Genomic DNA, 285,451 nt, shown 5'->3' on the forward strand with positions numbered 1-285,451 from the left:
TGTCTTTCCCGTTGTAGTGTGCACTTCTCAGTGTGTACTGGAGGTTAACTTACTGGTTTCTGTTTTGCTTGAATAGCATTGCTCGCGTGGCCGGACCTGCACATCATTCTACAAACATTGTTCATGATGTGTACAATGTGAACTGTGAAGACTCCAGATCTTATTCCAAGTACTGTAATAGCACTAGTAGCACACTACCATCATGAGTAACTTCCTTGTTCTGCTGAAGTGCGGGTTCCCTATTGTGTATGCTTTTTTCATCTTTATTGTTGAGGGGTGTCTAGCTTGACGTTGCTGTTGCTGTTGCTGCTGTTGCTGTTTGTTCTGTGTGCCTATCCTACCAGGCCCTACATCATTGTTGCTGATGGTCAGCCACGGGTCAAGCAGCATCACATCACGGAGCTAACTCGCGGTCTTCGGTACAGAACATGTGCACTGCACACTAGTGCACACACTTCTTTGACGTTCTGTGGGCGCTCAATGTTCTTATGACTCAGTTACTCCCGATAATGTATGCTAATACATGCTGTTAAAGTTAGTTGCACTGTGTACATCCGATCCTATCCTGCATAGCGGGAAATGTGTGCACTTGAGGTTAGAGGTTGCGTGTATCGATGACTGGGGGGTATTAAACTGTCCTGTTGTTTTAATGATGCAACCACATATCACCTTGTGTCAAATTGTAGTTGCCTTGTGTCTTCTCATGTGGTGCCTATCTGAAGTTGAACTCTGCCTGAATCTGGCGTATTGCAGGAGCTTTGAAGACTTCCTCAGCCAGGGCCTGGTGGAGTACCTGGACGTCAATGAAGAAAGTGATGCAATGATTGCATTGTATGAAGCTGACATCACATGGTGAGTGTGCTGTAGTAGAGCTGTGGGATTTGAGGGACATGGGGATTGTCCAGCATCTTCAATGTGTCTCTTTGTTGTGTTCTAGTGTGCAGTGTGTGTCAGTCTTATCGTGTGCACACGTATTTGCATGTCTGACTTGTGCTCGTAGTTCATCCACGTCTTCATTTTTAATTTTAAATGACTGAGTTTTTTTGCTCAGCCTGGTACTCATGCCCATATGTGTGTGTTTCTCTCGGCCTGTGTGTTTGTGTGTACGTAGTGATAGCACTCATTTGGAGATTGAACCTTTCACCATCCTGGGTGTGTGCGCCGGCCTGATCCCGTACCCGCATCACAACCAGTCACCGCGTAACACCTACCAATGTGCTATGGGAAAGCAAGCCATGGGTAAGTACTACTGCTAACTGTTACTGATCATCTACTAATCATCTCTCCATGTCTTCAAACACCAGCCTAGCAGTAACTTCTGCATACGGCATGTTTGACTATGAGATCCACACTCAGTACAGTAGTGTAATAGTATTGCATTATCCTGCAATGCCTTTGATTTGCGGTCATCGTGTCGCTTTGCTCTTTGCCCTGTTCCAAGTGGTTTGCTGTTGTGTTTGTTCTGCTTGTAGGCACTATCGCTTTGAATATGCGTGAAAGGTAAGACCAAGGTCGGATTGGCAGAGCTGTTCTTAGTGGCCACTATGCTGTTCTCACATAAGTGAGCTGTTCTTAGTGGCCACTATGCTGTTCTCACATAAGTGAGCTGTTCTTAGTGGCCACTATGCTGTTCTCACATAAGTGAGCTGTTCTTAGTGGCCACTATGCTGTTCTCACATAAGTGAGCTGTTCTTAGTGGCCACTATGCTGTTCTCACATAAGTGAGCTGTTCTTAGTGGCCACTATGCTGTTCTCACATAAGTGAGCTGTTCTTAGTGGCCACTATGCTGTTCTCACATAAGTGAGCTGTTCTTAGTGGCCACTATGCTGTTCTCACATAAGTGAGCTGTTCTTAGTGGCCACTATGCTGTTCTCACATAAGTGAGCTGTTCTTAGTGGCCACTATGCTGTTCTCACATAAGTGAGCTGTTCTTAGTGGCCACTATGCTGTTCTCACATAAGTGCACATACTGTAAGTCAACAAATATCCGGCCCATATTTATTTTCGGCTATTTTCGGCCTGGTCATGTTTGGGCGAAAATGTGTTGCGGCCGAAATTTTGTTTTGCAAGGTTTAGTGTGGTAGTGTATACAGGCAGCAGCAGTAGAGGCCGAAAATGTGATGCGGCCGAAATGGGTTTTAGCCCTGGGAGGCCGACATTTGAATGGGCCGAAAATTTGTGGACTTACATTAGTAGAATGACTCTGCAGCCTGGATTTATTTCTGTGCTGTTTCATGCACAGACCCCTTTCTGTACTGTAGTCTCTAATTTTGCACTCAAGTTCGCGTTCCTATTTAAAAAAAAGTAGAACTAAGTGTCGAAAAATCCCAGTGTAGAGAGGACAGGCTAGCAGAATTCCTTTGCACGATGCTGGCAGGTCATTCGTCCAGACAGTACTATTATTCAAAGCATTCAAATGGGAAAGGCATGATGCACACTTGAGTGTCTACTGCTGAGCCATAGCACACTTGAGTGTCTACTGCTGAGCCATAGCATACTTGAGTGTCTACTGCTGAGCCATAGCACACTTGAGTGTCTACTGCTGAGCCATAGCACACTTGAGTGTCTACTGCTGAGCCATAGCACACTTGAGTGTCTACTGCTGAGACATAGCACACTTGAGTGTCTACTGCTGAGCCATAGCACACTTGAGTGTCTACTGCTGAGCCATAGCACACTTGAGTGTCTACTGCTGAGCCATAGCACACTTGAGTGTCTACTGCTGAGCCATAGCACACTTGAGTGTCTACTGCTGAGCCATAGCACACTTGAGTGTCTACTGCTGAGCCATAGCACACTTGAGTGTCTACTGCTGAGACATAGCACACTTGAGTGTCTACTGCTGAGCCATAGCACACTTGAGTGTCTACTGCTGAGCCATAGCACACTTGAGTGTCTACTGCTGAGACATAGCACACTTGAGTGTCTACTGCTGAGCCATAGCACACTTGAGTGTCTACTGCTGAGCCATAGCACACTTGAGTGTCTACTGCTGAGCCATAGCACACTCGAGTGTCTACTGCTGAGCCATAGCACACTTGAGTGTCTACTGCTGAGCCATAGCACACTCGAGTGTCTACTGCTGAGCCATAGCACACTTGAGTGTCTACTGCTGAGCCATAGCACACTTGAGTGTCTACTGCTGAGCCATAGCACACTTGAGTGTCTACTGCTGAGCCATAGCACACTTGAGTGTCTACTGCTGAGACATAGCACACTTGAGTGTCTACTGCTGAGCCATAGCACACTTGAGTGTCTACTGCTGAGACATAGCACACTTGAGTGTCTACTGCTGAGCCATAGCATACTTGAGTGTCTACTGCTGAGCCATAGCACACTTGAGTGTCTACTGCTGAGCCATAGCACACTTGAGTGTCTACTGCTGAGCCATAGCACACTTGAGTGTCTACTGCTGAGACATAGCACACTTGAGTGTCTACTGCTGAGCCATAGCACACTTGAGTGTCTACTGCTGAGCCATAGCACACTTGAGTGTCTACTGCTGAGCCATAGCACACTTGAGTGTCTACTGCTGAGCCATAGCACACTTGAGTGTCTACTGCTGAGCCATAGCACACTTGAGTGTCTACTGCTGAGCCATAGCACACTTGAGTGTCTACTGCTGAGCCATAGCACACTTGAGTGTCTACTGCTGAGCCATAGCACACTTGAGTGTCTACTGCTGAGCCATAGCACACTTGAGTGTCTACTGCTGAGACATAGCACACTTGAGTGTCTACTGCTGAGCCATAGCACACTTGAGTGTCTACTGCTGAGCCATAGCACACTTGAGTGTCTACTGCTGAGCCATAGCACACTCGAGTGTCTACTGCTGAGCCATAGCACACTTGAGTGTCTACTGCTGAGCCATAGCACACTCGAGTGTCTACTGCTGAGCCATAGCACACTTGAGTGTCTACTGCTGAGCCATAGCACACTTGAGTGTCTACTGCTGAGCCATAGCACACTTGAGTGTCTACTGCTGAGACATAGCACACTTGAGTGTCTACTGCTGAGCCATAGCACACTTGAGTGTCTACTGCTGAGCCATAGCACACTTGAGTGTCTACTGCTGAGCCATAGCACACTTGAGTGTCTACTGCTGAGACATAGCACACTTGAGTGTCTACTGCTGAGACATAGCACACTTGAGTGTCTACTGCTGAGCCATAGCACACTTGAGTGTCTACTGCTGAGCCATAGCACACTTGAGTGTCTACTGCTGAGCCATAGCACACTTGAGTGTCTACTGCTGAGACATAGCACACTTGAGTGTCTACTGCTGAGACATAGCACACTTGAGTGTCTACTGCTGAGCCATAGCACACTTGAGTGTCTACTGCTGAGCCATAGCACACTTGAGTGTCTACTGCTGAGCCATAGCACACTCGAGTGTCTACTGCTGAGCCATAGCACACTTGAGTGTCTACTGCTGAGCCATAGCACACTCGAGTGTCTACTGCTGAGCCATAGCACACTTGAGTGTCTACTGCTGAGCCATAGCACACTTGAGTGTCTACTGCTGAGCCATAGCACACTTGAGTGTCTACTGCTGAGACATAGCACACTTGAGTGTCTACTGCTGAGCCATAGCACACTTGAGTGTCTACTGCTGAGCCATAGCACACTTGAGTGTCTACTGCTGAGCCATAGCACACTTGAGTGTCTACTGCTGAGACATAGCACACTTGAGTGTCTACTGCTGAGACATAGCACACTTGAGTGTCTACTGCTGAGCCATAGCACACTTGAGTGTCTACTGCTGAGCCATAGCACACTTGAGTGTCTACTGCTGAGCCATAGCACACTTGAGTGTCTACTGCTGAGACATAGCACACTTGAGTGTCTACTGCTGAGACATAGCACACTTGAGTGTCTACTGCTGAGCCATAGCACACTTGAGTGTCTACTGCTGAGACATAGCACACTTGAGTGTCTACTGCTGACACATAGCACACTTGAGTGTCTACTGCTGACACATAGCACACTGAACACTGTAACATTGTAGTACACAATAATAGGGAGGAAAACAACCCCATACATTCAAATGTGAAGCATGATATAAGGGACATAGTCACAACACAGCACTGAAATCATGCTAAGCATAGTAGTAGTAGTAGTATTAATTTTATTATTTTACTTGGGTATACCCAACAGGCCTATGGCCTTCTTACTGGGTGCCCAAGGAGAAATTGTAAGCAGCTAGCGCGAAAAGCAGGCAAGGTACCCTGGGATCGTATGAAAGCGGGTAGTGCATTAAAGCGGTCAGCACCAAGAAATGAGAGACTGTAGAGACCTGGCCGAGACATGAATGGGGGGAGAAAGAGACTACTGAATGTTTGGCCTCTATTTGGGAGGTAGTGTGGGTAGCAGCATTTCGAGTCGTGAAGATTTGGGAGATGAGGGGACTGCCAAGGGACCTGATGCACTGAAAAATAAAATATATAGCTTAAGAGTGAGGCGTAGGCTGAGTGGCTGGAGGTTATGACAACGCAAAATGGGCTCAACATCAGCACAGGAAGGATAGGCAAATACAATACAAACGGCTCGGCGACTCAGTCCTAGAAGCTTATCGTATTCTGCAGCGTGTAATGAATGAACATACATGTATGATGTGCTGGCGTACTCTAATTTGCTCTGTATAACTCCGAGATAGATAGCTCGGCTAGCCTTACTGTCCAGGTTGTCTCTGCTTCGCCTAAAAGCACCTAGCTTCTTATTAATGTCATCACGGAGGTGGGAGATATGGGGTCGGAAGATCTGGTGCTGATCATGTGTAGCCCAAGATACTTACATGTGGGTGACGGGGTGATGACAGTCGTGTCGCACAGCACTGATGCAGTCACCGGAATTGAGTCACTGTAGCAACATGACCTTACCTGGAAGTCCAGCAGTAGTTAATAGCCGCTTATACTGCTTGCAGACACGCCACATGGTATAGATTACGTCGCCCCTGACAAGTGGCCCCTCCAGTTCCTCCACCAGCTGCTCATAGCATGCTGATACCGCACTGTCCTGGTGTGTTTCTTCACGAAGCTTCTTCAAGTCTCTCAAGTTAGTGAAGCGCTGGCAGCAGCTGCGATGATAGTGCACCTCGCCATCCACTAAAAGACGGATAGAAACTGCCCCACTGCCTCGGACGTTTGCAGCATCTGATAGGGTGGCTGTAGAGGTTGCCTTGGAGGCGACAGGCAGCTCGTGCCTGCGTATTGCAATTTGAGAACCCCCGACACAAGCATAAATCACACGAGGTCATTTTCTCTTTGTTACTGACCGGTTTCATCTTTTTGGTAAAGAATTATCAGAGTATTTTTTTTACCGGTTTGGTCGAACCCTTGCTTGCAATGCTGGCCGCAGATAACGCAATTAGCAGGGTCGAACGACTTTGCCCCCAGGCGGGTTCCCCGTGTTCGAGGAGTGGCAGGGTCAGGAGATTCCCTGCCCCGACTACTTCTGATGAAGCAGTCTGCAACCTTATTACAGTATACATGGTAAACAAATGCTGCATGAACTGATCACATGTACTCTGTCATAAACTCATGGGTTTTCTTACCTCCAGTTGGACTCATTAAGCATTCATCTCTGTCATAGAAATATGTTTCCTACAGAACATACATCAGATTCTGATATACGAGCAAGGGTGAGCTTGGCCAAATTCGTCTGTATTGGACGTCACCTTCGCCTTCTGCGGGGAGTAGCACTGTACTCCGGATCGCTGTCACAGTCTAACTCGCCTCCATCCATCACCTGTCAAAGTCGTCTTGAATTCGATAACGACGACCCAAATAACGTTACCTGGTATCATGTCTGAGGAAGAAGGTAGCTCCAAACCCCGGAGAGAGAGAGAAGTGAAACGCACAAATAGAACGCTCCGAAAACGGCGGTGCTCGGAAGGCAGCGTACTCAAGCGGAGCCAGCGTGCGAAAATGTGGCCAAACAGAATTTGAACAGGTTGAAAGTTGAAACGCCTCATGTAAACACAGCCTAAAGAAATAGATTTTGAGAGTCAAACAAGACGAAAATGTAGTTTGTGCATATGGTGGAGTGTGCCTGCACGCAGAGCGTACAAGTATACAATGTTTCTACGGTGCGGGGGACCGAAAAGGGAAAACGCTCCCTGGTACAGGAACTTTTGTACCGAAAAAGTCTTGAAAGTCCGTGAGTGCGACTGTTGAGAATTTCGTTCAGCGACAATTTTGATCAGTATGCCGTGGGTGATTTCAGCACCTTTGGACGTATTAGGACTACTCATATTTGGAAGATAGGCTGTAGCTGACACGGTCTACTGGGTGCACCAAAAAATTCTGTGTACCGTATTTCCCCGATTATAAGTCGCACTTGATTATAAGTCGCAGCCCATTCTCACGTCCAAACCAAATCGTCTAAATGCATTCACATAAGTAAGAAGTCACACTCGATTGTAAGTCGCACCCCCTTCTTTGCCCTTGAAATTTAGTGTAAAAAGGTGCGACGTACAATCGGGGAAATACGGTAATAGCCGATATGTGGCAAGACGAGTTTTTTCCAGTGTGATTTTTTGAATTGGCCCTAGTATGTGCACTGTAGTAAAATACGACTGTTCTGACACGAAATTGCAACTCGTTTTTTTTCCGGACTGAAATCTCACATTCCAGTTTGCAAATGGAAAAAATATACACGACGTTGAATGTGAAATTCATGGTACTTGACCTCCGTAATATTGGTCAATGGAAAGGTCATTGTGAATATCTTTTTTTCGCCATACAGTCAACTTTGCATATAACGACACTCGGCGGGGCATCAGAAAAGTGTCCTTATTCGTGAAGTGTCCTTATACCCGAAGTCTCATTATATGTATTACAGTTGGATGTGACTTGCTCTGGGCATGGACATTTTGTCATTATTCGCGAATTGTCGTTATATCCGCAGTCGTTATTAGCGAAGTTGACTGTACTATATTTTAAGGGTGAAACAATAATTACACCGAATATTCGAGTTCTCGCTTGGTTTTTTCAAAAATAATCGTACTCGGAATAAACCAGATTACTTGTTCATACATGGTACACGCGTTTACCATAGAAATCTGCAGTTTCAGAGCAGCAGTCAGTAGATATTGATGTGCAGACTGTGTGGTGAACATTTGTACATGAGTAGAGAAAGCCCAAATGAACCACCAATCAATATACCTGAGAAAAATGACTGCCACACTGTTCAATCGGGGTCGTATCATGTGATTTTAAGGCCCTTGGTGTGGAATTTTTAGGAGATGAAGAATACTCGGATACTCGAGTATTCGATCGGAGAAAATCAGAGTACTCGAACTCGGTATCTCAACGCCAACTTTCACCTCTACTCTATTTTGGTTATGTGTTCTGAAATGCACTTACAGCAGTGCTGGCAATGTCGTGGATCACTCTCATGCTGGCTGTGTGTTGTCTGCATGCCTGTATGCCTGTGTTCCTGTGTGACTGGCTTGTTCTTCTTCTCGCAGAATTGACACACTGATGTACGTGCTAGTGTATCCACAAGCGCCACTGGTCAAGTCCCGGGTACGTACCACCACCACCACCACCACCACCACCCCCATCGCCTCATAGCCACTGTAGATCTTCACAGTTGTGATAGTGTGGTGTGGTGTGAGAGGGACCGTCGATGTTGGGCAAGACTCAGCGCTGGCTAACACTATATCTACTGACTGCGCATCATTAAATGATCTGAACATCATGTTGGATCGGAGTCGTGGTTACACAGTTATAAGATCTTGCTTGTCTTCCAGAGCCTCTCTCTCCCCTGTGAGCACTGTCACGGCTGTGCTATCATGTTGAACAGCTCTTCCCCCCCCCCCCCCCCCCCCGCTTCCCACAACCTTATGGATGGCCTCTAACTTTACTCTGTGTGTGTGTGTGTGTGTGTGTGTGTGTGTGTGTTTTGTTATTGTGTGCACAGACACTTGATCTGATTCACTTTAATGACCTCCCGGCAGGTGAGTTGATGACATGTGTCATGCTTTGAACATGATTGCATGTGTACTGGGGAATGTATCCTTGCCAAGATGTATCTTTTGCACATGCGTAACTGTTATGCCCAGCTGCTGATGCACGGTAGTAATCTTGATAGCCAGCAATCAGTTGTATAGCTGCCGTTGGGATAATTGGACAATTTGGTATTCTAGTCCAATTAATTAAATTGCTTCAAGTGTGCTGGTGTCACAATCCAGATGAAAGAGCACAGGAACCTATGATCATCAAGTTGAATTGTTGTAGGACTTGCCTTCCCGATGATGGTGGCAGGCTCTGCTCTGTGGTGTCAATGAAAGGTTTAGGGCAGTGCTACTATTAGGATATGAATTATTAGATCGCTCAGAGTCCTCCATAGTTACTAATATTTTCAGAAAACTGGTGAAATCAGTGCTTGGGTTAATTTTGTAGTTGAGCCGTGAAAAATTGTGGTGTACGTGTGTGCGTGCGTGCGTGTGTGTGTGTATGTGTGTGTGCGTGTGCGTATGTATATGTGTGTGCGTGTGTGTGTGTGTGTGTGTGTGTGTGTGTGTGTGTGTGTGTGTGTGTGTGTGTGTGTGCGTGTGTGTGTGTGTGTGTTCTATGGTTTCTTGCTTGCAGGTCAGAATGCTACAGTGGCAGTTATGAGTTACAGTGGCTATGACATTGAGGTGAGCTGCCAGCCTGTCTTCTCTCTGGAGTAACGGGAACAAGTTTCTCCTGCTACTGATACACGTTGCATGCTTGTATAATTATGTATGTGTGCATCGGGGAGTTGTAGCATCTAGGGAGACAGCCTGAGACCATAGTATCCGAAGCTATGTGCTTTTCGACCCCGGAGTGGAAACTCTACAGGATACATCATGATCTGTGCGTTTACTTTGTATTCAAAACACGAAAACACGACTGCAACCGTAGCAGTGACCAGCTGGCCCCAAGCCTGATCCAGACCGACAAGGCCTTATGTCAGCATGCACTACCCGTCCGTCCACCATGTGCAACTGGAATGGGCAGCCCTGGCGCAAAACTCACATTGTTACATGGTCCACTCGTCTGTATCATTTCCCTAGAGCTGATATCTAGATACTGCCACTCCCTGGCGTGCATGTAGTCATGTACATGTGTACAAGTTTATTGGTATTATTTTTTATTGTAGATGGGAATTGGGAGATACTATCATTTATAGCTCAGTAGTATCTTTTCAAGGGTGCACCCCAGATATGCATGAGATGTACATTACTTGTACATGTACTGACAGAGAGAACATGTTTTTGTTGCCTTCCTTATTAGGATGCGCTCATTCTCAACAAAGCGTCCGTGGATCGCGGTAAGTTGTAGTCAGAATACATTGTGAGCGATTTGTCTCCTCGAGACTTGGTGTGTACTGGTACTGGGTACCACCTTGAGTTTCTCTCTCTCTCTCTCTCTCTCTCTCTCTCTCTCTCTCTCATATACGCGCACGCACACACACTGCCATTATTATGTTACCTTTGTTGCACAATTTTCCCTTTCACTAACACCTGACGTCTGTGTGGCCTGTATTGTTTGTTGCCATGTTTAGGTTTTGGTCGCTGCATTGTATATCGGAAGCAGACCTGCACCCTGAAGCGTTATGCCAATCAGGTATGTTAACTCAAAACTGATGTGTGCGTGCACGTTTGTGTGTGTGTGTGTGTGTGTGTGTGCGTGCGTGCGCGCATGTGTGCGCTCGTGTCCGTGCGTGCACATTTTGTTTTTTGTTTGTTTTCTGACTCCGTTGTGGCTACTCCATTGTGGCTACCCTGTTGTGCCTCTTACAGTGTCAGTGGGTCACTCCGTCTCTGGTTGTAGCCCAACTGCCGGCTGTCTTTCCAGGAGAATAGCATTGTTGCATATCCCCCAACTGCCGGCTGTCTTTCCAGGAGAATAGCATTGTTGCATATCCCTGCTGGTGTGGTAGATCTAGGTAAACAGTAGTCATGACTTGACTCCCCCCCCATTCAGCTGTGCATTCCGGCCTTCTGGTTTACCTGTAGCTATCAGTGTTGAACCATTGCTGTTTCACTAGTGATGACTCATACACTGACTCTTCGACCTGGACACATGTGGTGTAGAAGCCTTGAAACGCTTACATTGGTGTTTGTATGTGTGCTTGTGTGTTGTTTGTCTTTATGTGGACTGCTGGGACTCGGATGGAATCATCAGAGCTTCGACCGCATCATGGGTAAGCGGTTCTGCGTTCAAGACAAGTATGAGTATATTCGCCAAAGCAGCTATTCTGCACAGTATCAGTTGAGATTGGAGTGCGCACTCTGGAGAGACTACGTGCAACTCGAGATCTCGAACGCGCACTACACTGCAAATGTGGCATGTATTCGACGCCTTTTAGCAAAAACGCATTATTGTCTTATGGCAGTGCACTCATAGGATAGTACTGGCATGCAAGTTTGATGTTTTGCAAGCTGCTCAGCAGCTGCTCAGCAGCTGCTCAGCATCTGCTCAGCATCTGCTCAGCGCTATTCAGCACAGTACGGGATACACACTGTGTAGGTTTTTCTTGCCAACGGGCACGGCACAATCTGCCCTCGTTCTGGGGAAAGGTGCGCACACTTTGCCTATGAACCTTTAAAATGTTGACCCAAACGATAAATCAGCTAGCGTTATGTTTCCTCAGCTACTCTTTGCGTGCATGTGTGCATTTTGCGGACGGGCATTATTGTATTTTATTGTATTGTGTGTGTATTCATACAATCATATGCTTGCTTTCAGGACCATCGCTGGATGAACAAACTCGTGAGCCAATTTACAAACACGCTTGTCTTGATCGAGATGGCATCATTTCTCCTGGTAAGCCTGGGCCATCTTCTGCGGTGCTCTGCCCAGTTTGCATGATCTACCTTCATGCACTCTTATCTTGATATGCCATCCGCCTCCCTGTCCATGGTGTGATACACTCATGTGCCAAGCGGTGATTCTACTTATTTGTTGTGAGTTTAGCGTGGAACGCCCGCCAGTCACTGCTTTCACTGGATGATTACTAGTATGTGGAAGTGCTGGCTTACTGGAAACGACGCACTTTCAGTGCTGATTTGGATTCCCTGGTGTCACCACTTGCACGCGATAGCGCAGCGATTTCTTCCAATGACATGTGACGTTATCACGTTTTCACTGAGCAAAGAGTGGTGCTGCGCTGAGCAATGGAAGGCTACTACTTGGCACTATTCTGTGCACACTGTACTGAAGTGTGTTGCTGACATAGCATTGTAGCCTGGTTGCGAGTGCGGACAATTTGAAACAGCTTGTTTCTGGTGGCTCTCGGAGTCACAGTGTAGATGTTGTTCTGCGTTTGACCTGTGCCTTGCGCTCGTCTGCTACTGGTGCACATCATCTTGTTGGCCCTTCCTTGCGGCTTCCCTGTTCACTGTCACTCACTCGGATCTGTTGCGATTTGCTTGTCGCTGAATGCATCCCTTCGACTTGGCCACTGTGTGTATTTGTGTGACTAGCCTATTGATTGTGGAAAAGTGTTATGACTTGCGTTGATCACAATGTTTTCATGTGTTGACTGTATCTTTCTTTCTGCACCCAGGTGAGCAAGTTGGCAATCGTCAAGTAATGGTGAACAAGTCCATACCCACCGTCACCAACCCATCACTGGCCAGTGAGTCACATGCACATAGCTGCAAGAGAGACAGAGACGGGGAAAGGCAGGCGGGTAGAGGGAGGGAGGGGGGGGGGGGGGGGAGGGGCAGGGGCAGGCATACACGTACATTCAGATAGACAGACAGACAGACAGGCAGGTACTTCTGAAGAAGATAATCGTCAAAATGTGTAATTCTATCATTATCAATCAGTCTAGTCTTGCTCCAGTTGTGTGGTCCAGCTATCTGCTTTTGCAGGTAGACAGCCAGACAGAATTGTGTGTGAAGGGTAGGGTCATTGATATTTCCCCCGCCAAACTCATGTGTAAGTTTGTATGGAGAGAGCGTAAGTTACGGTTTTTTTTACTTGGATTCATCTAACCTAGATATTTACCTGCTTCTCTGCATTGCTTACTCTCTCCACTAGCTCCACCTGGACCTCAGCAAGCACCACAGCCAGTCCAGTACAAGGAGGCACCCATGACGTAAGTCCGGGTTTCAGCTACTACTACTACATGTACTAGCATTGTACTGCCCATGTTTACATGCATATGTAGCATGTATTGTGAGAGGGCATGTTTGTGTATGTGTGTGTGTGTGAGTGTGTGCCAGCTAGTTCGGTTGGTGGGTACACTTACGCCTGATTGTGTTGGGTCTGTTGCCAACGGTCTCGGCTACTTGAAGGTGTAATGTTGTACCTGCCACCTTTGTTGGTTCCAGGGTTCATATACTTTCTATTTGAAGTATACATACCTGTTAACCATGGACTGCTTCTGGCTAGATTAACTCTTGTGTAATCAATGGTGCTAGTGAAGCTAATATCAGATCCACTCTGATTTAGTCACCCACACTAGTAGCACGTATTACCTTCACTGGGGGCAGGGGTAACTGCAGTTGGATCCCAGGACGGATACCCTGATGCCGTCAATCCTTTTTCTGCACCTTGTCCTCACCCACTTACTGAGGTGTGGTGAGCCCATAAGTGGGATCATTTTCAAGTCCACCCAGAGTTTTGGGGATTTCAGGGGGTGTCGGCCGTTGGGTGGTTCAATAGCCAATTGAGTCATCTTTCCAAGATTCCTTTTGAGTCTCTCTCCCCTCTCCCGGGGAGACCCACGTGACCAGTTTTGGCAGTGAGCAACAAGTACAAGTACAAGTGTGTGTGTGTGTGTGTGTGTGTGTGTGTGTGTGTGTGTGTTTGTGTACGTGAGTACGTGTGTATGTGAGTGGGGGGGTGCTTAGGCGTGTTTGTATGAGTGCTGCACATCAGTAGTGTGTCGAAGTATCATCTTGTGTGTTCCCCCATCTGTTTGCTGCACAGGTGGAAGGGTCCCGTTTCGCCGTACATTGAGAAGGTCTTGATCTCGTCTAACCCTGATGAGGTCAGCCGTGATTATTCATATTTGCTGTGTGTTGTGGTCATTTCTAACATTGCACATTTGCCTTGGTATATCCTTCCAGACTGTATCCCTCTAATCCGTTTTTGTTTATATTATGTATAGTCGTAAAGTCAATTTATTGTGTTGCTGAGCAGCACTCTGTGTGACTTTATATCCTGTGTTGTGTGACTTTCGAATACAATCATGTACAACAAGGAACTGCATGGTTAGAATGTGTACTATCCGGTGTGTTTGTTTGTTTGTCCATGGTGGCAGGCATACCTGATCAAGCTGCTCCTGCGCAACACTCGACGTCCTGAGATCGGCGACAAGTTCAGTAGTCGTCACGGACAGAAGGGGTGAGTGGTCGATCTCAGGGCTTGCATGCATCTCAGTAACATCTGGCTGCCATAACGTCTAGATAATTGTGTATCTTGCATGGTGCAATTTTTTCTTTGTTGCGTTTGAGTTAGTTGGTGTGCTCCTTGTTTGTACATGTCCACACATGTACTTTCTAGCTAGTGTATTGGTCTTTGCCACCAGTTTCTAGTGTATGTACTGCTCATGTTTTGCACTTGAAACTGGTATATTGTTCGTGCTGAAATCGGTAGATGACCCTGCATTTTGTTTCCATTGTATGTTTGTATGTCTAAGTTTGTTGGAGTTGCAGTTAGTCTAACCATGAGTGCATGTGCTTGTGTGTCTGCGTGTAGAGTTTGTGGGCTGATCGTACCGCAGGAAGACATGCCATTCTCTGACTTGGTGAGTATCGGAGAGATATCTTCCCCGCTCTCTATGAACCATATCCAGTTTCTTAACCTCCACTTTACCTTTTGAGCTTGTGTTAGTTTGTTGAAGTGCTATTGGTATACGGGTCAACTCTCTACGTACATATTCTAGCCCTGGTCCCATGCAAAATTATATTATCTAGCGAATTATGTTGTAGAGAAATCATGTACATGTATGTAAAGTGCAATATGTATATCAAAAGTCTGCCAAGTGGCTGTCAACACACCCCAAACATCACACACTCTATCTATAGAACAAACAATGGCATTACTATAGGTGCTTTGTCGTTTGGGGACTTCTAATTCCTATGTTATGGCGAGGTTTACTTGGACGTACAAGCGGGAGTCGCTATATAGAGATTAAGCTGTTCTCTGCTGTTTTGGTGTAAAGCCTGGTTCACACTAGGCCGATTTTCCGGCCGACATGGACTCGTACGAAAAATCCTCAAGATCGGGGCGAAAATTGCGTAGTGTGAACTGTGTTGTCGTACAGGGTTCCGACAAATCTGCGGCGATTTTCTTGTCGCACTAGTTTTCGGCCAAGTATCGACTGGTCGATATTTAGCCGAAAAGCCGGCCGATTTTTACTGCTTGCACGTGATGGAACGGGATTCGGACCAATCACGGTAGGCTTTTCACCATGACAGCAAAGAGCGTCGATGTCGAGCTCATGACCTCTTGTACTTTTGTACTTTTGTACTCTTGATGAAATGTAAAGTCCTACCAAAATTTCATAACCCCCATGAACTCTTGCTTTTATGGATAATCGATGCGACTCTATTGCGAGTGAGTCGTTCCCCGTGTGTGAACAGGCCGTCCGACTCAGTCGACACAGTCGGCAGACTCCATGTCGGAGTCGGTGTCGGAGCACCGGCCGGAAAATCGGCCTAGTGTGAACCAGGCTTAAGAAATACAAACTGACAGTTTGCCTGTATGATCAACTCTCTTTCCTCTGATGTCTTTTCTGTGTACCTATGCTCTGTTGCGCTATGTGCTGTTGACACGTGAAGGGCATATGTCCTGATGTGGTAAGTAGTAGTGCACACGGCATGTGTGTGTAGTAGTGCTGCACATATGCCAAGTTGAGTATTGGGTCTTGCTCTAAGAAAATCACCCCTCGCCATCTTGAGTTCAAGATTTAATGCACACTGCACGAAATGGTTTACTTTGATTTTGTTTTGTTTTGTTCGCGAAATTATGAGATAACCCTAGTATGTACTAGAATGATAGTAAATAGTTAGACACTAGTATAAATGGACCCTGATTGGTGTGTGAACTCTAGTGTGGTGCTGGGCTCGTCACCAGGCATGGGAACCATGTACAGTGTACACACTTAGTGCAGAGGATTTCTTGTGCATGTGCTCATTGTGTAGGCATGCCTTGCAGAAGTGATTCCTGTGTGATACCTGCCCCATGACATATTGTGTAGAAGTGATTCCTGTGTGATACCTGCCCCATGACATATTGTGTAGAAGTGATTCCTTTGTGATACCTGCCTCATGACATGTGTGCTTTCTGTATTATTCCCGCTGCTGTTTGCGACAGATCATGAATCCTCATGGATACCCATCACGTATGACAGTGGGAAAGCTCATTGAGTTGCTTGGCGGGAAGGCTGGTGTGTTGGAAGGGTCGTTCCACTATGGCACTGGTAAGTGAGATATGGCAACAAGGAGGGAAAATGATTGTAGCGAGGGCTACAGCCACCTTGTCAGTGCAATCTCTCTCTCTCCTCTCTCTCTCTCTCTCTCTCTCTCTCTCTCTCTCTCTCTCTCTCTCTCTCTCTCTCTCTCTCTCTCTCTCTCTCTCTCTCTCTCTCTCTCTCTCTCTCTCTCTCTCTCTCTCTCTCCCAGTATTCTTGATTTTTGCTCTTGATCTTTCTCACTGATTTTTCTCACCTATTATTGCATTTCAGCATTCGGTGGTGACAAGGTGGTCGACTTGGCCAAGGTGTTGACAGACAATGGCTTCAATTACGGCGGAAAGGACTTTGTTACGTCAGGCTTGACTGGGTGAGTTGCTAAAACTTCGAGGTTAAATGACGTCGGTAACTAGTAACTTCTGGTGATTCTATTTCTAATTTCAATCATCTGTTTAGATTCACTGCTTGTGATGCTATACTAGTAAGTCTTTTGTGCTCCTCTTTCGTTCTTGTGGTCTCTCCCCAGTGAACCGTTGACAGCGTACATTTTCTTTGGCCCAATCTACTATCAGAAACTCAAGCACATGGTGCTTGATAAAATGCATGCCAGAGCAAAAGTAAGTAGCCTTTTTGTGCTTGGTGCCTGGTGGAGCGCGCGTGGGCGTGTGTGTGTGCATGTGTGCTTGTGTGGACATGCATATGTGGGTAGGTGCACGCGCGTGCGCGTGGTTGTGCATACATGTATTGAGCTTATGATCAAAGTCATGTGTACCGTTATGATTAGAAAGGCAACACACGGTTTCTAGGGCAGGGGCGCCCTGCCCCCTCCCAAAAAAGGGGGTATTGTGGTTACTAGTGTGATGCACTACAGCATGAGCGGGGTGAGGTACTTGTCTTGAGGGATGTGAACACATAGCAGAACAAGAGTTAACCAAGTCAAAACAATCAGGTCCGATCAAGAGGGAAATAGAATCAAAGCTAAGTACTGTGTAAGCAGAACATTTAGTCTGTGAACAGTTCTGTCCAACTCCGAAGAAAGACAGTTTGTCTGGTGGAAATTTTCGCCCATTGATGTTGAAACGTAGTGGGGAGGCTAGACTAATTGACATTTAGTCCTGCATTCAATTTTTAGGCCGAAAAGTCTTTGGACGAAAAAGACGAAATTAAATTCCCGACGAATATTTCTGCTTGTACAGTATGTACAAAAAAACTATTTCAAATGGTCGGACCCATCCTCACCCAATCGTACTCTTTTATGCCTGCTACAAGCCGCGCCGTTTTATGTATGGCCCCTTGCAAAGGTTGTATTTCCCATGCTGCGTTGCTCTATTGCAGGGCCCAAGAGCTGTGTTGACCAGACAGCCAACTGAGGGACGTTCACGGTGAGTACTTTGAATATTATGTAGGATTTCAGGTCATTTTAGAGTTGTTCCTGGTATTCTTCTTCAAACTCCTATGCTCTTCCGCCAGCCACTGCTGCTGCCACCACCGCTGCAGCTGCTGCCTTTGCTGCTGCAGTTGGGGCAGATTATCCTGTGAATTGCTCTGCTAAGGTTCTTTGTACTTGCTAGCTGTGTGAGCAGTGTGGTGCGAGTGCACCTCTGCCTGACCTTGTAGGGCGGCGGCCTTGTCTGAAGTCATGAAGCGATCGCATTTTCAAGCTCGGCGGCTTTGTGCCATATCGAATTGTCTAGTGTTCATCGTGAAATTACCTTATTCATAAGTTTGAGGGAAAGTTGTAACCTTAGTGCTAGTTAATAAAAACCTTTTAACCATAAGTTGATAGCTGGAAACCGGTCTTATTTCTCTGAAGCTGCTGATAATGTCTAGTACTTGGTCCGCCAAGGTAAAATTGGCGCTTATCTTCTCACCTGGTTTTCGGTGTTCTGCCTATGTCACACGGCATGGAACCACCGATTCACCATCCGAACATAACCATTGACCATTACATCCGACGACATGGCAGCACAAACCATCACAGAAGTTGCGATCGGTTCGTTTGAGTCTTTTTGACGGAGCTGCCGCCGACGAACACTTCCGTCAGCGCAAGAAAACACTGCAACCTCCGCTCGAGTCCGTAAAATAGGTCAGGGTGTTCGCATTTCAGAGCAATGGAGAATACAGTTTCTGTCTACTTCCAGCTGTCTGGTGGCAAGGATTGTGTACCCCGGGGAGGTATAGAAAAGCTGAAAAAAGCGCTCAGTACAGCGCCTAGTGAAGGGCTATCACCAGCAAATCGCTGACGAAGAAACTGCAGCTCATGTCGACATCTCCAGAAAGTGAGACCAATCCGGCGGACACACTTTGAAGCTCACAGAGGACAGGGCAAAGGAGCTAATCAAAATAGACACGAAGTCCTGAGTGAGGGAAACACTCGTGCAAAGGACTTTCAAGAAACTAGCCGAAAAGCCTGGTGCACGGCGTTAGGACTTAGGTGCAGTACGCACAGGTGTTACATCAAGCAGAAGCTATCACATGCGCTGCATGTAGATCTACAAGCACCACCAGCGGCTCGCGTGGGTGCTGATCAGCAAGTACGACAAGCGCAAGAGGCGATTTGAAAAAAAGGACACTGATATGGCGTTGCCTTTTTGTCTAAAACAAAGTCGCATTATTGCGACGAACGGGGATAACACTTACAGTCAACATGCGGGCAGTCTCACTCAGCTTCTCATCGGCAAGGTGACAGGCATGCACTGCCTTTGAGCGTGATTCGAGACGAGGAGAAGTGGAACAAGCTATGAAACGTGCAGCAGCTGTCCGGATCGAACGTTTTGAGCTCTTCCTCCAGCGACGACAGTGGCGAGGAGGATGTGGAACTTGCTTGAATTTTTGACTGAGTTGCTTACTGACATGTAAATAATCATGTACACACACTTGAGAGGGACGAAAAGCGTTTCTTCTGTAACTCTGAGTTTCACGGTTTTAACCGATCATCAGACAGCAACTTGACTACAATTTTCAGAAGATAAGATTGATATAGGCTGCAAGCTTGGATCATAGCGCGAATGGATGATCCGGGCTGATGGTGTAATTGTAAAAATGCGTGAGTTGGTTGATGGGGTGCAAAAATAGGCGCAAAAAAAAAAGAATACACTTTAGGCCTAGGCTCATGCGACCACATGTTCTTCTGAGGGAGGCAAGAAGAAGGACAATTCGGTAATTATGAGCAGCACATCACCTGCGACTGCGAGTGGTGAGAAGGTTATGTGACGGCTGATGGTGAGAATTTTGAGAGGTAGTACTTATTTTCATGCCTGCACTTGCTAACTAGCTCCGATCTTTAAAAAAAATAATCATGTACATAGTGCTTTGTGATCGTGGCTTGCTTCTAATATTCGTATTTCCTTCCTGAGACAAGTGTGAAGATAAGCGCCAATTGTAGCTGGGTGGACCAAGTAGTATTGTCTACTCTCATCACTGGGTGGCAGGTCCGTCGTGTCTTGTGTATCCCTGCTTGCATGATAAGTACATGAATGGCTTCATTGCGAAACGCGCTAAACGCCAATCTCATGCATATGGCGTTCGGTGTCAATCGAATCAGTAGGGATCACTGCATCTGGTGGCCAAAAAGAATTCTCCAAAACGAGACATATCCCACTGAAAATCAACGTTGAAGTTGACGTTCTACTGCAAAACGCGATAAACACCACCGATGTTTTCGAGCAAAGTGCGACATATCCTGTCGCGCGGGCCAGCGTGACCTGTGACAAGCCAGCGAGTGCTGGCGCAGCACGTGGCAAACATCGCGACTACAAACTGAGTCTGTGCAAAATGTCGATGTCAGAGTTCAAAGTACAGTGTTTTCGTGTTGTTGCTTTGTAGCAGCTACATCTACGTTGTCATTTCGTTCTTTTTGTATCGTCTTCTTCGTAGCTGTTGTTTTTCGCTTTCGAAACTGAAAAGGGCAGTATGCTAGAGGCGTCAGGGAGGGACGACGCTGCTGCTGGCAGTGCTGTTGCTGCTGAGCTCCTTCAGAGTTCCGAACTCAGTGAAGTCGTTGCACTTGTATTTTCTAATCTCATAATACTGATTAGTCGGGCGAACTGGTCTGGTTTTGCCCGAAAATAATGAAGAATCACCTTGCTTGAGAAAGTGGATGCCCCCTGATTTTTGAGAAAGCCTGTATTTGCATACATCACCCTACTCTTCTCATCTGCTAAGTTAGATTTGACCCAAACCCACCCAGTTGTTGATCACAGAAAATCGCTCCTCCTGAAAATTGGTCAAAATGGATTTATCTCGTTTTGCAATGAAGCCCTTCACATGTACATATTGTGTGTGTGTTTTCTGTGCGCAGCGAGGGAGGTCTGCGTCTCGGAGAAATGGAACGTGACTGCCTGATCGGCTATGGCGCCAGGTAGGGTTTGTGTTGCACTGGTATAGGTTTTAAATTTGTATCATTATTTTACACTTGTACTGGTGTTTACTGGTGTTTACTGGTGTTGCTTTATGAAGAGAAGAAAACAGGGCGGTCAGTTTGTGATAAAGTAGGAATTGTGAGCAAAAGTGCTGCATAGCATGTCTGCTCTTGTGGCATGTCTCTAAAAACTTAGTAAAAAAGTCAATGGGGCTCGCGGCCAACAAGAAACACGCCTACCTGTACACTTGGTGTAGTGTAATGTATAACCGGACGTAACCGGACGTCTATAGACGTTCTTCTGAAATCTAAATGTACGTGCACTCATCATCATTGTCCAAAGACGTCATTTAGCGTGGAGCGGAGAATAATCCTTGTGCATTGTTGCAGAGCCATTCACCACACAGCCTTCTCCAGTCCTTGGCTATCCCAATCCAATAGAGATCTTGCAAGGCTTCATCCATGACTGGGCCTCATCTGCAATAATGACATGGCTACAATGCAGCTTCAAAGTTCTTGAATAATCCTTGTACGTCTAATGTGTGTTCTTGTGTCTGTTGCTCAGCATGCTTTTACTGGAGAGACTTATGATATCTAGTGATGCCTTCGAGGTCGATGTATGTGGCAAGTGTGGCCTCCTGGGCTATATGGGATGGTAAGAAAGAAAGCATAGCTATGCTTTACTGTTTGACAGTGTCTGTCCGTCTCTCTCTCTCTCTCTCTCTCTCTCTCTCTCTCTCTCTCTCTCTCTCTCTCTCTCTCTCAACATTCTGTGAAAGGGTTTCTCAAAGATTGAGTTGCAAAAGAGGGTATCATGAGAGGCACGTTCCTGTGTATTAATCGTTTACAGCTGTAGGCATGTTTCCTCGAACTGTTGTCAGTCCAGTCCAGTACTATGCCCGATCGAGACCCCGCTTCAGGTTGCGTTTGTTCAGTCATCGATGGAATCGGCATGGGATGCAGTCGATCTGCATTGCGGAATCGAGATGAGGGTGCCAAGCAATTGTGATCACATGCACTAGGGATTCTGGCAAAATCATGCACAGTAAAAACTGCTGCGGACGTACAAAGAAGTATCATGCATGTACATGAAGGTATTAGGCATGAAGTGTTGGCCAATCAAGCGCCCCAGTTGCTAGTACATGTCGCAGCAATTCCAGTCCTTATGTTTGTGTGCACCTTGGCACAAGTTGCTGCTCAAGTTGGTGAACTGGCAATGTAACGTTATTGCGTGTCGAAGCATGAACTCGTCGCAGTGTTAGTGTGTAGTATGTTGTGGCTCTTTACCCGCACCCTCCCGGTGCATTTGCGATCAAATACTGTTCCTGTTCTTGTCGTTTTCAAGGTGTCACTTTTGTCAGTCGTCCAGCGAAATCGCCAGCCTTCAGATGCCGTATGCGTGCAAGCTTCTCTTCCAGGAGCTGCAGTCAATGAACATTGTGCCCCGGCTGCGTCTCGGCGATCTTGGTGATTAATATACACAAGAGAGCTCAACGTTTGGTTATGGCTGCCCCACCTCGGTGACAAACATCTAGTCGGTTGTGGCAACCCTGCTTCTTGAAGATTTGTACATAGTGTAAATAATTATAGTTTCAGTTTTTAGAGTGTAACTCGTGTACATTCTTGTAAATTTACTACTTATTTTACCTTCTCAGCATTCTTTCTGATGTGTATTGCTTTTGTGACTATGCTTTTTTAACACTGCTGTATGCAGTACTGGAGTGTTAACACATGGTGGAAAGAGTGTTTGTTGTTGCCGTGTGGTTGTTTGGTTGTTGTTGTCTTTATTTTAAAAGTGGAATGGCCCCACTGAGAGGTGGTTAACAGGCACTGACACAAGCTTGCTCTGCGTTGAGATGAGATTCTCTAGCTACCCTGCTGTCTTTTTCAAATTGTTCAGTCTCCACCCGGGCCATGTCTCTGAAACTATTCAACATCATGACTGCTGGTTTTGTTGGAATGCGTTTGATCTCTTTTACACATAGGAATTGAAAGTTCACAATGATGTGGACAAGCTCGAATAACGCCGCTATAAATAGTTGTCTCTTTGAGTGAGTCCAGACCGTCAGAATCGTAGCCTGAGCCGTTGGAGTAGTACTGGTACATGTAGTCAAGAGCCATGACTTGTGTACAAGTGTGCTGTTCTGGCTGCAGTCATTCCTTCTCTGCACAGGCTCCAGCGAGTTCCCCTGACTCTGCTAATTATTTTTTGAGAGGGTGAACACCTGTCAGTAATGTCCTGCCATTGCCTTTCATGCAACACCTTTTTGTGCTGTTGGCTGTCTGGAGTCCCGAGGAGGTCATTTGTTGTGAAGCAGGGAGCCGCAAAAGCGTGTGCTTTGTCTTGAAGCTGAGTGACGGCGAGGTTTAGTCTTACCTTTCAGCCAGAGCTTGCTACTCGACACATTTCAGGATTTTCAGTCATGTATCGTGTGAACAATAGCCTAGCTCAGAAGATGAGAGGAATCATGCCCCGGGTCCGTGTGCTCATTTCATTTCAGAGACCAGTGCCAGAACATGGATTAGAAATGCGAGGGACCATGGATATGCATGCATACACACTGACACATGCTCAGTACATGGTTGTACATGCACGTGTCTGCACAATACACACAATAGGGAGGTTTCGCTCTACGGAATTACGTATGAAAATAACGTAGGAACTGCACGTAATTTTCATACGTAAAGATCAGTGCTGTTGAGTTTCGCTCTATGTGATTTCTCCACGATTGCTAAACATGCCTTGTTGCTTTGGAGACGCGTTGGCTGCATGCACCCACCGCATGCACCACGAACTGAAACCGCGTTTTCCATCGTATTTTGCACGTGGTGTACGGTGTGTGTACCTTGTCGCCTTGTGTTTCACGCGGCTTGAACTTTGCCATGGATAAATCCGGAAAATGCGAAAAATATTGCAAAAAGTCCAACGGAGGCCCCAACGTAGGAAACAACTTTCCTACGGAAATCCGTAGAGAGATTTACGTATGAAAGTTGCCCTCGCTCCCCGGCGTGTACGGCATACGGATTTTCATACGTAATTACGTAGAGCGAAACCTCCCTAATAACGAGTACTACGAACGTAGTTGGCCAAGTGTTTTTCGAAACATGAATTGTACTTCAGTAGCAAGAGTACATAAGCCCTGATTGTAGGTTCAATTCCCAGTTTGAGCCAAGATTATTTCTACCCCAATTAGACCCAATCCGGGACTCCGTGGTTACCTGACTTCGGTTGAGGAGGCAAGGGCGAAGAGGGAGGAGAGGTGGGCCCTCGCTACGTCGAGCTCTTTGGAAAAGTCAGGAGGTCTATATCCTGCCCCTACCGTCAGCCTATGGGCAAGAGTACATGAAAAACGTTTTCATGTACAGTCTGTATCGGCTATAGCGTACCCTTTTGATTTCCGTGATATTATCACTATATCCGATGCATCACTATATGCGATACGATCGATTTTTTTATTTTTATTTCGATCGACACATGAAAGGCAAGGAAATACTTCCAGCGTGGCGTTTTGACAAATGAGCATGCTGCATAGTTGACAGTGCCCGCATTTCCGTAAAAAATTCTGTTATGTACATGTACATGTATCCCTATAAAAATAAGCAATGTGAAGTCTCACTGAAGAAAGTAAAAAAATAGGGCCTTTGATATTGATTGCTACAAGCATTTTTATAGTTATCACTATAGCCGATAATAATTATAGTGTGTTATGCATGTTTTGATTCTTTGCTGCCATCATAATATCCGATATATCATTACATCCGATAATATTGGTTATAGTGATATTTTTGCTGGATAAAATACGTTTTGCTTTTGATATTTCGTACCAGTATCACTGTAGCCGATATATTCTTTTATCCGGTCACTCTATAGCCGATACAGACTGTACTCTTGCTATGGGCTATAGCTTTGGCTTTACCTCACAATGCTACTGTGTCGTATGACCTACAGGCAGGGGATCACCTCCACAATACGACCACGAAAGGACGAGATGGTGGGGCGCTCTGGCGGTACTTTACGGTACATGCAAGTCATGCATGCATGACTCGATTGAGTGATAGCGTCAGGGCATGCCTGTGTGTCTTTCCGGCAGGCCAAGGTCCAGATGTTGTGTCCTCTAGTTTAGAGTAAACGGCATAGCTGTCATGGACGTCTGGAAAAGTCAGTGATTCGCCCCGCCTTCAAAACCACGGCTGCGAGGGAGCAGGTTCAAGGTATGTGACTTGTGTACTAATGTAGTGCCGCTTCTTTCCTCAGTCCATACCAAGTTAGTACTCCCTACTTCCCATAGCGTCACCTACCGTCAGGTCCTGCCATCTTGTCTGCCCGTGTTTTCTTCCAGGGTGTTCGGGATGAATCTCAGCCCATTGTCCCGAGTACTGGATAGTGGATACTGCAAGTATGCGTTGTCCGCTGGGTTAGCACGATGAACAGGATCCTCTTTGACCTGCAGTTGTACTCTGTACTTCATCGGAACGATCGAGATGATCAAGCGGAGCTTTCGCCAGCTCCTACCAAGAGTCCACAGTGGCACAGTCATGGTGTCCATAATAATTATTATAGACTCCGGGTCACACTGTGCCAGGAATAGTCATACCCTTTTCCGACTCCACAGCACGACTCATAGGCACTTGAGTGAACACGCCGTGAAATAATTAATCCATAAGTGGCAAGACCCGTGCTGGAGGCGTTCCTCGTCGCCAGGTTGACTCAGTCGAGTCGGAGGGCGGTGTGGCCTGTTGGTGGACTATGACCGGTATGCCGCGGCCATCTCGGAATCCCACAAGCAAACCACTAACCTTCCTTCCCAAAACATTTTTGTTTTACTGGGAACACAGCCCTTCAAAGAGACATGTGGGGACAACACACAAAACAAGACACAGGGAGTTCACATCTGTACTTGCTACTTAGTAAAGCTCGACTGAGCGGCGGCAGCTCAGGTGAAAATCGACGCTGGAAGTGCTATTCTGCAAGTCTAAAGCTCAACAAAACATCAACCACGATTTGATAAGGTCCTCCAATACAGCTACCCCCACGAAGGGAGAGAGAGCGAGAGAGAAAGCAACTGGCTACTTGCTCGGACAGTAATTACCGGTAGTTGCATATTATGGATGTTCGGAGGCCTGTAGCCTAGTGTAGGTGCGCACGGAAAGATGGCGCGTGAATTTCGATCCTACGTAGATCTGCGTATCAATCCCAGTGCTTTTACAACAATACAGTCATAATTATTACTAATCTTAGTAATGTACTGTACGTGTAGCCGGCCTGGCACACTGCACTGCTGTGTTGATTGCTCGTAGACAGTATAGTTGACATGGTGTAGATCTACCCGTAAAGCGTGTCCTCACACTCAGTGTAGATCTACCCGGCGTGCAGGCAGCATGCAGTGGTTGGGCTTGAATAAAAATATTGTGTCCTGCGCTAGACAAGGGTGATACAATTAATAATGACAGCCACACCTCAAACATGATATGCCGTATACTACATGTATAAATGAAGTATAACAACATGCGGATCCTCCGCGGGCCTCGCCAGGCGCTACAGTCCATTCAGAAAAAAATGGGTCCTGGCTCTGGCGAGCTCCCGTATTTGGCGATTTTTCGTGATTTCATCGTACACAGTGCAGTGCTGCGAACTTTGAAATTTGAAAAAGGGTCCAAAAGGGTGCCTGAACTGGGGTTCGAACCGCAGAATGCACTGTTGCAGGCGGGGTCAAACGGCCTGGATTTTGATGGTTTTTTCCAATTCAGTGCTTTTGGGGCAAAACCTGGCCGAAATCCTATTCTTGCTATGGCTTGCTTTTTGGACAAAAAAACTTCAGAAACATAATTGGAAGAGGATTCCATATGGGATTGCAGAAAAAAATTCTAAAAAAACTCAACGTTTGACCCATTTATGGCCAAAAGCTAGAAGTTCATTTTTTTCTGAATGGACTGTAGAGGAATGCAGTCGCTTAGCGCTAGCTTCTCACAGAAGCTTTGTGAGTATACATGCAGGCATGAAACTCGCAGGACAGTGGCACTAATATCTAATGAGACATTTCACACTTTCTTTCTCAATATGCCGGTACTAGTAATACCCAACCGGCAAATGTCTTTAGAAACGCACTATTGTACCAGCTTAGTTAGCGGCTTACAAAGTTACAGTAGTTTTGATCGCACCAGGCCACCACCATACCCGGGCCCGGGGCTTATCAAGACTGACAAGAGTACAGACATGTACATGTAAGAGTAAAACCTCTACCTAAGTACATTAAGGAGTAGATCTACTCTTGCTATAATTATAGTATCATGAATACAGTCCTGTACTTGACGTCTAACCTATGAACTGTGGTGGGTGACTGGGTGCGGGCGGCGCCTACCCACGTCACGTCGTTGCATATCAGGACAGAACGACACAAGGATGCGGTTCACACTGCACTGTTGACTGTATTTGGGCACATATCTTTTTAGTAGTCACTCTGAAAGTCTGAAGCAAGTCCCGCGCGATCGGGCGCTTTGGGACGGAGCAGACGGAAGAAACGGGCGGAGTGAACCAGTCACCAGTGTACCCTGACCTCCGCGCGGCGCGCGCACGCATGCTCATTTCTCAGCGGCGCCGCGATCGGCTGCGGTCCGTACACCTACAGGCGACACTGCCCTCATCATCATAATCATGAAACTAAACAGTAAACCAATGAAAACGAGACTCGAGGTTTTGTCCGCCCGACATACCTGCACTTCAGCCACCTGAAACAGCCGACGATAGCGTTCCTCCTTGGCAGTCCTTGCTATTCCTGTGCTTTCGAAGCGAAAGATTGCGATTTCGAACCCAGTGACTCGTAAGATCAAGATTTTCACGCCATCAGCCCATGTACAGACACATGTGAACAAGAAGGCGCTCGCAGCTACTGGCTGTTTCGGCACCAAATGCGTTATAAAAGTTAATGCCAACAGCACCCTATCTGCCTATCTGTACAGCGGAGAGATATAGACCATACTTGTTGCTATGTGCTGATATAGTTGTAGGCAGTGTAGACCCTATGCAACTCCCCGCTGTACACTGTGTGCGAAGAATTAAGTAACTAACTTTACTTACTTAGTTGGCATCATTGTTAGCCGGTGCCCAGAACATCACGTGTACAACAAATCACCTTTTCATGTACGTGCACATGCTGTACACATGGGCTTGCATTGACGCTACAAGTAAGTAGTTAGTTGTGTCCCATCGTCCCCGGATTTCTTTCATGCTTCCCAGGACCTGCAATGCTGTAGCGGCCAGCGGAGAGAGCCATGAATGACACACTGAGACGGTCTTCACAAGGAAATGTGCCACTAACTTCCGCTGTAGGATAGCCGTGCTGAATGATGTCGGTTGGTATCATGCATTGGTCATGACTCATGGTAGCACTAGCAGTGATTCAGTTTACTAATACCCTACAAGTCAGTTAGTTATGACATTGTGTTAACACGCCAGTACACAAACCATTTTTGTCCAGCGTCGCGGTCGCTCCCTTCACGACCGCTGTCAGTCCAGGCGGCAGGCATTTGGGGTGCAAGTGCGACGTTGGCTTTGGTTAGGCATTAGTCTGCCGGCCGGCGGGAACCTAAGTTGCAGGCGAGTATACCCATAGTCAATCATGCCCGGTGGTGGATTAATATTATCTATAGCAGCCTGTCCTGAGATCACTCACAGTCACATGCAAGCAGCTGTACAGTGTTCGTCAGGTTGTGGTCTGGGTACGTGTACACGCAGAGTCCATGTGTTAGTATTCAGTAACTAACTAAGTTACTTATAATCTGTTACATGAACTAGCAGTTAGTACAGCTGATGTCTGTGTTCAAACACACAATCGACCGGAGCATAGCTCTCTACGTGTAGTTCTACATGACAGTATGATATACGTGTACAGTGCAGTAATGCCACTAATGCCACTAATGCCACTAATGCCACTAATGCCACTATAGCTAGTAATACAGTAGTACACTGTACCCCCCATCATCATCCGATCGTCATCAGTATTGAGCACGCACCCGGTTATATGACGGCAGTGGACGTGTATGATTCAAGAAGGCGACGCGGGATAGACCAGTGCAGGTTGCCAGCGTTCTCTTGTCTGCGTTGCGTTAATAACCAAGGTCACGTTAGGTGGTTGGAATAGCAATGCGCTGGGCGGTCGGTTGGCTTTGGTCTAATCCTGCTAACTATACGAGTATGCTAGCCCGTCCATTAGTAGCATTGTCCACTTCACCACTGGGCATACAGTTCTTGCGTCCAGCTGCAAGCAATGTACCCATCGACGACCACCGCATGGTTATCATTAACGCAACACACAGGTGTTCTCACACGAGGCGGCATTTCCCCATCGCCATCAGCATTCCAAGCCACACTGAGCACGTCATGAACACACCCAACACCCTACCCCCCCCCCCCCCCCCCCCCACACACACACACGAGCAGGCGCGCTAGGCAGATAATTCTACATGTAGAAGGGAACCAAGCGCACTGGAGTGGGGAGGCATGCATGCACCCCTTCATTCCGAACACCTTTCACTTTCAAAACCCTCAAACTGAGCACTGCATTGCATCTGAGCCCGTACATGCGTTGGAGTATTACGTAGTGTGTCTGTCCTGGGCTTGTGAATTCCAGCTATGGTAGCCGGTCAGCGATAAAGCTAGCAGTAGCCATTCTCTACAATCACCCTGACCTGGGACGTACTAGCAGGCAGGTAATCGCACAGGGCGGACATTTCCATCGGGGTTTGTAGCAGATGTGCAGATGTGAGAATACTGTGTAGTGTGGATATGCGGCGCACTGCGTCTCCAGTTTCCTTCCAAGTTCCAGTTTCAATGCGGCCAGGCTTTGTCACTAATGCGCGCCAGGCAACGGCAAACGTCGAGAAGAACTTTGGCCCGTAGCGCGCACCTGTCATCGGGAGAAATCGTTCGATATCTGCCGCTTCTACGTCCCCAGCTTCGGTGTGTGTGACGCGTGTAGCCAGGGAGAAGCAATAACATCGCGACCATGCACCTCCAACATCCAACGATTACATTCATTGCCTTTGGAAATAGCTAAAGCAAGCACTGTACAGCAGCCGTCATGCTGATCCGCTTTCCTGACATCATAAGCAGAATCTGATGTTTATAGTGTAGTCTGTATTACTGACTTGTACTCTCCAGATCTGGCTTTCAGTTTGTCTTGTCCCATGTTCACTGCGGCCTACACTGCGGCCTACACTGCGCCTACAGACACTATTACAATACAATGACTACCATGCTCTCCTGGCCAGGCTTGAGGTGCCACACGTTTTGCGAGCGTAGTCAGCGTACTACACGTAGTAGTTACCTAATCGTGATTCGTGGCATGACATGTACATCAGCTTAGCTGTGTGACATTATAACCGTTGTAATTAATTTCATCCTACCACACAGTGTAGTCTACTGCAGGCGAACACTTTGCCAGCGATTCAGCGACACGCAGTTTCGTCGAACAAGATCGTCGGGCTTCCCATTACATGTTCGCAAGCCAGATATCCGTGACTAATGTGACAGCACAAAGCCTCAAAGGACGCGAGAGTGCAGAGACGCACCGCTAAATTTGCGCATCCCTCTACTGGGCTCTAGCACTTCATGCAGCAACTATGACTCTAGACTCTACACTACACGATGTGCAGAAGTTATGTTAGGACAACACCTGGACGTGAGGAACATTGCACGAAATGAAACAGCATGCATGTATACCCGGCTCGCAGTCTTGCAGTTCCCTCTGGTTTAATTAAATCCCGCGGTATTAGAAAAAGAAGAAGAAAAACATCAACATGTCCAGCTGAGATCGCTTCCTGTTCTTTGTGACCTGGAGTCACCTACTGTACTTGCTTACCATGAACTAACTAGTTACTCGTCAAGTTTTGTTGAGATTATCAGTGCAATGTGCAGTGTACAGTGCTGTGCAGAAAGCGACAGTCATCTCCGCCACTTTGAGCCATGGTCAACGGAACAGGTGTTTTTTTGGACTCAGCATCATTGCGGGTAGGGCAGTGGAAAGTGAAAGTGGAAGGAAAGTACTTCCATAGCTCACACATGCACACAGCTCGGGACTCAGGTCAGGAGTGCACCCAGGCAAGGCCATCTGGGTTTGACGTCACGTGAATGCAAACACAGAACTGCCATCAAGTGTTTGTTGACAGGCGCTAGGCGCTCAGTGGTTGCGAGCCGGGACGGAGAAGTGGCCGTTTTGGCGATCGTAAACTATGCTAGAACTAAGCACATTCCCTCTCTTCTCCAGCAGTCCAGGTACCTATCGCCTCAATTCAGCTGCAGCCACAGCTGTGGCTGTTGTCAAAATGTTTAAACTGATGGCTTGATGACACGGTACTCCCAGTACAATACATACAGCGGTCACCCTAATGCTGTGGATTATACTAGGGATGATCAAGTACCATGAGTAGAATACCAGTGGATGCACAATGGTCCAGTGGATGTGGAATGCAGAGATCATAATACTAATAGCTGACACTACTACATGTATTCCAGGACGTTGTACACAATACACGCAATCAGGTTGCTTTCTGCTCAGAGATCGTGTACGTGTATAGGCCTTGAGCAGTGGCAATATGCCCACCGCTATGTGCTAACATCAAACAGTACTGACCAACCCACCAGCACTGTGTTGTTCCACCCTGGCCTGGGTACACAACACAAACCCAGTGCACACAATATGACCGTACATGTCTGGAGTCGCACTGGAAATAGTCTCGCTAATGTTAGTAGGCACTTTAGTAGGCACAGGTTGCAACACTGCAGCAGCACTAGTACAGTGCAGGCCGAACACCTGTGTGAGGCATGCCAGTACAGGCTGTAGACGCAGCGTGCCGCGGCGCCGGTTTTGAAGCAGGCGTGCGGGCCCTTATCTCCAGGCCGACGCGAAGGTCAGGAACAGTGCACCCCTTATCTTTGTTCACCTGTGCCACTGCTTGCAGCATACCTAACCGGAACTTGGTATAAAACGCAGCGACCTTCCAGGGTCCTGCCATCACTTACTGCTACATTCGTCGAGGACACCAAGTAGAGTTAGCGTGCTGCTATTGAATTGATCGTCACTGGAGAGAAAGAGAGAGGGAGAGAGAGAAGGAATTGTGGAAAGTGTGCCTCTAGTTGCTCAAGGATTGCCTGGACTAGTCACGTGCTTCCAGCAACCATCACTCCCACTACCAGCTACCAGCAACACTACTCTCGTGTTAGGTGTTCATAGTCTGTAGCGTTTATATCGGGTGTGTAATAATACTATTCGCCATGTCTACCAGAGCTCAGTTACTCCTGTCCGCGTTGATGCTCATCTGCTTTCAGCAGCACTTGGCGTCCGCTCAGCAGGCAGCGCCGCCTCCCACGTGCGGTGGCGATCCCTTCGACCCCCTAACCACAATGTGCTGCCAGCAGGAGCCCATTCTGATTGAGCTTCCACCCGCAGCGCGCCCCTTCCTCGAGTGCTGTGGAGACGTGATCATGGACAACAGAACCAGCGGCTGCTGTGCAGGAGAGCCGTTCCAGCGCGCCGACGGTCTATGCTGTGGGGGCACGCTGCACCAGGTCGACCCGATCTCCTGGGGATGCTGCGGAGGTGCTCTTTTCGAGAAGTCTCCGGCACTGAACTGCTGCGCCAATTCCGATGTGTACGATGTCACGGAGGAGATCTGCTGCGCTGGTCAGGTCCAAGCCTTCCCAGCGCTAACACACACTTGCTGTGGACCAGAAGCTCTGCCCAACACTGGAGCGAAGCGCTGCTGCGGACCCAAGACACCGTTTGACTTCAACACGGATGCGTGCTGCAAGGACACAGTTGTCCAGGGCACCACCGAGTGTCCCACAGAGGGTCCCACTACAGCAGCAACGGGGGCAGCGGCGGGCGCAGGACAGATCGACTTGGTCCTCGGTGGTACCCCGACACCCGGGCAGGGGGCAGCAACACCCGCGCCCTCCGTTCACGAGTCACCGTTGGCAGACGTTTCAAACGGCAACGTTCCGGCGGGTGCCGAAGCTGCTAGCCTTGCACCATCTCAGCCTCTGGCACTGGATCTGCCTAGAAAAAAGGTCAACGTACCCGCAGGACCACCTGCACCGAACATGGCACAACAACCCGGTAGCAAGCCGCTCGTCTAACATTATGGCGCAGCTCCAGTGCTGCACTGCCTGTATGTGTCGGCACAATCAGAGCCTACTGCAGTAAACCCGATCAAGAAGGTAATTCGGACCAAAAGCGTTTTCACCCGCCATGACCATCTCCATTTGTATCCCAGACCTCTGACATTATCAATCCAAACTGGGCAATAAACCCAGCCGCACCTACCTCACACCTACTACGGCAAAGAGCAATATTCTTCAATTTTTAAAATCATAAAAGAGTCGTACAGTATTATTATACGTGTTTGTTGAGTCACTGTGATATTTTATCGATAACTAATACTTCTCCTCGATGAGTCATATAATAGTTCTATTTTACGGCTCCCGGTTTTTGATATCCATATAATTGTGAAAGAAAATGGGGTTTTGTCAACTGACAACCCCCCTATTCAGTTGCTATAATAATATAATTGTAATTGTACAATTCCAACGATACTAGTGCACTGCCGATGGTGTGTACGTAAAACAGTATTCGTCGCACACGACTGTTGGAGGTGGTCGGTGCTTGCGATGATAGTCAAAAGCACATGTACAGTGGTGGCCAAAAGTGATGTCCGGCACCCAAAAATGGGTGAATGTTGAGTGAGATTGGTTATTCTGGCCTGGTGATTCTTTCAATGACTTGCAATGCGGTCAACAATGGATTTTCGGGGGAAAGCATGACGTCATATATGTCACGTGACCTATTACGTCACACAAATGGCTGCCACGTGCGGACATGACTTTTGGCCAAAAATGCGTACGCACATAATACGTTCTACCGTAGTTTTTGACAGGCAATGCATGAAATCTTGCAAACACAGAGCTTCAGGAGTTGTCCTGGCGTGAATTTGTGACCGAGAGATTTCGTTTTGACCCCAATGGCTGGCAGGAAAGAGCTCTATGCTAGCACGAAGCTGGCCATTGTAAAGCTGAGTCAGAATGGTGAAAAATCTAGTCAGATTGCCAGGATTTTGGACCTGAACGAGCGTACGTGCCGTAGAGTCATTGCCAAACATATGTCGATGGACGTGTTGAAAACTAGAAGTGTTCTGGCCGGCCCAGGGTGACCAGGGCCAGCTACGACCATCGTCTAAAGATACTCCATATGGCAGATAGATTCAAAACCAGCCCGAAACTGAGAGCTGAGACGACCTAGCAGACGGATTCACGGGTGTCTGGACGAACGGTGCGCAGGAGGCTGCAGAACGCAGGCCAAAAGGGCTGCATCGCAGTGAAAAAGCCTTTCATGTAGGCTAAAAATTTGAAAAACGACTAAAGTTTGACCAGGCCCACAGGAACTGGACAGTGGCAGATTGGAGTCGTGTGCTGTGGACCATGGTGGACTGATGAGTCAAAATTCAACTTCCATGCCTCTGATGGAGTGAGGTTTGTTCGCAGGAAGCCTGGAGAACGACACAGCCTGAATTGTTTGCGTGGTACTGTGAAGCATGGAGATGGAGATATCATGTATGGGGATGCTTGTCGGCGACGCGCGTTGGACGGCTTTTCAAGGTCGAGGGCATCATGACAGCCAACCAACACATGGGCATTCTGCAAAATGTCATGCTGCCGTCCATGACTGACCTTTTTGCTGATGAACAGGCTATTTTTCAGCAGGGCAATGACCCCAAACATACAGCCAAGGCAACCAAAGCATGGCGCGCGACGCAAGACTTGACGGTGATGGAGTGGCCACCACAGTCACCAGATTTGAATCCCATCGAGAATCTATGGGAAATGCTCAGCCAGCACTGCCAGGGCAACAGGAGGGCAAAAAAAACGACGGTGAGCTCTTCACTGAGTGCAAGCAGGCATGATATTCGATTTCATTGGATATCTGCCGCCGCCTCGTCGAATCGATGCCGCGCCGCATGGCGGCTATGATCAAGAACAAAGGAGGCCCAGTAAATTGGTACAGGCTGACTCCAGAGAGTCTGGCCTTAGTTTCTGTAGGGATTAGAACAGTTTAGATGAGAAATAGTTGACTCTACGCCGCGTATTGTAGATTGTGCAATATTGGCCAAAAGTGATGTCCGGCCGCACATTGCCATACTTAGGGATAGGGACACAGAAAATATACTTTTGTGAAATATTTTTGAATATTCTCCTCTAAACTTTGTATCTGCTCTAGAAAATGACAGGTGTACAGCTTGTTGTGCCATTTTGTTGAATATAACCCAGAAATCCACCTGCGGACAAGACTTTTGGCCACCACTGTATGTACCCATCCATGTACATGTATGAGCAGGTAGGCACATTTTTAAACTAATTTTTGAATTCGCATAACCCAATGGGCGGTGTCACCCAATTGCAAGGAAGCGAATGGAAACCGTGAATAAATTATTGTAGAAAATAGCCTACTAGTAATAATTATTACGATAGCAGCGTGTAGTACAAAGCAAAGAATGCTCAGTCAACGGATAACGTTAGAACAAAAGACAGGGGAGGCGGTAGACAGCACACGACTGGTACTGTGGAGTACCACAAACGTTCAAATGCACGCTTACAACAATTATTATGTATACAATAAATGAGGAGGCCGAGGGTTTATGACCAATAAAAACTATTATAAAAACCGAGGTCCCCCGAGGTTTTTATAATTAGTTTTTATTGGTCATAAACCCAAGGCCGGAGCATTTATTGTATTTAGAATCAACCAGTAAAAACTCCTACTCAATCTCCAACAACAAAATTAGCGGACAGCTGTTATTTGTGTTGCTATGACAACCCGTGTGCTGGACGAGTATTTGTTGTCATTGGTTCAATTTCTTTTAGTCTTCATAGGCTATCAGATCATTTTCCTTATTCGGTCTATTTATAACCAGTATCTATAATGAGAGTGTGGTCTGTCTCCATGGTTACCGGTGTTCATTTCATAACTATAGCCACTGCTCCTTGTTAGACCTTATCTGGAAGGCCCATTCTTGCATATTCCAACAGCAGCCAAGGGAGCTAGCTCTCTTGGTTATGCGGACTGGGTCCGATCCTAAAAAGCTGTTTTTATGAACTGTTTTTATGAACTGTTTTTATTGGATAGGATATGATTATGTTCAATAAACGAGGTTTGTGTCAATGGGAGATTGACTTGGAGTTTTTACGAGTTGATTCTAAAGTTTAATAAACGACATTATTATATCAATGCTACCAAGAGCAAATAAGCGTATTTACTCTTGATGCTACCTGTATCAATACAACCGTCAAATTGAGAATCATAAAGACTACCTTCTCAACAAAACTCAACGACAAGAAACATGAAAATATACAGTGTGAATTTCATTTTCGAAGATCAGCTTGTTGCAACATTACTGTAGTGGATGCCATGTCGTGCTCTGGCGATGCCGGTAGCTAAACCGAGTGAGGGGCATTGCCGCTTAGTTTTAGTGCAGGCTGGCAGGGAGTTCCGTGCTGAACAGTCAAGCCCCGACCTCTCTCCCGCCGGCCTCGACGCTCTGCCACAGCACACCGTCCGCAGGCAGCAAAGCGACACTTCAGTCGGGTACTCGGTTCCTTCACACAGCTGCATAATATTTGGATCATCACTGAATGAGACCATCTCGTCACTCGTCAGTGAAGGTTGATATTGTTGAATGGCTATTATAGATGGCTATTATAGATCATGAACATCATAATTATCTTTCAGTCTTTACTCTTCTGCAGTGAATGTGTGGGCGCTACTAGAACATCATGAGTATCACCCCGTTATACTGAAAGGGGAAGCAAAACTGAGCGCCTAGTACCAGAGGAAAAGACTAGGACTAAGCAAAAGAACCATGTGCAATGAATATGAAGTGATAATGATAGTAAAACGAAAAAACCCGAAGTCACAATTTTGCACCCTGGACTGCGGACTATACACTGTGGGTGTGAATTTGATAGATGGCACAGCATAGCAAGTACAGTGAAACCTGTCTAAGGAGACCACTCAAGGACAAGGGACCTTCAAAATGTGGTCTCTGTTACCAGGTGGTCTCCTTATCCAGAATCGTTTGACTGGAAATAGCATCCCGTGGTCCTGGTTACAGTGGTCTTCTGGGACAGGTGGTCGCCTTATCCGAGTGGTCGCCTTGGCAGGTTTCACTGTAGCAACGTGAGAGGTCCCTCCACCCACTCACCAACCATACCGTGGCCATAGAAAAGCCTCTTGTACGGGCAAAGCAAATGTGCTTACAAAGTTACATTATGATACAAATCTCAATAAAAAAATGGATCAAAACGCCAAGAATCAGGAGAAAAAGACTCAATCCAATCCTGTGTTGCCATAACGGGAACTGAAATCCAAGTTACCCAACACAAATCTAATGAGGGCAAGTACAGACAGTTGGCCATGGTGACGTCCGCACCACACCGTCGTCACATCACAGCAAGAGTACTCGTATGACTCTGTACTGTAGATTGTAGATCCCATTCCCAGGCAATGCCTGGCATTCTTCACTTCTTTCCATGTTACTCCCAGTTACGATCTCAAGTTGGGTGGCTGTTGCTTTGCGTTGTCGAAATTGTGGTTAGACCGTATTGTCCAATGGTCTTGCCCTCCCGTTTTCGTAACAAGCCAGCGTTCCACTGTGCCTTGGAATGTAGCTTGTGTTCGGCTTGATGGCGCTTACCTTCCCCTCTTTGGAATTACATGTATCACTAATAGCCTTCCAATTCAACTTGGTAAGTTGGAAGGCCATTGGTTAGCGCTATCGAGCAGTGCTCGAGCTCACTTCCTTGCCGTGGAATGTCTCAGTACCTTGTCAGTCTGGTGCAACCTTGTGCACGTCTGACTGTTCAAAACCTAGTTTAGTTGGTGGACTCTAAGGCATAACTTGTGCCCCACCGTTTTCCTTGTTTCCATTTTTCCTTGGCTCCCTCACTCAACTCACTGCTAGAATCTCCTCCGTCAGTGTCGTTTCCGTCGGCGTCCTCATCGTTGGTGGTCACGTCCACTGTAGTCGTCACGCTGGGTCTCCTCCTTTGTCGTTGTTGTTTGCCGTTCATACTGTAATTAGCTGTTGAACGTCTTGGTCTTTGACTCTTTGAGAAGTTGTTGTTGTAGTCTGCTCCGATATTGACGACGGTAAGGTTTGGTCAGAAGGTGGTGGATCCGGCAGGGGGCGGATGCCTGGCGTTTGTTGAGGAGGCAGAGCCTTCCTGGATTTGCCACGACCTGTGATATTGATGGACTGTGGTGTCGGCTTTACTGTCAAGTCACCACGCCTAGGCCGGTCTTTGGGCGCTTCCTCTGATAGAATATGAAGTGGTGTGTGTTGCTTCAGAGATGCCTGGCAGTCACACTGTGCATCTACTGCTTACACAGCTGCATAATGCCGTTTATTATTTTATTTATTATTTTACTGGTTTGAGGGAAAGAGACAAACGGGAAAAGTCTGAAGAAAAAATTGACTGTCACCACCAGGACTCGAACCAGGGACCTTCGCTTGTAGCCAGCGATGCTCTAACCACTGAGCTATGGTGTAGTCGTCATCCCAGCATCATCATTCAACATTTTCTTCAGACTTCGTAACTCACAAGCCGTATCAAACCTGCACATTCTGAGGTTGCCGCAGTTTCTATCCTGGGGCTTCCCCAAGAGTTTTTTATAATTTTTTTTTTACGAGAAACCATGAACCCCGAGAACAGAATACTGCATGGTAGAGGTGGCTGCAGGCGCAACTGTGGTGGTGAAATTGGAGCATCTACCATATTCCGCAGCAATCATATGCTTCTACCACCGCGCAAGTAGTAACACGCTATATTGTTAATTTATGGTAGATGCACACATACATGCAGGCACACGGGCAGGCACACAGACCAACAAGACGTCACTGCTAGGACAAGTACAGTATAAAAAGTGTTTGAAAAAACTCAACACTGACGGAGTATGACTGCGTTTGTAGCACATTCCAGCGCCTTCTTTATATTAATGATAGGATGCTCTACACCGGGATCGTGAGCAATGTACACAACTATTGCATGATCGTACTGCACTAACAAGCACTATCGAAACACCAAGATCAACAACACAATGGTACAAACACGGATGAATAAAACGGAGAGTAAAAAACACCATTAATAGCATTATGCAGGAGACACTTGTTACAAGGACCTACATGGAAAGTGCGCGACGATGGCAATCGATCACAACGCTGCGCGAACTACCAACACACAGCAGCTATTCGAGCTGAGGCTGGGATAAGCTGTGTTGTAAAGAGAGAATAAATCAAAATAGGTGGGTATTGGACTGGCTTAAAGCGGCGTATATGAAACTCGACAAGGTGAAGCAAAACACTGTGCTGCACGCACGCGCGCACGCATACACACACATGCACACACACACACACACACACAGACACACACACACACAGACACACACAGACACACACAGACACACACAGACACACACAGACACACAAGCACACACACACACACAAGCACACATGCACGCACACACTGGGTGGTGGCAAACAGCTGCACTGGACGGCAGCGGCAGCATGAGCAGGGATGATGGCCGCAGCACAAGCAAGCACCACAGCCATCAGAAGCAGCATCAGCAAGAGAAGTGGAGAGCAGATAAAAGCAGACTAATCGTTATCAACTATTGCATGTTGCGCTGAGTAGGCCAAAAAATACGACGAGGGGCCGCTTAGATTATTTGTTTAAAAATATTCCAAACACGCCAGGGCAGCAGATATGGTCCAGGGTACCTGTGAAAAGGGAGGAATGACTGTTATGATATTTACACAGGTATATACAACTGCGGCTTTTGCAGAGAAGCTACGGTACATGCTACTGGCCACAAACCTCTTTAGAAACAAGACGGCGGTGCTGGCAGTAATGTGGGGAAATGCTGGATATCAGCACAGCATCCACACCCACAGACATGTGCACACGTGGCCGTCAGGTTTACAAAAAGCAACACAAGACACGGCGTACTTGCGGAAGTCTGGTCGCAGTACTGCTCCGGTCGGTGAAGGTGAGTGTCCTGCACTCACTGGGTAGGCTTAGTTTGCCACTGCTTTCACGCACGCAACATATTACTTGTCTGGTGATGAGCCCCGTGCCCGGAGTTGGTCAAAGTATTCCTGTTGCGATGCGGCGATAACACTAGCCAGAATACTAGCCTCATCCAGACTGTCAACAGCTGAGAGAACGCATCAAGACAAGAGGGAAAAGTCATAATTTGTTCTTTTACCACTGTTTACTTCTTTTTTTTAAAACTGAACAGCGGTACATTAACAAATTACGCCACAAAATGCTGGCAGATGCTGTGGTTTACGTGGAGCAGAGCACATCGTTGCATGTACATTTTTCTACACTACATGCATGTGGCAATCTGCGTGGAATCATGCTCATGTACAGTCTACTGGCGATAAGTCACGCACTTTTAAGGCACGTACTTGCGATAAGTCGTGCACTTTAGCAATTTGGACGACATTCACTTTCGTATACGGATACTAGCATGTAAGTCCCGCACTCACGATAAAGTCCCGCACTCACGATAAGTCCCGCACTCACGATAAGTCCCGCACTCACGATAAGTCACCCATTTGTTTTCAAGACAGGGTGTGCGACTTATCGCGATCGCGAGTACAGTATTACACTGTACATCAAACACACTGGAGAATGTATAATGATGCTTGCGCTCATTGCAACGAACAAAATGACATACATATTGTATGGTGATGGGTGCAACAGAGAATTCAGGACACCTGTAAATTGAGGACATTTTGGCCTCAGTCCCTTGGGTGTCCGCAATTGTAGTGTGGAGTGTGCTAGCACTTTGAGGTACATGTCCAGATGTAGCCGAATCGCACACACCACACACCACACATACACACACACACACACACACACACACACACACACACAGATAGAATACTAGCCGAACCACACAACTCTAGACAGCAAGAAAGCAGAAAGAAAGCACTGACCGTTACTAGCACCCAGTAGCTCTGCAGTGACTAGGTCTGCCGCAACCATGGCATCCCGTTGCTCGAGTAGAGATGGTGATCGTGGCGCTGACACAGACGACGCTGAGGATGCTAGCACAGTCGCCGATGCTCGTGACTGCTGGGCAGAGTGAGACGAGACCGCCAATCCTACTGATGTGCTGCTCCCTGAAGTCGAAGCAACAACTGGAGCAGTGCCAGGTGCTGACAGTGTCCCAAATGAAACACCACTGCTGCTACTGCTACCAACAAAAGCAGAAGAAGTTGCAGCAACAGTAGTAGGAGCTGGGGTGGGTGCACCTGCCAAGAACGGCGACACAGAACAGCAGGCAGGCTGATGGAGACTTTGCGACGCGCGGCGCGGAGGAGAAGGAGACTGTCGTGGGCTGACGACACTAGATGCTCGGCACGATGACTGCGCACGCGAAGCAGCAGCAGCACTTAGCGACGTGCGTGCAGTCGCTAACGGCTGGCCACCAGCCGACGGCGCAACGGAGCGGTCTGTAGGCCGTGCTGCGCCCATGCCTAGCAGGTTCTCATTGCGTATGCGCCGCAGTGCAATCTGATGCTTCTGGACGAACTGCAGTGACTGCAGCGACGTGACCGGTGAGCTGGGAGGTGACGGCCGTTTGGATGGACTGTAGCTCTCATCATCCGATAAGCCAGCAGGAGATGTGCGCGGCTGTAGTAGACAGCAACAAACAGTTGTGACTTGAACTCAGAAAAGGCAACGTCTTCACAAGAAGCAGTGTGTGGGTGTGTGTGGGTGGGGGGGGGGGGGGGGGACGCGAAAACAATGGCAAAGTGAGCTCAAACCAGACCCATCACTTGTAACTTGTACTTGCTCACTGCCAAAACTGGTCAAGTGGGTCTCCCGGGAGAGGGGAGAGAGATTCAAAAGGAATCTTGGAAAAATGACTCAATTGGCTATTGAACCGCCTAACAGCCAACACCCCCTGAAATCCCCAAACTTTGGGTGGACTTGGAAAATGATCCCACTTATGGGCTCACCGCAACACAGTAAGTGGGTGAGGACAAGGTGCAGAAAAAGGATTGACGGCATCAGGGTATCCGTCCCGGGATCCAACTGCAGTTACCCCTGCCACCAGTGAAGGTACTACTTGCTACTAGTGTGGGTGGCTAAATCAGAGTGGATCTGATATACGCTTCACTAGCACCATGACTACACAAGAGTTAATCCTAGCCAGAAGTAGTCCATGGTTAACAGGTATGTATACTTCAAATATAAAGTATATGAACCCTGAAACCAACACAGGTGGTAGCTACATTACGTCTTCAACTTTTCAAGCAGCCGAGCCCGTTGGCAACAAACCCAACACTAAAGTAGAAACATCGCAAGCTTCCAGTGCTAAAGCCGTCCAATTTAGGCCAAGCCAAAGAATATACTTGATGATGGTCCCCCTCCCGCCCCAAATTTGGGGGCCGCCCGGGAAATTTTATTTACTTTCGGAGGTCTAGTCTGTACGTACGGAGACCGAGCAGTTTCACTTTTTCACAGTGAAACCTGACGGGAACATCGATTTCGGTTCCAAACTTGTACACATTTTGAAGAACACAACCAAGTTTGGCACACTTTTCACAAAAATGTGCTCTGTTTCCGGAGTGCTGTTTGGTTGGCATGAGGCTGCTCCATATGCACCAGCTGCTCGATCCTGTTTTAGATCGTACCAACCAAACACACCCTCAGTGATCAAGCAATAATGCATAAAAAAATTATTAAAAAATCCGCCCGTCCTCCAGTTTTTTTCTGAAATAAAGGACGATCATCAAGTATATTCCTTGGCTTGGCTATATAGGAAACAGTCCGAAATTCACTCTCCGTCCGAAAAGGAACTTTTCCGATTTCGACAGGAAACTCGAGGATTGTACTGCACGCACATGCATTGTAGCAAGGTACAACACAACTGCGTACATGCAGCCGTGTATGCAACCGTGCGGCTTACCGCACCACGAGAAAGATTGCCCATTGCAAAGTACAAGTATTGCCTCTGGAGCACAGGTGTCAGCTCTTGAGCGTAAATTATTTTCCACTGGCAGTGCTGGATGTGAGCTAAGCCACTACACCACAGTGTAGGGAGATTATCATGATCGTTTTAGGGGCCGTCCGTAAATATCGATATTTTTTCAAGACGATATTTGTTCATTTCTCCCCAGACCCCCTCCCCTCCCTCCCCCCTCAAAACAAACATACACATGTTAATGCCAAGGATCGATATTTGTAACGAAGTGCAATTTCCTCATGAAACGTGACCAGCTGCAACTCTAATTTCACCATACACCTAGGTTTACGTTGCCACGGTCGCACAACCTTGCCATGGCTATGTTCACGAGGTTGACTTTCACTTTGTGTAGGTCATAAACTACATGTTAGAACAGTGCCCGTCCATAGATAGAGTTCGATATTTTTTCTGCAAAGAAGAGACGAACAGGGCCCCAACCAAACTACATGTTAGAACAGTGCCCGTCCATAGATAGAGTTCGATATTTTTTCTGCAAAGAAGAGACGAACAGGGCCCCAACCCCCTCCCCCAAACGAACGAATATCTTCTCTAAAAAAATATCGATATTTGTGGACGACCCCTTACAACAACAAAAAAAGATGCCCTTGCAAGAAGGAACACTCTTCGGGCCCAAAGGCGCCAGGATAGGAGAGGGTCGCAATGTACTGTTGTGGACATGGAAATCTGGTCGCACGTCTAGCGGCTCCAGAGCGCTGGCCATGCAGCCGTGGATAAGCGGTACACACACGCATTGTATGCGCTGCAGCGCGCTAGTCGCATCGGATCAACATGTCATGTGTGCTGCACGCAGCGTTCTGTACGTGCTGAGGGCGCCGGCCCCGGTCAATCAACCGGATTTCCATGTCCACGACAGTACATCGTAAGTCGGGGACCACAATTCATGGCAGGTGCGCCCGGTCGGGTCCCGATCCGACACAAAGCGTGTACGATTGTGCTCATAAGCTTTAACCCTTTATTGACTGGACTCAATGTATGTGGAGAATTGTGCCCTCAAATTCTTTACTGTAAAACCGGGAATTTTCGGTGGTGTAATATTTTTGGTATTTTCCAAAGTCAACGGTTAGGTGGCGCGAAAATTTCGGTAAACCCAGTTTTCCAGACCCCAAAAAAGCATTTTGTACACTGTGTGACATGGCATTGTTGAATTTTACGTCGGGTTTTATTTTAGGTAAAAAAATACCTGTACCGAAGTTTAATATACCGAAAATATATCTCCACCGAAATTTTCCAGTACCTTGAATAGGATGTAACTTTGGTTTCCCTGGGACATGTGTCATCATCTTAGGCGTCCTGGAAAGCCCCTGACGAGAGGAGCACTATGAGCCTAAACCTGAGTCCACGAGATGCGCTGGACCAGCGCTGCAAGCCAGCGAAGGCGTTTCAGCGCAGGGCTCGCGCTCTAGATCGATCTCCATCTGCCATTTCACTTTCCTTGCTCGTATGAAGCAGAATATTTTTGTAGGCACTCGCGGAAACCACTGTTTGAATTTGAATGAGTGTATCCTTGCCAACAGTCCACGAGTTCAGGGAAAATCCCGGCCGTTAAGTCACGCATCGCGGCCCTGAGCGTCGATTGACTGTGACGAAAGTTACGCGCGCCGTAACTCACTCACCGTTCAACCTATAGCTTCGGCGATTGTTCGAGATGACAGCTGAGAGTTTTCTCTTCTTCCTACATATTTCGCTCTCTCCAAACGACTGAGAATTGACCAAGTGTTAGTTACGATAGTTTGATATTATTTGAAAAGTGTAGAATTTATCCATCAATAGAGAGGTTCCGCACTACGTAAAGTTGAGCAACTTTACGTTAGTGGGCGGGGAAAACCCGTGAATTCGCGAGTTTGCACTCCACTTACGGAAAGTTGTCTACGTAGAGTACGTAGATAGGGCTCTGATAACGTAGCTGGTCCGTAAGTGGATTGGGGTACAAATTTATGACTCTCTCCCCAGGTCGATCTGGTCGTACACTGCCGCGTTCGGAGTTGCCAAGGGCAGCTACGTGATTTGAAAACTCCGTATGGCGGAACACAGATGCGCATGCAGTTTACGTAAGACTTTCCGTAGATCCACTACGTTTTTTACTAACGTAATTACGTTATGCGGAACCTCTCTAATAGTGATCGATAAAAGTATGTGCAATCCGTAAAGGGCGGTCCAATATTTTTTTCTTTTCCTAAAGTCCCCAGATTGGAAGATTTCTGTTCCAACCGCCAAAGCATTTTGAGTTCACACGCATAGAGCACGGCAATCTCTGCGTTTGGTTCCAAACACATGGAGACACAGAGGCATACAAGGGATATTGCCAGCTCTTGCAGCGCAAAGCAGAAGGCTCATTGGTATACGACAGTCCAAAGCATCGAGCATTGGGCACCGACACATACCGATGAGCGTCGACGCTTGCGTCTGGCACCATCCGCTACCTTATCTCCTCGGTCCTGGAATAGCTCCCGATACGACATGTCCTTTACTTGCTGCTCCATCTCATAGGCAGTGGCCTCCCAGTCGCTGGCTTTCATTTGGTTACGTAGCATCGTCTGCAATGCAGCCAACAAATATGCACGCACGCAGACACACAAACGCACACACGCACATGCAAGCACGCATGCACACAGGTATGCACACAGGCATGCACACAGGCACGCACACTTACTAGTACCATGTGCTGTATATGCCGGTGTTGGTGACTGTGCAGTGGGTACGGGTTGCGATTGGGTCGTTAGTCCCTACACGTACTCAATCACTAGAAACTCTTCTCCACTGAGTTGAGTGAGTTGACTGCTACTCAGTGCTCTGCCTCATTTCAGTGCACAGGTTTACAGGTCAAACTGCCATAGTTCACTAAGTATGTATAAACATGCCTAACTGGAACTCTTTACCTCTTCTAACTCGTGCTGCTCCGATGCAGCATACGCATCCTTCAGTAAGCTTCGATCTGCCAGCTGGCAACAGCAGGAACCAACAGAACAACAAAAACGCCAAACCCGTCAGCAAGCTACCGTACAAAACTAGAATCGCTTACCGACGTTCACACTCTGCTTGGAAAGTGGATCATATCCATCACACAAGATACACAACTGACAGTACAGGGAGAGGTGCTGTCGCTACCCCAGCATACCTGTTAGATACAACTCATACAGCGTGAACACTAAACACAAACTCTGCAGTCAAGCGCGCACATTTTGTGACTGCTAATTCGGAAATGTACCAATACATAGTACAAACATCAGGGGCGTCGGAAGGTATTCAACATTGGTGCAGCCGCACAAAGGGGGGGGGGGGGGGGGTCCGGGGGCCCTCCCCCCGTGACATTTTTTTTGGAAAAAGGCTCCAAATAGCCCATATTTTATTGCTTCAAAAATCACAGATTATATTTGACAAGAATAAGCACTTTTGAGAAGAACATACCGGTAATACAATTTATATGCGTCGTACATTGTCCACGCACCAACCTGTATCGTACATGTAGTCTTATGCAGGTGTGGGATACCCCATACCTTTTAGGCGTGAAAACACGTAGGACGGATTTTCAGAATTTCCATTATTATTGGTGCGGCTTTGGCCGCACCTGCCGCACCGGTTCCGCCGGCCCTGTACATACAGGTAGTACGTCAAGTACATACTATACGGTGCCGCCAAGTTTGAGATCAAGGCACAGCTTGATTCCAGTCACAATAGTGTAGGTCGGTGTGTTTGCAATGTACGCACCGCCGCCTAACAAGCACTTAGGGCGCGTTCAGACTGGCGTGAACAGCCGCGCCGGTATGCTGCAGCGTAATCCCGGGAATCGCAATCACACTGCACGTGTCTCCCGCTGGATGGCGAGTGCATGTCGTACTTTTACAAGCTTTGACAAGCTTTTTAAATAATCAATCGACATTGGAAAATTTGATTTGGCTCAGGTTGAGTTGGACATCAAAATAAACTAATTCAGTCTGTTGAGATACTGGATCATTGTGCTTTTGCTTGTACTTGTCGACGGAAAGAATACGATGAGTATGCTTCTCATTTGCAGTCAACGTTTTGCCTGCAGAGCCCGCAAAAATCACCACGTGCAGCTCCATGAGATCCCTCTCCATTGCTGAGTCGAACAAAGATTTCGGCATGATGGAAGAAGTTGGCAGTCTAGAAGTCAAAACTCAAAAAGCAGAAAGAGTAGAGGCTGAAATAAAAAGAAAAGACGGAACATGCAGTGCTATTTACGCCAGTCTGAACGCGCCCTTACCCCCGGCTCCAAGCCTGCTAGGCCTAAACCAACACCAAAGGATGGGTTGGCCGGATCGATGACGGCATTGTAGTGGCTGTTGTAATGGTAGCTGATGCGAATCGGTGCGTTCTGTTGATGGTAGACACTTTGAAAGATGTTAATCGGTGCTGTGGGCGCAGAGTTGCAATGGGGTAGTTTGATCAAAAAAGAGGATACCACATGCACATACACATACACATGCGCACACATGCGCACGCACGCACACACACACACACACACACACACACACACACACACACACACACGCACGCACACACAGACACACACATTTACATGCAGAGGTAAATAGGAAGCCACGGCACACAGGCACATGTAGTCATGCAGACAGCTACAAACTGAAATGGAAAACAGTACACCCATATAAACATTCACAAAACACAGTAGGTGACTTCAACTGCTCAAGGCAGTGCTCAATAGTAGCAATACCCCGGTGGTCATGAAGGTAGAGCTCTCTAAGGGGCCGTTCGTAATTGTCGATCTTTTACACGAAGCGGAGTTTATGGGTGGGTGGGTCGAGGAGTTTCGTTTTGAACAATATTGATAGCTGAAACACCAATCAATTTCAGCTGTCAAGTCCATTTTTTTCGTTCAGGGTAGTGGACGGGTGGGTGAGGGTCATAACTAAACTTTTTCGTTCCGTGACAATTATCGGTAATGCCGAATGGCTCCTTACAAAGAAGTCATAAAAGTCGTTGGTTGAAATTCGAGTTGAGTTGCACCATGCCAGCTCCATTCTTCCACTAGGTCTGTATGGATCCAAGGCAGGTAAGAGGTAAAGGATATCTATACTTGCTATATGTTTGTATGGTTGGTGACCTACCAATGACCCACAGCACCTTAGATTGCCGGGGCGCCCGGTTGTACCCAGGCGCTAGACGAACAGTTTCAGACATGTGCCCACCCATACAAATGTCCATGCGCGATCCAAACGGAGCCCTAATTCGTAATTTTACTCTTTTTACCGAGACAGTAACGTTACCCTTTCAAGCCCCTACTTTGGCAATCTGTGCTCAGCTTACCAGCCTCATATTGATACACTTCTATTGATCGACTGAACAACTCAGACATCGCCTGGATCTCAATGTTGTTGCCAAAGCAGCTCGCCTCACTCTTCCGTCTCACATACTGCCGCACGTCCTCGGTTAGGTACTGGGAAAAGTGATCCGCATTCTGCAACTGCGTAATCAGACGGAAAGGCACAAGCAGTGCACGTGTCGCATGCCAGCAAACACCCCCACACACCCACACACAGTGCCATACCCACCCACCCACACCCACACACAGTGCCATACCCACCCACCCACACCCACACACAGTGCCATACCCACCCACCCACACCCACACACAGTGCCATACCCACCCACCCACACCCACACACACAAACACACACGCATCAGCATATATCCACAAGCAAACAAGCGCAACGACCCAACAGGTCACGCACAGAAGGAAAACAGATCTACAGAAAGCTGTACGAAACAGCTAGAAATCCTGCACAGTACTGTATACACAGCAAGATGCATGGGGAGCATGTCATTGATCATTTCCACACAACCCATAGGCAATATCAATATGGTGCTGCATGGACCCAATCATCAATATATGCCAGTAAATCATGACCACGTGCATATAGAATAACGACGGCCGTATCACAAGCGGGGACTATGTAGCTCAAAACCAACTTGTTTCAGCCCTGAAGTATTATATACATCAGTGCCTACTGTACACGAACAAATAGGTGCTCTTGGATAAACGCCAAGCATGCTGGCGAGCACGTCAGGTGTCCCTTGAAATATGAGAGAGAGAGAGAGAGAGAGAGAGAGAGAGAGAGAGAGAGAGAGAGAGAGAGAGAGAGAGAGAGAGAGAGAGAGAGAGAGAGAGAGAGAGAGAGAGAGAGAGAGAGAGAGAGAGAGAGAGAGAGAGAGAGAGAGAGAGAGAGAAAGAGAGAGAGAGAGAGCGAGAAAGAGAGAGAGAGAGAGAGAGAGAGAGAGAGAGAGAGAGAGCAAGGAGACAAGAAACCTACAATATAGTCCATGCAGCATTTTCTGACTGAGCCATGGAACTCCTGATCACCGTACACTTGCTCCGCTGATAAACACACATACACACACACACACACACACACACACACACACACACACACACACACACACAAAGACAGACATGTGCATGTACCGTTAGGCAAAGCTGTCTGAACTGGTCCGACAAACCTACCATAACCTACATAGGGCCGAGCTGTGTGTATGTGGCTACATATATCACCAACTCCGCATAACACCCATGGTCTTGTATCCGAGTTTCATGTTATTACTCAATGACAGGTGAGTTGACCAGTTCCCTTTGATTCCCTTTGATTCATTTGCTTGTGTTGACTATCATTTACGAAAAGTGTGCTGATTTTGGGTGGAAGGCCAATACGAAAAATATGTGCTGATTTTATTCGAATAAATCCTTCTTGCAGACTCCTGGAGATTGCCTCTTTATTCATATTCGGACAAATGTTAAGCGTTCGCTATTGACCTGGAAGGTGTCCAGCATTGCGTCCAACAATTACTTTCCCACTTCAAACTCAAATTCATGGTTTAATGTTCTTCTTTATGCTATACTTCAGCAGAGTTGATCACGGCAGCGCAGGTTGAGACAATTATAGAGGTAGAGGAACGGAATCTCCTTCTCCATCGGACCATGAGCCTCAACAGCAAGAGCCTCCGCAGCAGCAACCGCAAGAGCACGAGTTGACCACAGCAGCGCAGGTTGAGGCAATTATAGAGGTAGAGGAACGGAATCTCCTTCTCCATGAGCCTCAACAGCAGGAGCGGCTTCACCAACATCAACGTCAGCAGTATCCACTCCCGCAAGAATCTCCTCAGCGGCAGCAGCAACCCATTCACCAGCAACCGCAAGAGCCTCCGCAGCAGGAACCGCAAGAGCAACCGCAAGAGCCTCCGCAGCAGCAACTGCAAGAGCCTCCGCAGCAACAACCGCAAAAGCCTCCGCAGCAGCAACCGCAAGATGCCTGCTTGTATAATACATTACAAGTTATACATGTGCTGTTCCTCTGTACTCTGATGTACATATATATATATATATATATCAGTAGGGGTGATCCCGTCCGACGCGAATAGTGCTCAATAGTACGGGGGTACTAGAGCCAATACACACTGCACGATCAGGTCCTCACCAGAGATATATCATCGTTCTTTGCAACTCTGAGTTTCATGAAATGAATCAATCATCAGGCAATAGAAACAAATTGATACAGGGCAACTAGATCACTACAGGTTATATACCCAGTCACACAGCAAGCGCGAAAGAAGGCACTAAGTTAGGGGTGAGAATATTCCGTGCTAAAAAAAAGCAGGCTTCAGGTGGCAATGTTTAGGGCTCTGTACTTGTACTGTGTGCATGTGTTGGATATGGTGTTGGGTATGGTGTATGAATTGGCAGAGTGTGCAGGCTGTTCACGCGATGCTCATACGTAGGCAGGGCGTTGCATTTGGCGTATTGGTCATTCTATGTGACTCCTTGGAAGTTCACAAGTCGGAACTTGTTTGCGTGCCTGCACTTTGCGACGACTTCGCTCCTCTTGTTCAGTGCCAGGGTCTTATCAGCAATTAGGATTCTGGCCTTTTCAGTTGTGCAGAGTTTGCATCTTTTTGTTGCAGGGTTGTAGGAGCTGGTCCTGTCTTTGATCTGCCAGGTAAGGTGGTACTCTTCCTTGCTTTCCTTCTTCTGCCACAGGTGTTCCGACAGTGCGGTCTTTTTTCGGTGTTTCTCGTGTCGGAAAGACATAGTGTGATTGTTGTACCGGAGTTTGAATGTTGTGTCTGCCGAGCCGATGTACACCTTTTGTTCCTCCTGGCAGGCTACGGTGGCTTCATAGACGATTTGTGTGGCTTGGCAGTGGCCATCCAGCGGACATTCCGTTTTTTCCCTGCAGTTACATGGTTTTTCTGGGCTTTTTTCCGTGAGGTGTTGTTTGTTGTGGCTGCTGATTTTGGCTGCGACGTTGGGGAGGCAGGAGTAGCTAACTTTGACGTTGTTGTGATTGAATATCTTTTTTAGCTCGCTGTTTCTGAAATGCCGGTCAATGAGCCTCAGGAATCCGGCGGCGACGTTATATATATATACATTACTGAAGGATGTACCCAGAGTGCTTGACAGTGCTCAACACCACAAAGGCAGAGCGTAATACACAACAGAACAACAAGGACAATCAAGGCTTGTTTGCTGCTACTTTAAGTTTCATGCTTACGCAATCATCAGGCAACATCTTGTTGCCTGATGATTGCGTAAGCATGAAACTTAAAGTAGCAGCAAACAAGCCTTGATTGTCCTTGTTGTTCTGTTGTATATATACATTAGTATGCTCAATCTGCGGACAGCATGAAAATTTCCGAAACCAGATTTAAACCAGGCCCAAACGTAGCTTGCCACATTTATATGCTGTTGTCGAGACTGAAGATCATGCAAGTGCACACGTGTATTCATGTTCAATGTGCTGTGTTCCCTTGTTTGTAAGGTAACTATGGTCAAATTATCACTAGTTGCAATTACTCATTGAATATTGCTATTCTTCTGTTCTTCTTTCCTGTGTTCTTACAGGGTTATTCAATATATATCCTACGGGAGTCGGCGGCGAGGCCGCGGCCGTGGGAAATTTGTTTGATACTATAATTATATGGAAATAAAATAATTAAAATCGAATTTTTGATTTGAGGTTAACCCTTTGTGGACGGACTGTACGAGTTTCGATCTAATAAGATCGAAAGTCTGCAGGCGGTAAAATCTTCGTAACTCCATCGTTTCTTGAGCAAATTCCACAATCGAAGGGTCTACGTGGTAGCGGAAACTCCAAGCTGTCCAATGCAACAATCGCCGAAGAGTTACGATGTCGGACGCCAGAGATATCGCACGCCGTATTCTTACCTCGGCAAATTCAAATTTTTGATCGATCATTTCGCCATTTTGGGGGAAAACCCCTTTTCGTGTGCTCTTTGAGCGACTGAGCACATGATAATGACGTAGCCGGCTGAAGTTTGAATCGTCTCAAACAGATTTGAGCGTTCTGCGATGAAGGAGAGTGGAATGGCGTTGATGGGACGAATTTGCTTGCATATCAGGCTTGGAGACGACTTTGCTGTGTTACCGCGCCTGATTTGTGGCGGCTGGATAATGGAGATTGGTACCCTGGCGTAGCTCTCGTCAAGAGCTTTCCAATGAGCCCTTGATTGTGAAAATCAAGTGAAGGACACCAAAGTTTTGACATGGTAAAGTTGAAAATTGTACTGACATTTTGTAATTCTGGTGCGTACTGTGCTAGTAATCCGTCCATAAAGGGTTAACTGTGATACTTTTCTGATTGGGGTAGCCACAAAGCATTAGAATTTAAAATTTTGGGTCAATCGGTCCAGTGGCTCCGGAGTTATAGTGGATTGTAAGTGCGACAATTACAAAATTGAATATGAAATAAATTGCATGAAATTGCAAAAAACAATTAAAATTTTCACCAAAGTCATTTTTGCGCTATTTTCATCAATTTCGATCGTAGCGCTCTAATTTTTTGACGCGAGCTAGCGGGCCTCCTCTGTGATCCGTTGCCGTGGCAATCATTTCCAAAATGGCTGCCCTTCATGACGTACGCGTGGTAGACAGTCAGCTGACATCAAAATAAATTTTGTCAGCGAAGTGTCAGCAAAGCAAATAATTGTTGTAGCTTTGTTTCATCAAGCCTTGTCAGTTTTGACATTGCTGGAGACGTAAGCCGTGGTGGATCATCTGCCATGGGTAACAAACGCAAGAGCAGGGTTCTCAGCAGGCCAAAGAAGTGCCTTCCCCCGCGGAAAAGGACTGTCTTGGCTCGTGAAGAGCCCACAACTGAAGATGGTGATTTGGACGTATTCGTCGCAGCATCTGAGGATGTTGCAAATCAATCTTCCGTGGCATCTGATTCTTGTACTGGTGATTCAAGCGATGAGGTTATGTCCAGCGACGAGTCTGATGATGATGATGATGATGATGATGATGTTTGTTGAGCGCCATACTGAACTGAAGTACCCACTAGTAATGGGCATACTACGCACCCGTTTGTCTTTCTGCTTGCTGCGATGGGCAGTCACCTGCTTCCGCGGTTGCCGCGGTTCGTACGGCAAGAGGCGACAGCCGAACTCATTTCTGGCCCAGTGCCGCCAGGCGGAGTAGGGTGCTGCCTTTGGCCTCAACTTAATATAATGCTATTTTGGTTTTTTCCCCTTTTATTACTCTGTGTTCATTGCTTGTTTTTGTATTGATTTACTTCCTTGACTGCTTTTGTGTTTCATCATTTTCCGGTTGGTTTTGTGTTGATTTCCCCTGTTCACTTTACATATTGTAATGATATACATTTGCTTTGCCCGTAAAAGAGGCTTTTCTCATGATGATGATGATGATGATGATGATGATGATGATGATGATGATGATGATGACAGTTCGGACGAGCACAACAGTGGTAGCAGAATCGTCCACTTGCCATCCCTGACACGTCTTCTTGGCTCATCATGTGTCTGTGCCAACTGCAAGACTGGGTCATTGCTCGTCCACGAGTCGACTCGATATGGCCTAGCCCCAATTCTTGAGCTTACCTGCGATCACTGTGGGCATGTATTTGAGGGCCGCCTTGCTGAAAAACTAGGGATGAAACGATTATACCGATTACTCGGAGCTTACTCGTTATCTCTGTGATCGCTACTCGTTATGCTGTTATCGAGTATGCAGTACATGTGCATGTATGCATTGCTACATGACAGTTACACGCAGATCGACGGTTCATTTAAGTGCACCCGCGTATGACCTGGGTGCTGCATGCAGTCTACGGTAGTACTGCCTACTTGAAGTAGGCCAGCGCCGTAGGTGGCACTGTCTGCATGGTCAACTATACTTACTTCAGCACAATCGTCAATCGCGGTCCGCGCGAGTCAACCAAGGTGACAAAGTTCACACATTTTCCTGTCACCTTCGTACTTTTGGGATCCGGTGCGTAGGTCTACACTGCATGCAGTAAAACAAACTGTGTAGGACATAGTCGACGCGCCCGATGACCATGCAGGAAGGACACTGAGCGCGTTTTTACCATGTTTCAAAGAGACCAGCGCAGTGCAGTGCTTCGACATCGATGTGGTGCATGCACATAATGTGCTTGTATGCGTCATTGTGTGTTCTTCCTTTCACTTCGGTAGTTTTCGATGCAGTTCTTTTCGAGTAGTTTGTCGTGGACAAGTATCAGCAGTTCAGTAGTTGGTGTATCCTGTTTCGTGCGTGATGGCAGCCACGCCGCCGAAGATATCGCGTGTGAAACGATCTCCGGTGTGGGCGTACTTTGAAGAAAACGGCCCGTCGTCCGTTGTTTGTAAACAGTGCAGTGGGAAGCTCGCGCGTCAGAGCGGTACCACAAACTTGTTCAATCATTTGAAGACGCACCACAAGGCCCAGTACATCGAAGTTGTTGGTGGGAAGCAGAGTGAAGAGGCGAACAAAACGGCAGTAGGAACTAAGCCAGTGTCGACGTTCTTCCGTAGCGACCAAAAGAGGCCATGCGACAAGAACCGAGCTGGACTGATAACGGACTATATCTTGGACTGGATTGTCGACTCGATTCGTCCTCTGTCGATGGTAACTGATGCAGGATTTATTCAGCTAATGCAAGTCTGTGAGCCATCGTACTCAGTGCCGTCAAGGACCTACTTAGCTGGCTTGCTGGACAAACGCCACAAGTCTTGCAAGCAGGAATTGGTCGAGCTGCTGAAGACAGAAGGAGCGGCTGGTGTGTCCCTCACGACTGATGGGTGGTCCTCAACTGCGACGCAGTCATTCATCACCCATACCGTGCACTTTATTAACTCCGACTGGGAACTCTCCAGCGGGGTGCTGGAGACAGGACTATTCGAGGGAAGTCACACTGGTATCAAACTCGCCGACTTCACTGACAGGGTAGTGCTGGATTTCGGTATCCAAGATGGAGTGGTGTTGTCTATCTGCCATGATGAAGCGCGTAATATGGTTGCTGCTGCACGAATGCTGAATGAACGCAATGAGTGGACCAGCCATGTATGTATGGCGCATCGGCTTCAGACAGCGATCCGTCACGCTCTGGATGCGAAGGAGTTGGCATCTCTCCTGGCAAGAAGTCGCCGTCTTGTAGGGCACTTCAAGCATTCTTGCCTTGCAACAGAAGCTTTGACCAACAAGCAGCTGCAACTTGATTCGTCGAAGCAGCCTGTTAGAGTAATCCAGGACGTAGCTACCCGCTGGAATAGCTCATATTATATGTTGCGCCGCCTCGTTGATCTGAGAGTTGCTCTGACTGCTGTGCTCTGCGACGACAAGCTAACTCCGAAGAAGGCCGACCGCGAATTGCTCTTGAGGGACAGCCAATGGAAGTTGGCAGAGGAGCTAACGTGTTTGTTGGAGCCATTTGAAGTCGCCACCACTGTCATCAGTGGGCAGGCATACGTCACCCTGAGTCTGCTAATGCCGATAATCTCGCATTTGCACCAGACAGTCTCTGCAGCTGCTACAGAGTCTTCCTCGGCTGCTTGCCGTCGGGTTGCGACAGTGCTGACGTCAGAACTTGAGCGGAAGTTCCAGGATGCCTTCCAACCTACTCCGTCTTCTCTCCCTCTTCTTTGTTCTGCGTTGGATCCACGGTTCCATCACCTGTCCTTTCTAGATGATGACAAAGCAGAAGCAACAAAGCGAACCATCTCTGAACTTGTACACCTGCAAAAGAAAGATGTCAGTCTGAGACCGGCTGAGGATGAGTCTGTTGAGCCAGCTCCGAAGAAGCCTAAGCTGACAGGCCTGAGCCGACTCCTTGGTCCGCCTGCCAAAGTCACATCCTCCGCTACTGATCTGAAGGCTGCCATGGACAGAGAGCTCGAGCTGTTTTTCATGGAGGAGAGCAAGGATCTCGACATGAATCCCTTGGCTTGGTGGAAGGTTAATCACCATCGCTTTCCCCATGTTGCTGAAGTAGCAAGACGCTACCTGTCAGCCTCAGCAACGTCCGTTCCTTCGGAACGAGTATTCTCGTCGGCGGGATTGCTGGTCAACAAGCTGAGGTGCAGGCTCAGTCCAGCCCATGTAGATGCAGTCATTTTCCTCAACATGAATAAGATGCTCCGTGGTACCAGGTCATCAGCCTACCAGTCGTCCCTAGCTTCCGCTACCAAGGCCACTTCAGTACTCTCCGCTGTCAGCCAGGTTGCAGATAGTGATGATGAGGAAATTGGCGGCAGCTACTCACCTCCGTTCCCAGTGTTGGATGTGTCAGACTCCAGCTCCAGCGAAGATGCCGAGGATGCCGATGAGTAAAGAGGACACGTCGTGACATTGAACAATGATATCGTTGTGTTGTTCGTCTGCTAGCATTAGCGTAATAAGTATTTTGAAGAGCCTGAAATGTGTGCTTCAGATGCTTCTTAGTTTTATCGCATTCTTGTCTCCGGTGAAACTGTTTACTATTACAACGCAGTTTTTCGTTCTATTCTCTATCTGTCTTTTCTTCATGCCAGGCGTGAGCCATCCCCTGGATAAACAAAATGGGTGCTATATATTCCACAAAAATTACAACGCAGTTACTGAGTTACTTACAGTACGTTACTGTGTACATCAGTCCTTCATACATTATCATTATGTTCCGGAGATCAGCTAAATTTTGATATATCATATATATCCAGCAATTGCCAGCATACTCGTTTTATGATAACTCGATCGTTAAAAATAAACGATACTCGATAAGAGAAAATGGATGATCGTTTCATCCCTATGAAAAACATACACCAATGCGATGTTATGATGTGAACAGACGTTCAGCAATGGCCATGCGGATGATTGGCAAGGGAAGAGAAGCACTGAGGATGTTCTGTGCCATCATGGATATGCCTGAGCCCATGTACGGACGGTCGTTCCAGTCTCACTGTTCAGCATTGCATGATGCAGCAGTTGAAGTTGGGACAAATAGCATGCGGCACCATGCTGCAGAGTTACTGGCTATGCGGCAAGCAAGTGGATCTGACCATCCGTCACACGTGGCCGTAAGCACTGACGGCACATGGATGCGGCGTGGGTACTCTTCTGTGTTTGGTGTCCAAACAGTAATTGCGTACGACACACTCAAGGTGGTGGATGTGGAGGTGTTATCGAAGCATTGCAACCATTGGAAGGTTTGGGACAACAAACGCGACACGAAGACAGTCACGGCAGCGGAGTTTGCCACCTGGAAGGCTGCACATGCTGACAGCTGCGACATCAACACCAATGTCTCATCGCCAGCCATGGAGACTGCAGCAGTAGTGAAGATTTGGAATCGATCTGAGGCTCTCAATGGCCTTCGCTACACATCCTACATTGGCGATGGTGATTCGAAGGGATTTCTTGCTGTGACTGAACAGAAGCCGTACGGTGACGTGATGATCGAGAAAGAAGAGTGCATTGGACATGTTCGAAAGCGACTGGGAAAAAACCTTCCAGATCTTCGCCAGCGTCTTGGTACCAAGAAACTCAGTGATGGCAAGCCAATTGGGGGACGAGGCCGGTTGACAGAGAAGAGGATCGATTCGCTGCAACATTATTACGGTGATGCTATCAAGTCGCATGCAGGTAGTGTTTCAGAAATAGCCAGGGCCATCTGGGCATCACTCTGCCACAGTTGCTCAACAGATGAAAAGCCCAGACACGAGTTCTGTCCACCAGGCCTCAACTCGTGGTGTGGCTGGCAGCGAGATAAGGCTGGGTCAGGGAAAGCCTACGAGCATCATGATTCCTTGCCGAAGGCGGTCATGGATGAGCTGAAGCCCGTGTACCAACGACTGACGGAGAAGAACCTACTACAACGGTGTGCTAGATCGGCCACGCAAAACGTCAACGAGAGTCTGAATGGCATGATCTGGGGCTTGTGCCCGAAGGAGTCTTTCTGCGGCAAGCCCACAGTGGAAACAGCTGTGCATCTTGCGGTTCTCATCTACAATGATGGACACGAGAAGCTTGGCGATGTGCTCGCTGCGATGGGTTGTGAGCAGACCCCTTCATCAGCTGCCTTCCTGCAAAAATTCAATTCTGAAAGCAGGTACCATGCCAGAAGGAAGTCCTCAGAAGACCAGAAGAGTGCCAGGAAGAAGAGGCGTGCCATCAAAAAGGGTTATGCAGACAAGGCCAAAGAGACGGAAGGCGTTACGTACTGTCCTGGTGGTTTTTGAGTGCTAAAAGTTGCCCTTTTTGGGGGTACCATGTGACCTTTGGTACACCATATCTCCAGTTTGGTATGTCCAAATCCAGTAAACTATATATCTACGTCAAATTTGCAAGGTGCTCGCGTCTCTACTTTTGAAGATTTTGTCACATCTACTGACGTATGGGCACAGAAAGATAATTGGACCAACGGCGCGTTCTTTACGTGATTTCTTTATGTGTGTGTCAGCCAGATTCTTTACATCTAGAAGCATAAATCTCTTCGTGAGCATCTAGTATTGAGCAAGAACACTCATTATGTAACATAAGTATCTGGCTATTGCTAAAATCCTTGCAGAAAACTTGTACCAAAAATTTGTTGACCGCATTTTTGCGATATTCTTGTTTGGTGTGTCCAGCATACTGTTCTCCAAGTCGAAATGCATGTGTGGTGGTTGTTCAAGTGTTCTTTATTATCTGACCAGCATGTGTAGAAAATTTGGTGCAAAAATAATGAGGGATGCCAATGTTACAGACATTTGAATGCATGTATGTTATCGGCTGGCGCCGAAGGTAGCCTGCCACCTTAAGGGCGATTCACAATACAACTTTCTGCGACGCGACACGCGATTTGCGACAAGAAACTGCCTGTCGCGAGCTGTCGCAAGGTACCTGTCGCAGAAGTTGAAGAACGTTAGACTTTTGCGACATGCGAAATACACAAATGGAGTACGGTTTCGACCCTGGGTGCGTGCATAGTACTACGTGTGCATGAGGATATCCGGATGTCGCAACAAACATGAAGAATATTGTGAACCGTGTGTCGCTGTCGCAGCTCGTCGCATGTCGCGTCGCAAGAAGTTGTATTGTGAATCGGCCTTAATCCTCTCCTCAGTGTGATACGTGACTGCGTATATGCATGATTATAACCTCCATGCTGGGACCTTGGGGATGCATGTATGATTCGGACAGATTGATTGGAACTTGTTACACTGGACGTGCACAAGGCTTCCACATCAATGTGTACTGAGACTATGTAGATAGAGGCCATCATTTACGGCATTCCTTACAGACATAAAAAACAAAAGAAATTATAGCAATAAAAACTGGTTTATGGCAGTTTTCTAAAAAAGTTATTGTGTTCTAGTCCATGGACCCCGTCTAAAAAGTAAGAAATTAACGAAATGTGATAGCCGAAAATTAAAATTTCACACAAAACCTCACAATAATCACACATGGGATGAAAAGCAAGATGACCTTTTCCCCTCGTGGTCCTCTTTCATATGCATGCACGTTGGCGCAGTACAAGTGTCAGACTAAAAAAGTGTTGAAAGCAGTACTTTAGCTTAAAACTAAGATCTTCAAGTGTTGTGATTATTGTGAGGTTTTGTGTGAAATTTTATTTTTCAGCTATCACATTTTGTTAATTTCTTACTTTTTAGACGGGGTCCATGGACTAGAACACAATAACGTTTTTAGAAAACTGCCATAAAGCAGTTTTTATTGCCATAATTATATACATGTAATATTATACAGTTGTGTGAAGTGTAGATTCTCATGCAGCTTCTCGTGTTTTCATGTGCACTCGCACGCGAGCAAAGTCTCCTGAGCTACATGGACAGTACCGCCGCACGCAATAAAACAAGTAGGCCTTCAGTGCCAGCAAGTGTACTTACCTACAGCACGAAATAAACAAGCACCATCTTCGCGCATCTTTCTAATGACAAATCCAAGTTCCTTCAAGAGAAGCTGCTCAAATTGCTTCTCTTTCTGTGAAACACCAAACACGAAGATAACTGATTTGCAATTTTGCCCCATCAATTTTGCATGCAGTGCATGTCCAAAATATCCATACAATTATCTAAAATTAATACAAGATGGTGTACACAAGGACAAGCCCTATCCACTTGAATATCATGTGTATGTACATCACCCGAACTCAACTACGTGAACACAGGTAACCTTGCCTTGCGCCAACAAAGTAACTTAGTAACAGACCCTGGCACGACCCAGAACAACAACAAAAACTATTCGTTGTGGTGTGCACACAGACCATCACAAAGAATAGTTTACTGCCTTACTTCATTAGATATCAGAACTCTGCCCTCTCGTTCGTCTGAGCTGTTATAGCCAGAAGCCTCGGCACCCCTTTGCATGGTACTCGCCATCGCTTGGGACTGACTTGGGGATGGTCGCTTCACGCGATTCTTCGCCCTGCGCTTCTGCCTTGTGCATTTCTCAGCCTCCAAGGAGTGGCTACATGTATCACTGTCCTGAGAAGCTAGTCGATGAAACGGCTGTCGGCTAGGTGGTGGAACACTGGCGTCGCCATCGCTTGAGTCCTCAGATGAACTCCTCTGGTCAGGTGCAACGGGTTTGATTGTCATCCCTCCTTCACGTAGCTTTTCAGGAACTACAATATTATCATCGGTGCACTTCCACGACCATGCAAGTAACCATGCAAGTAAGGCGAAATTCACATTCAATAAGTTTTCCACTGGAGACGGGAAGCACTCAACTTTCCTTTCCAAACTGCTACTTGCAAATGGCACTAAAAATCACAAGATAATTATATGAATCTAGAAGTCCTGTTTGACTGAGCCGAAACGACTATCACATCCATCGGCGACTATGTGAACAACAAGTAAGGTTTCTCGAGGAACAATGTATTGTTGTCTGGATTACAAAAATACAAGTGGTGAGCCATTCTACGTGCATTGTCAGTCTTTGTTGCAGACATACATAATCCATGATCATCCCAAAGACGTGTACACGTGCATACAGTGTGTAGACTCAGTAGGCAGAAAGCATGCACAGTGTGTGCAGCAGGGAGTCGTCAAATACCACGACTCCCTGGTGTGCAGTGTGATGATTCTCGATCTCTGATCGATCCTACGATCGTCAAGTGACGCATGACGTTTTGAGCATTAGCAATGACATCATTATGATAATCACTTACGGAGGGTAAAGTACTTTCTTTCTTTTTTTTACAACTTGTACAAATTTATTGATTGAGTAATTATACTAAAAATGTTTGGCACCTATGATCAGGGGCCGGGGATGGCCCACGCCTGGTAAAAAAGTAAGTAATTAAAAAAAATTAAAAATAAGAGGTTCTGTGTTCCGGCTCTCCGCCTTCTCCGCGAACATAAGAGAACTAGAGGAGAACAAACAAACACAAGAAGCAAGAATGACACGAAAAGCAGAAATTATGAGAACATGGTATACATTGTAAATGAGCACGGCCATCAACCTCAACAGGGAAAGTACTTTCTTTCTGAGAGACTCTGAGTCTGACATAAAACCTCTTGTACGTACATGTACATGTACGGGCAAAATAACACGTCATTTGTGAAGAACCGTGAATTTTTTTTTTTTTTGTGAAGAATCAACACAACTACCGTATTTCCGCAAATAAAAGCTCGTATACAACGCCTTCCTTGTATACAATTGTACAAGGCCGGGGCAGGGGGCGATTGAAAAAATAAAAGACCGTCTCCGATTAGAAGACCGGACCTACTAAAATTAATGAGTTCTTGTGTTAAAAATGGAAGACCGTGCTCAAACTGTGGGAAAAAAATAGAAGACCGTGCTCAAACTGTGTAGAAGAAAATGGAAGAACGGGGGTAAAACTGTGTGGCCAATAGAAGACCAGGGTCAAACTGGGTTGAAAGAATAAAAGACCGTCCTCGAATACAAGACCGTCCTCGATTATAAGGCCGGGTTAGGGCGAGGTTGAAAAAATAGTAGACCGGCCCACTATTTGTGGAAATACGGTACATTATTATAATCAAGACAAGAGTCCATAAAAACAACTGTTTATGCACTCTTGATAAACGAGAGAGCTTGGAAGCTCAGGGCCCTGCGCTATGCTTTGTTGCCTAGCTCATCGTGCATGTTGTTAGAACTGATGGAAATGCTTTTTCCTTTGATAAGCTACATGATTGTATTGCAAAAACGTTTCAATGAGATACTGAAGTAACGTTTTCTGCATAGCTATGGGACCGGCGCTGACTCTGCCGATCACGGGCGTTCTGGAGTCGACGGGATGTCTGTCCTGACGTTTCCTGGGACCGGCGCTGACTCTGCCGATCACGGGCGTTCTGGAGTCGACGAGATGTCTGTCCTGACGTTTCCTGGGACCGGCGCTGACTCTGCCGATCACGGGCGTTCTGGAGTCGACGGGATGTCTGTCCTGACGTTTCCTGGGACCGGCGCTGACTCTGCCTCACGGGCGTTCTTCTTCTTCTCATTATTATTATACTGACGGCAACTAACATCCATTCTGATTGCATTTACTCGTCTCCCTACTTTGTATTTCTTTCCAGAAAATCTCCCCATACAGCAGGGAGTCGTTTACATAATGACTCCCTGCTATACATCTACATGACTGTATATACGTTATAATTATTATGCTATCGGCCTACATGCGATTCCCGGGCTGGTCGACAGGCGGCCCAGCCAGCCTGCTAGTGGGATCTCGGCCTCGCACACAAATCCACACAAAATGTACTGCACTGAATGCATTCCCCCATACACTTCGCATATAATTATATTCATTCTCTTGATGGTACGGGACAGGTACGGGATAGCGCCAGGCATGTCGATGGCACAAACAAACAAAAGTATTGTGGCCAGCTGTCTTTGCTGGTACGGTACAGTACGGGACAGATACGGGATAGCGCCAGGCGTGACACAAACAAACAAACAAACACCAAACGAGAGAGCTTGGAAGCTCAGGGCCCTACGCTATGCTTTGTTACTTAGCTCATCGTGCATGTTGTGGGAACTGATGGAAATGTTTCCTAGGAAGGCGCTGACTCGGCCGAGCACGCGCGTTCTGGAGTCGACGGGATCACTCTGCCGACGTTTCCTGTGACCGGCGCTGACTCGCCCGTTCACGCCTATTTTGGAGACGACGGGATCTCTCTTCCAAAGTATGTTTTTGCTGACGCATCCTATCACCAATTCGGCAACTAACATCCATTCTAATTTCATTTCCTCCTCGTCTCCCTATTTCTTTCCAGAAAGTCTCTCTATACATTAGGGAGTCGTACTTTATTGGCAGCTACCCTAACGGGTCACGCCGCCCACCACCCAAGCATGGGTATGATGAGGGACAGTGGCAACAGAAACAAAAAAACAGCAAGCAGGGAGAGAAAGCAAGAGAAAGACGGCGATAGTAGTACATCTGGTGTGCGACATATAAAAAAGAGAGATGACAAGAGATGCGCACAAAATAGGAAACAATAATTATGTTTGCTGTTCCGAAACAATCAACCAGGTGATGGAGTGTGGGCACCCGAAGTCCCACCTGGACTCCACTGGAAGAACATCCCACGCAGGGATATCAGCGATAGGCCAAGCGTTGAAAAACAGCCATGAGGACACATCGTCTAGAAGTCCACCGCGCTCGAACTGAAATTGCAGGTTCAAACAATTTCCCACGCGGCGTCAGGCAGCGTAACTCTTCTCCCTGCATCACCATCCATCTCCAGCAACCGTCTCCACTCACAGCTCATGCCTCTGCCACCACTGTACTCCTCCGAGCTTCGCAGTTTGAAACCATTCGGGGGTCAGCTACACCACCGCGAATGGAGAGACGAGGACGACAACGGTCGTGACTGAAAAGACACTGCCTTGGCGACCGCGTCGCGGAACCCTCGCCCCAGCAAATTCAGAAATACGCCAGGGGCAACTCTGGTGGACTCAGAGCCACCCCCTTGGCAGGACTATACTAGTAAGAGGAACGACTGAAGTAGAAAACTCAGTCATTATGTAACATGTCTGAAGTACTAAACTGGTAATGGCGACTAGTTGTGTTCCTTGTCTGGTCTAGTGTGCGTGCCTTGAGTAGGTACTAGGTATGTGTGAAGTACTACATGTAGTAGTACTAGTACTAGTACGAAGTAGTTCGTGCAATGCATGTCAGAAATGGTATCAAAGCATTCGTACTCGGACTCAAGTGCTAGAATCGGAGCCCTCCGCGCTAGCGCGCGTCGGGCTCCGATTCCGCACTTTCGTCCTCGTACTCATGCTCGATTCCATACTTCTGACATGTCACATGACAATCGACATGGCAACAGCGAATCCTAGCGCGACTTGCCGTGCTTTGAATCAGCCACTGAAGACCTGTGAGCGCTTGCAGGTCTCCGATTTTCCAATCGGAGCACGCCCAGGCGTGCCCAGGCGTGCTCCGATTGAATCGGAGCACGCCTACAATGTAGGCGTGCTCCGATTCAGCCATCAGAGGCCGCTTTTTTTTTTGCAAACTGCAATGTTCACCTGCACCTGTAGGCTGTAGGCTGTAGTCACTGCGAAGAAGAGAAGCTGAACTGACCTGGTTTTTAGCTGACTAGACCGCCCTTGTTTTATCTCTGTGTTGTGACTGTGTACATTAGTCATTATGTAACATGTCTGAAGTACTAAACTGGCGACTAGTTGTGTTCCTTGTCTGGTCTAGTGTGCGTGCCTTGAGTAGGTACTAGGTATGTGTGAAGTACTACATGTAGTAGTACTAGTAGTACGAAGTAGTTCGTGCAATGCATGTCAGAAATGGTATCAAAGCATTCGTACTCGGACTCAAGTGCTAGAATCGGAGCCCTCCGCGCTAGCGCGCGTCGGGCTCCGATTCCGCACTTTCGTCCTCGTACTCATGCTCGATTCCATACATAAAACAGAGCTACAAAAAGTGCAACCGTCCCCTTCAAGCACAGTTGCAACACGCAGGGAGTCGTATACATGTACATAATATTGTGGCCAGCTGTTTGTAGCCAGCTGTGTTTGATGGTACGGTACGGTACGGGACAGATACGGGAGCCAGCAAATGGCCAGCTGTGCGATACGGTACGGGATAGATACGGAATAGCGCCAGGCGTGACACAAACAAACAAACAAACAAACAAACAAACAAACAAACGAGAGAGCTTGGAAGCTCAGGGCCCTGCGCTATGCTTTTATGCTTTTTTGCCTAGCTCATCGTACATGTTATAAGAACTGATGGGAATGTCTTTTTCGTTGATTGGCCACATCACTGTATTGCAAAAACGTTTCAATCGGTTTGCTTATGAGTTAGGCAAAAGTATTTGCAGAATTTATTGCGGATTGTCATTTCTCTAATAATCATCTACTTTTGTTTTGCTCCTTCTTTTCTTTTTATCTTCTTATATTGTAAATCAACAAATTTTGGCCGATGAGAAATAGAAACCTCTCTATTACAGTATTAGAGAGGTTAAGATGCACGTTATTTCCGACGTGACGCGCAGTTTCACGTCAAATTTGAAATCGATCGGTATTTTTGCTCTCACATGCATCCATTGCTCAATCATGCATCATTTGCCTATATGACAAACGTTGGCCTGCGATTTACTTTGGCCGGTTGGTACCAAGCGGCGAAATCAGCGAAATTAAATCGCCAGCGAACATTAGTTGATTTTAAGGTACTAGTACTCTTTTCGCGGCTGTATCTGGGTCGACCGCACAAGAAGAGGCATTACTTTGGTCCCACACAAGCAAATCACTCCAAATTTTCTCCACACACAGATGAAAAAGTAGTGATTGCAACAGCAGAAAATATATTGTCATGCTTTGCGAGATCCTTGGAAAATGTAAATCAGAATGTACACTTTCTGTCGATATGACGGGCTACACATTTTCTTAAAAAAATGTCCAGGAAAAGACTATTTGATGGGTCCAAATTTGTTGGATCCAAACCATCTAGGTCTGGGGAAGGGCACCTGGGTCAGCAGAAGTCCATCCAAAGGAACAAAGGACGCACAATACACCTTATAAAACAACATATATAATACGCGACCGTGTTGCAACATTTGAGAGAGGGCAAAGATTGTTCCAGTTAAAGTGTTGCTCTTGAAAACACCCAGGTGCCCTAGGCCTGGGCATCACCTTTCCAAAAATGTATACTTTGGGGGGTGTCCAGACACTTTATCCAAGAGAAAACTTCAGAAAACACACTCGCAGTAGGCTAAAAACAGTGAAAAAAAGGGGTCCAAAACAGACAAAAATGCAGGCATAAGCTGTAATGTCAGCAACAAAACCTCACCAAACCAAGCTAAAATCCACCAGCCTCATATGTGACACCTTCTTGCTCTGTTCTTTGCTCTTCCCAGCCCTTTTTCTTTCTTCTCCTCTTCTTTCTTGTGTTTTTTTGCAATGCTGAACTGGCCACTTCGGCATGTGCAATGCGGTCCGTATCCTCCTTCTTCAGTGCCTTGATGGTGTTATGGCCAACAGAACACGACATTTCTCTCAAGAACTTGACAAAGGCTCATGGCACCATCATTGAAAGTGCATGTAGCAAGATTTGCAGCGAGCTCCACCACACAGCGACCTGCATTGACTTCCTTCGGGCACATGCGCCACACGACACCATTGAATGCTTCTTTGGCATTTTGTGTGGCACCAAGCAAGCACCGTTTCAGAAGTGCCTGGTCTGCCAGTCTTCGGTAAACAGGCACCAGCAACTTGTAGATAACCTCTGGCTTCGGGATTTTCTGCTAACAGCTGCTGGGCAGCTTAGTTGCGGCTTTTCTCGCCAACCGTGTGTGCAGCCTCAATTGCAGCTTGTTGGTGTTTCTGGAAGTTCGTCTTGTTGACAGGCTTGGGGAGGTCCATAATGGCACAGAATTTCTGGAGACCAGAGTGTCCTCGGCCAATGGGCCTGGCAGCTAAAACGGAGCATCGGTTGACGTCAAAAAATCTTGTTCTTATTATGGACGATGAAAACTTGACATTAGCACCAGGACATGATTCTGATGAACAGGATATGACCATGTGTGATCCTAAGCCTTGCTGTCTCTCCTTTTCCAAAATGATACCGCCAACTTTACAAACTGCACACACATTTCAGCAGAATCTCCTGCAGCTGCTCCAAGTCGAAAATACGTTTCCCGCACCAGTATGGGGCTCATCAGCCTCGAAACAATCACTGTCATCACTGCTGTCACTCGTGTCTGGGTTCGAGGTCAGTGAGGTATCAGACTCCGTTCCAACATCGCCATCGCTGTCTGATGTCTCCTGCTCCCACCAGGGTTTGCAGCCGACGAGCTTTGCAAATGAAGAGCTACGTCCAATATCTTCTGGCTCCGCTTCCACAGGAACAGGGTTAGGATCGGGAGCTGTTTCAGGCTTCTTTCCATAATATTTCTTCTTTTTGGCAACGTAGTATCTACCTTTCCATTTTTTTGTTTCCCATCTTCAAGCTCAGCACAGCGAGTGCAGAATAGTTGCTGTTTGTGATGCAAAAAGCACAAGGGAACCCAGTTTTTACGCTGGGTCGCCATTTTGTGCAGTCATGGTAACGAATATTTGAATTTGTGCCACGTGGCATGAGTACTCATTTTTGCTCTTCTGACACTAGTGACAGCTAGCATGGTCACGCTGCAGTGCGTACATCGTACATACCCACGCACTTCACTGGCCTGTAACTCTGCAAAGACTGTGCCGATTCGCCTCAAATTTTGGATTCCACAGGTTCAGGGCCTTGTGCGTCCACTGAAAGAGTCAAAAAGCCGATTTCTAAACTTCGATTTTTGACCCTACAAAGGAGTACTAGTACTTAATACAGTGATCGGATTTTCTGGCCTTTTTGTAGTAATACATGTGCATTGACCTGTTGAGCCAATGACGACGCCGAATGCATGGTTGCCTGTGGAGCACATCACATAACTTTACAGTCTCCTAAAATACGTATCCTGTCCGACGGCAAAAGAGGCTGCAGATTTAGTTTTTCTGCGCGTCGACGGGATGTCTGCGACGCGAAAGTTCAGCTCGCGTTATTTGGCTCGCACGTCGAAAAATCAACGCGAGTGACCTGCTGCTCACGTCGAAATTTGGACATTACATAAATTTACAGTCTCCTATATAAAACGTATCCTGTTCGACGGCAAAAGAGGCTGCAGATTTAGTTTTTCTGCGCGTCGACGGGATGTCTGTCCTGACGTTTACTGGGACCGGCGCTGACTCTGCCGATCACGGACGTTCTGGACTCGACGAGATGTCTGTCCTGACGTTTCCTGGGATCGGCTTAGACTCTGCCGATCACGGGCGTTCTGGACTCAAAGGGATGTCTGTCCTGACGTTGCCTGGTATCGCCGGACTCTACCGATCACGGGCGTTCTGGAGTCGACGGGATCTCTCTTCCGACGTTTCCTGTGACCAGCACTGAATCGCTCGTTCACGCTTATTTTGGAGACGACGGGATCTCTCTTCCAAAGTATGTTTATGCTGACGCATCCTATCACCTAATCGGCGTCTATTCTAATTTAATATCCTCTTCGTCTCCCTATTTCTTTCCAAATCTCCCTCTAGCTCTACATCAGGGAGTCGTATACATAATACGACGAATATTGGTACGGTACGGGACAGATACAGGAGCCCGCAAATATTGTGGACAGCTGTTATGTACAATCCTGTAGAGCCTTTGTAGTCACAGATACGGGACAGATACGGGATAGCTCCAGCCGTGACACAAACAAACAAACAAACAAACACCAAATTAAAGCTGTGTGGACCCTGGCTAGCGCCAGACGTTACTGAAGTAACGTCTTCTGCATAGCTATGGGAATTAAAGCTGTGTGGACCCTGGCTAGCGCCAGACGTTACTGAAGTAACGTCTTCTGCATAGCTACGGGAATAATACCAAGAGTACAGGTTTATGATGAATTATACCCAGCTCATATTAACCCCCACTAATTCCTGTGATCTATAACTGGTGAATATATCTCCATATTCACCACTTTAACTTGGGGTATATACTTTGCTATATTACCCACTTAGAGGTTGTAACTTTTCAACTTTCAAGGGACTTAGAAATTTTCTCTCCAATTGAAAAAGAAAAAAATTGAAGAGAAGAAAGAAGTTTCAGCAGGAATCGAACCTAGAACCATAAGATTCCCAAGCACCTATCTTGACCACCCAGCCACCAGGGTGTTGATGCAGATGTCGGTTGAAAGAAAGGTCTTAGGTCTGGAATACGCAATACTACCTACACATAATAGTATACTATTGTATACTGGGATACTAAAATAGCTATTTCGGACCAGTATTTCAGGCCAAAAACGAAGCTAGGTATAAATAGAATAAACACCTCTGTCTTGTGTTTATGGGAATATAAACACTGTCTATAAAAACCTCGGCTACGCCTCGGTTTTTATAGCAGTATTTATATTCCCATAAACACTACGACATCGGTGTTTATTCTATACTTATGTACTCTTGATAAATACAGTAATGATTATACAGAGTCTGTCACTCAGTAAGATCACTGCAGGTTCACTGGATGCGTGGCACATTGCGTGCCTCCGCCGCCACTAGCACAGCAGAGGACGTAGAATCTACGTGCTTGACTTCGTTTTTGACGACGAATCACCTGATGACCATGATGACTGTACGCGCGTAGACGCGTGGAGGTCAAGTCCGGCGTGACGTCACTAGGTACTTGGGTGTAAATGTTGTAATTTCACAAATTTTCTGTACTTTCGGTTCGTCTGTTTCATACCTACATGTACGTAAAAATAGTAATTAATTATTAATTTACACCGAACAAACGCACAATCCAATAGGGCTTGAAAGTGATGACGTCAAAAACGGCCAGGGGTAGTTACGGTTATCATGTCAACGCCTCGAAGACTCTCCTCCTCGTCAAGCCTGACCTGCTCAACCTGGCCCACAGTGTCTTTGCAGGAACTGGCATTGAAGTGGTCACGGATGGAGCACGCTACCTGGGTGCCGCTATAGGGACACCGGATTTCATCGCTGGCTACACAGCTGGGAAAGTACAAGACTGGCAGCAGGAGCTTATGCGACTGTCCGAGATTGCCACTACCGAACCTCATGCGGCGTATGCCGCCCTCACACACGGATTGCGTGGTCGATGGACATATCTCCTTCGTACACTGGAGTTCTCAGCTGAACAGCTGCAGCGCCTGGATGACACGGTCACGGAGCACTTCCTTCCGGCTCTGACAGGGAACGCACATTCACGGCGGATGACCTCTCTCTTCTACGGCTACCTTGCCGGCTCGGTGGAATCGGTTTGCCATACTTCAAAGAAATTGCTACCTCCCAACTGCAGGCTTCCCAAGTCATCACGAGCAGCCAGGTTGACGAGATCATCCACCAGCACGATCGAGAGTGGCAGCATCATTCCTGCGACTTTGTGGATCAGCTAGCCCGCCGTGAGAGAGCATCTGCTGCCAAGTCCTCCAAGAAAGCTAGTGCTGCCTCTTTCGCTGCTCTCCGAGAAGCTGGGGACCGCCCCTTGGCCCGTCGTATGGATGAGCTGTCCCGCAAAGGCCCCTCTTCCTGGCTCACTGCTCTTCCTCTCAAGGAACATGGGTTCCACCTCTCGAAGCAGGAGTTCAGGGACGGCCTTGCATTGCGGTATGACTGGCCTCTCCTCGATGTCCCCACGAAGTGTGCCTGCGGAGTTCTGTTCTCCACTGCTCATGCCATGTGTTGCCCCCGGGGTGGCTTCCCTACAATCCGCCATAACGAAGTCCGTGACATGGTAGGGGAGCTACTCACGGAGGTCTGCCACGCAGTGGCAATCGAGCCTCAGCTAGCCCCGCTCTCTGGAGAGGTGTTTACGGCTGCATCGACAAACACCACCGAGGATGCCCGCGCTGATGTCCGTGCCCGTGGCTTCTGGACCCGAGCACAGGATGCTTTCTTTGATGTACGCGTCTTTCATCCTGATGCGGCGTCCTACTCGGCCCAACCACTGGATGCCCTACTGCTTCAGCACGAGCGCCAGAAGAAGCTGCAGTACGGAGAGCGAATCCTCAATGTGGATCGTGGCACATTCAGCCCGCTGGTGTTGCCGCCCCTGAATGTGAAAGCCTCTGTGGCTTGCTTGCCAGGGCTGATTCCAGCATGCCCTATGCACACCATGTTGCATATGTGCGCTGCAGGCTGTCTTTCGCGCTGCTCCGGTCCGCTGTCATGTGTGTCCGTGGGTCTCGGTCGGCATACCATCGTCCAGCTAACGAGCTCAGGGAGCTGGCAGTGGTTGAAAGCCGGATCTAAAACCATTTGTGTTTTAGTGTGACTCTCGCCATTCCGGAGACATATTTTCCACACCTGTGTACTATTTTTAATATTATCAGTTCCTATCATACCCTGGTTTCTCATCATTAGAGAGGTTAAGTTTCACGTAAAAGTCTTACGTCCGTGAACTTTTACGTCAAAAAGTGAAAAAACTCACGTAAAATTTGACGTGTTTTACGTGAGTTGACTGTCCCGCACGTAAGTTCATGACGTGAGTTTTTGGAAGTTTCGCTTGGTTATCCCGACCGAATTTGTGTGAGTTTCCGGAATTTTATCGAGATTTATCAAGTTTGTTGGAAGATTTGATATTTGTGCGAACTAAACCCGAATCCTGCCAGGCAAAATTTCACGTCACGTCGCACGTGTAACTTAACCTCTAAAAATTACACGTAACGTGAGATTTGCACCGCGTTTTGAAAAAGGGCAAAAAACGTGTAACTTAACCTCTCTATTGTGTTGCTTTTGCCCGTACAAGAGGCTTTATCGCCAGGGAGTAGTAAGTTGACATCAGATTTCTATTTTGGATCCACACATGTACTAAGGAGTAAGGTGTGACTTTGCTATTGCCTCAGTATATGGGTGCATAGCAACCCACTCATGTCGTATGCAGGGGTGACTTTTACTTCGCCACCAGTTGTAACCCCGCCCCCACTAGCCAAATCAGTCAGTTTCACTGGTTATATCACGTTGCTGTGAGTAAGACGGCTTGAAATGTGCTTGGATCCATACAAAAACTGGATCCAAGTGGATCCAATTTTTGAAATTGTTGCTATGCTGTGACGTAGCACTTTCAAGCCCTATAGGGAACTGCTTCTCTGTACCTAAAATTTCTGTTCACCTCACCTATAGTACCTGGCCTTTTGCACTCATACCGAAAATATTGAGCACCAAAAAATTTATGAAATTAGGGTGCGTTCTTAAATCCTCTCGCAAAAGTTAGATGGAGACTCTTCGAACAGTTCGAGAGCTGTTCTTATATCCTCTCAGACTTTTAGGAGGCTCTCCAAAGCTCTCCAAGCTTCAGAGGTGGTTGAAACTTGGAGATTCCCGCGGTTTGGGATCAGCGCATACGAACTACGAATAAAAGCCACGTGTTCATCAGTAGTGTACGCATTTCCCTTTTCGCATACTACATTCATCACTCAAGATCGTGGCCACTTTGGCGCTTCATTTTGCTTGACATGTGCAAAATATCTCCGAATTCTTTGAGACCCGTTCTTGAATTATCCCAGTTTCTTCGACTTCTCTTTTCTTCTTCTCCTAGAAGCTAAGAACGCACCCTTAGAGTACAGTCAGATAAGCGAGGGAACCGGATAATCGAACACACATACTGTATGTATGCATGACATATGCTGTAAATCGGCAACCAACGGGTTTCTTCTGGATGGCGAGGGATCCGGATAAAAGAGGAGCGGATAAGCGAGGTCTGACTGCATCGAGACAACACAATGACCCCCATCGGAGTGTGCAACTTGCGCGTACATGTACACAGTGTACACAGTGTTGTCCTGACAGAATTTCAAGTAACACGTTAGTTGTCATTGTTATGATGCAAGTGTTCCTCGCACGAGTGATCTAGGTCATCATGAATCATTGCATACTATAGTACCCTGCAATGCCCCCACAAAGTAAACTAAATGCCAAACCGTTGGTGATAGTGGAAACGGTGCATGCATTGTTTCAACTCTCGTACCCGAAAGCAGCAATGCACAAGAGAAGATACAGCGGACTTTAATAAAAGTGATTCACATTTCAAACCCTCAACAGCTCCAGTACATAAAGAAAGACAAACAAAACTAACAGTATACGAGTAGGCCAGAGTGCCTGAGCACGTGTACACACCCACCCAATACTGTTCCTAAGAAACTGCTTACTAAAACCAAATCGCTGCAGACAGTTCAGGTCACTCAACGCACAGTGAGGAAACAAAACCAAAGTAGTAAAACAAGGACGTCTGCATAAAGGCACGTAAAGAAGATCGTTAAAAGAGCTAAGAAAACCGCTACAGAGGTGCAGCTCTTTGGAGGAAGACAAAGAAGATCCTAATTCTAAAACAAGATGACGACATGGCAAACAACACCTGGTCACAAAAGAGGTAGTAGACACCTGTCCTCAGTCAGATTCTCTGCCGGAATGGCGATCGCGGGGCTCCTGGATATACCGATCTGCAGAGGGAGAGCGAGATCTAAAGGCAAACAAGATGCCCACGCAAGCCAGGAAACACAGCACACAGACACACTCTTTTTAACTGCCAGTGGAAACAGAAGGAGGCACACTTCCCACTGATAATCAGAGCCGCTTTTCGTGCCAGAAAATTCGGCAGAAATGCTGTACAACTCCTAACAGGATTTCCGCACAAAAAAAATTGCACAAAAAAGCCATGCTACAGAGATATAAGGAGGTCTAGCATCACGAATTTCGTGTTCGACTTTGCGAACATTTGTTCGGTTCGCGAACTGGATCGCGAACTTTCACATTATTTGTTCGGAAAAGCAGTTGAAACACGAAGCACGGATTCGAGTCAGGAGAGTCATCAATTTACTACATTGAACTGTCTGGACACATGTCCGAATTGTCAACGTCATGCAAGTGCGGATTTCGTTTGCTCATCCTCAGCATAGCGCAAAATTATTTAGTCACTGAGTTCGTCTTTCAATGGAGTGCGAACACGAATGCAAAATTCGTCTTGCTAAAAAAATTTACGGTTCGCGTGACACTCGGCCAAAGGCCCAGTTTTCCGCATCCGCAGGAACGCCACCACCCTCTTGGATCAAGGCGCAGATGCAGCTCCTAAGCGGTGGGAGGTGAGTAGATCAGACCCACCACAAAGTGGTCAAAGACCGAAAATCCCATTCACTGCATCCTACAGTGAAACTTCATTATACAGCACCATGGATAAAACATGTACATGTATGTACACAGAGTGTCTGAAGTCCTTGCTGCAAATAGTGCCCAATACCTTAACAAGGGCAGAGCGTACTACACAAGGCAGATCAACAGAGACTAAAAAGCTTTCTCGTTACTCCGAGTTTCGTGTTCAAAAACACTCATTATGTACATGTAGGTATGTATGTATGTGTGTATGTATGTACGTAAACTACAGCGGCACCACCCCTGGAGTGCTCCGCCTGTCACCGGACCTTGCGCTCGACTAGCGGCCGGACACGCCACCGATGCAGCAGGGTGACTAGTACCATTTGACTTGTCCCTTCGGGGACTGCGTAGCCAGACTTGGCAGCAAGATCAAGATGTACGTATGTATGTTCGGCCTCATCTTCTCTGTGCTGCGCTGAGGAGTCCACAAAGGACGAAACATTTCTGTCTGCAGATTGAGTATTTCGCTCCTGCTCTTGTAGTAGATGAGCACTCTCATGTGAGGCAGTGCCTTTGCTGTTTGGGTATGGGATACCAGTATATAAAGTAGTTTTGAGGACTCTGAAGTGTACTACAGCAGTCATTTGACCTCAACTATAAAGTACAGATTTTTACATCCCTTGGGGAACGGCATTCTGCAGTTGCACTGCAACTAGCTGTATGACAAATATACAGCTGCTCACCCGCGACTATTACGGCCGGCAGACGGCGAACGAGATCGACCCTGGTACGGGCTAGCAGAGCGACGCCTATCCTGGTATGGGCTCGCAGAGCGACGCGGGGACATGGATCGCTGCTGTCGGGGAGATGGCGACCGACTTGGGGATCGGCGACGTGGAGATCGGCTGCCAGCTCTCCCTCGAGGAGAGCGGGAACGGGCCCGGGGTGACCGACTGGCTGATCTGCGACGTGGTGATTCACTGTATGATCTGCGACGGCCACGGATAGGTGATCTGCTCACGCTCCTGCAGCAAAATTAAATCAGTACAGAATGTCAGCTGCTGGGGAAACTATAACAGGCAAGAAACAGGACCAATCTGATACAGGAAAACCAAGGCTCCCTTTAATTTGAACCTCAGATTTCTAGGCTTCAACTTACTTCAAATTACACTCATACCTCGCTTATCCGGACTTCGAAGTTACGGGCACTTCGGTCGACCGGGCACTATTTGGGCGAGTTTCAGGGGAAATATTACTACTCTTTTGTCACTTTTCGTAGAAATATTGACGTCATATGCCATATCGATGGCCTTTTCCCAATCAAAATGTATGTGATTCAGAGTTACGGGCACCCTCGAAGTTACGGGCAGTGTCCGGTCCCGAAGCGCCCGGATAAGAGAGGTAGTATGAGTGTATACCAATTACCCAACTGCAACCTCCATGCCTGATATGTACTTCGAAGAATGTCAAAATGCTGGACATTGCATACTGATTACTTTTGCACATTTTATTCGTATCTGCACAACACAGTTGGTCTGATGCACAACTCCTGGCATCTCTATTTCGTCAAAACACTGGACACAAAGCCATTGACACCATCATGCTCTAGCGAAGAAGTTGGCAGTTACTGCTGCTGTCCTGAAATGATTTCGATGGGAAAGAAAAGGGCAGCCTAACCCAAGTCGTGAAAGTAAGTGGGAGAGCAGCATTTCATTCTGAATAGCAGAAGTGGAGCATAAACACTAACAATTTTTAAGACTTTCAAGTTTCAACCGACAGCGAAATTTTTCACATACACCTCCAGACATGAGCTGAAAAGAAAAGCCAATCCATTTCGAGACAAGGCGGTTCTTGAATGTTTTTGTCGATCCTGGAGTGGACCAGGGATCGATTTTTGAGCTAATGGTACTCTTGGCTGGAGAAGGAGAAAAGATAGAACTTCGATGAACTGCAAGTTAAGTAACTCCACCTCTCTTTGAAATAACTTATAACAAGCGCTCAAGGGTAACAGTCACCGTACTGTAAACCGAACCTCTGTATGGTGGCAGAGTTCGAAATATCCAGCGGGTGCATTTTTTTGTACTTCGAATTATGCGTTCAAATTTGAAGTGAAGTGAGATGCAGAAGATCGGTACTGCAAAAGGTTTTGAACTATGTGGGATATTTGAAGTATGAGCCTACAGGTACAGTGTAGCTATTGAAACACTCGAAGAGCAAAGCACTGCTGCTACTGCAGTACCAGTAATAACGAGTGCCCTCGCTGAGAATAGCTGCAGATCGGTACAGACTAATGGGCACCATTGGCATACAGACGTGACAAGTAACACACACCAAGCACATCTCCTACATCAAGAGTACATAACCAAGAGTGTGCAACTCGACGATCTCCCAGCCCACGGCGGATTTTTTATGACATCAGTCTTTGGCGGCGGTTTGGCTCACTGATGCCATCATGCATAACCAGAGATCAAAGTACAACTAATTTGTACATTAGTCATTACAGCTATGGTAGTCGAAGCAGAACAACGGATGATAGATCAATGTGTCTGAACCTGATGAGCTCTCACCGTATCTACAAAACAAGCGCGGGAAAGCATACGCACTTCATCATACTCCTGCCAAAGAATGACGCAATAAAAAAATTCCGCCGTGGGTGAACCCATCGCAGCTCAAGATAGGAGTTGCACGCTCTTGGTTATGTACTCTTGCCTACATACATAACATGACTGGGCAAATCGTTACCTGGCAGGACGACGGCGGTCCGTGTCATGTCTTGAGCGAGATCTTGAAAGGGAAAAGCATGAAAAGAACGAATGTTAGTGTCGAAGTTATAAACAAAAGTTCTATTGAAGAGAATGGAAATGAGGTCTCTGCAAATTAAAGCAGTGGGTGCAGTCAAATCGGCAAAGCTGAAAGGGACATTAATGTGGCACAGATCTAACAACGGTTCCCTAAGGTGACGGCACACGGTCGGCAGTACAGACGCAAATGCACAGAGGGAGCTTGTTGTTGGCATCGGACGAATGGGTGCGGGGTGGTGGTGGCTTGGCAGAATGCAGAACATAGCTGAACTGGACTCGGCAACTTTGATGACCTCGGCTCGCCAATGATCGAAAGCACTCATCACAACTAGCGATATCAAGGACGGCTCCATCCCACTAAGAGAGCCCGATGTGCGTCTGCAGCGCAGAGGCTAACAGGAACCGCCATAAGAATCTATGCCACACTGTATACCACATCAGCTAAACCCCAAGCATACTAAGAAATACTGCATTTTGGATTCCAAGAGAAAGCCAGTAGCATTACTTTCTCTAAGCTCATTCTGTGATGAACATGAAATAACCATACCAGACATGATCAAGAAAAGAACACACCTACTTATATACGAGTACCGTCCATCAATTCGTAAACTTCACGGCGCATGGCTGGCGAAACACACCAGCGCCTCAACAGAGAATTTACGCGTGACGTAGCGCCCAGCTAAGTTGTGAGAAGTCGCCTTTGACACAAATCAACATGCGATGGGAGACGCACGAGTAGCGACTTTGAGAGCGTCGGCGGCGCGCGCACACGGGTTAGAAAGCCGTTGCCCTGGGTGGTCGTTTTCACAACAGTGGCGGCCGGCACGGTGGAGGGCGTCACCATGCTGCATGCCTAGCGCTGCGACGTGGTGTAAGACTATGCACTGTGCAGGGTTGGTGGCGTGCGAGCTGCCCAGCAACCACCATCTTCACAAGTAGACCGAACAGGCATTGCGTTAGACGATCACCCGAACTAGTGTAAGTACCAAACGATGCCTGTAAACAAGCGTCATCAAATTTAGATCAGTTTCCAGACAACATATTGAGCAATATGCTGTGCGAGTATGCGCCACAACAGATCTCAAAAGGTTACCTACCTATTTCTACTCAATGAAAAGTCATCCTATCGAAAATTCCGTGCCCCAAACAACTCACATAGGGTCCATGAAATGGGCAACAATAAAAGCGGGATAACTACACAGAATACAGGTTGTCATGTTGGATGCACAACTCTAGTAAAGTGGATTCGGCACAGATGGGAATCTCACATTAACTTAACGTAAAGTAGAGCGCCCAATACATGAAGCAACATCACTCACAATACATTACAACCAGTAAACTCTTCATTAATTTTGTGGCCATCTCCAAACAAGAGAATCTACATACCACTGCACATGCCAATAGTAAATGGTGCAAACAGGGTCAAGCAATGACCAACACATTCATATACACATCAAGCATACACCCGCCCACACACAAAGAAGTGCCGGTTACCTGTTATCACGATCCCTATCACCATCTCGAGAGCGGCAGTCTCTTGCATAATGGCCATTTCGCCCGCAGTTGTAACACCTGTACGGAAAATTGGAAAGAAGCAAAGATGAACTAGATCACCACAAGGGTTGCAAGCAGCAATGACTACAATGTACTTCATGTGAATTTTTATCAGGACGCACAATGTGAAAGAAAGCTGGGTCACTCTACAACACAAAAAAAACAGTGGTTTTCCTACCATGCACTCTGTGTGTCACCCACTGGCTGCAGGATTCTGGCATGACACGAACACAAGCTTCAAGTTCCCAAGCATTGGAATGCATCAGTTGCAAGCAGATGGCTACTTTGCAATCTTGTAGTCTTCGGAGTGCTGAGTGGAATGGTCTTGGTCCGAGGAAGCTACGCCTTTTGTCGTGTATTCCCAATCGAAATTGCACACTTCCCCAAAAAGTGGGCGAGTGCACCCTACTACTTCAAAAGTATATGGTGATTCGTGTGGAAATTTTCACTGAAATCGTTACTCCGTTCTATAGAAGCATGAACATGAATGAACTATAAACGTGAAACTCACAGAACCTGTAGTCTTCTGGACGCTGAATCGAATGGTCTTGGTTCGAGGAGGCTGCGATACAGCATTTGACCGTTATTCCCAATTGAATGCGGTCCAGTACAGATGCATACTAGTACACCAGTCACTGTGTCAGTGAATGCAGTGCACCATGCAGATAACAACCTGCAACCTCCAGTGGGCATGGGCCAAAGGGTACGTGTTTGACCACGAATAGTTCACGAATAAAGCTGTGTTCACAACTGACGCGTGTACGCGTGAAACCAAGCGTTTGTGCGTATTTTCCCTGGCTTTTGGGGCGCCATGCGTACGGAAACGCGCCGAAACGGACATTCAAACATGTTGGAATTTTCAGCGCGTATCAGGCGCGTACCTGCGTACATGCCAGTCACTTTGACTGGCGGGGTCAAAACATTAGTACTCGAAGGTGTCGCACGCGCTAAACACGACTCGGGTTGCTGTTTTTTTTGTGAAAGCCTGAGCGCGCAATTGGGCACGCATGAACCGCAAGCGTACCGCGTCCACGCGCCAGTTGGGAACACAGGCTGAACGCTGCATCGCAGCCTTCGTGGACCAAGACCATTTGATTCAGCGTCATGAAGACTAGAGGTTCTGGAAGTTTTACGTTCATGTATACTGTAAGACCGATATTTTAACGAACATCTATTTTCCCTTGGACAATACCCCACATCTTCGGCATCCTGGAAAGCTCGTGACGAGAGGAACAGCATGGACCCAAACTCAATCCCATAGGATGCACTGGACCAGCACTGCAAGCCAGCGAAGGCGTTTCAGCGCGGGCTTGCGCTCTCGATTGATCTCCATCCGCCATTTCCCTCTCCTTGCTCGCATGAAGCTCTCAAATGTAGTCACTCCCGGGAGTATTAGTTTGAATTTGAATGAGTGTATCCTTACTACGGCTCAAACGGTTAGTCCGATTAACCGGTTGCAGACCGGTTACGAAGAATTAACGGTTAACCGATAAAGATAACGGTTACGCAGTGACTTTTCAGTCAATTTTTCAAGTATCAGGTCGTTGTAAAGTATGCACTTTCGCAGGCTGTCGCACGCGTACGCAATTTCTGGGCTGTCAACTCGGTCATATCTCGTCTCTTGGTGTGAGAGTATGTATGAAAGAGCATGCAAGAGAATGTACAATCACAGTCATGTGTGCGTTGTACTGAATAGGGTACATTTTTTGAATAAGTATAGTCAAATATACGGTTAAAAAAGAGTCCGCAGGATTGCCGTGGCTTATAGGTTATAACCGTTAAACCGACCGTTAGCTTAGCAGTTAACCGTTGGGGGTAAAACCGTGACCGTTTGAGCCCTAATCCTTACCAACAGCGGGCGTGATCAGGGAAAATCCCGGCCGTTGAGTCACGTATCGCGCCCTGCACACCAATTGACCGTGACGAAAGTTAGGAGCACCGTAACTCAAAAGCCACTTATTGTATCGATTCGGCAATCGGTCGACACTAAAGTGAAGAGTTTTCTCTTGGACCTACATAGCACAAGTATACGGAATGTGACCGGTTTGTCTCCACCATCGCTTGGAGCAATTTCGAAGCTTGTTCTTTTTCGCTCAAACCATGAAGGGCTTCCTGACAGCTGCTCTGACTCAACAGAAGTATCGAACATGAAGTTTAGCGCCAACCTAGTGCTTCTTTCACCTCCACGCGTCCATTCCCGTACAAACTGAATGCAACCTGGGCTTCGCCTGTTCTGATTCAACAGCGATTCAAAACATTTCTCGCATATGATCCCCAAAAGTGACCGTTGATCCGTCTTTGAAAAAGCTCTATACATGTACATGTACCTACAGCCAGCATCTACACGTCCATATACAATACAAGCTGCATAATGATTACTTCCTGATTTTCAAGCAAGTATGCGTACAACAGAATGCATAAAGTACATAATAGGGAGGTATAGTCCCACGTAATCCGTGTGTACTTTACGTGTGTGTACCACGTGGTACTCAGTGACCCACGTACAGACGGTTTCTGATTCACGACATACCGTGTATGGAGGCTCACCCACGTTCCGCCAGAACGTGGGTGAAAATCAGAATGAAGCGCATTTTGCAAGCTGTGAGGGTGCTCAGCTGAAGAAGTTTCCGAAGCACGAAATCAAAATATTCGATGAGCTTCTAAGCTTCGTCTTTGACCAAGTTTGGACCTTTCGCTTCACGCTTTTGTTTGTTCCGTGTGACTAAAAACAACATTGCGAACGTGGGTCCATTGCAGGAATTTATAGGCTATTCATACTCTACGTTACAATACGCGTCACGTTTTGGAATACGACGTACTGGCAGACGTCGTTTTCATGCAGCTGCATTCACACAGGCACGTACACCCTGCTCGAACAGCTGTGTATACAGCTTCTTTTGGACACAAACTGCTGGGAACGACAGAACGAAACTCGGCACAGGGGTCTGGATACGTCGTCTACGTTTTCGTATCAGGGGTACGATTTTCCTGCCACGTTCCATGTTGTCATGGCTATCCGGACGAAAACGTCACGTACGCCACGTTTTGGGCGTAGTGTGAATGGCCCATTACGTGTATCACCCACGTTCCCGTATCCGTTACGTGGGACTAAACCTCCCTACCAAGAGTACATAACGTTTAAGTACACAAAATATCAACAATTCTTTACATGCATGAGTACTAGTACTAGTACATGTAGTATCCAATACATTTCTGAAGTTATTAATGCATGTACTAGTAGTCCACATAACCCTCTTCCGAACTCACCGCTCATCACGAGGAGGGGGACCGTCAAATCTACCGCTTCTACCAGTACTACTCCGATAACTACTACCACCTCGTCCACGTGGTGGTCCTCGCGCATGTTCCACTCTCACACGTTGGTTGCAGATTCTACGACCATCCATTTGTCTTACAGCATCTGTAGCATCTCTAGTGTCCTCAAACTCAACAAATGCAAAACCAGGAGGAGTTCTGGCAACCCACACCTCCCGCAAACGGCCATAGTATCCGAATTCTTTCTCCACATCATGCTCCGAGGCACGCACATCTAAATTACCAACGTAGACGCGAGTCATGGTGATTTCTCCTACAGTCCAGTGACTACACCAGTAACAGAGGGGAATCCACAGCAGTTTGCTACTGAGCAAAACCTGCTCAGCTTGCTAAAGCCAGAATGTTCTAACTATCTCCACGCGCGCGTGCATGCCACGCAAATACACCTAGTACCTTCCAAAATAAAAGATGATTGTTTTAAAAAATCATCTCTTCAAATCTCAGCGCGAGTCCAACGAAGTCGCGCCATTTTGCATCAAATCTACTGCGCAGGCGCACGAGCGCGCGCGCCCCCCCCCCCCGGCCCCGCGAGGCTCCAGTCAGACAGTATCAGTCACATCCAGTCACAGGCACTTGTCAAAACTACAAAAGTATCCGAACGTTTTCGGTTCCTTCTCATCAGGGAATGGCTCATTTAATAGTTGGAAAGACTAAAACTTATAATTGTACTACTGGCGTAAAGATAATGAGATAACAACACTCGTGACAAGGTGGAAAATTATCAAGACCTGGCTGGCTATTGTGTAACATGTAGATGCACACGAGGAAAACATGGATGCAGTGAATGGGATTTTCGGTCTTTGACCACTTGCTGGTGAGCTGATCTACTCACCTCCCACCGCTTTAGGAGCTGCATCTGCGCCTTGATCCTTGAAGGGTGGTGGCGTTCCTACGGATGCGGAAAACCCGGCTTCCAGCCGAGTCTCACGCGAACCGTGAAAAAAAATTAGATGCACATTTGCTGCGTTTTCATGTTCAATAGCCAAAAGGCAAGAATAACGACTGATTACCCATATAAAAACCGCTCTGTGAGCGATTCTGAAAAACCTCTACTGGTGCAGCCCCGTCGTAAAAGTAAGAAATTAGAACTGGCGCATTGTCCTCCCAAATGTGAACTGATCCACCTAAATCGCGATTGACGGGACCCGAACGCACCAGTAGCACGAGGTTCCTACCTGTGGATGCAGCTGGGGACGCTGGTCCATAGCCAAAGCCAAAGCGGCAAAGGTGGGCTTCGGGGTAGATCTAAAGTGTTGTATGGTAACTTGATCAGCGCCGACGCCGGCTGTGATCCTGTGCCCTCCCGACCTCGTGCTACTGGTGCGTTCGGGTCCCGTCAATCGCGATTTAGGTGGATCAGTTCACATTTGGGAGGACAATGCGCCAGTTCTAATTTCTTACTTTTACGACGGGGCTGCACCAGTAGAGGTTTTTCAGAATCGCTCACAGAGCGGTTTTTATATGGGTAATTTCAGTTCTTTTTCTGTTCCCTCCCCACCCCAGCCCAGCTCCGAAGATAAACATGGTGAGCACGCGCGCGATGCACTGTATGTAGCCATGCAACTGCAGTAGCACACTGAAACATTCCAGCCCTCCCCACCTTGCTACCCCGCACACAGACACCTTGTGACAAACACGCACATGCACATGGCACACACACACATGGGCACGCACACACATACATACATACACACACACACAACCCAAACAGGAAATTCTTGATGAACATTGTATAATGCCATGGAAAGCAGTGGCCACCATACTTCAGGAAGTCAGTTGTGAAACAAAAATAATTCAACTACAATGTGTAGGTAAGCTGGCGGCCAAAGCACAACATTGCAAACCGTGATGATATTTGCCTAAGGATTGCAGTTTGCAGACCACACCATGGAAGCAGTGAATACAGAATTATGGTAATGTCATTTAAAGACAAGCAAAGAAGTGGCCACCATACACCAGAAACTTGCAGAAAGTCACATATCCAACAGATAGAGAAGTGAACAGCATCTGGTACAGCACACACAAAACCAAGCTGACCTGATACTCGTCCGAAGATCGTAAGTGGCAGATCCTTTTCAACGATAGCATGCAGGTGTACGTTACACGCATTGACAAAATCTGACTGTGTCACCGGCATACATTGTCATCACATGCATACCCCACAAGTTACACAGATGCACAGTAGAAGCACAATAAAAGCAATGGAAAAATATGAAGGGGTTGCTGAAGCATCTTCACACTTCAATTTCAGACTTCGATGTGGTCGTCACGGGGTGATATACCTGCAAGATACAAGTGATACAGAAAGAAAGCATAAGGTCGTGAGGTAGGCTATGAGACACCACAAATGGGTCACCTACATGTATGTTAAGGGCTGGTGTACACACACACGCAGAATTATCATAATCGAGAATTTCCCAAACTACAGAAGAGCAATGAAATCCATTTGCATGCACAGGAGAAATTTTGCAGTATGATGCGCAGCTCGGGAATACACCTGTTGGCGATGGATTACATTCCCATTGGAATTCCCATTCACGTGGGATTCACAGAAGCAATTTGGCAGTGTGCTGCGTAATGCGACACGACCTGCGATTCTGCGTGCGATGCAAACTCGCACAAAATACCATTCACAGAATCACGACAAGACGTCAGCGATGCAACAGCGCCTTGCTGACGTGCCTCAAGTCAAAGCTCAATGAGAATGCGTTTGTCGGTTACAACTGGTACAAATGTACAAGCAATTTCTGAAAATGCTCCTGTGAATCGTGCTTTAAGCAGTGCAGGAATGTTCCTCCTCCGCTCCCCCCCCCCCCTCCACACCCTCAGGGAACTTGACAAGGAAGGGTGGTCTTCGCGGTTCCCAACATCTATTTGCAGTTTCTGGTCTCCACTATGTCTTTTCAATGGGGATTTGTACGTACCATAAAAGCAAGCCTAAAAAATGAACAGCACATTTGCCGTCCCCCCACTGGGGAGGATGCATTCCACAGCTATCCTGACAAGATATTCCGAGAAGCGGTGCTGAGTGCAATGCATTGTGAAACTGAAAAAGCTGACCAAGCCGCGGCATATAACGTCTAAACTTCAATTGTAGTTCGCCAGCTGACTACTTTCAAACTCCATGTAGGTTGGAGTACAGCTGGCTTAGAAGTTGACAACAACGGCGCACGCACATAAGCAATGGCCACCTTACCTGTACTGTAGCAGTACTTCCGAGTTCCCGTATGGGAGTGCCCACACTGTGTGTGCAATAGCAGCCTCATCGGACCAGTTCAATGCGACGCGGACAGTCCGACACTGAGGAGGACATTGAAGAAGTCAGAGACAGGAAGAATGGTTGATTTACAATTCAACTAGCAAGGCTGCACACCCACGAGGTTCCACTCACCATTGTGCCGTCCTTCTTGGAATGCAGAAATAACGCTTCCTCTCGAGAACGCAGCCTGTGACAGAGAAAAAGGAAGGAGCATCGCCATCGGCATTGGTCCTCTGCTATCACCGATTGCCGAGTTGCACAGTTCACTCTAACAAGACTGAGGATGCTCAAGAACTCCCCATCCATACCATTATTGGAGTAAGAGGAAAGGTCAGATTGCCTAGTTCCTAGGGCCTAGTATTCCTGGATGCCAGGATGTGCTGCCCCCCCCCCCCCCCCGCCCCTCCCTTCTACTGCCTGGAAAGGGCAACATATGTGACAGCGTTCACCAGTACAGTCGGAGGAGAACATGGGAGAAGGCAAAAAAGGGCAACACACATGAATCCCTTATAAACAAGCAGTGGCAACTCTAGTACCAGCAATGTTGGACTTACATCCCAGCCATTGCCGCCGGATTCAGCGGCTTCTTCTTCTTCGTCTCCCATCTTGGAAGCACTCCTTCCCGTAAGTTCAGTCCTGGGATCGGGAGTACAGTCGGAGGAGGACGTCGGAAAAGGCAAAAAGGCAACACACATGATTCCCTTATAAGCAAGCAGTGGCAACTCTGGCACCAGCAATGTTGGACTTACATCCCAGCCATTGCTGCCGGATTCCCACGCTTCCTCTTCGTCGTCTTCCAGTTCCCAGGTTCCATCTTGCAAATACTCCTTCTCGTAAGTAAGTGCAGTCCTGGCCTGGGTGGATGCGCAGTACATTGACGATGGCGGAGATGGAGCAGGTCAGGGAGCCCTATAGGGGTCCCGAGAGCAGATTGTGGCCAAATTCGGGACGATGCCGGACGCCAGTCAGTATGAAGTAGCGAATTGCGGACCGCCACGTAGATTGGGGTCGCGGGGTCATAATCCATGGGCACTACTCGTACGTTGCTCCAAAAAAGGGCACTGCACTGTTCCACAGTTGCTGTTAGCGGTCGCCAAAGGCACTTGGTAGGCCGGTAATTGGGTCACGTGTCAACAAAGTGTCAACAACGTGTCAACAACGTGTCGACCACGTGTCTTTAGCGGTACACTAATTTTGGTGTCCCCAAACTGAAAACATCGAGCACCAGTATGGAAAGGCTTTAGACAGAAAGCCTTTCCAATAAAGGGCGCGTTCAGACTACCGTGAACAGCCGCCGGAATGCTGCAGCGTAATCCCGGGAATCACAGTCACACTGCACGTGTATCCCGCTGGAATGGCGAGGACATGTCATACTTTTACAGACTTTGACAAGCTTTTTTACATAATCAATCGACATTGGAAAAATGTGATTTTGACTCACAGTTCAAGTTGAGTTGGACATCAAAATAAACTAATTCAGTCTGTTGAGATACTGGATCATTGTGCTTTTCCTTGTGCTTGTCGACGGAAAGAATACGATGTCCGGAGTGTTTGGTGCTTGGGTGGTCTTGCAAGGGCGAGGTGATCATGTAGATGCTCCTGTCGGCCTGCGATCTAGAACGACAACAGCGTCGTGTAGATTGTCTTCAGGTGGAACCCAGCACACAAGGAGGCGATGTTTACCTCGTGACATCCAGCCACCTATGCCTGGCAGCTGCTCTCGTTGGAGGAGGCAATCTGTCCTTTTGCCACTGCTTGCCGCAGAAGAGGTGGCAGCTTGTAGGAGAGAGAGGCGGTGGTGGTCCATCCATCGAGGTCGTCCTGGATTTTGGGAGGAGAAAGTGCAACTGTGGCACAGAGTGGCAGATAATTATCGCATTCCAGGTGAGGCAGACGACTATCTGGATGAGAGATACCTGAGAACGTACCGGTTTGACTGTCGCACATTTCAGTACGTGCTAGGACAAGTCCAAGAACACCTTCGATGCCAGGTCACCCATTTGCGTTCACCTGTAGCACCAGAGAAGAGGTTTGCCATCACATTGCATTGGCTGGCCCATGCCCTCACATTTGACCAGCTTGCACAGGTGTACTGCATAGGAGCATCTACTGCCCACCAAATTGATCCTCCCGCTTGCGGGTTGTTTTTCGGGCAGGCTTCCGGCCAGGCTCAAGCTGACAAGCAACCTCGGACTCGGAGTCCGACGATCGGCGGCGGCGGCGAGAATGATTAACGGGAGATGATGCGACGGATGCGGCACCAGCAACACTGGTCGTCGATGCCTCGGTTGGTTCTTCTGATAGTGTTGCCACTGTTGGGGATGCAGGTGGTCCGTCCGTAGCTGGGCTCACGGAAACAGTGTCCTCGTTGTTCCCTCCAGGACCGAGCGACTGGTTTTTGAAAAACAACGAGTGGTACAGTTGGAAATTACCCCACTCTTTGTATGCAGCCTGTGCAGTGGAGGAAATGGGAGGAGAGAGAGAGAGAGGGTGAGAGAGAGAGAGAGAGAGAGAGAGAGAGAGAGAGAGAGAGAGAGAGAGAGAGAGAGAGAGAGAGAGAGAGACGCACAGATGCACAGGCAAATGGAGATTTCAAGTTGGCATGTGATTTTATACGATACTCCCATTCGAGCCAGCATATAAAGTATCTGCAGTTCCCAACGATACAATGCAATGGTGCATGTTGGATTGGAATTACTCTACACATCAAAGAGATTTCGATTAGTTGAATGCACATCGTATTATGGTCTGAGTGAAGTATCATTTCATAATAATAATTATTATAATTATCATCTCTTTCAATTGAATTACCTTCAAGTCAAAATCATCTTCGACTGGAGCACCGGTCCTTGTCTTACTCCGGAACGTTTTGTACATCTTCTTCCCCTTCCTCCTCAATCCGTCAAGCTTGTTGTCTATGTTTGTTGCATTCAGTGTGGCCCAGCCGAGGGATTTGCCTTTCGCATTCATCCGCTCTGCGATCAAAGTGTGCTTTTCATTTGCAGTCAATGTTTTGCCTGCAGATCCAGCAAAGATCACAACGTAGAGCTCCATGAGCTCTCTCTCCATTGCAGCATCAAATAAAGACTTCGGCATGATGGAAGACGTAACAACACGGAGCTGGCAGAAGTCGAAATTCCAAAAAACTCAAAAGCATGCACACAGTCAGATCAATGCAGACGATAGAGGATATCAAAAGTGCTCCCGCGTGCCGCCGGAATCTGCATTCCACTGGCCTGCAGAGTGGTGGGAAACCTTTTCCGTGTTTCCGCTGGCGGGAACGTCACGTGAGCGATTCACCTTGACAACTTTCCCATTCCGCTTGTTTTTTACGCCAGTCTGAACGCGCCCTAAGGGGTCGTCCATTAATATCGAACTTTTTTCACAAAACGAAATAATTTCGTTATGGGGTGGGAGGGGGTTGACCAATTTCGTTTCAGAAAACATTGATTCATGTACATGGCCGTTGTATATGCATGTATGTCAACATTTTTTTACGTTCTGAGGGGTAGGGAGGGAGGGGTTGGGTCTAAACTAAAATAATTCGTTTGGTGAAAAAAGTTCGATATTTACGGACGGCCCCTACAGAGGCTCCCTTCATTGGTTGATGTGACTTTGATTTGGCACTCTGACGCTGGCCAGTTTAGGCTTTTGCACTTGGCTACAATTTGCATAGGCCATACTTGAATCCTGGTGTCGGCTTTTGTCCGTTGTGTTTATTATTTTATTTATTACTGAGCATCTCATAGCACAGTGAGAACACCGGCCAATACCGTGAAAAAGAGAGAGGGTGTTAGCCAACCACGGCAAGGAAGGGAGAAGAAAAGAGGAACCGGCATGGATAAGCAGTGATTGCAACAAAATGAGAGACACAAAATCAAAGTCAAGGTGCGACAACTTGAAGCTCTTAATGAAAAAGGCGGAGGGAAGAAACGTCCTTAGTTCTTGGGGAAGTGCCAGCCACGCAGAGTACGCAGTGAAAAAGGGAGAGTGAAGTAGAAAGGAGACTTAGGTTTCGGAAGGGAAAGGGAGTTTCTCGTGCTACGGGAAGAGAACCAGTTGAAACAGTGGAGATGAGGTGGACAGATTGAGAGAATGGATAAGGGTGACAAGATGTGAATTACGTCTCTTAGACAAAGGGGTAGTGTCAGCAAGGGCATAAAGGGTGGAAGATGGGAGCATGCGGGATTTTCGGAGGAGGATTTTGAGAACTTTTTGTGGTGAATTTCGACTCTGAGCTTGGCAGCACGGGTTGTGGAAATTCCAGCCCAAGCAGTATCTGCATAATCAAAAATGGGGCGTAGGTAAGCTGAGTAAAAGAGGAGTTTACAAGAGATTGGGAGATGGTAACAGTGAGAAGAGAGGATTCCTAAAGATGAACTTGATCGTTTACATAATATGTAATCGATGTGGGGTTCCCATGAAAGGTTAGAGTCAATGAAAATGCCAAGATGCTTATGGCTGGAGACTATGTCTATAGGCGGGAAAGTGGGATGGAGGAGGGGCGGAACATCGGGCTGAGAAGGAAAGAGCATGATTTTAGTTTTAGACAGATTGGGCGATAACCGCCAAGACGACATCCAGGAAATTACTCTTTGAATCCCGTTAGCTAGGTTACTCATCAGGCCAGTGATGTTAGGAGATGCCCGTAGGAGCGTTGTGTCGTCTGCGAACAGTGATGTGCCCGGGGCAGCTGCGGGCAGATCATTGACGGACGTATAAGATAAAAAAGAAGGGGGCCGAGGATGGAGCCCTGGGGAACTCCGGATAGTACTGTTGTGTCGGCTGAGGACGTCCCATGTACCGTGACGTACTGCGTTCGCCCAGTTAGGTAAGATGTCAGCCATAGCAGGGATTGCCGTCTACAGTAAATGATCCACGAAGCTTGGCCAAAAGCCCCCGGTGCCAGACGGTATCGAAGGCCTTGGCAAGATCGAAAAAACAGATCCCGACTAGATCTCCAGCATCCCTATGTCGACACACTAATTGAACCAGGCGCGTCAGCTGGAGGGTGGTAGAATCGCCTCTGCGAAATCCGGACTGAGCTGAACTCAAACGTGACGAGACATGACAGTTACTTTAGAGCGGACTCTAGAGGCGTCAGTAATAGACTGGTACCGATTCCGAATCCCAATGTCAAAATAATCCCCATAACAACATCATTCGGCTCACCAAGTATTTATTTTCGAGCTTTGACCGATCTCAACGTCCTTAACCTTATCACTTGTCAAATACCTGTCACTGCAAATTCTTTATTATTGTTTTGATGTTGGAGTTCGGATTGAGGTTCTTTCCTTTCTTCCTCTTCCTTCCCCTATTTCTTGTCCCTTTGGCTTTTAGCTTTTCATTTTTTCACTTTCTTTTTGCTGTCCCACCCATGGAAATATTTTCCTGGTGGGTCTGGCTTATCGCCTTCGAAAGAAGTGAATAAAGGAGACATAATAATAGGCCACCAGGCGCGTAGCACCGCCGTTAGCGGTGGCCAGGGGGGGGGGGGATCCGGGGGATCTCCCCCTGAAATATTTTGAAATTAGGGTGCAGAATCCTGCATTCTGGGCACTTTTGGCATTGTTTTACTATGGTGGTCGTGGTCGGGCGAAAAAGTGGTCCGGCCAAAGCCGGACGGGCCGGAGCGGCTGCTACGCCCCTGGCCACGTCTCGTAGAAATGATGTGGTCTGATCACGGATTTCATTATGCCGTATCGATGGGTATCCACCCATGGGACACGATAGGGCATGGCAGACGGTAAATTGTTGACCACATGGACACTGTGATGGCAAGTGTGGCGACTGCCATCCATACCGAAGGTAGAGACCGTCGCGGAAAGCCATCTTGTGTACCCGAAAAGAGTATACTGCGAGAGGGCGGCAAGTTAGCCAGCTCGAAAGCGCCCTTCTCACTGGCTACCTCAAGCAAATGCTTCATAGTGCTGTCAGCCTCAGCCTTGAGTTCCTCTACTGCAGTCCTCTGGGCCGTATTGGCTTCCTGAATCACCTTCGCTTTGTTGCGACGAATGACAGACGGGCAGTCCCCTAGCTCTTCGTCGCCGTCGAGGATGCGCTGAACCAAGGACTGGGTAATTGTGATTGACGACACATACCAGTGGCGTAGGAGGGGTTTGGGAAGTGGTACGACCGAAGGTCGGCGCGGCCGAAGGCCGTGGTGGAGGGGGGTCGGGGGACCTCCCCCGGGAAATATTTGTAAAAAAGACACAAAATCCTGCGTTCTGGGAACTTCTGGCACACTTCTGGCGCAGTGTGCAGTCGAGTCGAGTACAGTACTCAGTACGACTGCAGATGCATGGCAGATCTACGAGTACGAGTCTAGAATAAGGTCAAAGTCTGATGCGCATATACGCATCGATGGATCCTGATCTTTTTTATTACGGTTTTGCACGTTTCGGACGGACCACACTTTTCGAAAAGTGGTATGGCTATGGTCGTACCAGTCGTAGCGGGTGCTACGCCCCTGCATACTGCCGGCATAAGGTGTGTGGTTTCACAATACCCAGACCTCCAAGGCGACAGGGGCGGTGCATGATGTTTCGTTCAAACTCGCCCGGGGGCAGACGACTTGTGAGAGAGGGGATGAACACCCGACTTGTGGCCTCCTCCAGTCTAGGGGTGCGAAGAGATCCTTTGCATTGACCATGGTGCGCACAAGAAAGGACCATCGATGCCGTAACCCCTGGGTGCGGGCTGAGTAGGCGGCTTGAGGCTGGGTGCGAGCTACTTCCGACAAAGTGCGTATCTCCTCAGCCCAGTTTGACACCTTAGCTCGGACAAACGCATCACGGAAGTCATCATTGCCAATTGCAGCGCCCAAATGGCAACATCCGTCAGTGACGATTTGAATGTCAGACCCCGCAAACAAGTCTTCTGCTTCTTGGCGACATTCTGGCTTCACGAGGAGAACAGACTTCTTGGAATTCAGATTGTAGACGTACCTAGAGCCAGCTTCACGGAGGATCACCCACCAAGAAGACACAGCGACCAGAGACCCAGCAGCAGATGAGTCGTTGGCATACCATGGCTGTATGGCCCCAGCTTCCACAGCATTGCGAATCAAAGGCATGGTACCGATGGCATACATTGGCATGGCCAGAGAATCGCCTTGGGTGGTACCCCCTCCGACCACAGGCATTCTACATCAACCACCAATCGCACGGGCTGGCGGTAGCAATTAATGATTGCTGGGGCGAGCGAAGGACAGAGACGCCGACAATTCTGCATACAGTCAACTTCGCTAATAACGACTGCGGATATAACGACAATTCGCGAATAACGACAGAATTTCCATGCCCAGAGCAAAGTCCCATCCCACTGTAATACATGTAATGAGACTTCGGGTATAACGACACTTCGGGAATAAGGACACCTTTTTGATGCCCCGCCGAGTGTCGTTATAAGCGAAGTTGACTGTACATATCTGCCTATTGATGGAGTTAAAGGCATTGGATGCATCTGCTAGTAGTAAAGCTCGGACGTCGTCCCACTGGTATGCCTGGTTGACCGCATGTATGGCCGCTTCGATGCCGCAAGGCTGGCCACCAAACAGCTGCATCGTACCCGTGGCCTGCTGGACGGCATCACCAGTTACAGACAAAACGGCCTTACCGATAATGCGGCGGACGGTTTCACCAATACCAATGGGGCAGACCCCTGGCTGCTTGTCAAGAGGCACGAGGCGCCATGACAAAAGGGCCTCAAGGGAGGTGGGGTCTACACGGGATTCACGCAACGGTAGTCTGAACGCGCCCTACTCGTACCATCCGGTATCGAAGATTTTGCAGCTGTTGTGGTCCCATTCGCTTACCCATAAATGGATGACACAATCTATATAATTATCGTTCTATGTACTCTGTACTCTCATGAGTCGATCGATGTACCCGATCCGTTCCTGGATCAGTTACCTATGCATTCCCGTACTGTGTACATATACACATCATGACAGTTTATCTTTATCTTTCCTTCTTCTTGTAAATAAACCTCAGTCGTTGTCTGGAGCTGTTGAGTGGAGTCTTGTGTTTGACGTTGGGACAAACCCAAGCGTTACATGGTGTCAGAAGTTTGATTGCAGAAATGTCTTCTGCAAAGTTCCCACTCCCCGGCGCTTTCGACTTCTCAGCGCCAGAAGCATGGCCAACCTGGAAAGCCAGGTTCGAAAGATTTCGCTCCTTGACCAAACTGGACGAGTCAGACCAGCCACGCCAGGTGGATACGCTTGTTTATTCCATGGGTCCCGAGGCCGACCCGATTTTCGAGTCTTTGAACCTGTCGGCGGAGGACAAGAAGAAAATTGCCCCTGTCCTTTCAGCATTCGACAAGTATTTTCGGCCTGGCGTGAACGTGATCCACCAGAGGACTCTTTTCGAGCACTGCGTGCAGTCCCCAGGGGAAACTGTCGAAACGTATGTCCGCCGACTACGAGCCGCCGCCAAGTACTGCGCATTTGATAAACCTGATGAGAGAATCCGAGACCGACTCGTAGCTCACATGACGAACAGAGAAGTTTCAAAAAAGCTACAGCTCGAGGATCACACCTCACTGGACTTGGAAACAGCCGTGAGTCTTGCTCGGAAAACGGAATCCGTGAATGCTGAAGTCGCCCAGCAATCTTCCTTGGACGGGCATCTCGGCAAGCAAGCTGCTGCAGCTATAACTAGTCGCGCTCGAGGCCATGGACAGCGCTCCTCGCCTGCATCCAGCAAGTCGTCTAGTAAGAAATCGTACCAATCGTCAAGTGGAAACTTTCGCAAGTGCTTGTGGTGTGGTTCTTCAAAGGATCACAAGGCAAACCGCGATGAATGCCCAGCGAAGTCAAAGACGTGCTTGACTTGCCAGAAGACAGGCCACTTCGCGTCAGTTTGTCGTAGCAGTTCCAATGGTTCTGGACGCGCTGCACATGCTGCGTCGACGACAGGACATGACGAAGACCCAGCACACTTTCTGGGAGCAGCCTCGACTCAAAGTAACAGTGCTGACGCACCCTGGACTGTGCAGCTCCGTGTGTGTCACGCGGACGTCAATTTCAAGATCGACACAGGCGCAGACCTGAATATCTTGACCCGTGACTGTTTCCACACACTGCCAGAACGACCAGCACTCAGTCCCACCAAGTCTCATGTCACCGGAGCAGATGGCAAGAAGCTTGACATTGATGGCGAATTCAGTACTGAGGCTACCCTGCATGGTGTCTCGTACTCCATCACACTCCTGGTCATTGCCACTGGTGGTGTCAACCTGCTAAGCCGCCAAACCTCGCAGAGAATGGGTCTAGTCCAGCGAGGCCACATAGGTGTGTCAACTGCTAGCCCTGCCCTTGGTTGCATGCTCGGCGACCCAGTGAAGATTGAGCTTCGCCCCGATGCAAAGCCATACAACTGCGTCAACGCACGCCGGGTGCCCATCCATATCCGCCTCAAGGTTCGTCGCGAGCTGGAACGGATGGAAACTGAGGGGGTGATAACGAAGGTAGAACAGCCGACAGACTGGTGTGCGCCGATGGTCCCGGTGTTGAAGCCGAATGGCAATGTCCGAGTGTGTGTCGATCTGAAAAAGCTCAACGCGAGTGTCAAACGGGAGCATTTTCCGTTGCCTACTGTGGACGACACGCTGGCAAAGCTTAATGGGTCAACCATTTTCTCCACACTCGACACCGCATCTGGTTTCTGGCAAATTCCCCTGTCAGAAGAAGCCTCCATGTTCACCACGTTCATCACCCCGTTCGGCCGGTTCAAGTTCGAACGCCTGCCGTTCGGAATCACCAGTGCTCCGGAAATTTTCCAGCGCCGTCTCCAGCAGCTCCTCGGTGACATCCCGAATGTGGCCGTATTCATTGACGACATCATTGTGTATGCTGCGACGATGAGTGAACACGATGCTGCCCTCGAAGCCGTCAAGCAGCGACTCATAGACGCCGGTCTAACGCTCAATCCGGACAAGTGTCGCTTCCGCCGCACGTCACTGAAGTACCTGGGCCACCAGATCAGTGACAAGGGTGTCAACCCAGACCCAGCTAAGCTCGAAGCCATAGAGAAGCTCACAGTGCCTAGCGATGTCGACGAACTCCGTCGTGCACTAGGGTTGATCACCTATCTGTCTAAGTTCCTGCCCGAGCTGTCTACCGTTGCTGCGCCGTTACGCGACCTGCTCTGCAATGACACTGCATGGCAGTGGACTGCTGCGCACACCGAAGCCTTCAACCGCCTGAAGCAACTCGCCGCAGACGCACCATGCCTCTGCTACTATGACCTGGAAGCACCCACTTTGCTGACTGCTGACGCCAGCAGCTACGGTCTAGGTGCTGCTCTTCTCCAGTTCCAGAATGGTGAATGGAAGCCGGTAGCATATGCCTCGCGCACACTATCAGCCGCTGAGAAACGCTACGCCCAGATAGAGAAAGAGCTCCTAGCCACTGTCTGGGGTTGCGAACACTTCCACCAATATCTGTACGGTGGACCGCGTTTCACTGTTCACACCGACCACAAGCCGTTGGTCCCGTTAATCAACAGTCGCGATCTGGACCGTGTGCCACTCCGGTGCCAACGCCTGTTGATACGTCTGATGCGCTACGACGCGCAGGCCGAGTACGTTCCTGGCAAGAACATGGTAGTAGCTGACACTCTGTCCAGAGCCCCCTTGCCTACAGCACCCGTCAAGGAATCGGAGCTTCACGGGGACTCCGAAGCGACAATAGCGGCAGTCCTCGCCTCTCTCTGCAGCCCAGAGAAGGAGCACGAGCTTGTAGAAGCAACCGCCAATGATGTCACGCTACAGAAAGTACAGCACTACACACTCCACGGCTGGCCAGCTCGAGTCCCCGCTGACTTGGAACCGTATCGCAATGAGCGCGCTTCACTGTCTACTCATGGTGGCCTCCTCTACCATGGATTCCGCATCGTGATTCCAGTAGCAGAACGCGCTAGCACCCTAGCCAAGCTACACGATGGTCATCAAGGCATCACTAAGTGTCAAGCCCGCGCAAAGTCGTCTGCATGGTGGCCAGGTATCTCGATGGCAGTTGCTGAGTATGTCCGGAATTGCACCATCTGCTCCAAGCATCGCTACCAACCACCGGAGCCTCTTCAACCAACTGAGTTCCCATCTCTGCCATGGGAGAGGGTAGGCGTAGACCTCTGCCACTACAATGGTCATGACTACCTCGTCGTCGTGGATTATTTCTCTCGGTATATCCACGCATCTCCGGTCCGCAGCACGACATCGCAGTCAATTATCAAGGAACTGCTGAAGTTGTTTGCGATACACGGTGTACCCGAAGTCCTGGTATCGGACAATGGCCCGCAATTCGCCAGTGCCGAGTTCTCAGCCTTCGCAACCGTGATGAAAGTCAGCCACCGTACGAGTAGCCCGAGATATCCGCAGAGCAATGGTGAGGCGGAGCGAGCAGTACAAACCGTCAAGCGTCTTCTCAAGACTAACGACAACCTTGACGATGCCCTTCTCGTCTACCGGTCCACACCATTAGCGAACGGGTTCTCACCAGCAGAACTGCTATTCGGTCGCCGTCTTCGCACCCGTCTTCCGTCTACGAAGGAAGCGCTCCGTCCCGGCTGGCCGGATATCGAAGCACTACGGAAACGTGAGGCAGCCAGCAAGACACGCCAGAGTGCTAGCTATGATGCCGCACATCGAGTACAGCCACTGCCAGTACTAGAGCAAGGTACAAGAGTTTGGATCCCTGACCTAGAGTCAGAAGCAGTTGTCACTGAACGTACCGATGAGCGTTCGTATACCGTAGCCACAGACGACCTCACCGAGTACCGCCGTAACCGTCGCCATATCAAGATACTGCCCGATGTGCAACCGGCGCCGCAGTTGAATGCCAGTGCACCTGAACCTCCATCCGCTGATGTAGAGTTTCAACCTGCCTTGCGCCGATCCACACGTCCTTCCCGGCCGCCGCCGAGACTCGACCTGTGAACACATTGCTCAGTATTATGTGTTTCTGCCCTCTCTTGTTTGTATGTGCAGGACTCTGTATTCTCTGAGTTTTGCGTTTCTCTTCAAACATAAAAAGGGAGATGTTGTGGTCCCATTCGCTTACCCATAAATGGATGACACAATCTATATAATTATCGTTCTATGTACTCTGTACTCTCATGAGTCGATCGATGTACCCGATCCGTTCCTGGATCAGTTACCTATGCATTCCCGTACTGTGTACATATACACATCATGACAGTTTATCTTTATCTTTCCTTCTTCTTGTAAATAAACCTCAGTCGTTGTCTGGAGCTGTTGAGTGGAGTCTTGTGTTTGACGTTGGGACAAACCCAAGCGTTACAGCAGCAACATTTTGCGGCAGCATATCGAGGCGAGCGGAGCAGAATCTGTCTGGGCCTAAACCATGGCCCGAGGCCCGAGGCCTTAGAGGCCCTATCTTCTGGTACAGACAGTGAGGAATTGTGTGTAGCTCCCTACATAAAAACTTGCGCTATTCCTGCCGACTTGAATTCTCACTTCACGAGGTGTTGTCGCGCTCTCTGTAAGTTTGCATCCCGGGTGATGTTTGTGCCCGGAGAGCACTATAAAAGTGGTGCTCTTCAGGCGCAATCTTCCTCAGCCTACTCAAGCTCAACTGATGAGGGGTGAATTCCCCGAAACACTGTGTATTGAGCAGGGAGTGGTGCTTTCTTTCAGGTTTGCCGAGCGGAAGGTGCGACATGCTCCTCGTGTGCTCCGGATGGCAATCGTGGGGTGAATTCCCCGAAACACTGTGTATTGAGCAGGGAGTGTTGTTTTCTTGCAGGTTTGCCGAGTGGAAGGTTCGATCGACTTCGCGTGTGCTCTGGATGGCAGTCGTGATTCAGTAAAGTGAGAATTCAAGTGGGCAGGAATAGCGCAAGCTCCCACATAGGGAGCAACACACAATTCCCGAAGTACATGTATCACCGAAGTCGCACCAACCTCTTCTCCTCTACATAGACTCAAAGTAAAGGTGGCAACCTGGTCAACGCAGCAACAGCAGCAAGGCAGGAGTCACCGAAACGATGCGTCCGGCTGTGTACTAGTGTATCCCGGAACAATCAGCATCATCGAGTCAGCAGCCAGTAAACCTTCGCAGGCAGAAGTAGAGCACTGCTATTTGAATCATGAATTGCCACGGTCTACATGATGTAGGTCGTGACCTTCCTCCTCTACCACTACGGTGACGGACTATGCAGCGCGCCGCGCCACCCAGGGGGTCGGATTTCAGTTGCCAGCACTGTAGCAATCCCTATTTCGTAGTTTTACCATCCCGTGTTGGGCCTTTGCGATGTGAGCGCACCGCTCAGGGATCGGATTTCAGTTGCCAGCACTGTACTATCAAGATGAGGCCGTACAAAACCGTAGAAGCGAGTGTTGCCACAAACAAACATGACGATGGCAGGCATTTCGGGACCCAGCCGCATAACATAAGTCAATGAAGTATCGAGGAAGAGATCTTGGGCTGAGCGCATCTGTAAACTGTGAAACTGTGACTCGGGCTTTGATCATCAGAATAGGGGACGAAACTTCAGCCAAGAATAGCTTCCATGGTAGGAAGCAAGCTCAAGCTCAATTGCATGTGCTGAAGGAGTTGCCCAAGATCTCTTCCTCGATACTTCATTGACTTGTGACGATTCGGAAGCCTGAATCCTCACTAGCGGGTCGACCCAATCATCATTGTCGTCCGACGCTTTTCTCTTTCTGGACTCGATAAAATTAATATCGACCAGTTGATATTTGGCCAAAAACTAGTGCGACAAGAAAATCGCCGCACATCTGTTGGAAACCTGTACGACAAAACCAACCACAACAGGCAATTTTCGCCCCGATCTTGAGGATTTTTCGTACAAGTCCGTATCGGCCGGAAAATCGGCCTAGTGTGAACCATGCAGCCATTAGGCCGATGATCTGAGAATGTAGAATAGGTAGTAAAAGTACCGCAATTTCCCTAAAAAGGATTTACTTTTCGTCCGGAAATTCGAAAGCGTTTAAAAAATAATTTATTTATTTATTTCACCTTCCCGTGGCCAGAGAATATAGGCCAATATGGACGGAGGGGGGGGGGGGGGGGGGGCGGTAGCCAGCCATGGCAGTAAACAAAAACAAAGCAAAATAAATAAATATTACACATTACTGGAGGCAAAGAAAAACAAATCTGGGTGAAGGATTAGCAGTTATTAGAACACGAGCTTCATGTTGGCCTTGAAATCCTTTAGCGTACAAGACGATTTTACTGATAGAGGCAGGGCCAGCCAGAGAGAATAGGCAGCGAAAAACGGAGTTCTGGTATAAGCTGATGTTCGGGCTTTAGGTAAAGTGCAGGGATTGCGCGTAGGACGAGTGGGAAGAAACCAGTTATATTTACACAAGCGCGGCGGGGCTTTGTCAAGACGAATAGAATGAACAACAATACACAGTTTTCGATCTGCTTGACTAGAGATAGGGAAGGTGTTAAACATATCATACAGCTCGGCAGAAGGAAAGTATGATGGTTTGCGGAAAAGGATTTTGAGTATCCTCTTATTGTGGACTTCCAGGGTACTCATTAACGATTTACTTAGGGGCCGTCCGTAAATATCGATGTTTTTTTAGAGACGATATTGGTGCATCTGGGGGGGGGGGGGGGGGGGAGGGGTTTGAGCCATGTGCGTCTTTTCGAGCATCAGAAAAATATCGATGTAAATATCTGAAGTTTCGCCGATCCCTGCACGCGGACGTCTAAATGGCTATACAAGAAATGTGAAACCAAGCTGGCACAGACGCTGAGAATGGTACAACGGAGCGATGCGAGCACTGCAAGTATGTCTTCTTGTCAGCGGCTGATAAGCTTCGCCACAACCGCCTGAGTCATAGCAGTGAAGGCACTACATCCAGGCAGCAGAAGGAGCATGTGTGCTCGTATTTGGATGGTGCTTCTACTTGTGGCTTAGCCTTCACCACCTACTATGGGCTAATGCAGCACAAGAAGGCTGCTGGCCACAAGTGTTCTCGAGGGCGACCAAAAAAGTCATAATGCTCTCCTTCTCAATTAGACCATATAAATACTGCAAACTTGCCATCTTGGGTTCATATTATTGACAAAAAAAGGAAAAAAATGAGCATCCAAAAATATTGATTCCATGATCTAGATGTACATGTGCGTCTTCTGGGGGGAGGGGGGGGGGGGGGTCAAGGGAGAGAAGCACCAATATCGTCTCTAAAAAACATCGATATTTACGGACGGCCCCTTAGTAGGGATGACCAGGTGGTTGAGCAATAGAGAAAAATGGGGAGAATATAACAATGATAAAAGAGGCGAATGCATTCAAGCGGTAGGTGGGAGCGGTGAGACACGAGGTAGCCAACAGCTTTACTGACTTTGCTACAGATATAGTCGACATGTCTACTAAACGATAAGTCTGAGTCAATGACCAAACCAAGATGCTTGTGTTGTTTTACCACTGTGAGGTCTGTGAGGGATCCGGGAAGAGTGAATGCATAAGTTGGCTCTGAGTTCGGCAGGAATAATATCTCAGTCTTGGCGATATTACTATTATTAGGTCTTAGTCTCCAGGTAGTCATCCACTTATGGACTTCATTGATACCGCGCTGGAGACTGTCTCGCAGCCTGTCTAGACACTCATTGAACCGGAGCAGTGCAGTGTCGTCAGCAAATAAGGACACACCTTCAACATGACTGGGAAGATCATTAATATACACTAGGAAAAGGAGGGGCCCTAGGATGGATCCCTGGGGCACTCCGGACAGAAGCATCTGAGAGAAGTCCACCTACAAAGACAACTTGCGTTCTGTCGGATAGGTAGTCTGTAATCCACTCCAGCGCTGCGCCACACACACACCGAAAACTTTGGAAAGTTTAGCATGTAATGCACGGTGCCACACGGTGTCGAAAGCTTTCTCGAGGTCGAAAAAGCACATGGCAACTTTCCGCCCCATATGACGATGGTCGGCAATGTTTTGGATCAGCTTGGTGAGCTGTAGAGCGGTCGAGCCACCACAACGAAACCCAGATTGCGAGGGATCCAGAGCAGGAGAAATATGATTATATAATTGATTGAAGAAGAGCCGTTCGCAAAGTTTGGAAATACAGGACAGGAGGGAAATTGGGCGATAGTTACTAGCTTGAGATTTGCTGCCTTTGCACTTGTAAATAGGCACAATTTTAGCCAGTTTCCAGTCAGTAGGGAACTTGCCTGTGGCAAAGGAGAGGTTAAAATAAATCGCAGGAGCTAGCTTCTTTATCATATTGTTCGTGATACCGTCTAGCCCTGGCGCTTTCCCAGATTTCAGGTTTGAGATTGCTTTACGAACATCTGCTGTAGTGATATGAACGCGGGTGAATTGGCGAGCAAGACGAGTGTCATATTGGAGAGGGGGTATTACTAAACGTGGGTCATCAGGCACCGCGACAGAGGTAAACTGCTTGTTGAGGATGGTTGCTTTTTGGAAGCTGTCAGACACCAGCAGCCCATCAGGGCTTGCAATGTCAGGGATGCCAGGTTTTACTTTGTGCGATCGCTGACTGCGGACAAACTGGTGAAGCGTAGTGCTGCCTGAGGTAAGTGTTGTTTTGATTGAACGAATGTACTGGCGGTGGCACCAGCGGGAGAGATGTCTCACCTGGTTCCGCTGTGCCTTATATGCTGATAGGTTGTAGTCCGTAGGGAATTTCTTGGAGAGGCTGAATAGGTAACGCTTCAACTTGATAGCCTTGCGTAGTTCAGTGGAAACCCATAGATGATATTTGCGTGTAGACCCTGGGGTTGAGGGAGTTTGATTTGGTTTGCGGGAGCTATGAAGGGGAACATACTTGGAGAGCACAGTCTGCAGGACACTGTGCAGGTTACTAAGTGGACTGTCCACGTCTGAGGATATTAATGAGTTCCAAGGTGCTGAGTCTAAGTCTGCATTGACCGCCTCCCACATAGCAGGTGTGACGTGTCGGAGATCCGGAAAGACATAGGGTTAGGCTCCTGAGCTTGAGACGTTGTTTCGCGGGGAGACTGAGGCAGGGGGATGTCGAACTGGCAGTACACAATGGCATGGTCTGAGGCGCCCAGAGGGCAGTCAGTTTCGACGCAAGACGAGAGATTGGCACGGTTACTAAGCGCCAAATCCGAGCAGGCTTGGACACCAGAGGGTGACGTGTATGTACATGTGTTGACGAGTTGGTGAAGACCAAATGGACTGAGCGTGCGATACAATTCAGCACCGGCAGTGTTGGTGGAATCTGTCGAACACCATGACGTGTGCTTGCTGTTAAAATCACCCGTCAAGATAACGTGAGAAGATGAAAGAGGAAGAGTAATGAGTACGTCTTCGAGAGTCTGGCAGTACCTTGCTATATCTGTTGTCTTACCAGAAGGTGGACGATAAGTGCAGCAGAGGAGGATCGGCTCAGCTGCAGCCGCATACGGCTGGAGTTGAACCCAAACGGCTTCGCACCCATCGTGAGCTAGATCGGGACGCATGGCAACAGACTTAAACTTATTCTGTCGAACAAGGATAGCGACACCACCATAACCTCTTGCACTTGTCCCGGACTTATTCTCTGCTGGGGGCCTGTCCCTCCGGAAGGTGTCATAACGCGTAATATTAAGTGCAATATTCGGGTCGAGCCAGGTTTCAGTTAGGCAGATTATGTCAGGCTGCCACTCTTCAGCAACAATAGTAAGCTCTGTACACTTATTCACTACAGACAGTTTGTTGATAGGAGTCTGAGCTGGGGTGGTCCAGAATGCTGGTGAGTGGGAAGGGAGTGTCCGGTAGGAAAGAATGGGTGTGCGTGTGGGGTCAGTGAGGAAGGTGCGTGTGGGTCCAATTGCATGGTTTAGTAACTAGCAGACTGATCCAAGGTTGTGCTGTCAGATGCAAATCTCCATTGCCTGATGGAAACTTTGCTTGGCCAGAAATCTTCTTCGAGAACCTGGTCAGTATGCTCAGCCGGAACAACAAGGTGAGCATAAGCAGTACCAAAGTACTTGGACTCCGAAATTGAGCAACTGAGGACGTCGACTGCTTTCTTTTTGCACCACTCCCTGATAGAGTCAGCCTCACACCCAGGATCGACATTTCCGAGGTAGAAGCACTTCCGCTTTATCCTTTCTGCCCCCTGGAGGCTGCCTCGCTTACTGGACATCGGCTTTTTGTACTGTGACGTAATAGAACGCTGCAGTGCGGGAGCACGAGTCATGTGTCGGCGTGGAGGATACTGCCAACCATTACGGTCAGTTTCACCAGGAGTGCCAGAGCTGGTCATTCACGTGCCATGTTTGGTAGCCAGTGCAGGCTAAATTCTATTTTTCAAGGAAACCCTTCCGGAAAGGTATCAATCGATTCAGTATGCCATTTTCATTCGTCCTGCCAAGCTTCAGCTGATTTGGAGTCATGACAAGGACGCTATGGCGATTTGAAGATCGAAAAACCTCAGTTGTGTTTGTCACGAAGAAAGGCCATGATTGCACACAAACGGTACAGCCGGTGTGGCACAATGAAGTCCTCCGCGGACCCCTTGCTCTGCGCACGCACGCATGCACACAAGTGCTGCAAAGGGGTCTTTTTGAACGCAGATAAGTTTTTTTTTTGATTTTTTCACTTTTCGTACATTTTTCGATAGCATGAGCCATGCATGATTTTCGAGATCGTCAAGGCAAAATAATACTTTGTAGCACTACCTGTTCTTCCCTTACTTAGCCCTTACTCTGGGCCTTGGACAGATAATAAACTTAGGAAGATACTTCCTGTGTGAATACTAATCAAGTTAATGCAGTACAAGGCGTGAAACAATGCGAGATGGAAAGAGAGCCGAGATTGGAGAATATTATCTTCTCAACATTCATTGGTTAGAGGGAATGATGCAAACGGGAAAAGTTTGAAGAAACAATTGACTATCACCACCAGAACTCGAACCAGGGACCCTCGCTTATGGTCAGCAATGCTCTAGCCACTGATCTATGGTGTAGTCGTCATGCAAGCAGCGATCATCTTCTCAATATTATTCACTCGTTGAGGGAATGGAAATGGAAAGTCTGAATATAATTTGACTGTCACCACCAGGACTCGAACGAGAAAAGTCTGAAGAGAAAATTGACTGTCACCAACAGGACTCGAACCATGGACCTTTGCTTGAGACCAGTGATGCTCTAACCACTGAGCTATGGTGTAGCTGTCACACAACGCTCTCTAAGCTGCAATTCCTGGCAGAGAGTGCTTCTCCAAGTTCTCTCACCACCATCATCTGTTCATGCATGGCGCCTAGTCGATGCATGGCTGGTGACATCAACATAGCTGGCTGTTACATCAGTTAGTGCATAAGCGATGACACAGCGACGATTTGGCTCGGATTGCGATGTATGTTTCGCCCCTCCCAGACTCCTCAGTCATTCATGAACGTCTTCAGGTGAAGCTTGATGTAGTAGGATTAAGACACCTACGCAGCATCATTATGGAAGAGAAATTACCTGGCGAAATGGTGGTGAGTACACGCCTGCCCCTGCAGCACTCTCTAAGCTACAACGGTCTGTCAACCATTGTAGCTTAGAGAGCTTTGAGTGGGTATGCGTGTATTTACCACCATTTCGCCAGGTAATTTCTCTTCCATAATGATGCTGCGTAGGAGTCTTAATCCTACTACATCAAGCTTCACCTGAAGACGTTCATGAATGACTGAGGAGTCTGGGAGGGGCGAAACATACATCGCAATCCGAGCCAAATCGTCGCTGTGTCATCGCTTATGCACTAACTGATGTAACAGCCAGCTATGTTGATGTCACCAGCCATGCATCGACTAGGTGCCATGTTTGATGTTCCTGGTCACTGCGGAACCATGCCACCATCATCGTCATTCAGCATGTCGTCCGAATCCGACAGCGCTACATGGTGTGCTGAGGCTGGTGAGAGCTCAAGGAGACGCAGCAGATTCGCTTTCAGCTCGGCGATGGAGAATGGCTTGCCGGCTTTCGAGAAGGCAAACAGTGTGTGCGGCGCTTGCTGGACGAGGATTTTCTTCCTGAACTTCAGCTGACACTTCAGAGCGTCTACCTTCGCCTTGTTTGTAGGAAGCTCAGCCAGTCCCTCAGCTATTCCATCTCCGGTCGTCCAGAGCCCACCAGGAATCCTGGCAAGCTGCTGTGTGATGGTCTCCGCCTCCGCCACTCGCCGTTGCTCTCTCTGCTGGTGGGCCTGCTGCTTGGCTTGCACAGTCTTCAGTCGATACTCGTTGATGGCAGACAGCCTGGCTTTCTGGAGCCTCTTGTGTTCTGGAACCAGCTGCCTGGCAACTTCGAGTATCGCTGATTGCTCCTCTGGTGTGCGGAAGCTCAACCAATCGAGGGGGCGATTGTTCGCGAGCATAATCTGTGCCTCGATAGCCAGCATGGAAGCATTCGGCTTGCTCCTCAGCAGACGGTCTAGCTGGCCGAAGTCCCGCTCGGACACGACGTTGGTTTTCGGGACTGTTGCAGTCTGCTCTGGATCCGGTGCACCCTGCTCATACTGCACTTCCCATACTCTGTGGAGATACGTGTGCCATGCTACGGCGAGCAGCTGCAACAGTCCCTTGACCAAAGCGTCGTCTTGCGTTGGCTCTAGCAGCTTGTCGAGAACAACGTCCGGCTGTGTTATAGTGGCTGCTGCAAATGGCTTCGCAGTGCCGTCAACGAGCTCACTTGCATCCTCCGACCATCTTGCCAGTTGCGTCTCGACTTCCTGGTACACACTGTGGACAGAGGTGAACGGTGCATCGGATTCCAGGAATCGCCACATCGGAGCAGTGACGAATTTGCCGAAAAGCCCTACAGCCCGGCAGCCAGTGACAAATCGTGGGTCGAGGAGGTCCTCTTTTACAGCAGCAAGCAACCGGTTGCCACAACTAAATGCCAGGTAAGCAGTCATTGTCTCAGCAAGGAAGTAGATTCCAGCAGCGTTGTGGAAAATGATGTTAAACCTGTTGCCCCTGAATTTGGCAAGCGGGATGTGAGTGAGCCCGTTGGTAGTGGCAAAGGCTTGGAAGCCAGCAGCTTCTCCAACTTGCTCACTCCCATGGCGCTCGAATGCCTTACACGCAGTTCTGATCAGGCGGTACGTGCCACATTCGTTTGGCTGGTTTGCGCCTGGGCAACTTGCCGAACTCCCACTCTGTGTTGCCTCCCACTCCTTAATCACGGCACCAGAGTGATCTGCCAGGTTGACCAGTAGATGTAGGCCGCAGAAGAAGTTATTGAGTTTACACGTTTCTTTCTTCTGGGTTTCGGTGAGGGTGTCCCAATCCTGCTGTATCACGGGCAGCACCGAAGAACGGTATTCCTGAGGCATGACAGAAAATCAAACGAACAGGAGTGGTCAACATCACATGACCATTGCCTTCTATATTGGATACTTCATGCTTCATAGTAGGCTCATAAGGAAGGGTAGACAGATAAACACTGTGTGTGTGTCTGTGTGTGTCTGTGCATGTGTGTGTGCGTGCGCGTGTGTCTATATGTATGTGTGTCTGTACCTGTGTGTGTGTATGTGTGCGTGTGTGTGTGTGTGTGTGTTTGTACATGTGTTTGGCAACAATAATACTTTGCTGTGCAGATTGCATTTTAATATGAAAAGAAAAGTGGAACAATTGTGTAGACATACCTGAAGCATGTTGTTGAATTTTGTGTTCACTGCAGCTCTGTCAGACATCGTGTTTTTGAGGGCAGCGATCAGACGGTTACCGGACTGTGCATCACCGAGCTTCTCGCCTGCGGCTCCCAACTGGCCAATAGTGTGGTGCAGTAGTTCCATGGTGTGCTCAGCGCTGCCGGACAGTGCCTCAGACACGGCCAGCGTGAACTGCCCGTCATCAGTTGTCAGCTGAAAGCTTCCATACTTGTGACCATGCTTGGTTGTACCGTCAAAGTGCAGCGTGTTGTCTGACCCTGCAAGATGGCCAATGTGCAGTAGACCGACTGCTCGGCCTTCTAGCAACATTGTCCTAACCGATGTCGCACTGGGTGTACTTGATGGCGTTTTACCGGCCAGAGACAGGACCTCCTTCATGACCGGCCCGACGTGGTGTATGCCGACATTGTGAGTGAGTAAGTTGATACAACATGTTCTCACTCCGTCTGTGTAGCGCCCGTTGTGCATCGTCTCCAGCACTGTCGGGTCATCTTCATTGTCGTCATGTATGTTGTCATCATTGTCTGCCAGTCCTTCCTCTAGCTGATTCACCTCTTGCATAAGCTTTGCTGCTTCTTCCTGTGCCGTTTCTAATGCATTTTCGGTTCTTACAGAGGATTGCACTGCTACCGCTGCTTTTCTCTGCCAGTAGGTGCTCATTCGCTTCGCATTGCGCAAATGCTGAGCAAGCTCAATCTGCTTCTCCTTCAAACTCACTAAATCCTTACTCGTGTCCTCCAACTTTGCTATCAAATCTTGCGTTTCTTGCTCTCTCTCTTCCTGCTGCTCTTGGTGAATGCGTAGTTGTTCGGCTGCGTCTTCCAGTGCGTGCTCCCGCCGACGTAAACGCTTTGTTATGTTGCGCGTCCTGTTGTAACTAGACAATATTCGTTGCTGCAGGTCATCCCACTGCTTGCTGTCTCCGACATGGTCATTGTGGAGCTCTTGTGTGGCGGCTTGCGTGATGGATGCGGGTTGTTCAACTTGTTGTGAATCTTGCTCTTGACATGACGTAGAGCTGCGGCGGCCAGGCAGTTCAAAATCTTCCTTCAGGAACCGCTCAAGCGTGTCCTTTCCACCTGGTTTTCCGATATTTTTTTGTAACGCAATTTTCTTTTTTACGACCCGGGTGACTCTGCTCAAAACAGCCTTGCTGTCTGGCGGTGACTCTTCTGGCCAATCTCGACCGTAGAGCATTCGGACCCACTCAAACACTTCGGTCAGATTTTTTGAATTTTTTTCCTGTGCACATTTTAAATCAATGGCCATTTCATTTGAAAATTGTCTAACTCTCCCTACTCTGCTGCCACTGAGCAGAGCCTTTAGAGTTGCAGAGTTCATTTTGCTCCCACGAAGATCTACACACATACAATACACCCTTTTCAAAATTCTTTCCTCGTCTTCTTCAAAATGACTTCCAAATTTCACGTGGTGCTGGTTTTGTTCTCTTCCTCGAGGCAGAATGCAGCTGCATGCGATGCTCCTGCATGTTCCTGCATGTTCTCCTCTCGGGACTAGACGTTTTGGCGGCCAGACTCAGCTAGACTGGAGGAGACGATGCTTGCTATACATATGCAAAATCAATGAAATTTGGTAATTATCGTCGGGCGCTAAAAAGCGCTGGGGAGCATTGGGCTGAAACTTCGTAGCAGCCATCCCTATAATGATAGACATCGACTGGTATATGTTCCATTCTGTTCCCTTCCACGACGGGTCGTCTGCGAAGCTTTCTTCTTCGCCAATTGTCAGACAGATCGTACGTCTTCGCAATGTATCTCCAGTCTCCCTCAACGGATCAAAACACGGTTTTCGCCAGGGAGCAGACAAAATCCCTGACTACGCGGTGGTAACATCTTTCAGTAGGGAAAGCCCAGCAACTAACCATGAATCACCAATAAGCACGTGCAATACGCAATGTGATTTGCGACGACTGTCATTGTGCCATCGCACCATGCATTGACCATCTCTGTAGTAGATGCACGTGAAAGGGTGGCAGCGTCTACGTATTCGGTTGGTACCGAGTGGTTAGTGGCACTCCCGGGGCTCGCAGTTGCTGACTTTTGAGCTCCCCCATCTCTTCCCGCGATCGTGACAATTGGGCTTCGAAGTTTTCTTGCGAAGACTTACTTGTTTCAATAACATTTCGTAGTTCCGAAATCTCATTTGAAAGCGCTCGGACTACGTCTAACAGTTCTGATACAATTGGCACCATACCGGTTTCAGATGGCGCTCCTCTGGCTGGTGCGCTGGCTCCCTGGCCCTGCTTACGGAGAGCGAACACGAGGTCCGCCCTGGATAGATCATCCCATCCTGGACCTGGAATTCGGGCGTCCTTGGCTACCTGCTGCAACACATTGAACTCGATCAGGGCTAGGTCTAGGGTTGAGTCAGCCATAGCTGTGCTTCCTTGGTCAGTGCTCGACAAACAAAACAAAAGTAAGGAGCCGATTGGCAGAGCAACAAAATTGCTTCCACCTTCTACCACACCAAAAAAAAAGGATTACAGGGTTTTCTAGGGTTCGACAGGTCATGGTACAAAGGTCATGTACTTTTCTTGCACCTTGCACCGCATGCATTGCCCTTGCACATTGCATATTGCTTTGCTTTGCTCTTCATAGGTCTGGCCTTCCTGCAGCGTTGCGCTGGATGTTCTTGAAGCGGATTGTACGATTCTTCATTTCCTTCGTTCTGCATCGTAGATTTACTGTTGTCAACAAAGTTCAACCAAACCTATCTATTTCGCCAGCTACATGTAACCAATTGCGTCCCAACACGAACTTGGGCTATCGAAGGAGCGGCCGCTGTGCTATATTTCCTCTGAGAACGGTGGAGCTTCAAACTGGAAAGAGAACTTCTTCAGCACCGCAAGACTGAAACGGCAGCTCAACAAAATGCCGTCTACAGCAGTAGCCATGCGAACGCAGCAAAAGGTGGAAATGGTAAGAAACTGGCGCTAAATGCATTGTCACTTCATAGTTGTCATTGCCTGGCTCTGGTACTACAGAAGACAGCAGTTGAACTTCAAAACAAAAGTGTAGCCCAGGGCCAGAAGCCTGCTGAGTTGACACAGAACATGCAACTGCAAGGGCCGAGTGACAAGCTAGACTAATATTATTATTATTGCAATAATGGTGGAAGGCTTCACATGCAACTCTCTGTATACATGTACCGTGTATGTACGAGACAGGCTTTTACACAAGACACTACAGTAACTGTCCACCACTGAAACTAGATAATAAGCCGTCGGAGAGTATGATAACTCGTACATTGATTCAGTACTGTAAGACATGTTATTATAACGAGTCGCAAATTTAACGATTGTCCAAAATTCATAGGTTAACGAGAAGATATATTAAAGGGGAAGTATACCCTAAAATCAAATTTTCACCAGTTGTAGTCTTCGGGGTGCTGAGTCGAATGGTCTTGGTCCGAGGAAGCTGAGGCGCTCCCTTCCTACTTGAATCCCAATCGAACTCGCGCACTTCCACCGAAACTGGGTGACTGCGCCCTACTAGATGGGGATTTGTATGCAAAATGTCACTAAAAGCGCCATTTCGTTCTTATAAAAGCACGGATGACCGCGATTGGCCCATATGTTGTAGTCTTTTGGACGCTGAGTCGACTGGTTTTGGTCCGAAAAGGCTGCGATGCAGCGTTCCTCCTTTATTCCCAATCGAACATGGTTGAACAAGCGGTCACGTGCTCCTGCGTACACCAGTCACCTGGTCACCGTGCCTGCAGGGTACAACTTACTAGCCTGTTTGACCTTTTTTGGGTGCAGTCCTGTCACTCGAGTTGAACTCGAGTTGAACCTTGGTGTGAAAGTTGTCGCCTGCTGGCGCGGTGACCAGGTGATTTGGGCACCCAGGAGCACGTGACCGCTTGTTCAACCATGTTCGATTGGGAATAAAGGAGGAACGCTGCATCACAGCCTTTTCGGACCAAAACCAGTCGACTCAGCGTCCAAAAGACTACAACATATGGGCCAATCGCGGTCATCCGTGCTTTTATAAGAACGAAATGGCGCTTTTAGTGACATTTTGCATACAAATCCCCATCTAGTAGGGCGCAGTCACCCAGTTTCGGTGGAAGTGCGCGAGTTCGATTGGGATTCAAGTAGGAAGGGAGCGTCGCAGCTTCTTCGGACCAAGACCATTCGACTCAGCACCCAGAAGACTACAACTGGTGAAAATTTGATTTTAGGGTATACTTCCCCTTTAACGATCTTGCAGTATTCTGCCATATCCACACACAGCATATATGAAGCAGTACGGCCTCAACGGATCTTATTATAACGAAGAAATGTCATCCGTTAAAACGTTAGATTTGCTTCCTCGTTATATATACAGGTCTTACAGTATCCGAGTTTAGTTTCAACTATCATCATATTGACATCATCATATTGACATAAAAGTACAATAACAAGCACAGTCGGACCTCTTTAGGACGAACACCAAGGGACCGACGTTATTTGTTCGCAATAACGGGAGTTCTTCTTATCCATATGTCTTACCCAGTGAATACACAGTGATGAATCCAATAGCACTTGGAATTCTAGTTCTTCTTAAAGGGGAAGTTAAGGCAAAAATTAAAATTTCACCAGTTGTAGTCTTCGGGGTGCTGAGTCGAATGGTCGTGGTCCGAGGAAGCTGAGGCGCTTCCTTCCTACTTGAATCCCAATCGAACTCGCGCACTTCCACCGAAACTGGGTGACTGCGCCCTACTAGATGGGGATTTGTATGCAAAATGTCACTAAAAGCGCCGTTTCGTTCTTATAAAAGCACGGGTGATCGCGATTGGCCCATATGTTGTAGTCTTTTGGACGCTGAGTCGACTGGTTTTGGTCCGAAAAGGCTGCGATGCAGCGTTCCTCCTTTAATCCCAATCGAACATGGTTGAACAAGTGGTCACGTGCTCCTGGATGCCCAAATCACCTCGTCGCCACGCCAGCAGGCGACAACTTTCACACCAAGGTTCAACTCGAGTTCAACTCGAGTGACAGGACTGCACCCAAAAAAGGTCAAACAGGCTAGTAAATTCGTTGTACCCTGCAGGCACGGTGACCAGCTGACTGGTGTACGCAGGAGCACGTGACCGCTTGTTCAACCATGTTCGATTGGGAATAAAGGAGGAACGCTGCATCGCAGCCTTTTCGGACCAAAACCAGTCGACTCAGCGTCCAAAAGACTAGAACATATGGGCCAATCGCGGTCATCCGTGCTTTTATAAGAACGAAACGGCGCTTTTAGTGACATTTTGCATACAAATTCCCATCTAGTAGGGCGCAGTCACCCAGTTTCGGTGGAAGTGCGCGAGTTCGATTGGGATTCAAGTAGGAAGGGAGCGTCTCAGCTTTCTCGGACCAAGACCATTCGACTCAGCACCCCGAAGACTACAACTGGTGAAATTTTAATTTTTGCCTTAACTTCCCCTTTAAGCGAAAGTTTGTCTTATCAGTGTTCTTCTTAACGAGGTTTCACTGTAGTTCCAAGTTGGTTGGAAGGTTGTTGGTTTGCGCCTCGTAATGTTATACTAATAATAATGTGTTGGAGCCAGTGGTCAGGTCGTTGAATGTCACAGTACCCCCTGTCAGTTTTGTGTCTTCTTCTTGGCCTACACTCTGACTGTATGATCCAGTTAATACAATCTAAAAAAAGTTCATTATTGTGTCAGCTCTCTGACAACGGCTGCTAACACCCGGTAAACCCATTACATAGTTACATTGGTGGACGACTACAATGTAGTCATAGCTCGTAACGTGTTTTCCTTCCTCTTATCCATCTTTTATTGTACGTTGCTGTTAGCTGTTCTGTGAAAAAAATCATTGAACAGCTAGTGATTGCCTCGCAAAATGGGGGTTGTCACTTTGATACTCTTTACGGCATTATTTCAATACCATTTTGATTGGCCCTATTTATAATATTCTTGTTCACAGTGGGAGCCAATGCAACAGTGCAAATCAATTACTGGTGAGTCTGTTGTCCGCTCGTCCTTTGTAAATCTACGTAGCTTGTGATCATCTGTACAGTGTTTCTTTCTTTACCCTCTGATGGCAAAAGCCATTATAAACGGCAGGGGCATTGGCCAGCCATTGCAGCAACATGAGAAAAATAGATTTGTGAGTGTCAAGGTTCTTTTTCACTCAATGAGAAAAATAGATATATTGATACACAAGAGGCAGCAGCAGGCATCGAATATGGAGAAACGTCTGGGTATAAACCCAACTCAAAACATACATCCACCCTCCGTGCAGATCTACATGCACTTGCGAGGTAAACAAACACGGTTTCATTCATGATAGAGACGCATGTCCTTGCATGCGTCCAGGCTTTTACACGAGTGGTACTACGAAGTAGTGCAGTGGCTCATGCATGGTGCACCTATGCTTTGCAGGTCATTACACTTAGTCAACTGGCCAACAATTGAATGTATCAAAACATCAAACATCCAAGCTACTATTGAAGCCTTCTGACACTCACCTACAAGAATGACAGTGGTGTCGCCTGGCACTTCGAGGAGCAACCAGCAGACTGACCGCTTCAGTGTTATCACCTGAAGCGGCAAATGATACGATTACTTATCTAGAGCTATGTTGTCTGTGGACCCCCGGTGCTTCTCTCTCCCTCCCTCACATAACAGTGTGTAAGGCGAGTGATAGTTAACCATTAGCACTAAATGGCATTACGAGTCTTTCTATGCTGCATACATTGGTCTGTTCTGTCTTCTTTATCTTTATTGGTTCCCAAGTCACCGGTCTATTCATGAGAACGGGTTAGTCGGAAAGATCCAGGATTTTTCTACATGAAAGGGATTAGAAAATGAAGTGTCTGTCATTTCCAATTCAAGGGAACCAAAACGTTTGGAAGTGTTGGATTCCATTGGTGGGATTGTGAGGTATCATGCACCTTGCACTCTGCATAACTTTTCGTGAGTAGATCGTGTCTAACATAAAACTACTTCAAAAATGGGAAGTAACCAATTCCCTTGTGTATTATGTCTACCAAAGCATTCGATGTGTGTGTGTGTGTGTGTGTGTGTGTGTGTGTGTGTGTGTGTGTGTGTGTGTGTGTGCGTGTGCGTGCGTGTGCGTGCGTGCTTGCGTGCGTAATGCATGTCCACAAGCTCCTTTTTTTCTCCAATACTCTTTCTGTGAGTACAGAAACACACTCGAGGTTGTTTGTCAAGAAGCTTCTTGCTGTTGCTGTAAGTTTGTGTGAGTAGATGGGATGTATTGCCATTGTCATCTACTGCCCAAATACTAATACAGTACTAATAGACCATGTCGGAAAACGTTAAGTCAGAACAGTAATGGTGAAAATGAGCATGATCAATTGATTGCTGGATGCAGCAGAGCCGGCACACTGTGAAACGAAAGTAATCAACCATGATGCAACCCATGCGTGTGCTCTGTTTTCCTCTACAATTGTACCTATGTCCTGGCTGTGCAGATCTCCAACATCGTTTACTTGAGGTGAGCAATGTCAAATGCCGGGATCGGGAACAGGCTCTTACAGCTTCATTCGGTACCTCAAACCAGCTGCATGCTGTAGGAGACATTCAACTCTTTTCCATGGCATTCCACAGCCTGATTCTGAAGTAAAAATACTACTCACCGGTCCCAGAAAGGTGCCCGGTAGAGTGAAGTGACTTCCTTATCTTTATTGATTCCCGAGTGTCCACTCAATCCATACTGTTGCCAGCCGCATATACGTGTACATTCTGAAAAGAGTCCTACATGCAGGATCACCTTACTATGTACTTTGTTTGTCCGTGCGTGTGTGCGTGTGCGTATGTGTGTGTGTGTGCACGCGCACCCACCCGCGTGTGATCTACACATTACAGAAACATCTTCCCAGAGAACGCATTTGGTGACCGGTACCTTGAGGACATCAATTTGAAGATATTGAGGGATGACAACACTTGCAAAGGAGCAGTGCAGGTGATTGAGTGGGTGAAAGGTTGCTTCGATGCCTTGGATCGCAAGCACCTCAAAGCCGTCATCCTGGCCATCTACAAGGATGCCAACGACATGGAAAACGCTATCGAGTCGTACACGTTCCGCTTTGGCTACGACAGTCTGGATGTTACTCGCAAAGAAGGCGGTGATAGCAAACAGGAAAAGTCCTTGTTACATGCAACAACAGCAGAAGAGGTGAAGAAGGCTACAGTCCGCCTGCTCCGCACACTTATTGTTCTCTCACAGACCCTTGATGGCCTGCCAAGTGAGGTCCTGATGACTATGAAACTGCAGTACCTTGACACTGTGCCCGAGGATTACGACCCACCGGGATTCAAATCATGCGAGCAGTCAGCTGTCGTAGTTGATGGCAACCCACCAGCCATAAATGTTGGCGGCATTTCCACCGAGTACCACAGCGTAAAGCTACGCATCAAGACCAGCTGTCACCAGTACGCAGACTTAGATCATCCAACCGAGTCACAGAAGGAAAATGTCATCGATGCAGCTGACGTTGTGGTGGACGAACAACCACCTAACATTCCAGACCCACAACTTGATACTCCACCACCGTCAGCTCCTAACTCTGTGCATGGAGAAGAGCAACACATTGAAGAAGAAGATGACGATGAAGTCGAGAACGCCAATGCCCCTACCAACAAAGAAGAACCACATGCAGCTGTGAACGAGCAGAGTGAGTGCATGGAAGTTGAAGAACAGGAGCAAGTGCGGTGTCCATGCGGTGACAACCAGGACGACGGTCTGATGATCAAGTGCGAAGTGTGTAGTCACTGGCAGCATGGAGTTTGCTTCGGTTTCCTGTGCAATGATGATGTGCCCGAGCAGCATTTCTGTGATCAGTGCTGCGTTGATGGCAGTACTGAGCGGCCGCCGTCCGATCCCATCCTTTGCTTCTTGAATCCAATCACACTGCAAGCAACTTGTCTCTGGAGACGTGGTCTAATGGCATGCTCCGAATCCAATCGTATCCTGGTCCCTGGTTTCGCCAGGAGACTTGGCGTTGAGATAAACGTCGCGCAAGGAATCGTGCATCGACTGGAGAGGGAGGGCTACATCACTACTCCCACACGAGGCAAACGCCTTGGCAAAGTTGTCAACAAGGACAAGATCAGAACTGAGGGCATCAACAAGTATTTCGATCGCTCTCTTCTGAGACCACTGGATGGTTCGTGTGAGCCAGCAAAAACAGCAGACGAACCAGCAGCAGCAATAGCACCAGCAACACAATCTGACGACATGGACAAGGTTACAGTCAGCGCTGCCAACTTGGCTATAGACAATTCCAAACCGCAGTCGCCATGCCGTTCAACCAGCCGTGGCAAGACCAAACAGAGACAACAGGCTGATGACATGGATTATGCAAGCAGTCAAGAAGTCAACGGAAACTCGCCAAAGCGCCGATGTCGTCGCGGAAGCATTGCAAAGAAAGCAATCCGCTTGTGAAAAACACATTTGCTACAGAAAGCTGCCTAGAACACATTTGTACAGTTTCTTTTCTTTCCTGCTGCACAGTCTGCTGCAACATAATTACCCACTAGTGCATGCAAATACAGACATGTAGATGTTTTAAGCATCGCAATATTTATCTTCCAAAGTATCAGAGATATTCCAAACGCTATTGTTCCAAGAATAGAGCAGCATCATTATTCTATGACCAGCATAAATAATTCAGTGTCCTTACAAAGTAGTCTGCACCTACCAGCAGGCATACCAGCATGAAACCTATGGACTATTCTCATTCATTGTACATCAAACTATGTGCACATGTTTAGAACGGGAAGGTGCCCAGCAGTGTAGGGACCATAAATAAAAAGTCAAGTGTGCAATGAAGGGCGCACCAAATCGAATATGCCAGGAGTGTCACGAATCATAGGGTAAGAAAGTGTCAGATTACCTATAAAAAAAAACTACTACAGTCCATTTCAAAACTATAGACGCGTACCTAGGCAAAAACCGTTATGCCAGCATCTATACCACATAAAATCTGTGATCACTTTGTGCATAATTTTTTTCCAAATTGGGCGTCTGTTATCCAATCGTTTAGAGACTATATGAGAGTAATTGTGGAGCGATCCTGAGCAATATTCCGAAAACTATTCTCAAAAGGTTCCAGCCAAATTTGAAATATTTCAAAAACCCTACGCGTCTATAGTTTTGAAATGGACTGTAAGTACACCTATTGGCTTTTCCTTTCCGGTGGCTTGCCGTATAATGCTATGGCCAGTATACATAACACGGCCAGGTAGATTGACAGGATGCACATGGCAGTCAAATTCGACACATAAATCGTTTTCATTGACATATTTACGATACCTGTGCCCAAGTTTGCAGCCAAGAAAAACAGCAGTTGGTTATGGCTGATGGCCGACAGCAAGACAGGAGGCGACGGGGACTCAACGTTTACAAGTTGACCTGCAGCAGTATTCGTTACAGCTGCTTGCTTCACGATTTGCGTTGGCAACATATAGCCGTACAACACATAAAAAGCTAGCAAGACGGATGTGCCAAGATGTACCTGCACACATGGACAAAGGGTCAAAGAAGTAAACACACGTTGCAGAACTGCCCAGTATCATAAGGCATGATTTCACCAGCTTCTTTATGTCACACTTATTAATTGATAATAATTACTTCTGAAGTAGGACATGAGTATACATGTACAGGATGCTACAGTTGGCAGTCCCTTGTCAGTCGTCATGTTCACTCATGGAGTTCAAAAGAATGCAGTCACATGTTTGCACCAAACCAATGACATGATTATTAGTGGGACATGGTCACTGGGTAACACTAGTAGCATTGGGTCACTAGTACCGTAAAGTACCGCGAGAGCGCCCCGTCTCGCGAGAGCGCCCCACCTTGATTTTACAACCAAGGGAAGAAAATCGTATGGCAGAATACTACTAAGTTGGTACGGTGTGAGAACCTTTTTGTACTAAGGTCACACTCGGCATGTTTTTATGTGGAGCTCGCCATCAGCTCTAAGGTAAACTGGGTACGGATTGACTCCACAACATGCAATGTGTGTACAAGGTTCGTGTCGTATGACCTACACACAGGAAACCACCTCCACAAGACGGCCACGAGAGGACGAGGTGGTGGGGCGCTCTGGCGGTACTTTACGGTAGTAGTACCTAGCCATCAAACACTGACTTGAGTTCAAGCAAACAGTATGCCATGGACTGACGTAAATGCATTAGCGCAAGCGTGTGCAGACGCGTCGTGTGCAGACATATTGCAAGTGAAGGCATGTGTATGTTGCATTTGTATGTAAAGCCATAACTGGTTCCAGGATACAGCTTTTAAAGGGCTCACCAAACAATGCTCAAACAACCATTACCTGCCAGAGGATAAAAGGCAAGTTAGCCATGCGCCTTGAGATAGGCTGCACGATTCCAGCCAGCGAGAGAGTTTCCAACAGCACAAGTGGTACAAGTGAGAACAAAAGTGAACACCGCATTCGTCTTTGGCCACTCCTGCAGGCACAGAGCAGAGTCACAGCCAAAGATACAACCTCATGACCAAGTACCAGTCAAATTTCCATTTTAAATGTCAGCACATATCAGTACACATAGCACACATAACAGTACACGTAGTGTTCACCATACCTCTGCACGCACGCACAAGCAAACTATACCGTAGAAACTAGTGACTGCCGGCTTTCGAAGCCTGTTACCTTCTGGCCGCACAGTGCTACCAATGTACTTATGTTGCAGTACAACGTGACTACGTGTAGTTGATTGTGGAGAACACCCACACACCCACCCACCCACCCCCCCCCCCCCCACACACACACATACACACACGCACAAACACATCTTGACCGTGCCCATTGCAAAGTAATGATAGCGCATCGTCATTTCTCCAGGCCATGAGAGAATTACTGGCAGCATTTCGGATCGCTGCTTCGACGAAACATGCAGCAACACGCACGCACACCCACACACATATCACACATGCACGGATGCATGCGCGCACACACGCATGAACACACACACACACACACGCACACACAATGTCCACATACATGCACACACAGCATACGTACCACAAGCACCTGCCCAGCTGCACCGACAAGCTGTACAGGGAGAAATAGCCCAGTGACGATAGGAGACCTTCTCGGTTGGCACTTATCCAGTCACCGCGAGCACCGTCACCCGCCCAGGAATGCTGAATAAACTCTGACCAGCCAGCGTTCTCCAGGAGAACTTGATACGTAATCCCAAGCAAGCCGCCAGTGATAAGAGGGGACCAGAAGCTGGTGGATGATGCAGTTGGTAGTGATGGTGCTTTGTTTTGCCACACCGCAGAAATCAGTAGGGTAAAAATCTGCACAAATACCACGGAGAGAAAAGTCGAATCAGCGTTCGGAGATTCAATGATGCACCATACATCAACATTATAATGTGTTGATGCGTGTTGCACATAATAATTATTCTGTTGACGTATGGTGGGCATAATCATGAATTTCCAAACACTGATTTCATTGATTGTTTTCATACGAGTATAGGCATGTAGGTGCATATGTCTAGCACTCCTTGCTAATCCACGCAAAAACAAAGTAAACAATTCCCGGCATGCACAAATGCATGTAGTACTGTGATGGCGTGGGCTTCTTTTCTGTCAACATACGTCGAAAAAGCCTCGTGATCAACAGTGTATTATAGAATTAAAAAGATCTCACAGTCATACGTAATAAGTTCTAATAACTGACCTTTAGTGCAGCCAGCGTGAAGAAAAAGTTCCAGTGCACGCCATACTCGCTCGTGTGCTCTTGGTAGGCTGCAGCTTTGGTGGTCAGGAGACGACCGCTGCCGAGAACCACAAGGGCCAGGAATGTCTTCCAGCCGTGCAGCAAACTCTCTCGCGGCTTCTGCCGCGCTTCGCGGGACACCAGCGCCATGGAGAACACATATTGGCCAACGCCCACGTCCATCAGGCCAGTGCCGAACGTCTCGACCTTGGCCAAGCGGCGCGGCCATACGGCGAAATCAACTCCCAGTATGGCCACGGCAGTTGCTATGTTGATGAAGGCACGCAGAGCGGTGACAGCTGATGCCAGAGGCCCACTAGTTGCGGAATGAGCTGAACTCAAACCGGTTGAGGTAAACACATTGGTAATGTGCAGAACAGGCAGCACCAAGAAAGGTACGCCAATCAGCCAGGACACGTCGGCGAAGTACGTAAACAGCAGCAGGATCGGGAAAGCCAGTGACAGAAACTGGATCACATGGTCTGACCTAGAGAAAAACAAAAAAAGCCAAGTAGCAGCAGAGTAGATTTAGCATACTCAACCAGTATTGTGTCAGCAGTCGGCTGAGATGAGACGAGATATGCACACATGCATGCACCTACGGTAGCTGCAAATAACGCATCCACACCGTCATGAAGATGTGTAGCACACATGTGGCAAATTACCTAGATCTCTATGCTGTTTAAAACTCGAACGTTGAGCCAATAATAAATGTAAGGAGGAAATGAACACATGGATACGAGTTATGTGTTACAGATTCAGCTTGTGCCTGACTGTCGCATTTTCTGACTGTATACTACCTAGTTACAGTGGTGGACAGTGACTCATAAACTCGTGTCCATGTCCTCCTTTCCTCTGTACATCTCCATGCTGGGCGGCAAAACACACGCAAAGTTGACAGGTGAAAAGTATTGTGCAAATAATAATTAGTGCCAGCCAGCCAGTCCGACAGTATTTTCCTTCCATTACTTGTAGTTTCCAGCGTCGAACACTAAATTGTCTAACCATACTTCCATAGTGCATTAGGGGCCATCCACGGTCACCAAGAGTACATAACCCCCCAAGAGTGTGCAACTCCACTATGGGTGCTGTCCCGACAGAATTTCAAGTTGACGTCATTTTGATGATGCAATGCGCACTGTACACGGATTATCAGACGGATCCGGAACCTGTGGTTGACCGAAGCCGATCGATCCTGTTCAAATTATTACAAAGAAAAACGTGTGATGCTTTGACACCCGTACACATGTTGTAAATCACTGGTGCAAGGAGCATTGCGTCATAAATAATGACGTCAACTTGAAATTCTGTCGGGACAGCAGGGTATGTGGGAGTTGCACACTCTGGGGGGTTATGTACTCTTGACGGTCACCAATTGTTATTTTCAAAATGAAAATTTTCCGTCCGGGGGTGCGTGGGTTTCAGGAGTTTCGTTTCGAAAATAAATTTTAAATGATTATTGTATGCACATGGAACATGCCCAAGTTCTTATGGCTGCCGAATTCGGAAATCAATCTTTTGTTTAAGATCGTTGTACTTGCAGAAAAGGTGGGACTGAAACATACTAAAACCTTTCTTTCGAAAAAACAAAACAAACGGTAACCCCGGATCACCCCTTACAAATCTTTGAATGAGGTCAATTGTTTACTTAATGTTTAGGTAGGTGCGGGCCAAAGACCAGGCTAGGTGACCAGAAATATTAGGTACAGAGAACTGTTAACCATGGGACATTAAGATGTACGACTCGTACATCAGTGCTCCTGTATGCTCCTGTATGGGCGAGATGTAATTAAATTAATTTCAGAGCTTTGACAGATGTAGCACGTCAGGCAGAGCCTGGGTCCAGCGGCCCTCAGTCAGTGCATATGCTTGAACTCGCGAGCATGTGTTTGTTTGCAGACACCACCTGGCCAATTGCTTGCCGGTGCGAAGCAGGCGTGTACACAGAGTGACGGCTCAATCACGTTAGGATGTACAATGTCATGTACATGCACAACACAACAGACCACAGTCCATTTCAAAACTATAGACGCGTACCTAGGCAAAAACCGTTATGCCCGCATCTATACCACATAAAATCTGTGATCACTTTGTGCATAAAAATTTCCAAATTGGGCGTCTGTTATCCAATCGTTTAGAAACTATAATATGAGAGTAATTGTGGAGCGGTCCTGAGCAATATTCCGAAAACTATTCTCAAAAAGTTCCAGCCAAATTTTGAAATATTTCAAAAACCCTACGCGTCTATAGTTTTGAAATGGACTGTACTCATGACCGATACGTACATGTATGTTTCCTGCATGTTCTGCGTGACCAAATGATCACTAGCGAGACGCCGTGATACCCAGTTGATGCATACACAATGTCATGTCTTCATGCATCGCTTGTGCAGTGTTCATGTATCGGTTATGGATCAAATTGCAGCTAGAATAGAAGCTTAGTTTCACTAAAAGCATTTCCTAGACAGAAGAAAACAGCCGCATACGGTATGTAGCCATAAGCACTGCTTTTTTCACGTGGCCTTACGGCACTGCATAATTTGCACAGCTTACCATTTTGGCCATTCAAACACCAGCCTAGGACGTATAGCAAAATAGGTGTAGTTGCATAGTGGTGGCAGCAAGGCTGTCAGCAGAAAGATTTCCCATAAGCTCGTTCCATGATGATTGGAGACAAATGCTTCGTGCTCCTCTTTGTAGGTCATCGGGGACGTCCACAGCAAAGAGTCTACGGGGATAACTAAATGCCAAGCTATAAATCCCTGCGATTGTAATCAGTGGTAATGCGTAGTGCCTGTCTGTCGACGTCGTGACATTGAAAACATTGAAGCGACAGTTTCGAGTTTCAAACGAAAGCGTAGTTTTGTTGTGGAACACGTGGAAAACATCATTATTTTTTTTAAACTGCAGTCATGACGTCATGATATGATGCGTTCGCTAGCTCAGTACAGTAGTAGTACAGTAGCTGCATGCATGCTAGCTGCTAGCTCAGGAGTCAGGTTTCAGGAATCAGGTTTCAGGCCAGACTCCGGTCAGGAGCCAGGTCGCACCATGTACCAGTGCAGTAGGTAGATCTTCAGGGACTGAGACAGTGGGAGAGATCCGGGAGGAGTCATGTAACATCAAGAGTATAATTATAACCCCCGTTGGAGCATGGAGGTGGTCCCGGGGGGCTCTCCCCGCTAGGGACCGGCGGATTCTGCTCGAAAATTTGGCAGATTCTGCTCGAAAATTTGGCAGATTCTGCTCGAAAATTTGGCAGATTCTGCTCGAAAATTTGGCAGATTCTGCTCGAAAAGCAGTTATATTGGCAGAACCATACAAACCTTATGGCGGGACATTCCTCGAATTCTGCTCCATTTCTTTATCCACATACCAAACATGCATGAAACTTACCAGAAAAAGTACCGAATTCTGCCAATTTTTCTGCCAGCAGAATCCGCCGGACCCTACTCCCCGCGGGAACATTTTGAAATTAGGGTGCAAAATCCTGGATTCTGGGCACTTTTGGCATTGTGTTAAAAAAAGTGGTCCGGCCGGACCGGCTGCTACGTCCCTGTTATATAAGTACTCTTGCCTGAGTCTTGGTAACATGTGTAGGGCCGCCTGGTCCCTGGTCAGGACTCCCTGACTGACTGACAGTTTGTTGTCACTGCACAAAAAAGACCAGTGCATGCGTTGCGTAGCCATAGTAACCCCATATACAGTACTACTGTATGTATCTCTGCCATACACGCTATTGCCTATTGGTACACGGCCCAGCAGTTGGGTTTGTGCCGGAGGTAGCTCAGTATTCACTGAGTCCCGAGCCATGGGTACTAAATGACATGCCAGTCACACGGGTGCCACCGGCATTCAGTTGTGTGGGCTAGTCACGCGGCTGCAAACGGCTGCCAAGCCGAGAGCCGCACTGGGCCGGAGTGACGGCCCGATGCACAGCCGCCCGTCGCCGATCACACTCAGCTGTCTCAGTCAGGTCATAACAATTATCAGTGTCTTTCTACGGAATGGAACGGGTCATCACAGCCAGCGGTGAATCCCCATTTGTGATAAGCCTGATGAGAATCACGGCGGTAATGCCAATGCCGGTACAAATGCCAGCAGACCATTTGCTTAGCTAGCCTGAGCTCAGAACTGCTTGGGAGCTGCACATGCAGTGGCTAATTAAAAAAGAAAGGAAAAAAGTCATAACTACTTGTAGTAACTTATAGGTCCTTTTTCTCTTTACAAAAAAAATGGTACAGTTGGTAGGATGCAGTCTGAGATACATGTACACACTAGTTCTTCGAAGTTGAAGTACAACAATCGCTAAAGCCGACTCGAAGTCAGGAGTTATTTTGTGAGAATCTGCCGGAAGGTGAGCTGCTGTGCTATATGGCGTCATTTGTGCAAAACAAGTCTGCTCAAATCATAATTCCGATTAAAAGGCGTCATCACTGAATGGACAGAAATGCATGCCATGAGACTGAGGCATGGCATGGCGTCGCAAAGCCACCAAAGTTAGTACAGTACAATGCTGCTCAATGGGATTCAATCGCGCTTGAGTCACAGTCACGTACCACTGTGCCTATAATTCTATTAGCATAGTAGACCATCCACAACTAGATTACCATAGTTAGCCGCGATGATCGTAGGTACTAGTACGCGGAGAGCACTTGGTTACTTCCGGGAATGGCCAGTTGGTTTTGTGGCAGTTGTGTGCTGGCTGCCATGCGTGGACTTTACAGTCGGCATTGATCCCGCAGGCTGACCGCTTGCGGCTGCGTGACGGCGATCCGGTTGAATTGCGCGCCTAGCTGTAGAACTGTGGAGCTGTGCTGGCTGCGCCTGCAGCTGCGACGGTGGCATGAAGTACTTGCATTCGGCCGGCATCGGAGATCGTAGCTCCTCTGCCGACGGTGCGCCGATCCCGCTATCGTCAAGACGACGGTAGCCATCGATCAGCGAGCTGAAGCCTGTAATGCCGCCCATGGCCGCGTAGGGCACTACCTTGCCGACCGGCTTGCCCCTCTCCAAGCGCTCCTCGCGCGTCTCCACGATCATCGCGTGGTCTGCAGTGGTGTGTCCGCACTCGCAGCGGTAAGACGTGCGGTATGCGCGGCAGGCACAGGCATTGCCGGAACGCTTGCACGCGTGTGGTGCCCGCGCATCGTGCTCTTCGGCCGTGTGCTTGCAAGTGCAGCGCGGCGGCTGAGTGCCGACCACGCTGGGAAGGTAGCGGTATGACCTACACCTGCAGCCTCTCTCCTGGCATGGCACTGGAATGGGATGCGGCGGTAGGTCATTGTAGTCCGATCGGTGAGCTTTGTACCTGCAGAGATCAGTGAACAACAATAGGAGCAAGATAGCAACAGGCAGAAGGGAGCGAATACATCAACTGATCAGGTGGATGCATTGCATAGAGCCGAGATCGTTCTGTGAACTGCAGTCTATCTTGCCAGCGATCAGTTTGTTCTACACCGGCACCATCGGTTGCTAGTACCAAACACCAACTTTTCAATTTCGCTAACGTTATGCACAATAGATCATGCAGCACCTCTAAGACAACCTGACTAAGGGCGCGTTCGAATTGTCCCTCTTTGACTTTTCGAGGAGTTTCGCTTTTCTGAAGAGGTGGCCTTATTGGCCTCTTCAGAAAAACGAAACTCCTCGAAACTCCACAACCTCATCCGATGGGAGAGGTGGATTAGTTCCGAAGAGTTTGGAATAGCTACGTCACGTAGTACGTGGAGATGGTCGATCTGATCGGACGTCATCATCGCCATGACAATTCCACTGAAAAACTCTAAAAAATGATAGAAACCGTTCTACTAATCTCTTTAAAAAATTTGTTTGAACAGTTGATGAAGACAATTCGAACGCGGCCTTAGTATGATGCTTCAAGAAATGCAAACCATTCCGCTGCCATTGGACTGAGCAGCCACAGTGTGCACAGTCACGGTCTCATGGGCATGCAGCTACGAACAGAACTTTAGAGAACAGACGCCGGCTCCTTTTCAAGTATTTCATCTATAGTGCACAAACCTGTGTCCACAAAAGCAAGGTGTTTCAGGGCCCACCAGCTTGCAGTCCATTCCATCAGGATTGGTCCAACTAAAAGCACAACAGACGAACACATATACACACACTTGTACTTGTTCACTGCCAAAACTGGTGACGTGGGTCTCCCCGGGGAGGCCTCGAGGGGAGAGAGATTCAAAACAAATCTTGGAAATACGACTTTCTTCTGCTTCTTCTTTTTTCTTTTTTTCCCTTTCTCTTTTTCTTTTTGAGTATTTACGGTCTGTGTTTTCTGTGTTTTTCTCTCTTTCGTGGAGGCTTGCTTGTTGTATCCTTGGCTTTTGGCTGTTACTTTATCGCCATCACAATATTGGGCACCATTGACCGTTTGGTCTGCGATACAAAATAAAATTTCAACAACAACAACTCAGTTGGCTATTGAACTGCCCAACGGCCGACACCCCCTTAAAATTGAAGTTGCACACACATGCACACACACACGTGCATGCAAGCACACATGCAAGCAAGTGCACATGTATGCACACGCGCGCGCGCACACACACACACACACACACACACACACACACACACACACACACACACACACACACACACACACACACACACATATATATATACATCGTATATACACGCACATGTGCACACACGTATGCGGCACACAAACACACCGCACACATGTACACATGTGCCTATTCTGCACTCTTACACCTTACACTCTTACACCTGCCAATCGCTGAAGCAATGATAGCGAACAGCTATGTTAGACATGGCAACTTGTGCTGGGATTACACCATTCAACAGCTTGCAAGGCTGATGAATTGACCGCCACTAATTTTAGCCTGGTATCCCGCCACTACACAGCTCATTGAAGTGGCTTTTTCTGGCCAGTGAATCCCTATCTTTCATTTTTTTCCATCTTTCCATTTTTTCATTTTTTTGGTTTGTTGACACACACATGCCACACCACATACTCCGGCATACACTGGCTGCTGGTCACCAACCAGGAGGATGAAAGAAGAGCTAGGAGAATGAGAAAAAGAAGAAAGACGTGTGCAACCATAATCGTCGGGAATTGAACCCGCAACCTCTCGATTGGAAATCGACATATTCTGCGCACACACACACACATACACACACACACGTATGCACTCACACACACACACACACACACACACTCACACACACACACACACACACACACACGTATGCACTCACACACACACACACGCACACACACACACACACACACACACACACACACACACACACGCGTATGCACTCACACACACACACACACACACACACACACACACACACACACACACACACACACACACACACACGTATGCACTCACACACGCACACGCACACACACACACACACACACACACACACGTGCACTCACACACACATACATGTACAAGTACATGCACATATACGTGTGGGCATGCATACACAAGATGAAACACACCTGACAAAGAGTCGATTCTTGATGCGATCCACCACAACCGTCTTCTTGAAATGTTCGTATTGCTCAGGTGTCATGATACCTCCAGGTAGGTCTTTGTCGGCATCTCCAACTATCCTGGATTACACCGTGACGGAGCCAGAATACAGTACATAAAAAGTTGCACATGCAAATGGGAAGTTATGACTAGTACTTTCCAACAGTCAGAGCTTCCCTTGCTACCTTGGTCACATGATGTACAATAAAACTCTTCTAATCCGGGCAGGTTGGGACTGAGCACTGCGGCATGTCCGTAACTAGGAATTGCCCGCGGCTCAGAGCATACATGCTTGTACTCACTGCATGCTTGTAAACATTCTTTTACGCCAACCAATAGTTTTCGGGTCGTTTTTCATTGACTACAGGTGGGTCAGAAAGGTGCCCAGTAGACGGAAGTGCCCGGATTAGGGACGTCCGGATCTGGGGAGTTTTACTGGTATAAGCCCCACTTGTTAAACACCAGAAATTCACCCCAAAAAAGTCGGTGTGACTTATACATGTACTACAACTTACAAGCGTCTAGTAAATATTAACGGTGGTAAATGGGGTTGATGTCTGTATCTTGTGACAAAAGTAACCTGGGTGCGGCTTATACATGTATAAATCCGGGAACTGAGTTCAACTAACACTTGAATACGGCAACATACCGTTTGTACTCCAAGTATGCTTCAACATCAGCAACTGCCTGCGACGTTAGGTGAATTCGTTCTGCGCCACCTTCTGCCATCTTGGATGCGTGGCTGAGTGCTTCCAGATAAGTACAGTGTACATCGGTGGTCTGGTCAGTGATCCTTCCACTACTCTCAGCAATAAGGAAATAGTAGCATTGATATTATCGGTACAGCTAGCCGCGAGTGTATGGGATTGAATTTCAATGAAATCGGCTACTGTGTCACCAGTGATCGAGACACTCAGCTTTTCACACGGAGTGGCAGTGTGCTGCTGGCCCGCTACCATGGAGCTGATGAGGTTGTTTCTGAGCGAACCAACGTTACTTTTCCTCGGACTGGAATACCACTAGCATGCACTGGGTACTACCAATTGTGCAAGGTAGCCGCTATGATCCCTGCTCAAAATAGCCCCGTTTTAGACACACGAGCCACAAAGCTAGCGCAAATCATTCCCTTCCCTTTGAAGTTTGATTTGACAACGAGTCATGTACACAGACAGACTCACCGTAACTAAGGTGCTTGTCAGTTTCGCGTTACCAAAGGATACGACTACATGACTGGATAAGTACAATCATGACAATAATTCAGTTGTCATGGTCATTGACACTGACAGTGTCAATGACCATGACAACTGAATTATTGTCATGATTGTACTTATCCAGTCTGTGCCCGGTGACAAACACGATCACTTGGCGGCTTACAAACCTAAGTCCTTCACTTGCACATGATTGTGGCAAGTAAGTAATTACAAGTTGTGCCCTGCAAGGCTAGCTGCAGAGTGCAGGCGATGGAGCCAGGACTATCACGATATTCGATAACCAAGGTAAGGTTTTTTCTCACTTTTGATCAATTTATGCCACGAGACAGTACAATACCCACATGTACCAAGACTACTGTACATAATCATTGTACAGTCTGCATCGGCTATAGAGTGACCGGATATAGGAATATACCGGCTACAGTGATATTGGTACGAAATATCAAAAGCAAAACGTATTCAAGTTATCCAGTACAAATATCACTATAAGTATAACCAATATTATCGGATGTAATGATATTATCGGATATTATGATGACAACAAAGAATCAAAACATGCTGTCCCTCCAGGAAATCGCGATTCCACGGATGCAACAAATTTCGCGATTTTGGCCCAAACCCGCGATTTTCAGCAAAATCCGCGATTTCCCGCGTTTTTTGTTGTTTTCTGCACTATATCTCACATTTTTATGCACTTTTCACGCAGCTAGTTCTTTCCATGATCCTGTAGGTTATTTGCACAGTACGACTCCCGAGTAGATATACGATGCAACAAATTTCGTGATTCGGCCCAAATCCGCAATATTCTGCAAATAATTCCGCGAATTCCTGGCAAGTTCTGCATCATTCCGCACTTTTCGTCGCATTTTTTGTTACTTTCTGCCGCAATTTCTTGCGCAAGTTTTCGAGAGTTTTTTCCGCAAATTCCCGCGGCGACAGAACATGCATAACACACTATAATTATTATTATTGGCTATAGTGATAACTTTAAAATACATGTAGCAATAATATCAAAGACCCTATTTTTTTACTTTCTTCACGTTGCTTATTTTTATAGTGATACATGTACATGTACATAACAGATTTTTTTATGGAAATGCGGGCACTGTCAACTATGCAGCATGCTCATTTGTCAAAACGCCATGCTGGAAGTATTTCCTTGCCTTTCATGTGTCGATCGAAAAAAGAAGAAAAAAATCGATCGTATCGCATATAGTGATGCATCGGTTATAGTGATAAAATCACGGAAATCAAAAAGGGTACGCTATAGCCGATACAGACTGTACAAGAAACTGGCAGTTTGTTGTTGTTGTTGTTGTTGTGGTTTCATGGTTTCATGTACTCTTGATGATACTCGCGGGACATGGGCAATGATGGATCTACGAGTACATTGTAGCTGCTGCCACTGCTTTCCAGGGAGTCATACCTACCCTGCTTAGTTAGGTTGCGACCCTTTTTTCAGTGCTAGCCAAGATCTATGACTCATGCATGCAACTTCAACCTCTCCAGCCTCTCTTCTTCTTGATGAATACCGGTACCAGGGACAAGTACAACTAAATATTAATTGGTCACCAACAACAACTTCCACAGACTCCCCGAGGGAAGTCTCCTCCATGAACATCGATCTCACGGTTACACGGAAATTCACATGGAAAAACGCCGCGGGGGTAATTACAGTACATGTGAAACCTGTCGAAGACGATCGTTCAAGGGACCTTCAAAGTGTGGTCTATTACCAGGTGGACCAGGGTCATTAGACTGGAAGTACATGTAGCATCCCTTGGGCCAGGTTCCAGTGGTCTTCTAGGGCAGGTGGTCCCTTTGCTGAGTGGTTACCCTGACAGGTTTTTATTGTCTGTACTTCGAGGTACATGTATATTCATGAGAGTGAATTTCCCGAGCAGTGCAGTACATGAACTCTAGTCTAGTCTATACTATTATATGGGACACCTGCACATACATGTAATTGTCAGCCAATCCCTATCATCCGCCTATGCATTCAGCACCATCACCAAGCAAGCCCTGGCAAGCAGCCACCACACAGTGCCACTAGTGTACAATGCACACTCCATGATCGGATCCAGTGTGTGCGAAGCACAGCTGCACAGAGACTCAGTTACTCCGTTACTATGTAATTGTTGCGTGTACATGGTACACACGTGCAATGATTATGTACAATACAAAAAGCAGGTAAGGTTACGTGTATACCGTATTTAAAATAAAACTTGAGCAACAAAAAGAGACAAAAGCGGTCAGACTATGAAAGCAATTATTGACGTTATCCGGGACAGCAGTGGGAGATTGGCAAGTAACCTGAATGTCAGAATGAAAGCGAAGAGCAAAGTACGTGTACATGTAGAGGATCTAAGCGACGTGAGTACAATCAGTCATGTAAACTGAGCCACTCATGCACATCACACAGCTGGTTAGATAATTATTAGTATGCATCGGAGAGCGAAATAACTGATGAAGACATACGTCAGCAAGTTATGTGCCACCTACAGATAGCGTGATGACAAGTGAAATGAAGTATACTTTTAAAGTAGGTGAATGAACAGTACACAACATCGGCAACGCCACAGTGACAGGATCTAGGAAGCAACACGTGACATTGCAGTTGGTTTGGGCTTGGCTCAACTAACAATTACAAGTTCAGAAATCGATCGGCAGAGGAAATAATAGATGATAAAGTTATCGTTGGATGGACACAACGGGCGCAATGTGACACACACCCACACCCACACATGCACCCACACACCCACCCACCCACCCACACACACACCCACACCCACACCCACACCCACACACAAACAATGAACAGCCTACCTACTTCTGAACACACGGAAGCGGAAAGTTTGCGTAACACAACCACAGTACGCAAACACAACCTCTATAAGTACACGCTAACACTGCAGTCACACTTAGACAGCCAGCAGCAGCACAACCGACACAAAACCAAGAATATTCTGTGTTTATGGCCATTGGAAGAACGCAATGATGGCAAAAACAAACAAAACAACTAGAACTACATACACAGCACAAACCGGTGACTCGAAACGGCAGCAAAGGACAGGATCCGAGACGCTAGAGAACATCGGGTTCACTCTAACGCCATGTTCGGCCACACGCTGTACTCTGCCAGGTTGGGAAGCCCTTCCCCGATATTGGCAGCGCTACTGAAGGCTTCACCGTCCTCCTTGTGCGGCGTGCGAAGGCGCAGGGATCGTCGCACCGGCGTCATCACCACATGGTTATTCATTGTGCATATGCTGGACACTCTCCCCCTGTCAGTGTACGGGGAAAGCCAACACAACAATGAAGAGTTATGTCTGCACAGTACGCCTGCAGGTTCCTGAAAGATGAACACTAAATATGGCAATAACAGAAGGACCAAGCACAGGCACACATCCAGTATCTACTTGCTTACACGAACATACTAGTAGTAGCGTTCTTAGGTGGAAACTGTCTCTGAACCATGAATGAGTGAGTCAGCATTGCCATGCTATGTGTGCAGGAGACAGAGAAGAGAGAGAGAGAGAGAGAGAGAGAGAGAGAGAGAGAGAGAGGGAGAGAGAGAGAGAGAGAGAGAGAGAGAGAGAGAGAGGGAGAGAGAGAGAGAGAGGGAGAGAGAGAGAGAGAGAGAGAGAGAGAGAGAGAGAGAGAGAGAGAGAGAGAGAGAGAGAGGGAGAGAGAGAGAGAGAGAGACAGAGAAGAGAGAGAGAGAGAGAGGGAGGGGGAGAGGGAGGGAGGGAGAGAGAGAAAAGAGAGAGAGAGGAGAGTCTTTTGCAAAGCCTTCAGACACCGCTTACCTGGCGGAGTTTGACGGCGTGCACGGAGCAAGACTGCGCACAAAGGCACCAGCGGGGGAGCCCGCTTTGCCTAAAACAAAGACAAGAGCAACATTATTATGCCCAAGAAGGATATTGTTACTACGTACTGTGTTACCTTCTCACGAGCTTGAAAGTTGACGGTCTGTGAAAATAATCAATTTGGCACACGTTTTCTTGTGTCACTTGACAGGAAGTGGGGCTGCTAATGATACTTTGGCTAGGCAGAATGGTTGCAAAAACTCTCTACACGAACAAGGACAAGGAGGCACTACAGGTGCCGGGCAGGCAACCAATATCGACACTTTTATCAGGAAATGCAAAGATCATGTGTGTGTGTGTGTGTGTGTGTGTGTAGAAAAAAATGGAAAAATGAAAATAGGGATTCACTGGCCAGAAAAAGTCACTTCAATCAGCTGTGTGGTGGATACCAAGCTAAAAATAGTGGCGGTCAATTCATCAGCCTTGCAAGCTGTTGAATGGTGTAATCCCAGCACAAGTTGCTATGTCTAACATAGCTGTTCGCTATCATCGCTTCCGCGATGGGCAGGTCTGAGGTCTGAGGTGTGTGTGTGTGTTTGTATGGATGACTTTGCGTCGGTTGAGCCACCGGTACCAACATGTGGATGGTACGATGCAGCCCAGAACCGTCCGGAGTGGCGTGCCATTGCCCGTCGACCACCCAAGGCACCCTCTGCTGCTGGCTACGGTTGCGCCTGCAGCCGCATGTTCCGTTGAAGCGGCGACCTGAAACGCCATCAGTCATTCTGTCGTGGACTGGAGAAATAACAATGCGCTATCATTACTACGCACTGGGCAATGGGCAAGGTCAAGGTCAAGGTCAAGGTGTGTGTGTGTGTGTGTGTGTATACATGTGTGTGTGTGTGTGTGTGTGTGTGTGTGTGTGTGTGTGTGTGCGTGCGTGTGTGTGTGTGCCTGCATGTATACGTGTGCTTGTGACAGGGCGATGTATCAAACACAAAGAGCAACAAAAAGACGAAAAGAGTAACAGTGAGACACTCACCGATCGGTTTCACCTTCTTCGTAGACCGTGAGGCAGCACCAGCAGGAGAAAAGGACATCAGATCTGCTCCATCAGTTTCCACCGGAGGCGCTGCAGCGGTAGACAGGAAAAAGTCCCAACCAAGCACGAGCAGAACACATCGGATAAGTTACTGCTTAGGAAACAAATTTCACAAAGAACATGTCAGACAACGCCACCTCAAGCACCTGGACATTACTGCACATTACTGTTCGAGTCATGCTTCTATACACGACACTACAGTAACCGGTAAAGTGCTTCTACAATGAACTGCACAACGTGTATGGATGCAACTCATGATGCAGGTGTGCAGAGGACAAGCCTATCAAAACAAGGCTTACACTAGTGTTTACTGTATGAATGTGTTTTTTACTACTGATATTTCCACCTGTTGCCTAGACAACCGCGCAAGCGAGGTTTGGATTGTAGTTTGTACCGGCGTATGGAAAGATGAGAGCCAGGGTATATACAGACAGGAATGCACGGCGGTGGTGCAAATATGCAACAATACAGCATTGATAGCATTGGCTGCTCATCGAGTACAGTTTTACAAACCTTGCCAGCCAGGCTGCCATCCCTTCATCTGCTTGGAGGCCGATAGTGGCTCGATGTATGCAGAGAAATCAAAGCCGGCATTGCTAGGAGGCTGCTCTTGCTGCTGGAGCAGCAGCTTCTGTTGGTGCTTCTTGGCCGACTTGGCAATAGCCGATTGCAGGAGGGAGCCACGGCGTGTTTTCGTGCGAGGCGTCTTGGCTTTCGTTGCCGGGCTGCGTGGCGTTCGTTTCTTAGGAGAAGAGACTGAACTCGAACTTGACGGTGTCTTGCGGGTGGCTGAGCAGACTGGGGTGTTCTTTCGCGATGCTTTCGCCTCTGGTGTACGCACGCTTTCCGCAACAGTTGAAGAAGAGCAAGCGCCAGCATCCTCCACGACAGCCGCGTCCTCGCCTTCCTTAGCGGCAACAGCTTCCAGTTCCAGCTTTTTCGCCATGCGGAACTGTCGCATCCGTTCTCGTGCTGCGGCTGCCGCCTTGGCCGGAGTCTGAAGTGCATTAAACACGAACGAAGAAGAAAGAAACGTTCCGGCATGAGCACACGTAGGTAGCATCATGTCAAACAAGGCAAAACAACTGAGTTTGAGAAGGTGAAGAAGAGAGAGGACATCGCACTGATGATCGCAGATACCAACACTGATTCCATGAAATCTAAAATGCAGTTGTCAAGAAAAGCGGGGTAACAACTCAAGACGGTGTACAGAGCTGGCAACCAGGCAGTGAGCGTGATCAGAAGTTGTACGGGTGATGACTCAGTGGCAGCTTACCTTCTTCTTTGTGATCTTCTTGGCTTTGGGCTTCTTCTTCGGCGTTTTTGACACCACTTCCCAGTTGCTCTCCTTTAGCTTTGTCAGGGCTTCGAATTTCTGCTTCACGTCGTCGATCTACCATCAAAGAACAACACCAACAAATACTGTAGTATTAATGTATTATCTCTGAAGAATCTACATTAAACGTAGTACAAGACTCAGCGCAAATTTTGCTTTGCTCCTGAGGGTCTACAGTATCTACTAAGCTCAGGGCAAGCAATACACTATACAGGGCAAGCAATACACTATACAGGGCAAGCAATACACTATACAGGCCAACAGTAAGCAATACACTATACAGGCCAACAGTAAGCAATACAGGCCAACAGTAAGATCTCCACTAGGGTAGTCGGCTACCTGAAAGCTGATCATCTCCCAGAAGCCTTGCAGGTCAGACGCATGTGTTAACTTGTCGCCAGAAGGATTCTGCAAACACAGAGAGAGAGAGAGAGAGAGAGAGAGAGAGAGAGAGAGAGAGAGAGAGAGTCAGAGAGAGAGAGAGAGAGAGAGAGAGAGAGAGAGAGAGAGAGAGAGAGAGAGAGAGAGAGAGAGTGGAAACGAGCAAGGCCACACAGACACGCGCACGCACACACGCACACACACACACACACAAGCTCCCAGTATAAGTTTCATAGAGGAAGGCAAACAAGATCAAGACTGATTCAAGAGCACTGCAAAGAGCTATGAATCATTAGGAGTCTTTTTTAGGACATGGAATAATGAACCGGTCAATAATGATGTTGCAATTCAGTGTACGTACATCAGCACCATCGCACAGCTTGGAGAATTGCTTGAAGCGTTCGCGGATGAGCAACCGAGCCTGACCAACGGCTGTGTCGATCCGACCAACGACTGGAAAAAAACAACAGAAAGACATACAGTCTTACAAGTACTGTCTTAACATCACAGCATGCACAAAACAAGAACCCTATACAGGGCATAGCTTAAGGATTTCATTTAGCTCGGACAAATGTCCTTCCGTTTTGAAATCTGTCCGGACGAAGAGTGGGGAGAACGCTGGCGCATCAGATTCGAGCCCTCTAAATCGCAACAGCTGCTGATGACTACGAAAGCCACACACCCTGCTGTCCCTGACATCAAGTTTGGAGGTATCGCGGTTCCGGAAGCCAACACCATCAAGCTTCTTGGAGTGACATTTGACGCCAAGCTGTCATTCCGGGATCACTTGCACTCAATTGCGACACGTGGCTGCCAGAGACTGGGTGTTCTCCGTCGGGCTTGCCGGGTGTTAGATTACCAGGGCCGGCTTTGTGCGTACAAGGGATTTGTGCGACCCATCCTCGAGTATGCTCCCCTTGTGTGGATGGGAGCTGCATCCAGCCACCTCGCCCGACTCGACCGTGTATAGAAACGTGCAATGGCCATTATTGGCCCTGGTGCCCTTCTCCAAAGCCTGTGCCACCGCCAGTTTGTTTCTGGGCTGGTATACCTGTACAAGCTCCAGTGCATCCCAGGAACACCCCAGCTCACCGCCATGATCCCCCCTCCAGCCAACCATGTAGAAGCTCGGCGTACCCGGAGTCAACCCCCTCCTGGCCAGCAGCACCATGTGTAGCTGCAGCAAGTCCTGGACAGGAGAGCACCTGCCTATGCTTCTCCCTCCTTCCCGTTTTCTGTAGTCTCAGTGTGGAACAGCTTGCCAAGCGAAATTGTAAGGGCTCCACTCAGCTTGAAGCGGCTCCACACGTTCAAAGTAGATGTCCATAAGTACCTCACGCACCAACACTGGCTGATGGCTACCGACTTCTACGGATGAACTCTTGACTGTGGCACGGGCCATGTTCCTTGGTTCGGCTATGCTGATGATATTGGGCTTCATTTACCTTTTATTTAATTTTTTATTATTAATTTATTATTTAGTTTGTCTTGTTTGTTATGATTTCTTGGTTTTCCACCCGGCTTAGTTATAATTTAAATTATTATTTGGTGCAGCTTTAGCGCTATGAGGTTTATTATTTTCCTTTTTCTTAATTTCGTATTTAGCGCTTTTGGGCGTCATTATTTTCTTCTCATTATTTCGCACCAAGTTATTATTTTGTGGTATTCTCTAGCTTCTGTTTGTTTTGCAGTTGTTCTTGTGCAACCCCCCCCCCCCCCCCAACACACACACATTTTTCGATGCCTAGTTGCAACGCTGACGCCGAGACCTCTGGTCGGTTGAGTTGCTCCCAGCACATCAGCACGTCGTCCCTACATCCCCTATGTTTTGTCCTTTTCCTCGTTTATTTTGTTCTCCACCTGTTTTCCAGTAGGGCTGTGTCAATAGTAAAAAATAAATAAATAAATAAATAAATAAAAAAATAAAAAAAACAAAACATGCCCGGACATTTTCCACAACACATTTTCAGGGTGTTTCTTTTTTTTAGTAGTACTGAAGTATATTCACAATGACTCATTTATGTGGACGTATCTCACACATTACTATGTACAATTCGCCAATTTATTTGTATTAGAAACTGAACTATATACTGACGACAAATGTATGTACAAGAAAGCGTTGCAGTCAAGAATTTTGCGAACGCGATATGCTCCTTGCAGAGAAGGTAAGTCAGTTCGAATTTGCGTCGTGCAATAGCGGCAGCACCATCGTCCATCTCGCACAGTGCCTCCGCAATTGGACCGAATTCGAGGGCATTTCGAGCGGGACACTCTTGCCTGCGGAAAAGATTCATTCCTCGTTTATGCATCTCCGTTCCAGCATGATCCTTGAACGCTGATGTTCTCAGGTTCTTGGATCCGGTTATGAAAGCCTCGCTGAAGTTTTTACAACTGCGGACTCTGCCTACAAACTTGATGCACACGGAACACTTCAAACATTCTGCTAACAGCCGATCGTTCTTCTGCCGGTCATAAATCAGCCAGGCAGAAGTAGTCAGCTCTGCATCATTGTCCGAGATCCACTTATCAAAAGTAGCGGCCTTCACACCACGGACTTTTTTGCCCGGCGGCAAGTCCTCTGAATCTCCCTTTCGCTTTCCAGAAGACATTCTAAAAGACTATCTGCATTCCTGGTCAGTGAAAGAGTGAAAAATAAAAGATGACGTCTTCCTCTCAAGAGCGAACAACTGCACTGCAGTTCAACCCATACGGGCCATAGATTCAGGTGCGAAGTCGACACCATGCATGTACCAAAGCCCAAAGGTCGAAAGTGTGAATTGACTGTAGCAACCGCGTTGCTACAGGCGGATTATGGTGAAGTCTACGCCTGAGGGATCGAGGCTACGGTGTAGACGTGTTAGTTGTACGATATGCAAGTCGCATTTGGTACGAAGCTCCGCACGGCTGTTAGCTGCACTTGGATCGCGGCAACTAACTAACTTAGTTTTCTGCACGTGAACCATGAAAAATCAATGCATGCTCATGCATGTTCATGCATAACCAGTCAGCTGGCCTGCTCGCCCACGCATTTGACAGGTAACAATTCCATCAAATTTGAGATATCGCTTCGTTCTAAGTCTCAAAACAGTTCTAAAGTCACCAAACCACGCTGGTAATCGATGGCTATTCAATGTTAACATCTTCAGGAAGACTTCAGCCGTTTCCCGAGAGTTTGGGCATCGTTGCCGTTATTTTTCACGGTGTTCTTCTTCCTCCTGTCTGGAGCTGCAATTGCATCCTGGAATTATTTGAAAGGTATTTCGTGCGGGCTGTGGGGGGTTCCAACAGGCATAAACTGACATCGCTATAGGATAACTGGTAACTTTCACCCTTCAAGGAGGTAGAGCAATGAGAATTTTTTTGTGGCGGTCGTCCAATTTTTGTGGCGGTCGTGGCTGTATTTGTGCACTTCCAAGGCTTTCATTCTGCCTGATACTACTCTCTACTGTATGGGAATCGTTGTTTAGGCTCATGTAGCTGTCTTATTTGGTAGATCTGCTGTTTTCAATCACTTGGGACACTTTGTCTAGCCTATTTGTCTTTCGTTCGTGCCATCTATCAGTTTTGTGGGGTGCATTGACCTGTATTTGTGAAGTTCTCGAGTAAAGACCCTAATTCTTGACTGCAGTCACGTCTTGAATTGAATTTGCTGGGTGAGCCCTCGTTCACGCAGTTGTACTTATCGTAATAGTCAATATCTGCTTGCTGGACGGACTAGCGGCTAGAATAGGGATGACCAAATGGTCCAAGTGTGTACTAGTACACGATTATTGTTTCCATCATCGTGAAATGAGCGTTGTGGAATTGCAGTCGTCGTCTGCCTTTGGCACTGAGGACACGAGGAGAGTTGATTGTTACTTCTGCTCAGCAATGAAGCGATCATCAGCTCTCTTTGTTCTAATTATTGAGAGGACATACCGGCATCGCAATCAAGTAAAGATTAGGCAAACCTCGCCAACCTCCAAAGAGAGTCGAAGATATTTTCTCCAAATGCAAAGACGATCTTCGTGAGTTTGTGACTTGCATTTGCGTGCATACATGAGCAAGTCACGGACCACGGCACGTGCGCGGTTACCATGCCATCTCGAACCGACGCCATCTTTCTAAGTTGCCGCTTCTTGACTGCCGTGTCCGAAGAAAGCCCAACTCTGCATAAAAAGGTCGAAAGGTCGCTGCTCTTTTTTTCCTTTTTGACCGGACACTATGTCCGGTGAAATTGAAAACGTCCGGTCAGTGGCCGAAAATGGCCGGAAAATGTCCGATGTCCGGCCGTTAATCTATGCCCTGCTATATCGTGGTGCAGGGAAACCATTTACATTACACTGAGTAGAGCCACCAAAATCAACGTCATCATCTGCTGATGCTTCCATTGGCATTTGGCAGGAATCAAACGTGAATGCTCTTCAGAGAGTTGAGCCTGTGGGTAAGAACTTCTAAGAAGCATGTCGAGTACTCACTGTCTTCGGAGAGTTCATGGCGATGTTCATCGACCGTGCCATCCCACGTGTCTGCCAGCGAATGGAGCTCAATGGCTGTTGTGTCCATGGTGCGTCGGAATGGGGCAGAGACATTCTCGGCCCTTGGCGATGCTGCTTCATCACTGGATGACGTGGAAGACTACAAGAATATGAACCAGCAGCGAGCAAAACACACACACACATACACACACACACACACATACACACACACACACACACACACACACACACACACACACACACACACACACACACACACACACACATATACGAGTACACATACACAAGTTTAGACAAGGTATGTCGTGTCAACCTGGACAGAAATAGAATGCTTTGCAGTGGCAGATGACCTCCCAAATCCCAACTGCTCCAACCTTAGCAAGGACAGGCCCGCTCTGCAATACACATTCATAAAATATAGGAGAGACAACAGTTTGTGCAAAGTACACTACACATACGGGTGTTCTGGTTTGGCATGGTGATGAGGTTGTCCCACATGAAACACAACTTCCAAGTACTAGTAGCAATAGTTAGACAGCCGCACACAGAGGAACACAATTCTTATTCACTCACAGCTGACGACGCTTCCCCACGAGTTACGCAGACAGGAGAGACTTCGGTCTGGGGTGAGGAAGGCACCGATGAAGAAGAGGAAGAGGAGGAAGAAGTATCGGCCAGCACTGGAGAGGAGAGGCCGAGGCCGGCGAGCTTAGCGACGCACGGTGAAGTGCCAGTCGCTTCCTGTAGAGGTGGCGAGGCAGCGGTGGCGGCGGCGCTGATGGCAGCAGCTCCACTGGGGCACGGTGTAGATAGAAGACTCGGTGGGTGCTGGGCACGCGGCGTTTTCGGCCTCCTCCGAACGCAGCTGGCAACTGTCTTATCGGAACTGGATTCTGCAGAGCCATTAGACGGAGTGTTGGGCCACAGGGCTGGAGAATCGGTGGATGGCAAGCCGCATGGTGGTGTTGCCGGCTTTTCTCCACGAACAGTCACTAGGCCAGCAGTTGCATTCAGGTTCTTCCGGAAATTGAACTTGAATGGCGAGAACTCGCCACCCGGGAAGACACTGCTGAATTTGTCAGATGGAACGCAGCCGAGAGTCGCAGCAGCTCCAGTGGCACTGCCAAAGTTGAATTCCACTGGTAACGCAAGCACACCAGTGCACCAAACACACACACACACGCGCACACACACACACACACACACACACACACACACACACACACACACACACATGCATGCACGCACAAACATACACACATGAAAGTGAAAATGGAAAAAAAGAAGAAGCAATACGTCTGATATTCATGAATTTTGATGGAGTTGAAACGGGAAAAGTGTGACAACACAATGTTACTGCCACTACCAGGACTCAAACTAAGGACCCTCGCATGTGTCAGTGATACTCTACCACTAGCACTAAGCTATGGTGTAGTTGTCATCCTAGCAGCGACCGTTCAACATCTTCTGCAGATTTTGAAACACACCATTACATCTGAAACAAGAAATAAAGTACGTATTATTGTCTCCTTTCCTTCGCTCCACTCCCTATGCTGGTGCTTTTAGCAGGTCTCCAACTAGGAGGACGAGTTGAGTGAATTGACATGATGAGGTGTGTGAAGCAGTACATGTATTGCCGTTCAGCTGACTCAAATACAACAGAACGCAAGCCAAGAAGACACAATACATACTGGTTGGCAGGTTGGATTCCTTCAGGGGCTTGGCCGCAGATTGACTGCTTTTCGCAGTAGGTGCATTCTTTCTATCCTTGGTAGCTCGACGACTTGCTGCTGCTTGTTGTCTATTCTCCTTGCTCTCCATCCTCTGGAAAATCAAACAATAAAATTTGAGAATTAGTTGACTAGCTATAAAATTGCAGTACACTGCGGTCATAAGGTACACATGCTGCACAGACTGAGGTATAGGCGTTGAGAATGCAAAAGGGAACATTATCCAGTGTCCATTTACAGACCCGCCGGAACCGGTCCGGCGGGTCAAGCTATCACCGGACCAACGTTTGGCCACCAACACATGTTTCCTACTGTGAAGGGCATGAGCACCCGCCATATCGAGTTGAGTGAAATAAATAAATAAATAAAATATCATGCACAAAGTATGAAAGACCATGACACTACCGGACCAATCAAAAACCGCTTCCGGCGGTCCTGACTCATCAAGCAAATTCTCAGTGTGCTGCTATACCTGTGCACGAGTGGAGCTGCGGACAGCGCGCTGAGTGAACTGGTGCGGCACTGGCTTCGTTGTCGGCTTTGGCGTCGGCTTCGGCATGGGCTTATTGACGGCAGACACCGAGGGCAAAGGTACGGGAGCTCCAACATTGCGGCTGCCCACTTTGAAGGGTTTGGGCTGGTGCGATTTCACGCGGGCCATCTGCTCATTTCTTTTCTTCTTCCATTGCAAGAGCATCTGCTTGCGGTCGTCCGCTCTTGTTTCTGTGGCTGCTGCTGATTCTGGATACAGGATGCAAATGAGTATAACAAGTTCAAATCAAGTAATGATTGGAATGCTCTGGCTTTCAAGATTTCATTTTCACTGCAAAAGGGTCCTACAAATATTCTCTGGATGTCGTAAATGTTAAGACACTTATTCATTTCATGTGGCTCAATTCAAGATGCAGTGCTTTCTGACTCACCCGCCTGGCAGCAGATATACAGCAAAGTAAGCACTTAAAAGTCAGTCTGTGAGTGCGTGTATGTGTATTGTGTGTATGTGTGTCATTCGGTGTGTGTGTGTGTGTGTGTGTGTGTGTGTCAGTCGGTATGTGCATGTGCGTGTGTGTATGTGTGTCAGTCGGTGTGTCAGTCGGTGTGTGTGTGTGTGCTCTGCACTGGAGGCAGCGGTAAACGCAGTCAGATTCTGGACGGATACCTTGATGCCGTCAATACTTTGTCTGCATATCTTGCTCTCACTTACTTTAATACTGAGGTGTAGTGAGCCAATACATGTGGGATAATTTCTAAGTCCCTCGCCCCCCCCCAAAGTCTGGGGATTTTTGGGAGGGGGGGGGGGGGGTCGTTGGGGGTTCAACAACAGCCAACTGAGTCATCTTTCCAGGTTTCATTTCGGATCGCTCTCCTCTCTTCCGGGGAGACTCACGTAACCAGTTTCTGGCAGTAAGCAAGCACAAGCGTATGTGTATGTGTGTCTGTGTGTGCTGTGCATGTGTGTAGATGTGTGTGAATGTTTGCATGTACCAGTGTCTGCTCCAGAGCCAGGTCATCCGTGACCCGGTTGGGAATACAATATATATCAGGGAAAGCTGTCCTAATGTCTGTGGTTCTCGTAGCCATGGCTGACAGTTCAATCCTATTTTAAGCTCGGAGTTGCACTGATGAGGCCTCATTGGCCGAAACAGTCTGGCTGTCTGCATCATTGAGTATTTCACTCCTCGATTTCTATCTTGTAGAGCACTCTCAATAGGGATCTCAGCGCGTGCAGTGTGCAGGGTGTTCGCGCATACATTGCGTCATCGAGTTTTGAGTGCAGCCCGCGGACACAGCAGAAAATGGCAACGGTCGATTTTCGACACTAGCGGAAGCGGTGGACACTAGCGGAATCGTCATCTTCATCGTCGTTCGAACATACTTTGTGATTCCCGCCGAAGGACAGCGTGGCCAAGGCGATATCGCCCCGGTCGATTTCCTATAATTTGCCATGCGGCAAGAACCCACTTCAGAGAGGATTCAGTCAAAAATTCAGACGTTTTCTCCGGTTAGATTGTCTTAACTTCGATTTTCAGTGCATCAGCCATCGCGAACATCGCCGCCATTATCACTCAGAGAGAGGACATCGCGCTCAGTAGAAGAGGTGTTCACGCTGCGTCCAAGAGTGAAATATTGTGCTCTTTGACCCTCCATAGTTCCTCGGAGAGAGTGTCTGGGAGATAGGTAGCTTGGAGATGGCCGTAGAACGTGCTTTCCTGGACGCAACATTCAGCCATTTCTACTGTCTTCTTCAACTTGATTTATTTCGAAAAAAATGTTCTTTTCCACGGTTTCTTCACTGGATGCGTTTGGGATCGAAATCTCATCTGCGCAGACTGGCTGCGCAGTTCACGCGCTGAGATCCCTACTCTCAATAGGATGCACTTGCGCTGGTTACATCGAGCTGTCCTAATGTCTGTGGTTCTCGTAGCCATGGCTGACAGTTCAATCCTATTTTAAGCTCGGAGTTGCACTGATGAGGCCTCATTGGCCGAAACAGTCTGGCTGTCTGCATCATTGAGTATCAGGGAATTCTACAACTCCCTGGTGTACAGTGTACATGCAGTAGCCGCACTTGAACGGACCCGGCTCTGACCCGGTTGCAAGAGTTGTGCCAGGTACACGTGTACCCGCTTGGTTTGAAATCCTAGAGCAGACACTGTGTACGTACGTATATGTGTGAGCATGTGCGTGCATTGTGCGTGTGTTTGTGCTTGTTAGCATATTTCTACTGACCGTCGTGGACTTCTTCCTCCTCCTCGAAGTGGGACAGACCATCTCGTCCCTGATCCCACACAGACCTGCGTTTCTCCTTCTGCCTATTCCTCAATTCCGATACTCTGCGAGCTTTCTTGATTTCTGCTCCGACGAAGTTATCCTTTTGGTTCTGGCGTCGAGCTGCCATTCTACTTGTTGCTGCTGAGCTCATCTTTGTTTCCAGCAACCTCTACTTTTCCAAACAAAATTGGTAAGTCACAATGGAGTCCGATACCCAGGCAAACTGACACCGACTAAACTTTAACAGCAAGTACCAATAAACTATCAGCTACGGCCCTCCAAGGTTAGGGTTTCTCCATCAAGCAAGCTCCTTGACCCATCGACGGCCGAGACAAAACAGCATGCTGCACACTTGTCCTTCTTCTTTGCTCTTACTCCCCGAGCTGCATGCCCGAATCTCAACTGGTTTTGAATTTTTTGATTTTGAATCAGGCGCTTTGATTCGGGCTCCACGGTGCCCGGCCAATCACCTAGCAACAAGGTCAGATATCTAGCGTGGTGTCGCGTGCCGTACATGGCATGACGTCACTATTATCGGAGGCAAGACAACACAAAAAAATATTGTCCACGTGGAGCTGCGTGGATATCTAAACTCTGGCAGACTGGCACTCGTTTTGGCCTCTATCATCTATCTACTCCTTGCTTCGTTGCAACCAACTAACTACGACATGTAACTACTTGCTTGCTTCATTCTGTTGCTATGCCTTATGGGCTTTCTCTGCACGATGAAATCTAGGTGAGGAAATCTGTTCTAAAGTATGAGGAGGTCAGATCCTCTGGTTCGTGTGTTACCTTCCTTCATGAATGACACAATGCGTGGCAGCACAAGAATTTTTTCTTTGTTGGCCTTGATTTTATTTGTATGTCTGCTGATGTGGTACTCGGCACGATCCTCACGAGGAACCGTTAACAATCATCCAACAGTGAAAGTTAGCAAATTACTTCACTCGGGCATTGCTTTGCTGAATGCGGCCGGCGAGGCTGTCGTGGAGCATCGGCATGCAAAGGACCAAGACAAGCAGGTGAAAGGTATGACTAAAGAGGGAAAGAAAGAGTTTGTGACGCTGGCTGATCTGAAGTCTCATGTTATCATCAAGGACAGCATGATGGAGCATTTCCCGGGATTGGAGATCATCTCGGAGGAGCACGACCCTGCAGACCATGACTTCAAGCCGACGTACTTCCAGCGACAGATCACCAAGGACCTGCTGGACGCCACGGTGGCAAACGGCGATACGGCGTATCCCCTGTCGGACGTGGTGGTGTGGATCGACCCGCTGGATGCAACGCAGGAGTACACGGAGATGCTGGACCAGTACGTGACCATAATGATGTGCATTGTTGTGCGCGGCGAGCCGTTGGCCAGCGTTCTGCACTTCCCGTTCTCGAAAACCACCTACTGGCAGTGGGCCGACCACCGCGGCTCCAACAGTCTCAACTCGGTTCTCTCCAAGCGCAGTAAGCTAACCGGTGACGTACGCCGCGTGGTCGTGTCCAGGTCTCATGCCGGTGAAGTCAACGCCACGCTGCTCTCCATTGACCAGCACTTGCAGGTTACGCCAGCAGGTGGTGCCGGCTACAAGGCCTTCCAGCTCATCCAGAACAGCGCCGACGCGTACGTGCACACCACGGCCATTAAGAAGTGGGACATCTGCGTCGGCGATGCCATGCTGAGGCACACTGGTGGTGAGCTCAGATCGCTGAAGACCGGAGAGAGATTGCGCTATGGCGACCGGAACGATTACAAGGTCGATGGTGGCTTCATTGCTGTTGGTAAACAAGGATCTGGTGATGAACTGCTGACTTCACTGCAAAAAAAGTTGCAGAAACGAACCAGTTGATTGACTAGCCGCAGTATAAGTAACTTGTGATCATGCTTTTTATAGTTTTATCATTACATGTGTTACTACTAGTTTCATCTCTTCTCTGCGGGCAGAGTTCGTTTGTGCAAACTAGTGTTAGTAGTGCTGTTAGTTGTTCCGATAATGATGCGTTCCCTACTTGCTCAACATGGCATCATGCCAGCAAGACTTGCCACTTGCTCTGCGTCATGGCATTATGCCCGCAAGGCTAGCTCCACTGTGCGTTGTCACACGTGTTTCACCGCTGAACTGCCTCGGATGTGGCGCTGTTCAATGAATGGTGCCATGGCTGAGCGCAAATCATCGCCATTGTATGTCACTGCTGGGTACTGCTATCAAGCCCACCTGTCCATTCATCCATCTCGCAAACACTTGGCATATACATGCATTTACAATATTGTTGCCTGATGATTGCGAGAGCATGAAGCTTCAAGTCGCAGCAAACAAGCCTTGATTGTCCTTGTTGTTCTGTTCTGCATTTACAATAATTATATTATACTGCACTATCCTTTGATACCTTCTCCGTTTTAGGCAGCGTATTATTATCCATTATTCTGCTTCTGTTTCCTTGAACATCACATGATTTTATAGATGACACAGTCGCTAGTCGCTCACTTCAAAATGATTTGTGTGGTCGGTTTTCTCTCCGTTTCTGTGTGGGGAAGAGGTTGACTTCCCCATACATGATTCTAACAGACTAGTGCGGAATGTCGGTCACCCCAGCTCTGACACAGGTAAAAGGGCAACGGAATGGACTGCAATCGCTTTCACATAGTACCGCATCGCACGCCTTGTGAAGCCTGTTTTTTGAATGCGCGTCTGGTAGTGCATATGGCTTACCTGTGAAAAAATGTCTCTGTGATGGAGTTTCTGGTATACTGCAAGCATTAGCAGGCCACAAGTATTGTAGAGTCTACTCTGTGTGCTTCCTGAGCACTATAGTACCCAAGCAATGTTCCAGTGCTGGCAACTTTTGGGAATCGTGCATTGAAACCAGAGAGTAGTGGAAGTTACACTTACAGTGTAATCAATCCAGCTGCAGGACACTGACTGGGTGCTTTGATCAGGGAGCCGGTCGCGAGACTTCTCGATTGTGATAAAGTCTTCATCTAAAATTGTAACATGGAAAAATGTGGGCACATGTTACAATTATTTTCTTGGCTCACCATCTGAGTTCATCTAAAATAATTAATTATTGTTCATCGATTACTGTAAACTTTTGATGATGAAGGCATGTGGTTGGGGCTATACTTGAATAGTGCAGGGCCTACACAGGGCAGCTTATGTAGCTCTTCCCTGAGATTTGGTTTGTGGCACAAGTCCACTTCAGACTTTCAGTTCAGCTGTGCACAGTGAGATACCGGTCGGTCCTGCATAAAATGTCATGAACTGTGCACAGTCGACTCGTGATGTAACGAACATCAGTGTGCAGGAGAATTAGTTGATTATAGCTGAAATTCTCTATAACAGAAATGCATTCACACTATACAAATAGCAAGTCATGACTGGCATATGGCCCATGACAGTATGAGTGCACTTGCGCGTTTACATGCGTCCCTACAAGATTTGGTTCGTTATACATGAAAACTGCTCGAGGTTAGTTTTGTATGGGTTCAAACAGGGACACGGACAATGGTTCGCTATAAGTATTTTACTATCACGAAATTCACTACAATCATGTGAGTTTGTTATAAGTGGAGTCAAGAGTACAAAAAGGTTTATGTACTCTTGGTGGAGTTGACTGTACAGGTATGCTCACAAGTACAGTACTAGAGCTGGATGCACCTGCCAAAATATGGGACTGACAATTGACCCGCAAAAAAGGCTAGAGATGAACGTTTAATGACGAAAACCATTGATGATTGTCACTAGGAGATGTTCTGGTTACTCTACATTGAACTTCCTTGTGATGCGTGTTTGGCGATGGCGGCACATCTCATCCTAATCTTACCCGAACAATTTGATACTGAAGTATGACGAAGGTGACCACGGGTGCATGCATCCACACAAGTTCACAAATCCAAACAAGAGGAAACTTCTCAAAAGGTATGACACGTTTTCGTTCCCTTCCCGTCAAGGGTACTAGAGAGAATGGAGAGAATAGCCACCACAAATAAAGCACGGAGGTAAAGAACTTCGAACGACAAAGGGGAGAGAAAAATTCTCAGAAAATATAGCAGGGAAACCAGCAGTTTTCACAAGGTGGACATTTTTAAACGGGTTCATGTTCTCCTTTCCTTGGCATTGTCAAAATGAAAATTTAGTTTGTAACCTCCTACCTTCTATAGATGAATAAACAAATGAATGAAGAGATATTCATATGATTGAAAGATTGAAAAGGGGGATGCTCATCTATAAAAAATACTACTAATGAGTCTACTGAAATATTCATAAGATTGAAAGATTGAAAGGGAGATGCTCGTCTATAATAACACTTCTTCGAGTACTAACGTAGCACTGCTGCTACCTATCAATGTCATCGCTGCCGGGTTGGCAGGTTTGCTGCGGCGTGCTTGGCCAGGGCAATTTCATCAGGGGATGGTGTGGAGAAGTCAAACGGCTCTATGTTAGAATCATACTTTGCGACTAATTCCACGGTGGAGAGCACTTTTGGCTGCGGTAAGCGCCTCTTGGCAGGCATCTCCATACATAAGATAAGTCCAAACATAAACGGCTGCTTCTTCAGCTCTATCGGCGGGCCATGAGCTTGCTTTCGTCTCCGACACAATTCATCTGACTCTTCGCGAGCTGAATTGGGAAACGCTGCTCCACGAGAGACCCTTGCAGAACCTGCAGCGGCACCACTTCGTAACCGCCCGTGTGGAGATTCTGGCAATGATGAGCTCAGGCTAGTCATAGATGGGAGAGCTGCATCATCTCCATGTGCTGCGTGGTGTTGGTTAGGCCCGGCCATCGTTTCCTCATTACCGGATTCTTGCAGTGCGAGTGGTTTCGATTCTGTACTAGCACCACAGTGCAAAGACATGGATGCTAGTAGCGGTGTGATAGGTGCTGATAGTCCAACTGACCTTCTGCCAAGTGAATCTACAGCACAGGGTGCTGACACTGGGGTTTGAGATGCTGTGCAGCCACTGAGCTGCTGAAGTGACAACACAGATGGCAATGATGACAGAGACGAAAGCGCCCCTGCAGGCACTGTGGAGCGTTTGTCGGTACCAGGACAGGCTATTCCGGCACCAGTAACTGGTTGCTGAGGCTGCACACTCATTGGAAGCAAATTAAACTGACTATTGACTGCTCTGGTAGAACCAGACAGCTGAGACAGGGAAGCAAGTGATGACAATGAAGCAAGTGATGACAAAGATGCTCCTGTTAACACTCCTACAGAAGACGTGCCGGTTTTAAGTCCACCTAAAGATGACAATGAGGAGGCTGCACAGTCCATTGGTCGATGCTGTGACTTGAGCGAATGTTCATTTTCTGTCGAAGAGGCACCGAGTGGTACACGATGGGTTGTTGGCAACCCAACGGAGATGGCATTACTCTGAAGTGCAGCCAAGGACGATAGTGAGGGGGCAGGGTGACTCATTGGTTGGGGTTGAAAGCACTGAGTATCTGCATTTTCTGACCGGGTGGGCAACGAGGTAAGCGCAGTTGAAATAGAAGATGCCGACAGCCCAGCAGAGCAGCCACCATATCGAATGTCAGCCAACGATGCTAGAGAAGGCCCACTTACATTTACTGAAGAAGAACACTCACTGAGCTGCTGGAGACTTGGCCGAGAAGGTAGAGTTGACAGGCCATGGCAAGCAGATCCTTGACTTGTGTTGTTTTGCTGCTGCTGTTGGTTGTCGGAAAGAGATGCTAGTTGGCCCAGTGAGGGTAGTGATGCGAATAAGTCTGCGTGCGACTTCTGTGCACCTGCAAGCCCATCAGCTGCAGCACATACAAGAAGGCAAGTAGAAGAATAGACCACAACAGTTAGATGGCCAGAGGCTAACACCCCCTATTGCTAACACTATAAACATGGCAGAGGCTAACACCCCTTATTGCTAACACTACAAACATGCCAGAGGCTAACACCCCCTATTGCTAACATTATAAACATGGCAGAGGCTAACACCCCCTATTGCTAACACTATAAACATGGCAGAGGCTAACACCCCCTATTGCTAACATTATAAACATGGCAGAGGCTAAGATCCCAATCACCAACACCGCAACCAAAGAGTCCATCACCCGTTGACACATTTCCTTATTAAGGGGGGGGTCTTCTACTTTGATCATATCAAAACTTTCCTATTCGAGTCCGGCTGGAGTTTTTTTTCTCCCAAAGAGGAGAGATTGTCCTCAGGGTCAATGCCACATGATCTCTTTCGTCACGTGGAAGACGTGAACATAGGGGGCCCACACATACACAAAATAGCCAAACCGTACATACACAATAGAAGACGCTGGACCCTGGCTATGCGCCAGATCAGCATCTGCCAACATCCAGATTTATTCCCAGGGCTATGCGTGCCAAATGCATGTGATATCACAAAGCGAAGTAGTACAATTCGTACCAGACTTCTCCAGCAATATCGGAGCTGATTCCGAATTGTGGCTCGAGAATGTGGATGATGTGAATTTACGTCTACTGCCGTGGACATCATCGATTATGGACAAATCCGTGACCAATTGACCGAGGGCCTGCGACCCCAGGAGCTACGGAAAGAATTGTTGAAAGAGTCAAAGCTGATGCTAGCCATAGTAGCCAATGCCGTGAGCAAAGCTGTTGCACTCGAGTCTTGTATCACGGACAGTAAGCTCTATGGTGACGCTGTAGCTACCCCATCGTCTAATTCATCATCATTTTCTCCGAATCACCGCGTTTCCCACTCCCAGCCTGTCTCTACGCACAAGAATACCAAGATTGGGAAGTGCAAGTGCTGTGGCCGCTCGCATGCAAGAGGCACGCGGCAGTGCCCTGCAGCAGATTCTACTTGTGGCAGCTGCTCAAAAGTTGGCCATTTTACAGCAGCATTCCTGTCTCGCAAGCCCGATAATTATGCGCACATGGCATCAGAACGGGTGAAGGAGGAGCATGCCAACTATTTCTGCGACGACATACTCTCAGTGAGCACTCACTTCCCAGCAGTACCAGCAAATGTTCCGCAAAACGCTGATGGTCAACGGCCCACCCTGTGAGGGATTATTACAGAAGCTACTCCGCGGGTCTGACTGTTGGTGCCCGTCAGGAAGTCAAACAGTGCTCCGCGTCTCTGCGTAGACTACCGTGTGCTGAACAAGAGTGTAGTCCGGGAGCGTCACCTGCTTCCCACCGTTGATGCACTCAAGGCCAGCTGGGCGATGTAACAGTGTTCTTCGTTGTAGATGCTGAATCTGGTTTTCACCACCTCCCCCTGGCCGATTTCCAGTAATCTTGTTCGCTCACTACCTTAGCAGCGCACGAGGATCTCTTCAGATTCGAGAGACTCCCATTTGGCATCGCTGGCGCACCGGAGATATTCCAACGAGTGGTGACTGACATCCTTGCCGGCCTACCTGGAGTAGTTGTCTATATAGATGACAATCTCATCTGCGCTCGCAATCGACATGAGCACGACGAGCGCATGGCTGCCGTCTTCCGTCGTTTGAGCGACACCAATCTGCACTTAAACAGGGAGAAGTGCTGTATGCGCCAGTCGCAAATCCAGTACTTGGGACACTGGCTGAGCAACGATGGTATGCGTCCTGGCGGTGACAAGCTACCGGCAATTCAATAGCCGCAGCTGCCGCACACGTTAAAAGATGTGTGTGATTTCCTTGGTATGGTGACGTACCTTGGCAAAGTCATACCGCAACTTTCACAAACAACTGAGCCGCTGAGGAAACCGGCTCAGCGACAGCCGTTCATCATCGACGATGAGCTGTCAGCCGCATTCAATGGCACGAAGACAGCCGTTGCAGTAAACCAAAAGTGGCAATTAGTTACCTGTGATCTGTGCTACCCGCTGACTGTCCGATGTTGAGTCACAAAGCTTGTGACTTTAAAACTCTTTTCACATGTAGTAGGGTGTCCACGCTCAGATATATTATAATTATATACATAATATATCTGATTGGAAATTTTTATTTTCATTGCTATCAGGTTCGGCCTCATTTCCTCTGTGCTGCGCTGATGAGTTCAAAAAGAACGAAACAGCATGCTGTCCGCAGATTGAGTAATTATTATTATATTCTTAATAATGCAATGAATATAACTAAATGCGCACTCATATCACAACCATGGGGACGAATAATGTATTCCAGAACGTTTTCTTGTCACAATTATCAATGGAATTCGTGACTAAAGAGAATGATGAAACTACAATAGGATTTATACACTTGGAGTGAAACAGCGAGGATACAAGCATAGTAAGAAAAATAGCACAAACCTAGGAGCAATTTGCACAGGTAATAAACTATAGGTGAGGTGAGAAATGATAGGAAATTCAGCAAGTGCAGTGTGACAATGGACATGCATGTGCAAGTGTGTGTGAGTGCGAATTTACTGGAATAGCGTAAGCGCGGTGACATTTTCTTTTTGTTTACAAAGATTTGGATCACGAATGCGAATGTAGACTGCTTCTAGAACTTTCAACTGCTTGAAACTACTTGCAGAACGAACAACACTGAACCAAGAATCATCATAACTTTCACGACACACGGGGTTAGACAACAAATGCAATTTAATTGCCGATGTATTCTTCTTCTTCTGACCGCCTCCGCCTTCACTTGGTTTCTGACCGCCACCGTCCTTCACACCATCTGCACCATCATCGTCATCGTCCTCTTCATCATCGCTGCCACCTTCACCTGTCGTCGGCTCTCCCAGCAACTGACCACCGGGTTCATCATCGTCACTGCACACGTTGCTTCCACACTCCTCCTCCAGCTGCCGTCGCGTTCTCTTCCTGACCGATCTTCCCTTGCCATTGCCAAACACCTGACAGTCGTCAACTCTTCCGCTGGCATCATCCATATCCGGAGAGTTTCGACGCATCTTTCCAGTCACCTCTGCAAACCGAGCTGCCGCCAGCCGTTTGCTCCTTCTCAGCTTTGGAGAGTTGCGGTTGTCTGCGTCCGGCGTACCGGTACTCGCTGATAATGAAGATAAGACACAGTGTTCGTCTTCGTTTACATTAATGTTTGTTCCCGATTTCTGCGTGCTGTGTTGGTTTTTCCGAGACACCGTTTGTGGAGCAGAAGCCTCTGCCGGAACGGACAGTGGAGTCGGGTGCTTACGTGGTTGGCCACGCTTTGGTCGGGAGGACCTAGCCGCCTGTGACAATAGTGAGAGCGGCATGTGTTGTTTGATACGTTCGGACAGATGTTGAAGGGTCCTACCAACATACCGACTACCACATTGTCGGCATTCAAAGTAGTAAATGAGGTGACTCAATTGTAGGGTTGGTAGGACATCCGGTGGCGGTCAGAAACCAAGTGAAGGCGGAGGCGGTGAGAAGAAGAAGAATACATCGGCAATTAAATTGCATTTGTTGTCTAACCCCGTGTGTCGTGAAAGTTATGATGATTCTTGGTTCAGTGTTGTTCGTTCTGCAAGTAGTTTCAAGCAGTCTACATTCGCATTCGTGATCCAAATCTTTGTAAACAAAAAGAAAATGTCACCGCGCTTACGCTATTCCAGTAAATTCGCACTCACACACACTTGCACATGCATGTCCATTGTCACACTGCACTTGCTGAATTTCCTATCATTTCTCACCTCACCTATAGTTTATTACCTGTGCAAATTGCTCCTAGGTTTGTACTATTTTTCTTACTATGCTTGTATCCTCGCTGTTTCACTCCAAGTGTATAAATCCTATTGTAGTTTCATCATTCTCTTTAGTCACGAATTCCATTGATAATTGTGACAAGAAAACGTTCTGGAATACATTATTCGTCCCCATGGTTGTGATATGAGTGCGCATTTAGTTATATTCATTGCATTATTAACCCTTTATTGGCTGGCCTATACATTGATCGAACACCGATGTTCGATGGGGTAGGCATTTTGAAATTATCGTAACTAGGTCAAATCTCGGTCTTTCGGAGAGATCGAAATATGTAGGTCGAAGAGAAAACTCCCAGCTGTCGCCTCGAACAATTTTCAAAGCGATACAATAAGCGGTTCTTGAGTTATAGCACTCGTAATGTTGGTCCCGGGAAATTTGCGCTCAGAGGGCGATGCGTGGGTCAACGGCCGGGATTTTCCCTGCTTACGTCACCTGTTGACAAGACTACACCGATTCAACTTCAAAAGCAGGTTCCCGGGAGTCTCTACGAAATTTTTGAGTTTGATACGAGCAACAGGAGTGAAATGGTGGATAGAGATTGATCTCGAGCGTGAGCCCAGCGCTGGTGGGCCTTCCCTGGCTTGCAGCGATGGGCCAGTGCATCCCGTGGAGTCGAGTGTACGCTCATAGCGCTCCTCTCGCCAAGGCCTTTCCAGGATGCCCAAGATCGTGGAATTTGTCCAATGCAAACTAAAGTTACGTCCAATTTAGTTACAGGTTTGGCGATTGCGTGGGCTTGTTTGTATTTTAATCGGCCAATAAAGGGTTAAGATTATTGTCTCCACGTCGCCTTTTTATATATATAATCAGTGTGAATGGATGTAGCAACTGCGCAGTACGTGAAACGAATACACCGAGTATTCTCGAAGTATTCGTTCGGACAGCAATCGGAAATATTCATTTCGAATTGTAGATAGTTTGGCACATGCATGCACTCATGTGCACTACTGTAGTGTCCATGTGCAGTTGAACGCTTTGCAACACGCGTGACCCGCCAGTCACAAAGTGAGTACAGCAGTGCATGGATTGCATGATTTATTTGCGTGTCGTGAAGGTGAGTGAAGTGCAAGCGCTGTGCACATGTAGAGCAGTGCACTGGCACACAGGCAACATCGACTTTCTTCTTGAAAAAATGTAGACCCACTTGAGTCCACAAGCGAGCTGTATGTACCAGCCAATGGGTCTAACCAGAGCTGTTCCGTTCTCGAAACCACAGCGGCCGGCGGTTTGGAAGTTTTTCCGGAGGCGATTTGTCTTCTGTGGAAACAGAAGCTAGCATAAAGCAGAGGCACAATGTCCAACCTCAGCGCTAGTGCGTCTGTGGACCAAGACTAACATCCGGCCGATCGAGGATGGTGGTCGGAAAGCAGTCTAACTGTCTTGAAGCATCTGGAACCTGACTTATGGGATTTCATCGCGGACTCACATTATAATCAAGAGTATATAACCCCCCAAGAGTGTGCAATTCTGCATACGGGGTCTCCGACGGCGAAAACTCACATCACGTGTCTCAGATACCTTTGTACTACGTACAAACGTAGGATAGCGTGCGCGCAATCCGAAAATCTGCCGTGATCATGCTGGGGATTTGCATACGCGCAGTGAGTTTCTGTCAGAGTGCTTTTTTTAGTACTCCACTGCTCGCAAAAAACGGGCTGGAAACGTACAACTGCGACATTGCACCACGTGATGTGAGTTTTCGCCGTCGGCGTACCCCATAGAAAGGGTATCAGGAGGTGCACACTCTTGGGGGGGGGGGGGGGGGGGGGGTTATATACTCTTGTTTATATAATCACAATTATATCTAGTCAGGAAGTAGTACGATGATGGATAGCTCTGTGTTTACCGGTGATATTAGCACTGAGTGATTTTGTACGAAGTGTAGACTGGTTGGTATGTTTGGAAAGGGGACTAAAACTAGTATGTAGCTAGAATTTGACTCTAGGACGACTGGGAAATAGCCCCAACTGAGTTGGAATACTTAAAAAATGTGACCGCTATGGATAACATGTAAACCTTTGGTCCTTTCTTTTTGATATAAATCCCTTGGCTATCCATCCAAGTCAAATTATTGTACATGTTGAATATTCGATATGCAAAAAAATAAGATTCGTTCCGATTTAGAATATTTCTTTCACCACTAGCACTATAAAGTACTCTGGATATTACATACCGACTGGTATGGGATATAGATTATAGATTATAAAATACTGTTTTCGACGACCCTGCATATTGGACTCGGATGGAGAGCCAAGGATAAAATTATACTATAATATAGTAAAGAAAAAAAAGGACCAAGAAGCTACAAGTTACGCTATAATGTCCACTAACACCACCAGTTACTATTAAAACTAGAGCTAGAAGTAGAGCTGTTAGCCAGTTAGTTGTAGAACGCCAGTACCGTCGGTCAGTGTCGTGAAATGTTATCGCATGAGCTGATTGTTTAGTAACTGGTGGTGTTAGTGGACATTATAGCGTAACTTGTAGCTTCTTGGCCCTTTTTTTCTTTACTATAAACCCTGCATATTACTATACGGTCACTTGATATTCATTATTGGTTTCATGGGGTTGAAAAACCTGAAGAAAAAAATCACCCTTGGATTTGCAGTGCCTCAGCTAGAGTACCGATTTATAGGGCGGTTGGAGGTGCGTTATAGTGAAGTTTCACTGTATTGTTCTTGACCGTCACAGGATCAGCAAAATTCCTTCGAGGAGTAACAACAGCAAGTATTCCAGCCTACCTCGAGCTCCTGGTGGATTTCCATTCATTTCTGTATCAGCAATACGGAACGCCAGTGACAGGAACGAACAACACGCACGAAGCGGCTACGATTCAGAGTTTAAAACAACCACTAGTAACTGACCTTCACAAGTCAAAGGAACACAAGACAGTACTGATACTACAAGTAAAATGTGACTTCTCTCTCGATCTCTTCAACTCTCAACTACAGTATTTTATTTTTGAAAGCTAACTTTTCCATTCAAAATCATGCATTGCATGATACCGTATACGCGTACCGTACCGTAACCTTGCACTTGTTTTTTTGTCTGAAGCGTCAGCAGCACCGGCTTGGCCGAGCCGATTGTTCCGTCCCGGGGCCCCTCCAACGATTTTGCCCAAGAATGCAAGATGGGCAGGGCTGCTGATGCCCATCCTATCCTATCCTACATGTGCCTGTGGGCAGGTCGAGGTCTACTCACCACCCGTTTGAAGGGAGTACTAAAACAACGGGTTTTAGTACTCCCTGGTACATGTAGTCTGTACATGGTGTGAACTGCAGACTGTACGAGCTGCATGCAGCGCAGTGTGCATGTGCAGGTGTGCGGTTGAAGCTCCGGATCGATAGCGGATATCGGATCGGAGTTGAGTAGCGCCACGGACTTGGCTTCCGTTTTATTTTTCTTGGCCATCATTTTGATCTTTGTTCATCTTCTCAGTTGCTGTTCTAGAATTCTGGTGGTGGCAAGCAAAAGCTGTCGTTTCGAATAGGGCGAACTGAATTCGTTCTTTAGTTGTTTGGAGGAAACGACCATAATTTTTTCTCACCATCGGTGGCTAACTTCCGCCTGTAACCATGGGGTCTCTCTTCCGATCGGAGGAGATGACTTTGGCTCAGCTTTACTTGCAGTCTGACGCCGCATACCATTGCCTGAGCGAACTTGGAGAGTTGGTATGAGCGAGTGAAAGCGTTTCACCTTCAGAGAATTTTGTACCAACTTTGCTGTTTTGTTTGTGCGTACTTTCCCTTGTTGACAGGGTCTGGTTCAATTTCGAGATGTAAGTTTGTCTTCGTACCTCCACAGTGACCGACGGTCTTACCTGTGTGTTTACACATAGACTTTCTTCTCAAAGCCAGTGGGGAGAAGGGGGATCAGGGCGTAGATCTGCTAGTGGTGTGATCCACAATGTAATTTGCGATCATAGGTCAGTCAATTCTGCGACAATAGAATAGCGCATGGCACAGCAAGCTACTTCCTGTCACCAAATTAGAGTATGAGGGTGTAGGCTGGGATATACGTGAAGCGGAAGGTTCTTGCGACTCTGCGGAGAAACATCATCCCGAGATCGGTATTCAGAATGTGTTAAACACTGGAGCAGGTGCTTACAACCCTATGTTTGTTCTCTATGCGGAGTTGCATGTACAGTGCGTATCGGTTATAGTGTGGTCGTATACAAGAATATTCTGCTTACAAGAATGAACACTCATTTTTTCATAATCATAACACATATTTTATGTGTATGTTTATTCTTACAAGCAGTATTATCGCATAGTAGAATATATCGGCCCTAAGAATGGATTTTGTGTAGCAAAATATGCCAGATTAGTGCAAAGTGTATCGCCTGTAGTAATAACATCTGTGCTCTGTGCATACTCAATACAATAATATTCAACACAAAAAGAGAGTTATGTCCAAGGGAGCATTGGAGAATCACTTTTTCTGTTCAGTCGGACTCTTTCTTCCGACTTCTCTCGTATCCGCTGCTCCGCAGTCGCCTAGCACGACCGCGAGTCTGATTGATCCGTGTGTACGTGTATCATGTGTACGTGTCTACATGCCAAACGTGCGCGCATACATGTACATGTACATGTACATGTATGATGTCACACGTGCATATGATATGTCACACGTGATTTATCGTGTGTAAGAAATATCGGCAATAAGAATCAAATGTCGTTTTTCAAACACCCACGCTATAACCGATACCTACTGTAGTTTGTTCTTCAGTGTCCATCCGGTATTAGGGAGGTTTCGCTCTACGGAATCACGTATGAAAATAACGTAGGAACTGCACGGAATTTTCATACGTAAAAATCAGAGCTGTTGGGTTTCGCTCTACGTGATTTTTCCACGATTGCTAAACATGCGTTGTTGCTTTGGAGACGCGTTGGCTGCATGCGCCCACCGCATGCACCATGAACCGAAACCGCATTTTCCATTTTATTTTGCACGTGGTGTACGGTGTGTGTACCTTGTGTTTCGCGCGGCTTGAATGTTGCCATGGACAAATGCGGAAAATGCGAAAAATATTTCAAAAAGTCCTACGGAGGACCCAACGTAGGAAAGTGCTTTCCTACGGAAATCCGTAGAGACATTTACGTATGAAAGTTGCCCTCGCTCCCCGGCGCGTACGACATACGGATTTTCATACGTAATTACGTAGAGCGAAACCTCCCTATTATCGATAATTTTAACAGAATAAGAAAGTTTAGTTATGGCCCACCCCCACCGACCAAGCTCTGAAGTGGTGCTGTGAGTGCTACATGACAGGAATAGGTCGAACATCACAGCCTAGTATTGCTGGTATCCACCTAACTTGCACTATGTCATTTTCTATCGCTTTGTCCGGGTGCTTTGTATCGTCCTTTGCCGACTGTGTAGCTTAATCCAGATTTAAATGCCTTCAACCGTCACTATGTCACGGAGGTGCGGAGGTTGGAGGAGCTGGAGCGTCGTCTCAGTAAGTTTTTTTGCTGCCGCTATTGTAGTGTTGCTTGACCAGGCAGCTTCTCGCTTCATGGTTTTTACATCATGTTGCGAGGGTGGGGGACAGGTTACAACGACGGTTAGTTACGTATACGATCATGTATTTGTCTTTCGAGCGTCGGAGGCAGGCAGCTACACAATTCAGCAACGGTTCGGGCTTCGGTATGTGCCAGCCCGTATGCTCAGTGTGTAGGTGTGCGTGTATGTGTGTAGGTGTGTGTAGGTATAGGTGTGGTGGTGGGGTCTGTGTTATTCGTTGGTTATGCATTGCGCTGTGGAAAAAAACTCTGCTGCGTACCGCTGCTGATTCCTTTCTTACTGCTTGTGACCTTGCAGGATATATGGAGACGGAGATTGAGAAATCCAACATCAAAATCTTGGACCCCAGCGTTGATCCCGATGCGCCTCCTCCATCAGACATCATTGAGCTTGAGGTTAGTTTAGTGCGGAGGACTACTGGAAAGCGTGAAATTTTCGCGGCGTTTTAGTTCGCGTTTTCAGAATCCGGACAGGTTTGCGAGGTTTTAATTTTGCGATTGCAGAATTTGCTACTGTGGCATTCATGCTAAACCTTTTATGGATCTCCTTTTCGCGCTGTCTAAATTTCGCGATTCCCACGCGGTCGCGAATTTCGCAGAAATTAGACCATGGCAATAATTTCACGGTTTACAGTATATGCAACGTGTACCGAGACGGAGATGCATGCAGTAGAACCGGGAAGGTGTTGGGAGTAGCAAGTGCCACGGCTGTTGTAACCCACAATGATCACCTCTTGTGTGTGAAACTCAGTCAAAAGTTGACTTGTAACACTTTCTGCCTCTTCTTGCTGTTGCAACCTACGTAGTTGAGAATTCTGGCAAATATTCTATTTTTCACTTTTGCTCTGACCAAACCAATAACTCTGTGTATATGTGTATGTGAATGCTTATTTGCTTGCTTGGCATGACACAGACACAGTTTGAAAAGCTGGAGGCTGAGATCAGAGAGATCAACTCCAACCAGGAGCGTCTCAACCGCAATTTCCTGGAACTTACGGAGCTGAAGCACATCCTGCGCCAGACGAATAGCTTCTTCTCTGAGGTAAGGTGTGCCGTAATAACTGATAGCGCTACCCTAATTTTTTCCTGCTATCATTTCCAAGCAGTGAATACATTTCTTTCTCATGTCCATGTAGCCAGTGTCTCTCGCATTCCTCTATTTCTCTCTTATCCCCCTCCCTCCTTAGGAACACATTTGATCACTTGACAAACCCGACTGGATTTCCAGGAACCAAAGCACATTTAGTGACTTATCACTAGTTGTAGTAGTACTCACTGCATCCTAGTCTCCTAGTCCAGGAGAAGTTCCGTCGCACAAACGGTGCTAGGTTAACGTAGGTCATCTCGACCACTAAACACACCTGGTACTTGATTCTCACTTTCAGAGGAAGATCTTTGCTTATGTTTGACATGTGCCGGTTGGTGTGGTTGTGTGTGGATGCGTATGCGTGCACACCTCCGTATGTGCGTGCGTGTGTGCAGGCTACTTCTGCCATGAACAACGGTTCGAATTCCGTCCGGGAGGATGAGGCAGGTGAGGATAATCGTACAATTTAAACACTGATACAGCACAGCGGTGTATGCAATACTCAGTTAGTACATCATACACAAACATGTAGAGCACAACAGCTTGCCCAATGCTCAGTTTTGGTTGATGCAGGCGGTACTAGGCAAAGTCTGTTCTTGCCGCTTATTCGCCTTTCAACGAATAAGCATTCTGGTGTTATCTGCCATGCCAGCCAATCGGCATTATTGAGCTATGTCACATAATGTGCCGTTACCTGTGCCTGACTGTTCCAACCCCGAATCACTACATTTGATTGTGTGGTTTGTGCCCTATTTCCATTGCCACATCGTGGCATGCCAGGTTTTCTTGTCACCATTGTTTTACCACTGCCATGGGTGCCTTTGATGATGCCCAGTCACTGCCATGGGGCTGGACCGCCAGCAGCATGCTAGCAATGCTTCAACACAGGGTCAGCCTTGATCTACTTCCACAGAGCAGGTTGATGCCATCAATGCATCATAGCCTGTCTGCCAGGTATGCGTTACCCTGCATTGCTTGCTGTCCTCTTCTTTTGTGAAGCGCAGGCACAGCATATCTGAAGCAGTGAGCTCATGGTCATGTGCACCTGCATGTCACGCTTGGCAATCAAACTATCACTGAGCCCTAATGTGTGTAGTTTGTCGTTTGCCTGGGCACAATCTGATTTTCGTGCAATGATCACTTGAACTTGTGATACATGTAGTCTTGCAAGGCGCCATCCTCAAAGTGATGATTCTCGGCTATTCTCCAATTTTGCATGAGATGCATGTCAGTCACTTCATTTGCCTGCTTATACTTTGTGCCTTTTGCCTGTGGACATGCAGGTCTTTTGGATGACACGCGTTCTCGCAGCAGCCAACTCTCGTAAGTGATGGCTAGCACTAACAGCGCTGGACTGTGCACCGATACATTTAGCTGTTGATATTGTCACAAAATGAAGTATTAGTACATTGTAAATGCTGCTATTGTGTATAACAAGGATGTGGGCACCCTGAACACCACTCTCTCTCCCTTTATCTCTCTCTCTATCTATCTATCTCTCTTACCCTCTCTCTCTCTCTCTCTCTCTCTCTCTCTCTCTCTCTCTCTCTCTCTCTCTCTCTCTCTCTCTCTCTCTCTCTCTCTCTCTCTCTCTCTCTCTCTCTCTCTCTCTCTCTCTCTCTCTCTCTCTCTCTCTCTCTCTCTCTCTCTCTCTCTCTCTCTCTCTCTCTCTCTCTCTCTCTTGAAGAGCAGTGTGATTGTATGAGCTGCACTGTGCGATGGTCCGGATATATGCCACGCACTATGCAGTTGGTTCTATTCTCTCTTCACCTGCTAATGGTGACTATCTGATACGTTTCCCCACAGCTTTGTCGCTGGTGTGATCAACCGTGACCGTGTTCCCACTTTTGAGCGTCTGCTGTGGCGCGCTTGCCGTGGAAATGTCTTCTTGCGCTACAAGGAGATCGATGGTGAACTCAAGGACCCCGCAACTGTGAGTTTCCTGATTTTAGTCAGGTTCATTCACTTCATTGCTATTATGCCGATTGCAAGAGAGAGAGAGAGAGAGAGAGAGAGAGAGAGAGAGAGAGAGAGAGAAACTGAAAGAGAGAGAGAGAAACTGAAAGAGAGAGAGAGAGAGAGAGAGAGAGAGAGAGAAACTGAAAGAGAGAAACTGAAAGAGAGAGAGCTCTATTTGACAACTTGTTGTCCTTTGCTTCACTTTGTTTCTGGTGCTTCTAGGGTGACCCTATGTTCAAGACTGCCTTCGTCATCTTCTTCCAAGGCGACCAGTTGCGTACCCGTGTGAAGAAGATCTGCGAAGGGTAAGCTTTCTTGCACTTGGTCCTTAGGTCCGCCATGGAAACTGCCTCCACAATGACGATCATTTTTCTTAGCATATGACATGGGACCATCAGGTTTTCCAGCATGCCCATACAGTAAAATTATTAGTAATTGTTACGGGTGCGCCGAATCCAGTGACATTGAACTGATTGAAGTAACACTGCGAGTACGCTCATATCTCGTTTATCCGGGCGGCCCGGGACCGAGCACTGCCCATAACTTTAAAATGTCCGTAACTCTGAATCGCATACATTTTTATGGGGAAAGGCCATAGATGTGTCATATGACATCACTATTTCAACCAAAAGCGACAAATGAGTAGTAATATTTCCACTAAAACTCACCCAAAGGGTGCCCGGCAGACCGAAGTGCCCGTAACTTTGGGGTCCGGATAACCGAGGTATGAGTGGAATTGTTATGAGTGCACAGTGTCCAGTGAAGAGCTTTTTCTCACATGATCATGATCTTTCACTGTAGATTTTTGTGATACTCTACATGTATGTGAAAAGAGTGAGTCTCACCATGTGTTTTTTATTCCACTGTGGCTGAAGTACCAGTAATCATCTCATCGTCGTTTTCTGCCATTCTATCTATAGTTTCCGCGCCACTCAGTATCCATGCCCGGACACTGCTGCTGAGCGCCGTGAGATGGCAATGGGCGTTGCCACCCGTATTGAGGATCTCAGCACCGTGTTGAGCCAGACCCTGGACCATCGCTATCGTGTTCTGCAAGCCGTGGCCAAGAACTTTCGTGCATGGTCGATCAAAGTAAGCCCACTTGTTTGCGACCACTATTGTTTGTAAGGCATTCTACCACGTGTGTTAGTCGTGGCATCTGCTGATGGAATTTTGCTGAGCCAAAGTCACAATAGTTGGTAGTTGTGTTAGCACGTGGCTGCAGCTTCACCATGTCTGCTGTATTTGAATTGCGTTCAGGTGACCAAGATCAAGTCTATCTACCACACGCTCAACTTGTTCAGCGTCGACGTCACGCAGAAGTGCTTGATTGGCGAATGCTGGTGCCCCGTCACCAATCTCGACGAAATTCACCAGGCCCTCCGCCGTGGACATGTACGTTGTGTGGACGATACCGTACTTCCCCACATATAAGCGCATGCGCTTATAAGCGAAAATTTGCTGCAAAAAAGATCTTTGGCTGTGTAAACATGTTCGGGTAGAAGCCCATGCGCTTATATGCGCAATACAGGTTTGTCTGTGTCCTAAACAATGGTGTCATCACACTACTTAGTGGTATATTTCGCTCCCGCCTTTTCACCAATAGTGTTCACATATAAGCACATGCGCTTATAATTGAGGGGTGCGCTTATATCCGGACATAAGCACATGCGCTTATATGTGCGGAAGTACGGTAATAATTATGGTTGTTGTGTGTTGAGTAGGTGCTGGTTGGATTGCCCGAGATAGAGATACGTCATTGTTCATCTGCATTGGCATACCAATTTAAAAGTACTGTTAACTTGCTATCCACCGGGAAGACCAAGGGAATGTCAACCTAAAGGCAGATTTCTATCCTAGAATCAGGGGAGCACAGCTCACTATAGGCTCGACGTGTTGCTCCTGACGACCAGCACAATAGTCAATACTTGTACAATCTCCCCGACCCCACCCAGTGTGAATGCCCTAAGAACGCATGTACACTACTGCAGACTTTCATGTGAGAAAATGCACAGGAGTGAGCAGTCGGTCTCCACATCCTTTTTGAGGAGAGGGATAGGAGAGTGCAGCATTTTTTAATATATCCAGAAAAAGAAGAAAAAAAGAAATCTCGGCTTGCGTGAGACTCGGTCAGACTGAGTTTCCGCATCTGCAGAAACGCCACCACCCTCAAGGGTCAAGACGCAGATGCAGCTCCTAAAACGGTGGGAGGTGAGTTGATCAGACCCACCACCAAGTGGTCCGAGACCGACAATCCCACTCGCTCCATTTTTTAACTGTGGGTCGTTGGCACGATTGGAAAATCCTTTCACTTTCATGCTGGACTTGAACCTGGTATCCTCTGTTTCTCAGTTATGATCTTAGACCATCCCATTTACCGTAAATTCTTACTCAAGGAACAACAAATAAACAAGGAAATCAAGTTCTTCTTTGGCGAAGCTAAAGATTAGCGAACTCGCCCTTTTCACCAGCACACAAAATATGGGGCCATCCGGCATTATCGTTAATTTTCACGGAACAAGAAGTGTAGTTAGGGGCCGTCCGGGGTTACCGATTGTTTTTACAAAACGAAAAGTCTTAGTATTTTTCAGCACCCACCCACCCACCCACCTTTTCTGCAGGTAAAACGAATTCCAATAAAATATTGATGTCAATTTTCGACACCCAGAAGTAACCGGGCATTCTCCATCAGCATTCAATAATTATTTTCAAAACGAAACTCCATCAAACCCACCCACCCACAAACGAAAACATTTCGTTTTGAAAATATTATTGGTAACCTTGGACGGCCCCTTATGACCCTCCCTGACCGAAAATAATGACTTGACGGCTAGCGTGGATTGATGTTTCAGCTATCAATATTTTTCAAAACGAAACTCTCCTCGACCTAAACATAAACAAAATTTAATCCTTTACCGTTTTAGGTATTTGTACAGCAAAAACCGACCGTCATTGTTCATGCCGTAACTGTTTTATTTTTCACTTTTATTATGTACAACATAGGGTGATTCTGAAAGTAAAAACCCTCAGGAATGCGATGCAACAACTTTCAAATCCAGGAAACGAACACAAATTTCACTATTTAGCACTAGTAATTATTTGGATTTAGGGGTCGTCCATAATTATCGAACTTTTTTCACAAAACGAAATAATTTCGTTATGGGGTGGGAGGGAGTTGACCAATTTCGTTTCAGAAAACATTGATACATGTGCATGCCATAGGAGCAGTTACACACTAGCAACTTTTGTTGTATTATGCATGCATGTCAAACTTTTTTTACGTTCTGAGGGGGAGGGAGGGAGGGGTTGGGTCTAAACTAAAATAATTCGTTTGGTGAAAAACGTTCGATGATTACGGACGGCCCCTTATTGCCGATCGGGCAAATTGTTGCAATACGAAATAAATCAGATTCTTGCACTGGAGTGGCTCCCTCAGGTAAGTGGATACCAGGTTCGTTCTCTGGGTGGAATGCAGGAGTGTTACCAGTCACAGCGGTGTCAGTATTGTTCCAAGTGTTGCAAATATCGACTAGTGCAGGTTGCACCGCTGGCTGTACCTAGTACCTGTACACCACAACCTCTGCCGTGACCACAGCCTATTCCATGGCCGAATCCTCTCTCTCTGCCATGTCCCCTTCCACCATTAGTAGCACTTATCTCAGCGACACTGTCGTCGTCCGTGACATCCATGTCACTCTCACTGGCGCTGCTTTCACTCGCCATGTCATCGTCGCTGTCGTCGTCAGAATAAATATTTTCAACAGGATCGTCTGGCTCCACAAACTCATCTTCGCTGGATGAGGCGGCGACAGGGTCGTCAGGAAGGGTCTCCAGAAGGGTCTCCAGAAGCGAAAGGCTTACTCTGCGTCCATGGCTTGCACAGCAGGGCAGACAGTCGCGAGGCCAGCTCAAGCAAAAGTCGAAAACATCTACAGGCAATACCAAAAGTCGCAGGGTACGCACTTTTCCCAAAGCGCATTTTTCAAGTCGCGATATCCGCGATTTTTTATATTGCATCACACACAAAAATTGTTGGCACCCTCTGCGCGTACATCTTCGCTACCAGTAGGGAAAATCCCAGATCTCTGCGGTGAACCAGTCCAGCGCTGTGCACATAGAAGTCATCGACCGCTAGTGGTCGAAATTTGTACGTACCAACGGTAAAGGGTTAACGTAAAATATCTATAATAAAGACCACTAATGCTAAATTACCCGGTTGACAGACCTTCAGAAGAAGTCTTCTCTTATTTTGTTGTCCTTTGCTGTCCAGGATCGCAGTGGCTTGAGCGTGATGCCCATCCTGAATGTTATGAAGTCCTCTCATACACCACCGACTTACAACAAGGTCAACAAATTTACTCATGGCTTCCAGATGATCATTGACGCCTATGGTGTGGCATCCTACCAAGAAGTCAATCCTGGTATGCTGCACCAATGTCAATATTCTCCTTTCTTCGCTCAAAACCATTATCTCTCTCTCTCTCTCTCTCTCTCTCTCTCTCTCTCTCTCTCTCTCTCTCTCCCTCTCTCTCTCTCTCTGTTTATTTGCCTATGTCTGGGTTGGCGGCTGGCTATCTGTCTGTGCCGGAGTCCACTTATAAGTTGGACATGGTGACTGATATGTGAACTACTTGCTGCTGCCATGTCTTGCTCATCACTGACATTGTGACATGTGTGATTGCGCTCTGACTTGTTCTCGCAGCTCCCTTCTCCATCATCACATTCCCGTTCCTGTTTGCTGTCATGTTTGGTGACTTTGGTCACGGCCTGGTCATGTTTCTGTTCGCCCTCACCCTGATTCTCAAGGAGAAAGCTCTTTCCAAGCAGAAAGGAGAGGTACGAAATGGTGCTTTGTGCTTGTTCTACATGTACTCATGATGAAGTCTGACTCTTTCTGTCCGCTTTTTGTATTATAATGCGTGTCGTGTGTGTGTGTGGGGGGGGGGGGGCGTGCTCTTTCTCTCTCTCTGCTGCCCCTCCGGGGCCCACGTGACCCTAGTGGTAGTGGCTCTACAGGACAGGTGTGTGTGTGTGTGTGTGTGTACCGGTATGTGTGTACCGGTATGTGTGTATTACCAGGAGTGGCATAGGGCGATGGAGTAATCACATGCTCAGTGTTGAAAGCAAGGAGAATATTGTGTTTTTTCTTCTATAATAATTATTATTCTTTGCAGATCTTTGGATCTTTCTTCGGTGGTCGTTACATCATATTACTCATGGGTGCATTCTCCATGTACACTGGTCTTGTGTACAACGACTGCTACTCGAAATCCTTCAACATCTTCGGGTCGTCTTGGTCTGTGGGTGAAACGTAAGTTGACCAGTGCGCATGCTGCGAAGTACAGTGCATGCCCATTGTAGTGATTTGCGGGTATGTGGGAGTACAATGTACATGTGGTATGTAATACCACAGTCATCCATCTTTAATCCGGCTCTTTATAAACCAGCACTCTCAATAAGCCAGCATAATCTTCAGTAACCAAAATGTCCTCTTTCTGCACATTGCAGTAGTGAATCAGATTTGCTGATCTAGCACCCTCCCTAATCCAGCAGAACTTCCGTAGCACAAGTGATGCCGGATTATAATGGGACCGCTGTATGTGAATATAATTTCTAGCATTGCCCGATGTATTGTGCGGAGATTGCAGTGCATGTGATAGCATGTGTGGGTGGGTGGGTGTGGGGGAGGAGGGGTTGAAGCAGTGGTAGTGCACGCAGTTTCTACAACGTTGTACATGTATCTCATTATCCACCATGCGTGTATCACTCTGACTGAGCTGTTCCACTGTGCCTGTGTCTGCCTCAGGGAGCTGCACAAGGTACAGACTGATACAATCACGCTGAACCTTGACCGGGACTTTGCTCGTCACAACCCATACCCGTTCGGTCTGGACCCGGTAAGCTGATAGTACCAAGTGCACAGTAGGCGTATACTTGTCACTTCTTGTTGCTCACCGCACACCTACATGTATAGTGCTAGGTATGCTTGAGACTTTCGGTGGGAGCCGTGCTTGTCACGAGGATTGGCATTGTGTATGTCCACTAATAGGTTTGTCCCATCGATTCGTTCCTTCTTGATGTCCGTTCATCCAGGTCTGGCAGCTGGCTTCCAACAAGCTCAGCTTCACCAATTCCTACAAGATGAAGATGTCGGTTGTGCTGGGCGTCACTCAGATGATGTTCGGTATCGCCCTGGGTATCTTCAACCATCTGTAAGTACTCTCACTGATCACAATTATCACTACAATACTCATGCAGCGCTTTACTGTACTAGTGGCCTAAGAAGACAGGAAATCAGCAGTGGGTTTTTGGCCACTGCGTTGCCCAAGTCTGCGGTTACAGTCAACCTGCCCTTATAACGATATTACCCTTGTAACGATATTTTTCTGCCAAACAAAATCACTCCATTGACTTTTGTATACAACGCCTTACCCTTATAACCATATTACCCCTATAACGATATAAAATAGGCTGACCACTCTGCATTTTCCCATTATATAACAATATCTAGCAGGGAATATGCAGAGGCCACTATCCAGGTAGGGCAAGCTTCACTTGATAAGTCGCTGGGACATGACGAAATGCAATAGGGGCACCAGTAATGCCTTGCTGTGTACACAATGTGCGTAGAACATACATGTACCTTAGTTTTGATGCTAAGAAGGGTGTAAAAAATGAGCAAAAATCATGCATTATGACTTACATGTATGATTTGTACCAGTACCCTTATAACAATATTTCTTGGTCTGACGCAAATATCGTTATAAGGCCAAAACAAAAAATAGGCTTGTTTCCGGTCGGCAACCCCTCAAAAAGGAGACTCGGTCGGCCGGAATGAAACTTTTTTTGGATACTTTTTTTTGGTTCCTCAATCGTTGTGGTATTGATGGACAAGAGCACCTACACATGTACATTGTACATTATATCATGGCAAGGATCAATGTCAAAGTTGACTGACTCACTGTTCTTGTACAGCATGTGGTGTATTCCTGTTTTCGTACATCCTGAGAAATCAAGCAAACATTTCGAGTCCTTCCAGCTCCGTTATTCTAGCTCGTATCGAGCCCGGAGGTTTTCGAGCCGACAGCTGAGAATCTCTACTACCTTGTAGGTGTTTCGATTGTGGAATTCGGTTGAGATTTGACTGAGTTATGACTCGTTGAGTGCACTTGCACACATGGCATTGCCACCGTTTGTATACATTTGGGACCAAAAAAAGTTTCAGAATTTGGGAAAAAGTGGCCCGGTCGGCCGACCGGAAACAAGGTCATTATTTGTTTTGGCCTAAGGGTAGGTCGACTGTATAATCGATTTGTTGGTATGCTACGTGCAGTGCATCACAAATGATCACTACAACCTATTTTCTGCATTATGGTATCTGTCTCCATGGTCCTTGCATATCGCCAAGAGTCCATAACCCCCCCAGAGTGTGCAACTCCAGGTTGGGGTCTGGCGCAACGAAATCCAAACATTGCGTCATCCGGTCCCCGGGCAAGCATGGGCGGATGGGGCCATGTGCATATCTGGTACATCGGGCGGGGGTTCCAAGTACAAAGTTGAAGCAAGCCACGGAAGTGTCACGTAAAACGTTTGCTCCACGGGCTATGCAGTACAGCAGTGTCAGCAGAACGGCTTTGATTTCACAGTCACAGAATTTTTTTATTTGAAGAGAGTTTCTCTGCTCGTTGTCTGAAAAGCTTGTATTGGGAGAGTTCGTGACTCCGGGATAGCAAGAATAGGCATGGATATAGATTTACAAGATTTGATGGAAATAGCTCTTGGCACACGGCATGAAGACCCGATCGATTTCGAAGTAGATGTGCTTCAACCTGCTCCTCAGTCCCATTTTGGTACAATTTCCAACACTCGACAATCGAGAGAAGAAAATGAGGAGCCCAGATCGAGCAAAAACTGACGAATATCGTCCACAGAGACACTGCACTCCGGCGACAATGGGGAGCGCTTTGCTTTAGGTTCAACAGTGGCCATTGTTCTTCTCTTATCGGAGAGACACTCAAAAAAGAAAACTGTTCGACAACTCTAAAATAATTCTTTGTGTACTTAACGTACTTGAGCCTTTCAGGCGTGTTACGTGGCCGTGGATTCGTAAAGAAAGACCCCAAATTGGGCAAACGGGCGAAGTAGGTCCGGGCCAAACTTCCCATTTCGTCATAGCTACTCACTACATGACGTATGAAGTTTGGATTTCGTTCCGGCACTGATTTGTGCTGAGAAGGATCACGAGTTGCACACTCTGGGGAGTTATGGACTCTTGATATCGCTCTGTACTGTATAGGTTCTCCATGTGTGAAGGACACAAGACACAAGTTCTTGCCGATAGTCCTGTATTTACAGTGTTGGCTACGCTACTTTCTTGCCTGCTCTTTTGTTTGCAGTCATTTCCGAAACCATGTCAATATCTGGACTTCATTTGTACCAGAGGTAAGTTATTACTGTGGGTCAGAGCAATGAAAAAGCATCACACAAAGCAAAAACGAAAAACTAACCAGGAAATAATACCAAACACAGGCACAAAAGCAGAGAATGGAGCAAGGCAACACCCATCACTAACTGGATGCAGCTCTTTCTCCGCAGCTTCTCACGTGTGTTTGAGCTGCCAGCCCGGACTTCCATTATCAATGCTTAGATACCTGCAGTAACTGTCGCACACACCTGATGCTGTTATGGAGTCCTCCAACAATTTGCTGAGGTTAGTGCATGCCTTATCGCTTGCTTCGGCTCTCCAAGCACCGGGGACGAGATCATCAGATTTGTCACACGAATCAACAAATCCTTGCAGGGCGTACCTGGAGAAATTCCCCAAATGGCTTGCGTTGCTGGCTTTCATGAGATAATTATGCGTGGCCACACATGCTTGCACAATCAGGTGTACGACCTCCAGTGATGCCTTGATGGTTCTTCGTGGGATCTTCCACCTGACACTTAGAACGCCAATTGCATTCTCAATCGTTCTGCAGGACCTACAATGTATGTAGCCATACAGCAAATCAGGAGAAGGGAAGCGCTAGAGATGTTTATACGATTGTACCTTGACAGCCTGTAGTTGAAGATAGCCTTTTTCCTCAGACAAGGTGTCCTTTTTTCCGTCCAGGGTAAGGCTTAAGAAGCCAATACTTCAGAGGGAAAATCTCATCTCTGACCAACACGTATGGCAAGGGGTCACCATCGTCCTCCACGGGCACTGTATCTGGTAAACCTGCTTGTCCATCAGCGAAGCACTGACCAAAAACTGATTCCTCGAAGTGTAAAAAATTCTAAAAATGTGATACCGTAAGTTCTACCTAAAACATGTCATCAACACTCTAACAAAAAGCACACAAGGACTGAAACAAGCAATGCTGTACCTGAAATATGGTGGCATCGTTCTCATGGCCATGAGCACAAGACTGTGGAACACCTTGTAATTGGAATACAATGAGCCACTCTTTGGCCGTGCCCGCATGGCCACATGCTTGCCATCTATTGCACCAACACAATTGGGAAAATCCCAACTGGCCTGGAACTTGGTGGCGATGGCCTCCCACTTGGCTGGCATGCTGAGAGCAGCAACGGATTTTGGCCCGAACACCTTCCATAGTGCCCCCCCCCCCCCGCATGTCTCACGGACAATGTAACAGACAGTGATCCTTCCGATGTAAAGTTAAACGACTGGCTTATTCGCGAATCTCCTGTTGCAAGATACCGCAATGTCGCCACCAGCAGTTCTGCAGCTGATATAGGCTTGCGCCGCATATTCTTCCGAGAGCGTCGTGGGAGATGCTCTTCTACCAATCCCAACAAATGATCAAGCCATTCAGGTGCCATCCTGGCTTATCTGCATAACATTTCCAAGAAATAAGCAAGATGCTGTCACTCGAGCTAACTAGACTACATAAACACTAGAGCTTCCTGCATTGTGTCCTTGCCATCCGCTACATGTACACTTTATAAAATCACCTGATATTTAAAGCCGACTAAATCAACACAACTATCCTGCGTATGATGAGGTGCGCTCCAACTAGAAATAGGAACAATTATTTATAGTTCGCAATCCTATTTCGCATGCAATGGCGTACGTCCGTGCTGTCAGGTTACACGACATTTCCATTTAGTCTACCTAACGTTCTATTTCCCTTCTCTTCAGGTTAGGACAGGGAATAGTGGAAATTTTCGAAAGTTGAAGTGTTGCCTCTCTTTTTCTTTTTGGAAACTTTTAGATATGTGCAATTATGCGGTGGACTGGCATCCATACCTCAAATTGCACTGTTTTCTAGCCTCACCTCAAATGCACTGCGTTCTACTAGAAAGCAGTGCAATTTGAGGTGCGGCTGTTGGATATAATGAAGCTGCAAGAAGCGCCTAAACTCATCTTGGTTAATTATGTGCCTTTCAAAAAAACACTTTTAACATTTTGTTAGAACTGTGAAATGAAGATTATTATTATTACAATTTAGTACCAGAGCACAAAGGACAAGGGTCAAAGTTGTGTCCCTACCATTCAAATGGCCCATGCTTGTGCACAGTGCTAGTATCGTACCATGCAAAGCTAGATTTCAGGTTCTTGATACAGTGGTACTCTTACCCATGAAATCATTGCCAGAATCTCTCAGCCTGTGCAACAGGTGATGGTACTGACCAAAATGGTGACGTGCCTTCAACAGTTTTCTGTCCCACAAACTTTTTTCGTCCTGAAAGGCGTTGATGCTGCTGCTGCTGCTGCTGTTGAAGCCGCAGTAGCTCCAGCTGTGCCCGTGCCAGCTTCAATTTCCGTAGCCGGTCCATGTCAGATCGGAACAACTAAAATAGAAGAAAACGACTCTTCAAAACTCGTTTTTTGTTGCTTGTTCTAATCGACACGATGAGAGAAAAAAAGATTTGTAGCTTGCCACAAAGTGGTATCATCCAACCTGCCTCATCACAGGAGCCTGCATCTCAGTCCAGTTTCTCCATTATTTGATGTTTTTGTTTTGTTTTGTATAAAATCTGCACACGGAAGATTGAAAGTGTGTGTGTTTGTGTTTGCGCCCATTTTCTCACATTCTTTTTCTACTGTGCAGGTTCTCTTCCTCGGCTGCATCTTTGGTTACCTGGTCTTCATGATCTTCTTCAAGTGGATTGGCGTCGACTCCTCTTTCCGCAGCGCAACCGGAGGAGTAAGTGTGCTATTACGACAGGCTCTTACCGTGCAACCTTCTTGAAGTATTCTTTGGAGTTTGATTCTCATCTGCACACAGTGGAGTGGTGAAGCGTGTGTTGAGCAACTACCTCAGTGTGCCCAGAAAACAACCAGCTGTATTGGAGGGATGGTCCGGCTCTTTCCACTCTCTACATCAGTCTGAATGCACATTGGAACTATGGTCTATTGGCTGAGAGAATAGACCTCCGTGGTTGTATCAAGTGTTGCTGTCCAAGCTGCAATTACTGTAACGTTATTTGTGTGTGCGTGCGCTTATCAGTTGCACTCCGCACATTGACGGTCATGCTGATGTGATCGATTTCGCATCAATGTTGGTCAGTAGTGGACGTGATATTTCTTGTCAGCATCTGACTACCCACTGTTCTTGCTTGTGTATCTAGGCACCAAGTCTACTGATCATGTTGATCAACATGTTCCTGTCCTTCGGCAATGTTTCTGAAGCGGAGAAGTTCTACTCTGGTCAAGTAAGCACCGTAGACTACAGTTGCTCTCTGCACTCGCTCTGGTATCTGCGCTCAAAATAGTTGTCTCTGCATGTATGACACCTGATGATTGCCTCCTGAGATGGCATGAAACTTGAAGTTGTCGACTAATCGGGTCAACCGTTAATTTTTCTAGTGTGTGTGTGTGAAGCACATGTACATGTATATGTATAGCTTGACACTTACTCTTTAGTGGGGGGGGGGGGGTAATGTCTGTCCACTGCTTCTTATGATGGTATATTATTATATCGACACTAATGCTCACCTTTGGTACATGCCGTCTATGTATTTACCAGGCTGGTGTCCAGTCCGTCTTGGTCATTGTCGCTCTCATCGCTGTGCCGTGGATGTTGCTGTCCAAACCTCTTATCCTGTATCTTCGTCAGAGGAAAGCACGTCAGGTATGCCAGCCAACTCATTCTGATACTAGCAGCTTTTGCAGTGTTACTGTGTGGGATTCTGTGCTGCCTTCCTGAAGAAGACATACACTTCAGCTGCTGTAAACTATGCTTTATGTGCCGGTACTGGTCAAGATATGAAGACCAAAAGATTGAAACCTGGGTTTGTTGTGTTGGGTCGGATGCCTACCTTTGGTGTTCGTAGAGTTCAGGGGCTTGGTTTGTTTATAAGGATCCAACTTGCTTTTCAGACTGGATAGTGTACACACGTTCATTTTGTCTGCATTATTATATTTTCATTCTGGTCCCTCTTCTTCATAGGTTTGAGCATGAGTACATAACCAAGAGGGTTCAGCTTCTATCTTGAGCTGTAATGGACTCGCCCACGGCCGATTTTTTTATTGCATCATTTTCGGCCCAAGCGTAGCTAGAGTGTGCACATTCTGGGCACATTTGATCTCTGCATAATGACATCAGTGAGTCAAATGGCCGCGAACGACTGATGGCATAAACGAATTTGCCTTGGGCGCAGGGATTGTCAAGTTGCGCACTCTTGGTTACCGGTATGTTGGTTTGAGAGAATGAAAAGAGGAAAATTTTGAAGTCGGAGGAAAACATAGACTTTTACCACCAGGGCTCGAACCAAGGAACTTCGCTATAGGTCAGAGATGGTCTGCCACTAATCGTCCTTTTTTTTCTTGTTGCCTTCAGACGTACTCTCCGTTCGACTCTAACAGCATCCAAGATGACGGTCAGGATGTTCAGCATGTGGAGTCTGCTCCCAAAGAGAGCCAGGTTTGTTCCTTTTTTTAACCCTTTACCGACGGAACTCAATGTATACAGAGAATTGTGCCCTCTCGCCTTTTTAAAATCTTGAATTGGACGTAACATTGGTTTCCCTTGGACAATTGTCATCATCTTGGGCATCCTGCCGAGAGGAACACTATGAACTCAAACTCGATTCCATGAGATGCGCTGGACCAGCGCTGCAAGTCAGCTAAGGTGTTCAGCACTGGGCTTGCGCTCTCGATCGATCTCCATCAATCATTTCACTCTCCTTGCTCGTATGAAGCTCGATTGTGTACCTGCGGGAGTCTCTGTTTGAATTTGAATGAGTGTATCCTTGCCAACAGCTTATGTGTTCAGGAAAATATCTGGCCCTTTAGTCATGCATGCGCCCTGAGCAAATTACCCATGTCGGAAGTTACCAGCATCGTAGCTACGAACCGCTTCTCCTATCACTTTTAAAGCCAATGTTCGAAACAACAGCTGAGAGCTGTCTCTGCGATCCACACAATTCGTTTTCTCCAAACTACTGAGAATTGACCAAGAAGTCTGAAGAAAACGTTGAACGGTCTCTGCTGAGATGACAACTACACCATAGCTCAGCGGTTAGAGCATCGCTGGCTACAAGCGAGGGTCCCTGGTTCGAGTCCTGGTGGTGTCAGTCAATATTTTCTTCAGACTTTTCCCGTTTGTGTCTTTCCCTCAAACCGGTGAATTGACCAAGCGACGATACATAGTTCGTTTGAAATTGTTGAATTTTTGTGATCATCCGTGATCGATAAATGTATGACCCGTCAGCAATGGGTCAATGTCGGTAGTGGTAGTGGTAGTTGAACACACAGACCAAATTTGTGTTCTGCTGTTTCCGCCTCTCCTGCTCGTCGTCTATCTTATGCTTTGCTTCTCGCTCCCTTTTGTCTGCGTACTATGAACAGAGCAGCATGGGCGACATCTTCGTGCACCAGGCCATCCACACCATTGAGTTCTGCCTGGGCTGCATTTCCAACACAGCGTCCTACCTGCGTCTCTGGGCTCTCAGTCTGGCCCATGCCCGTAAGTGACACATTGGGACTCTAGTGGTACTTGCCTTGGGCCTTTGGCTCTCAGAGCATGTGGCATGCAGTTGGGTGCTTCTGATTCTTACTGATACAATACTATTATGGTCTTCTCCAACTTTCAGCTCTCTGTCTTTTGTAGAAGTCTCATAGTGCTCTCAGGAAATATCATTGCTATATTACTGATCTTTGTGTGTATATGTGTGTGTCTTTTTTTTTACTGTTTTGTATCTGTCTGTGATCTGTGTGTGACTCAGAGCTGTCCGAGGTTATCTGGAACATGGGCTTGCGAATGGGACTGAGTGCGTTGGGTGGCAGTGGCAGTATAATGCTCTTCTGCATCTTCGCCATGTGGGCAGGTAGGATAATGATTAATGAGCATTGTCTCCAGCTATTTTGCTGCTGCTGTTGTGTACTGATGCCATGTAGCTGATGGAGAGTAGAGCAATGGTGGCTGAAGGTGGATTACGTAGACCTTGTCACTGAGGTGATCTTCGTGTGCTTCGCATGTAGCCATACAAGCTAAAGAGAGCTGTCTGGCCAGTTCTGAGACCTTGGTTCAAATTGATGGGGTACTCTACTGCACATCTGTGCGTGCTGTCTCTCCCAGCAAAGTTATGTTAATGTGCACACAGTGCTTGGTTTTCACTGTAATTCAATATTACGTAACAAGTTAATAGCTTCTTTATCTCCTTCATCGGTTATTGCTTCTGGTGAACTCCATTGTGTCGATATTTGCTCCCCGAAAATGCTCTAAAAGCAATTCATATGTGCGTGTTCTTGTACAGCTGAGACCATTGCCATTCTGCTGATTATGGAGGGTCTTTCAGCATTCTTGCACGCCCTCCGTCTTCACTGGTAAGGTTGTGTAGGTGTCTCTGTATGCCGGTAGTGGAATGCGTTTCCCTTGTCTTGTTCGTTCAGACAGCCTTAGATTAAGTGCATTCAGTGTGCTGGATATGCATTACAGAACACTGCCTCCTCCTCCTGTATGATCTGTGCACATTCAATCTCCCGACAGCTAGCTGTTTCGACCTTCGTCTCCTCAGCGGAGCTCAGAGTTACAGGCCGAACCTATTGCAATAAAGTCTAATGAAAAACAAAGCATCAAAAATCAGAGTGCTCTAACTGTGCTAAATACAGCGAGCTTTGCATGTAGTTGATGACCTTCACAAAGTGGAAAGTCAACCCCAAGAATACAGCCATGGGAAGGTTGAGAGACGGTGGCAATGTAAACCTATAGTCTGTTTCAAAAAGATTAGCAATCAGGTTTTGGTCTTAAAAAGTATGAAGATAAGGGAAAATTGGACAACGAAGTACATAAAAGGGCTGGTTAGGGCACGGCAAATTGTTCTGTGAAAGTTTCGGAACAATTGGACCAGCCGTTAAGGAGTTAGAATTTCGGCCAGGTTTCCGGCCTTTTCCCATGGTTTGCAATTTGCCCTGGAAGCCAGTATCGATTTTTCTATCAAAACCCACGATTTATCTTTTCCTTTCTGGCCTTGTGGTTATGGATGCTGTCTGCTGACCATGAAGTTGTGAGTTCAAATCCCAACCTATCTTCAACTCACACTTTTTTTCATTGTTTTTTTGGTGATCAAGCAGACTTGTCATGTTGTTGTTCACGATTGTTGTTGTTGGAGCTCCCGCTTCCTCCCGAATTGACTGACACTTGACTGGCTCACGCCATGTGAACACACCCACAACACTGAAACGGTGTGAGTGAATACGGAAGTCATTGCGCTGTAGCTACGTGTTGAATACACCGGCACATCGATCGATCGATTTCTTTTTGAGAATTATTTTAGTATTTCAAGATCGCCAATTTATTTGAATTAAAGTCAACGCCGTCTTCTATCAGCTTCCACAGGCGTCTGCTTTTCTCAAAATGTTGTCGAAGTCATACGGATAGCTTCGCCAAGTCATGGCCTTGGGAATGAGTCTGTGTCGATGTCGTTCTCGTCACATGGTGAGAGTAAATTGCATCGCAGCTCAAAGAAACTATTTGGTCACAAAACATATTGGGACCCATGCCGCTCGTCAGCCTTGGCATTTACTACACCTTCGACATGTCCTCTCTGACTCCATAATCGATACGAGGAAGAACTCGTTTGTTGTGAACCAGACGTACACGACTGTACCGACATGGACCTGAGTGAGTTGTCATTTTTCATGCTTTCGCGCGGAATATTTCTTCGAGTTCACAGTGAGTTTTTCTAGGCAGCGCTCGAGCGCTCATACGGTAAGACGGCAAACTCCCCGGGCGATCACCAGGATTGCTAATCTTTTTGAAACTGACTGTAGGTGTATGGTGAATTTGGGGTTGCTGCTGGTCACGTTTCACGAGGAGATTGCACTTCATTAAAAAATATCGATCCCCTGCATAAATGTGTGTATGTTCGTTTTGAGGGGGGGGGGGGGTTCTGGGGAGATATGAACAAGTATCGTCTTTATATCGATATTTACGGACGGCCCTAAACCAGAATGAGTGCGCAACCAAGACGAGGGAGTTGTGCATACGCAGGCTCGCAGATAACACAGTGAATTGAGGCATTCGTTCGTTGGTGCAGCCGCACGCACACTAGTTCTTTTAAAATATGCATTCTTTTCTCCATTGTGCAGGGTGGAGTTCAACAACAAGTTCTACAAGGGAGAAGGCTACATGTTCCAGCCATTCTCCTTCGCCAAGATTCTCGATGAGTCGAATGCCTAATCCAGCATGAATCTCCTAATAATCCTAAAGCATGCACTCTTGCATTGGCCTTTTTCCACAATGCCATCATTTTGCCTTGATTTCCTTGAACTTGCTGATGGTATTTTCTTGTTACCAGGCTGTGGTTCTAGTTTTCCTCTGTGTTTTCCTCTGCGCTTTTTCGCCTGGCTGTATCTTTGTTGGTGTGCTTTGAAGAGGTTGTCACTCTTACCCGTGCACTCTGCTGCGCTTCGTTTCAACTTGCAGCATGTCATGTGTGTTCTGGAACTAATGCCTTGTTATACAATGTGTGTGTGTGTGTGTGTGTGTGTGTGTGTGTGTGTGTGTGTCCTTGTTACACGTATTAGAGAGGATTCGGGCGCCGGTTTTTTGGAATGACGTGAAATTTGGCGCCGGAAATGGCGTTAAATGTTGAATTTGAACGTGATTCGCATTCCGCTCGTGTTGGAAGCCAACGTGAGTTTTACCCAAATTTAGGCAGGATGTGTTATCGTTTCACATCAAAGTTTTCCGACAGAGAGACAGTATGTTACAATTAATTCGGACAGATTTTCAATTTCCCACCTCAACTGAGCCCTGTTGCTGCACACACGAAACCTGCTGAACCTGAACGTGAGCCGGCTTTGGTGTTCATGCTGAAAAGTTGTCGTGCGAAACCTCCCTTATGGGGTATTCACACGACAGGCAAATCCACGTGAACCGGAAAGTTGCTATGGTATTTTACCTGTGAACGAGAAAAGTTGCTGAAAAGTGCAAGCGAGCTGGGGGCCCACTTTCACGATAATCGTGGCGTGCACGAGTACATTTACACCAAAAAGCGCGAAACAAGACTTGATTTTTTACGCGGCTCTTTAGAACATGATACATGTAATTATTGTATGTGTGTTTTGAAATTTTGAATTACCCATGGCTACTGGTCGGTGAAGCATTCAAAAATGCAAACGTGCCTGTCGTCAAGTGCAGCTGTGTGAATCCACACAGTCACTTTTCTCGTATGTCACTCCCTTCAACTTTCCGGTGCACGTGGATTTGCCTGTCGTGTGAATACCCCATAATATGCCAAGAGTACATACACTTGAGAGGAATCAAAAGCGTTTCTGCTGTAACTCTGAGTTTCACGGTTTTAACCAGGGAGTAGTACAATACCGGTATTGTACTACTCCCTGGTTTTAACGGATCATCTGCAGTTGTGTACTAGGCTCTGCACCTTGGTGTTTTGAGCACTGTCACGAGCAACCACAACTCCCTCTGAGTTTGCCAAGAGTACATAAATACTTTCCAGACACTTGGTAAATACTTTCCAGGTACCGTGGCTCTTGATCATATAGCCTCCCAGCCCCGCATCTATTCTTGGACTGGCAAAATGTGCGGTCTTGCATACAGTAGAGTCGCATGCCCAAAAACGTTGCAAGTTTCCAAGTAAACAGGCTGTTAGCAAGGGACTTCCTTTTTTCAACAATCTAGTAGCGTTCTTATAGCATGTTCTTAGAGACGATTTGTGATGAATCTGATGCATTCCAGAAGCTACCAGAAAACCAACACCGCCGTTCTTAAGACTCCACTGTATTGAGTTTGCTTCTTTGTACACAAGCCGCTCTGTATGATCTTTGTACACAAGCCGCTCTGTATGATCTTTGTACACAAGCCGCTCTGTATGATCTTTGTACACAAGCCGCTCTGTATGATCTTTGTATACAAGCCGCTCTGTATGATCTTTGGTCGTGCTCAGTACACCTACAATAATTATTGTACTGTACTTTGTAGTTCTCAGGCTAGTCCGCGCCGGGGCCCATGGTGCCGGGTACACATTCATGTACATCAGATTCAGAGAGCCAGGTACGACTCCCTGAGGGTTCTAGGCAAGGGGGGGGGGGAGGAGGGGCGCAGCGCCCGCGCCTACAGGCTACTCTCTGATTGCGCCCCCACTCTGATAACGCGCTGCCCTACTCGTCGATTTTTGTGTTTTCAGTTTACACAAGGAAAATGCGGCCACACTCGACTATTCCGGGTACTCAATGCACCTGTGTGTTGCATTTTGTGTGACAATAGTGGAACATGGAAAAATGGGTGAACTGTTTGTTTCCAGATGCCCCCCCCCCCCCCCATTCAATATTTTCCTGGCTAGATTCATGCGGTGTTTTATAATGCTGTATTATACTAGTACACTCCTGTAGGAATTTCTAGCCGGTCAGACAATTTTCCTGTTGTAACTTTGCCGGTATTGTATAAACTTTTTTTAAAGCGCTGCTTGTGCTGATTTGTGGCGGCACTCTTGCAGCATACAGTACTTCTACGCTGCTTTCCCTGACAGTTCTATCAACATCTCAGAATCCATTTACCACTCAGCAGTACTACTCAGCAGAACCGTCACAAATCCTATCGATATAGGATCTGCCAACATCGTCCTCACTAAAATGTCTCTACAGGTCGAGCGAAGATACGGACACTCTTGAAAACTTCTGAATAGAGCCAACTGATGCTGCCCATCCACCTTACAGTGCAATTTAGGCAAACTACCACAAGTAGTTGTTTGGCTAAAGTTGTTTGCCTAAATTGCACTGAAGGTATTTGGACAGCATCAGGTGGCTCAGGCTTTGTGGTATGATTTTTAAGAACTTTGAAGCTCCATTGTAGCCGTGTCATCTTTTACTCCACCTCCAATCTGCAACACACGGACCATCCTTGGCTACACCACGTACAGCAATTATTGTTTCCAAATGTTCACCCAGGAGGACATCCGATCAGGGAAATTTTGCTCTTTATATTGACTACCCACATGATCAAGAGTACTTTTGACATGATCAGTAGACCATAATTATGACTGTTGGGTGTGATGAATAGAATTTTGTTTGTTCGCCAAATCGATGTTCGAGGGAATATTCGTTCGAAGAAAACACCATTTGATGCATCTGACCGGTATATTGTAACTCTGAGGGGTGATGTACTCTTGGTAGCAACTCATCCCGCCGATCTAGGGGGTTTCTTGCCTTCTAATGTGTCAGGGTTCTAGCCAGGTCAAATAAGGGGGGGGGGGGGGAGGGCAGGGGAGACACTTACCCCGTAACCCATTTTCCATCTTTCAAAAATTGTCTTGCCATGGAAAAATGAAACGTATGGGGCGAACCCCTGACTTCATCCCAGACAAAGTGCAATTCTGAACCCTCTACATTGTAGTACAGGTCGTCCCCCGTTAATACGAGTCCGGTTAGTACATAAACCCCGTTAGTACATAAGAAATCTCAAGTCCCGGACGAAACGTGGTCACTTCCATACAAATTTTGTCGGTTAGTACATAATTCGTTAGTACATAAACCCCGTTAGTACATAACATTTCTCCGTACCCGCATGCCACCTACCTCAATAGTACATAATTTGTTGTTCTTTTGGCCTTCCAGTGGAGGCACATCGTGTTCTAGTTTCTACTTGTGGACGCAATTAGCTCAGAAATCAGAGCGCACATCAAAAACCGACAAAGCTCTGTTGTTTTTTCGAGTGACTACAGGCGCCGCTGGGCATGTATCATGTCAACTGTAGAATCTTCGCTGACTGTGACCGTTATAACATAATTTTTATGTTATATCGAGGGAATCAAGAATATCTCGCTCCCTAGTCATGGCAGCAAGAAATACTCAGAAAAATTGAAAAAAGTGAAAAATTCTGGTATACAAGCAAGTTATGTACACTGTCGTTTAGTACATAAACCCCGTTAATACATAACATTTGTCAAGTCCCAGAGATTATGTATTAACGAGGGACGACCTGTACATTGTAGTACATTGTAGTTTTTATTTTTTATTTTTTTTTATACTAAAAATGTTTGGCACCTATGATCAGGGGATGGCCCACGCCTGGTAAAAAAAGTAAGTAATTAAAAAAAATTAAAAATAAGAGGTACTGTGTTCCGGCTCTCCGCCTTCTCCGCGAACATAAGAGAACATAAGAGAGTAAAATAAAAGTTAATAATAATAATAATAACTAGAGGAGAACAAACAAACACAAGAAGCAAGAATGACACGAAAAGCAGAAATTATGAGAACATGGTATAAATGAGCACGGCCATCAACCTCAACAGGGGATAGCCGCCTCGGCAACAACAAGAGCAGCTGAGTCCGCGGCAAAGACCGGTGCATAGAGCCGCCTAGCACCCCTCAGGCACATCACACTGGATCGGACCAAGGCAAAGCTGATTTGACACCGGATCGAAGCCATCACGGCACTGTAGGCCTCCCCGGTCTTGTCGGCGATGAGGGACGCTATCCTCTTGTACAGAGAGGTGGCAGATTTCCCCATGCCTCCCGTAGTGGAGAACACGGCGGGAACAAAGCTGGAGTGTTCCACTTCTCGGATTCTCTGCTCATAGGCACGGCGCTTGGCTTTTTCGTGACGGGTGTAGCTAGCAGCAAGTGAGTTGAGGCGATTCGAGGACGCAAAAGGGTTAAACACCCGGACATCAATGTAGGTGCGCTCGAACCGCCCTCCCCAAATACCACTAGCCACCACGTCAAGGCGGGCTTGGTCGTCGCCCACAGCAGTACGGTACCGGAGCTGCTCTCCAGTGAGTGGCTGCAAATGTGGCTCAATAGCCACCTGGTGGCCAACACGCTTCGCAAGGCGAGCTGTCACGTCGCGTACCTCGTTGTGGCGGAGGGTTGGGAAACCGCCAACGGGCAGGAGAGGGCATGGCTGACGGTGAACTGCTGTCCACAGGAACATGATGTTGGCAGTACATTGTAGTACATTGTAGTTTTTTTTTTTGCGGAGGATTGAAAACAAATCACATAATGATGACGTCGCATGTGATCAGACAGCAAGAGAAGCATAGCATACTGTAGTCCGCACAATCACGGGGCAAGGCTCAACGGGACACCCTAGCCTCCACGACAGCCAGGGAGGCACAGCCATCCATTGGAGGCTGCCAAACTCGGCGAGCCCCACGCAGACACATGACACTCGAACGCAGCAGGGCGAAAGACAGCCTGCAGCGGAGGTGGGCAATTAGCACAGAATACGCCTCCCTCCCACGTAGCGACTGGAGATATGCAATCCGGCTCACCAGTGCAGCGGCACCCTTGCCGCATCCTCCGGTGGAAGAGAGCACAAAGGGGAGAAAAGTGGATCGCTCCACTTCTCGGACTCTCCGATCATATCGACGCCGTTTCTCCTGCTCATGGTGCCGGTAGCAGCCAGAGAGAGAGAGGAGGTGCGGTTCGAAGACGCATAAGGGTTGAACACCCGTACATCAATAAAAGTGCGTTCGAACCGACCCCCCCAAACTCCACTGGCCACCACATCCAAACGAGCTTGATCCTCGGTTGATGCTGACCGGAGCTGAAACTGCTCCCCAGTCAGGGGTTGGAGATGTGGCTCCACTGCGACGTTGTGGGCGACACCCTTCAATGAGCTTGCCAGTATGTCGCGCACCTCGTTGTGGCGGATCGAGGGGAACCCACCGAAAGGACAGGACAAGGCGTGAGCAGTGGTGAATGCCTTCTCGCAAACACAGGTGGTGGACATTGTAGTACATTGTAGTACATTGTAGTAGTCGTCGGACTAGTGTCAGTGTCGGCTATCGACTGCATTTTCGTTGAATTTCATGAAAAACACAAAATCAACACATGTGTGGAGGGAGGGGGGGGGGGGCTCAATCAGAGTAGGAGTCCCCCCCCCCCCCCTACCCCCTTTGGCTATGACCCTGTGTATATATGTAGTCCACGAAGTGTACAGACTCATACAACTACAACTACAAGGAGAGCCCCAAGCACGTCGTTGTTTCCAAGGCCAGGGGTCCGTCCGGGTTAGCCGGGGGCGTTCATATTATTTTTTCAGCAATCTGCACAAGCTTCCAGACCGTTTTCGAAAACCAACACAGTCTCTGTGGGATTCTTGTCATTTCAGGCTGGATGTCCTTGGGCTCCCAGCCTCCAATCACTTTTTCAAGAATAAGTTCCTCGACGCCCGACTCTACAGTGCCTCTCCAGAGTCCAATGATACCCCATTCACATCACCATAATAATCAAGACTAATCAAGACTCGGACATGACATAATAATATGCCATGCCACACCAGGACTCTTTTGCGCCTCCCGCTCCAGTCCAGCACAGTATCGATCATCATCATGAAAGCGAAGGCAACTGATACGCTAACAGTAACTTTGCTACGTCTGGCTAGCAGACTTTCAGAACAATCACTTCCTCTGAGGTATACGCTTTTCTGGCTATAGAAATACCGGTAGTACTGAGCCCGGTAGTACTGAGCAATTGGCACCTGTCTGTAGCAAGCACAGGTGTAATACCACTGACAATCACAGGCATTGCGAGGAGGTCATAAGCCACTCGCTTTTCGGCCAGCAGTGGTAAAAAAAAAATTATTAATAATCCCGAACCAGCAAAGACTTACAATGTAGATGTACATGATTGTAGTACAGTTCCTCCACTGCTCCTGTTCCTCCAGTTACTCTGGCCCGATCGGATCTTCGATAATAATAATTATTATACATGTAGTTCTTTCTTACTGCTTAGCCTCATCATTCGTCCTTACAGCAGGCTTACAGCAGGCTTGCAGCAGGCTTGCAGCAGGCTTGCAGCAGGCTTGCAGCAGGCTTGCAGCAGGCTTACAGCAGGCTTACAGCAGGCTTACTTGGTTGACACTCGGAGCACAGTGACTGTAATGTGTATTTGTAAGACTAGGCCTAGGCCGAGTAGGAGGGGAATAGTTATGTTGCTTTTTATGTCTTATGACAGCCAGCAAAGATTACGTGTCTCCGGCTCCTGAAGGCCTTAGGTGCCATGGCGACTACGAGTCTACGCAAACCATTGCAAACTGGAAGTGGCATGTGTACGATGTCTTTTCGAACATGGAAAATGTTCGAACGTGAAATCGATTTGAGCCAGCTACTGGGTCCGGAATGCTGTTGTCTGAAAGAAGGCCTAAGGCTAAGCATAGCTGTGTCCCCAATAGGCACCGGCGGATTATGCTCGCGAAATCATGGAATTATGCTTTCATGGATTCTCGCATTATGCTCGCGAAATCCTCATATTATGCTTTGGCACGCAGGGATACATACTCACTTTGTTGTACTTATGGAGCCTCAAAGTTCGGAAAATTGTGCCTTTTCGTACTTGCAAGTGGCCATTAGTACAACAAAATACATGAATATCCCCATACCAAGATGACCATGCATGCTAGAGATCAACATGGAAAGAGAAAACATGACTCCTTCTATTCATTAGTTGATTTCTTTTGTAAAATTTGTAAAAAGATTTTTTCATTGCCAAATTAATTTGAGTTACCTTTTAAAATTATCATGTTCAGCTATCTTCGTAATCGTCATACTCGTCCAACCGATGTCACCCTCACCCTGCGACAAATCAGCTCACCTCTCCCGTAGCTCCACCTCTCCTTCCACCATGACCGAACATCAACTATACCTCATTTTTTTAATTTATAATATTATGAGAACAATAACCATAGCTTGCACAGTCGATGGTCTCGATCCAGCGCGTTTCTCCGCACACCTTTTCGGAAAAGTTTCGAAGTACAGTTGAACATCGATTATCCGCACATCGACTTTCCGACCATTCGATTATCCGTAACAGTTTTTTTGGGCGCACGTGCCGTAGAGTACGCACTGTGCATGTAGTGACTAGTGAGCCATTCAAAAAATACGAAAATTTTGAAAAGTAAAAAGGTCGTGCGGCTAGTTACAGTCAGTTTCAAAAAGATTAGCAATCCTGGCGATCGCCCGGGGAGTTTGCCGTCTTACCGTATGCGCGCTCGAGAGCTGGCTGGAAAAACTCACTGTGAACTCGAAGAAATAATCCGCGCGAAAGCATGAAAAATGACAACTCACTACACACTCACGTCGGTACATGTACGTCTACGTCTGGTCAAGAGTACATAAAAACAAACAAAAAAAACGGTTTATGTACTCTTGTCAATTGGTCTGGTTTACAACAAACGAGTTCTTCCTCGTATCGATATGGAGTCAGAGAGGACATGTCGAAAGTGTGGTAAATGTTGACGAGCGGGATGGGTCCCAATTCGTTTTGTGCCCATTTTCTTTCAGCTACGGTGCAATTTACTCTCACGATGTGACTTCGACGACATCGACACAGACTCATTCCCAAGGCCATGACTTGACAAAGCTATCCGTGTGACTTCGACGACATCATGACTATATTTTTGGGTACGATGGCGGGCGGGAGCAAATTTGTAGCTCCTGGCTCAGCAGCATCTGTTCTCTTCCCCAAGGATCCAGAGTGGCCCAAGGACCACGTTTTCTTCATTGAGGAGCTATCCAAGAATGGAGTGAAGCCAGAGGAGTTGCTTCTAGTGGACTTACACGGAAAGCCAGGTTGGTGTGTAGCAACGTTGTCCTGCCCAGCTGTGAGAGATAGGATCGTGGCAAGTGGAGTCCGGATCGCCGGTAAGGATGTGCATGTTATTGTTGGAGGCAGCAAAATTGGCTTCCTGAAGCGAGCGTCTCCCATTCTGGACGCCGAGAGCCACCAACGCGTCTACAACGGCTTTGTGCGACCCACACTCGAGTATTGCCCCTTAGTGTGGATGGGCTCACCCTCGTCCCATCTTAAGAAGCTGGACCAGATCCAGCGAAGGGCCCTCCACATCATCGGAGCAGGTACTTGGCTCCCTAGCCTGGCACTCCGTCGCCTGGTAGCTGCACTTGCCTATACCTACAAGCTCTGCTATCTAGATGCATCCAGCCCTCTGAAGCAGATGCTGCCTAAACCAGCCACTCACCGTGCCCCCGAGACAAGACCTACCCGTCAGTCTCTCCAGCTGCAGGATTCCCATCCATACCAGATGACAACTGGCCTGCCTGCCAACACCCGGAATAGCTGTCTCCAAGGATTCCCTGCTTGCACCGTTGCAACATGGAATGCCCTGCCACCAGACCTGTTCCACCACCCACCCGCCCAGCCTCACATGCAAAGCTTTAAGAAAAAGGTGTACCGTCACCTTCTTGCTCAGGACTGGCTCTCTGCTACTGATGCACTTTGAATCTGCTCGCCAACGCTTTCCCTGTTCTTATTAGTGTTCAACTGCTTACCTTATAACCCTGCTGTCATCATCACCAATATTCTGATTCTCATGCACATATCCCAGAACCTGCTATCCTTCGCAGTCCCCATCACCAAGAGCACTGTGCTCTTCTATCTCCCAGCTCTCTCTCTCTCTCTCTCTCTCTCTCTCTCTCTCTCTCTCTCTCTCTCTCTCTCTCTCTCTCTCTCTCTCTCTCTCTCTTTCTCTCTCTCTCTCTCTCTCTCTCTCTCTCTCTCTCTCTCTCTCTCTCTCTCTCTCTCTCTCTCTCTCTCTCTCTCTCTCTCTCTCTCTCTCTCTCTCTCTCTCTCTCTCTCTCTCTCTCTCTCTCTCTCTCTCTCTCTCTCTCTCTCTCTCTCTCTCTCTCTCTCTCTCTCTCTCTCTCGCTCTCTCTCTCTCTCTCGCTCTCTCTCGCTCTCTCTCGCTCTCTCTCGCTCTCTCTCGCTCTCTCTCGCTCTCTCTCTCGCTCTCTCTCTCGCTCTCTCTCGCTCTCTCTCGCTCTCTCTCGCTCTCTCTCTCGCTCTCTCTCTCTCTCTCTCTCTCTCTCTCTCTCTCTCTCTCTCTTTCTTTCTTCTCTTCTTCTTCCCCCATCTCCCGATAATTATTAGCCCCCGTTTTCTTTCGACGCGTTTGCTGTGCAGTGAAGCCGAGACCCTAGGTCGGTGGAGCACATCAGACCCCGTCACCACGTCCACGATTCATGCCTGCGATGCTGCACCGCTGCTTTGCATGTCATGATTGGAAGCTGTGGCCTTCGTAAAAAAAAAAAAAAAAAAAAAAAATCACTGTGGTGTCCTTGTTCGGCTGTCCCTTGCATTTACACGATGGAGCGTTAATCAATTCTTTGGAGGCACATGGGAAAGTTTTCGGTCAGCCGACGAGGAAAACAGTCAAGCATGGAGATTATGCTATCGAAACAGGAACCAGGCAGATTCGAATCAGCTTGCAGAAAGGAGTACCGAGTACGCTGAGAGTAGGTAGTGTCACTCAGGGAGCCCTACACATACGTGTGTAGGGCTCCCTGGTGTCACTGTACGTACATGGTACCCTGGCCAAGTACAGACATGCTACCTCTGTACACAGACTGGCCACGAGGCAAGGTACTGTCCAACACGCAAGAATAACAACCAGGCGTACGCAGGGGCCGAGGGTCAAAGCAGCCAGACCCAGGCAACCCCAAACACGCATGCAGGAGAGAAAGCACTGTACTCTAGGCCAGACCCGAATTTGCTAGCAATTCTTCTAGCAAAATATCGAAGAATTTTGAAAGGGAATTTGCTGGCAAAATGGAGCAAAATATCGGTGTGTTGGCTGGGAATTGGGAGATTTTACACATATACGGTGCACATGACTCATTTCGGCACAGTTTTACCAACACGTGACTCACTTTTTCTCATTTTTGCCAACACGTAACCCACTTTCGGTCAGTTTTCTCACACGTGACACAAATTTTGGAGCAAAAAGGGAGCACAATATCGAGTGGCCTAGCAAAATGAAAGCAAAATTTCGACGATGCACGAGCAAAATTATGCCGCAAAATATCGAGATTCAGCTGGCAAATTCGGGTCAGCCCTACTGTACTCACAGGTCACACAAGGTCAGAGCAATACGCAAGAACGGCATGGAAATACCGTAGCGAACACAAATGAAAGTGCTGGAGGCGGACAACAGGAAAAAGACGCATCAATCCCAGGCCGGGGAGAAATACACCCGACCGAACACAAGGGAAAGCACCCCCTCGACGGGATCTCAGAAACCTCACAGCAGGAAAACGATACCTCCAGCACAGAGCAGAATGAAGAGACAAACCGTACATATGCCTCCGCTGTTGATGAGCGGCATCACAGGCACCCTGACCCCAACAGCGCGGAACAAGCGACTGGCGATGAGTCTCTGCCCCAGGAAAGCCGGTCCGTGCAAGATGAACAACAATCATCTGTGGACTCAGCCAATCCTCCCCAAGGGCTGCAGCAGCAACAGCAGCAGGCCTCTACACCTGTTGCTCCATCGCTGCCACCACCATCCCGAGGTAAAGCCGCCCACTCATCTCCAGATGAAGAAGGTTTTACCCTAGCATCGGGAAAGCACACCTTCGCACCCCATGTCCTGACCCCCACCCAGCTGACCCCCGAGCAGCAGCCAGCATTCAATGTCGACATACAACAGCAATGGGCAAAGCAGGCCAGCGCGAAAGAGATGGCCGATGTTGCCAAACGAGTAGCCGCAAGGCATCAACGGCACTTGAGCAAGTAAGCATCCTAGTAATAGTGGTCAGGAACATTTTTGCGCATATCAATCTGTATTCTACTACTGTGCTGATTCTGCCGACACTCTTACAAATGGCGTCTCTTAATCCCCTAGCACCCAGCTTTTTCCCCTCTAAGTCAAATCTAACCAGGCCTACCAGTATATATCCTACTCACGATGCAGAACCCCTCCCTGCCCTTCTTGCTGATGTGACATCTAGCCATCCACCCTACACGCCCATAACACATTCATTCCACCTTAGGATAGGCCAACTCAACTGCCAAAGCGCCACTCATAAGATCCCAGTCATTGAGTCGCTACTACACACTTCGTCCCTTGACCTCCTATTCCTCTGTGAGACGTGGTTCTACCAATCACTGCCGGATGCAGCCATCTCAATTCCCGGATACAGCCTCCTGCGTAAAGATAGAGACGGTGCCCGACACTCCGCGATAGGCGGAGGACTTGCTGTTTATATTCGACAATCGCTTATGTGCCATTTCCAACGGCGGACCGACCTTGAATGCAAACTGGAGCACATTTGCGTGGAATTTATAGAATCGCAGAACAGTCGAAAGAATACATTCCACATGTTTTACAGGCCCCCTCACCGATCATCAGCAGAAAAACACGACTTTTTTGTGTCCTTCCAGTCCACCATTGCCAACGCACTGTCAGCCTCAGGCACGACAGTCATTCTCGGTGATTTCAATGCCAAACTCCAACAGTGGAACGCAACAGATGTTGATACGGCAGAGGGCAAACAGCTAGCAGGATTGTTAGACGACCTTGCACTACAGCAAATTGTCCGAAACACCGCAACGCGATACTCAGCTACGGGTAGCCAGTCATCACTTCTCGACCTGGTTATCACAGACGCAGAGCATCGTATATCCGACCTTGAAGTCCTAGATCCGCTATCAGACCACTGTCCCATAATCTTTAAATATCTCTCAGGAAAGCACACCCCAAAGCACCCGCCGCCCCGCTTTGTACCAGACTACGCGAACACTGACTTTCAATCTCTACGACAGAAACTTTCATCCCTTCCACTCCGGGAGTGTATGCTCGGTGCTTCCACCATCGAGAGTGCGTGGTGGGCATGGGAGTCATACATCACACAAGCCATTGCCAGCTGCTTAGCGTACAGACGAGTTTCATCTCGAAGACAGCAAACCAAGCCTTGGTTCACCCCGCATCTGCATCACCTTCATCGCCAGAAGCAGCGCCTTTTCCGTGCCGCCAAGCGCCACCAAACAGTAGCATACTGGTTAACCTACAAGGCCCAGAGGAATGCATATCAGAACCAGTTAAGAAATGCCAAGACCCTGTACTTCAAGCGCCTCAGTGAGAATATTCACGATGAGCAAGATGCCCACCTTTGGTGGAAGAAAGCCAAGACACTTGCTAACATCTCCTGTAAGAAAGATAAAGTTCCTGACCTAACGTGTGAGGGCTACACGGCACAGAGCGAACCAGAGAAAGCAGAAATGCTCGCGAAGGTATTTGAGCGCCAGTGCACTCCTGCTCACGGTACAGGTCCAATACCAGCACCAGCCGACGACTGTCCGAATGAATTATTCTCTCTGCCAGTCTTGGCCGAATCCTCAGTGTACCGGGTGCTCCGAAGGCTCCCGCAGCATAAGGCAACAGGCGGGAACATCTCGAACAGGATCCTCCGAGAGATCGCACCTTGTATAACGTCCTCTGTTACCAACCTGTTTAACGCTAGCCTCACCTTAGGTGAGTTTCCTAGTGCCTGGAAGCTGGGAACAGTAATCCCCATATTTAAAAATAAAGGTAACCCGTGTGATCCCTCCAACTACCGCCCTATAACCCTACTCCCAGCTATTGCGAAAGCACTAGACAAGATTGTCGCCACCAAATTCGGTCACTATCTCGAGGTCAACAACATCCTTGTCCCGGAACAGTTCGGCTTTGTCCGTGATCGCTCCACAGTTGACCAGCTGATACAGCTCACTACTAAGATCGCATCGACCATGGATAAACGCATCCCTTACGATGCTGCATTTCTCGATTTTGCGAAGGCCTTCGATAAAGTGCCGCATGACGTGCTTCTCTAGCAACTCGGGACTATCTGCGATGCTCCGGCTACGAGTTGGTTTAAGAACTACCTCGATACGCGTACATTCAGCGTCCGCGTCCAACACCATCTGTCCTCCCCACGTCCCGTCAAGTCTGGAGTACCCCAGGGTTCCCACCTCGGGCCATTGCTTTTCCTGGTACATATCAACAGCCTACCCAGAGCCTCGAAACGCAACCAGCACGCTGATGTTTACCTGTTCGCGGATGACACCGCCGTCGGCCAAGCACGAACCAAAGGTACCAGCCCAATGGAGACTGCCCTGCAGGACACATTTGCCTGGGCCGACCGAGTAGGCGGAACCTTCAACCCATCGAAAACCGTTGTTATCTCATTCGCTGAGGAAGGAGCTGCAGAGACCATCCGCGGTATCCAGCCGTCAACCAGTCACCGTCACCTGGGAGTGTTGTTGAGTGAAACACTTAGCTTCCAGGAGCATATTGAACAGACAATAAGCAAGTTTAGACAGCGCTGCGTTCTTCTGTGCCATATGGCTGACCGTTTAACAGGAGACATCGTCAGGAAGCTGTACCTTACGGATGTCCGCCCCACAGCAGAATACGCCGCCCCAGTATGGGAGTCCTCCCTCTCTGCTGCACAGCGGCTCACCCTTGAACGGCTGCAAGCCAGAGTAGCTCGCACAGTCATGCGGCTTGAGAGATGCCCTTGCCCATCAGACGAGCCCAAGTCATCATTGTTTAAACAGCTGGGGTGGCCAAGTCTATCCTGGCGCAGGAAGATCGCCTGCCTTATGGAATTCTTCCATCTGGTCACCACCCAACCAGAACCTTTTGAAGCAGCGGGATACTGCCCCACGCGTAGTCGCCGCCGCCAACTCGCATTCACTCTGCCACGGTTGGGAAACACGCCGGGAGGTCATTTCTCTTCCGCACCGCTACTGTCTGGAATGCCTTGCCCGCAGACCTGAGAGCCACAGCCTCTCAGTCCCTGTTTCACAGTCACATTTGCACGCACTTCTCTGACACCAAACACAATGCCACTCCGCACTGACGTGCCTCTGTCCTCCTTCTCTGTGCGTTGCGCTTATTCTTATTAATTTTTGTGTTTCTGTTTCGGTACATTTCGTATTTCAAGGCATACCCCGAGGCTATAGGTATCATTGATTAAAGGACCATTCTGGAACATTCAGCATAATTGTATTTCTCTTGCTAGGCTGTTCATTACGATTTATTAGCCCTCCACTGTCTGCTATCTCAACCCTACAGCCTCCCATTATAATGGAACTCCCTTCAATTTAAACTACGTCTTTGGGAAATCCTCAAATATATATAATAAAATATAATAATAAATTTTGAGAAAAGCAGACGCCTGTGAAAGCTGATAGAAGACGGCGTTGACTCCTAAATTCACATAAATTGGCGATCTTGAAATACTAAAATAATTCTCAAAGAGAAATCGATCGATCGATGTGCCGTTGTATTCAACAACACGTAGCTACAGTACAGTGCAATGACTTCCGTGTTCATTCACATGGCGTGAACCAGTCAAGTGTCAGTAAGTTCGGCAGGAAACGCGAGCTCCAACAACAACAAGTTGTTTGGCGCAGCCACCTTCTTTGGCTTGTACTTTTTGTACCAGCTTGATCAACAAAACAACGAAAAAAAGTTTGACTTGAAGATAGTTTGGGATTTGAACTCACAACTTCATGGTCAGCAGACACAGCATTCATAACCACAAGGCCAAAAAGGAAAGGATAAATCGTGGGTTTTGATAAAAAATCGATACTGACATCCAGGGCAAATTGTAAACCATGGAAAAAGGCCGGAAACCTGGCCGAAATTCTAACTCCTTAACGGCTGGTCCAATTGTTCCGAAACTTTCACAGAACAATTTGCCGTGTCCTAACAAGCCATTCTATGTACTTTGTTGTCCAAATTTCTCTTATCTTCATACTTTTTAAGACCGAAACCTGATTGCTAACCTTTTGAAATGGACTATAGTGAGTAATAACCACTGAAAGTGTGTGAGTGACAGTTTTTTCTTATCCAGAACATTTGCCTTATCTGAACACCGCCTGACAGTTGTCTGCCCAGAGGTGGTCGGATAATCGATGTTCAACTGTAGTTCGTGAAAATGAAGAAAGTTGCGATTTCTTGCAAAACAACGGAAAGTTGCGAAAAAGTGGCCAGCATCTTTGGAAAGGGGCTACTACTAGTATACTCCGAACCCTTTACCACGCGGACCACCAGCACTGATCAGTTGCATTGTGCACAATTGTGTAGCTAATATACTGGAATTGTGGTACAACCATGTAGTTATGCTCCTACCTCCGAAAGGATGCCAAATTATGCTCCAAATTTTCAACCTCCAAATTATGCCAATAATTATGCCGGCATAATCCGCCGGTGCCTAGTCCCCATCGAAGATCAGATCATTCTACCGGTATACGGTTTTGGCCCCGGTAGCCTTTGGTTAGTGTACGAGAACAGAAAAGCTAGAGTTCCGAAAACATATCACGCCCAGGCTAGTCCTCGTGTTGGTGAGTTAGGAATGGCTCTCGCCACCATTAGCCATTGGCAGACTATGCTCGGCTAATCGTCAAATTATGCTTTTGATTATGCCACAATTATGCCAACAAATATGCTGAATTATGCTAAATTATGCTCGGTTCCACTATGTATTCACGCTGTACATAGAGGATTGAGAAACCACGCATACAGACACGCAGCCCCAGGGCTTTCTGACAAAGCTGTATTATGCCCTGAGCATAATGTTTTGTCTAAACCGAAAGACTATGCCGACCTTTAACACGTTGGAATCCGTATATTTTTTGACAAAATCCTAAGATTATGCCAAATATCATGCCGGCATAATCCGCCAAGGGCTAGCCACCATTCCTGCACGGCCCGGAGTGTTGATGGAGGAAATACTTCAAGTTCGGCCTCCTACCTCCTGTCAATTGGCGGCTGTGAATGGCAGCATTGTCATTACCGGCGGTACCGCTTAGCGAACTTTCAAAATCTGGCCTCCAATACCGTGCATCGCTCACTCATACAAGACAATCCTAAAGCACAGACAGAGGCAACGGCTAGGGTCCACTCGACTAGCCATGTGAAATCGGATGTGTCCACCGCACATGCTGATTGTTCTGATGTTAGTTCTGATAAGTATGAATCGTCCATTGCTAGTCATTTGTTTGAGCATCCTGATTGTCGTGCTGTGTATTCGGATGATTGTTTTTCGATTGTGTCACGTGTACGCAGTGCTAGATTGCTGAATGTTTTGGAAGCTGTATACATCCACACAAGGAAACCCAACCTTTGCAAGCAGAAACAAATCAAATTCACACTTAGGCTGTTAGGTAGGTCGTCAAAACCTCGTTAGTTACATGTATGTCCAGTGGTGGTTTCTTGTTGTCGCACTACATGTCGCGCTTATTGAGTTTTCTCGCATTTGCACCTTTGTGTCATTATTGCAATTTTCGCTGTTTACTTTAGCTATCTTCTTTCTTTCTTTCTTTCTTTCTTTTTGCGCTGTTTTACCACCTTCTTACTGTATTTAATCCACTGTTCCTGTTCCTTTTCCCTTGCCTGTATTTCACCTGATGAGAAGGCTTGAAAGTATACTTGTGAAGACAAAAACTTTCAAGATGTTTGTAATGAGCCTGAAGTGTGTCCTTTTTATGAGTATTATCGCATTTTTGTCTCAGAGGAAACTGAATAATATGTTTTGCCCTGATTTGCCAGCTAGTTTCTATTATAACGTATAAGCATTAGACGAAATACTCCACTTTTTTCTTCCTCATTCCCTTTCTGGTGACTAGCCCTTTCCCAAAGGTGCACTTCTAATTCGCACTTAGTGCTTTTCGCGTCCCTCAAAATATGCTGAAAAGTGCTCCTTTTTCAGTGAAAACAGGCAAAAAGTGCTCTTTTTCAGTGAGGGATAGCCATGATACATGTTCAGATATAAACCCAAGCTGAGAAATGAATACGCACTCTTCCATTTATGGGTCCACGAAAGGCAAAACAGGAAGTAAAGTTTAAAAAAATCCACTTTTTACAGCATTCTGTACACCGGGTACAAGCTTCACCAACTTGTTGCCCCCCCCCCCCGAAAATGCGGCGTGCATAGGCCAATCCAGATCGAGCTCTCGGTAACTGTGACCGCATGCATGAGCAAACAGATTTTAGCACTTTTTCAGCTAAAAAGCTCAAAAAGGGCGATATTCACCAAAAAACGCAATATAAAAGGGCGAAAAAACGGGCTTTTCAAAAAAGGGCCAAAAAGGGCGAAAAAAGGGCGAACACCTTTGGGAAAGGGCTACTGGTGACCCTCATTTCTTTTGTTTCCTGTTCGACCTTCTTGTGAAATTGTACATCGTGCTGTTGAGGCAGCGAACTAAACTAAATCCAAAACAAACAAACAAAACGAAGTGAACAAGCGTTTCGGAGACAGCAGCTTTAATTAGTGCTGAAACGATTACGTTTTTTCCTTAGTGGCTTAGCTTATACCATAACGATCGGCTTATCGGCTAAACGATTATTATTGTAACTACATCAGTACATGTACATTCTGTGAATTTCAAAAAAATACGAGTCCAACATCGCCAAGGACGAAAGGCGGGCGCATAGATCCGATGATCCCGCGACAAGTCTGTCAGCTGTTCAAACTGACCAGACGAATACAGACAAGACAGAGGAAACTCACTGGTTGCAACCCAAGAGCTGATGGTGCCCTTCGCCTGTGACTTCGCTGACTCCGACGATGAAGTCAGAGAAGCCGGCCAGGGGTGCAGATCGGCGGATTTCGACGGATGAGCTGACTTGAGGCGCACCAACAAGTAACTAGTTGCTTTTCCTGTCTATGCTCAAAATAGGCCCAGACGCCAGGCCTAGCTCGTCGTCGAGCAAACTGGTTCGGGAACCGTCGACAGAACGGAAAACATGAAACTGAAGACCACTTTACTGTCTTTAGCTCAAGGCTACTCGCACGTGGAGGGAACTCCAGCCCCTGCAGCTAGTGTAGACACATACTGAGCCTGCCCGTCCTGCATGCTGTATGTAAGAAAAGTAGTCAGCTCAAAAGAGGGCGACAGTGATCGCGTCGATGTTTCTCAAATCGCGCTTGTATCTTTACACGTACATCGATGTTGCAAGTGTACAGGCATGTACATATTCGTGTCATAGATCTACTCGCAACACTTTCGGAGCATGCACGCTTTGTGCAACCCGCAAAAAAGGGGGGAAATCCCGTACCGAGCGTAAGTACCATACTTGTACTCGTTTAGCCGATAAAATCGAAATAACCGTTCGATCTATTTCTTATCGAGTAAGTATCGAGTAATTGATATAATCGTTTCAGCACTAGCTTTAATACAGCTACAAGGAGGACTATTTTAGCTGTAAGCATTTCCTATAATCATCCTTGTTACATTCTTCTCCTCCATGTATACAAATAGGAAATGCTTGCAGCTAAATAAATCTCGTTAAAGAAACGCCAAAAGAATGGGCTACTCTTCCACGCGAAGAGACCCATGTGGAAGTCGCTACAAATGCCAAGCAAGGCTCAACTGTATCCAGGAGCTGCCCACCAGGCAAGGACATGCAGAAGGAAAATCCCCGCATCAGAATACATGCTACTGCAAACTAGTCGTATATGTAACCCCGGAAGAGCTGCATACAGTGGGAAAGAACCTTCTAGATCTACCCCATGACAAGATTGGTGCGATGCATTGCACAGTTAGGACTAATAACCCCATGCTTCCATATCCATAGCTGTTACCACGAACCTTTATAGCGGACAAGGCTGCACTGGTTACCGCCTGGTGATTGATGAGGAAGCCAGGAGGAGGTGTGAACGATGTGCGATTTAAAAATGGTGTGACTTGGACAAAGACACATGGGTAGACTTCACAGCTGGAAATATGGCAAATATTGTTATTAGATTATATGTTTTGCCATGATTTGCCAGCTAGTTTCTATTATAACGTATAAGCCATGTTTCTTGAAGTAAGTGGGCTTAGACGAAATACTCCACTTTTTTCTTCCTCATTCCCTTTCTGGTGACTAGCCCTTTCCCAAAGGTGCACTTCTAATTCGCACTTAGTGCTTTTCGCGTCCCTCAAAATATGCTGAAAAGTGCTCCTTTTTCAGTGAAAACAGGCAAAAAGTGCTCTTTTTTCAGTGAAGGATAGCCATGATACATGTTCAGATATAAACCCAAGCTGAGAAAGGAATACGCACTCTTCCATTTATGGGTCCACGAAAGGCAAAACAGGAAGTAAAGTTTAAAAAAATCCACTTTTTACAGCATTCTGTACACCGGGTACAAGCTTCACCAACTTGTTGCCCCCCCCCCCGAAAATGCGGCGTGCCAAGGCCAATCCAGATCGAGCTCTCGGTAACTGTGACCGCATGCATGAGCAAACAGATTTTAGCACTTTTTCAGCTAAAAAGCTCAAAAAGGGCGATATTCACCAAAAAACGCAATATAAAAGGGCGAAAAAACGGGCTTTTCAAAAAAGGGCCAAAAAGGGCGAAAAAAGGGCGAACACCTTTGGGAAAGGGCTACTGGTGACCCTCATTTCTTTTGTTTCCTGTTCGACCTTCTTGTGAAATTGTACATCGTGCTGTTGAGGCAGCGAACTAAACTAAATCCAAAACAAACAAACAAAACGAAGTGAACAAGCGTTTCGGAGACAGCAGCTTTAATACAGCTACAAGGAGGACTATTTTAGCTGTAAGCATTTCCTATAATCATCCTTGTTATATTCTTCTCCTCCATGTATACAAATAGGAAATGCTTGCAGCTAAATAAATCTCGTTAAAGAAACGCCAAAAGAATGGGCTACTCTTCCACGCGAAGAGACCCATGTGGAAGTCGCTACAAATGCCAAGCAAGGCTCAACCGTATCCAGGAGCTGCCCACCAGGCAAGGACATGCAGAAGGAAAATCCCCGCATCAGAATACATGCTACTGCAAACTAGTCGTATACTTAACCCCGGAAGAGCTGCATACAGTGGGAAAGAACCTTCTAGATCTACCCCATGACAAGATTGGTGCGATGCATTGCACAGTTAGGACTAATAGCCCCATGCTTCCCATATCCATAGCTGTTACCACGAACCTTTATAGCGGACAAGGCTGCACTGGTTACCGCCTGGTGAGTGATGAGGACGCCAGGAGGAGGAGGAGGTGTGAACGGTGTGCGATTTAAAATGGTGTGACTTGGACAAAGACACATGGGTAGACTTCATAGCTGGCAATATGGCAAGTATCATTATTAGAGTATATGCTTTGCCATGATTTGCCAGCTAGTTTCTATTACAACTTATAAGCCATGTTTCTTGCAGTATAAAGTGGGCTTCGACGAAATACTCCACTTTTTTTCTTCCTCACTCCCTTTCTTGTGACCCTCATTTCTTTTGTTTTCTGTTCGACCTTCTTGTGAAATTGTACATTGTGCTGTTGAGGCAGCGAACTAAACTAAATCCAAAACAAAACGAAGTGAACAAGCGTTTCGGAGACAGCAGCTTTAATACAGCTACAAGGAGGACTATTTTAGCTGTAAGCATTTCCTATAATCATCCTTGTTACATTCTTCTCCGCCATGTATACAAATAGGAAATGCTTGCAGCTAAATAAATCTCGTAAAAGAAACGCCAAAAGAATGGGCTACTCTTCCACGCGAAGAGACCCATGTGGAAGTCGCTACAAATGCCAAGCAAGGCTCAACTGTATCCAGGAGCTGCCCACCAGGCAAGGACATGCAGAAGGAAAATCCCCGCATCAGAATACATGCTACTGCAAACTAGTCGTATACGTAACCCCGGAAGAGCTGCATACAGTGGGAAAGAACCTTCTAGATCTACCCCATGACAAGATTGGTGCGATGCATTGCACAGTTAGGACTAATAACCCCATGCTTCCCATATCCATAGCTGTTACCACGAACCTTTATAGCGGACAAGGCTGCACTGGTTACCGCCTGGTGAGTGATGAGGACGCCAGGAGGAGGAGGAGGTGTGAACGGTGTGCGATTTAAAATGGTGTGACTTGGACAAAGACACATGGGTAGACTTCATAGCTGGCAATATGGCAAGTATCATTATTAGAGTATATGCTTTGCCATGATTTGCCAGCTAGTTTCTATTACAACTTATAAGCCATGTTTCTTGCAGTATAAAGTGGGCTTCGACGAAATACTCCACTTTTTTTCTTCCTCACTCCCTTTCTTGTGACCCTCATTTCTTTTGTTTTCTGTTCGACCTTCTTGTGAAATTGTACATTGTGCTGTTGTAGTGGAACCCACGTTCGACCAGCCAGCACTAACGCAACACTTCGGATTAGGGAATGAATTATTTACAAGAGAATTGGAAGAGACATAGAAGTTATCAGAACCAGACTGAAGCACACTGAACTAAAGGATCGACTCAACTACTGAAGTACAGAGAGACGAGCATGCAATCTGAGAAAAAAGTGCAGCTACACAGCTGACAAAAACTAAGAAAAACTGAAAGGCGACATGACGTATATGCAGCGCAGCTAAGCACGTGGCTAGACACATGCACAGCATGAGAGGTGTACACATAAAGCAGAGGCGCGCGCACGCGCATATGGGTGAGCGTGTACACAGCATGCATAGCAACATACAGTGTGACACAAGAGTCATAAGGCACCTAATATAGCAGTTCATAACACCACTCCCCTAGGTGCCATTGATCATCCACTGTATCTAGCTGGCTGTCGTCGATTACCAGGGCCTCGGAGATCGTAGCGCTGAGTCGGCATGTCAGCCGCAAACTCGATGCTCACCACATTATCACAGGCAGCTGGCTCTGGGCGATCTTCGGCAGCATCATGGTTACTATCATCTAGTGTTCCATCTACCTGCTGGGCGTGTCCAGGCTTCACGATATCAACGTTCACGACCTTCTCTCTGCCGTCAGCATGCTGGATCACCAGGGTCGATGGCGAGACTATCTTCAGCACCGTCCAGCCACTCTCATATGGCGTCATGAGCTTCTGACTCCGCTCTGGGCGACGTAGCATCACCGGATCATCGACACGGTATGGTGACTCTGTTGGACCGCCTGACACAGAGTCATTCGAGGACAGTAGCGACTCAACAAGGTCTCGAGTTCGAGCAGCGCGCCCGGCGAGTCGGTCTACCCATTCACTGGCGCTGTATGCTGTCGGGTCGTGATCAATTACTAGATCGCGCCCTTCCCAGCCCGTGATGGCCAGCCTTGGCGATATTCCGGTTGTAGCATGGCGACGTCTATTGTAGTAGAACAGAACCAACTCAAGCTCAGACGTCCAGTCACTGGTTTCCTCGAGCGCCTTACGCAGGAGACCGATGATCGTACGGTTGAGCCGTTCAACCCCTCCTTGTGATTGAGGATGTCGAACTGCACCCGTTTTCACCACCACACCAAACTGTTCCAGGAGGGCTGCTACGACCGCGTTCCGGAACTCAGTGCCGTTGTCCATGCGTATGACAGACGGCGGGCCCCACCGGCAGCAGATCTTGGTCAGTGCGGCTGCTACGCTCGCTGCATCGTGTCGACGTAGTGGCTGTACCTCCGCCCACTTGGTGAACATGTCGACGCATACCAGGCAGCAGTGGTGCGCTCCACTCTGGCCAAGCTCCAACGTGTCGATCTGTATGACCTCCCAAGGTCGTCCTGGTACGTCTGGACGCGTTGGCTCAACAGTCGGTCCCCGTGCCGGGTTAGCTGCAGAGCAAGGCACACACGCTTGGACAACACTCTGGCATTTCTCGGCCATCAGCGGCATATAGCAGCGCTTGCGCAGTGAGTCATGCATTGTCGTCCAGGTGGCATGGCCAGAGGTCTTGTGAGATGCTTTCAGTACTTGGTCTTCAAGCTCAGGTGGTATGACTGGCACTTGCACGACACCGTCGAGTGGCAGCTTTACTGAACGCATCAGCACACCGTCATGGTCCAACAGCTGATCACGGACCGGTCTGTACAGCTTCGACGACAGGGGGTTCCCGACTTCAGTTCATCCAGCAGCTGTGATATCTCGGTATCGGCTTGCTGCGCATCCTTTATCTCACTGAGAGTAACAGGCCCGATAGCATGCTTGTGCGTTGCCACAGAAACAGAACAAACATCACTCGGCTCGGCTGTACCCTTGGGCCACCGCCTCGGGACACGGGTGAGCTCATCGGCCGGGTTCTGGTCAGTCGGCACCCACTCCACTCGGACCTTGAGGCCGACCGTTTGGACGAGGTCAGCAATCACTTCCAGTCGCCGCTCAACCAGTATCTTGTGCAGCCCACCAACTTTCACTCGGCGCACATTGTCGAGGACCTGCTTCAGCCAGCCGTACACTGTCTTTGAGTCGGTGACGAGTCGTACCGTCTGCAGGTGCCATTGCGCTGCAAGCGACAGTCCACGCACCGCAGCATCTAGCTCCGCCACATTGATGTGCTTCTTATCGGCTGTGTCCCGCAGCCATGTACCGTCTTCGATGACTTGGCCGTTCAGCTGGAGGACCACACCGACTGCCAGATCCGAGGCATCGCAGAACACAGCCCAATCTCCATCGGACTCGGCTGATGCATGCCACACACCACGGACGGGGTCTTGAGCGGACAGCTGCTCAGCAACTTCGTCAGCACACTGAAGAACGCTAGGTGGAACCGGCGTGTCCCATCTGTCCACTGCACTTGATAGCCGCTTCAACATTGAGCAGGCTGGGCGAAGCCATGCGCACACTGGATAGTGGCTTGTGAGCCGACCTGTCCATTGGAATACACCACGCTTCGTCAGCGGTTGGCGGAAGCTGAGGTCGACTCCATCGCGGCGAACCCACATGATGGTACCATCAGCAGTCGTCGATAGCTTCAGGCCAAGCACTCGCGCCTCGGGTAGATGCTCTGGTGGCTTTGTCGGCAAGCCATACCGTGCTAGCTCTGCAGCGACGGCCTTGCGCTTCTCCGCTGGCGTGAGGACGTCATCAACGTAGTTGTCCACATCAGGCCATCGTCGCGTCACCCACCGAACAATGATGGCCATGAATTTTGGTGCAATCGATAGACCAAAACCCATCCGTGACATGGCGTACAGCTTCCCACGCCACACCACGACTTGGTAGCGCAAGAGGGATGGGTCGACTCGTACCTGCAAGTACGCCTTACGTATGTCGACAAGTTCAAACTGGCTGTCTGCAACCTGTCGCCACTTGCGGATCTTCTCACCGCATGCTGGGGCATCAGTGCCTGGGTTCGACTTAATCACCGCATTCAAGCCACGGTAATCAAGACAAGGACGAACTGGGGTCGACTCCTTGTGGGCTTGGTCCTTGGCGAGCAGCGGAATGATGGCCGCCGGAGGACCGTACGTAGCCTCGTCGTACTCGATCAGGTAGCCATTCTCGACCCAGGCGTCCATCTCGTCACAGAACTGCGACTCCTGCTTGTCTGACAGGTTGTGCCTCGCGTACTGTCCGATCCCTGAGCCGATCGGAGATGTAGGAGCTTGCCCATCACGCCACTGCCAGTGCAACGTCCAATGCTGCTTGTCGTTGTCCCACCGGAGCTCTCCGTCTTCGGCCTTCAGGGTCACACCACAATCGTCCTCTGTGACGTCCACATGACGGAGTGTGCTCTCAACGTCAGCTGCAGCAGTAGCGGCTGCACCGGTATCTCTAGGTTGAGGACCAAAGCACACGCCATTGACCTCGCCGTCCTGGCCATAACTGAGTCGAACGCCACCAACACCAGCTATAACGTCAGCACCGAGAAGGAGGTCTGCTGCCACAGCCGTCAATGAGTCGACAACGCAGGCATTCACACGCACTCTTGGCAGACTAACCGGTTCACCATCCCCTTGGCGCTGCAGTTCCAGATCAACTGCTCCTCTGATCTTCACCTTGCTGCTATCCACGGATACAACAGACACACGTGGCTGAGCAGTGAACGGAATCCTGTGAAGTTTGAGGAACTCGACCGTAACCATTGTGTAACTTGCACAAGTGTCCACTGCTGCTCTAGCACGTGCCCATTCGCTGCCTACCACGCCTCGCACGTCAACATAGATTCTGGGCAGTGAAGCTCTAGTAGCCTCGGCTACAGTGCACAAACACGCACCCCTCGCCAGGGAGCCACTGTCTGCAGCCGTTGCTGCTCCAGACAATTTCCGCTCTTGCCAGGCTTTACGCTCCGGACAGTCACTCTTCATGTGACCTGGCTTGTCACAGAAGTAACAGGTTCGAGGGCCAGTACGCTCGCCGCGCGTTCCTTTACCAGCACCACTCTTGCGACCAGATTTCTTCGCTTTCGGGCACTGCCGCGCCATGTGGCCAACTCCGCCACAGTTGAAACACGCCTGCTCATCCGTGGTGGCAGCTGCCACAACAACATCGCCACGCACTCGTGTCAAGTGGTCCGAGGTCGCAGCCTTCAACGCCCGTACCACGTCCAGGCAACCCGTCACACTCAACTCTTTGCCCGCCATCGTAAGTCTTAGCTCTCGGGCAAACTCTACCGGCAGTCCCTTGATCAGCTGCTCTATGATCATCGGGTCCTTGTCGTCATCAGCCTTGTGCCCCGCCATAGTACTCAGTCGCTGCAAATCGGCAACGTAGGCGTCGGGGGACTCATCCACGCGCATCGTCCGTGAGGTGAATCTGGCGTACGCCTGCGCCTTCGTCAGAGTGAACGACAGTCCCATTTTCGCCAAGACTTTATCTTTGTCTTTCTGATCGCTTGCCGGCATCCGTGAAAATACAAGAAACGCGTCATCCGTCAGGAACAACGGAAAATTCTTCACTTTCTTGTCGTCCGTGTCCCAACCTTGTATGTTTGCAAGCACCAGAAACTTATCCCAAAAACGTCCGAAATCGTCCCCGTTCCCACAGAACGGCTGGAGGAAGTTGTCAAACTTGAGCGACATCTCGCTGGCGTGGCAGGGTTTGCACTCGTCAATACAACACACACGTCCCGGGTTTCGGCACCAGTTGTAGTGGAACCCACGTTCGACCAGCCAGCACTAACGCAACACTTCGGATTAGGGAATGAATTATTTACAAGAGAATTGGAAGAGACATAGAAGTTATCAGAACCAGACTGAAGCACACTGAACTAAAGGATCGACTCAACTACTGAAGTACAGAGAGACGAGCATGCAATCTGAGAAAAAAGTGCAGCTACACAGCTGACAAAAACTAAGAAAAACTGAAAGGCGACATGACGTATATGCAGCGCAGCTAAGCACGTGGCTAGACACATGCACAGCATGAGAGGTGTACACATAAAGCAGAGGCGCGCGCACGCGCATATGGGTGAGCGTGTACACAGCATGCATAGCAACATACAGTGTGACACAAGAGTCATAAGGCACCTAATATAGCAGTTCATAACACTGTTGAGGCAGCGAACTAAACTAAATCCAAAACAAAACGAAGTGAACAAGCGTTTCGGAGACAGCAGCTTTAATACAGCTACAAGGCGTTTCGGAGACAGCAGCTTTAATACAGCTACAAGGAGGACTATTTTAGCTGTAAGCATTTCCTATAATCATCCTTGTTACATTCTTCTCCGCCATGTATACAAATAGGAAATGCTTGCAGCTAAATAAATCTCGTTAAAGAAACGCCAAAAGAATGGGCTACTCTTCCACGCGAAGAGACCCATGTGGAAGTCGCTACAAATGCCAAGCAAGGCTCAACTGTATCCAGGAGCTGCCCACCAGGCAAGGACATGCAGAAGGAAAATCCCCGCATCAGAATACATGCTACTGCAAACTAGTCGTATACGTAACCCCGGAAGAGCTGCATACAGTGGGAAAGAACCTTCTAGATCTACCCCATGACAAGATTGGTGCGATGCATTGCACAGTTAGGACTAATAACCCCATGCTTCCCATATCCATAGCTGTTACCACGAACTTTTATTGCGGACAAGGCTGCACTGGTTACCGCCTGGTGATTGATGAGGAAGCCAGGAGGAGGAGGTGTGAACGGTGTGCGATTTAAATATGGTGTGACTTGGACAAAGACACATGGGTAGACTTCACAGCTGGAAATATGGCAAGTATTGTTATTAGAGTATTATGCTTTGCCATGATTTGTCAGCTAGTTTCTATTATAACGTATAAGCCATGTTTCTTGAAGTAAGTGGGCTTGGACGAAATACTCCACTGTTTTCTTCCTCACTCCCTTTCTGGTGACTAGCCCTTTCCCAAAGGTGCACTTCTAATTCGCACTTAGTGCTTTTCGCGTCCCTCAAAATATGCTGAAAAGTGCTCCTTTTTCAGTGAAAACAGGCAAAAAGTGCTCTTTTTTCAGTGAAGGATAGCCATGATACATGTTCAGATATACACCCAACGTCCCAAGCTGAGAAATGAATACGCACTCTTCCATTTATGGGTCCACGAAAGGCAAAACAGGAAGTAAAGTTTAAAAAAATCCACTTTTTACAGCATTCTGTACACCGGGTACAAGCTTCCTCAACTTGTTGCCCCTCCCCCGAAAATGCGGCGTGCCAAGGCCAATCCAGATCCAGTACTCGGTAACTGTGACCGCATGCATGAGCAAACAGATTTTAGCACTTTTTCAGCTATAAAGCTCAAAAAGGGCGATATTCACCAAAAAACGCAATATAAAAGGGCGAAAGAAACGGGCTTTTCAAAAAAGGGCCAAAAAGGGCGAAAAAGGGCGAACACCTTTTGGGAAAGGGCTACTGGTGACCCTCATTTCTTTTGTTTCTTGTTCGACCTTCTTGTGAAATTGTACATTGTGCTGTTGAGGCAGCGAACTAAACGAAATCCAAAAACAAACAAACAAAACGAAGTGAACAAGCGTTTCGGAGACAGCAGCTTTAATACAGCTACAAGGAGGACTATTTTAGCTGTAAGCATTTCCTATAATCATCCTTGTTACATTCTTCTCCTCCATGTATACAAATAGGAAATGCTTGCAGCTAAATAAATCTCGTAAAAGAAACGCCAAAAGAATGGGCTACTCTTCCACGCGAAGAGACCCATGTGGAAGTCGCTACAAATGCCAAGCAAGGCTCAACTGTATCCAGGAGCTGCCCACCAGGCAAGGACATGCAGAAGGAAAATCCCCGCATCAGAATACATGCTACTGCAAACTAGTCGTATACGTAACCCCGGAAGAGCTGCATACAGTGGGAAAGAACCTTCTAGATCTACCCCATGACAAGATTGGTGCGATGCATTGCACAGTTAGGACTAATAACCCCATGCTTCCCATATCCATAGCTGCTACCACGAAGCTTTATAGCGGACAAGGCTGCACTGGTTACCGCCTGGTGATTGATGAGGACGCCAGGAGGAGGAGGTGTGAACGGTGTGCGATTTAAAATGGTGTGACTTGGACAAAGACACATGGGTAGACTTCACAGCTGGCAATATGGCAAGTATCATTATTAGAGTATATGCTTTGCCATGATTTGCCAGCTAGTTTCTATTATAACTTATAAGCCATGTTTCTTGCAGTAAGTGGGCTTCGTCGAAATACTCCACTTTTTTCTTCCTTACTCCCTTTTTGGTGACCCTCATTTCTTTTGTTTCCTGTTCGACATTCTTGTGAAATTGTACATTGGGCTGTTGAGGCAGCGAACTAAACTAAATCCAAAACAAACAAACAAAACGAAGTGAACAAGCGTTTCGGAGACAGCAGCTTTAATACAGCTTCAAGGAGGACTATTTTAGCTGTAAGCATTTCCTATAATCATCCTTGTTACATTCTTCTCCTCCATGTATACAAATAGGAAATGCTTGCAGCTAAATAAATCTCGTAAAAGAAACGCCAAAAGAATGGGCTACTCTTCCACGCGAAGAGACCCATGTGGAAGTCGCTACAAATGCCAAGCAAGGCTCAACTGTATCCAGGAGCTGCCCACCAGGCAAGGACATGCAGAAGGAAAATCCCCGCATCAGAATACATGCTACTACAAACAAGTCGTATACGTAACCCCGGAAGAGCTGCATACAGTGGGAAAGAACCTTCTAGATCTACCCCATGACAAGATTGGTGCGATGCATTGCACAGTTAGGACTAATAACCCCATGCTTCCCATATCCATAGCTGTTACCACGAACCTTTATAGCGGACAAGGCTGCACTGGTTACCGTCTGGTAATTGATGAGGAAGCCAGGAGGAGGTGTGAACGGTGTGCGATTTAAAAATGGTGTGACTTGGACAAAGACACATGGGTAGACTTCACAGCTGGAAATATGGCAAATATTGTTATTAGAGTATAGGCCCTAGGCCTGTGGGACTGCCCTATTCAAAATTTAATAATAATAATATGTTTTGCCATGATTTGCCAGCTAGTTTCTATTATAACGTATAAGCCATGTTTCTTGAAGTAAGTGGGCTTAGACGAAATACTCCACTTTTTTCTTCCTCACTCCCTTTCTGGTGACTAGCCCTTTCCCAAAGGTGCACTTCTAATTCGCACTTAGTGCTTTTCGCGTCCCTCAAAATATGCTGAAAAGTGCTCCTTTTTCAGTGAAAACAGGCAAAAAGTGCTCTTTTTTCAGTGAAGGATAGCCATGATACATGTACATGTTCAGATATAAACCCAAGCTGAGAAATGAATACGCACTCTTCCATTTATGGGTCCACGAAAGGCAAAACAGGAAGTAAAGTAAAAAAAATCCACTTTTTACAGCATTCTGTACACCGGGTACAAGCTTCACCAACTTGTTGCCCCCCTCCCCCGAAAATGCGGCGTGCCAAGGCCAATCCAGATCGAGCTCTCGGTAACTGTGACCGCATGCATGAGCAAACAGATTTTAGCACTTTTTCAGCTAAAAAGCTCAAAAAGGGCGATATTCACCAAAAAATGCAATATAAAAGGGCGAAAAACGGGCTTTTCAAAAAAAGGTCCAAAAAGGGCGAAAAAAGGGCGAACACCTTTGGGAAAGGGCTACTGGTGACCCTCATTTCTTTTGTTTCCTGTTCGACCTTCTTGTGAAATTATACATTGTGCTGTTGAGGCAGCGAACTAAACTAAATCCAAAAACAAACAAACAAAACGAAGTGAACAAGCGTTTCGGAGACAGCAGCTTTAATACAGCTACAAGGAGGACTATTTTAGCTGTAAGCATTTCCTATAATCATCCTTGTTACATTCTTCTCCGCCATGTATACAAATAGGAAATGCTTACAGCTAAATAAATCTCGTTAAAGAAACGCCAAAAGAATGGGCTACTCTTCCACGCGAAGAGACCCATGTGCAAGTCGCTACAAATGCCAAGCAAGGCTCAACTGTATCCAGGAGCTGCCCACCAGGCAAGGACATGCAGAAGGAAAATCCCCGCATCAGAATACATGCTACTGCAAACTAGTCGTATACGTAACCCCGGAAGAGCTGCATACAGTGGGAAAGAACCTTCTAGATCTACCCCATGACAAGATTGGTGCGATGCATTGCACAGTTAGGACTAATAACCCCATGCATCCCATATCCATAGCTGTTACCACGAACCTTTATAGCGGACAAGGCTGCACTGGTTACCGCCTGGTGATTGATGAGGAAGCCAGGAGGAGGTGTGAACGATGTGCGATTTAAAAATGGTGTGACTTGGACAAAGACACATGGGTAGACTTCACAGCTGGAAATATGGCAAATATTGTTATTAGAGTATATGCTTTGCCATGATTTGCCAGCTAGTTTCTATTATAACGTATAAGCCATGTTTCTTGAAGTAAGTGGGCTTGGACGAAATACTCACTTTTTTCTTCCTCACTCCCTTTCTGGTGACTAGCCCTTTCCCAAAGGTGCACTTCTAATTCGCACTTAGTGCTTTTCGCGTCCCTCAAAATATGCTGAAAAGTGCTCCTTTTTCAGTGAAAACAGGCAAAAAGTGCTCTTTTTTCAGTGAAGGATAGCCATGATACATGTTCAGATATAAACCCAAGCTGAGAAATGAATACGCACTCTTCCATTTATGGGTCCACGAAAGGCAAAACAGGAAGTAAAGTTTAAAAAAATCCACTTTTTACAGCATTCTGTAAACCGGGTACAAGCTTCACTAACTTGTTGCCCCCCCCCGAAAATGCGGCGTGCCAAGGCCAATCCAGATCGAGCACTCGGTAACTGTGACCGCATGCATGAGCAAACAGATTTTAGCACTTTTTCAGCTAAAAAGCTCAAAAAGGGCGATATTCACCAAAAAACGCAATATAAAAGGGCGAAAGAAACTGGCTTTTCAAAAAAAGGCCAAAAAGGGCGAAAAAAGGGGAACACCTTTGGGAAAGGGCTACTGGTGACCCTCATTTCTTTTGTTTCCTGTTCGACATTCTTGTTAAATTGTACGTTGTGCTGTTGAGGCAGCGAACTAAACTAAATCCAAAAACAAACAAACAAAACGAAGTGAACAAGCGTTTCGGAGACAGCAACTTTAATACAGCTTCAAGGAGGACTATTTTAGCTGTAAGCATTTCCTATAATCATCCTTGTTACATTCTTCTCCTCCATGTATACAAATAGGAAATGCTTGCAGCTAAATAAATCTCGTTAAAGAAACGCCAAAAGAATGGGCTACTCTTCCACGCGAAGAGACCCATGTGGAAGTCGCTACAAATGCCAAGCAAGGCTCAACTGTATCCAGGAGCTGCCCACCAGGCAAGGACATGCAGAAGGAAAATCCCCGCATCAGAATACATGCTACTGCAAACTAGTCGTATACGTAACCCCGGAAGAGCTGCATACAGTGGGAAAGAACCTTCTAGATCTACCCCATGACAAGATTGGTGCGATGCATTGCACAGTTAGGACTAATAACCCCATGCTTCCCATATCCATAGCTGTTACCACGAACCTTTATACTATTCTAGCGGACAAGACTGCACTGGTTACCGTTACAATTGCCAAGTGAGTGATGAGGACGCTAGGAGGAGGAGGTGTGAACGGTGCGCGATTGAAAATGGTGTAAGTACATGTGTGAACTATAACAAGGTTTATCTAAAACTAGTAGTTTTGAACTAGTACTGGGTTATATAATGTACAGGTATAATGGTATGCTGAATGGCCACTGCTTGGATGGCCACTGCTTGGATGGCCACCACACCAAAGCTTTTACTAGTGGTAGAACATCGCTGGTGATAGCTCAGCGGGGTTCACTGGTTCGAGTACTCTGGGTGGTGGCCGTCATATTTTTCTTCACACTTTCCTGTTGCAACTCTAAATTATTAGAACTTTCCCATTCTGAACACCCTCCGATTCAAACTGATGAATATCTTTGATACCTTTCAATCGGATATGCATATACACTTCTAGTCGTCTGATTAGCCAGCTGTAAAACATGCACCAGGGTTCACTTGGTATGGAGAGCAACAGAGCGATTTGCACAACAATCAACAGTTGTTTTGCCTCACCTCACTGAACTACTAGAAACTGAAGTTCTATTCAGTACTGAAGGCGGCGTGACGATATGCAGACAAACATTCACAGACATGTACATGTATGGTATGATGGCATCAAGTGTTATTGCGCTGTTCCATGGCGTTGGGGGGGGGGGGGCAGTGCACTGTGATTTGGCAAGCATGTGTGCCACTCACTATCGGGACCTGGGAGCCATGCATGGAGCCTTTGGGGAGATATACATGTACTAACATAATTGTTAGATTGACAGCATGATACAAGGTGGAGGACACTGTGTTCGGAAACAGTGACCTTACTACAACCTTCCGCGGTTGGCAGAGCCCAGGTCCCTGCGGACCATTTGAACCATATGGGTATCGCACCCGGTTCTGACCCTCATTATGCTAGGGGGTTAGGAGACTACTCCTGATGTCGTCTTGTTTTCTTCGCTCTTTTCTTTAACCTGTATAAAGACTTCTTTTTCTTTTTCTTTTTTCTTCCAACTTCTGCCCATGGCGTCCTTCTCTCAGCTCGTCAACTGTCAACAGTTTTTTTGTCATCACCATGACACTGTCGCGAGAAGGTGCTTTTTGTAGACGGGGTTGGTGATGTCCCGACGTGGCCATGGGTAGGCCTTCACCACGTCGGAACACCCCGGCTACACGTTGGTTACCTCCACTCGTTAACCTGCCTGCTGTTGATGCTGCCACGCAAACTAGTACTGGTCAAGAAAACTTGAATTTCATCTACAAACCTGAGCAACTGCTTCAATTTTGCTACACGTTGGTTACCTTCATCAGTACCGCTTGGAAATAACTCGTATGTTGTTGATGTTGTCACGTAAACTTGAACTGTCAAAAAAACTTGAATTTCATCTGCAAACCTAAATAACTACAAGTGCCTCAATTGGATCATGCAGTTTTGTTAGTTACATGTACGTGCATACCCTCACAAATCTAAAGAAGAAACGAGCTTGAGTTACGTCTTACCTCCGGTGTCAACTCGTATCACGTGGAGTTAATCCTGGGGTGAACATGGAGAAGTTGGAAGAAAAAAGAAAAAGAAAAAGAAGACTTTATACAGGTTAAGAAAGGAGCGAAGAAAACAAGACGACATCAGGAGTAGTCTCCTAACCCCCTAGCATAATGAGGGTCAGAACCGGGTGCGATACCCATATGGTTCAAATGGTCCGCAAGGACCGGGGCTCTGCCAACCGCGGAAGGTTGTAGTAAGGTCACTGTTTCCGAACACAGTGTCCTCCACCTTGTTTCATGCTGTCAATCTAAAATTTGCGTGAACTATAACAAGGTTTATCTAGTACTGGTTTTTTTAACCAGTGTGAGGTTATAATTATCATGTACTACCAGGTACATGTATGTACGGTACCTGGCTATGTAATATCAGCGTCTGTACTTGTACAATGGTTAATGCCGGATTACTTGGGTAAATACTACTAAATAGACCCGCTGGCACTGCCTGATGGTAAACGTTTTGTGACTCAGTCTGCACGTAGGCAATACGAGTAATGGCCTTTGGACATGACCTCACCTGTGTCATGAGCAAGACTCCTTGACAGACTACCAATGACACTTGACAGCGACATGCCATCCAAGCTGTCATTGACACGCGGTGCTGTTGAAGAAATACAATCATAATTATAGACTCTACACTCGTACAAATGACGCTTAGTCCCATGATATCAAGTAAAACATGGAGACAGGTCATAGCGCGACTTTTTCCGGACACACGAGTAGACCTAATTCCTAGTATTTTGAAGTATTTGTAAAATCTGGGTGTTTGTGCTGAGTACGAGTCCGACTTACACTAATCTCTGAAGCCAATGTACTACTACTACTAGTATACTACAGGACTATTGTTTACCACTGTTTACCAGGTTTACTATACTGGTCCAGTGCCCCAGTGCCAGTGGTCCTGCACCCACGGTGGGTTAGGTACCGGTACTGGTACTAACTGATTACTTGGTAGATCTGCATCATACAGCTACAGACTCAGTAAACTACTCTACAGTCAGTATGGCATGCAGCTTGCAGCTAGCTCACGTGTGATGTATTTTTATTTTAGTCAGACTCAGTTAGTCACGCGCCCTGCAGAAGGTCACACACTGGTTTGGCAGTTCCGCTAGCATAAAACCGCGACCCTAGCATCCACGTTCAACAGTAACTGTTGTTATTTTTTTCTTGGTTTGAGTAGGAAAGCATAGTGCAGCTATATAGTGCATGCAGTGACAGACAGTGTGTGTTGCTTTTTTGTTGTTGTCGGAGACTGCCGGAGAGGCGCTCCGTTTCGCTATCGATTGTCAGGAAAGCGAAGAGGAGTACATTGTTTCGAGGTGGGCCTTTTGCCGGCACTGCGGCGGATAGATTTCCAGGTCAAAATGGGGTCGCTATTCCGTTCGGAGGAGATGTGCCTTGCGCAGTTGTACTTGCAAACCGACTCGACCTACTATTGCATCGGCGAGCTCGGCGAGTTGGTACGTGACTTGCTAGTTGTCTAGTGTGTGCTCCCACGTCCCGCTGCCTGGCGTGAGCTGTTCTCTCATCCCATTATGTTCTTTCTTGTGTTCTGCTGGTGTTCCTGTGCTTTGCAGGGTCTTGTCCAGTTCAGGGACGTAAGTACATGTACATGACAATTTACTTGTATTGTGAAAATCAGTAATGTTGCTCGCCAGCTTCCGAAATTTACGTAGCATGCTAGGATCCTCCCTTGAAACTACAGAATCTGATGCTGTCAAATATGCCGGCGTCCCGCTCTCTAACTAACTAACTTTTGTACGTCTTCGCTGTCCACTGCTTGTTTTCGCTGCGTAGCTGAACACGAATGTGAATGCCTTCCTGCGCAAGTATGTCAACGAGGTGCGGCGTTGCGACGATCTGGAGCGCATTTTGCGTGAGTAGCTCTGTCGACTGACCTGTAGTATAGTACTACTGGCTGCAGCTGCTAGCAATGCTCACTTGCCTTCCGGTAGCTGCGGGTCATTTCTGCAGCACGTGGTGCAAGGATGACATAGATGTAATTGATGTACATGATAGTGCAGTGTGTTGTAAGTCCAGTTTTCCCCTCACTGTTATCTCCTTATGTCATGATCACATCCACATGTATGTGCATCTGCATTCTGCTATCATAATAATTATGCCGGTCATGTGGCTGCAGGTTGTGGCCAGGTGGTTTGTTGTTTTCAACAACATACCAAAACTATCTGCTTTGTTTTGTGCCAATTTGTAATGTTGTGGACATCGAGATCCGTTGAGACGTCAAGCGGCCATGGGGGCGCTGGCCTTGCAGCCGTGGGCACTGCTAGTCCATTTTTACAGTGTGTTCACGAGCTACAGTGCGTGTACGCGCTAAGGTAGTAAGGGCGCCGGCCCCGGTCATTCCACCGGATTTCAATATCCGGAATAGTAGCTAAACTAACTGCAGTGTGCAGTTACAAGGCTGTATGCTCAGCTGGGTGCAGGTGTGCTTATCCAAAAGTGATTGCTGCTGCTGCACTGTTGGGCTAGACACAATGTTTGCTATTGCCTGTATTGGCCATACAATTCAATACTGTGGAAAGTATCCCGGTAGGCGAGGGAGTTAGATAACCGCTGTGTGAAGGATAGCACACTATTCTACTCCATGGTACATGGTGTTTACTGTGCAAAACTGCTTTCCACCGGCTGCCAAGACAACCGGATGCCTGTAGTTAGGTTGATGACGTAATGTGCTCTTTCAGTGGGAAATGGAAGCAATGTGCCAACCGCAGTGTTTCAGACTTTGATCTGATTGCTGATTTTCGGGAACTGCTTGGCTACTGCACTGGCCGTGTGTTGAATGGATCTAGCTAAGCATTGCATGTGCGAGTACTATCCTGTACAACCTTGGACTTGCATTGTGCTTAGTACATCCCAGACTAGCGTGACTGTGTGCCGAACTGTGTGCATTTGGATGCGAAGGTTTCATGGACAAGGAGCTGGCAAGAGCAAACATCACTGCGCCCGATTCAGAGTCGGTAGCCGATGCTCCGCCACCATCGGAGATGATTGAGCTGGAGGTTAGTACGGCGGTCACCGCCACTGAGAAGAATGGCCAAAGCAAGGGTGGTAGACTGAGAAGAATGACCGGCAAAGCAAGGGTGGTAGTACACAGGACACTGGACTATTGGTTCGGATGGTCAGTTGGGCTGTAGGCAAGTCCTATTAGGAGTGCATGCGTAGGGTACCGGGTAGAAAGCTTAGAAACTGCTAGTACTGTCCCAGATCTGTGTGTGTGTGTGTGTGTGTGTGTGTGTGTGTGTGTGTGTGTGTGTGTATTTGTCGTAGGCGCAGTTCAGCAAGATTGAGAGAGAGCTCGGTGAAATCAACTCTAACCAAGAGCGACTTAGCCGCAATTTGCTGGAGCTGACAGAGCTCAGCCACATCTTACGGCAAACTGCACAATTCTTTGCTGAGGTAAGTCTCAGTATTTTTACTCAACACAGTGGAATAGTGGTGCACACATCTATGTGTGTGTGTGTGTGTGTATGTTTACGCGCACTTATCAGTTTATGCAATTGAGCTATGCTCAAGTGCTGATGCTACCGGCCACTCTACACGATGCGTTTCCGCAGGATCATTGCCAGAATACTCCTGCCTGTCCCTAATGTCCATGGAAATAATAGACATCCTTAGCAAACAACGGTAACGCTATTTTTTTTACGGTACTCGTACCTTGATCACCCAAATAGCGTTGAAGCTGCAGCGTATAAACGTTATGGGGGCTGATTTATCGTTGTGACCAACGGTACGTGTTTTAGCCAAATATTGCATAGTCCGTACGCATTTCACCTTGTATCGCGTATATGGTGACAAAAATGGTTGTACCGCGCGAAATCAAAGCTATTCTCGTGGCAACAGCGTACTAAAAATAGCGTGCATCTTGCTAAAGGTCGAACCAAAATCACGGTATTTTCCCCCTTACGATAATACCGTTACAACATAACGTTTTTTGCTAAGGGTGTCTATTATCCACGCAGTCTACCGAATGTGTGGCCTACACATTGCTGCTGCAGAGCATGGAAACAAAGTTGTGATGTGCTCTTATGTGTTTGATTGATGTGCATGCATGTGCACGCGGGCATGTTTGTGTGTATGTTTGTGTGTATGTTTGTGTGTGCGTGTGTGTGCGTGTGTGTGTGTGTGTGTGTGTGCGCGCGTGTGTGTGTGCGTGTGTATGCGTGTGTGTGTGTGTGTGTGTGTGTGTGTGCGTGTGCATGTGCGTGCGCGTGCCTGCCAACACGCGTGTATGCATGCGTGTTTTGTCTTTTCCTGCCACTAGGCGGAAACAGCAATGTTGCAGAGCACAGACCCTATGAGATCAGATGATGAGGCAGGTCAGTCTGTGTACCGTTGAGTCAAAGGACCTGGCTTGTGTTTCTATAGGTGACTATGATCGGCCCTTGGGAAGTAAACCATCCCTATACCAATTCAAACACTGTATTCTAGCAGTGACATGACATTGAAGCCATATACCAATGCAAACATTGTATTCTGGCACATGCCATGTCATATTGATTCAAAGTGGAACATGGCACTGTTGGGACTGGAAGGAGTGATTGTACATGCACTGGTGCAGTCACAGCCATGAGATTGTCGGTGGAAGTTAGGGTACTAGGCACAATCCTGCTCACACATGCCAGACCTAATCATCATAGTTGCATTAGCCGACCATATGGGGTCCATACGCTGTTTGGGGCGGGAAGGCTGCTCGCCTGGCGGAGCAGTGATGAAGGGAGAGAGAGAGAGAGAGAAACAGAGAGAGAGAGTGAGAGAGAGAGAGAGAGAGAGAGACGGAGAGAGAGCGCGAGAGAGAGCGAGAGAGAGAGAGAGAGAGAGAGAGAGAGAGAGAGAGAGAGAGAGAGAGAGAGAGAGAGAGAGAGAGAGAGAGAGAGAGAGGGAGAGAGATGGAGAAAGAGAAGAGCTCAAGAGAAGGTGAATCTGGCAAATTTTGAATCTCGTGGGAAATGGTGTCACATTCCCTGATGCCGATCGCTCTTTCCAGGCAGCATGTGCCATGGCATCATGTGCATATTCTTGCATATCTGCTATGCGTATTTCAATGGATGTTCACCTATACATGTATTGAATTCTGTTGCAGCAGGCACCGCATACTCGCCTCCAACATGTCTATGGCATTCACACATAACCGTTATTTCATCTGGGCAAGGAGATTTTTTCAAGTCTCTGATGTACACAGGTTGTCTGTTTTCGGTAGTACGTCAGTCAGAAATGCGACTATTTTGGCACAGGGTGTCAAACATGCAGCCAAGTTGCTGTCTATTAATATTGGAAGATGCAGGGTTTATCGGATTCTGTGTCTATCCCCTTGTATTTTGCAGCTCTCCTCGAGGACGTTCGCTCGGCGTCCAGCCAATTGTCGTAAGTAACCTGCTGCTACACACTGGTTGTGAGAGCTGATGTGCGGCAGTTTTATGTGCTAACCTACTATACAGACCACTGTACAGATAGCCGGCATGTGTTGTATCCGCCCCTTGGTTGACATGCGTCCGAAGGACGACCATAGCTGATCAATGCCGATCCTGATCTCCAGTTAGCAACATTCAAGATCATTCTAACTACTTCGAAGTGGGAGGCTACCCACGGTGAGGACGACCGGCTATATTCATAGCTCCCAGTTCGTGTGAATATGAGCACCAAAACTAATCCTCTCCCGTCTGATGATTGCATTCTCTTGGGACTGGGAGTTAACAGATATAGCTGCCAGTCGTCCGGCCACTGTGTTATGCACTATGTATTTTCAAGCACTCGTACTGGAAGGCTGATAGACTGCACTCTTTTGAGGTTAACAGGAGTCTTCCCGGGCCACATTGGTCCTTTACAGATTTGTTGCCGGTGTGATCAATCGTGATCGCATTCCGACATTTGAGCGTCTGCTGTGGCGTGCTTGTCGCGGCAATGTCTTCTTACGCCACCAAGAGATTGATGGAGAGCTGAAGGACCCAGCCACTGTGAGTACCAGTGATGTTTGTTGCCTGTATTTTGAACCAGCTGGGCACTTTAGTTCTCACACTGTGTGTGTGGGGGGGGGGGGCATGTGTATGTATGTGTGTGTGTGGGGGGGGGGGGGGGGGAGGGCATGTGTATGTATGTGTGTGTAGTTAATTTCAGATGCGTTTTTCTTTATTGTACTCGCAATGCTGTGGAATGTGTTGATGATTTGTCTTTGTTTCTGCAGGGAGATGCTATGCAGAAGTGCGTTTTCATCATCTTCTTCCAAGGCAATCAGCTTAGATCTCGTGTGAAGAAGATATGTGATGGGTGAGGGACCAGAACGATTCATTGGACTAGAACCCGAACGAATCATGAACCACTTTGCCGTTTTTGATATGGCTGTCTATTAGGGGCCGGTTTGTGAATGCCTCCTGGTTTCAAGCTGAGCTTTGCTGACCTTAGTTCTGGGTCTTACCACTCTGCTGACTTTCTTTCTACGGTTTTTACAGCTTTCGGGCCACACAATATCCGTGTCCGGAGACTGCGGCTGATCGTCACGAGATGATGCAGGGCGTTAGCACCCGCATTGAAGACTTGACGACTGTGATTGCGCAGACCTTGGAGCACCGGTATCGTGTGCTGCAAGGCATCTCTCTGAACATCAACGTGTGGACAGTCAAGGTGAGGCGGTAGTAGAGTGGTGTTGCTGACACTGCACACTCTAGATACACTGTATTATCAGGTATGATGGCACCTATGATGACATCATGCATGGGCATGGAGGGATATACACATTAGGAAGCCGGGTGTTTTGTAGATTGTAGAGTTTATGCGTAACTGAACCCAGCTTCTATCTGCACCGTATATCTTCAACCAGGGCTCTGCGTTGCAGACATGTAGACCCAGGCAGGAAGCTTACTGGAGTACTGCCTTTTGTAAGGATTAGTTCAACGGGTGACTTACTGATGCATCGCTACATTCCTGTCTTGTCCTGTAGGTTCAGAAGATGAAGGCCATATATCACACGATGAACTTGCTGAGCGTGGATGTGACCCATAGGTGTCTGATCGGCGAGTGCTGGTGTCCGACCGATGATCTGGACGATATCCAGTACGCTCTGAGGCGTGGACAGGTGTGTAAGGGGATGCACGATTGCTTTAGGGGATACACGATAGGTAACCTACATGTGCAGGATTGTGACAGGGAACTGAGGGAAAGCTACACGACTAACTAATGTTCTGTTTTTGTTGTAGCGTGCTACTTTAGAAAGGTGTGCTTGTCGTAGACACCAAACGCATGAAGACCAGTTTGGACGTCGATGACACACACCAGCGAAACAGAGCCAGGCGGCTTTACGACAGTAGCTAGATTAGCTAGGCAACGGTTGTCTTACTTGATGCGAGTGAGGCCTTGGAAGCCAGGTGTAAGCGCGAAATATCTCCAAAGTAATATCAGGTCACGGGACCCATTGCTTGCTTACCGTTGCTTGCCCCGTGCACACAGGAACGCAGTGGCTCTTCTGTGACGCCTGTCCTCAGCGTGATGGCGACCAGTCTGAACCCACCGACCTACAACAAAGTGAACAAATTCACTGGAGGCTTTCAGAACATCATTGATGCCTATGGTATTGCAACGTATCGAGAAGTCAATCCAAGTAAGTGCTCTTTGTGAATCATGTCAGTGACTCTTTGCTCAACATACATTGCACCTGTCCATGTACTGTCGTGGACGTGGAAATCCGGTCGGATGACCGGGGCCGGCGCCCCAAGTGCGTACAGAAAGGTATAGCCCGTTGCATGCTATGAAGTGTCGAACTGAACGCGCCAGACGCCTGCTGTGAGGTGATGTCGTTCACAGCTACTACCGTATGGGTACTCACGGCTACACGGCCAGCGCCCTGGGGCCCGGGCCGCTAGACCACCGACTGGATTTCCATGTTCACAACAGTACTGGCATCAAAGGACATATCCATCAAGCTGGCATGCTGAATATACCCATCAAGCATCAAGCTGGCATGCTGAATATACCCATCAAGCTGGCATGCTGAATATACCCATCAAGCTGGCATGCTGAATATACCCATCAAGCTGGCATGCTGAATATACCCGGCACCCACGGAGCCGGACAGCTATTCAGCATGGTGTTAGAAGGTGCTCGTATGTGTTCAACTCCGGTTCATTAGAGAACCTGCTGATTTCCAAAGTGCGTGCGTGCGCGCGCGCGTGTGTGTGTGTGTTTGTGTGTTATCACTGCGCAATTTTCATTGGCAAGCCCATTTGACTTGTGCTATTGACTTATGGTCATATTACCTCATTTCGCTTTTGACTTTCCTTTCCCGTCCGGCAGTGCTTGAAGTGAGGTGTAACTCGGTGCTGTGTAATGCTTGAAATGAGGTGTAACTCGGTGCTGTGTAATGCTTGAAGTGAGGTGTAACTCGGTGCTGTGTAATGCTTGAAGTGAGGTGTAACTCGGTGCTGTGTAATGCTTGAAGTGAGGTGTAACTTGGTGCTATGTAATGCTTGAAGTGAGGTGTAACTTGGTGCTGTGTAATGCTTGAAGTGAGGTGTAACTCGCCGCTGTGTAATGCTTGTGCAGCTGAATATGCATGCAGTGTGCGTTAGTGTTTGTTCTTTTGTTTGCTTTGATTCCTTTTCCTTTCAGCTACATTCACCGTCATCACTTTCCCGTTTCTGTTTGCCGTCATGTTTGGAGACTGCGGCCATGGTCTGTTGATGTTTCTCTTTGCGCTGTTCATGGTACTGAAGGAGAATGACTTCTCTAAATCTAAATCTCGTGGCGAGGTAATCTATCAAAGATACAATGTCCCTTCGCATATCCTTGTTACTTTTATGGACTTTTCTGCAAGAGAATTCAGAAAGTTTTCATGCCGTTAAAATCCCTGGTAATAGCTTCTTGGAGACCAGTTGAGGAGATGTCTGCCATTCCCTGCAAGCGTTGTTGAGCGGGCAATAATTGAGTGCAGTCAACCTAGCTTATCTGGTTCCCTTGCCAACAGGTGTAACAACTGGTTATAACGTTAGTCGATGTAATGTTGCAGTGAACACCGTGAAGTGCAGTCAACGTGTTTCACACGGTGGCTATCTGACTCACTCGGAGGGTGATACGTGCGTGCAGTAAGCATGGTCCACTCATAGCTGGCTTCATGGGAGTACTTGCTGTGCTGCTTGCTTATGCTTTACAATTTCTGGAATCAGTCTCGAAGATTCATTGTAAGGAAAAATATGTCTCTCTTGTCTCGAAGGAGAAAACTCAAAGAACAAAAGACAGTGAAGCAAACCGCCAGCAAATCAAGCTACCGTACGCTTTCCAACGGCGAAAGGCGATAGTGCGGGAAAACACGAAGATACAAGGAGAAGACTGTAAGCTCAGGTAAATGCGAGAGAGGAGTTGGTGATAATCAAGAATGGAGAAAGGAAGATCAAAGGAGAGAGAGAGATAGTGAGAGAGAGAGAGAGCGAGAGAACGAGGCTGTCTGGCGATCGTATGCAATATCTCACATATGCTGGTTGTGTGCTTCTTCTCCGTTGTGGTATAGATCTTTGGTTCTTTCTTCAGTGGACGCTACATCATCCTGTTGATGGGCCTTTTCTCCATTTACACTGGCCTGGTGTACAACGACTGCTTCTCCAAGTCCTTCAACATCTTTGGCTCGTCTTGGAGTGTCCAGGAGACGTAAGTTCGTCATTTTCAGTATGCTGTAGATGTTAAAATCTGTGTGTGTGTGTGTGTGTGTGGAGGGGGGGGGGGGTGAGGATATGCTGTGGAACTGCGGTGCTCAGAATGGCCAAGATGGTTGAGTAGTACTGAGTCATACTACGGCTCTGGAAATTGCTTGTGGTGTCGTAGCACAATAGCCACCGTGGACGGAATACTGAAAGTAGATGTGAGCTCACTCCCCATGTGACAAGCATTGAAATCCAAGTAGGACACTCTGTAGTATCCAGAATCTGTTATTGATGCCACCTCCCGTGTTTCTTCTTGCCATGTTATGCTATACACATATGTGTGCAGTGATCTGTACACATCAACTGACACTGTGCAGTTGAAACTTGGCAAGGATGGCAATTTCCGAGATCATGAACCCTACCCGTTTGGTCTCGATCCGGTAAGTGTATCATTGCCCCTGGGAAGTGAGGGCATAGTACAAGCGGAGGCATTTGCCTTCATGTGAACGAACGGGGAGAATATTTCTCGTTTCAAAACAAATATCGTGGTCTGTGCACCTGGCAAGTGTTTCCATTGCTGCGAGCTGAGTTACCTAACAGTTAGTTGTATTGGCGGAAGGCGTGGGAAGGTAATGATTAAAGTCTCTATACTAGCTTAGTTAACTGAAACACAATACCCCCGTGTGCTGGGTGAAAAGAGCCATCATACCTCATTATCCAATGCTGAGACAGCCAGTGGCAGTTAGACTTATGCATCGCAACTCTCATCGGTATGTTCTGATCAATGGTGTATCACCAACTTGGTTTCTGCCGGCACGCACAGATCTGGCAGGTGGCCAGCAACAAGCTGACGTTCACCAACTCCTACAAGATGAAAATGTCCGTCATCCTCGGTGTCATTCAGATGATGTTCGGTATCGTCCTGAGCCTATTCAATCATCTGTGAGTAGAGACCTCTGTGTGTTAAAACATTGCTTCAACAACTTTCCAATCAAACTCTATACCGGCGTTGCTGTTATCCAGTAGTCAAGTCTATGAACTGCTGACAAGGTGCCACTAGCGCTGACTGTTGACTTCAATTTGGACTGTGTAATATCTCACTCACATACCTATGGCATAGAGCAACCACTGACACCCTGTGCTGTTGTGGCTGCATGCACCACAACCACCATTGACGACACTTCCTTTGGCGCTTTTGTGATACTTTTTTTTAGCTTATTAAGTAAAGTGTGAATTTACTACCGCCCTCCAGTTAGCTGTGGAGGTTGGGCGGATAGCGGATGGGTGGAATTCAGCCGCAAATCCTGTTGTGGCTTAGGGTTTTTCTGGTTAAATCCTATCCCCACAGGTATTTCCGTCGCTACATCAACATATTTGGCTCTTTCATACCCGAGGTAAACATATTTACGTAGTGGTGACTACCATTCTATAATGACTGGGCATGCCTCCAAGCTTTCTGGTGTGTGTGCGTGTGTGTGTGCATATGCATTTGTGTATGCGGGCACAATGGCACCGTTATGCAATGACATGGATAGATTGCTGTATAGCGATAAACATTATGCGATGTGTGCAGTTACAGCAAGTTATAGAAACGAAAAAGGACCAAGGAACTACAAGTTACACTATAGTGTCCACTAACACCACCAGTTACTAAACAATCAGCGCATGCGATGACATTGCACGACACTGACCGACGGTACCGACGTTACAGCAAGATTGCACTATATGTTATTCCAGTGAATTGTGTACTTTGTCTCCTCCAATAACGATAACATTGCCACGTCGATGTATGGCCTGCACCCTAAGCTTGCACTAATGTTTTCCCCTCCTCGCCTCTCGCTTCCCCTTGTGTCCAGGCTACCTGTTTTGGACCACCAGTTGCCTGATGATCGTGAATAATGTGAAACTCGGAGTTGCGATCGTGAATTCGTCTTTCTTTCTCTCTACTGTCCGTATCTCCTCCGATATGCAGGTCCTCTTTCTTGGTTGTATATTCGGTTACCTGGTCTTCATGATCTTCTTCAAATGGCTGTTTGTCACTACGGAGACTCTTGCTGGTGATGGAGGGGTGAGTAATTAGTTGCCTCTGTGGAACGTGAAGCCGTGCATAACGTTAGTAAGAACACTAGTGCCTGTTTCATCGCAACTGCTGCAACTGCTGCAGCTCAGTGATACAGATCGAACCATCATATTATTATAGCTTATGTGTAGAGGAAGAAGAGTGATTGTGGAAGTGTGAGTCCAGTGTAATTGTTGGTAAGTGCCCGTCACTGGAAAACACCTGCCCACGCCAAAACCCATGCAACATCTCGTACACCAGTTGAAAGCACCGCCCGCTGTTATCTGGTCTACTGGTATGACAAAGTGTGCACGTATCGGACATAGCATCTTTTCCGAAGAAGGACATTTCCTGCACGCCAGGATCGATGCTTAGCAGCGATGGTATGGTACTGTGGTGAATGAACCGTGAAACTGTATATTTGGATTGGTAGATCCCCCGGCACCAGCTTAAGCGCACACAGAAAGTCGTCATTTCTTTGTTGGTGACTGACCAGTTTCATCTTTGTAAAGAATCATCAGAGGCTTGCGCTTAAGCTTGTGTCGGGGATCTACCAATCCAAATATATTGTTGAATTAGGAGTGTAAAGATTCTACCCAAGCGGATGACCATCAGAGGTCACCACCTAACTTCAAGCCGATGGTCACCAGAGTGTCTCTTCGTTCCATTTCTCTAAGAACTCACAAGCTCCAACACAGCCATTTGCGCAAATAGTCAAATATAGAATCTCAACACTTGTACCATACAGCAGCACCTTTTCACCCTTGAGATGGGCAATGGCTGAAACATTTATGGAAGTGAAACCGTTTTGAAGCAAAGAAGGTACATACACATAGTTTGATTGTTCTCTAAAGAGACTTCTTCCTAGTCTTGTGCTCAGTTTCGTAGTAAGTTCCGGGTTGTTGCTAGTCTTGTGCTCAGTTTCATAGTAATTAACAGGCTGTTGCTAGTCTTGCTTCGTAGTGCCTGTCAGAAATACTTGTAAGAGCATTTGGCAGCTGGTGGTTTTTTTTAGGGGCTGGCTATAAGTTCTAAGTCACGGTAGTTATTGTATGCCATGTGTATCCTGTCCAGGCACCTAGCTTGCTCATCATGTTGATCAACATGTTCCTGAGCTTTGGCAGGGTCAATCCTGAAGAGCAATTCTATTCTGGACAGGTCAGTGCTGCCGAGTATTCGTCCATGGTTCCTTTTTTTTGTTGTGTGCTCATCATTGGAGTCGCAGCATGTGACTTTTGTTTACGGGAGTTCTACCCACACCACAATCTCCTTATATGCGGTAGAGAATTGAATTGACCATGCTGCAAAGAGTGAAGTGAACGATGTTATCGGTGTTGTCTAACGCAGAAATGGGCTCTGAACCTTTTATTTTAGTCGTGATGTTTCGAACGCATAGTTTGGAGCTGTACTGTATTGGAAGGTGTCAAGAAATTCCGCAAACTGGCTGACATAGGTGTTCATATGAACTACTGTAGGGTCGCGTATAAAAGCATGACCTGTATAGAAGCATGACTCGAATAGAAGCCGATTTTTCGAAGCGCACCGTGACACAGAAGCACAATTTGAATAGAAGCCGCTCTCTGCAAAGTACATGTGCAAGTACATGTGTGCCAGTGTGCACTGCGCAGTGTAGACTGATGATGTTGACATAGAGGCATGTCTTGAATAGAAGCATAACTTGAATAAAAGCATGGTTTGAACCCCGGCTTATACGGCCGTAAGCACCTGCTTTTATACACGACATTACGGCATATATGGAGGAACACACACCCAGTGTAAATGCAGGTTTCACTTGATGGAGAGCAAATCATTTTGAGATTAATTTTAGGCTCAGAACGATATTGGTTGGAGCCCAATTCAAATTTTGGAGAATGCGGCTCTTCGGATTTCTTCACTTTCGCCCAGAGTCTGTAACCGTCAGTATGTACACATGCAGTTTTGCGACCTTATTTGCCATGAGCTGCCCGTCACGGTGTTGCTTGTACACAAGTACACAGTTTCAGGTTTTAGTAGTGTGTTGCTACTCGCATTGCCGCCTACGTGCGCTCTTGTGTGTTTCTCACATGCTCTGCTGCCAGGCTGCTGTTCAATCGACGCTAGTGGTCATCGCGGTTCTCGCCGTGCCATGGATGCTGCTGACCAAGCCAGCGTTTGCGAAGATAATGGCTCGCCTTAGTGCCACACGGGTGAGGATGTGATTGACAGAACATAGTGTTCTGCATGTACCTGTGTACCTATGGGCCCCAACGGAGGAAACATTGCAACACTGATCCTGTGTATCTCTTATTAAAAAAGTTCTCATGTCCCTTGACAGTCGAGCTCAGTTTTCATCCAGCCCAAGCCTGCTGATGATTAAGGTTGTTGCTGTGCAACAGTGGGTCATACTCGGCCTGTTACCCTAGATGGACCGTGGAGCCCACTGAGCACCTTCTGTCACAATGTGACCAGCAGCCAGCAGTAGTGCTGCCGGTACATGTAGTTGAGTGAGAACATGCATAGCACTATGTACGGAGGTATGCAGAGAGAAGAGCCACGAAAATGTCCCACTGAAGGCAAGACACTTTCTCTGTTTTTTTTATTGAAAACCAAAAGGAGTTCGGGGACAGTTTTGGCCACGATTTCATCAGTGTAATATTCTCCTCAAATTTCTGTGGATGTGTAGATATCTCTGTAATGTTCCTGAGTGAACATCAAGTTAGTTCCCGCACTCCATAGATCAACTTCACTCCACAAGTCCCAGACAACAACTAAAGTTTATTTACATAGAACAACGAAAGATAAAGATGCACAACCAGGATCCATAAATGTACACAGTACGGGAATGCATATCGGTAACCGATCCCGGAACGGATCGGGTACAACAACGGGACCACAACATCTCCCTTTTTATGTTCGAAGAGAGAGAGGTTACAGAGGTAACAGCTCGAAGAATATTTAGTCATATACATACAGAGGAGATAGGGTAGAGACACACAAATACTACATGCAGTTCACGATCATCAGCGTCAGCGACTGGAGTGATCATAGCATGAGCAATGACTAATGCGTTTACAGGTCGAGTCTGTTCAGCGGCCGGGATGGACGTGCTGATCGGCGCAAGGTAGGTTGGAACTCGACATCAGCGGATGGAGGTTCTGCAGGTGTAGTGACATTCAACTGCGGTGTTGGTGTTGGTTGCACATCAGGTAGCAACTTGACGTGGCGACGGTTGCGGCGGTACTCGGACAGGTTGTCGGTCGTGACAATATAGGATCTGTCGGAGACGCGGTCTGCAATCACGGCTTCGGAAGCGAGATCTTGCACCCAGACTCGGTCGCCTTGGGTCAATGGTGGCAGAGATTGTGCTCGGTGTGACGAGTCGTACGTCTCACTCTGTCGGTCTTTCTGCCTCACCTCGAACTTCCTTAGCTTGGAAATATCAGGCCAACTTGGAGCGAGGGATTCCGCTGTACATGGGAGGTGTGTGCGTAGACGACGACCAAACAGGAGCTCGGCTGGCGAGTAGCCATTTGCGAGGGGTGTTGACCTGTAACTGAGTAGGGCATTGTTGAGGCTGTTGTTGGTCTTCAGGAGACGCTTGAATGTTCGAACTGCTCGCTCAGCTTCACCGTTGCTCTGTGGGTAGTGCGGGCTACTGGTGCGGTGGGTGAGCTGCATTTGGGCTGTGAATGCGGCGAATTCAGCACTTGCGAACTGTGGACCGTTGTCCGACACAAGAGCTTGAGGGATGCCATGGATGGCGAACAGCTCGTGGAGTTCCTTGATGACGGCTCCAGAGGTAGTCTTCCGTAGCGGGATGGCGTGAATGTACCTGGAGAAGTAGTCGACAGCAATGAGGTACTCCTGACCGTCATGTTGGCAGAGGTCGACTCCTATTCTCTCCCATGGCAAAGAGGGAAACACAGTTGGAGACAGAGGCTCTGGCGGCTGAAAACGATGCTTGGTGCAGGTCAGGCAGTTCTGCACGCATTCTGAAATGGCACGTGTGATACCTGGCCACCAGACGGAGGATTTCGCACGGGCCAGGCACTTGGTTATGCCTTGGTGGCCGTCATGCAAAGTGGCAAGTGTAGCTTTGCGCTCGGATGCCGGGACTACGATCCGAAATCCGTGGTACAGTAGACCGTCGTGAACTGAGAGCGAGCCACGTTCGTTGCGGTAGGCTTCCAGGTCTGCGTTGACCTTGGTCGGCCAGCCATGGAGGGTATGCTGGATTACTTGTTGCAGGACTGGATCGTCAGCAGTGGCTGTAACGAGAGCGTGTTGCTTGGTAGGACTGCATAGAGACGACAGGACAGCGGCGATGGTGGCTTCCGAGTCACTGTGTAGGTCGGATTCGGTTGCTGGCGTGTCAGGAAGAGGAGCTCTGGACAGCGTGTCGGCGAGAACCATGTTCTTGCCAGGCACGTACTCCGCCTGTACATCGTAGCGCATGAGTCTGATCAGTAGACGTTGGCAGCGTAGAGGTACTCGGTCGAGGTCATGCGTGTTCATTAGTGGGACCAGCGGCTTGTAGTCCGTCTGAATGGTAAATCGGGGCGCTCCGTAGAGGTATTGATGGAAGTGTTCACATCCCCAGACCGAGGCGAGGAGCTCTTTCTCGATCTGGGCATACCGTTTCTCTGCTGCTGTCATGGTGCGTGAGGCGTACGCGACCGGCTTCCACTCATTGACATGGAACTGTAGCAGTGCAGCACCCAATCCATAGCTGCTCGCATCAGCCGTGACGATGGTCGGTGCAGACGGGTCGTAGTACGCGAGACACGGGGCTGAGGCAGCTCGGCATTTGAGCTCTGTGAAAGCTAGCTCATGTGCTTTGGTCCATCGCCACGTCGCGTCGCACCGGAGTAGCTCGCGCAGTGGGGCGGCTACGGTCGACAATGACGGCAGAAACTTGGAGAGGTATGTGAAGAGTCCGAGTGCACGACGGAGCTCTTCCACATCAGCTGGTGCTGCGAGGCGCTCAATGGCATCCAGCTTAGCTGGGTCAGGGTGGTCACCCTTGTCGCTGATCCGATGGCCCAGGTACTTTAGTAGGGACGTGCATCTGAACTTAGACTTGTTCGGATTCAGTGTCAGACCGGCATCGCGGAGTCGGTTCTCGACGGCGAGCAGAGCAGCATCATGCTCAGCCATCGATGAAGCATAGACGATGATGTCGTCTATGAACACTGCTACGTTGGGAATATCGCTGAGTAGACCTTGTAGCCGGCGCTGGAATATCTCAGGCGCGCTCGTTATGCCGAAGGGAAGGCGCTCGAACTTGAAGCGGCCATAGGGAGTGATAAACGTCGTCAGCAACGACGCTTCCTCGGAGAGTGGGATCTGCCAGAAGCCAGACGTGGTGTCCAGCGTAGAGAATATGGTAGAACCGTTGAGTTGTGCGAGCGTGTCGTCCACGGTCGGTAACGGGTAGTGCTCTCTCTTGACGCTGGCATTCAGGCGCTTGAGGTCTACGCATACACGCACGTTGCCGTTCGGCTTGAGGACCGACACGAGGGGTGAACACCAGTCAGTCGGCTGCTCGACTTTTGTGATGACACCTGCTTTTTCCATACGCTCCAGCTCGGTGCGAACCTTGAGGCGAATGTGTATTGGAATGCGTCGAGCATTTACACAGTTGTATGGTTTGCAGTCTGGCTTCAACTCAATCTCGACTGGCTTGCCTAGCATGCATCCGATTTTCGGCTGGGCATCTGAAGAGCCAACATGAAGACGTTGTACTAGGCCCATCTGTTCAGATGTCTGCCTGCTCAACAAGTTGACACCACCGGTGGCAATGACCAGGATAGTGACTGGGTACTGTACATCACGGAACACAGCACAAGTGTGAAACTCACCCTGTATCGTGAGCTGGTTCCCATCAGGCCCAATCATACGTGTCTGGCACGGACTGAGTACTGGCGGTGCAGATAAACCGTTGTAGCTGGCCTGCGTCATAATGTTGAGATCAGCTCCAGTGTCGATTTTGAAATCGAGGTGTGAGCCGCACAGATCCAGTCGGACTATCCACGGCTCGTCAGCGGTGTGGGTAGAAGCAGCTCCAAGGAAATTTTCGCCGACGGGGTCCGACTGCATGTCAAACTCAGCTACATGCACATAATCGTTGTGTGCTGCACTGGCGGAGGCAGACCGGCAGACGCTGGCGAAGTGTCCAGACTTACGACACTTGTTACAAGACTTGTCCTTGGCAGGGCATTCGTCACGGTTCGATTTGTGGTCTTTGGAGGAGCCACACCACGAGCACTTCTTACTGTTGCTCGAGTCTCGTTGGGACTTGACCTGTGGTCGCTTTCCCGTTGATCCGTAACTTGCGTAAGCAGGGGACTTGCCGTGTTTCCGTTGCGGTGAGGTAGCTGCAGCAGCTTGGCTCACCCGGGGCGTTTGCTGGGCGACCTCGGCGTTTACGGACTCCGTTTTGCGTGCCAAGCTCACGGCAGTCTCGAGTGTCAGCTGAGCGTGATCCTCGAGCTGTAGCTTCTTCGAAACTTCTCGGTTCGTCATATGGGCCACCAACCTGTCGCGGATACGCTCATCTGACTTGTCAAACGCGCAATATTTGGCTGCGGCACGGAGACGACGCACATACTCTTCCACGGATTCACCTGGGTTCTGGACACACCTTTCAAACAATGTCCGTTGGTGGATTACGTTTACACCCGGGCGAAAATACTTGTCAAAGGCCTCCAGTACCTTGTCGAGTTTCTTCTTATCATCCGCGGACAGAGATAGAGACTCAAAGATAGGATCGGCTTCGGCTCCCATGGAGTAAACTAAAGTGTCTACTTGGCGTTGCCCGTCCGCCTCGTCCAATTTGGACAAAGAACTAAAGCGTTCAAAACGGGTCTTCCAGAGTGGCCATGCTTCTGGGGTGGAGAAATCGAACGGGGCAGGTACAGGAAATTTGGCAGACGACATGACTAACTGCTGCTTCTGACACCATGTAATGTTCCTGAGTGAACATCAAGTTAGTTCCCGCACTCCATAGATCAACTTCACTCCACAAGTCCCAGACAACAACTAAAGTTTATTTACATAGAACAACGAAAGATAAAGATGCACAACCAGGATCCATATATGTACACAGTACGGGAATGCATATGGGTAACCGATCCCGGAACGGATCGGGTACAACAACGGGACCACAACAATCTCCTTTGAAAGTCATTCTGTCATCCCAGTGTTCTTACTACTGTCCAGTGGTCGAAAGGTCCCAACTGTTGCTTATTTTGCCTGGAATTCCAATGTTCGAACCTCAATTTCACAAGGAACGGGTGTGACACTCCAAATCTTATTGCAGATTCAGAATCAGCATGATTTTCTCTGTTAGTCCACCGAAAATGAGCGAATCATTACATTGGTGAAAGTGTTTGTGAAAATTGACCACAAAACTGTGTGGCAATGGTTAGAACTGCAGCAACTACCATACTCCATACGCATACACGACCCACACACAGCAAGACTTAGTGTTGGTTGGCACTACAGGGTAACTGTACCCGTTCATCACGCACAGAAGGAGGCAGTGTTGTTGTTGGATTCGACATTGTTATCAGAACAAGAAGGTTATTACTAGCAGAGGAATTGCGCGTGCACATTACACTCACACGTTACGCTGACAGGCTGTGTAGCCTAACAGTAAGCTGGCGAGTAACAGCTGGTGATGCAGCACTCGCAGCAGTCACACTGTCACACTGTCACAGTAACTGGACAAAGGAGCTGGCCGCCGGGGTGTGACCATGGAGGCGGCCGACCCGCCAGAGGCAGGGACCGAGCGTGAGACCGAAATGGCGGCTGACCTGCCAACCGTAGTTACCGTTGTGTTGAGCCGAGCCGGCTGCCTGCTCCAGACGAGTTATCTTGTCGGCCAGAGGCCGCTGAATAGCAACAACAACGGCTTTGTTGGGATAAGTTTGAACGTTTCTTGTATGTCTTTTTCCTTTGACGTGTTCATAAAGGGCAAATGCGGCAGAAATCTGGTTTGCCAGCGTATCCGGTGGGGGTGGTTGGCCGGTAGTCGAGGGTGCGGATGATTGACCAGGTACAGAAGTAACACTAGACTGCGCGGAGTCTTGAGCATGGGCTCCGGCTTGGGTGATGCCAGATGTGGGTGCCACCTGCCCAGGAGCAGCGGAGGATGATGTTCTAGCGTAGGGGCTACAAGATGCCCTGGTGGACCTGCGGGGCATCTCTTGCCTCTGCGGGGTGAGACACGTTGCTAAGATTACTTGACGGGGATTTCCCCTGCACTCGGAACTCCAGGGGATTTCCCCTGCACCCGGAACTCCAGGGGATTTCCCCTGCACTCGGAACTCCAGCCAACCCAGTGGCACTGCGTGCAAATTCCAGCCAGCCCAGCCAGCCCAGCCAGCCCAGCCAGCCCAGCCAGCCCATGGGCTGCACACCACAACTAGGAAACAAGAGAGAACCGAAATGACGATGTCGCTTAGGACAAGGAAATCTGAAGAGAAAAAAACTCCTGTGTTTTTAAGAGTCACGCAAGCCAATGCAACTAGCAAAGAGAGCCCAGCAAGAAGGCTGCTAAAAATGTGTACGTATGCAAGGCCAGCTGCTGGGAGAGTTTGCGCATGCGCACAACGGCGCCTCCGTGAGCTGGCACGAACACATGCATGATAAAGATAGGCATACAGTGACAACATTATGTCACTGCCGCGTTAACATAGTTTAGCTACGCGCAACCTGCATGTTGTGCGTGCAAACACCTGATATGATCCTCTTTGACTACATGTGCTGCTATTTGACTTCTACAGCAGGCAACGTACACCATGATAGGATCTGATGTAGATGATGATGATGCGGCGGCCAGTGGTCTTGGTGTGCAGGACAACAGTGGCACAGACGCCGGCGATCACACTGTAAGCCATAGTGAGCACGGTGTGGGGGAGGTGAGCTCAGCTGCTGTGCTTGCTGCTGTGCTTGCTGCTCAGTGTGCACTGCCGCTATGCCGTTTTCCAGCTTGCCACGAAACAGGCGTGACGCCTTCGTCTGTGCTATAAGTTTGTGTGTAACCGCTCAGCAAGCATATCCAAGCCTAGGACGTTATTTCCTTGCAAACAGTACAGATCTCTCACTGGTAGATTGACTAGCATGACTAGCATGAGTAGCATGAGTAGCATCAGAAATGAATCTTCACTTGACGTGTGATTGAATGTTGTGGTAGCAGCTGCATACAGCACGCAGCTTTGTGACCCTGATTGCATACAGCACGTAGCTCTGTGACCCTGATTGCATACAGCACGCAGCTTTGTGACCCTGATTGCATACAGCACGCAGCTTTGTGACCCTGATTGCATACAGCACGCAGCTTTGTGACCCTGATTGCATACAGCACGCAGCTTTGTGACCCTGATTGCATACAGCACGCAGCTTTGTGACCCTGATTGCATACAGCACGCAGCTTTGTGACCCTGATTGCATACAGCACGCAGCTTTGTGACCCTGATTGCATACAGCACGCAGCTTTGTGACCCTGATTGCATACAGCACGTAGCTTTGTGACCCTGATTGCATACAGCACGCTATAGACTGGCTATAGCTAGAGTAAAACCTGTCAAAGCGACCACTCCGATAAGGTAACCACCTTTTGTGCACGCGCACATGTTGTCCAGGCGTCAGGGGCCCAGCCTCCCTGCCCATCCGACCCGCCACACACAACAACGAAACTGAACTGAGAGTTCTACATAATTTCTTGACAAGACGGAGACAGACAGACAAGAAGACCGGACACGACGAGGTAAACTGAAAACTGAAGAAAAAGACTAACATTTATGGCAGCATGCGCGAGCATGCGCGCAACAAAACACAACGTATGACAATGACGTAACCGTTACTTGGATCATGTACAAACTATACATGCAACCAAAACAAGTCAAAGCAGAACGCAAAACAAACCAAAATAAACGAAAGGACCACAACAAAAAGAGCCATGAAAAGTCTTTCTACCGATACACAACATATTCCCCACCAAAGACCTTTTCAGGGTTCTACGAGGACTGCGAACACTGTGCCCTACGAGTATACGCCGCAAGCGTACTAATCAAGCTAACTACAAGAGGCAACAAATAAACAAATAAACGATCGACACGCCAACAAAACTCCAACGAAAGGCAACGTCCGACCAGGGACAAACAAATCAAACTCAAACAAATCGAGCAAACCGAACTACCAAACTCGAACTAACAAACAACTCGAGCAAAACAAACTAATCAACAACTCGAGCAAACCGAACTACCAAACTCGAACTAACAAACAAATCGAGCAAACCAAACCACTCAAAACAAATCGAATCAAACTAGTCAACAAATCACAGCAGGAGCACCTTCTAAACTCCGCGTCACACTCACATGGGGTTATTTGCTCACGATGCGTTTTCCTTCGCACCGTCCTTGTCGTAGGAACCAGCCACTCATCGCAGACGTTTATCCGACTTCGTCTACCCTCAGCGCATTCAGCTCCAACGACTTCCGTCGCACCAACCTCGTCGTCTTCACCAGCCACCTCGCGGGACGTCCCTGCCCTCAGCGCATTCAACTCCGGCGGACCAGCCACTCCTCGCAGATGTTCATCCATTTCATCTGCCCTCAGCGCATTCAGCTCCGACGAGCCAGCCACTCCTCGCAGACGTTTCCTCGCTCAGCGCCTTCAGCTCAGACGACGTCGTTTCGGTGATTTGTTCACGATGCGTTTTCCTTCGCACCGGAGTTCCTTCCAGTTCCTCGTCTCCCTGACAATCCTATCGTGGTCGCCAAATTTTGTGCACGCGCACATGTTGTCCAGGCGTCAGGGGCCCAGCCTCCCTGCCCATCCGACCCGCCACACACAACAACGAAACTGAACTGAGAGTTCTACATAATTTCTTGACAAGACGGAGACAGACAGACAAGAAGACCGGACACGACGAGGTAAACTGAAAACTGAAGAAAAAGACTAACATTTATGGCAGCATGCGCGAGCATGCGCGCAACAAAACACAACGTATGACAATGACGTAACCGTTACTTGGATCATGTACAAACTATACATGCAACCAAAACAAGTCAAAGCAGAACGCAAAACAAACCAAAATAAACGAAAGGACCACAACAAAAAGAGCCATGAAAAGTCTTTCTACCGATACACAACACCACCTGTCCTAGAGGACCACTACAACTCGGACTTAGGGTTGTAATTTCAGACAAATAACCTTGGATAAGGAGACCACCTGTACGCAGAGGTCACATTTTGAAGGTCCCTTGACCGGTCGTCTTGACAGGTTTCCGTGTTACTTTATACCTATGGCTATAGACTGGCTTGTCTGGCTGGCTCACAGACTGGCTCTGACAACCTGTGAGTACCGTGATTACCATTGATGTCATGCACACATCCAATGGTCTCTCTTCTACCGCTCCCTGTTGTGTTTCTAGGAGAGCATTGGTGACATATTCATCCACCAGGCCATCCACACCATTGAGTTCTGCCTGGGCTGCATTTCCAACACTGCATCCTACCTGCGTCTCTGGGCTCTCAGCCTGGCACATGCCGGTGAGTGTTTTCAAGGACAATGGGGACGGGGCCAGCGTGATTGTTCCACTTCAGCGACCAAACATTGGCTACTTTTACTGGAAGTGTCCTGTAGTGACTGTGTCCTGAAGGCGAAGAGAGTTTACATTTTAAGCTGAGATAGTTTATTTTTACCGGTTCATAGACGTGTGTTGCTCTGCATAGACGTGTGTTGCTCTGCATAGACGTGTGTTGCTCTGCATAGACGTGTGTTGCTCTGCATAGACGTGTGTTGCTCTGCATAGACGTGTGTTGCTCTGCATAGACGTGTGTTGCTCTGCATAGACGTGTGTTGCTCTGCATAGACGTGTGTTGCTCTGCATAGACGTGTGTTGCTCTGCATAGACGTGTGTTGCTCTGCATAGACGTGTGTTGCTCTGCATAGACGTGTGTTGCTCTGCATAGACGTGTGTTGCTCTGCATAGACGTGTGTTGCTCTGCATAGACGTGTGTTGCTCTGCATAGACGTGGTGTGTTGCTCTGCATAGACGTGGTGTGTTGCTCTGCATAGACGTGGTGTTGCTCTGCATAGACGTGGTGTTGCTCTGCATAGACGTGGTGTGTTGCTCTGCATAGACGTGTGTTGCTCTGCATAGACGTGGTGTGTTGCTCTGCATAGACGTGTGTTGCTCTGCATAGACGTGGTGTGTTGCTCTGCATAGACGTGTGTTGCTCTGCATAGACGTGGTGTGTTGCTCTGCATAGACGTGTGTTGCTCTGCATAGACGTGTGTTGCTCTGCATAGACGTGTGTTGCTCTGCATAGACGTGGTGTGTTGCTCTGCATAGACGTGTGTTGCTCTGCATAGACGTGTGTTGCTCTGCATAGACGTGTGTTGCTCTGCATAGACGTGTGTTGCTCTGCATAGACGTGTGTTGCTCTGCATAGACGTGGTGTGTTGCTCTGCATAGACGTGTGTTGCTCTGCATAGACGTGGTGTGTTGCTCTGCATAGACGTGTGTTGCTCTGCATAGACGTGTGTTGCTCTGAGAATATGTGCAGATAAGTAACAGTTACAAGTGCACACATTTTCTTTGCAGACATTTGTTAAAAAATATTCTCCTGCCGTCGTTCTGCTGCTGGTCGTTGCCTTGCAGAGTTGTCTGAAGTTCTGTGGACCATGGGCATGCGGATCGCCATGAAGCAAACTGGTGGTGTTGGTCTCATTGCCGTCTTTGCTATCTTTGCTATGTGGGCTGGTAAGAGATACACAGTCATACACCCAACTTCTGAATTTGTCTTGCGTATATCTGTTTTCCGGCAAGCCTGTTTTAGAATGAAGAGCGTAATGTCAATGGGCACTGTATTTTTTTCTTAGTAAGGTGCATAAGCACCACTGCGGCCACTATATAGTATGGAAAGCCCTGACCAAAAACTTCAGTTCGCTTACTGACTTGCATTTTTGATGAGGGTGGTGTACCTATCAGGGGTTTGGAAAAGCCAGTTAAAAACTTAATGTTATGCGAGTCCTAAAATGTCTGTTCCTAAAAATTGTTATCCTGTTCACGCCTGGTCAAGATACAGTGTCTACGGGTACGCTCAGTCTGAGCCTTGCTTGATGCAGCCTATACCAAGCGAATTCTTACTTCTTTGAAGTAGAACATTGTAGTCCGTGAGTGCTGTCTGATCATCGATAACGTGTGAAACTCCGAGTACCAGCAACATCGCTCTGTTTTCTCTTTTCCATTCTCTTACCTACTGGCTGGTATACTCGTCTATCTACGGGTGTGCAGTAGATAATAGCTAGGTTGCGAATCTCTTAGGTTTGTATTCTTCCCTAAAAAGTTCTTTGTCAGGGTGTGATTTCAGTATAATGTATACAAGTATGTGTGACTATGTGTACAGCTGAGACAATTGCGATCCTGTTGGTGATGGAGGGACTGTCTGCATTCTTGCACGCTCTACGTCTTCACTGGTATGATAGGGCAATGCATGGGGTTTGGAGTTTGAACTGTAGAGAACTACAATCAGTCATGTAACTACATGCTGCATTTTGCCAGGAAGTATAAGTAGAAGTTCATCTACCGGTAAATAGTTGTGACAGTGCAGCTAGTGTCATGCACTTTAGAGGTCTCGGAATGGAATACACCGTCATGCTCATGATGTATTATTGATAGAATCCTGGCTGTGGCATCTTACTGGACCTCTGTCTCTCTCTCTCCTGCCTTGGTGCAACTGCACTATTCATCGCCCGCATGTTTGTGCCCTGCCCGGTATATAGTCGGCCTTATTTACATAGAGCTCGTAGCTGCACCGGTGAGGCATGGATGGCCAAAACTGGCTACAGTAGAGTCGCGCGCTGAAGAACGTGGAGCCCAAGAATGTCCAGCCTGAAATTCTAAGAACGCCACAGCCTAAAGCTAAGAACGGCGGTGTTGGTTTTCTGGCAGCCTGTGGGATACATAATGATCCAGTACGGATTGTTTCTAAGAACGTGCTATAAGAACGCAGCCAGATTGCTGAAAAATAAGAACGTCCCAGGCTAACCCCTTGGAAACAACGTTCTTGGGCGCGCGACTCTACTGTAGCTGTTTACAGCACTGAAGCATCATAATAATTGTAGGAGCAGTGCACTTTCAGCTGACACGACTGCCAGCCAACGTTGTTTTGTTGCAGGTGTCGCGCGAAGAACCCCCAACCTGAAATACAGAACACCACCGCCTTCGCTTAGGCTAACATTGTCGGTGTATGCTTTGTAGAGTGCAGTGTACTTTTCAACGGGTTGAAAGTAGTCATGTAACTTTTACTTGCCAGGCCCGACAGTGGTGTTTTGTTGAATTTGGCTTTTTCTAATCTGCAGGGTGGAGTTCAATGGAAAATTCTATAAGGGCGAAGGCTACAAATTCCTTCCATTCTCCTTCGCACGAGTCCTAGAGGGTGGTGATGATGAATAGTTTCTTTTTATTGTAATTTAGCCTTTTTTCTTCTTCTAGATTCACAGAATGCCTAACAGTACCACTTGCTCTCTCTCTCTCTTTCACAACCATCCACACAAGGTAATTCACTTTTCAGTCAAGCACATAAAAAGCACGAAACCTGAATTTGCAAGCATAAGTTGATTCGCCTTTTTCTACTTTATTTTCCATACACACACGGTGACACATATTATTATGAAACTGCACTTTTCTGGAACATTGTTCTGCTGGTCTAAATGGTTTGATATCTATCCTACAAGACCCGCACAAAGTATAATTCCATGGTAGCAGACGGTTTCAGAAATAAACCGCACGTGTTATTAGTAAGTAACATAGTTGCTACAGCAATTATTAACAATGCACAGCAAAATAATAATAACCAGCAAGCAGTAATTTCCAATCGTGTGTACGATGTAGCTAGCAGTCACTGAAAGAAATCACTGAAAGAAATACAAAATGGGCAAACACGGATAAAAACAATTTGTGCAAATGACGGCAGATAAATATATTATACACTACTTCATTGTGCACAGATGAAATGAGAAGAAGATGACAAAACTATTCATATTGCATCAGACCTAAATATAAACTAATGTTGCTCTTGCGCGGAGCAAATATTCATTGATAGTGAACGCTACCTAGTCACCACCAGGGATGAGGGCTAAGAATTGAAAGAATCTAGAGGAGAGATCAAGAAAGACAACAGGAATAGGATGTCAAATACATGTAGAAATAGACCTACCAAGACTGAACTTTTCTGGATCTCAACGTCCCCTTCTGGAAAGGGCAAACTAAAAATACAAGGAGGGGAAGAAAGGTTATTGCGGATTTTGCTTGCTATCATTATTGGTTGATCTCGGCGAGAGGCGTGCGCACAGAGGTGCCCGCTTTCTTCTGCGGCGACGAGAAAACACCACTGGGTACACGGGGCGGCGAGAGAACATCCGGAGACAGCTTGGTCAGGAACGCTGTGATCTGCTCCATCATCTCGTTGTGCAGATCCTTGTTCTGCACCACGTCTTTGTTAGCATCCAGCACCTAAACACGGCAGCAACAGCAAGTAACAACACATCATATATCTAGTACCTACAAACCCCCAGCAGAAGAGCACCATTAGGCTCATCGCCCCTCTCCACATGCAGTGCCTTTGCAACAGTCTCACGAGATAAGAATTTCGGACACACAGCAGTCAAAAAGGGGGACGGTTCCACTGGTGACTTCGATCGGGCTGTTCAGTAAAAGCATGCAAGTCACACACACGCGCACACACACACACAAGCGGTAAGCCACCAGGCCCTAAGATGTGACATGTACAGGTACAAGCACACAAACCAATCGATGATCACAATGCATGTGTGTGTGTGTGGGGGGGGGGGGGGGGGGGCAGGAAGCCTACATACCAAGACAGGAGTGTTGCCATGCCACGAGCGATTGGAACCCAGCCAGTTCTCATAGCGAGAATGCAGGGACTTCAAGTAGTCCTGGAGCAGGAAGCAACAACAGAGAATGCCGCATGCCCGGTCATAACATCTACCCGACTGAAACCAGTCCCGTGCTTGCCTAGAGTAAAATACAATGTAAATGTACATTAGTGATTCTACACAATAGAGATTGGAAGCTTAGTCACAACTCTGAGTTTCACCTATTACTACGATCATCAGGCAACTGATGGCTCCAAAACGGGCAGCCAGAACACTCTTCCAAAACGGGCAGCCAGAACACTCTTCGGACAGTGAGCAGTTGGTAGACTGAACGCCATCCAGGTCGAATCAGAACAAGTCTCTCTATCAATTGCAGAGTGAGCAGAGGGTGACTACGCTGTACATACCAAAGACACAGGGGCCTCCTCAGCCCTGGCACGCTGCAGCAGCCGCTCGTAACACGTTTCTGGAGACGTCCGTAGATAAACTGTGCAAGCACAAAATACACACACACGCGTGCGCGCAAACACACACCCACACCGAGATACACTATAGCAAAAATATCTACCAAGGGGTCGTACCAGCACAAAAGTAGCAAGGAAGTATGTGCCATATGGACGCACCCACACACATAGGCAGTGAATAGACACATGGCCAGGCAAGCAACCAGAGAGAGAGAGAGAGGGGGGTTGGGGAGCCGCCGGGAAAAGAACCTGCTTACTGCATGTAGCCTAAAATCAAGCGCCAGCCAGACATTGAACACAGCACGCGGAATCGTAGCTCACCGATGAGATCCAGCTGCGGTCGCTGCTGGGACATGATCCAATCGAACCATTCCGTGTAGCAAGCAAACTCCGTCTCATCCATGACACCGCTATCGCATGATCCAAACAAACAGCCAAGATCGACAGACATCATCACAGACAGCCAAACCTACTACAAATGCAGGGGAAAGAGAAGGCCATGGTTCCGAAATCACAGTGCCTGACCCCCAGTGTTGGGTATTCAAAGCATGTCTACGTTTATATCCACATACCAAGAAAAATCAGAAAAAATCTGGGAAAACCCGAGCTTGTGCTTCGATAACAAGAAGAACTGAAGTGCTGTCCATGAGAGAGACTGAGAACAGGAGTGTTTTCCGTGAACTTACCTGGCTCTGAGGTTCTCAACAAAGCAGTACCGTGCACTATAGACAGACCGCTCGATCACTGCCAGTGGCTTGGACTGAACAAACAACAGCGGAAAGATACGTTGTACGTTCAGAACTTTGACCCATGCACATAGCCAGATACACCAAGGTAGCAACAGCTACACAAGAGACCCAGTCTGGGAGCAACAGCGGCGTAGTAGCAGCAGCAAGGCCGGAATAGCACAACACACACACACACACCTTGGACGAGCTGCCATATTCTGGCTATGCGGAGGGGACACACACACACACTGCTCGCTCTCACCTGCTGTGAGTGGTGTACTTGTAGCATTGTCAGCAGGACGTACGACTGGAAGGTGAACGACCAGCGCTTAGGGTCTTGATACATTCGGTCCTGAAGCACATGGCAAAGCAAATACAAATCCTTCGGCTCTGGAATGAACATCTTCTTCTTTTTTGAGAAATAGAGTGTCACTGGCCAGAAAGACGGGTGATCATAGGTGAAGTACATGTACAAGTAGCCACCAAGAACACCAGAGCACTTGTACCGCTGTGACCATGGTGACATCTTCTTGATATCCTACTACAGTGTACAAGAAAGAGCACCAAAGACCAGCTGCAGTTGCCAAAGATGGAGGACACCTGTAACTTGTACAGGCGCTGTAGGACGGCCATAAATTCTTATCCTGTGTGCAAGCATATCAACACTCACGCCAGGCCTATGCTTTCCATGCAATCATGTGATTACTGCACATACGTCATGTACGTGCAGACACCACATTCGACCTGAAAAGCAGACAATGGCGCCTCCTTACCAGTATATTACTCCCGCCGAGATTTCTCCATTTCTCAACTGGTTCTGTGAGTGTCTGAGTGAGGTGAGAAGACAAACAAGAGCAAGTAGAAGGAAATGTCAAAATTAGTCAGCAACAAGTTCACTCAGCATGACGGCAAACCCCATTTACTCGGTCATATCAAGTAATCAGTGAGCTCTCTGCTGTTGGTAAACATACTGCAATAACACACGCAGGACGAGAAGCTGCTCTGTTCCCGGTGGAATACCATGACAGACCATGCTGCAGTCAACGCTAAGTTCAACGAACTCCTCGGCAAGTACCGGCAAGACGTACTATCGGCTGCGGTTCCTGACTGGGACCAACTATCTGATCAGGAGACGGAGTAGCTCTCAAATCTTAGTCTGATGAACAATCACTTTCGTGGCCTCCACATGTTGCTATCGCCGAGCAGTGTAATGCTGCCCGGCACAAGTACGAGAGCAGCCCGATGGAGGGAGAAGTTGCACAAAGAAGAGTGAAGAGGCTGCGACCATCCGTCTTATCAGGACTGCATGCAAAGCTTTTGAGCACCATGGTAGTGAGACGGCAGGCCGAGTGGTTGATCAAAGGCAACCGGTTCAATATCCTATTCTTCGATGGTGCGGGTGTAGTGCATACTATCTTCAGCAGCTCATAACGTAGTACAATGTATTGTTCTTTCGCAGAACAGCACAGGCTGATAGACTAGAGGCAGTTGCGAAAGATCCGGAAGATCAATGTTTTTAACCGCCTGTCGCGCACTAGGCATTGTTGGCAAAATTGCCAATGGGCCGCCGCTGTGGCGGTTTCTTGTATCAGCTCTCCCATTCATCGACATCTTCACAATATAAGTTACCTTCAGCTAATGCAGGGGGCAGTTTGGGTGGAGGATGCTCCAAATGTTATTGCATGGTAGCGGCAGGCCATTTCCGACGGGGGTAGATCTTACCACCAACATTGCAAGACACGCTCAAAGTGCCAGCTCCGCTTTCGAAAACATGTGATGGCACAGTAGAGCAAACAAAACCAAGCCAGCTTTGCCTTCTCTCCCTTATCGCTGCTAGTGCTACAGTAGAGACCACATCGACAACATGATCAGCACCAGCAGAGGAGGAGCTGGATGGGCAGCGGAACTACCTCAGTAAACTATGTGTTGACACTTCCTTTGCATATCTACTTGTGGAATAGTTCTCGTCTTGCAGCTTGGCCCTCAAGTAATTCCAATCGCAAGGCTTCGTCTGCTCTTCAAACGTCTTCTACACTTTGCAACCAAGAAATATAAACTACAGGGTGCTAGTCAGGAGAAATTGTAGGGGAAACAAACAGTTCACCCACTTTTCTCATGTTCCATTACTGCCTTGTCAAAATAAAATTAAAAAAATGCAATGTATGGGTGAACAGAGCGCCCGGAACGATCGATTGGTGGCTGCATTTCCACTGGGGCGCTGCGCCCCCTTGGCTAGAACTCTGAAACTCTGAACATCTTGCACAGTGCACAGTATTATTCACAACACGCGATGACGCATTGTGGAGACCGATTCAGTGCTGTGCCTTCTTTCTGGTTTGTGCAACTAGCAAGCTCGAGTAAGCTAAACTCAGGTCTTGAACCAAGGCACGGACAAGTCTCAAAAGCAAACAATAAGCACTCATCTGCAATTGGCTATCAACACATGGTCTATTTTATGTATGCAGCTGCAGCAACCAACTATTTTTATAGCATTCACCGCACTGAACAGCAGAGCATAATGTCCAAGTAACGACTTAAATGTACATGATTGTAGAGAAGTAAGAATTTCCTTTCTCCGCCTGTTGCCACATATTATCCATGCATATTCTTTCAGGCCCCTGGCCGAAGGGGTGGATAAGCGAGGGACTACTAAGTATGTAGGACGTTGCCTTTATGACTGTCGGTCCACACGGATATCGGTATGCATTCCATGCTACAGTACTACATACCTCAACGAAAGACTGCTTGTTGAAGAGTTCTAGAAGAGTCGACTTTCCGCTGGAGATATTTCCCTCTACTGCAATCTAAAAACAGGTAGCCATGCACATGACACACAGCAGCAACAATAAACGGACGGTCAGAAGTCAACTGAAAACTTTCCAGTGGGGGTTGTGCAGCGGGAGAGTTTGAGGTCCACCAACCTTGAACGAGCTCTTGGATGTTGAGGGTGAGGAGGGCGAGGACAACAGTTGTGTGTACTGGCTGCTTTTCTGTCCTGAACCTGGTGTCCGGCATTCTTGGTCTCTGCACAACATGGTTGCTGGGGGGTCTGTATCGCTACTACTAGTACTATTGTAAACTAAGACGAGAACGGCACACACGCAGCCTCCGCCAGATGATAAACAAAACCCAACAAGAACTCAAACAACAAGTGCCAGCTCTCGACTCGACTCTCGTCTCGATCGACTCATCATAATATTATACAGCTAGTGCAGGCATGCCGCATGGCATGTCCATGCTTGTCAGACTTTTGAAGTCTCCCGCCATTTCTAACCGCTGCTCCGCGCGCTTTTGGAAAATCTCGCCAAAATCACGAAATCGTGCTTCGAAATGACGTCAAGACTGCAGGGCTTCTGTGCATGCAGGGCTTCTGTGTAAAATAGAAGAGTTCATAGAGAGGTTCCGCACTACGTAAAGTTGAGCAACTTTACGTTAGTGGGCGGGAAAAACCCGTGACTTCGCGAGTTTGCACTCCACTTTCGGAAAGTTGTCTTCGGAGAGTACGTAGATAGTATAGGGCTCTGATAACGTAGCTGATCCGTTAATGGATTGGGTACAAATTTATGACTCTCTCCCCAGGTCGATCTGGTTGTACACTGCCGCGTTCGGAGTTGCCAAGGGCAGCTACGTGATTTGAAAACTCCGTATGGCGGAACCCAGATCCGCATGCAGTTTACGTAAGACTTTCCGTAGATCGACTACGTTTTTTACTAACGTAATTACGTTACGCGGAACCTCTCTATTGACAAGTCTGTACAATGTACTGTACTTCTGTAAGACTACTACTACTTGTAGTACTACAAAAATTTTAATATTTGTAGAAGTGCATTACGGGCATAGTAAACGGAGCAGGGCCAAGGAATATAGCCTACGTACGGTACCTGTACTGTGTGATCATGCGAGTCACAGGCATGGTACTTACACGGGAATACCCCCGGAGGATGCACTCTTGGTACTCCCTGGTACTGGTAGAGAGGGTCTGAACCAGGGAGTCGTAAAATATGACTCCCTGGGGTGGTTCAGACCCTCTATATTACAGTAAGTCTATTATATACGCCTCTCAGGTTTACGGGAAAACAGAGGGTTCAGTCGTCAGTACTAGTAGGGCAGACCCGAATTTGCTAGCAATTCTTCTAGCAAAATATCGAAGAATTTTGAAAGGGAATTTGCTGGCAAAGTGGAGCAAAATATCGCCGGGTGTGTTGGCTGGGAATTGGGAGATTTTACACATATACGGTGCACATGACTCATTTCGGCACGGTTTTACCAACACGTGACTCACTTTTTCTCATTTTTGCCAACACGTAACCCACTTTCGGTCAGTTTTCTCACACGTGACACAAATTTTGGAGCAAAAAGGGAGCAAAATATTGAGTGGCCTAGCAAAATGAAAGCAAAATTTCGACGATGCACGAGCAAAATTATGCCGCAAAATATCGAGATTCAGCTGGCAAATTCGGGTCAGCCCTAGTCGTCAGACCATGCTCTCTCACGTGACTCTGGCATGATTTTTACGGCTCTCTGGTCTGACCCCCTTCCCGTATACGCGATACCGGTTCTGGTTGTGGTGCATTACGGATTACGGATATGTGCAAATGTGTGCCCATGCCTACGGAAGTCTTGCTTGATAGTTTACCAAGTCATGATGATCAGTGTGCTATGCAGTCATGATACCTGGTGACGCGGCATGATTGTGACTATACCCGGTATAGGCTATATAATAAGCAAGAGAACATAACCGGCACTCTGGCTGTACGTATAATGCCGCAAACTTGCAGAATGAGCCGATGATGAGGCCGCCGCATACGAGCAATATAGGTTATACTACTGTCGTGGACATGGAAATCCGGTCGCACTTCTAGCGGCCCCAGGGCGCTGGCCATGCATGCAGCCGTGGATAAGCGGTACACACATGCATTTATGCGCTGCAGCGCTCTGGTCGCATCGAATCAACACGTGCACTGCACGCAGCGTTCTGTACGCGCTGAGAGCGCCGGCCGCGGTCAATCGACTGGATTCCATGTCCGCTACAGTAGTTAGTAGCTAGTGATCAGTCCAAGAGAAAGTTCTGCATTAGAATTCAATTTTCATGAGCCGCTGACACTGTACTGCAGCACAGTCCCGGCATAAGTAAAGAGGCATCTCCGGTCTTGCAACTTTCAAAACCATATCAGGAGCCGTGCAGCATGGTATGTCGCAGTATATCCCCACGGACCAGAGTCACAGCTGTAGCCTTGCACTCTCAGTGGCATGGCATCGGTCTCAGTACAGAACTACACGGGTCATGATCGCTGATGCACCCACAACGGCTCAGGTCTCGGCCAACTAGAATATGTGCTGAACGGTCACATGGTTCAATTGTGGACCGAGTTGAAGCCGCTCTCAAACACGGTGTTCCGATACTGTACTGGGCCAAGTGAAGCCTCGGGCCAAATCCATAGGTACGAGTATGTGTACACCAGTGAAACTGCAGTCACGGTAGCTGCCGCGACTGAATCAGCACCTCTTACTAGCAGTACGTCTGCACAGGAGAGATCAATGAATCGTGAATCAATGAGTATATTTGACCATAGAACCTGCCATAATAATTATTATGGATAATTCAAAACAATACAATAGCGTTACTTTTTAAAAGATTAACAACAGAGCAAAACTATGATGTGCACTCGGTGTACAATTCCTTTCCAAAAAAATCTTTTGGGTTCAAGCTGCCTGTCGCAGGACAACCGGGAGATTGAGTGACCTGACCACCCGTACACTGACACCACTGTGCTACTACTACACATCGTGACCGTGATGCCCGCGCCGATGTGACAGCGCGGCGGCCGCTGAGTGGCACGGATCAGTTTAGTCCGGCATCATCCATGATCCTTGCGACTGTAGTCATTCTAGCACATTGCATGTGGTCATTCATTACCTCCCGACTGTTTTTGGTGCAGAGAAAATTAAAAAAAACGTGGTAAAAGCCTGAATAAGAATAGAATAATATGGCCAGTATAGGAAAAGGACTAGAATCATCTGAGGATATCAACGGGAATTGGCAGCTATAAGTTACAAAGCGGTTGAATCAGTGCCAAGCAAATTGCACAAAGTTAGTCAAGCCAGCTCTTACAAGCTAGACGTCGTCCCCTCCACCCTCGAGAATCAGCTCAAACGAGAACGGATGAAATTTGTAGCCTTCGCCGCGATAAAACTTGTTGTTGAACTCCACCCTGCAACGAAGCCGGAGAGGAATACATGAACACATGCAACTGTGAGTGCCTTCCTAACTGACATCATTCTTTACTGACTATTTTTTCCTCCTTTTCAATCCCTCTAAAGCTGATCAGTGAACATAACACAAGCAGCAGGTACTATGACTCATTTCAACCAAGTCAGTGATAGTGAAACTTCACTGTGCCATCTTGTATGGTATGGCACAGTTTACTTCACTGTGGTGTGTAACTGCGGGCCAATGAAATTCTGGCTCATGAGTAAAGCAGTTTGTGACGTGCCCCTGCAGTACCGCCGTCCAGATACATCGTATTTGCACGTCTTGGAAAAAGAGTCATGCCTGCGTGTACCCAAGGCTGAACTGGTGGCAAGGTAACCGCCATCTCACTGGCCAGCGGTGTGTGCGGCTTGTGGCACGACTGTGAACACAGTGTGTGTTGACACAGGAATAACGTTAGTATAGCAATGCGTGTGAGTTGATGATCATGTAACTATGGCTTACCAGTGCAGACGCAGTGCATGCAGGAATGCTGACAAACCTTCCATAATCAGCAGAATGGCAATGGTCAAAACTGAACACAGAAAACATCGGCAGCAGCATACAGGGTATGTTCATTTAAACCCACCGATATGACGATTATGACGTGGTGAGTGGGCCCGGGCCACACAGTCCGGCAGCGACTCAAAAACTGTGAAATCTGGTAAGAAGCCTACCATACATCAAACGTCTGTCAAGCGGGTGTGCGTACCTGTTTTCACGTCTCTATGCCTCTTTCTGTGGACCTTCCGGGGGGGGGGGGGGGGGGGGGAGGAATAAGCGAGGGCTACTTTAGTGTAAATATTATAAAAACAACAGTCAGGCCTCGTTAGGACGAACACTGATAAGGCGAACTTTCCTTTAGTACAAACTAGGGCCAATCCTATGGTTGGCCAGGCATCATATCAAGTCAAAATTATTCGTTTACGACGAACTCCTGTACGGCGAACTTTCGTGAAGACGAACTAATTTCAAGCGTGATTCGAACAAAATCAGCATGTAGTACGAACTTTCAGTCCCAGTGGGTATGGTGGCTGTAATGTTGGTCTCTTACTTTATTCCAAACAACAACTAACTCGGAGCTCCGGAAAGCCCCGCAATATGATGCCAACAGAATGTCATGGTGTGCGTGCATGAGTACAGAGTCGGTGCGTACCGACTGTCAGCACAGGTGTGGAAAGCGGCCTATGTAAATGGATAGGAGTACAAACGGCGCTGTGTACATATATATGCGTGTGACAGTCCATATATGTATGTGTGAACACTACAGTGGCTGTAGTTTTTTTTCCGATAGTCAAGGCCTCTTGTACTGGCAAAACATGTTACAAGGCAGAGGACATGCTGTCATGAATTCATTGAACATTGTACTTACCTGTTGCTGGGTTATGTTATGAAGAAATGTTTTACATTTGCCACAGCATGCACCTTCACATAAATACAATCCACATGATATCAAGAGTCCATAAACAAGAGTATGCAACTGTGATCTCTTTTCTATGGGCCAGATGCGCGGCGTGCTGCCTTCATTACATCATTCAGCTGAAGTCTGCGCACCGCGGAAAATCAAACACCACACTTTCCCTCTGGTTTGAAATGGACTTTCGTACGGAACTGGAGTTCACGCGCGCCAGAAGTTAGAGATCGCGTAGGTACTGGAACGAATCGAGCAAAAACGGATGGGCTTGTACGAGAAATTGTAGGTTTGGGTGCATGCTTTCAGAGCGTGATGGAGGCAAGTAATGTAATGAAGGCAGCGCGCCGCGCACTGACCCATAACCACAGTTGCATACTCTTGTTTATGCACATCAATTTGTTTGTCAGATCTGGACTCCGGATAAGACAAACAAACTTGTTCGGTCCCTTGAAGTTCGTCCTAATGAGGTTTGACTGTATTTGATAATTGTGTGGTAACATGCAAGTACCAAGTATGTGGCGAAGCAGTGCGACAGGATCCGAAACACGAGCAAGAAAGTGGTGTATTCGTGTCTGTCGCAGCCATATCTTCCTAGATATGCGCCTAAAACACCTTGACGCAGACATTGCTATGACGCGGTGCTGGCAGAGCAATGCCAGTACAAGAGTACATACCTGTCCAGATGGCAAACGTGCTGAAGAGCAGGAGAGGGCCGGCCACTCGGGCAGCCGAGTCCAGTCCAATGTGAAGCATCATTTCCCACAAGACCTCAGAGAGCTCTGTACTCACAATACACACAGTGCACAAAGACAATGCCATTGACCAACATACAGAAGAACAAAATAAGAATACATTAAAAGAAACACGAGTCACATTGACTTTTAAAACTTGTGAAGACGTCATCATGAACTTATGGCGCTAACAGTGGTTGCACTGTGACACCTGTAGCTACGTCTCTGCAGTGGGTTCTAACGGCAGCTTAAAACTCATCAGTATACGCGGCCAGTTAAAGCTGGGCTGCCTCATGACCACAGCATTCCCATGTCCAGATAGCTCAGCGTTTGTAGAACGCGGGTCGTGTAGCTCCCAATGGTTCACACATGATAGCAACATTCACTGGTCACCATGACCACATTCACTGGTCGCCATGGCAACATTCACTGGTCGCAATTGGCAGAGTGCAGAAGCAATAGTTGTTGTGATCCTGTAGCTTCAAGCATGGCCAACTCACCAGCATGTGCCAGGCTGAGTGCCCAGAGACGCAGGTAGGATGCGGTGTTGGAAATGCAACCCAGGCAGAACTCAATGGTGTGGATGGCTTGGTGGATGAATATGTCACCAATGCTCTCCTCCTAAGCACAAAAGAAGTTATACATGTACAAACACAACTCAACTGATCGAAGTTAATTAACAGCACGAGATATCCCAATTGCATGTCGACACACTTAGCACTTCCGGTTGTTATGGCCAGAATATACGGTCTACATTGAAGCATAGCCGTAAATACATGGAGGAACGAGGCTTGACTAGTAACCTCGGGGTAATCACTGAATAGACGTTTGCGTCTTGAAAAGCATGTCCTTGCGCAAAACTGCAAGGAAGACGCCAACACCACTGCCTGCCTCATTGTGGCACATATACATGTACGTTACAGTTTAACACCCCCCCCCCCCTCCCGCACACACGTAGGTGCACTTGTAGCAGCTGCACTAACCTCTACGTCCTCTTCTTCTTCAGTGTTGTCATGCCGAGCCTGTTTGGAGAAGGATCCATTTTCCTCCTTATCCGCCAGTGCAGTGTACCTACGCTGTACCATTATGTTTGCGGGGAACAATAACAGAACACCATGTAGCTTAGCGCAAATAGACGTAAAAGCAGCAGTAGCAGCAGCGGCAGCAGCAACAGCAACAGCAGCAACAGCAGCAGCAGCAGCAGCAGCAACAGCAGCAACAGCAGCAGGAACAGCAACAGCAGCAGCAACAGCAGCAACAGCAGCAACAGCAGCAGCAACAGCAACAGGAACCGCAGCAGCAACAGCAGCAGGAACAGCAACAGCAGTACCAATAGGTCACTGGACAGTAAGTATACCAGCCTATAACTGAGCTGGGACCAGCTGAGCGGCACACTGTTACAGACCGCAGGAGTACTGCTAGCTGCAGCAGAAAGCAGGACTGAGAGGAAAGCCGTATTGATAAGCAGTGTGTGACTGCAGATCACATGAAGCCGGTGTGGTCCACGCAGGCAGCACTCCAGGCGGGCTTACCTTCAGGTGATTGCGTTGCATATAGACGTAGACTGGCTTTGTGAACAGCATCCAGGGCACGGCCAGGAGAGCCACCACTACCAGGAAAGATTGAATTCCAACCTACGAGGGCAAGACATTGTCAACGGGACACAACATTACATGCACACACATAATCAGTCGGGAGAAGAGGTATTGATATCAAACCCGTGATCATATACTCAAGCGCCGGCATGAGACCAGGGAAATAGTTCTGCATGACATGCTTCAGGGGCTATTATTTATCAATGAATAAAGAAAGCGAAGATCTACATTAGCCGATATACACTGGCTAATCGATATCATAATGAGACGCTTTCGGCCTGTTGCAGCAATGATGTTGCTGCAACAACAATACCACCTACTTGTTTAGAAGAGTTTACAGAGCTGCCTGGTACTGTAGCTGGATCAGCACCGCCATGTCACTAAACATTTTAAGGTAGCTCATGCCTACCGTATTATCTCTAATATAAGCACGGTCCTTTATTTTTTCAATGTACCTCCGCCCCGTGCTATTAATGGAGACGTTCCTTTATTGGAGACTGTTCCATTATTATTTCAACCTCATTTCAGAGGCATGTTGCCATGCCAAATTCATGTCAAACACACACATTTCAGGGATTTTTTCGCTGGTACAGATATTGAATTTACACAGTGTGCTTATAATGGAGACTGAGCACTTTATTTTTTGAATGCCGCCCCAAGGTGTTCTATTATTGGAGACTGTGCTTATATTAGAGATAATACGGTAAATGAATTTTCCCCAAAATTGCTCTTTGGACTGTTTTAATTCATGGGTAGGGGTGTCCTGATTGAGAAAATCAACATAATAGGGTACCTCTTTGGACACTTTGGGGGTTTAAGCGGTGTTTAAAGGTCAGCAAATGTGCGATATTTAGCGAAATATGCCAGATCTTATCACCTGGGTTGTTATGCCCTTCACCTTTATCTGCTTAATACACTTTCAAAATAAATAAGTCAGCGGCAAGACCGGGACGGCATGTGTGGGACTGAGCCTCAGAAACAAAACAATGGTACATTAGAAGATGATTTTAGCTAGATACTGGAATTTTTTCACTTCTCAGTACGGCCGATTAAAATACATTCATATCCTAATTCACTGCACGCCAATCACACTGCTTCATATCCTACACGCGTTCATGTCCTACTGTGCTCATAGCATATCAGGGCAACCTGCAATGCCCCATGTAGCCTGGGGAAGGATGCTAGCACCAGCAGCAGCAGCCAGTCTATGAGTCTCGTATGCGACCTACCTGTCCTCTGTAGAACTCCCCCTGACTATCCTTGATTTCTTTTCCAAAACTAAGGAACATGTTGATTAACATGATGAGAAGACTGGGAGCCTGCAAAACACAGAAGCAGCAACAGCAACAGCAATAGCACCATGCAGCATGCAGCAACAGCACCATGCAGCATGCAGCACCATGCAGCATGCAGCGAGTATTGTTTCACTATCATGTCATGTGGTCCCATTACCAAAAGATGAATTGCTACAGTGTGCTGCATTGTTATCTATGCGTAGTGTATGCGGAGAAGTTGAGACTGTGACCTGCATTCCGGTGTTCCATTTCCCCGATTTCCACAAACTCGAACCTGAACTCATGCTAATCGGACTTTATCGGAAACACGGAAGCTCTTGTAGCGCCATGGATTAGTGCATTGGCCTTCTAACAAAGACAATTGTGCTATAATGACTGAGGTTAAATAATATTCACAAAACAATAAACAAAAACTGATAGCGTTCAGCGGCAGCAGTTGACACCAACTTGTCAACCCTGACAACCTTCGTTGTCTTTATCTAGGGGAATGGCACCACTGGCCATGTCCATATGATCATTATGTTCATCCAGCCACACAAGACCTAACTAATAACAACCAAACCTCAGATAGCTCAGTATGCCAAGCTAGCGGTGCAGTGACTAGCTAGCCGTCATGACCAAGCTGTTATATCAGTCATGATCATGCGGCGAGGGGAGACTGTTATACTGATACTGCACACCATGTCACAGTGTGTACAATCACTTACCCCTGCTTTGTCACTGAGTGTATCTGAGTCCACTGCTAGCCATTTGAAGAAGATCATGAAGACCAGATAGCCAAATATGCAACCCAGGAACAGAACCTGCATGCCAAGCGCAAGTAATGATATTACATACCAGAAGGACACGATTCACTCTGGTCTAAGCAGGCTTTCAAGTGAACAGAAAAATGAACAAACATTTCCCGCGATTTGTGTTACTTGCACGTGAGCGGGTAGTGGCTAAGCCTAAGATACAGCCGCACAGTCTGCAACTATAGTCTAATCATACATAAGCACCTAGCAGCTAACATGTATGTGCCCCGCTTTGTTCCAATCATTGATTCACCACAATTCAAATTGATTTTAAGGCGAATAAACAATTACTGTGCAGACCAAAGGAACTCAATCTCCGAACCAGGTCAGCACATACCTGGTTGGTTTCTTTCAACCAGGAAACGAACACACACTCTCAACTAGGGCCTACGCATCTTCTCAACTGTGAGTTATTCCTATGCTGCTGACCTAGCGCAGGAACAAGCTGACTTCTGACGTCGGCTTCAGAAGTCCCGTTGGCATGGCGGCATGGCGGCAGCGATACCCCTCAACAGTGCTCACAATTGTCAATACAGCCGGCAATGTGACACCCTACAGCATTTCAAATCTGCGCAATATGTTTTGAACGTTTGACTGTCACTGACTCACCTCAGGTACAAACATACCAATGATATTGATGCGTCGGCGGAAATGTCTGAGTATAGCAAGAACAGCCAGAATGATACCAAAATACGATGCAGATGTTGATACATGATTGCTGGCGATTTGCACCACACGGGCAAAACGCTTAGCACCAATTGCTATTGAGATTGGTTATCAATTAGCATCAATTGCTATTGAGATTGGTTATCAATTAGCACCAATTGCTATTGAGATTGGTTATCAATTAGCACCAATTGCTATTGAGATTGGTTATCAATTAGCACCAATTGCTATTGAGATTGGTTATCAATTAGCACCAATTGCTATTGAGATTGGTTATCAATTAGCACCAATTGCTATTGAGATTGGTTATCAATTAGCACCAATTGCTATTGAGATTGGTTATCAATTAGCACCAATTGCTATTGAGATTGGTTATCAATTAGCACCAATTGCTATTGAGATTGGTTATCAATTAGCACCAATTGCTATTGAGATTGGTTATCAATTAGCACCAATTGCTATTGAGATTGGTTATCAATTAGCACCAATTGCTATTGAGATTGGTTATCAATTAGCATCAATTGCTATTGAGATTGGTTATCAATTAGCATCAAGTCAATACACGTTTTAAAAACTCGGATATTGAGCCAATAGTGCAATAGTATAAATTACTCGTAACGTATTGGTCCTTTCTTCTTTCTTAATCAATACACTTTACCAGTACAATGCGCCCGTGTGAGCTATCTCAAGTTTACCGCTGGGGCTGCAAATCTGACGAAAACAATGCATCTGGTGCCCGTAATAGTTTTGATAAACATGCACATGTGCAACGGACAAGTCTCTTGCTCCTTTTAACTCTCTAGCACCAAGTCAAGTTGATTCACAAGAGGTGATCATTGACTCATCACCAGATAGGAGTGACGCCGGGGAACTTACAGGTGATTGAAAAGGCCCAGGATGACACCAAACATCATCTGACTAACTCCGAGGACGATGGACATTTTCATCTTGTAGGAGTTGGTGAAAGTCAGCTTGTTACTGGCCACCTGCCAGATCTACACGGAACAAACAGAGTAATGCCAAATCGGTCTAGCAGCGATGTTGCCTGCATGCAGCCTACTCAACACAATGACACATGTACTGCGGAGAACCTGGACTGAATGCACAGCAAGTTTCTACAAATAATTACAGTTGTGCCCGGTGAAATCCGACCCACAGCGCGTACTTGGCACCCTCTACTTGCACAGCCCTTGGCGCCCTGGAAGTGGTACGCGTGTGGCTGGACGTACACATGAATCAGTACAGTGGTGTAATCAGAACAGGTCCAAGGCGTCAGTTTAGCACTTCGGGTCGGATTTCACGGTGAGCGTAATTGCACATGCACTTGACATGATAAATAGTGAAAGTGAGACCTGCAGAGGCCGCGGAAGATAGACGAGAAAAGCCATGGTTGGCACACTACTCGATGCAGTGCAAATGCACAATTGTACACCTGTAGAGTTTACCATGTGTACCGGCATATCCAGGCACACATCAATACATACCCCCCCCCCCCCCCCACACACACACACATCTATAGTCTTTACATACCCCCCCCCCCCCACACACACATACATCTGTACATACCCCCCCCCCCCCCACACACATACATCTATACATACCCCCCCCCCCCCCCACACACACACACGCACAAGCATACACATGCATGCAACCACATGCATTCGATCTGGCCCATGCACACACTCGGGTAAGCAGCGGTCGGATTCACAGGCTCTTGAGCAGTTCTCTGCCAAACATTCTGTACATCACGAGGTGCAAGGTTTGACCATGCGGATGCAAGCTTAAAACCACACTTGCCCCCGCATCGGGGGTCTGATGCTACTCGGGTCGAAATATTCCTGGAAGCAAGTCAGGAGCTGCTTAGGAAATACCCTACGTGGTACAGCACACACTGGCACATACTGGATACATTAGCGCACGTTGGCACATACTGGATCAAGACCCAACGGGTACGGATTATGGATGTCAAAGTCGCTGTGTTTTCCTTTAGAGCCCAGTCTGAGCGATAGAGTACCTCCTGGCCGCACATGCTTCAGTTCACTGCCAACATGAAACAAAGTACAATGAAAAGCAATGAGGTGAAACTTGCAAACGCACAAGATCACACTAACAGTACCCTCCCCCCCCCCCCCTCCCCCTCCCCTCTCCCCCCCCCCCCCCCCCCCCGGAACAATACATGTTGATCTGATGGGTTCTTTGGTTCGGCCACTTTGGTGGATCCGATATACTCACCTGCCACCGCTTCAGCCGCACCTGTGCCTCGATCCTTGAGGTAACGCGGTTTGGCAGTTTTTCAGTAATGACACCAAACCTCCCTGCAACATTGCTGTAGACATATTATAACAACAAAATCGCAAGTGTACGAGTGACCGGACCCTCTGTATATGCACTGGTGAATGCAGTATAATATTCTAGTAGACCATACAGTCAAACTGGCAAATATCGCCGACCCTCGATCGGGCATGAGAACAGAGTGGTTATTCACGAGTTATCGCTATTTGCGAGATTGAAAGCCTGCAGACAAAATGTAATAGCTATTTAGTCCGAAGATAGTGTCATTATTCGTAAGTTGTTGTTATCCACGACGTTGATTATTGTATACACAGCACTTACATCTTATTGACACTCCAAGACGAGCCAAAGATGTTGAATGACTTAGAGAAGCAGTCGTTGTACACCAGGCCGGTGTATATGGAGAAAAGACCCATCAACAGAATGATGTAGCGGCCACCATAGAACGTACCAAAAATCTGAATGCGATCCAGAGGGATAATAATATAATTATACATGTTGACTAGTTTGAGGGAAAGACACAAACGGGAAAAGTCTGAAGAAAACATTGACTGTTACCACCAGGACTCTTGACTGTTACCCGTGACCAGGACTTAAACCAGAATTATACATGTATACTTATTATTAAAGAGAGACTGATTATCAGAGTACAGTCGTCCCTCTCTAATCCGGCACTTGTTTATCCGGAACCCTTGCCAACCGGCGCACTTTCTGACGAAACCGATTTTTTTCGTTTAATTCCTACATCTTAATCCGGCACTTGAATTCCGCCTCCGGCAGTGACTTTTTGAAACGAATCGCTCAAACTGCACGTAGTTTGATTTCATAATCCGGCAGTCGTAAATCGCGTACCGTACAGGTGCACTCCTTGCCAGGCCAGGCTAGGCTTGTCCAGGAGACAACGGCAGTCAACCATACTTTCTTATTTATATTTAGCAAGGAGTAGTGTCCTGCCAATTTTCAGGTGTGTGTGTGTGTGTGTGTGCGTGTGTGTGCAAGAGTACATGTGAACATGTTCTCTGTTTTACTTTATCACTGTGTATATTCCCGGAGAACAATTGAGAATATAAAGCCGTGCACCAAATACTTGGGTCGACACGGAAAAACCCTGCGTTTTGACATACATGTACATATGATCCATGCATGCAATTGGGTAGGGCCGGGTCAGAGGGCAGGATTTCTTAATCCAGCACCCTCGATAATCCAGCAGAAAATGCCGTAGCAAAAGGTGCCGGATTAGAGAGGGACGACTGTATTAGTTTAAAAGAGAGAGAGAGAAAAAGAGAGAGAGAAAGAGAGAGAGAGAGAGAGAGAGAGAGAGAGAGAGAGAGAGAGAGAGAGAGAGAGAGAGAGAGAGAGAGAGAGAGAGAGAGAGAGAGAGAGAGAAAGAGAAAGAGAAAGAGAGCCTGAGAGAGAGAGAGAGTCTGTGTGAGAGAGAGAGCCTGAGAGAGAGAGAGCCTGAGAGAGAGAGAGAGAGAGATAGATAGATAGATAGATAGATAGAGAGAGAGAGAGAGAGAGAGAGAGAGAGAGAGAGAGAGAGAGAGAGAGAGAGAGAGAGAGAGAGAGAGAGAGAGAGAGAGGAGAGACAGACAGACAGACAGACAGACAGAGAGAGAGAGAGAGAGAGACAGAGAGAGAGAGACAGAGAGAGAGAGAGAGAGAGAGAGAGAGAGAGAGAGAGAGAGAGAGAGAGAGAGAGAGAGAGAGAGAGAGACAGAGAGACAGAGACAGGGAGAGACAGAGACAGAGAGAGAGACACACAGAGAGAGACAGAGAGACAGAGAGAGACAGAGAGAGAGAGAGACAGACAGAGAGAGACAGAGAGAGAGAGAGACAGACGGAAAGATAGAGGTAGACAGAAAAACAGAAAGAGAGACAGACAGAGAGAAATACAGACAGAAAGAGAAGGCAGACAGAGAGAACAGAAAATTTGACAAGTGGAGCATTGAAAATAGGGTGAGATAGGGTGTGCCATGGCCTTCTTGCAATGCATCTCACATGCCCAAGCTTCCAAATCCATTGATGTGCTCCAATTATTTTATGTAGTAGATCTCAAACACAGAGGAATGTCTGATTTAGGACAAATGCAGTGTATCAGGTTAGAAACACAGCTAGGAACACGAGTGATAATATGAACGCTTACCTCCCCTCCCTTCAATGTCGCCAGCTTCTTCTCATTCAGAACGAGAACGAGTGCAAAGAGAAGCATCATGAGGCCATGTCCACAGTCGCCAAACATCACAGCAAACAAGAACGGGAAGGTGATGATGGAAAACGGAGCTGAAACATACCACCAGATGACACACGCACAACAACACGCCACGGTAGAGTGTACATAACGTTACGAGTACGATACCAGGACAGAGCAAGGATGATGGAGAGTAGATGTTGTAGTTGTGCAATGCCGTGTGTATGCTGGCAAATGCAGTGCACAAGGGAGCAGATGTCACAAGACAACACAGTGTGCTGTGCACCCAGTCCTACCAGGATTGACTTCGCGATACGTAGCAACGCCGTACGCATCTATGATGTTCTGAAAACCGGCGGTGAACTTGTTGACCTTGTTGTAAGTCGGCGGATTCATGCTACTTGTCATCACGTTTAGGATGGGCATCACGGACGAGCCACTAGATGCCTGTCAAACAACATGAGGCAGAGGACAAATGTGTGTTGGGCTGCAACACGTCTCCCATCAGTCAAAGAATAATAAGGGACTGGTAGTTTATAGTAATATTACGAACGGCCAAACTGTATGAGTATAATTATACTGATACTTTCCCACTAGTTTGAGGGAAAGACGCAAACGGGAAAAGTCTGAAGAAGAAAAAAATTGACTGTCACCACCAGGACTCGAACCAGGGATCCTCGCTTGTAGCCAGCGATGCTCTAACCACTGAGCTATGGTGTAGCCGTCATCCCAGAAGAGACAGTTCAACATTTTCAACATTTTCTTCACTCTTTCCTCAAATAAAAAGTTTAGAAATTTCTCCTCGTGCCAATTCCTCGGCTCCCAAACAAAAACGCACCGGTATCCTAGCCATTGGCTGGATCCTTTTCCAGACTATATCTTTTCCAGACTATATCTTTTCCAGCCTATATCTTTTCCAGACAATATCTTTTCCAGACAATATCTTTTCCGGGACTATATCTTTTCCAGACTATATCTTTTCCGGACAATATCTTTTCCAGACTATATCTTTTCCAGACTATATCTTTTCTGGACTATATCTTTTCCAGACTATATCAACAGTTTGCAACACTGGTGAGTACTTTCAAAACACACCACCCCCGATTGCAAAATTCCATTCAGAAAATGCCGTTATTTACAGACTGTTCCTAAGCAGATGTGCATCCTCCTGAGTTTACATCTACTAATATACTAATATACCACACGAAGCAATGAATTGCACACTCAGAAAAACACACTTCCACATCCACCAACCCCTCCCGTCATTATCCTCGTCAGAAGCCACACAAAACACAGAGCGACGAGGCGAACAACTCACGAATCCTCGCCGAAGAGCCGCCCGGATACTTTCCAGATCGGCCACCGGACACCAGCACTCGCCAATGAGACACTTGTGCGTCACGTCCACGTTCAGCATGTTCAGTGTGTGGTAGATGGCTTTGATCTTCTTCACCTGCATGATCATAGCGTTAGTGTACCACAAATAACGTCACAACACGGGCCGTGGCCGGCAGCAATTGTGAGGCCGGCGGAAATTCATGGGTTTTCGGGGTAGGGTTTGACGGCGTGCGAGCGTCCAAAAATCCTTCTGCCCCGTCATGTTGACCTCTCCCGAAAAAGGCATTCATTTTAACAAGCCTCCAAATCAGTGCTTACAGCCCACACAGCAAACAATTTGTCCTAGACTTGTGAAGTAGGAAACTGAATATTACGATAAAGAAGAAAGGACAAAGGTTTACTAGTTACCCGTAGTGGCTGGCAACACTGGCAATTAAAAAGCATGATATATTGATGAGTCATTACGTGCAACAGTTAGCACAAGGACTGCTGTGTTTGTTTGTTTGTTTGTGTTTATTTTTTTGTGGTATTGACATTCAGCGACCTGACCTTTAGCTCCATCACGTCTCGAATAAGCATATCGCATTGATAAGTCCGGGGGCTGTTGACACTGGCGGGGAGGGGGGGGGGGGGGGGGCATGCTCTGTTCTCTGTGCTGAGTGACCTGTGCGCTGGGCTGGAAAGCAAGAGCACACGCAGATCTGACTTTGGTATGCGGTATGCATATGTTCATAGCATTGCTACCGGCCTTGTTACTGGCCTTGCTACCGGCCTTGCTACTGGCCTTGCTACCGGCCTTGCTACCGGCCTTACTACTGGCCTTCCTGCCGGCCTTGTTACTGGCCTTGCTACCGGCCTTGCTACCGGCCTTGCTACCGGCCTTACTACTGGCCTTGCTACTGGCCTTGCTACTGGCCTTGCTACCGGCCTTACTTACATTATTTGCCCAGTCCTTGATGTCCTTCGCCATGCCTTGCAGAACACGATACCGATGATCCGTCGTCTGGATTAGCACGACACCGAGATCCTCGATACGCGTGGAAACACCCATTGCCATCTCACGGCGCTCTGCTGTAGTCTCTGGACAAGGATACTGAGTGGCTTGGAAGCTGCATGGCAAATGCAACAGATACAGCAATTGACCACGTGTTCCTTTTCTGAGCAACACAAATGCCAGCTGAGCATATCGCTTTTTGCACAGCAAAATCTGGCATGGGCCATATTTACGATGCGGCACGTGGCCCTTTAGTGGTCAGCTATGCGCTATGAGTCATAGTAGATCTACATACATAATAGGTGTTTTCTTGTACTTCATCGAAGTTTTGCAGTACTGCGAAGTACTGCAAGAGTGCCTAACCACTTTGACCCCTCCCTGGCTGTGTTTTAGCAGCGGGACGGGTGAGCGAGTCCTGTCAGCAGGTTAAACAACACATATCAATCCTCATTTTCACCTTCGATTAACAGCAAGATCCACATCAGGATTGTAGGTGTATGATCCTAGTACATTAAGGTCCATGCACTATAGGACTTTGGTTCCAATCGACCATGCAATTTTTCCTCTATCTGTCTGTACATGAATTTTGGGAATAAGTACAGTCATGTAGCTTCTGCACTTACCCCTCGCAGATCTTCTTGACTCGCGACCTCAGCTGCTCGCCCTGGAAGAAGAGAATGAACACGTTCTTGTACATCGCAGCCCCCTGTCATGTGGACAAGAACACAACACGCACACACGCGCGCACACACACACACGCGCGCACACACGCACACACACACACACACACACACACACACACACGCACACACACACACACACACACACACACACACACACACACACACACACACACACATACAGAGGAACACCGGTCAGAGCACATGTCACATGCTACGCACTTGCATAGCAGACTAGCACAGAACATGTACTAGTAATTGGAAGCCGGAACGCCATTGTGATGCAATGGGTACCACAGCATTTCCCTCAAAACCCCTTGTGCGGCACCACTCAGATGCTGTACAGCCCACTCACGTACAGCAGAGGGCTGCCAGGCAGAAGTGCGCCCCTGCCCTTACCGTCACGGGATCTTTCAGCTCACAGTCAATCTCTTCATGGCGTAGAAAGACGTTTCCCCGACATGCGCGCCACAGTACTCGCTCAAACGCAACAATACGGGTCCGGCTAACCACGCCAGCAACAAACCTGCAGGGAAGCCAGGGAGCAACGTCCAGAAAACACTCAGATTTATCCAGATTCACAATGATTTATAATAGAACTCATGTGGTAAACTGCATACACAATGGAGGTCGAGATAATGTGATACTAGCACTGATGTATCTAACGAGTGAACTAGCAAAGCACAGATCAATCCAAGCCGCACGATAATTACAACTTGCATGCCTATAAATCGTGTAGGTCATGTGCACTGTTCTCGGCACAGTACATGCGCTATACTGCAGAGTACATGTACTATGCTGCAGAGTGCATGGGACACACGGTGTACTGCAGAGTGCATGGGACACACGGTGCACTGCGGCATAGCTAATAACCCAATATAGTACGGCACACTTACGATAGTGGACTGCTTCCAGGCCGATAGTCATCCAGGAGCTCTGTGCAGGGAAGGAAAAAACCCCATCCAAAGAGCACACGTCTCGGCATTACGTGAAGACGGCGTAGCACTTCTTTGATCATCATGCAGCTAGTGAGTGCTTGTGTGATTTGCGTGATGCACTCATTAATCTGACAGCTCCGGCCGGAGATGTGCAACCCGGGCACTAAGGAGGCTGGGATGTACAATGTACAGTGAATGTGCTAGAGGCTTTTTGTGAATTCATAAGATCAGGTTTCACCCTACTGCCGCGGCTGTACTTGACAATCTTCCTCTTTGTCTACTTTGGTGGTGACGGTTCAAGTGCATACGGCTACTTGCATTACTCCAGGAATTCAGATTCCCTCATACCCGGGACCTCAAGAATCCAGTGATTCAAGGACACAGGTAAGTTAAGTTCCTGCCACAGACTGAACAGTAATGGCTCACTCTAAGCTCAAGGTTATGCTGCAGAGATGCAGCCCACAGCGTGATGACATAAAAGGTCGATTTTCATTACCCTGTAGCAATTACACGTGGACAAGTCAGCAATGTGTGGACGAGTCATTATTTTGTCAGAAGAAAGACAAAAGCTAGCTCACTTTTTTGTTCATCTCTCTGTGGCTGCTCTCTTCCATACCGGAGAAGTGATGCGGCCTGCAACAATAACAACACACCGATGTAGAGAAGACAAACATGATGTGTATAGGCCCCACAGGAGGGTAGGTAGGCAGTAGGTACAGGTATGATAAGGTAGGCAGGTAGGTAGGTAAGTAGGTAGGTAGGTGGGTACTAGGTAGGTAGGTACTAAGTAGGTAGGCGGGTGGGTACTAAGTAGGTCACTCAGGTAGGTAGGTGCTAAGTAGGTAGGTGCTAAGTAGGTAGGTGCTAAGTAGGTAGGTGCTAAGTAGGTAGGTGCTAAGTAGGTAGGTGGGTACTAGGTAGGTAGGTGGGTGGGTACTAGGTAGGTAGGTAGGTGGGTACTAGGTAGGTCACTCAGGTAGGTAGGTACTAAGTAGGTAGGTAGGTACAGGGAGAGAGAGGGAGAGAGGGAGGGAGAGGGAGGGAGAAAGAGAGAGAGATAAAGAGAGAGAGAGATAAAGAAAGAGAGATAAAGAGAGAGAGAGAGAGAGAGAGAGAGAGAGAGAGAGAGAGAGAGAGAGAGAGAGAGAGAGAGAGAGAGAGAGAGAGAGAACATCCCTGGCAGACTTCAAACCCGCGACAAATAGTTCCAACTTGAAACTAAAGCTACAGTACAAGTGAGCCCCTCCTCCTCCCCCCCCCCCCCCCAAAACAAACACACACAAGCAACATTGAGGAACACATGGTCGATTGCACTTACCTCATCAAAGAAATATGTAGTTTGCCTGAGCATGTGCTTCAATTCAGTGAGCTCAAGGAAGTTACGCTTTAGCCGCTCATGATTGGTATTGATCTCACAGATTTCTGCCTCAAGCTTCCCAAACTTGCTCTTTAGTAAAAGGAGAGAGAAAAAAAGAACACTAGATGTACTTGGCAGGTACACCGGCTCAAATCATCTCTCTCATCTATTTTCCACTACTTGCCACTAGTCATACAGTAAAACCTGTGTTTGCCGGGCCCATGTGCCAAGCGGAATCCTGCTGTATCGACCGGATAAATTGCCATGCACCAAAGTGCTGTTGATCGAATGTGCATACCCGGGTCAAGCAGAATCCTGTCCTATCAGGGCAGTTTTCGCTGCACCAAGGGCGTCATCCGGTTAGAGCAGGTTTTTACTGTATTATCCTGGATCTCTAAGTTTCCTCCATGACCGTGAATCTCCAATACACAGTCACACATTGTATCAGTGTTATAATGGGCATGTAAGTCACAGCATTGGACACACGGCACACACACACACACACACACACACACACACACACACACACACACAAACACACACACACATGCATGCATGCATTCAGTACATACCACCACCTCCATTGCAGGTGTGAGCATACATGCACTATCACTATGGCCACTATCATGGTCTACTCCAGTACTTACTTCAAGCTCCATCATGTCACTAGGCGGTGGTGCTTCCGGGTTGTTTCCCTTGTCCAGGACCGGGATGCCCGCACCAGAAGCTTCATTCTCCAAGAAACCTGCATTGGAATGGAAAGGATAGATTTTCTCTCGCACCGCAATGCACAATCCTATTGCCATACAACCTGACTGCACTACCATAGGCCCGGGACACTAAATGAAGTGGTGGCTAAAACGTCAAGACTCGTCCTTCATGCACGTCATGACTTGACTTATGAGCCATTTTAGGTACTGAGTGAAATATGGACTGTGACACCAACATCATTAGCAACAGCAGCAGCAACAGCAGCAGCAGCAGTAGCAGCATTAGCACTAGCACCACCACCACCAGCAGCAGTAGCAGCAACAGCAGCAGCAGCAGCACCACCAGCAGTAGCCGCAGTAGCAGCAGCAGCAGCACCACCACCACCACCACCAACAGTAGCAACAGCAGCAGCAGCAGCCATTGCCGGTGCCAGGAAGCAAGCTCTTGCTACTCACGAAGTTTGCGCTCCATCTCATCGCAGCGTCGTACTTCGCTGACATACTTGCGATGGAAAGCACTCACTTCTGGATTGAGCTAAGATATAGTACATCAACGCCAGTCGCAAAGTAATTGCGCACGCCGGTTAATATAACATCCACACAAACAGGGATCACATAGGAGCAAACTATAGTTCCCTTTCCAAGCTTGTTTGACCCCCAGAAGAGAGGGCAGTAAACGCGACAGGAAATGCTTTTCAATGTTGATACTGGAAACTCTCTGTAAATCCGACCTTCCATCAGTGCGCAATAGGATAGTTTGATGGTCCCAGGATGTCACGGTTCGGAGATAAAGTGCCACGGTTGCATGACCAAAGCACAGTGCTAGGAGTACCTGTAACTGTACCCTCGAGGGAGAATGATGTAATCGAGAGAACATGGTGACGCTTTGAGGAGAGCTTCTTTGCGTGTGCACGATAATCAACCAGTTGCATGAGCGTACGTGATTGCACTTGCAGGATACTGATCTCCAGCAAAACGGTCTAAGGGATGATGTTATGGTGCTTTGCACAAATGGGATATTGAAAACTTTAAAGGAATGTAACCAATTTTGAACTCTAAATCCGAATCATGGGCATAACAAATTTCACAGTGCAAATCATAACAGCCACAAACTGGCAAATTCAGACATACCGATACCAATACATCCTTTATACTGAATGAGTCAGACTTACATCTCGGAACTGCACAAGGCCCTGTGATAAAACACATGCACATACACACACACACACACACACACATACACACACACACACACACACACACACACACACACACACACATACACACACACACACGTATACACACATACACTGTACATACAATATTTGCTGGAGTACAGTGCGCAATTTAGATGCGCTATTTCAGGCCCCAAATCCCAGGTGCGTGCTATGCTCCGGATATGAAAAAGCATGCACTTCATAAAAGTAGTGCAATGTATCAAACGGTTGCGAAGTTTGCCACCTATGAGTCTCTGACCCGGCACAAGCCATATCCAGTATGCATGCATTTGTGGCGTCTTCTGCCAGCTACACTGCAAATGCGAGATGGATACAAGACCCCATTATAATAGGTAGCATGTGCATTATACAGATGCAGTGACGGTACTGTACATCTTTTTAAATTTTATGATAATTTTGTCAATGGTCGCACTATAATACTGTCTTTATAATCCATAATTTTCTGAAATCTAGGCTGCGTGTCAAACTCCGGATACACATTGAATTGCCCAAACATTGGTAAGGGGGGGGGGGGGGGGTGCGCACTATGCTCAGGTGCGGGTTATACTCCGGCAAATACGGTGCATACATACATACATACATACACAGAAACAAATACATACACAAGCCTCCGTCTCCTACAAGTTCCGTTTGGTGGGAGCACATGCAACCAGTAAGTGGTCGCTGGGTAGTACACCTGTAAATAGATTGCCATAGCAACATTTTGGCCAGAGAAATGTCCCCTCTCGCATAAGCATGACGGCATCAGCTGCAAAAGTACTAGTATGCATTTTCATCATTACCCACCCAAATGTGATCAAGAGTACATAACCCCCAAGAGTAAGACATTTCCTTTACCTGCATATCCCTCAGAGCAAGAGTACATAACCCCCTAGAGTGGGCAACGCCTGATCCAGCTCTGCATAGGGTCTAGGTCGAGCGGAATCGGATCTTCTGATGTCATGCGTACACTCCACACCAGCACAAGGCCGGTCTCGAGGCAGGGCACCGTTGTTTCTGATCCGAGAGTACCCGCGACTCCCCGGGTTCCCCTCAGATGTGTACGGTATTATGACGCAAAGATCCGATTACGCTCGACCAAGACCCTATGCAGAGCTGGATCAGGCGTTGCACACTCTGGGGGTTATGTACTCTTGCTCAGAGTCATTACATATTGGTTACATGTTCACAACTTGAATTGAGAATTTGACCATACGGTTAGAGGAGAAGGCAGAAAAGGCTGTTCCTGGAACGCAACCAGTTCATTACGTTACATTTTACTTATGCTGAACTTATCCTAATAGTTCTTTCTATCCAGCAAATTATTTATATCCATGATACAAACTTACATTGTATATTCATGCTGTGTGCACTCATGTACAAGTATTGTTATGACTTCTATTCAAACCGTCTACATGTATACGTCCAAGATGTTGTGAAGGGCAGAGAAGACAGGTTGCATGCACGTTCAGTATGACTGGTGAGGAAACACATACCAATTCGCCCAGCTCGCTAACGCAATAGTACGCAGAATCCGCTTGCAGATATAGCTGGGCTAGGGTCATCTCCTCGGAGCGGAATAGCGACCCCATCTTTGAAGCTGCTTTATCCGGCCTCACTTGGCTCCCCAACAGTCGCACGACATGAGGGAAGATTACAATAGCATCAACGACTCGCGGCAACACCACACGATCAACGTCTTTGTTTCCCAAATACCGCTACTGACACTCGGAGGCAACTTCTTGCTTTAACCCTTTATGGGTCTCACATAAGCGAAAGGGTCGTATGTGACCCTTACAGTAAAATCGCATTTTCTGTGAGTTTTGTTGCTAGGAGACAACTAAAATGGTGCTCCACGCGTAGCTGAGGTCCAAAGCTTTCCAACGGTGTAAAAAACAACCATACTTACCATACAATTTTTTGCAGTAGCGATCGGCTGAAGTCTGGTGAAATTGGAAAAGACGACCATCCGCCATGCGCGCATTTCGAGAATGGGAGTGCATCTCTTGAGGCCGTGTCAGAAAAGCTTTCTGAGGACACTGACGGCACCAGCCTAGGCTGGATGTCCCTGGAGAATTTCCAGTGTAATGTGGTGAGAAAGAGAGCTCCGTTGAGTCCTCCTAGCTCAAATAAATCGTCCCTGAATGAAGAAATCAAATTTACCAACCAGCGAGGAAGCACAGCAACAGCAAATCTTACAAGGACTTGTCAGGTGCGATCAGCTGATTCGCCTGGCCGTGAGAATCACGGCATGCGTGACATCGCGCCTGAGTACTCATCTGAGCGAGAGTGAATCTGACGCGAGCGGCGATGAGGTGAACGAACCAAAATTGTGATATTGTGGAACTGTTGCTGCTGGTGCATCGCCGATGGCTAGGTATTGGAGTTCATGGACGGAATTAGGAGCATATATTCTTCCCAAAAGACGTAGCGCTTACCTGATTGTTTATCATAGGACTTCAGCTCCATCATGAACTTGGTATGCACTTCGTGCTGTGATTTTTGTGCTTTTTGTTCGCAATTGTATTTTCTCTCAACTTGAAGGGCTACCACGGGTCATACCCTTGCCTGGACATGGTCATATTTGTGTTTTCTGGACTCGTCCAGGCATACCGATTTAGAAAATATATGGTTTACCCATACCTACAACTAACAGAACTTGAGTTATGGCTGGTTGTTTGTACGCGTGTTTGCGTGACCACCCCTCACATACATTGAGTAAGACCCACAAAGGGTTAATCTTGTTTTGTTTTGAGACAAAGTCATGTCGAATGTAGTGTGCATGCACGTAGACTACTACGCGACGTCATCTACGTGTAACGACGTAGATCTACAACGCACAAGTACAGTACGTACCGCGTACCGGTACGGTATCATGGGTATGTACGTAGCAACAACAATAATTTTGCTAAAAAGTATTTTTAGCTGCAAATAATAAAAATTTGCCGGGAGAACTTCAAAATAATTCAAAAAATTATTGCAGTCTGCCATGTGCACACTGACAGTCTGTACTGTCTGTAGATCTACCAGTACGTTCGTTCAGTATTATCAAGAGTCCATAACCCCCCGGACTCTTGGTATTATATTATGATCATGTACTTTCATTTTTGCTTTTCGTTTGCCAAAATGTTGAACAACAGATACTGTTACTTTGAAGGAGTCGTGTAGTTGCGGATATTGAGGATATGATTGGTGTCAAGTGACATGTTCCCTTCGGCTCAGCATTGCGGTGGTTGTGCGTCGTCCACAGCCACTCTAAAGTTTGTCTCATGTTTGCACGCACTGTGTGTGCCGTGTTTGCAGAACAACTTGGGATTTGATGGTACCATAAAATGTCCGCAATGCTTTTTCGCTACGCCACTGCCTGTTGGTGTGGAGCCACTACGATCGCTACCAAACGTCGTTTCAGCAAGCGTTGTAGGGTCAGAACTGGGTCAACTTCAAAGTGACGGCTTGCTCGCCTGTGACGAGTGCTGGGATGAAACTCCAGCAACGTCGGTATGTGTTTGTGGCGTGAAGTTTTGTGATGATCACGCAGCTATCCACCCGAGATCGAAATCAGGGAAAGGCCACACCGTTACGTCACTGTCTGCGTCCGACATTGAGTCATCCAGCAGCGGCAGTAGCCGCAGTAGGATCGTGCCGCATAGATGTGTAATACACACGAGTGACGTGTTGAAGCAGTTTTGCTGGGATTGCAATCAGCTGCTGTGTGCGCAGTGCTGCACGCGCATGAGACCATGCGGACACGAAGAACACGAGGTGGTGGATATTGCAAGCGCGGCGCAGACCGCTCGCGATATGCTTTCCACAAAGCTGAGCAGTTGTACGGCAGAATGTGGTGGTGTGGTCAGCAGTGCCATAGAGACTGTGGAGGAAAGTATTCGGACGGCACACAGCCAAACAGAGCGGGCTTCGGAGAAGGTGATTGCCTTCTTTGAGCCATTGGCGGAAGCGTTGAAGAAACAGGAGGAAGCTCTTCTAGCCAAGCTGGATCGGCTGAGATCGAAGAAATTGGAACCGCTTGAAAAGCAACTTTGTGAACTTAAGGCGTGTGCCTCGAAAGGAGAAAATGCTGCAAACATCCTGCAGTCATTTCAGGATGATGTTGAGCTACTCCGTGTGTGGTCATGGGTGCAAACGTCTATTAACGAAACCAGGCAAACTGCTAACGCCAAGAAGAAGCCATGTGTTTCTAGTGGCATTGTTTTTGGCCCCACTGACTACAAGCAGCTACTTGGTGGCATCAGGAAGGCGGGAACAGTGCGGGATATTGCCGAAAGTACTTTGAAGTGCCCTCGCTATGCCAGTGTCCATGGCCAGTGGAGGATATCTATCGATTTATCAGATGGCGGTGTTCCCAGCACTGTGGAGCAAGAACAACTGGACAACATCGGGCTGGAGATATCAATATCTAACTACAGTAAGAGCACATCCAGTGCATCTACACGCACCCCGGTTGCTCCAGGTCCTGGGTGCGTACGGACTGCAAACAACCCTGTGCAGACGCCGGGTCACTATCGCATTTCAGCCAAGATTGGCGGTGTCGACCTGAAGGGTAGTCCGCACGACCTGGCGCTGCTGACAACTCAGACGTTTGATGATGCAGGACGATGTAGCAGTGACCTGGGGATCAGCAACGAGGGCCGCTCATTGGCCATCACTGGCACTGCCAGTCGCTGGGCATCAGGGTGCACCGCACCTATGATAGCTGAGACAGGCACCAGTACACTGAAGGTGAAGATCAATAAGACGCGTAGTGGCAACATCTTTCTCTCCGCATGTTCATCTAGTTCACCCAACCTTGCAGGGTACCAGCAGGACACGGCGCAGTGTTTTGGTTGGTTTGGCCTCAAGGCTGAAGGCCACCACACTGGAAAAGGCCTTGGCCAACCCTGGCAAAGTGGGGATGTTATTCGACTGACTGTTGACCATGATCGCCACACTCTCATAGGAAAACATGAGAGAACGGGAGTTTCGGAAATGATCACGAATGTCACTACCAAACTATATTGGATTGCTGCACTTGCTGAGCGCTCTGACAAGATCACTCTGATGTGAGATGCTTGATTGTATCAAAATGCAGCCAAAATGCAGCCATGCCACTCATTTGCAGTAATACTCACCACCGGAGACTCTCGCCTGTTTTACTGCCTTCTTTGGAAGTTTTCGCTGAGTTACGGCTGTAGTAGGCTAATGCCAGCAGGCTATGCATGCGTTTCCTTGCGCAAGGTTGCACTACTTAGTCAAATGAGAGTCAATCATCTCTTGCGTGGATGTCCACCTTAAGCCACGGCAAGTTCCTCCTTGTCGCTGCGCGGATATCATTTCTGGATTTCACTTGGAAAATGATGTCTGCCGATGTTCATTTTGCATAATATGGAGTGAGTAATGAGGGACCATACATGTACATGTAGTGTTCTGCACAATATCCCCAGGACGTTCCGGCATATTGTCATGGACACCCTCCGTGTGACAATCAATACATTGTATTCTCGGAGTGCTGCTACAGCGATATGCCAAACTTTAGCGTCAGGCTGGGTACACTCATATCATCACGGTTCACGTTGAGCAAGTTTTCATCTTTTTTAAGCAAAACAAACCAAAAACCTGGTGCAGCGCACTTTGAGTTTGACGGGTGTAGAACTACACAGTACTCTGAGAGAGAATCAGGTTCTGCTCTTCTGCCGTGCTCTTTATTTTCCACTTGTTTTCTATACATCTCCTATGTTTATGACTAGTTTTGAGGCACTTTTTTGTTTTAGAAAGGGAGCAGGTGAGTTTGTTTCTCCCCGTTCCTAATTTCAAGTGACAAGAAACAACAAATTTAACCACTAATAATTATGCCTCTGCAAAAGGAGCCTGCTAGGACGGTACTAACACCTGCTGAATGCCATTCATGCAACGAGGCATTCACTCTTGAAGTAACAGAATCTATTTGCCTTTGGCACATGTGCACCACTGGTTTCCACGTGCGCCAGAACCAAGTAGACACATTGTTCAAATACTTACAAACAGTAGAGTGCTGCAGTTTGCCTTACATGTACATGTGCGCCAGAGATTCGTCTGTGTACGACTCCGTCATGTAAAGACACGTGTGCTAGTACCTGGCACTTGCATTGTACATCTGTGCATACCCCTGGGTGTTCAATGGAGGTCTGCATTTCGCCAGTGCCTAGTGATGTTGTTGTCTTGTTTACGCATGTCCATGTCTTGTGCTACGAACTCAGCCGCAGCGAATCAGACTGCCAGCGATTCAACTACCTGCACAACCCAGCTCAGCTCAGTCATCCGTAATAATCACGACATAGGCAATTGGGCGCGAGTTGTTACTAAAAGTAATTTGAGTTATCACATTGACTTCACACTCTGCTATCAATATCAGTAAGTGACGTTATGTGCCTGCACATCGAACGTAGCAATTTGAGCCAGCAAAGACATGCGCCAGGTGGTCCGACAATTCCTGACAGAACCAACACCGGTACGGAGAGTGCTGCTAGGCTAGGAAAAGTCAGAATCGGGCTAGGTGCTTCTGAAGTACACGCACTCGAGGCCAATGCAAACCCAACAGCAAAAAGAACCTAGAATACCTTTGCATATAAAATTAATGGCATGTCACCAATAGCATGTGATGTTTTTTTTTGAAGGCAATCAGTGTAAGAATCCACCAGTGCAGCGCAGCTTAGTAGAGCACTGGCGCCAGCGATTCACCGCAGTAACAGAGCTAAGAAAAGCTTGACAGAGAAATATTTAATTTAGAAAGCAAGATAGACTATGGAACATTGGGAAGAGTAGTAAGTTAGTCTAGCGACTAAGAACTCATACTCATAGCCAAGAAGTGTGAACACACGTATACATGGAGTCGGCTAGGAAACAATACGACATGGCATCAGTATGCACATTTGAACAAACGTGGAATAGTGGAAGGCGGGAAAGGATCACATCACCAACTCCAGTCTGTGGACGCCGCCACGCCTAGAAGTCGTCACTGCCGTCCAGTATCAAGGCAAAGGAAAACGGCTGGAACTTGTAGCCCTCACCAACGTAGAACTTGTTGTTGAACTCGACCCTGCAAGGTGAGAGATTCGCAACAGAACAATCATCACACCATGAACATGAACAGGATGAGAACACTGAGCTTGATGAGAATTCGGAAACATGCTGCACAGCGTCATGTTTACCAGCCACAAGGGTTTTAACACTAGCCAAATCAAAAACTTAAATAAATCCATGAAAGGTTGAGTGGCAACTTCAGAACTGATATCCATCACACTCTGAGCACATACATACGAGGTTTTATTCCATTCCGAGAACTAAAGTATACTATACTGCACAACTCCAAACCCCATCAGTGCATTGCCCTGTCATACCAGTGAAGACGTAGAGCGTGCAAGAATGCAGACAGTCCCTCCATCACCAACAGGATCGCAACCGTCTCAGCTGTACACGTAGTCACACAGAAACAATGCACATCACGGTCATACATACATACATACATACATACATACACAAAGTCATCATGATGAGATCTCACACCGGAAAAGAACCTTTTACAAAAGAATTGTAAGCCTGATGAGATCTAGCAATTTTCTACTGCATACCGGTAAATACTGAATCCGGACCAGACCTGCATGAACATGCACTGCAATCAGACTTCTTATGAAGCAAATTTCAGGACTCTAAAGAGCTTTTGGGTGGAACTGACTTTTCCGCACCCATGATAGGTGCACCATCATACCGGCTCAAGGATCACAGTGGCAGGATACAGTTCCCATTGACATTACGCTCTTCTCATTCTAAAACAGTCTTGCCTGAAAACTGCCACACGCGAGACAAAATTCATACGTCAGGTGTATGACTCTGGATCGCTTACCAGCCCACATAGCAAAGATAGCGAAGACGGCAATGAGGCCAACACCGCCAGTTTGTTTCGTGGCTATTCGCATGCCCATGTTCCACAGCACTTCAGACAACTCTGCAAGGCAACAACCAGCAACAGAACGACGGCAGAAAAATATTGAATAAATTCCTGCAAAGAAAGTACATGTACATGTAACTTGCTACATACCGTGTGTACACATTATTCCTGAGCCGCATATGCCGGGCTACAAGCTGCGGATAAAAACCCGAACTGTCTTACTTCAATATAAACTCTTTCCAGGGTATACGAGTCCAATACAGCGCCTGTAAATCCACCAATGTTTGACCTCTGAAATTAAAAAAAATCATCAAGTCAGCCCCTTTTTGGTATTGTCCTTTTGCTTAAAACACACAAACACACTCACCCGCATGGGCCAGACTGAGAGCCCAGAGACGCAGGTAGGATGCGGTGTTGGAAATGCAGCCCAGGCAGAACTCAATGGTGTGGATGCCCTGGTGCACGAACACATCGCCGGTGCTGGCTTCCTCCTCGTGGCTGTGCTCAGTGTGCTGCACGGCTTGTGCACCATCTTCCTGCACTGAACCACCACCCTCTTCGTCCTCTGAAAATACTGTGTAGGTAGACTGCACATGTGAGCAGAATCCAAACACACGTAGATATGCACATGTGAGCAGAATCCAAACACACGTAGACATGCACATGTGAGCAGAATCCAAACACGCGTAGATATGCACATGTGAGCAGAATCCAAACACACGTAGATATGCACATGTGAGCAGAATCCAAACACACGTAGATATGCACATGTGAGCAGAATCCAAACACACTCAGATATGCACATGTGAGCAGAATCCAAACACACGTAGATATGCACATGTGAGCAGAATCCAAACACACGTAGATATGCACATGTGAGCAGAATCCAAACACACGTAGATATGCACATGTGAGCAGAATCCAAACACACGTAGATATGCACATGTGAGCAGAATCCAAGCACACTCAGATATGCACATGTGAGCAGAATCCAAACACACGTAGATATGCACATGTGAGCAGAATCCAAACACACGTAGATATGCACATGTGAGCAGAATCCAAACACACTCAGATATGCACATGTGAGCAGAATCCAAACACACGTAGATATGCACATGTGAGCAGAATCCAAACACACGTAGATATGCACATGTGAGCAGAATCCAAACACACGTAGATATGCACATGTGAGCAGAATCCAAACACACGTAGATATGCACATGTGAGCAGAATCCAAACACACGTAGGTATGCACATATGCACATGTGAGCAGAAAAATCCACGCGTAGATATGCACATGTGAGCAGAAAAATCCACGCGTAGATATGCACATGTGAGCAGAAAAATCCACACGTAGATATGCACATGTGAGCAGAAAAATCCACACATTAACATGCACATGTGAGCAGAAAAATACACACATTAACATGCACATGTGAGGAGGCACCAAGCACACCATAAACATGCACATGTCAGGATGCACCAAACACATAATATAGATATCATAAGAGCACTGAAGCACATGTCAAGGTACAGCCTCAAATACCCATACTCTTTGGGTGTTTTCAGTTTTTAAACAAAACTGAAGTATATTCTGGCTAAAAACAAAGCTGACGTATATGTCTGGCATGGCATTGGCCAAGCCACACATGCATGTCTCTAACCTAGCACAGCCAGTATATTGTGAAGTCATACTCAGCACTACCCAGTATCCACCAACCTTAGCTCGATTGCGCTTGACGACAGTGTAGATTGGTTTCATCAAAAGCATCCACGGTACAGCCAGCACTGCCATCACCACCAAGAACGACTGGACTGCAGCCTAGTGGTAGACACAAACAAGACATGGAATACATAACCACCAAGAATGACTGGACTGCAGCCTGGTAGACACAAACAAGACATGGAATCACATACACCCGTCATTGTTCTAACGCCTGTTCAGCTTGACAATGGCAATGCAACCATTGGGTCGAGCACAGTCAACCCTGCGAATAACAGCCTCGGATATGACAGCAACTCGCAAATAACGGAACTATCTTCGAACCTGATAAGTTATAACCAACTGACCGCATACTTTCAACCTTGCGAATAATGACTTCTCACGCCCCATCGACGGTTGTTCTTCACGAGGTCGATTTTAGTTTGTATCAAGGGTGACCCAGTGCTGCTCTACTTACCAAGACATTGCAGCTCACCGATATCTCGCATCAATGATCTCCAGCACGCCGGCTGTACACGAGTACACGCATGCATGCCCCCCCCCCCCCACACACACATACATGCCCCCCCCCCCCCACACACATACATATACATACCCCCCACACACATACAGGTACCGCATGGGTCACTCCACAGCCATGCCAGAAATTGGTGCAAATACCGTGATCCGGCTGCCATGAACTGTCAGCCGCGCATGCTCTGGTCATTACCTGTCCGCTGTAGAAAATATTCTCCGGCTTGACACTGCCAAAGCTCAGGAACATGTTGATCAACATGATCAGCAAGCTAGGTGCCTGGACAGGATACACAAGCAAAACAAACAGAATACCAAAGATCGTGTTACAGATGCATGGGACCTATGAAGAATGTACACAAACTAGGGTGTGGAAGTTCTAAGCTAAGCGGCAGTCTCAAATTCCGGGAATTGTTTTGTGTGGGTGTGCGTGGGAGGGAGGGGGGGGGGGGGGGGATGGTCAGAGCATACCAGTTGTGCACAGCATCAGTAGGTGGTTAATGCACTTCAGCAGTATGATGTTCAATACACTGTGTCAGCATGTGATCGTTTCATGTTCAATGGTTGTTCCTTTGTGTTGGGCAGGGGTGGAGCTAAAGCCTATGCACTCGGCTTGGAGGAAGCGTCTGGAATATCGATACAAACTAAGCTACAACCGGGATCCGCCAATGTGCAGACGAAGTGAATGGCTTGTACATGCCAAGTTACATCCTGTCACCTTCACTCACCCCAGCATTGCTGGCCTGTGTGTATGTATCCACTGCTATCCACTTGAAGAAGATCATGAACACCAAGTAGCCAAAGATTCCTCCAAGGAAGAGAACCTGTATGGCAGGGAGTTGGGGGTTACACACCATGCATTGACAAAAGCACAGCAACCGTGTCAGTTCTCAGCCAGGACTACATTGGACATACAGTGATGGCAATATACCGTATTGCTTTGGAATGCTGCAATACATCATGCAAGAGTAAATGAATGATAAAAAAAAAAAAAAAAAAAAAAAATCACGGTTCGCGTGAGACTCGGCCAAAGGCCCAGTTTTCCGCATCCGCAGGAACGCCACCACCCTCTTGGATCAAGGCGCAGATGCAGCTCCTAAACGGTGGGAGGTGAGTAGATCAGACCCACCACAAAGTGGTCAAAGACCGAAATCCCATTCACTGCATCCATGTTTCCCTCGTGCCAGGCCCAATGAATGATAAAGGCAACACTAAATTATCTGACTCGGATACTGAGCCAATAGTAAATTTAAAATAGAAAAGAACACAAGGGAACGAGTTATGAAGCAGCTGCCCACGGCTGTAACAAGATAATCTGCAGCCAGCAAGTGCGATAACTAATTATTTTCTGCACACACATACTTTGAAGCACACACTAATTCCCGCAACAAGAGGGAAGCAGAGCAAGTGAACTTACTTCTGGAATGAATGATCCGACAATGTTGATGTATCGGCGGAAGAACCTACATGCGGAAAAGAAAGTGAACACTTTCTCAAACACTGGCTTCTACTGAAACGAGGAAAACTAAACAATGTGTCCAGCATGCATGCTCCATGTGATGCAGTAACATGTGCACACCTATACAGGTATAATGTATTATGAAAATCTACGCTTTGGGTCCTCGCTTATGTCAGTGAAGTGGTACTTGGCTATGATCTTCATTATCCAGTATTTGTGATGACCACTGATCATGCTTGGACAGGCAGAATCGCACGCAGCTTTCCAAAGTCATGAAAGTTAAAAACAACTCCCTGCATTTCGTTCCATTGGGCGAGACAGAATATTTATTTCCGGCACTGGCTTGTGCAGCATAATCGCACACACCTGACTATTAGACTCGGGTAATGGGCAGCTCACTAACTTACATGTGATTGAAGAGGCCCAGGACGACGCCGAACATCATCTGAGTCACTCCGAGGACGACGGACATTTTCATCTTGTAGGAGTTGGTGAACTCCAGCTTGTTAGTGGTCACCTGCCAGATCTGTATGTGGCGGATAAGAGTGTTCAACAACATTCTAGCAAACGTAGTGAATGTTTCTAGCAATCACGGTATCTGCAGCAACTCCAATTGCCAGCAAGTTAACCACACAGTAATACTGTTAGTTTATTATATATTACATCTGCCACGAACTAAAACACCACACGAGCAGATTGATGGCTCGTGAAGGCTGCATTGGAGGATAGTGAATGGTGAGTGCTACTTAATGTACAGTAGGTTGCATGGCCGATGTCGCGGCGACCTTGTCGCGCGATTTGTATCATGTTTGTGCCTGTTCTTGTTTCAGTACAAAACGCTAGTTCCATGCCCACGTTCCCGTGCTTTGTATGACTTGTTCTGGCCCACGTATGCATGACTGTACATGTACTTGTCAAGGCACGTGCATGCAGCACAGTTTGGCGCGCTTTTGCGAATGTGTTTGCTTCTCCCACGGTGGTGGGTTTTTATGCTGCTCTTCTTGGACACGAGTGGTTTTCAGTTTTGTTGTTCTCTAGTATTATTCTTCGAAAGAGCGATTACTACAGACTCATTTGTCCTATGATGTGTGCCACCTGTAGAGGTGAGATCGGACTTGTGACCTGTGTTGATAAATCGAGAGATTGGGAATTCTAATCTTTCGACATGGTGCTTTAGTGACCAGAGATTTTCCTCAGTTTATTTAGTAAATTCCGACCAGAGTGATGGAGACTATCGCCCAGCTTGTAAAGTGTAGAGCAAACACGAAGCGACGACTCACACGCCTTCGCCACAATTTAACCCGGGAGCTTGCCAAAGACGCTCCATCACCACACTACCTGCTACGAGATTGGCAGCAGGCTGAACGCCTTGCAGCTGAAATCAATGCCACACAGGCTAGAATCCGCGATCTGACCGAACAGGCGACTTCCTCGGATGTTGAGGACCGCCTGGAGCAACTCGACAAGTGGGAGTTCGAGTTCGATGATGACCTGGAAGTCCTGAGGGACGCACGTACCGTTCTACAGAGGGAGAACCCGTCCGGACTCGCCACAGCAGATGCGGAACTGGAGGCAATCGCCAACTCGAGTCGATCCAGTGCCCCACAGCCTCCCCCACGACGTCCCCAGCCGCTGCCTTGACCAGCGTATCCTTCAGCCCATCAGCAGTGGTGGTCCACTCCAAGGGTCCACCTTCCGCTCCTGTGAGCCCTCCTGTGACTGCTGTTAGTCCTGTCCCTGCTACTGGCGCTCCAGCCACTCCAGTCGTCCCGTCTCCCAATGTCTCCGAAGCCCATCAGCAGTGGTGGTCCACTCCAAGGGTCCACCTTCCGCTCCTGCGAGCCCTCCTGTGACTGCTGTTAGTCCTGTCCCTGCTACTGGCGCTCCAGCCACTCCAGTCGTCCCGTCTCCGAATGTCTCCGAAGCCCATCAGCAGTGGTGGTCCACTCCAAGGGTCCACCTTCCGCTCCTGCGAGCCCTCCCGTGACTGCTGTTAGTCTTGTCCCTGCTACTGGCTCTCCAGCCACTCCAGTCGTCCCGTCTCCGAATGTCTCCGAAGCCCATCAGCAGTGGTGGTCCACTCCAAGGGTCCACCTTCCGCTCCTGCGAGCCCTCCTGTGACTGCTGTTAGTCCTGTCCCTGCTACTGGCGCTCCAGCCACTCCAGTCGTCCCGTCTCCGAATGTCTCCGAAACCCCCAGCGACCAACTCGTGCGGCAGCTGACAAGGCCCGGCAGAATATTGCAAAGTGGACAGCTGTATCGTTGCTGCACGTACACATCCCACACGCCTGATAAGTTTGACCGTGTCAGAGTGTGAGGATTAGGTGGTGCTTGGTCCAATTGGCAGTGACCTCACAAGCACATAAAACTCTCTGTATGCCTGTTTACCTGCTTGCTGTGTGTGTGTGTGTGTGTGTGTGTGTGTGTGTGTGTGTGTGCGTGTGTATCTGCATTGCTTATGCTCTATAAGTTACCTCCCGGTGTACATTCCCGGTCGGCTGGAGTGTCGCGGCGACCTTGTCGCGCGATTTGTATCATGTTTGTGCCTGTTCTTGTTTCAGTACAAAACGCTAGTTCCATGCCCACGTTCCCGTGCTTTGTATGACTTGTTCTGGCCCACGTATGCATGACTGTACATGTACTTGTCAAGGCACGTGCATGCAGCACAGTTTGGCGCGCTTTTGCGAATGTGTTTGCTTCTCCCACGGTGGTGGGTTTTTATGCTGCTCTTCTTGGACACGAGTGGTTTTCAGTTTTGTTGTTCTCTAGTATTATTCTTCGAAAGAGCGATTACTACAGACTCATTTGTCCTATGATGTGTGCCACCTGTAGAGGTGAGATCGGACTTGTGACCTGTGTTGATAAATCGAGAGATTGGGAATTCTAATCTTTCGACAGCCGATGAGTCATGATTGCCCTTTTTCGCCACTTACGGGATCAAGGCCAAACGGATAAGGGTTGTGCGTGTGGAAGTCCGTGAATTCTCCAAGCTGCAGTTCTACCGTTCCCTCCTCGGGTGTGTTGTTCAAAACGCTGCCATTAGTCAAGTACACCAGCACACAGAACGCACACATGCACATGTCCGGCTAGCAAAGGTGCTCGCAGTGCATGACAACCAAACAAGCATTTCTCATTTCCAGCACAACCAATCGACGAGGCCGGAACAGGGTCCTTGTACAGCCAATGCTGGCCTGAACAGTCCAATGTATGGATACAATCAATATTGCAGATCATCTGTATACCTCCGGTATAAGTAGGTCCAGAACTAACCTTCTGCTTCAGTGGAATAAAACCATATTATGATCAGGTATCATGAGCAGCTTCTAATTGGTTGAGTGTGTGTGTGGGGGGGGGGGGGGATCCATCAACCAGAGGCCAGGAAAAGGTTCAAATCCCATTTACTGCATCCATATCACCCTTGCGCTAGGCCAAAAGTTCACAAACGGTTGTAGGGCGCAGCGGGGCTGGAAAAACGATCCACTCGATTCAAAGCAAGACTCGATCCTGGCACCCTCGTTTACCAATCATGGTCTAACACGATCCACTGTGCCTGTCTGGACGTGTATCTGCTGGATAGTACACGACAATTTCCCAATGATAGGCAGAGTATCGCTTACGTATCATTGATACTCCACGACGAGCCGAATATGTTGAAGGATTTGGAGAAGCAATCATTATACACAAGACCAGTGTACATGGAGAAGGCACCCATCAACAGAATGATATAGCGACCACCGAAGAATGTGCCGAAGATCTGTATCGGTCAGGGAACAGGGAAAGGATAAAGAACAACCAGTTCAGCTACATGTACATGTAGGTATCAGGCAACTGCGGCAAAGCAGGTGGTGGAAGCAACGTATGCACTGTCATACACCTTGATTCTAAAGCATGGAACCCATTGCTGATTTACATCCAAGGGCTACTACATAACCATACGGCCTAGCCTACACACTCCCAACAGGAATGTACCCACCTCTCCACTCTTCCCGGACCCGAGCTGCTTTTCCTTGAGCACGAGAGTGAGCGCAAAAAGGAACATCAGAAAGCCGTGTCCACAGTCGCCAAACATGACGGCAAAGATGAAGGGGAACGTGATGATAGAGAATGGAGCTATAGCACATAGAGCAGGAAGAAACCATAACACACAAGATCAACTCACTGCCAGCGGCCTGTTGAAGGTGCTCCAACAACTTTGAAGGCAAGAATGGAGTTTGCAAGCTAACACAACCCAGAGTCTTGTCTAGCTGAATACCTAAACAATCCGGTATGGAGTAGGTTCACCAGCTACACTTTATCTATCCGATAGTTTCAGCAACTACACTTCATCTATTTGGTAGTTTCAGAAGCTACACATAATTTATTCAGCAGTTCTTTTTTAATTTTTTTTATACGAAAGTCCACTATATTCCCGAATATGTGCGAGAAGTGGTGGCGGAGCCAGGCTGCTCTGCCGACCTCAAAGGTCTCGGCGTCTACGCAGACAAAGCGCGCCATAATGCAGTAAAACCTTGTAGCAGAGACTCGTACCAGGATTGACTTCCCGATAACTAGCAACACCGTACGCGTCGATGATGTTCTGAAAGCCGGAAGTGAACTTATTGACCTTGTGGTAAGTTGGCGGGTTCATACCACTGGACATCACGTTCAGGATGGGCATCACGGACGAGCCACTCCGCTCCTGTATCAACAGCGCCAACAGGAAGTAGGGCACAAGAAATTACATAACCAGTTCCCCCTAAATACACTCTACCTGGTAATATTCATGGTATCATAGGTTCAGACAGACAGTAGTTGATTAAAGGGGAAGTCCGGTGAAAAATTTAAATTTCAGGGTCGGTAGAGTTTCGGGCGCTGAGTCGAATGGTGTTGGTCCCACGTGTCTCCGACAAAGCGTTCTCGAGATATTTCCGTTTGAAAAACTGAGTTTCGGGGGCTGCGCCATGACGTCATGCGGCCGCGCCACACCCTCCGCAACGTCATAGCGTGCAGCTAGGTCAAAAGGAGTGCGTGAAAGCAATAGTGTCAGTGCTATTTCAAATGATTTGGCGACTGATATTGGGTGGTGCAAGCGACCCCAAGACCTAACTCCTTGTGAGAGTGAGGATGCAGCCATGGCTGACCTTCATGGGTTTGGTCGGGGGGTATTGTAGGGCTGAGAACCTCGGTATCCAGCTGAAGAAATGGCCGCGCGGGACGGTCAAGAGTGAGCGCTACTGAGTTTCCGACTGATGAAGAAGCAGTAGCTATTGCAGACGAGGCTGATATAATTATCAGATCGCTGAAGAGCAGGGTCGCCAAAATGGAGAAGAGTGATGCGAGTGCTCTAAATGTTGTTCCATACCGATTCGCTTAGACTCCAGTAGCCTGCCACATGGTGATGTTTTGGTGCGAACTTGGCATATTTCGGACTACTCAATTGGAGAACAGTGCAGGCTCTTTGAACCATGGCCCGGGCACGACTCTTCGCTCGCAACGCTATGGAATCTGAAAGTTCTAGGTCCGGGAGCTGTTCGCTGTTTTGTCACTTGTCACGGTTGTGCACTCATCGCTGTAGCATAAAATAATGAGGCCCGACTGGAGCGGAAAACTAAAATTTTCTTTCTCAAAGCACAACCACCGGCACCGGCAAGGAGAAACGCACGTTCTCTGACTGCATGACCATGATGACTGTACGAGTGTAGTACTAGTACATGACACGTCCGTGTGTTGACTAGTTTTCTGAGTCTTGTTGTAGCGAGCTAGCCCTGCCCAGCACGGCAGTGCGGGACTAGTTCCGTGTGTGATGAGTCTAGTTTGTAATGTTGACTGCACTACACGTCTACAGCTAGCTAGCATGCACGCAGCGCATTGCTAGCCTAGAGCCGTAGAGCTAGAGGCATGCTGACGGAAAAAGTCCAACTCGGAAACGGCTAAAATACGGTATAACCTCGAGGTTTACCGAGCTGAAAATCATAGGGTACGTAGCGTTTGTAACACTGAATTGAATGGTCTTGGTCCGAAGAAGCTGCGACAAACGGTTCCCCAATCGAACGCGCTCCGAATATGGCCGTTTTGTACACAACTAGATGGTGTGGCTACCTGGCTGCACGCTGTGACGTCATCACCTGGATCTGGGTGAGGCGCGCTCAAATTCGCACATGTTCGATTGGGCGTATCTGACGAACCATAGGCCGCAGCCTCCTCGGACAATAACCATTCGACTCAACGCCCCGAACTCTACGGACTGTGAAATTTAAATTTTTCACCGGACTTCCCCTTTAAGCACATGACTGATCAAGACACCTATACGGCCCGGTGCACAGAGACAGTGCGGGTCGATTTCACCAAAAGTGCCACCAAGCATGTTTACCCGTACATTCACTCACATGTCCGTAAGTTACGAATGTGCACGGAGATAGTGTGGGCATGTATCAACCTCTAAACCTGTACTCACATGTCCACGGCGAAGCGCGTACTGGATGTCATCGAGGTTGGTGACGGGGCACCAGCATTCTCCGATCAGACACTTCTGCGTCACATCCACGTTCATCAGGTTCAGAGTGTGGTAGATAGCTTTGATCTTTTTCACCTGCAGCACATCATTGGTAGCCACATTCAGACACATTCAGAGAATTCTACATGCCAATTTTCAAGGATGGCCACCAAAACAAAAACAGGCCAACCAGTCTGATGCTATTTTAACTGCTACATTCTGAAATATGCAATTTCGATACGAAACAAGCATTGGCAGAAGCGATTGGGTGGCAACAGCCGTAGCAGCTCTATACCTTGACAATCCAGCCGTTGATATTCTTCGCAATGGCCTGCAGAACACGATAGCGATGGTCCAGGGTCTGGCTCAGGACGGTGCTGAGATCCTCAATACGGGTGGCAACGCCCATTGCCATCTCACGGCGCTCAGCAGGAGTGTCCGGGCATGGATACTGAGTAGCACGGAAACTGTTGGGAAATAGGAAGGTAGAAGTGTGCTATGTTACTTTACGTGAAATAACAAGCAAGTAACTTAGTTTTACCACATCCTAGTCTCTAGTGAAGGGCATGCTCAGCGATAGGACTCCGATTTCCTTGGCCAGTTGGAAGGTCTTCTTGCCATGTTAGGAATATGGCCAGCTTGGTTAAGCGCAATTCATGACCCGCATACTGTAAAACACGATATTTTCGGTGTAACTTTAATTTCGGTGATTTCGGTAGAGAAACCAGGCACCTAAATTTAAATTAAACCTAAAAGGCACTAGAGTATGCACTGTATGTGCAGAGAATGCTGGTCACCTAATTCTAAATTACACCTGAAACCTGGCAGGTCCCTGACACCGAAATTTTAATACACCTAAAATTACATGTTTTACAGTATTAAGAAGAACGCAGATCAGAAAGTGGACGGATTGTGTGATCAAACACGAAAAAATGCTTAACATTCATTCCGGTTCCTTTCAGCCTTCATTCTGCCTTACATGGCTGTGTTCCCATTAACACTCTCTTGCAATAGAAAAGGACGGGGATAACAGCAGAACTGTCTGCTGGTCTTCCATAGCAAACAGCACATGTATGTACACCAATCTATACACCAAGACATGAAATCTTTGCGCTTACCCCTCACAGATCTTCTTCACACGAGACCGCAGCTGGTCACCTTGGAAGAAGAGTATGAAGACACTCTTGTTCATGGGATCACCCTAGTAACAGAAACAGCAACGATGATATTATGATGGCGATAACAACAACAACAACAACAACAACAACAACAACAACAACAACAACAACAACCACAACACGCTTATATCCCACATATTGTGTATAGGTATCAGCACCTCCATTACAAACTAAAATTATGATCATGTGTGTCAAAATCATCTTCCACGTGGGTCTAGTACATACTAGTGTCGACTAATGTATTTTTCTCGCTGTACAGCAGTGTCACATTTGGTTCATGTTCTGAGTCTGAGGAGTACTAAGCAGGCCACAGGGTACTTACTACTAGTACTTCTCAAAAAGATTGTGAGAAGCCAGTATGAAGGACATCGTGAGTTCAGATAGACACCTGAGAAAAGTCTACTTCATGATCATTGCTCACCGTCACGGGGTCTT

At 47.5% G+C, this 285,451-nt stretch overlaps 19 protein-coding genes and 1 long non-coding RNA gene across 24 annotated transcripts in view; 8 read left to right on the forward strand and 12 right to left on the reverse strand.

Moving 5' to 3' along the window:
* The window catches only part of LOC135804714 (DNA-directed RNA polymerase III subunit RPC2-like), a 38,755-nt gene extending 15,939 nt beyond the window's left edge, over window positions 1–22,816 (forward strand). For both annotated transcript variants that reach the window (XM_065318654.1, XM_065318656.1), the window contains 24 exons: window positions 345–419; window positions 754–852; window positions 1,112–1,239; window positions 1,473–1,500; window positions 8,472–8,529; window positions 8,927–8,963; window positions 9,598–9,647; window positions 10,267–10,303; window positions 10,538–10,599; window positions 11,161–11,179; window positions 11,725–11,802; window positions 12,545–12,616; window positions 13,024–13,081; window positions 13,918–13,978; window positions 14,252–14,334; window positions 14,689–14,737; window positions 15,774–15,791; window positions 16,309–16,414; window positions 16,679–16,775; window positions 16,932–17,022; window positions 17,741–17,787; window positions 20,706–20,765; window positions 21,331–21,420; window positions 22,111–22,816. In XM_065318654.1, coding sequence (XP_065174726.1) covers window positions 345–419; window positions 754–852; window positions 1,112–1,239; window positions 1,473–1,500; window positions 8,472–8,529; window positions 8,927–8,963; window positions 9,598–9,647; window positions 10,267–10,303; window positions 10,538–10,599; window positions 11,161–11,179; window positions 11,725–11,802; window positions 12,545–12,616; window positions 13,024–13,081; window positions 13,918–13,978; window positions 14,252–14,334; window positions 14,689–14,737; window positions 15,774–15,791; window positions 16,309–16,414; window positions 16,679–16,775; window positions 16,932–17,022; window positions 17,741–17,787; window positions 20,706–20,765; window positions 21,331–21,420; window positions 22,111–22,240 — 1,633 coding nt within the window. In that variant the 3' untranslated portion in view covers window positions 22,241–22,816. The remainder of the gene's footprint in view (window positions 1–344; window positions 420–753; window positions 853–1,111; window positions 1,240–1,472; window positions 1,501–8,471; window positions 8,530–8,926; window positions 8,964–9,597; window positions 9,648–10,266; window positions 10,304–10,537; window positions 10,600–11,160; window positions 11,180–11,724; window positions 11,803–12,544; window positions 12,617–13,023; window positions 13,082–13,917; window positions 13,979–14,251; window positions 14,335–14,688; window positions 14,738–15,773; window positions 15,792–16,308; window positions 16,415–16,678; window positions 16,776–16,931; window positions 17,023–17,740; window positions 17,788–20,705; window positions 20,766–21,330; window positions 21,421–22,110) is intronic.
* Window positions 22,817–38,721: 15,905 nt separating this feature from the next.
* On the reverse strand, window positions 38,722–61,036 carry LOC135804717 (OTU domain-containing protein 5-like). Of its 2 annotated transcripts, none has more exons than XM_065318660.1 (9): window positions 60,422–61,036; window positions 60,017–60,110; window positions 49,162–49,226; window positions 48,158–48,314; window positions 47,097–47,245; window positions 45,751–45,813; window positions 45,295–45,408; window positions 40,815–41,514; window positions 38,722–40,024 (listed from the first exon to the last, which is right to left on the reverse strand). In XM_065318660.1, the coding sequence occupies exons 1-9, from the start codon at window positions 60,725–60,727 to the stop codon at window positions 39,918–39,920; spliced, it is 1,755 nt and encodes a 584-aa protein (XP_065174732.1). In that variant the 5' UTR covers window positions 60,728–61,036; the 3' UTR covers window positions 38,722–39,917. The 2 variants fall into 2 exon arrangements, with proteins under 2 accessions (XP_065174732.1, XP_065174731.1); XM_065318659.1 differs by having other exon boundaries at window positions 45,256–45,408; window positions 60,422–61,035.
* LOC135806742 (E3 SUMO-protein ligase ZBED1-like) lies at window positions 54,435–56,787 on the forward strand. The gene has a single exon (XM_065320967.1). The coding sequence runs from the start codon at window positions 54,435–54,437 to the stop codon at window positions 56,484–56,486; it is 2,052 nt and encodes a 683-aa protein (XP_065177039.1). The 3' UTR covers window positions 56,487–56,787.
* Window positions 61,037–73,120: 12,084 nt separating the features above from the next.
* On the reverse strand, window positions 73,121–82,308 carry LOC135804718 (uncharacterized). Its single transcript, XM_065318661.1, has 5 exons — window positions 81,842–82,308; window positions 78,515–78,592; window positions 76,962–77,003; window positions 74,963–75,244; window positions 73,121–73,590 (listed from the first exon to the last, which is right to left on the reverse strand). The coding sequence occupies exons 1-5, from the start codon at window positions 82,150–82,152 to the stop codon at window positions 73,518–73,520; spliced, it is 786 nt and encodes a 261-aa protein (XP_065174733.1). The 5' UTR covers window positions 82,153–82,308; the 3' UTR covers window positions 73,121–73,517.
* Window positions 82,309–83,625: 1,317 nt separating this feature from the next.
* On the reverse strand, window positions 83,626–85,895 carry LOC135807054 (uncharacterized). Its single transcript, XR_010551432.1, has 4 exons — window positions 85,724–85,895; window positions 85,302–85,356; window positions 85,107–85,210; window positions 83,626–84,192 (listed from the first exon to the last, which is right to left on the reverse strand). It is a non-coding gene; the product is annotated as an uncharacterized LOC135807054 (long non-coding RNA).
* Window positions 85,896–93,251: 7,356 nt separating this feature from the next.
* Window positions 93,252–97,112, forward strand: LOC135806079 (uncharacterized protein K02A2.6-like). The gene has a single exon (XM_065320228.1). The coding sequence runs from the start codon at window positions 93,252–93,254 to the stop codon at window positions 97,110–97,112; it is 3,861 nt and encodes a 1,286-aa protein (XP_065176300.1).
* A 12,324-nt stretch (window positions 97,113–109,436) lies between these two features.
* Window positions 109,437–116,536, forward strand: LOC135804719 (HORMA domain-containing protein 1-like). The gene is made up of 5 exons (XM_065318662.1): window positions 109,437–109,750; window positions 112,747–112,780; window positions 113,971–114,014; window positions 114,260–114,282; window positions 114,654–116,536. The coding sequence occupies exons 1-5, from the start codon at window positions 109,703–109,705 to the stop codon at window positions 116,230–116,232; spliced, it is 1,728 nt and encodes a 575-aa protein (XP_065174734.1). The 5' UTR covers window positions 109,437–109,702; the 3' UTR covers window positions 116,233–116,536.
* Window positions 116,387–122,382, reverse strand: LOC135804721 (phosphatidylinositol-glycan biosynthesis class W protein-like). Its single transcript, XM_065318663.1, has 5 exons — window positions 122,092–122,382; window positions 119,501–120,026; window positions 118,835–119,115; window positions 118,127–118,262; window positions 116,387–117,304 (listed from the first exon to the last, which is right to left on the reverse strand). The coding sequence occupies exons 1-5, from the start codon at window positions 122,241–122,243 to the stop codon at window positions 116,966–116,968; spliced, it is 1,434 nt and encodes a 477-aa protein (XP_065174735.1). The 5' UTR covers window positions 122,244–122,382; the 3' UTR covers window positions 116,387–116,965.
* A 1,128-nt stretch (window positions 122,383–123,510) lies between these two features.
* Window positions 123,511–128,172, reverse strand: LOC135804722 (protein FAM221A-like). The gene is made up of 4 exons (XM_065318664.1): window positions 127,714–128,172; window positions 127,031–127,144; window positions 125,563–125,631; window positions 123,511–124,849 (listed from the first exon to the last, which is right to left on the reverse strand). The coding sequence occupies exons 1-4, from the start codon at window positions 127,791–127,793 to the stop codon at window positions 124,198–124,200; spliced, it is 915 nt and encodes a 304-aa protein (XP_065174736.1). The 5' UTR covers window positions 127,794–128,172; the 3' UTR covers window positions 123,511–124,197.
* Window positions 128,173–131,067: 2,895 nt separating this feature from the next.
* LOC135804723 (disks large-associated protein 5-like) lies at window positions 131,068–144,257 on the reverse strand. The gene is made up of 12 exons (XM_065318665.1): window positions 143,842–144,257; window positions 141,584–141,852; window positions 141,073–141,205; window positions 139,955–140,520; window positions 139,361–139,520; window positions 135,265–135,356; window positions 134,862–134,930; window positions 134,463–134,579; window positions 133,700–134,183; window positions 133,127–133,216; window positions 132,085–132,154; window positions 131,068–131,559 (listed from the first exon to the last, which is right to left on the reverse strand). Exons 1-12 carry the CDS (start codon window positions 144,032–144,034, stop codon window positions 131,376–131,378), a joined length of 2,427 nt encoding a protein of 808 aa, XP_065174737.1. The 5' UTR covers window positions 144,035–144,257; the 3' UTR covers window positions 131,068–131,375.
* Window positions 144,258–144,505: 248 nt separating this feature from the next.
* LOC135804724 (inositol monophosphatase 3-like) lies at window positions 144,506–146,370 on the forward strand. The gene has a single exon (XM_065318667.1). The coding sequence runs from the start codon at window positions 144,642–144,644 to the stop codon at window positions 145,722–145,724; it is 1,083 nt and encodes a 360-aa protein (XP_065174739.1). The 5' UTR covers window positions 144,506–144,641; the 3' UTR covers window positions 145,725–146,370.
* A 1,407-nt stretch (window positions 146,371–147,777) lies between these two features.
* Window positions 147,778–156,480, reverse strand: LOC135804725 (ubiquitin-associated protein 2-like). The gene is made up of 2 exons (XM_065318668.1): window positions 156,271–156,480; window positions 147,778–149,642 (listed from the first exon to the last, which is right to left on the reverse strand). The coding sequence occupies exons 1-2, from the start codon at window positions 156,296–156,298 to the stop codon at window positions 148,222–148,224; spliced, it is 1,449 nt and encodes a 482-aa protein (XP_065174740.1). The 5' UTR covers window positions 156,299–156,480; the 3' UTR covers window positions 147,778–148,221.
* A 464-nt stretch (window positions 156,481–156,944) lies between these two features.
* On the forward strand, window positions 156,945–179,021 carry LOC135804726 (V-type proton ATPase 116 kDa subunit a 1-like). Its single transcript, XM_065318669.1, has 25 exons — window positions 156,945–157,200; window positions 157,287–157,307; window positions 158,912–158,990; window positions 159,353–159,450; window positions 159,968–160,096; window positions 160,537–160,588; window positions 161,425–161,464; window positions 161,948–162,074; window positions 162,323–162,405; window positions 163,021–163,192; window positions 163,361–163,495; window positions 166,371–166,521; window positions 166,803–166,936; window positions 167,275–167,411; window positions 167,907–167,997; window positions 168,194–168,312; window positions 170,497–170,542; window positions 173,158–173,253; window positions 173,678–173,761; window positions 174,076–174,180; window positions 174,889–174,972; window positions 175,899–176,016; window positions 176,276–176,377; window positions 176,807–176,876; window positions 178,641–179,021. The coding sequence occupies exons 1-25, from the start codon at window positions 157,105–157,107 to the stop codon at window positions 178,729–178,731; spliced, it is 2,460 nt and encodes an 819-aa protein (XP_065174741.1). The 5' UTR covers window positions 156,945–157,104; the 3' UTR covers window positions 178,732–179,021.
* A 21,803-nt stretch (window positions 179,022–200,824) lies between these two features.
* Window positions 200,825–202,051, reverse strand: LOC135806100 (uncharacterized protein K02A2.6-like). Its single transcript, XM_065320249.1, has one exon. It carries the CDS (start codon window positions 202,049–202,051, stop codon window positions 200,825–200,827), a length of 1,227 nt encoding a protein of 408 aa, XP_065176321.1.
* On the reverse strand, window positions 202,051–205,026 carry LOC135806111 (uncharacterized). Its single transcript, XM_065320261.1, has one exon. It carries the CDS (start codon window positions 205,024–205,026, stop codon window positions 202,051–202,053), a length of 2,976 nt encoding a protein of 991 aa, XP_065176333.1.
* Window positions 205,027–213,666: 8,640 nt separating this feature from the next.
* Window positions 213,667–239,112, forward strand: LOC135804727 (V-type proton ATPase 116 kDa subunit a 1-like). 2 transcript variants are annotated; one of them, XM_065318670.1, is made up of 25 exons: window positions 213,667–213,963; window positions 214,081–214,101; window positions 214,301–214,379; window positions 215,426–215,523; window positions 215,792–215,920; window positions 216,786–216,840; window positions 217,846–217,885; window positions 218,349–218,475; window positions 218,703–218,785; window positions 218,968–219,139; window positions 219,456–219,590; window positions 219,962–220,112; window positions 221,120–221,259; window positions 222,015–222,151; window positions 222,491–222,584; window positions 222,968–223,086; window positions 223,493–223,538; window positions 224,117–224,212; window positions 225,278–225,361; window positions 226,282–226,389; window positions 232,972–233,106; window positions 235,624–235,741; window positions 236,857–236,958; window positions 237,605–237,674; window positions 238,560–239,112. In XM_065318670.1, exons 1-25 carry the CDS (start codon window positions 213,868–213,870, stop codon window positions 238,651–238,653), a joined length of 2,529 nt encoding a protein of 842 aa, XP_065174742.1. In that variant the 5' UTR covers window positions 213,667–213,867; the 3' UTR covers window positions 238,654–239,112. The 2 variants fall into 2 exon arrangements, with proteins under 2 accessions (XP_065174742.1, XP_065174743.1); XM_065318671.1 differs by having other exon boundaries at window positions 232,972–233,076.
* On the reverse strand, window positions 238,760–244,478 carry LOC135804729 (deoxynucleoside kinase-like). The gene is made up of 9 exons (XM_065318673.1): window positions 244,209–244,478; window positions 244,017–244,091; window positions 242,061–242,114; window positions 241,550–241,639; window positions 241,246–241,319; window positions 240,881–240,969; window positions 240,503–240,582; window positions 240,075–240,155; window positions 238,760–239,712 (listed from the first exon to the last, which is right to left on the reverse strand). The coding sequence occupies exons 1-9, from the start codon at window positions 244,320–244,322 to the stop codon at window positions 239,518–239,520; spliced, it is 852 nt and encodes a 283-aa protein (XP_065174745.1). The 5' UTR covers window positions 244,323–244,478; the 3' UTR covers window positions 238,760–239,517.
* Window positions 244,479–246,749: 2,271 nt separating this feature from the next.
* Window positions 246,750–267,491, reverse strand: LOC135804728 (V-type proton ATPase 116 kDa subunit a 1-like). Of its 2 annotated transcripts, XM_065318672.1 has the most exons (25): window positions 267,246–267,491; window positions 265,705–265,725; window positions 264,989–265,067; window positions 264,470–264,567; window positions 263,784–263,912; window positions 263,044–263,098; window positions 262,424–262,463; window positions 261,927–262,053; window positions 261,471–261,553; window positions 260,791–260,962; window positions 259,834–259,968; window positions 258,812–258,962; window positions 258,471–258,607; window positions 256,646–256,782; window positions 255,964–256,072; window positions 254,909–255,027; window positions 253,976–254,021; window positions 253,280–253,375; window positions 252,507–252,596; window positions 251,215–251,316; window positions 250,666–250,758; window positions 250,183–250,303; window positions 249,626–249,730; window positions 248,003–248,072; window positions 246,750–247,499 (listed from the first exon to the last, which is right to left on the reverse strand). In XM_065318672.1, exons 1-25 carry the CDS (start codon window positions 267,339–267,341, stop codon window positions 247,403–247,405), a joined length of 2,508 nt encoding a protein of 835 aa, XP_065174744.1. In that variant the 5' UTR covers window positions 267,342–267,491; the 3' UTR covers window positions 246,750–247,402. The 2 variants fall into 2 exon arrangements, 1 of the variants encoding a protein (XP_065174744.1); XR_010551077.1 differs by lacking the exons at window positions 246,750–247,499; window positions 248,003–248,072; window positions 249,626–249,730 and having other exon boundaries at window positions 250,666–250,753.
* Window positions 267,492–268,219: 728 nt separating this feature from the next.
* LOC135806117 (E3 ubiquitin-protein ligase TRIM71-like) lies at window positions 268,220–270,810 on the forward strand. The gene is made up of 2 exons (XM_065320273.1): window positions 268,220–268,228; window positions 269,053–270,810. Exons 1-2 carry the CDS (start codon window positions 268,220–268,222, stop codon window positions 270,808–270,810), a joined length of 1,767 nt encoding a protein of 588 aa, XP_065176345.1.
* Window positions 270,811–272,061: 1,251 nt separating this feature from the next.
* Window positions 272,062–285,451, reverse strand: part of LOC135804730 (V-type proton ATPase 116 kDa subunit a 1-like) — a 17,618-nt gene continuing 4,228 nt past the window's right edge. The window contains exons 8-24 of the mRNA XM_065318674.1: window positions 285,438–285,451; window positions 284,957–285,039; window positions 284,134–284,305; window positions 283,800–283,934; window positions 281,894–282,044; window positions 281,340–281,476; window positions 280,984–281,120; window positions 280,300–280,399; window positions 277,773–277,891; window positions 277,324–277,369; window positions 276,635–276,730; window positions 276,103–276,186; window positions 275,391–275,492; window positions 274,035–274,254; window positions 273,623–273,724; window positions 273,120–273,189; window positions 272,062–272,818 (exon numbers count right to left, since the gene is read on the reverse strand). The exon at window positions 285,438–285,451 is cut by the window's right edge and continues 113 nt beyond it. Of these exons, the coding sequence (XP_065174746.1) occupies window positions 272,725–272,818; window positions 273,120–273,189; window positions 273,623–273,724; window positions 274,035–274,254; window positions 275,391–275,492; window positions 276,103–276,186; window positions 276,635–276,730; window positions 277,324–277,369; window positions 277,773–277,891; window positions 280,300–280,399; window positions 280,984–281,120; window positions 281,340–281,476; window positions 281,894–282,044; window positions 283,800–283,934; window positions 284,134–284,305; window positions 284,957–285,039; window positions 285,438–285,451 (1,862 nt within the window). The 3' untranslated portion in view covers window positions 272,062–272,724. The remainder of the gene's footprint in view (window positions 272,819–273,119; window positions 273,190–273,622; window positions 273,725–274,034; window positions 274,255–275,390; window positions 275,493–276,102; window positions 276,187–276,634; window positions 276,731–277,323; window positions 277,370–277,772; window positions 277,892–280,299; window positions 280,400–280,983; window positions 281,121–281,339; window positions 281,477–281,893; window positions 282,045–283,799; window positions 283,935–284,133; window positions 284,306–284,956; window positions 285,040–285,437) is intronic.

This window comes from Sycon ciliatum, chromosome 1, assembly GCF_964019385.1.
Source record: "Sycon ciliatum chromosome 1, ocSycCili1.1, whole genome shotgun sequence".
NCBI lineage: Eukaryota > Metazoa > Porifera > Calcarea > Leucosolenida > Sycettidae > Sycon > Sycon ciliatum.

Coding starts and splice junctions, on each gene's coding strand:
- LOC135804723 (XM_065318665.1), bottom strand. CDS start 144,034: ATGAGCTCAGCAGCAACAAGTAGAATGGCAGCTCGACGCCAGAACCAA. Junction 141,853..143,841: donor GGAGGAAGAAGTCCACGACG/GTCAGTAGAAAT, acceptor TCCTGTATCCAG/AATCAGCAGCAGCCACAGAA. Junction 141,206..141,583: donor GCAGCTCCACTCGTGCACAG/GTATAGCAGCAC, acceptor TTGATTTTCCAG/AGGATGGAGAGCAAGGAGAA.
- LOC135804726 (XM_065318669.1), top strand. CDS start 157,105: ATGGGGTCTCTCTTCCGATCGGAGGAGATGACTTTGGCTCAGCTTTAC. Junction 162,075..162,322: donor AACTCAAGGACCCCGCAACT/GTGAGTTTCCTG, acceptor TGGTGCTTCTAG/GGTGACCCTATGTTCAAGAC. Junction 162,406..163,020: donor GTGAAGAAGATCTGCGAAGG/GTAAGCTTTCTT, acceptor TTCTATCTATAG/TTTCCGCGCCACTCAGTATC.
- LOC135804729 (XM_065318673.1), bottom strand. CDS start 244,322: ATGTTGTGCAGAGACCAAGAATGCCGGACACCAGGTTCAGGACAGAAA. Junction 244,092..244,208: donor CATCCAAGAGCTCGTTCAAG/GTTGGTGGACCT, acceptor ACCTGTTTTTAG/ATTGCAGTAGAGGGAAATAT. Junction 241,320..241,549: donor AAGTACACCACTCACAGCAG/GTGAGAGCGAGC, acceptor TTGTTTGTTCAG/TCCAAGCCACTGGCAGTGAT.
- LOC135804725 (XM_065318668.1), bottom strand. CDS start 156,298: ATGAATGGAAATCCACCAGGAGCTCGAG. Junction 149,643..156,270: donor AAATCCACCAGGAGCTCGAG/GTAGGCTGGAAT, acceptor TATGTGCTGCAG/CTGATGGGCTTGCAGGTGCA.
- LOC135806079 (XM_065320228.1), top strand. CDS start 93,252: ATGTCTTCTGCAAAGTTCCCACTCCCCGGCGCTTTCGACTTCTCAGCG.
- LOC135804724 (XM_065318667.1), top strand. CDS start 144,642: ATGAGGAGGTCAGATCCTCTGGTTCGTGTGTTACCTTCCTTCATGAAT.
- LOC135806111 (XM_065320261.1), bottom strand. CDS start 205,026: ATGTCGCTCAAGTTTGACAACTTCCTCCAGCCGTTCTGTGGGAACGGG.
- LOC135804728 (XM_065318672.1), bottom strand. CDS start 267,341: ATGGGGTCGCTATTCCGCTCCGAGGAGATGACCCTAGCCCAGCTATAT. Junction 261,554..261,926: donor AGCTGAAAGATCCCGTGACG/GTAAGGGCAGGG, acceptor TCCACATGACAG/GGGGCTGCGATGTACAAGAA. Junction 247,500..248,002: donor CATGCACTGCGTCTGCACTG/GTAAGCCATAGT, acceptor GCTTCGTTGCAG/GGTGGAGTTCAACAACAAGT.
- LOC135804719 (XM_065318662.1), top strand. CDS start 109,703: ATGCCGTCTACAGCAGTAGCCATGCGAACGCAGCAAAAGGTGGAAATG. Junction 112,781..113,970: donor ACAGTGCAAATCAATTACTG/GTGAGTCTGTTG, acceptor CTGTGAGTACAG/AAACACACTCGAGGTTGTTT. Junction 114,015..114,259: donor AGAAGCTTCTTGCTGTTGCT/GTAAGTTTGTGT, acceptor CTGGCTGTGCAG/ATCTCCAACATCGTTTACTT.
- LOC135804727 (XM_065318670.1), top strand. CDS start 213,868: ATGGGGTCGCTATTCCGTTCGGAGGAGATGTGCCTTGCGCAGTTGTAC. Junction 214,102..214,300: donor GTCTTGTCCAGTTCAGGGAC/GTAAGTACATGT, acceptor TTCGCTGCGTAG/CTGAACACGAATGTGAATGC. Junction 217,886..218,348: donor TCGGCGTCCAGCCAATTGTC/GTAAGTAACCTG, acceptor GGTCCTTTACAG/ATTTGTTGCCGGTGTGATCA.
- LOC135806100 (XM_065320249.1), bottom strand. CDS start 202,051: ATGCGTTCAGTAAAGCTGCCACTCGACGGTGTCGTGCAAGTGCCAGTC.
- LOC135806742 (XM_065320967.1), top strand. CDS start 54,435: ATGGCAGCCACGCCGCCGAAGATATCGCGTGTGAAACGATCTCCGGTG.
- LOC135804718 (XM_065318661.1), bottom strand. CDS start 82,152: ATGACTCGCGTCTACGTTGGTAATTTAGATGTGCGTGCCTCGGAGCAT. Junction 77,004..78,514: donor GATAGGGATCGTGATAACAG/GTAACCGGCACT, acceptor TTCCCTTTCAAG/ATCTCGCTCAAGACATGACA. Junction 75,245..76,961: donor GACCGCCGTCGTCCTGCCAG/GTAACGATTTGC, acceptor ATTTTGCTGCAG/GAGCGTGAGCAGATCACCTA.
- LOC135804717 (XM_065318659.1), bottom strand. CDS start 60,727: ATGACAATCAAACCCGTTGCACCTGACCAGAGGAGTTCATCTGAGGAC. Junction 47,246..48,157: donor AGTGTATCAATATGAGGCTG/GTAAGCTGAGCA, acceptor CTGCGCCCACAG/CACCGATTAACATCTTTCAA. Junction 40,025..40,814: donor GCTACTGGGTGCTAGTAACG/GTCAGTGCTTTC, acceptor GCGTTCTCTCAG/CTGTTGACAGTCTGGATGAG.
- LOC135804722 (XM_065318664.1), bottom strand. CDS start 127,793: ATGGCAGAAGGTGGCGCAGAACGAATTCACCTAACGTCGCAGGCAGTT. Junction 127,145..127,713: donor GCATACTTGGAGTACAAACG/GTATGTTGCCGT, acceptor GGTGTAATCCAG/GATAGTTGGAGATGCCGACA. Junction 125,632..127,030: donor AAGAATCGACTCTTTGTCAG/GTGTGTTTCATC, acceptor TTGTGCTTTTAG/TTGGACCAATCCTGATGGAA.
- LOC135804721 (XM_065318663.1), bottom strand. CDS start 122,243: ATGACCTACAAAGAGGAGCACGAAGCATTTGTCTCCAATCATCATGGA. Junction 119,116..119,500: donor TCACGCTGGCTGCACTAAAG/GTCAGTTATTAG, acceptor GTATTTGTGCAG/ATTTTTACCCTACTGATTTC. Junction 117,305..118,126: donor TGCCTTTTATCCTCTGGCAG/GTAATGGTTGTT, acceptor CCATGTGTGCAG/GTACATCTTGGCACATCCGT.